Genomic DNA, 288,358 nt, shown 5'->3' with positions numbered 1-288,358 from the left:
AAGTGTTTGTTCCTGTTGTCTTTTGTTCTGAACAGAGTTATATTAAGTAGATAGTGGAGAGCAAAGCAAACTTGCAACCACTTTCCTTTCTTAAAGAAGAAACATTGAAGGAGCCAGCTGCTACATGCATTGCTCATCTTCACAACGTCCTGACAAAATGTGAGGAATATTGAATGCCATACTCTGTGTCACAAAGATATTTCCTGATAATTCAGAATAATGGAGAAACAATTCATTTTGAGACATACTAAGACAAATGTATGCTCAGTAAATTTTTAAAATTTAAATTTTCTTTTAAAAAATTATAAATTTATTACCTTAAACATGTATCATTTGTTGTAGTGAGAACGTTCAAAATCTTCTCTTCTATATAGGAACTATCTAGACAACAACATTTTAGATTTCTGGGGATATGATGATGACATATATATATATATATATATATGCACATACACACAGAGAGAGAGAGAGAGAGAGAGAGGTTGGTATACACACATATATTTTCATGTTTCATCAGCCCTAAAATTAATGATACTGCAGTAGCAAAGAGCATACCTATGCCTGGCTCCAGGTTTCTTACATTATTCTCCGGAAAAAGGAACCAGGGTTTCTTAGAGTGATGCTGATTTGAGGATTGGGGCAAAAGTATGCAAGATCAGGCCGGAGTAGTGTTAGAAGGAAGTGTTAACAAAACATTATGGAGGTATGACAAAGGGGCACAGAAGTCAGCTGAAAGATCCATCAATGACCAAAGCTGGAACAAATTGAGCAGAAAAATTAAGTAGCATTGAACTATAACCCAAAGTATGAAATAAATAAATACCCATGAGTTCACAGTAATATAAATGATTAAAAATAAATAAGTGGGGGAAGAATAGCCAAATGTACTATGCAAAAGAACCCTACAGACAGTCTGCTCTTAAAGAGGTGGAACATAATTCCCCACTCCTTATGGGTAGGCTAAGCATAGTGATTTCCTTTCAAAGAGTAGAGTGTGAAAAGAGGAAAAAGAATAACTTTCCGGGGGAGAAACGTGACCAAAAACTGTCTCAGCCAGGTAATCAAGGTTAACATCAACAGTGTTAAGCCACCTTAATTGTATGTACACTTGATATGATGTGATGCAAATGGCACTTTACCTCAGTGGTCTTTCTCCCAAGAACACATAAGTCAGGTCTAATCACAAGAAAAACATCACACAAAGTCCAGTTGAGGGACGTTATACAAAGCTTCTGAGCCGTACTCCTGAAAACAAGCAAGATTGTCAAAAACAAGATAATTCTGAGAAACTGTCAGAGCCAATAGTAGCCAAAGAAGACATGACAACGAATGTAATGTGCTATCCTGGATGGGAGCCTGAATAAAGTACAGTGTTGAATTTAGTTTATAATAGTGTGTCAATATTGGTTCATTAATTGTAACAAATACACCAAACTCATGTTAAATGTTAATAATAGGGGAAGTTGAGTGGGAATACATGGAAACTCTATCTTCATAATTTTTCTCTAAATCTGAAATTGTGCTAAACTAAAAGTATACATATGAATACACATACATATATATGTATACATCTATGTATATGTACATACATATGTATAGACACATTTCATATATACATATATGTACACATATATGTATATATGTACATGTATATACATATATGTACATGTATATGTATACATACACTGAACTATGATATGCAATATAGTCTGAAATTTTATTGTATGATAAATTTCATATAATACAAGAACTGTCTATCTTGTTTATCAGTGTTTCTCTAGTACGTTAGACAGTACTTGTCAGAGATTTTTTTTTTTCTTTAGAGGCAGAATCTTGTTCCGTCACCCAGGCTGGAATGCAGTGGCGTGATCATGGCTCACTGGAGCCTCAAATTCCTGGAGTCTAATAATCCTCCCATCTCAGCCTCCTGAGCAGTTGGGGCTGCAGGCACATATCATCACACGATTAGCCTGGCTAATGTTTTCATTTTTTTGTAGAGACGGGGTCTTCCTTTGTTGCCCAGACTAGTCTCAAACTCCTGGCCTCAAGGGATCCTCCTGCCTCAGCCTCCCAAAGTGCTGGGATTACAGGTATGAGTCACTGTACCTAACAAGAACAACAACAAAAAATTCTTTAAAAAATACTCATTTAATGGATATAGATACAGAACTATGCATATGTGTGTATTCATGCATGTCTATATATCTTACAATATATACTTATGTAATTATATTTACGTATCATTTTCCATGTTAAATCTTTCACATATGTAATATTTACTGACTCTGTGATAATTTAGAAATGTGTTCAATTAAAGTCCCCAAATGACTCCCCAATCTACTTGTATCAAAGTTTCGATTTAATTTTTCTCAAATAATTTGCGTGATTGCAAATAGTCATTTGCGTACCAGTGTATAAAACTTAAAAATGATCATGTGTCACTCAACAAGGGCTCTTTCATTGTATGTAATGCACTTCCTTGTGAATTTCCTTGAGGTACTTGATCTATCATCTGACTCTAAATTCCTCTAAATGCCCACAGGCCTAATTTTAGTTGAAGAATGTCATGTTAATTTAGAGAATTGTTTTGAACTAGTTTATGTTTACATATGCTTGGTGTAACTGTGAGTCCCATGCTCTTTGTGATTAATATTCATGTTTGTAAGTGTGCTGGCCAATATATATATATATGATTATTGTCATTTTCCTGAGCCAGTGATTTTGATTCACGGTCATAGAGATATTCCTGATAGGCACTGAGGGTCTGGATACAGGGAAGGTGTGTATAATCTCCTGGTCATCGGGGCCAGCAGTACATAGATTCTGGCTGTATACATGTCTCAGCAGTTTAAAAACTTCCGTCACTTTTCATCTGAACTTTCTCTTTACTGAGGCATGCTTGGACCTTTGGCTCTCTCAGTCTCTCTCTCTCTCTTTCTCTCTCTCTGTCTCTCTCCCTGTCTGTCTCTTTCTCTCTCTTTTCATTTGTACTTTGATAAACGACTAGGCCTCTCATAGTGTTTTTGATTCTTTAGTCGGGGGTGAAATTAATACATTTAGGAATAGTAATTAATAAATAGGAGTAGGCTGTTTCCAGTTTTGAATGCACAGGATATTTATTATTTTATAAGATACATAAAGAAACATTTTTCCCTCCATTTATATGGTATTCACTAACTAAAGCAACTGAAAGCATTAATTACAATACAGTGTTATCACCATATACAGTTATAGTTTCTATTTTATGTGAATAACTTCATGGTTATTTATTTTCATGGCTTTTCTTGTTGCACAGGACTTGAGAAGAAAACCTATTTTCTAAACTGCCGTGGATGGTGTCTCTAATCCACTCACACCTGATCCATGACATGTGACACAGTTGCTTCTGAATGGGATCAGATACTTGATACTTACGTGTATTTCATGGCATCTATAAGCGACCTGACCAGCTGTGGCTTATGTGCCAAGTGACAGAAAATGTTTATTATGTCTTAATATATGCCTTTTGGGGAAGATCTACTTAACATTCATTCAGTTATTAATAAATTAAATAGACATTCACTGAATATCTAGTGTACTTAACGCATTATCATGCGTGATATTAAGGCTCACTTTCTTGTATGCCCACATATATTAACTAAATAAGCTATTGAGACAGGCAACAACATGGGTGAATCCCAAAAACATTATGCCATGTGAATGAAGCCAACACACATTATGAGAAATTGCCAAAACATGCTGCAAAGTTGAAAGAATTTTAGAGAGAACAAATGTATACCTAGCACCTAGTCATAGGATGACTTTTACATGAAGTCCCAGAAGAGGCAATGCTACTCTCTGGTGGCAAAGAGTTGGAATGAAAGTTGTTTCCAGAGGAGCGATAGCAGGAATTGACTAGAAGGAGGCATAAGAAAACTTCCTGAAGTGCTGGGCATAAATATAAATATAAATATAAATATATATATATATATATATTTTTTTTTTTGAGACAGAGTCTCACTCAGTCGCCCAGGCTGGAGTGCAGTGGCGCAATCTCGGCTCACTGCAAGCTCCGCCTCCCGAGTTCACGCCATTCTCTGGCCTCAGCTTCCCCAGTAGCTGGTACTACAGATGCCCGCCACCACGCCCAGCAAATTTTTTGTATTTTTTTAGCAGAGACGGGAGTTCACTGTGTTAGCCAGGATGGTCTCGATCTCCTAACCTTGTGATCCGCCCTCCTTGGCCTCCCGAAGTGCTGGGATAGGCGTGAGTCACCGCACCCAGCTTTATTTAAGTATATTTTAACTGGTAGATAAAAGTTTGTGTATTTATCATGTACAACATGATGTTTTGAAGTATTTATACATTGCAGAAGATTAAGTCTAGCTAATCAAGTCTATATAATCATTAACTTACATAGTTACATTTTTGCAGTGAGAACACTTAACATTCACTCTCATCACTTTTCAAAAATGCAATATATTATTTTTAACTATAGTCACAAGACACAAAATTTCAGTTAGATAAAAGAGCGTATACTATTTCTTAAGCGAATATATCCTAAAGATTTGGACATTCCGTTATATGTAACTTTTAAATTAAAATTATTTTTAAAGTAAGTTCTAATTAACTTTATGCATACCAAAGTATTTGGGAAAAAGTATATTTATCTCTGCATCTACTTTAAAATGCATCAAAAATAAGATGGTGCAACACGTATCAAAACAATAAATGGTAGAAACTAAATGGTAGGTATGAAGATGTCCTCTGTAAAATTCTTTCAACTTTGCAGTATGTTTTGAAATTTTTTCATATGTTAAAAGTGGCCTTTCAAAAAAATTAAATGATTGTGTTAATTTTGAAGCTTACTCTAATTTTTCATATTTACTATTACATTGGCATTTTTAAAATTATTGTATAAATTTTTATTAGATATTCTTCAGAAGAGATCTCTGATTGTTACTTCTTCATAGCAAAGGTTATAAGAATCAAACAAAACAAATGCTAAGTTCCTATTTGTATTCAATGTCAGAAACTTAGAGTTAGTTGCACCATAAAAATTCACATGGTCCATTTCCCACAGCAGTCTTCTTAGTCAGAAACTATCCTTAGCCATTAATGCTATAACACAGGATGCTTGCTAGGCTCCCAGTGTTTGCTGCTTCTGACATTAACAGAAATAAATCCTTCAGAATTACAACATCTGAGTAGCATCAATGAAAGGAAAGATCATTTGGGTATAGAAGCCATGCCAGGTAGCAACATTTATCTTTTTTCATAATAGAAAGTGCATGGATTTTGTTGGATCAAGAATGTTAACTCTCTTCATTATACACTAATTAAGACCGTTAGTTATCAGTGCCTCTCATTCCATAGAGAGGTTCCCATTGGATAACTTCCAACAATTTATTTTATAGATTTTGTTGATTAGTATTTCATAAGATGCTGGTATTGCCAAGTGTTTTAACTTACAGAAGTGGAGAAATTGTAAAAGACAGCGCAGAACAACTCAATTTTTTCATAACAGCACTCACTCAAATGACCATATAAAAATTCAAAAGTTCAATAAAATTATTTTGTTCACATATTGGAATTCAATCGCGACGTTTTATCTAGCAATCTCATTACCTACCATATATATCCAAAGGAAATGAAATCAGTATGTTGAAGAGGTATTTGCATGCCCATGTTCACTGCAGCATCACTCACAATAACCAAGATACGAAATCAACCTAAGTGTTCATCCCTTAGTGATGAAACGATAAAGAAAATGTGGTATATATACACAATAAAATAATATTCAGCAATAAAAAAAAGAGAAGAAAATTCTGTCACTTGTGACAACATGGGTGAACCCAGAGGACATTAAGTGAATTAAATCAGGCAAAGAAAGACAAATAGATAGGAGATAGAAATTATTTAGACAGCTAAGGTAAAAGAGTCTTCAGCAAGGCTTCCCTTCTAACAAAAAGCAACCTAAGAAACGATTTTTTTTCTAGCAAAGAGCAGCCTGAAAAATTGAGCTACAAACGTAGATAAGCAAGCTGGAAGCTTCCATGGGTGAAAGCCAGCAGCTGTGCTAATTGAAAAAGGCTACCTGGGGCCAGGCCTGTCCAACATGGCGGCTCCATTTTCCCTTTTGTTTGTTACTACGTGTACAGTAAAAAATCAGGCACCATGGCGCTTGCCAGGTAGAAAATTCATCTGCATAATAAAAGATTAGGGTGAGGGCAACCAGCTTTTTGCGCCCTATGCAAATGGCACACCTAGCCCTAATCAGTTTTTCGTGCCTTATGCAAATAGCACACCTGTCTGACCAATCTTTCATGCCCTCTGTAAATCAGACACTACCTTCTCAAGCTCATTTTCAAAAGCTCCTGCATTTCACTGCGGAAGTGGAAATGCATTCAGAACCCCTCTCTCTGCAGGAGAGAGCTCTTCTTTTAATTTCGCCTATTAAACCTCCAGTCTTAACCTCACTCTTTGTGTTTCTGTGTCCTTGACTTCCTCGGCGCGAGACAACGAACCTTGGGTAGTACCTAAGACAAACGAGGCTGCTTCAAAATATCACACATTCTTACCCATATGTGGAATTTTTAAAAGCTGATTTCATAGAAATGGAGATTAGAATGGTGTTTACTAGAGGCTGGGATGGTCATGTTGGATGAGGGGATTAGGAGGATGTTGGTCAAAGGATACATACTTACAGTTAGAGAGCAGGACTAAGTTCAAGACAGCTACTGTACAGCATGATGACAACACTGACGACATACTGTACCCTTAAAAATGCTAATGAAACGGATGTTAAGTGTTCTCACCACAAAAATAACTGTGAGGTAAATGCATTTGTTAATTAGCTAGACTTAATCATTCCACGATGTATATATACTTCAAAATGGTATGTTATACACAATAAATAAATACAATTTTAAAAATAAAATTTTAAGAGTAAATAAATCACCATGTTTTGTTTTGCTTTGTTTTTATCAATAAATTACAGCATTCAAATAATAAATAATGTATTTTCTCATTGCTCGTCTAATTATTTTTCTTTCCTATAAGATAGTCATAGCTGACAGGCTGATCTTATAGTTGGCAGTCAGATATGAAAGTAACAGTATATTTCAATACATACAAATGCAAAATAATGCAATAATACAATTACTATCATTTTCTCATCTCTAATATATATTGTATAATAAGTTATACTTTTATATTTAATTTTAATCTACCAACCATACTTTAGTATAATCCCTCATTCTTTTATCCAACAGACATGCATTGAGTGCTTAACTGTGCTGGGCACTTCTGAGTGCTGGGATCAGACTAATAAAAAGTCCTAATCAGGAGTCTATCAAATGGAGATGGTTCAGAGAAGAGACCCTTCTTAGCACAATTGAGAGGACATGCAAAAACAAAGTTATGAAGCATTGTATATTCAAGGAAGACTATTTCACTGCTCTTGGGCCACAGAACCACGTAAGTAGGATGGAGAGATGATGAGCCTGGAGAGACAGGCTCAGAAGAGATGAAGTAGGCCTTAGATGTTAAGCTGAGGAGTTGGTTCTATACCATGAGGACAGTAGGGAGGCACTGAATTGTATTTGAGTGCTATAAGCAGGAATGTTTATGAATTCTGCCTGACTAAAGTCTAATAGTTATGGCCTCTGGGCATGCAATGATTGCTTTAGAGCTCCATCTATCTCTACTTCTTGAATGTGGGCTCTAGCCACCATTGAGGCTATATTCTATTCCAGACATGCTGACTGGTTCACCTCCTCCCTACCTGATGCACCTTGTTGCTCCTACTGTCTTAATATGTGCAGCAAGCTCATGATTTTGCTTTGTGAAAAATGAGGTGGTAGAGGAATGCTAATGATAGTGTATATGATGTTCATGATATTCCCAAGGTGTGAAGTAGAACACCATAGCTATTAAGAATATGGGATTTGGGCTTCCATCTGCAGTGTTCAAAACCTGGTTGAGTTAGCTAGGCAAGTTAAGTAACATTTTCTGATCCACAAGAGAAATTGCATTAGTAAGTTTAAGGCCTAACTACTAAAACAGAGGCCCCAAAATGTGATATCTTAAACAAATTAGAAGTTTATTTCTCCTCTGTAACAGTCACTTTTGTTCGTATCTATTAGCCCAGTAGAGTTGTAGGGGAGACTTAGAAAGCATTCTGTCATATGCCCAGCTAAAACTCAGGAGTCATTAAGGAGGGGGGAAGGTTGGGGGCAGCTACAGACTCTGTTATTAATAAAATGATAACTGTACAAAGCTACCTTGTAATCTGCTGTATTTCATATGATCATGTGTAATGTTAAACATGGTAACTGGCATAAAGTAAGCAAGAGATATAGTTGTAGCTTACATTTATAATAATTATTATCAGCATTGTATATGAACATACATCCAAAGGGAGACTTGTACTATTCAACTTGGCTCTGGGCTTAGAAAAAAAAAAAAACAGTTTTATCAACTGAAAACCAGTTATAGCATTAGTAGGGTTCCCAAAATCTATTAGAACCCCTTTCAGTAACTGTTATTTAACTTCAGCTGTCTGATATTTTTTCCCCTGTTTTAGTTCAAGATTCCAAGAATAGTAACATCACATTCAGAGATTCTTAACAGAATACAGTTCTGTTTCCATAACTAGCTATAATGGATTATTTAAATGGAACAAGTGAACTCTGTGTACTTTGCAGTAGAATTGTTAATTGCAACAGAAATTATATCTTAATATTTATTTCCTAAAATCATTCTCCTAAGATAACTGAAGTATTTTTTTCATTAGCTTCAAGGCTCATTGCCAGTGAAGTTTTTTAAAGCTACATATATCCAATAAATTTTTAAAAACATGTTTGTGAGAAAAAATTAAAAGTAGAATTGTTATATAATCCAGTAATTCCACTTCTCAGTATATATTCAAAAGAATTAAAAGCAGGAATTCAAACATACCACCACGTTCATAGCAGCATTATTCACAATAGCCAAGATAAAGAATCAACTTAAGTGTCTATCAACGAATAAATGGATAAACATAACATGGTATATACATATGAAACCATGTCCCAAAGACTTAAGGAAACCAATGGCCAAAGTCTTAGGTTTACAGGATAGTAAGTTTACAGGATGGCAGAAAAGAAACAACCTGGTCAGACACTGAAACTCCCTCTGCTTGTGAGATCAAAAAGAATCTGGGCCAGGTGAAGTGGCTCATACCAGTATTTCTAGCACTTCGGGAGGCTGAGGCAGGAGGATTGCTTGAGCCTAGGAGCTTGAGTCCAGCCTGGGCAATGTAGCAAGACCCAGTCTGTACCAAGAATTTAAAACTTAGCTGGGCATGATGGCATGTACCTGTAGTCTCAGCTGCTTGAGAGGCTGAGATGATAGCATTGCTTGAGTCCAGGAGGTCGAAGCTGCAGTGAAGCTGTGATCACACCACTGTACTCCAGCCTAGGCTACAGAGCAAAACCCCATCTCAAAAAAAAAAGTAGAAAAAGGAAAACAAAAATTGAAATGAGGGAAAAGAAACGAAAACAACAACAACAAAAACTAGCCAGAATTGGTTGAAACCAAGATGGCCAACTGGAGTTTGAGCAGAGTGAACTTGCTAATGTCCCAGCCTGAATTTCCACTGCATGTTTTATACTAACTTCTCCCAAATTTGCACATGTGATCCATGAGTTAGCATGAAGAGATAACTGCCTGTGCTCAAAGACTTTCCAAGCCTCCTTTTTTCTTCCACTAATCACCTGCTAATCCCAATATTCACCCAATAAATGTTTTTCAATAAAAATGTTGCCTTAAAAACGGCATGGAGAGACAGATTTCAATGGGATGCTCCTGTCTCCTTGTGAGTCTACTTGCAATAAAAAACCTTTCTTCAAAAACCTGATGGCTTCTAGCACATCCGGCAGGGAGCCCTCTTTGACTCTGTAACACAAACAATGGAATATTATTCAGCCTTAAAAAGGAATGCATTTCTGACACATGCTACCATGTGAATGAACCCTAAAGATATTATCTTGAGTGAAGTAAGCCAATTACAAAAAGAAAAATGATTCATCCTGTTTGAGGTACCTGTTATGAAGCAAAAGATGCTTTGCTGCCCAATGTACTAGAAGTCAATACTATGACTGGGTTTTTGAGGAAAAATCAAAAGATTTTTATTGCAAGTCAACTATTAAGGAGATGGAAGTCCAGCTCAAATCTGTCTCCCCATACTGGCCTTAAGGCAGTAATTTTATTAGAAAAGATTTAGTGGGCAGATTCTGGGATTAGTAGATGATAGGCAGAAGGAAAAGAAAGTCTAGAAAGTCATCAGGCATGTATAGTTAACTCTTCATGCCTCCTTATGCACCCCATGCTTCATTTTTGGGGGAGTTAGTATAAAACATGCATTGGAAATTCAGGCTGTGACATCAGCAAGCTTATTCTATACAAACTCTAGTTGGTCATCTTGGTTCCAACTGATTTCAGCCCATTTTTACTTGCTGTCTCAAGAGGAGGGAGTTTCAGCATTTCAGCAAGCTGTTTCTCGAGATTATCTGTTGGTCACTGTTTTTTTTAACTCTTTGGGACACAGTTTAATACCTAGAGTAGTTAAAACTCTAAACACCAGAAGTAGAATGGTGGTTGCCAGGCACTGGGGGAAGTGGAGAGAGAGAAGTTATTGTTTAGTCAGTACTGAAGTGAAGGTTTGAAAAGCAAAAACGCTTCTAGAAATAAATGATGGTGATGGTTGCACAACAGTGCAAATGTTCTTAATGTATTGAATGATACTCTCAAAAATGGCAAAAGTGGTAAGTATTATACATATTTTACCACAATTTTTAAAATAAAATAAATTATTGTGAGAGGAAAATACATTTAACTGCACAGGGTTCCTGCTACCATAAAATCCGTCACCCCATGATCCTGTTATTACTGTGAAGGATCAGCAAGGGACTGTAGTCAGCTGTAAATTAGCATAAACGTGTGCACAGTAAGCGGTATCTAGGGTCTTCAATGCTAACTAAGAGAGCTTAATAGTATGCTCATAAGTGTTTTTCTAAAAGCAAGAATAATAATATTGTTTGGCTTTGAATTAGTTGCACTTAAAAATTAATATAAGAATTCATTCATTTTTTATTCATTTTAAAAATCCATCTACTGAAAATACATTAAGTGCTTGATGTAGGTTCAGTCATGATACTTTTCCTTTTCCAGATCCTCTTTGTGTTGCAAAATAAGATCATCTAATCTTAGGGTTGGGTGGAGAGAGAGAGGTTGTGGCGGAGAAATGAACCTCAAAGCTCATGCCTGTGGTTGAGGGCTTCAGAGTTATCTAGAAATGTCAGCTGTCGTTGTATATATGTTTTGGGAAATTTTTGAATTTTTAATATTGGAGATACAACATCAGTCTTTTAATTGTAAACAAACCCAATTCCAACTGACTTATTGCTAAAGGGCCTTTTGTTGTCCATGGGCTGGGGGCGGGGGTGGTGAGGGCTGGTTTCGGGAGCTGTTGTAACCAGGAATACAGGACTCACTACATCCTTGCCTTTTGTCTTTCCTTCTTTGTGTCATTGCCTCCTATTCCTCATTTACTCACTCTGTTGTATCTACATTGACATTCTTTTCTGTCTTTAGAATGTTCTAACCATGATCCTGCCTCAGGGTTTTACCTTTACTATTCCTTCTGTCTGAATCCTCTTTCCCCAGGCTCACCCCCTCATTTTATTCAGGTCAAATGTCACTTGGCCAGAGAAATGTTCCCTGACCACAATATTTAAAATCTCTCTCTCTCTCTCACACACACACACACAAACACACACACAAGGGATCTTATGCACCCCTATCAATTTCTATCTGCCTTTCTCAGCTTTGTTTTTCTCATAATACTTATAACCATCACTGTTTACTGTCTGCCTCTTCCAAATAAAATGTAAGCTTCATGTGAGCAGAGAGGCTTTTTTTTTTTTTTTTTTTTTTAATTTTGTTGCATTCCTAGTGTCTCAGGCAGGGATCAGCAAATGAGGGTCCAAGGGCTAAATTTGTAACACCTGTTTTTTTGCACCTTTTGAGCTATCAATGTTTTTTACATTTTCAGGTGGTTAAAAAAATAATAATATCTGGTAATGCATGAAAATATATGAAATTCAATTTTTTTGTACATAAATAAAGCATTATTGAAACACAATCACACTTGTTTATTTACATATTATCTATGGCGGTTTCCCCCTATGGAGGAAGAGTTGAGCAATCAGGACAGAGACCGTAGGCGTCCTGCAGAGTCTAAATTGTACAGAGAAAGTTTGTTGACTTTTGATCTGGAGCAATACCTGGCACAAAAAGACTGATGAAATAAATCATAGTGAATAAATGTGGTTTTACTTTTAGGAAGAGAGATTTGAAAACTATACACAACTTTTACCTGACTGTTGGTTCCTCTGATAAAAGGATTTAATGTTCATCAATGAAGAAATTAAAATAGGATATAAATATATACTACAAGAAAAAAGGAAAATAGAATAAGAACAAGTAATAATACTGCATCTTAGCCTATGAAAATTGTGACCAACCATGTCTTCAAGAACTTAATAAAAAATACAGTAATTATCTCCATACATTATATTATCAGTGTATTCCCTTATTTATTCACTTGCTCTCTTTCTGCCACTATGATATAATTCAGGCCATTCTCTGATACATTGCCTCTTTTAGCTAACCTGAGTATGACTGAGTTCCCAAACAGGCCAGATCTTCCTTACTCCAATAAACCTCCACATTCTTCTCCCTCTACCTGAGATACTTTCCTCTTTTGCCCACTTGGTAAAGGCTTGCTTGTGATTCAAAAGGCAAGAACTTAAATATCACCACTTCCTCACAACTCCAATGTGAAAATTTCCATACCTGCTTACGTACAACCCCATTTGTTCAGTAGTTCGCTTATCCAACAAGTCTTTGTTGTACAACCACTGTATGATAGGCATTCTTCTAGGAATTGAGGCTGCAACAATTATTAACATAAAAAGAGACTTCATTCTACTCTCATGGAGTTAGTTACTATTTTACTAGGGGAGAGACAATTAAAATGTTTCAATAATCATTATGTTAAACAGTGATGCAAGCTATAAGAAACAAAAATAAATTTGAATGTGTTGAGAATGGCAAGAATATATTGTCATTCTGTGTTACATTATACTTCACCCATAAATCTGTTACCATTTACAAATAGCATTATGAGGGACTATGTTTACATTAGCCCCCACAAGGGATCTCATACTTCCTTCTGTCTCCAGCACACAACAGTGTGTGGCACGCAGTGAATGCTGGATGACAGTGGGATGGTGGAAGGAGGAGTGGATGACATTTGTTAGTAGTTTGATATCTCTATGTAGAAAGTGATACACAAAGATCTTACAGTTAAGAGCATTTTAAAATATTAGAAAAATGTGCATCAATTTCACAATTGTGAAATTCAGGAGAGAAATAAATGAGAAAGTTAAAAATGATTGATATTTAAAGGCTCGTTTTAACAGAGAGCATCAAGACACAAAAAGAAAAAAAAATCAGTGAAAATTTAAAATGTTATGAATAGGACAAATTTCTGTTGCTGGGACCGAATCAGATAATTTCTTTTAATCATTTGGTTTATTGCTTTGCAACTCATCTATGCAGCTGGAATCTGGAAGTACCAGTTTTGCATGGTTTAAAAACGGCCCTAATTTTTCAGATGGACTGACTACATTGATTTTTCTCCATTAGTTCTCTGCCAAAGGAAAAAAAAAGGGGAAAGTACTTTCTCAAGCTAATTATATCTATGTTTAATAAATAATTAAAGTGATGTGTCCAAAAGTAATAATATGCTGAATTTAAAATTTAATTAAAAAATTTTAAAACAGGAAACTCCCATACCACAATTTTACATTCAGTATATGTCAAGGTATTCAGTAGATTTGAATGATGAAAATTAAATAAACCATTACAAATTTTTGAAGAGTTTACTTTTTCAAAACAGTCAAATCAGGTCATGATTGTTTCTTGATGTCATAGTTTCTTTGGACTTTCCTAAGACATCCAGAGAGAGGAAAGGCAGGGACAGTTCTTTCAAATGTGGCTTCAAGAAATATTACTTTATCTTACTTCTGTGAACTTGCTAGGAGAAAAAAGTATTACTTTATAACGGAAGCATTATGTGTGATTGTGTGTGTGCACAAGTTGTATGTGTCAGAAAATGTGTGTTTGCTTACGTGTGTGTGTGTACCTATATGTGTTTTCATGCTGAGAGCACTAAGATAACACAAAAGCTCTGGAATGTTTTGGAAAAACCTTACTCTCATGTGATAGGAGTAGAGATTATTAGATACTTGCTGTTGACATATCAATCCTAATTATAGAGGCTCAGTGTCTCAGGGTGATTCTCTCTTTAAACACTCGAAGACACTCCCATTGAAAAGAAAGACAGTTGCTCAAGTGTTTTGTTTTGTTTTTAATTTGCCTTGAAGTCATGTATTAATGCATGAGGACCACAAGAAATAGGGTGGGGAGGCTTTAGCTCTAAAATTGGTTTTCTTACTATAATGCTACAGGAGAATCCCTGTTTTTTTGGCCTTCAGGGAATTGTGCAAAAGAATATCTTTTGTCTCAATTTCTGATAATTGTAGAAAAGGCAAATTGAGTGCCTAGAATAACATTTTCTCCTATTCAATTGCCTAGTTTTTTATATTATTTCTGTTTTTACATTGTATAACTACCTTTTACCAGATGTCTCTCAATTTCAGAGATTTATAAGCCTTCAAGAAAAGTGTATACAACTATACAAAATAAACAGAGTGATCACTACAACTCTGTGATCATCTGCCCCTCATCAAAAGCAGGAGATAACTAACAACCTTCTGTTTGAGTTAAATTCATGGAAATATTTAAATGACAATTCTGAAATGACTTGGGGTTTTATACATATTGAGATTGTCATAATCTGAAATTCCATTTATCAAAAATCAGTACCAATCTCGATAGCCTAACCAGAATGAGTCACTCCTGGAACCACTCAAGGATTAGTTATTACTATAGCTTAAAGGAATAAAACTGAATCAATGAACAGAAAGCAAATCTGGACATTGCTCCAGATATGGCTCAAACAAACCGGTTATTACATAAGCTAAAGATCTGTGTTGCTGATAATAGAAACACCTAAGAGATTAGAAGGATTAGTTTCACAAGGCACCACCCCAAGCAACTGAAAAATGTTCTAGTACAATGCAAATTCTCTTAGTGTGATAATAATTTTTTCCTTGGGCAATGAATATTTGCAGACTGTTGACAATACCCTGGGCTCTGTTTGAAGATCAGAGAGGAATGGCTTCTGGGTGGTACATAGTTTCCCTCTTCCACCCATGACAACTGTTAATCCTGCTTGAATTAGTGTTCTCAATAACTCTTCTCCTTTTTCTTCCCGGAACCCATATATGCCTACCTCATGATGACACACACACACACACAAAACACACATAAATGCACACACGCAACTCACTCAATGCTTGATTTTGTTATATGCTTAAACCACATGATGCTTGATTTTGTTCTTTCTGGAGCTGGAGCCTACAGTCTCTAGACATCAAATAACTAATAGAAGAGTTGCTAATGAATGAATAATTGAGTGAACATAGTAATGTTTATGTCTGTAATGAATTCTTATTTATTATACCTATTTATTCAACAGAGATGTACCGATTTTGTAAATCTGCCAGGAGTTGTAGATTTAAAATAGAATTGCAAGTTCAAGATGCCTTAAGTAGATTCATATGGCTAGAGAATGGGTTGGCTTGGGGAAGTGGAGAGATTGGCATTACCAGTTCTTAAAAGTGTCATGCAAGCTAAGCTCAGGAATTTTGAACTTTGTACTGAAAGCTAAAAAGCATCACTGACACATGTTAAACAGTTACTACAGACATAACCATGCTGATTTAGAAAGATTGTCATTGCTGTAGCGTGGAGGAGGCCCAGATTAGAGACATAGAAAATAGACTGAAGAAGGAGGCAGCAATCCAGAGGGAAAGAATATATCACAACTTGAATTCAAGCAGTAGGAATAAAAATAGATAAATAATTTAGTGATGTTAGGGAAATATAAAATAAAAGAAGAAATCAAATAGATGTGTCTAAATCGAAGTAGACGATGAATGACAGAAAATGCATTAAGATGCATTTCAAGTTTCTAGCCTGTGTGACTGAATTTGTGTTGGCAACTAGAGGAAACACAGATTTAAAGATAATCATTAGTAAATATGCTATTGATTGTGATTAAAAAACAGTTTCATTGAGATATAACATGTATACCGTATGTTTTACTCATTTGAAGTATATACATCAATGGTTTTTAGCATGTTCACAGGGGTATGCAACCATCACCACAATCAAATTTAGACCTTTTTTTATCTTTTTTTTTTTTTTTTTTTTTAAGACAGAATCTTACTGTATTAGTCAGGGTTCTCTAGAGGGACACAACTAATGGAATATATATATATATATATATTCCATTAGTCCTAGATATATATAGGGAAGTTTATTAAGTATTAACTCATATGATCATGAGGTCCCACAATAGGTCATCTGTAGGCTGAGGAGCTAGGAGAGCTAGACCAAGTTCCAAAACTGAAATATTTAGAGTCCAGTATTCCAGGGCAGGAAGCATCCAGCACAGGAAAAAGATGTAGGCTGGGAGGTTAAGCCAGTCTCTCCTTTCACATTTTTCTGCCTGCTTGTATTCTAGCTGCCCTGGCGGCTGATTAGATTGTGTCCACCCAGATTGAGAGTGGGTCTGCCTTTCCCAGCCCACTGACTCAAATGTTAATCTCCTTTGGCAACACCCTCACAGACACACCCAGGATGAATACTTTGTATCCTTCAATCCAATCAAGTTGACACTCAGTATTAACCGTTACACTAACTCTGTTGTCCAGGCTGGAATTCAGTGGCTGGATCTTGACTCACTGTAACCTTCACCTCCCAGATTCAAGCAATTCTCCTGGCTTAGCCTCCCAAGTAGCTGGGATTCCAAGCGCCTGCCACCGCACCTGATTAATTTTTGTACTTTTAGTAGAGATGGGGTTTTACCATGTTGGCCAGGCTGGTCTCAAACTCCTGACCTCCAGTAATCCACCCACCTTGGTCTCTCAAAGTGCTGGGATTATAGGCATGAGCCACTGCACCTGGCCAAATTTAGACTGTTTTCATTACCCCAAAAGAAAACAACACACCCTTTAATTGTCACTCTCAATACACCTTCCCATCTCCTCCAGGCCTAGGCAACCACTGATCTTTTTGCCATCTTTATATGTTGGCCTATTTGGGAGGTTTTATGTAAGTGGAATTATACAATTATATCATTCTTGGTGAGTGGCTTCTTTCACTTAGAATGATGTTTTCAAGGTCTGTCCATGCTGTAGGATGTGTCAGTTTTTCACTTGCTTTTATTGCTGAAAAATATTCCTTTGTATAAATATGCCACCTTTTACTTATCCATTAACCAGTTGATGGACATTTGGATTGTTTCCACTTTTAGGCTATTAAGATTATTGCTATGAACACTTACGTACAAATTTTTGTGTGGAAGTTGTTTTCCTTTCTCTTGGATATATGTCTACAAGGGGTATTGCTGGATCATACTGTACCTTTATATTTAACATCTGTGAAATTGCCAAAATTTTTTCCAAAGTGGCTGCATCAGGCCGGGCACAGTGGCTTACACCTGTAAGGCTGGTGGCTGCCAGCACTTTGGGAGGCCAAGGCAGATGGATCATTTGAGGTCAGGAGTCCAAGATCAGCCTGGTCAACATGGTGAAATCCTATCTCTACAAAAATACAAAAAAATGAGCCAGATGTGGTGATGCGTACCTGTAATTCCAGCTCAGAATTACTCGGGAGGCTGACACACGAGAATCCCTTGAACCCGGGAGGCGGAGGTTGCAGTGAGCCGAGGTCGTGCCACTGTACTCCAGCTTGGGTGACAGAGTGAGACCCCGTCTCAAAAAAAAAAAAAAATGGCTGCAGCATCATTTTACACTCCCACCAGCAGTGCTTGAAGGCTCCAATAGCTCCACATCCTCACTGACACTTTTTTATTATAGTCATACTAGGAGGATTTATATTTTATATTTTATTTTTAGAGTTTATAGTATATATTTTATATATAGATATTTTATAGAGATAAATACATTTTATATAGATATATAGATTTTAATATTCATAGTGTTCAGTATATCTTTTTTTGGCTTATACTTTCAGTGTCATAGGTAAGAAACAATTGTTTAATCCAAGGTCACAAATATCTATGCCTCTATTTCTTATCTTGTACACTTGAGCCTTTAATTCATTTTGAGTTAATTTTTATAGATGATATGAGGTAAGGGTCCAACTCTATTCTTTTGCATGTGGTAGCCCAGTTTTCCTAGAACCATTTACTAAAAGATTTTTGCTTCCGGCCAAGCATGGTGGCTTATACCTATAATCTCAGCTCTGTGGGAGGCCAAGGTGGGCAGATTCCTTGAGGCAGACAGACCACTTGAGTTCGAGACCAGCCTTGCCAACAAAGCAAAACCCTGTCTACACTAAAAATACAAAAAGTAGCCGGGCATAGGGGCATGCACTTGTAATCCCAGCTATTCAGGAGGCTGAGGCAGGAGAATCACTTGAATCCGGGAGGTGGAAGTCGCAGTGAGCTGAGATGACACTACTGCACTCCAGCCTGGACCACAGAGCAACACCGTCTTAAAAATAAATAAATTAAAATAAATAAAGATTATTGTTTCCCAGTTAATTATCTTGGCACCCTCTCAAGGTTCTATTGTAACTATTAAATCAGGATTAGATATCTAACATAAAACGGTTAATCTATAGGCTTGCCAATGATAACGAAGTGACCTGAGTTCAAAACACCCTACCCAAGTAAGAAAGAGCTAGGTCAATGAGATTGTTTCCTCTTGGAAATTGAGATAGAGACATACTAAAAGAATTGGGCCATTAGTAACTAGATGAGAAACTAAAGAATTATGAGGAAAGAAAGGTTATGATATGTAATAATTATGAATGAGCTGAATTATTAAGAAGAGATGCTATAGGTAGAGAAAATATGGATGGAGCAGAGAATGATCTCTTTGCTCTGACAACTGAGAGGAAATGACAACATGACCCCAGAGATGCAGAATCTAACAAAGCTGAGTCATGTTTAAGGCAGAAGGAGAGATGACATAGAAACTGTTGCTAAGGGTCTTATAAAACAGTTATTATTCTTGCATTCCTAAGAACCCTTTCTCCTGTTAGCCACAGAGATTTGTTAGTCCTTGCAACCAAAATGACCATCCACATTTGTGCCAAGTGCTAAATCTATGGACTTTTTGAAACACTCTTAAATAAAATGAAAAGGAACAGTTTATGTTAGTGGTATCTGGCTCAAAAGTTCCACAAATGCTACTTTCTCTGACATAGTCCCAGACTTCCCTTGTAGGTTTCATAGGTACTACCATCACTTTATAATTATCATAGAAGCCCCAAGTCATCCTGTTAACACAAGGATGCATGGCAATCTAAGTCATAACTAAAATTTCTTTGATGTCAGGAGTAAATACTGTAATAAATGATGTATCAAACTTGACTGATGAATAAATGGAGCCCATCTAACTGACTTCTCGCTTCATATTTTCTATTCATCTACCAGTTTTTAAAAATTAATCTTAGAGTCTTTCTTTTTACTCAAAGAAAATATTTTGGATCAAATATGATACTTATCTTTTCTTCACTTAAGATAAATCATACTGAAAATTAAGGCACACAGATGCCATGAACGCATGAGTATACATAGTCGCTCTCTTAAACTCATTACCGTCACCCTTTCGTCTTTGATTTCAAGTAATGCCGAATCTTTAAAAAAAAAAAACTCACTTACCAATGGATTACATACGAGAAGATAAACCTCCAGCAATGTGCCTTTGCAAGAAGGCAGTAATATTCAGACAAGAGCGATAGGGGTAGAACTGAGATTTTAGGCCAAGTTCCCAGGTAGGCTACAATAACAACATTCTTGAAGATTTAGAAAACTTCATTCAGATTTTTCTGAATGTTGACTTTGCTGCTTAAGATTAATACTATATAAATCCTATATTTTCTGTGAAAATAATTTTTAAAATTGAGGCAGTTTCTATCACTGAACTAACTATCCAGTGCAATATATGTTTGTTAAGCACATGCTGTGTATAGACACTGTGCTGCTAAGCAACACGGTGCCAAGAAGAAAAAGAATCCATTTCTATACTGAGGAACCTCATGATCTATAGCAGGTGGAAACTTATAGCCAATTCCTTGACCTAAACAAGAAATGCTGTTTTCTGAACCACCTGGAACCAGTAAAACTGCTGGAGTTCAAACTTCATCTCTATAAACCTAATCAAGTTACTTAAACTATCTAATCACCCATAAAGTGGGGAGAGGTAACAGTTCCTACTTCCTAATGCCTTGGAGATGATTCTGTGAAGAGAAACTGAGATGACACATGTGCTTGTCACAGATCAGGCAATAGTAACACCCAATAAATACTAACTATTATCTTCAAAATTTATTAATTATTTTAAACCTTCAGATACAATACGATTATTATTTAACAATATTGCAAAGATACTGGCTCGGTTTTTAGTTTTAATAGACACAGCTGCTTATTGATTTGGCACAGTTTAATTCCAAACCCATCTCTCTAATGCATATCATCGTGAGTGTATAATTAAAGAGCTATGCAACTCAATTTCAGCTAAAGCAAAATTATTCTTTGTACTTTCAAACAATTTTTAATGTTATATAAATATTTTGAATATAATCCCCACCTTCTAGGTCTTCTGGATCGAAGTAACACAATGTTATGTACGCTATAGAAAGCTATTTCCATAAGAAGATTTTGTAACATTGATTTTAATGAACACTTTTAAATAACCTAAGTCCTTAATTCTCATTAAGGGGAAATAATATATCTTGTCAATGATGAGTCACCTTAAATGAACTGTAACTGTTCTCCATTCACCATCCCAATTTTCTGCTTCCCTTGGAGCCACACTTCTTAAAATACTTATACCTCAGATTTACACTTCTTTACTTCCCATTGGTCTTCAAACAGACCAGTCTGCCTTTCCTTGTCACCTCCCCATTTAAACTCTCTTGTCAAAGAACCAATAATTTCACTGTTAACACATTTATAGATATGGTTCTTTCCCTCATCACATTCAACCTTCCAGCAGCATTTGATTCAATTGATAATTTCTTCTCTCTGAAAAGTTCTGATCACATCACAGGCTTCTCTTGGGTGAAACATAATACTCAATAGCGTGTTGGCAAATATTTAAAAGCTGATTCTCTGGGGGGAAAAGCCCGAACTGTAGTGTTGGCCAATTTTCCTAGTTTAAATACTTCCGCCATGACTGATTTCAAGCTTCCAGTGTAACATGGCTAAGCAGGGTAAGAAATATACACAAACAGTCCAACACACCACTTACTCTACGAATTGTCATCTGGACACCACTGAACTCTGGAATTGCAAATTTCATTTCTGTAAAACTCTAATATGATGTAATGACATATTCAAAAATATTTTGACTTTAGCTATACTTAATAATTTTTACTTAAGTACTTGATATTTATTAACTGTAGTTAGTATTTACCTTTGAAATTTATCTTTGAATTTTATAAAATAATGTTGACTGGCCGGGCGCGGTGGCTCAAGCCTGTAATCCCAGCACTTTGGGAGGCCGAGACGGGCGGATCACGAGGTCAGGAGATCGAGACCATCCTGGCTAACACGGTGAAACCCCGTCTCTACTAAAAATACAAAAACTAGCCGGGCGAGGTGGCGGGCGCCTGTAGTCCCAGCTACTCGGGAGGCTGAGGCAGGAGAATGGCGTAAACCCGGGAGGCGGAGTTTGCAGTGAGCTGAGATCTGGCCACTGCACTCCAGTCCGGGCGACAGAGCGAGACTCCACCTCAAAAAAAAAAAAAATAAAATAAAATAAAATAATGTTGACTATATATATATATATATATTAGACAGAGTTTCACTCCATCACCCAGGCTGGGGTGCAATGGCCAGATCTCAGCTCACTGCAACCTCTGCCTCTGGGGTTCAGATGATTCTCATACCTCAGCCTCCCAAGTAGCTGGAATTAGAGGCATGCACCACCACGTCCGGCTAATTTTTGTATTTTTTTTTTTTTTAGCAGAGATGAAATTTCACCATATTGGCCAGGCTGGTCTCAAACTCCTGGCCTCAAGTGATCCGCCCACCTCAACCTCCCAAATTGCTGAGGTGACAGGCATGAGCCACTGTGTCCAGCCAATAGTGCTGACTTTTAAAAGAAAAATAACCTCTCTCAAAACCTAAATAAAACTTACATTTTAGTAAGAAAAAAAAACTACATAACTATCTATCATTTGGCTAGAAATACGTTTTTTTTTAACTCCTTAAATCATTACTGAAAATAGAACACAATGTACAGTGAATGAAAAAGTTGATTACAACATAGTAATTTTGCTAAAGTGGCATCAAAACTACATTCTAGGCTGGGTGTGGTGGCTCAAACCTGCAATCCCAGCACTTTGGGAGGCCGAGGCAGGCGGATCACGAGGTCAGGAGTTCGAGACCAGCCTGGCCAACATAATGAAACCCCGTCTCTACTAAAAATATAAAAATTAGCTTGGCATGGTGGTGAGTGCCTGTAATCCCAGCTACTGGGGAGGCTGAGGCAGGAGAATCGCTTGAACCCAGGAGGCAGAGATAGCAGTGAGTCGAAATCATGCCATTGCACTCCAGCCTGCGTGACAGAGCAAGACTCCATCTCAAATATATATATATATATATAGAATAAATAATCATTATACATTATGTACGTATTTGTCTTATTATTACCTTAACCTCAGTGGTCCATCAGTAAAACTTCCAGATACATCATGATAAACTCAGCTGTCTAACATTTTGTCAATTTTTAGTCATGTACAAAACATAGGTTTATATATTTGTGTTAATATTGTCATTATGAAGATGTATTTGTGAAGGCAGAGGGTAGAGCACATTTTAATTTAATAGTGGTTAGTGTTATATCTAACTTTTAAATATCTAGACAAGAAGATGTGGGTCTCCATTTGTGCCCTGACCCCAAAGCCCTATAAATGCTGGGAGTGTCATATGATTTGGTCACCATGATAAACTCATAAGATAAAGATTCTTACCCTCTTTGATTTGAGCCAAGGTCCATCTGATTCCAAATTTAATGTTGCTAAGAACTACAATTTACTGCCTTTCACCTGTTTTCAGTGGTAAATAAATAAGTAAATAAACAAAATGTTTTTAAAACATAATATCTAATTTAGCAGTTCAAGTCAGGAACTTATATTTTCCAAGTGCTACTAAACTCAAAAAGTAAGATTTAACATCCTCCAAATTAAATCCAAATTAATATATTCTATTTAAGACATTTATAATTACATGCTATGCTACAAATATTATTCCATGCATTATTTTTGAGGAATGATACATTTTTTGACAGATATTTCAGAAAATCAAAATCAAGGTAAAGGAATCTGCTTTTAAAGCCATGAAGATGCTGGAAGAAAAATGGAGAATAAATGAGACCAAATGGAAGATAGAAATTTAAGGCAGATGTAAACTAGAAGGTGGGAATGCCGTGGTTGATGGCTTTTGAATGGAAAGCAAGAAAGAGCAGACCTCGGAATGAGAATTTATTTGTGAAGCTCATTGTACCTATTCTTTGTGCCATCCTAGAGTCATCTTAAGTGCTTCCTAACTTGCATCCCAAAATGCTGGTAGTCAGCTCAAGCCACCCCCAGTTATGGTCCCATTATCCCTGGGACATCAGATATCTGGTCGCTGCCTCATTGTTACTAATTTTTTAGGTTGTCGTGAACTATTTTGTAATGGGGACATAACCAGAATGTTCATATAGGCCACCTGTTGTATTTCATCCTCAACGTAAAATATTAAGACTGTGCCACAGTGGAGGACAATGCAAGGATGTTTCTGGCAGAAATAAGACTAAAGCACATGCCCTGTAAAGGCCATGAACACCACCAGAAACACTGAGCTTAAATCAGACATCAGCAGTGTAACAGAGAGATGCTTTCCTTATTTATAATACTATCTGAACTGATATGTTCAGATGACATGAGCAGTGAGGTTCATGACAGTGGCAGATGGCATTATTTTAATCACAAAATTCAAGTGATTACTAATCCTCCTATTGTCACTTTAATTGAAGTCGATTTTTTTCATGTAATTTTAAAGAAGGTCTGCATCAAAAACATCATTTTAATACTTGGCTTCCTACGAAGATAAAATATTCCACGAGTACAATGTATTCATGAATATACTCATAATGCACACATAATGCACACTTCTTGTCATGTTATTAATACCTCATCAAGGCAGATGGTCTCTTGCTATCTTTCAGATCATAACGGAAGCATCGTTTCTGCAGAAGGAGGGTGCCTGATTCTCTAACCTAAATTTGGTCACATAGTGTTGCATTCTTGTAGTACTCTGTGCATTTCCTTTATTGGGCTCGTCACTATTGCCATGTGCGTATGCTTTTCAGTGTTTACTGTCTATTCCACTAGATGAAGTTCCACAACTACAGGGGCCATGTTTCCTTGATTCACTACCTGTTCCCATCACCTTGCACTTTTCATGGCAAACATGACTTGCTCCAAAGTGATTCTGGAATAAATATGATTTATTTCACTTACAGAGACCATTTAGTGTCACTTAAAGCCTTCAAAATGTAGAAAGGCTAAAAGTGCAAAGGGCGAGAGATATTAACATGATGGAGACATAAGGATGGCCAATGTTTAAGGTTCCCAGATGGTGACACAGAAAGCAAAAGACTTAAAGAAGTTGAAAATTATTTTATTTTGAATGAAAGAATGGTAGGAGGGATGATAAAATGGGCATTGGTTTGGATCCCAACTCGTGAAGATATGTTGGGAAACAAGATGGGAATTTTATGGTCTCTGGAGTTCCCCTTGCTCAAGCAAAATATGCCAAGCAGATTCAGAAGGGAGAGCGTCTTGTTCATGCTGTTTTCAAAAATGGGTATCATTTGAACCAGCCCCTATAATTCTGAGGACACTTGTTTCAGTTTAGTTCTATTTGTTACCAATACAGTGGTTCCTCTGAAGGGAAATAAGATTTTTAGACTCTAGTTTGAAAGATTTTATCCATGTTGAGCATTTATAGATAAAATCCCACATTCCCACCCCCTACCCTCAATCCCATTAGACTGAAGAATCCAAATATGTAGACTAGGCATGGGATCAAGGACATAATACCTTAAAAGAAGAATTTCACAGAAAGTTGCCAAAGACTTGGAGAAGCCCCTCCACATACATTCCCCAGATGAAAAATCAATCTCAGACAAGACTCAACCAGGACACAGTAGTAGATTTATCAATTTTTCTCTGCAGACATAAGAGATCTGTGGGGCCATCTGAGTGATGAAAGTGGACTGAACTAGAATCATTCCAGGACACTCATGTGAAATGACTGCAGCAAATCAATCAGCATTCTTAGAGACAGCAGACAGCTGTGTGTAAACATCAAGCAAGAGGTCAGGAATCTACTGCATTCCCTAGAGGGCAGTGATTCCTAACCTGTTGGATCACATACCCCTTAGAGGATCTAAGGAAGGTGTAGGACCCTCTGAAGATTATTGCACATTTCTGGTTATGGATGAGAAAGACAACACACATACATCAGGATATTTTCAATCCCCATACTATATGTGTGGCAAAGCTTTAGAAACACTAAGTGGATGATTCTTTACTGGTCCCCTAGAAAGAGCCCAAACAAGCATGCAGTGGATGCTCATTATAAATAATTAAGGTGGAGCTAGAGTTGGGAGAGGGTGGCACCCATAATGCTTGGTGTTAGGGAAAGTATCCTAAGGACTTCTGGGTTTCTACATGCCATTGCTCAGTCACGTACAAGTGCAGTGACTTATCAGATTGATCCATTTGGTAAGAATAAATCAGGCATGCCATGCCTCTTCCTCTTGGGAGCAAACCTGGAAGCAAGATGTGCCCTAGAAATAAGGGCAACCTTATTCTTTCTCTTATGTCTGAGTCTTGTTCTGTGTAGACTTGACAAGGAAAGAGCTACTTCTTCATTCCCCTTAGAGATCTCCACCACTTAATACAAAGTGGTGCTCAGTATCTGTCATCTTTTGCAGTGATTTGTTGATGTGCACATGTCCTGACATTAAGTAAATCTCTTGTGCATCTCAGCATTCTCGGGGAATCATTATGGAAGTTTTGCCATAAGCTTCTATAGAATCTTTTAAAATTGTGTACATTATATGAATTCTTTTAAAAATTTAGACATAATCTTGTGTGAAAATTAGTAATTGTTAAAGCAAACTACATCTGGCCCGAGAATTCCCTACTTCTATATTTGAGTCCTTGTGGATAAAGTGTAACCTAGCTTAATAGTCAGACGAGATTGAAAACTTAGGAGTATGCCTGTAACAATAACTGAGTCTTGGCCAATCCCAGCAGCCATACTTCAGCCACTCATAGACTGCTAAGTGTTCAAACTGTGCTCAAATAAGGCAAATGCCAGTCTGTAATCAATCCAACTGTTTCTGAACCTCACTGCCAATTTCTTCCCGTCATTTCCCTTTCTTTTTTTTTTTTTTTTTTTTTTTTGAGACGGAGTCTCGCTCTGCCGCCCAGGCTGGAGTGCAGTGGCCGGATCTCAGCTCACTGCAAGCTCCGCCTCCCGGGTTCACGCCATTCTCCTGCCTCAGCCTCCCGAGTAGCTGGGACTACAGGCGCCCGCCAGGTCGCCCGGCTAGTTTTTTGTATTTTTAGTAGAGACGGGGTTTCACCATGTTAGCCAGGATGGTCTCGATCTCCTGACCTCGTGATCCGCCCGTCTCGGCCTCCCAAAGTGCTGGGATTACAGGCTTGAGCCACCGCGTGTCTATACATTTCCTTCCACCACGTAGCTGCCCTGGAGTCTCTGTGAATCTGCTGTGATTCTGGGGACTGCCTGATTCACGAATCGTTCATTGCTCAATTAAACTCCTTTAAATGTTAATTCGGCCGAAGTTTTTCCTTTATCACAATAAAGAGATCAATAGCTCCTTGTTTAAACAACCTTGACAAAAGCCACTTTATAATTGCAGAACAAGCAACAATATATGATGAACTGATAGCCAAGATCTTTGAGCTCATTTATGTTTATTTTATAGTGATATGCTCCACTGCTCTTGTTTTTATTGTTTTTTCAGCATTTATTAGTCAGAATCTCCCCCTCCCTGATTTACAAGGCTGTCTAAATGGTGCTATGTCAGAAACATAAAGAGAATCAGACAAAACTAATTTTTTTCTTAAGTGTAATTGTTAAAATAAAGCTCTGGAAATCATTTAAAATCCAAAAGCCCAGGATGTATAAGGATTTATAATTGTACTATTTTCTGACTTTAAACTTTATAATACATTTAAACTTCACAGATATCAACACAAACGTTGTTAAAAGGGCTTAAACATTGTTCAGATGGGTCCCCTTGAAAGCACAGGTGGCTAGTGAATAGGAGAACCTGCCAGTGTGCATCCAGCACTTTGGGAAACCCGTGATGTCTGGCTGAACTGAGTCTGTTCTGAAAGGTATGTCATTTAAAACAAGTTGAGCAGGTCAGACCACTCTCCATCAATGCATGTTATCAACAAAGACTGATTAAACTTTAACTTCCCACTAGGAGACCATTGTAGACTTTTGTGGTTGAGAATGCTGAAGGCATTTGTAATACAGGAAATCCATTTTCAGAATAGTTACTACCAGGTATTTGGTAAATAATATTTGTGTGTACTCTGACAAGACTGAGTGAATATACGTTTCAGAGATTCACCCGTTATTTTTATTTTGTAAAAGTTTAAGTGTAATTTCACATGAAGCAAAACCTATACATATAAAAACATCACTTATTTTAATACATATTGCTACTGTGAACATACTGCCTGTGAAAAATAATTTTAGTATATTAAATTTGGAATTGAGGAAGCCTTTAATCTGTACATTGTTATTAAATTATCCTCACAACTACAATTAGATATTACATATCTGATATGGATTTATTAGTCTCTAAGTAACTATAAAAGACTTTAAAAGGTAAAAATTTAACCAAATTTTAGTTTCTTTAGGGTTCTTAGATATTAATAAATTTGTCTAATTTCTATTCAAGGCATAAAAATAGTCAATGGAAATTATTCTGCAACTGTGATTTCCAAAATGCAAAATGAACATTTAAATCAATTTAAGTTTTGGTTAGCCATTTGTGTCACCTAAACGCAATTTAGGTGACAGAATTACAAAAGTTCACGTGTCTGAGCACAAATACTATACAGAACAGATGATGAGAGGAGAAGTGTACTCTGACACCACAGCCTTTCCCTCTACGATATTGCAATTAATCATCTTGGTTTTTGTTTGTTTGTTTGTTTTATGACAAGAAGCCAAAGTACACAGAAGAAGCATGGATTATACAGTTTGAGCTCATTAGGTAGAATTTTACTTTTGAAGTTAATTAGCAGCCCCTAGAGACATTCTAAAAGAAACAGCATATTTCCAACAACACTTGAGGAAGGATCATGTAAACAATGAAACGAATAAACAAAATTGTAAACAGGGAGCTGAGAAATGATGACAAAAATCCAGACTCAGTGCAGTTAAAGCCCAGACAGGGGTCAGATGAGATAATCTATGGGGGTAACTGAATGACTATGGCCAGTATGGGAGAGAAAGGTAGGAGATTGCACCTGTGCTTCCCTCTATTCCGTCCTGAAACTGCACTAAAATGGCAGTCAAGGGATTTTTTTTAAGCATAAATATACCCAAGGAAATATAGAAGAAGATGTGGCTGCAGCCAGATTTTGGAAGCTGGAAAGCAGGTAAATGGAGGTAACTAACCTGACAAACTAGAGGAAGCCAGGACTTGAGCCAGCTGCAGAGAAAAGCCAGCAGCAAGACCATCTGAGCTGTAGAAACCCCAAAAAGGACAGAAATGGAAAGTACCATGTACCTTTGAAAATGAGGTAGCATTTGGGCTAAATGTTCATGTTAGCAGCAATTCACCTCCCAAATCCTGTTTCTTACCCCACCCCGCCAGGTAACTGCCTCACATCACCCCAGGCAGAAGATTCCATGGCCTTCCAGAAAGATTGAGTTAGGAGCAACATGCTGCCGAATCCCAGGCTCAGCTGGCCATGGAGTTAGCTTGCTGACAGTTGGAGAGTCAGTGAAAACCTACATAATGACAAGGAAAATCTCCTACTATGTTACCAAGCCAACTGAGAAAACACTATCTGGCTTCTACTCCATATCTTTCCAGGAAGAATAAAGAGTTCCTTTCTGGGGAAACCAACCAAGCCAAGAGAAAAGATATACACATACTGACTCTTGAGGGCTTCTGCAACAAAATAACCCAGCCAGATTCTCCTACAGTGAGAACTACCACCTGAGAAACCCCCTCAACCCCCACCAACATGCGCATATGTGCGCGCGCGCGCGCACACACACACACACACACACACACACACACACACACACACACAGCTTCTAATCAGTCTCTAACATGAAATACAAAGGCCAAAATAAGCAAGGAAAGAACAGAGAAAAGGTAAGTCATAGAAGCAAACTTCTCAAAACTCCAATTAATCCTTCAAAGATGTAAAAAAAAAAATGCATTCTGAACCTAAAATAGAATGGTATTTTTAAAATAAGCATTTTGATAACATAAAAGAACTCAAAGAATTTGAACATATTATAGCAGGAACAGAAAATGCCAAAAAAAAAAAAAAAAAAAAAAAAGGAGCTGGAATAAAATTGAAGAACTTTTTCAGAAAGTAGAAGAAAATACAAAAAGAAAAATATATAAAGTACTGAAGAAGATCGAAGATCAATATTTACCTAAGAGACACAAGTAGAGAGATGATACGATTTCCCAGGCCTAAGCATGAGTTTCCAGACTGGAAAAAACCGATTTTCCAAAACAATAAAAGACCTTCATGAAATCACAGCATCAGAAAAATTCCAGAACTCTGTTCACAAAGAGATAATTACAAAAATTACTGACAGAAAAATAAAGATCGAAATCAAAGAGCGGAGGATCAAAGCGCCACCAGGTTTCGGAACAATTGGAAGCTGGAAGACAATGGAGCAAGGCTTTAAAATATCAGACAGAAAATTCTTTCCAACCATCAAAATTGTCACTCCACTAGGAAAGCACAATTAAGGACTTTTCAGATATGCAATGTCTCAAAAAATAAACAATTTACACTTGAAACTGAAAACTTAGAAATAACAATAGAAACATTATATTTATAAACATGGAAGTAAATTCTAAAAAAAGCCACCTGCCTCTGGGCATTAAGAATCAGAAGCAGGGGAGTTAATCACTATTTTAGTTTTACATCTTGTAGAACGAATTGACTTTTAAAGCCATTTACCTTTACAATATTGGTTACAATAAAAATTACTTTAAAATACAAAATAAACAATTAAAATTAAGGTGCAAAATATTATATACAGGTTGCTCTCACTGGAATACAAAAGAGCAGAGTTACACATGCCTGTACATGCACAGACTATTTCTAAAGAAGAGGAGGAAGCTGATAACAATAATTGTGCTTAAAAAGAAACTTCAAGTTACAATGGGGGATTTACTTTTAATTGTGTACTTGCTCTCTTATTTTAACTTCTAACCAAGTTGTTTCTATTTTAATGTTTTGAAATAAAGTGAGTGGTTTTGTTGAAAAAATGCTGGAGATTTATCCTCTGCAATTTGTATATTATCTTATGTCCTGGGATTCTTTGTAAACTGAAGATGCCCATAGGTCAACAGTGTATGCTGGAGTCTCAGGATGGAGCAATGACAATGAATCACAGGGAGGTGAGAATTCATCTGCACTCCAGGCAGGATTAATTTGAAAACATATGAACAGATTTAAGAACAAAAGAGAAAAGGAGAAGGGGTATTACCGTACATGGGTTATCAACATTCCTAATCATAATATGTAAAGAAAGTACATTTTCAACTTAGAAATAATCCTAGAATCTAAGAAAACTTATAAATTGCAGAGGATTAAAGGGCAGGGCTTGATGAACAACTGGATAGAGACAGCGAAGAGAAGAGTCAAAAATATTCCCAACAATTCCTGGATAATAGAGAAGAGTCTGCATAGTCCTTAAATGTAAGGAGGAAAAGAGCAATACTAACAGTAGTAAATACCTGTCAAGTGCTTGCCCTACTATGTGCCAGACACTATTGTAAGCACATACATGTATTAACTCACTTAATTGCTTGAAGATCACTGTGAGATAGGTACTACTACCACCCTCATTTTATGAGCTACAAAAACAGAAAGTTTTCTGTTTTTTTTTTTTTGAGACAGAGTCTCGCTCTGTCACCCAGGCTGGAGTGCAGTGGGGCCGTCTCGGCTCACTGCAACCTCTGCCTCTGCCTCCAGGGTTCAAGCGATCCTCCTGCCTCAGCCCCCTGAGTAGATGGGACTACAGGCACATGCCACTACGCCTGGCTAATTTTTGTATTTTAAGTAGAGACAGGGTTTTGCCATGTTGTCCAGGCTGATCTTGAACTCCTGACCTCAGGTGATCCACCTGCCTAGGCCTCCCAAAGTGCTGGGATTACAGGCGTGAGCCACTGTACATGGTCAACAATGCTATTTTCATTAAAAAAGAAAAATGTGTCGCAGATTCTATGGGTCGCTTTTTGCAAAAGGGTAGCACCTTTCCCTGCATCCTCTCCACACTCACTTCTGTTCTGATCCTGATCATTAATACCTTTACAGGAGAGTGTTTGGGCTTTGATTTGCTTTTCTTATGAGCAAACTGGCTAAACTAGACACCTAACTTAAAGTCTTGACCACCTACGTCGCATGATTTGCTAAGAGTTTTAACGAGAAATTACATAACCATCATACAGGTTGCTGCTGCTTTCACGTTGTGTATCTTTTATAGAATGACAAACAGATGGAATATTCAAAGGCATGGAAAGTAGGTATGAGCTCTTTCACTTTCATGTGTCACCTTGAATGATCACAGTTCACAAGTGATAAACAGTAAATATGTTGCAAGTTTGGTATCAATAAGGTAGATTCTTTCAAGTTAACCACTACTTACCCATACTCCCATGAATGGTAATCCATAGTTTTTATTCACAAGGGTCCTCAATCACTTTAAAGCAAATTGAAATCCTAGGCACATTTTGATATTTCTTAATATTTTGCTCTAAGTAATAAGAAATCCCATTTAATCGCTTTAGTTTATGGCAATTTTTGCCATTTCAAACTCCTACATTCCTGACTGTAGAAAGAATGAAGGTACTATTTCCGTAAATTATTTGTTTGTGCAAATATAGAAGCCTGTTTTTTGCTATTACTACCCTCTAGTGGATGCATAGCCTACACCAATTTTCATGGGTGCACTGGGCCTTTTCCTTAATAATGGTCTTTCAACAGCTATGCTGTCCGATATGGTAACCACCAATCACATATGGCTATTTAAATTTAAATTAATAAAAAACAAATGGAAAATTCAGTTCCTTAGTCACACTGGCAACATATCAAATGCTCCATAATCTTGTGTAGCTATTGACAGCTCTGACATAGAACATTTCCATCATCATGGAAATCTGTATTGGACAAATGTTTATCCAGATTAATGTATACATTATGGAACATGGAGACATGAACTTATTTAACCTGAAGGAATTAACCTATTGACAATAGATTAGCCAACGCCATCCCGAAACTCTTGATTCTACTCTCAGCATCCAAGGTTTACAGAATCAAAAGCTAACTGTTCTTGAGCTTTTCATACAAAAGTTAACCTCACCTTTTTTTAGATAAATTTTATTTCTTTAAATCCAACAGATTTCATCACTCCAAGCGTTCAAAGGCCTTGCGATGGCTGCCAGGCGTGGTGGCTGATGCCTGTAGTCTCAGCACTTTGGGAGGCCAAGGTGGGAGGATCACTTGAGGTCAAGAATTCAAGACCAGCCTGGACAACATGATAAAGCCCCGTCTCTACTAAAAATACAAAAATTAGCCAGGCATGATGATGTATGCCTGTAATCCCAGCTACTCAGGAGGCTGAGGGAGGCGAATCACTTAAACGTCGGAGGTGGAGGCTGCAGTGAGCTGCACTCTCACCTGGGCGACAAAGCAAGACTCTGTCTCAAAAAGAAGACCATGTGGTAGCAAATACATTAAATTATTTTCAACATAGTTCTGTGTTGTGAACTTACAAGATAAAACCATGGTATGCTTTCCTTTCTTCCTGAGATTCAGAGAGAGAGAGAATAGAACTCACTTATTTTCCTGTTTGTTTGTTTGTTTTGTTTTGTTTTGTTTTTGAGATGGAGTCTTGCTAGGCTGGAGTGCAATGGCACAATCTCTGCTCAAGGCAACCTCTGCTTCCCAGGCTCAAGCCTCAGCCTCCCAAGTAGCTGGGATTACAGGCCCCTGGTACAACACCCGGCTAATTTTTGTATTTTTTTAGTAGAGACGAGGTTTCGCCACATTGGCCATGCATGATGGTGCATCTCGAATTCCTGGCCTCAGGTGATCCACCCTCCTTGACTCCCAAAGTGCTTGATTACAGGCATGAGCCACTGTACCTGACCAGAACCCAATTTTTTTCTAACAAAGGCTAATTTTTAAAAAGTTGGCAAGAGAAGTTTTTTAAAAGAACATATATACCTATAAGAGTTGTAGACAATACTCATACATGACATCTACATTAGAGGAAAGTCCAAAACATTCATGATAAAGGTAACGTTTCTGATTTGGGGGATTAGTATTTGAAAACAAAAGAGGGGGTGGGGGAAGAGTTCTTTGCAATGCTGAATGTAAACTTGCCACTGAGTAAATGTCTTTCTTTAACTCAATTGTAAGAGTGTAGGCCGGGCGCTGTGGCTCAAGCCTGTAGTCCCAGCACTTTGGGAGGCCGAGATGGGCAGATCACGAGGTCAGGAGATCGAGACCATCCTGGCTAACACGGTGAAACCCGGTCTCTACTAAAAATACAAAAAAAAAAAAAAACTAGCCGGGCGAGGTGGCGGGCGCCTGTAGTCCCAGCTACTCGGGAGGCTGAGGCAGGAGAATGGCGTAAACCCAGGAGGCGGAGCTTGCAGTGACCTGAGATCTGGCCACTGCACTCCAGCCTGGGCGACAGACTGAGACTCCATCTCAAAAAAAAAAAAAAAAAAAAGAGTGTCTTAAGCACTATACTGGGCTATACTACACTATACTGCACATACAATTTATTTTCTGGATGAACTAAATTTCCACCTTCTAAAACTTTTAATATTCAATTATAGTTCACACATAAATATTGTGCTTAATTTTGTTATGTGAATATCAAGATATTTGATTGTAGGTATTATTATCTCTGCTTCAAATGTCAAATGAATCACCTAATGGCCTCAAATGAATTCAATCATTATTAGAGTATTAATGTAAATAACCAGAATGAAAGATGTACATAAGAATTATTTTCTTTTTTACCAAAGCATAACCCTACTCTACAAATGCCTAGGGCTTCGGTATTTAGCAATATTGAAGAAAGAGTTGGTGGATACCTAGAAGTACTAGATAACCAATGAATAAGTACAGTCCTTGCCTTTGTGAAATTTGCAGGCTGGTGGGAGAACTGACAGTCACATAGCTATTATGTCCATTTGGACATCATGGAACATAACAAACAGGATCATGAAGTAAACACACCTTAGGAACCTCAGATATAACCCTCAATGTACATACATTTATTTTTTCACTCAATGACTATTGTCTTGTGCTGTGTGTTGAGCACTGTTCTAGGCCCTAGGGATATAACAACAAATTGGACAAGGTCTTATCCAAAGAGCAGTCATAATTCATTTATATAATGATATTCAAGTTTCATCTCTTGCCTTTTTTTTAAGGCTCATATATATTTGAGAGGGTTTTTCCCTTGCCATGAATTTCATCTTCTGGTTATTTAGTTTGCATATTGAAAGTAGAAACGGGTGCTCATTGGCTTGTTGAAATGGTAACAAATATTTGTTGAGCATTGATCTACTTGCCATCTGATAGGAGTAACAAAAAATAAATACAAGGTGACAAGGCTGTAATAAAAATGCATTCAAGGGCCAGGTGCAGTGACTCACGCCTGTAATCCCAGCACTTTGGGAGGCCAATGCAGGCAGATCAGAAAGTCAGGAGATTGAGACCATCCTGGCTAACATGGTGAAACCCCATCTCTACTAAGAATACAAAAAATTAGCCTGGCATGGTGGCACGCACCTGTAGACCCAGCTACCCAGGAAGCTGAGGCAGGAGAATCGCTTGAACCTGGGAGGCGGAGGTTGCAGTGAGCTGAGATCATGCTACTGCACTCCAGCCTGGGCGACAGAGCAAGACTCTGTCTCAAAAAAATAAAAATAAAAATAAAATAAACTAAAAAGAAATACATTAAAAACGATTGGATAATAGAGTAAGAGGAAGATAACTATTACAGGGAAGACTAGGAAGGATTTATAAAACAGAAGACACTTGACTTAGTATTAAAGAGTAGATGGGAGTTTCCTAAGTGCAGAAAAGCAAGCCAAAAATTGGAAATAAACAGGAGCCTGCTGAATGGAGTCTGGTGATTTAGAGCACAAAGTTCAGGGAGGAGAATGGCAGGAAAACAGGATGAAAAATTGTTCAAGGATATATTTATACCATGAGAAATGAATATATTTGGGCTGAATCATCTATCAATAGCTCATTTATAATCTGAATCAAGAGCCAAACGTCTACTTCCTGCTTTTATATCAAGCTTTATCATAAACATGTATTATTTTAAGGAATTCTATTTTGGCCAATACGCTAATGGAGAGTATAAAAATTATTCTTAATATGTTTTTCACTAAATAATTCACTTATTCAACAAATATTTTAAAGTGCCTATCCTCTGCCTAGCATAATACATGGATTTGTAGTAATCCAAAAGGTAAGCAAAATAGAGTCTACATTTGAGAATTTGTTGTTTAACTGGGGAAGCAAAGGTGGCCAAGGTAACTGCACTACAATACGACATGTGTACTGTTGGAGAGATGGATGAATTATTTAGGAGCACAGAAGTTGTGGCTACCTCAGAGAAGATGTAGAATATTTATAGAAAAAGTAATATTTTATGTGTTTTTAAGAATGATTAAGAGTTCACCAGAAAGACAAGTGAGAAGGTATTCTAGGCAGAAGAATAAAGAATAATGATATTTTCTAGCTATAGGAATTCCTGGCAAACATTTCTCTGACCTAGTTTCAAAAATGAATAAGAACATTTTCAAATTTAAGAAAAGCATATTGTATAAAGATACTTTCTGACTATAAATGTATGTTTTATTAAATTTATATGGGGTTAAGTAGATATCATACTTTGGAAAAATATTGTTTATGAAATAAACATATTCCTAAAATCAAAACTGGACCCAGTTTTTAGTCCTCCATTATATTCTGGCTGTATTTCTTCTACTCAGATAACTCTTCTTGATACTGCTATTGACAAGAGTGAGACAAAATTTAGGGCAGAACAAAAATCCTGCTAGCATGGTAGACTGAAGACAGAGAAGTCATACCACTATGATCACAAAATCCCTCCCTAGTGTTTATCTAAATTTAGTCCACAGCAAGACTGGGAACAGCTCAACAATACACATTTGAGTAAGATTTTCCTCCTTTCCTATTGAACTCTTCCAGTATCCCACTCTTCTTTACTTGCAAATTTTTACTAAGATATAATTTACACGTTGTGAAATAGAAAATTCCAAATGTAGTGTTTGATGAGTTTTGACTAATAATACATACATGTGACCCACACTGAAAACAAATTAAATATTTTGATCACTCCAAAAAGTTTTCTTTTCCCTCCATGTATAGAAACTGGTATTCATCATTACTGCTGTCTTCATTTCTATACTTTAATTTTATAACCTGCATTCCCAAGTAGACAGGAAGTCCAGTCCCCACCCAAAGAGAATGGTGTTCAAATACATATACATGCAATACATAAGCTAATAATTTAAATTCTGTAACAGTTTTCCTGCATATAGAGTAGTAATTTTAGCAACAAATAGATGCCAAAACATTATCATCACTGAAAACATCATTAAGCATTTTTATTGGAGGAAGAATTTATATAACTGTATTTATGTGAATGAAGCAAAAATCCAAAGTAGAATCAATACCAAATATGAAAATCATGAAACACTGTAGGCTGAGTGCTGTGGCTCACGCCTGTGATTCCAGCACTTGGGAGGCCAAGGTAGGCATATCGCTTGAGCCTAGGAGTTGAAGACAAGCCTAGACAACATGGCAAAACGTTGTATCTATAAAAGATAATAATAATAATCAATAGGCAGGCTTGACAGAACATGCCTATGGTCCCAGCTACTCAGGAGGCTGAAGTGAGGGGATTGCTTGAGCCCAGGAGGTGGAGGTTGCAGTGAGCCAAGATCTATCCACTGCCTTTGAGCCTGGGTTATAGAGCAAGACCCTCTCCAAAAAAAAAAAAAAAAAAAAGTGCAAAATACAGCAAAGGTATACACAGACTTCATTATATATACTTCATGAAAAAAATGAGTTTTCAACAGAGTCCTGAGGAAGAAAGAAGATATAGAAAATATTGGGAAGTCATGAAAGATATGGTCAAAGGAGCGTGTGTGTGTGTGTGTGTGTGTGTGTGTGTGCGCGCGCGCGTGTGTGTGTTGAGGCTGTTGAGAGTAAATTAAACACAAAACAGAGTGTAATTTGTGAAGCATTGGGCATTAGTAATTGCTCTAATAAAAAGTGTTTACTTGAATTGGAATAGACTATAGATCCATTGTGTAACTGCTGAATAAGACTGTCTCAAATTCTGATTTCAAATAAAATGCGGTACAAATGCTACTGGTGCAGAAGATTTTTGTGCTGATTTTGTATATGATTAGCTGACATTGATTGTGGATGAGTGTTTTGGGCTTCTGCTCTTGCATAGTTCTTGCCACTAGTGGATGTAATAATGTTTATGATAAACCCTTCCAGGGTTGCAATGAGGATGACATGCTTTATAGAAGAAAACAAACTAAAAACCTCTGAGTCTATTTGCATTACTTAGTGTTATGCCATTCAACTCCTACCACAGTGGTGCAAATACTACCTCATACTGACACAGGAAACCTGTTCTTGTATTTGTTTGCATGCATATGCCTTTGAATTCATTCTTATTTCTCTTTCAAATGAATATGATCTGTCTCTCCCAGTTAGTCTGTAAATTCCTAAATGTCTTGAGACAAGTTCTATACATTATAAATCTTCACTAAAGGTAGCTTGAGGACTGATTGATTTTAGATGGTCACTTATAATGTAAAACCAAGATGCTTCCTAGGCATGTATAATAAATACAAGTCTTTATTTATGCTTCAAAAAACTACATAGGCCTTTTATAAAACATGAGATATATTTTATTTCTTTATTAACTTTAGGTATTTATTTATACTTTTTTCTTAGATTATAAGGCCCAAGAAGGACATGACTCTCTATTCAGCTCAATTTGAAAATGCCTAACAGGATATAAGGCTTCAGTAGGGATTTAATGATGTTCTAAACTAATGATCATGTTATCTAACTGTATTACGAGTGAAATAATCGGGCTTTCAACAATTGTCTTTAACTGGAAAAAATAAGCTTTTCTGGAAAAGAGACCTCTGTTTTATTTAAATCAACTCAACATAGAAAAACAGAACAAAACAAAACACTAAAAGGCACTAAAAAATTGGGGGAGAGAAATTACTAAATGTAATCTGAACCGTGTCTGGGTGTAATGGTCCTTTGATATGTCTACTTGACTAGGCTACCATTCCCAGCTATCAATCAAACAATAATCTAGTCATTGCTATGAAGATATTTTGTAGATGCGATTAAACTCCATAATTAGTTGACTTTAAGTAAGGGACATAATCCTAAATAACTTGGGTGGCCCTGAGTCAATCAGTTGAAAGTTGATAAAAGCAAAGCTGAGGCTTCCCTGAGGAAGAAATTCCACTTGAAGCTATGGATGGCAGCTTCAACTCCCAAGGTCCAGCCTGCACTTCCTGACAGCCTGCCCTATGGATGTTGGACTTGCCTAACCAACCACCTACAGTCACGTAAGCCAGTTTCTTATGACAAACCTCTTAATATATATCTCCTACTGATTCTCTGATTCTGTTTCTCTGATTGAACTGTTTCTGATGCCACACATATATTACAAATGTTAATGTCAACTTGCTGTTCTATAAAACTTCTATCTCAGCCCACCATTTTCAGTGGCAGTTTGCTATAATCCCATCCTAGAGCAGAAATGGCCTGAGAAAATAGAAATTTTAAAAAATAAACATACTTAAAACAGCTACAAAGAGCTGTCATTAACAAGGAGATAAAAATACATATTCAAACATTTTAAATATTTTAAATGAAGCAAAACATTTTAAATGAATGTTTTGTCATCAGAAAATTATAACCAGGAAAACGCTCTTTAACTCGTCTGATGTAACATAACAAACAACAGCCAAGAAAATAGCAGTAGAGCCTTTTCAGGCTATTACCTTCATAGGTTTCTAGGCATGTACATAAAGTAATAGTTTGGCATTCCTAGCTTATTTATTTATACAATGAGAGCCATTAATCATTCCATTTGAGCTTAAGTATCTGCATTTGAACTTCAACTACAGCCTCAATATAGCAGCGTACTTGAGAACTGCCAATGTGGAATGTCTTTTCTTACTTCAACAAACAATTCAGTTCAAACATTTATTGAATACTCATTAGTTGCTAGGAATATAAATACCCTATGACTAAGTTTTGACTATTTGCTTATTAAATTCTCAAATACAAAATGAATATCAGCATTCAAATGCTTATGCTATTAAGAAATGTTAGAAAAATTTTAAAAATTACCTTTATTCATATCCTGAAAGAAATTTTCTTCCATTGACTCTCAAATGAAACTTCTTATAATATTCTCCCAAACTTAAAACATGTCTCTCTCATTTGTAATATAGAGGAAGACATCCTAAATTGCCTTTGTAATGTATTTCTGTACCTAAACTAATTACCACTTGTACTTTTATAATGGATAGATTAGAGGGAAAAAAAGAAAAAAAATGGCTAGCAATTTGGTATAAAAATAGAGGGCAAAATTGGAGAAGTTTAAATAATGAATATAAAGAGAGAAGAGGGAAATTAACAAAGAAAATTATACAGAAAAAGGAATAAGAAACAAAGGAGAGATGAGAATTAAAATAGGAAAATGAAGGTAAGGAGTAAAACTCAAGCAAAAGGAATTTAAAACTCCATGCTTCTGTAGAATAATCAATTAACAATAAAATATTTTAGAATCCTTAGAGAAAAAGTTATATAATAAATCTCATACAATTTTGTCTCATTCTTTTATCAACTGGACAGTGGGAAAATTAACTAAACTGTTGTTAAACCAAAGGCAAGAATGTTGATTCTCCAGAATTCAGATATGATTAAATAATGGGCATTGGAATATACTAATATTTCCCTACTTAGAAATCTAAGAGTGGTCTAACATCTAAGAAAATGTTCCCTTGACAGAATTATGTGTTGGGGACACAGAACTCTTGGAAACAGGCCTATGACTTCTGATATATTAATAGCATAAAATAATAAATGTTTGTCTGCATTTGCATTTAGCCAACAATGTCTGTGTGGCTGCCATGCTTTATTAAAGACTCTTTTTGTCTTTATGGGATTGAATGGGTGTTAATGCGACCTGCCTATGGAATGAACTGACCCAGATTCTACTATCAATCTCCGAAGTCAGTTATGTTCTCCTCACAATGTTTAAAATCTCATTATTTCTTCCTTTCTGTAAAGTAGCAGAAGATGTTGGGCATGAAAGGTTAGTTTGAGACAAATTCTGTGAATCTAGACAAATTGACAGACTGATGTCACAAGGTCAGTTTTATAAAGATTCTTTCCTCTGATTATTTTCTCTCCTAATACCTTCCCTGGTATAAAATAAAGCAATGTGTTTATTTCTTCCAATCAAGACCCTTAATTCCTTCAAGGCCTGCTAAAATAACACTGAGTAAAGACACAAAAATGGTAAACACGCACCGAGTTACTTTAATGTAAACCCTACCATGAAAAACCTTCATTACAAAATCCCTATTTGTTATGTTAATCTCTTCATCCTTGCCACTGCTGAAGAATTTTCCTCTTCTAGTATTATAAATCCTGGAACATTTCCAAAAATTCTCTAACCCAAGAAAAATGTCTCAAGGCCCTAACCTATTTGTAAAGATTTAGGAACATTACAAAAAATTAAAGATTTAAGTATTAAGTATGGTCTCCCTGCTTATTAGTTTGATGTGTATGTTATTTTCTTAGGCATATTTCACATGGTGTTGCTTTATTGAAATCAGCATGTTGGACATTCCCATTAGTTACTGACATACAAAACACATCCTATGCTGCACTTACCTGCCCACTTAGGATGCATTAAAAAAGAAATGTTTCAGCATTTTAGGAGAAGGGATCAATGTTGTCAGTGAAGTGATCAACTAAAATATTAGGTACTGAAAATAGGCAGGGGAATACTGGAAGTGGGAAAAGACATGAGATGGGAAGAAGCAGAATAATGGATTTCATAAATTTCATAAATATTTTATATTTATTTCATATTTTGTAAATAATGGCTATGATACAGCCATACTTCTACTTACTCATCTCATTCAATCCATATAACAATTTAGTCAGATAAGAAGTAATTTAAGTAATATTCTTATTCCTGTTTTACAAATAAAGAAACTGAGACATAAAAAATAATGTAATTTGTGCAGTGACAGCACAGCTGTTACATGGTGAAGCGGGCATGCAAATTCAGGCTCTCCTACTCCAACTTCCACAATATCACACTATGCCATAGTGGCTTACTTAAATTACGCCCCTGAAAAATACACTAATATCTCTATAATCTAAATTTTACCTTAAGATGTCAGTAATTCCCTTCACAAAAGCCAAAATGACATATTAGTAAACGTTCCAGTCACTTATACAACCTTGACATGTCACCAGACAATGATTCCTCCCAATTTTTTCCATTGTATTATTTGTTTTGTGTTGTTCCATTTTTAATTTTACTCCTAGTTGTTCCCACATAATACTATTAAAAAAAATAAAATAGCAGTTCTCTTATGTTTTCACCCCATGGCCTCTTCATGCTCTTAAAATTTATTGAGGACCTCAAAGATCTTTTGTTTATGTAGTTTTTTTTTTTAATACTTACCATATTAGAAGTTAAATATGACAAATTTTAGAGAGATGTCTATTCACTTAAAAATAACAAAAATAACCCATTAATGTTAACATAAGTAACATGTTCTGTGAAAAACAACTGTATTTTCCAAAACAAAAAACAGTGAGAAAATTGGCATGATTTCACATTTCTGTCAAATATTTCAATGTCTAGTATAATAGAAGACAGCTGAATTTTACATTTGCTTCCACATTCAATCTATCGTGGTCTGTTGTTGGGTTAAAGCATACGAAGAAAATCAGGCCTCAAATAGATTTGTAGTTGGAAAAGGTAAGAGTATTTTAGTAGTTTAATTGCAAATGATCTTCAATATGACACCAAAACACAGTAAGGTGTAGCCTCTTAAAGATTAGTTGCAATGAGCAATCAAACATGTCAATGAAGATTTTGTATTGTTACATTACAAATCCAATTTTTCTATCTTGAACAAAAAATGGATCTTTTATTCATGAACAATTTTGTAACATCATGCATTGGTCACTAGTAAAATACTGGTTCACTGAGTTACATGGAGCTCCCAAATGTTAACACATTATTCAACATCAAACAATTACATTTGTTACTTACAAGCTTTTCAAAATGCTATTTTGTTTTGAAATCTCAGATTCTATTGTTGACAACAAATACTGCCAGTTGTTTTGTATAAAGTGACAGTCTCATTTTCTTTATTTTCAAGAAAATACCTATAAAATATTCAAGTCTGAATAACCATAGTTTGCCTGCCAGTCATTCTTTCAATTAAAAAAGTGATGTTTCATGAAATAAGCTTGCAACTCAAAGAATTGTACAAATATTTTTCTCAAGACATCCTTCACATTTTAGTATGGAGCAAAATGCTTTCTGCATACTTCACATTTGCCCTACATGATAAATCATCTGAAACATTGAGACTTAACAAAATTGATATTTTATACTACTTCATTAATGAGATTCTTAACTGCAAATGTGATTGTGGTGAAAACATATATCTATATAATGACTACTAGTATAATTTGCTGCACTGTGTTGTTATATGCTAAGGTGCCAGGGGTTTCGCCCTCCATTACTTTTGCCCCCTCAGTGCAAATGCCAACACATTGCAGGAGGCAAATAACATCCTAGTGTTGTTATGAAAATAGCTTTGACCTTGCATACCCTTTGGAACACTGTCAAGGAACCTCAGTGGTACATGAACCACAGCTTGAGAACCACTATTCTAGAGAGCACAAAGACTACTTTTTGAGTTGTCTTAGGTTATGAATGGCTCTCCTTTAACTTTGCAGACTCGACTATCCCTCACCTAGACCTGATATTGTACATTAGAAGCAATCCCAGTCAAAAGCACCATGTACAAAATAAAAAACCAAAGGTAACACTGACCAAATAAACATCTGTCTGTGGATTTGTACTAGTACATCAATTTCAAATGTAATGAAAAATATTTATTTTACAATACTTTTCATCCTGTTGTTTTAATTCCATGAGGAAAGCTGGGGGGAAAAAAAATGAAAACCTCGATCTCATGCCAAGAGCTCAAAGCAGCACCTCCTCCTTTTTGGGTGGCAGCTGTTTCTTGTAACCAAGACACATGTTTTGTTTTCTAAAATAATTGTGAGGACTAAGTAATGACTACAAATGCCTTTGTAAAATTAGCATAGTTGTATTTTTATTTGGTTTGTGAAACTTTACCAAAATAATACATCAAACGTGGTTTAAAGGAATTGTTTGAAGTATGCTGAAGGAAAGGTCGGAGAAACAGTTTTATGATGCTAGGCCTCCTCTTTGATACACACTGCAAAAAACTCTGGGACATGTTTATGCCCAGCTAAAGAGATTGGTGAATGACTACATGAACAAAACAGCATGACTTAGTAATAGAGAGTAGGCTGGATGGTTTACCAACCTCTTTTCTGGCAATAAGTAGCACCTTGGTTATGTACAAAACAATGAAGTGAGACTAATCATTGTCACAGCAATACTGTTAAAAGACACTATTTACTTGACATTTGCACCATGAGCAGAAAAATATTTCTACAATCAAGGGCTGTAAAACTAAGTTCTCTATTCATTATTCTAGAGGGCTTCTTTAAGCACAGAACAAATAAATAATGGATTGATTCAGAATGGTTGGACCAACACTATCCAATGGGAAGTATAAATTAAAGTCCTGCATAGATGCTTTAACAAGGTTTTTACTATGCAAGGATATTTGCCACCCACTGTTCTTGGCTTTGTCAACCCCCAAACTGAGGCAACAAAAAGAGTTAAGTTTAATTTCTTGTGCCATGTATATTTTCTGAGCATCCAGGCTTTTAGCTAAAGCATTTTCACTAGCTTTACCTAAGTCAGTACTCTTCCTATAATAAATGTCACCCTCCAATAACTTCTTATCTGACCAAGGGATTTTCTACTTAGTACATTGTATCATCGTTTGTATTTGAGGATTTAAGGGTCTATCTTCTTCTGAGGCTTTAATGTTAAGGCTAAAAACCATGCCTCTCCATACCACAGTCTTTGCACAGAGCTTGGCACAGAGCAGGAGCAACAGAGGTACATATGTTACATTCCATAAGAACAGAGACTTCCCACTTCCACATCCCCAGTGCCCAGAACGGCATCTGGCACTCAGTGGATTCTACCGGCTGAATGGCACAGTTCTGATTAGAGACCACATATTCTGCTATTGAAAGGTATAGAAACTATGTTCTTTTTCTGTTCATTTTAAACTGCATTTTTCTGGATATATATTACTGTGACTTGGGGTATACTGACGTGTCCTGGGTAGGCCATTAGATTAATTCTTCGAGGACCAGAGGCAATTTTTTCATATCTGAACTCTGCTTCCCTATTTCTCTTCACAACAGTAGACTCTAATGCTTTTATTCATGGTAAAATGTCATGTCCTTAATTCTTTCATTTTTATGTGAAGAAAATGCTCAATGTATGTTCTTCATGCAGCACTTTCTGCATTCATCAATGAAGTTAACAAATGAATAAACCTATTGGGAATAAGAAATGCTGGCAATATTGAGGGATTAGCAGTGACTTTCTGGAAAGTCAGAAATAACTACAAAGAACTTTGAAAACAAACTATCTTTAAAAATGCAATTAATCACGCCTGTAATCCCAGCACTTTGGGAGGCCAAGGCAAGCAGATCACGAGATCAGAGGATCGAGACCATCCTGGCCAACATGGTGAAACTCCATCTCTACTAAAAATACAAAAATTAGCTGGGTGTGGCAGCGCGTGCCTGTAATCCTAGCTACTCGGGAGGCTGAGGCAGGAGAATCACTTGAACCGCGGAGTTGGAGGTTGCAGTGAGCCAGGATCGTGCCACTGCACTCCAGCCTGGCTACAGAGACTCCGTCTAAAAAAAAAAAAAAAAAAAAAAAAAACAATTAATATAAGCACTTAGTAGAATATTCTCTGTCTTTCTTCCACTCCTCCCAGCTGTGGTGCATGTTTTTCCTAAGACACTTCCCTGACAGTGTACATCACAGCAGGCAGGGTGTATAGACATCTAGTGTATAGGTTTAACAATGGGCATTACACATAAAATAGCAAAAGTATATAGAATCCTATTTCTGTATGCTGGCTGCTAGAGAAAACTTCTCTACTAATGCAATATTAAAGTTTAATTTGAGTCTAAATTAAAAGTCTAGTTCAATACTACAGCTACAAATGTAACCATATCGAAGTTAAGAAAATAATTTAAGAAAATGTTCTTTAGCATTATAATCTCTGAAATATTTCAATTACTCAAATCAGGATTCAATGTGCAGTTGAATATGGCAATGTGAATGTGATCTGATTAATTTTTTTCTCATAAAAAATTTCTTCTTATTACGTTCTTCAGATTGCAGTAAGTTTTATTTGTAATTTTCACATGGTGCTGATGTAGTTTCTCCTGTAATGAATCTTCTCAAAGTAGTTTTCAACAACTCAACCCAATAAAAATATACATATAAGATAAAAATGGAAATAACAACCATGGAAGCAAAAATATGAGAATGACTTCGAAAGAAATTGTATAAATTGGAATTAATAAGACCATTTATTGAGTCATGGCAGTGTAAACTTAAAATAAAATCCTGAGCCCCCAATCAATTAAACAGATACCCCTTGGCCAAATAGACTCCCCCAAACCTTAAAACGTAGTTCCCAACCATAATGAGATAAGAGATCAGACAAGCCTTGTTGTACCCCTTTCCCTTTATAGCTTAGACACAACTAACCAACATTAATGTTAAAATGAAAATCACAAACTAACAAAATAGACTCTTTGTGACAATAAAATACTAAATTATAGACAAAACTTAAGGCCAGGCTAGGCAAGGATTAAGTCATATATTCCCTATACTTAAAAAATAAACTATGTTCTAACTGCCAAGAATTTTCTTTTTCTCTAATAACTAAACATTAGCCTCAAAATAAACAATGTTAAGCAATTTATAGCTCCTCAAGATACTAACTAAACCCCTGTTCTATTAGCTGTAACTACAGTTTTAATTACACAAGAGACTCATTTCAATAACTTTCTCCTAATCACAAATGCAGCAACTGTAGACTAGTTCTGGCTGGTTTACAGAGATTACACACTTGTGTGCCTTCATGTCCTAAAAAGACCTTTTAATATCTAGAACCTAATTATAACACATTTAGATAATAGGTCTCCATCCCAAAGAAAACATAGGTCATATGTTACAAATTTATTCAATAAACGTGTGTCAAGGCCACATTCATAAATATTCATAACTCGTTCGATGACCGTTTAAACATGTTTAGTCAACCCCTTCAACATAAAAACTCCTACCCCCAACTCCTCCTCCTTCAGAATGCCTATCTCTAGTTTCATCTGGAGACACACTTGCCAGCCTGCAGAATGGCCACCTTACAGATTTTAATCCTTTATAAAAGATCAAGGTTCCTTTTGTCCTCTCCAGATTTATAAAAGTTACAATTTTTTAAGCTAACAGTTATTGCAATGAATGGCATTTGACTAAAGTTCTGCTGCTCTGGTTAAAGAAAAACCCGGAAAAGAAGGAGCTCCCTGCAGGCCACAGCTGCATGTGCCAGCCTCTGGCTGACTTATTTCCACCGCTGATCAAGGTCGCTGGCAGTCTCACCCCATGCAAACCGCCCCACAAAACCGCCCCACAGGCCCCGTGTGTGGGTGTGAACGCATCAAGCCTGGCAGCTCAGGTGAGGGTGGGAATTCACAGGAACACAGTGAACACCAAAATGATAAACATGGCTCTTACTCAAAATTGTAGTTGAAACCTCTTTAAGTCAGTTTTATATATTTACATTCTAAGGGAATGTAAGGGAATATAAGGGAAAAGACTTTGGGTGTCATGGAGAAGTCTAAACATGCACAAAACTAAAGAGATAACCCCTCATCCTTCTTTGGGAATGGAAGTCATGAAGTGCACTGCACTTTACTTCTATTAACTGGGCAAAGTTAGAGCACAGTATTGTCCTCTTCTTCTATGAAGAAGGCCATGAAAATCTTTATCTATGGCCTCCTTTTTCCTAAACAGTCTGGCTTCATCCTCTCTGTACCACTGAACTGGCTTCTCCAGATTATGAATCATCTCCCGATCATTCAGTCCAATGGCTGGTGCTCACTCCACACTCTGAGTATCCACTGAATTACTCCATTTCCTCTTCCATTTCGCAAGACTACACCATCTGCCCCCTCACTTTTAAAATGAGTTCCTTTGATCTTTTTTTTTTTTTAATACTTTAAGTTCTAAGGTACATGTGCACAAGGTGCAGGTTTGTTACATATGTATACATGTGCCATGTTGGTGTGCTGTACCCATTAACTCGTCATTTACATTAGGTATATCTCCTAATGCTATCTGTCCCCCCTCCCTGCTCCTCACAATAGGCCCCAGTGTGTGATGTTCCCCTTCCTGTGTCCAAGTGATCTCATTGTTCAGTTCCCACCTATGAGTGAGAACATGCGGTATTTGGTTTTCTGTTCTTGCGATAGTTTGCTGAGAATGATGGTTTCCAGCTGCATCCATGTCCCTACAAAGGACACGAACTCATCCTTTTTTATGGCTGCATAGTATTCCATGGTGTATATGTGCCACATTTTCTTAATCCAGTCTGTCACTGATGGACATTTGGATTGATTCCAAGTCTTTGCTATTGTGCATAGTGCCTCAATAAACATACGTGTGCATGTGTCTTTATAGCAGCATGATTTATAATCCTTTCGGTATATACCCAGTAATGGGATGACTGGGTCAAATGGTATTTCTAGTTCTAGATCCTTGAGGAATCGCCACACTGTCTTCCACAATGGTTGAACTAGTTTACAGTCCCACCAACAGTGTAAAAGTGTTCCTATTTCTCCACATCCTCTCCAGCACCTGTTGTTTCCTGATTTTTTAATGATTGCCATTCTAACTGGTGTGAGATGATATCTCATTGTGGTTTTGATTTGCATTTCTCTGATGGCCAGTGATGATGATCATTTTTTCATGTGTCTGTTGGCTGTATGAATGTCTTCTTTTGAGAAGTGTTTGTTCATATCCTTTGCCCCTTTTTGATGGGGTTGTTTTTTTCTTGTAAATTTGTTTGAGTTCTTTATAGGTTCTGGATATTAGCCCTTTGTCAGATGAGGTTCTGGGTATTAGCCCTTTGTCAGATGAGGTTCTGGATATTAGCCCTTTGTCAGATGAGTAGATTGCAAAAATTTTCTCCCATTCTGTAGGTTGCCTGTTCACTCTGATGGTAGTTTCTTTTGCTGTGCAGAAGCCCTTTAGTTTAATTAGATCCCATTTGTCAATTTTGGCTTATTATTTTCTCACCCTATTCTCCCTTACTCAGAGATCCTGTTCCTTCTCCTGACTTCACAGGTTCCTTCATGTAGGGTGAATTTCCAAGTCCACATTTTCATTCTTGACTTTGACTGAACTCTAGTCCTGCATCTTTAGCCACCAACAGACATTTCTACTTGTCTCTTAAAATACAATATATTTAAAATTGAACTCTTCAACTTGGTCTCATCTACCACTTGGCTTTCCTTCCCTAATTTTTCTTCCCTTTCCTTTTTTTTGGTGGGGGGGAAGGGGGGCAGGGGAGACAGGATCTCACTCTGTTGCTCAGGCTTGAGGGCAGTGGTGCAATCTTGGCTCACTGCAACCTCTGCCTCTCAGGCTCAAGCAATCCTCCCACCTCAGGCTCCTGAGTAGCTGGGACTACAGGCACACACAACTACGCCTGGCTGACTCTTTCTTTCTTTCTTTCTTTCTTTCTTTCTTTCTTTCTTTCTTTCTTTCTTTCTTTCTTTCTTTCTTTCTTTCTTTCCTTCCTTCCTTCCTTCCTTCCTTCCTTCCTTCCTCCCTCCCTCCCTCCCTCCCTCCCTCCTTCCTTCCTTCCTTCCTTTGGTAGATACAGGGGTCTTCATATGTTACCCAGGTTCATCTCAAACTTCTACACTTTGGAGAGCCTCTCCCCACCTTGACCTCCCAAAGTGCTGGAATTACAGGCATGAGCCATCGTACCTGGCCCTAATTTTTCTTATATCTGTTTATGGTAACATCTTTTTCCAAGTTACCTACATATATTTTCTTCAGATATTAAATTTTACTGATCCTTCACCTTATTAGATAGAACCATATGAAATGCCTATTTACATGGGTCAAAAATGGTCAAATATCAGCAATTTCCTATGATTTCCTTCTTAAAATTTCAGATTCTTTTGGTACTTCAGAAACCTCCTGTTTTCTGCACTTCTATTTCTCTGCTTGCAGTTCATTCTGAAGTTCACAACTTATTAATCTTTCTGAAATACTCACCTTTGAGAACTGCAGTCTAAAGTTAACAAGACTTTTCCTTCACTTTTTGTTCACATCTTCTACAATTGGCCCCTAAACCTACCTTTGCAGTCTTGGCCCTACTCATCTTCAGAGTTCTCTGTTCCAGTCAAACTGGCATAAACATTACCTGTCTATCCCCTCTTTATTTAGAGAATTCTCCTTCCTTACTTCAGAAATCCCTCTGCTTGTAGACTTACACAAACTTTAATCTCACACAGTCTAGTGACATGTCCACTGTCCTTCATTTCACTTTTAAATATTCTTACTAATGAGACATCCTTCCATATACTGTTTAAATATCTTGAAAGTAAAAAATGATGTATTTTATTTCTTTATCAAGCAGAGCTTGCAGCCTTATCTATAGTAGGTGCTCAAAATATGGTTGCTGCTGCTTATTATAATTTTTTTAAATGATCTGTCTGAGTTCTGGCCCAGAAACCTTCCCTTAAATCACCCTTCTGAACATAACCCTCCTGCCCAGAGATGAGATGTCTTTTAAAGAAGTTTTCAGATCTGCTCTATTTCCTATCAACACTACTGCTATTTGTGAGATCATGCACTTGTACACCAATCTATCTTCAGGGCAGACTCTTAGATTTCATCAGAATGAAAACTGATGAAAGATTCAGAGATTTTTTTCACAGATTTTAAAATTCTTGGGCTAGATTTGAATTTCTGTATATCTCTAGCAATAAAATATTGGAGAGATGTATAGCAATATATCTCAGAATCTACTAAATCCAAACAGCTCAGTGACTACAGTTAAACTGAGAAGCTTTGATTCATGAATCCTGTTTTCATAGGACCTCATAATCTGTTATCTGAATATCCAAGCAAGAAAATGACTCTTTGTCATCAAGTCATAATAGCCTTTTATTTTCCCCCACTGCCTGCTTGATTTACTTTAACATACCCTTGGTCTTTGTCTTCTTATAGATAAATAAAAATGATTCTTATAAGCCCTACTGGTCCCCTAAGGTTTTCTATCCATGTTTCGTCTGTGGTGCCATGTAATTGCCAAGATTCAATCCAAGCTGATTTAAAAATAAGCTAGGTTATGTTTTTAAATAACTCTCTTAAAAAAGAAACCCAAAATCATAGAGTTGTACTTCTTGAGAAATTCCTATTTTGTTGTGTATTTTCTTTTACTGAACCAAGCAAAAAGCAAAAATTATGCTGTTTTCACTTTAAAATACTTCTGCTATTCGTTTAAAAAGGTAAATGTAAGAAATAACTTCTGCAAAGGAGCATACTCTTTTCTGGTTCTTTAGAACATTTTTAAAGGCTAATTATTGAAAACGAGTCAACAGAATTAAACAAAGGTTTGTACCATTAAGCTCCAGTGAGAAAAGATTTAGTTCAGATGACTAAAAAAAATGTGAATATGGAATAAAGTATGTTAAATCTGCATGTTTAATTTTCAGACAAGACATACTTAGTTAAATATTCTAAGTATGTGATATGATAGCATCCAAGGTCATTTGGTTTAAATTCACGATTAAGAAATAGATACCACAGTTATTTAAATGTATTGCATTCATTAATTATTGAGCCACATGACTGAGTTGCTATTTTAACTTTGGTTAAAGATTAGTTCTAGTTGTTCTTAAACTTTCTTTAAGGCTTTTTTTTTTTTTTTTTACTTTGCAGTTAAGTGGAAAGATTATACTTAAAGTTAATTTCTCTGCCAAATTAGAAAGGAAAGAAAATTGATGGCACTAAGCAGAACAATTTTCCTTAACTCAATAATATTGATCTAAAAATAGGGCAAATGAAAGTAAAGATTCTGGTTTATTTGTGTTATTTTATTTTTGTTTTGTGTTCTTATCAATTATAGTCTTTGTTTCCCTGTCATTATATTGGAATGGATTGCAAAGCTTTCTTGCTAAGTACTTTTTTCCCTGATTTTGTATTCAATGAAATATTAGTTTTAAAAATTTGCCCAATCAGTAGAAATTCACATTTCCTTTAATTCTTTCCTAAGTACTGGCATTTTTGAACTAAGTGGATTTAATGATAATTTTCAACTAAATATTATAATTCATTTCTCAAAATGAAAATAATTATATTTTAATTTTGTATTAATATTGCAAGTTACACCCCAAATTATTTGTTGAATAGCTACTATGTGGAAATGATTTAATAATTCCAATAGTACTATATAAGAAATCCATGTATATTCTGAATATTTTGATTTTGTTTATATAAGCATGGCAGGCAGCCTCTAAGATGGCTCCAATGACCCCTGACTTTTTGTGTTTGCACTCTTCTATAGTCGCTTCCCCCAGTTGTATCAGGGTTGGTCTGTATGAAAACAGAATATGGCAGAAGTATGGTATTGTATAATGAAGAACTTCTCTGGCCTTTATCTCTGGTTCCTTGGATGGAAGTTCTAAACCCTTGGAAATTCCCAAGTTATTGGAGTGTCTGCCATTCATGGAGGCCTCTCAGACCACACCTGAGCCTACACTGACAAGGTGTCTCATGGTGGGCTCCTAGGTAGGTTCATGATGGGGGATGGCTATGCCAGAAAAACCAACCACGTGATTAGAGAGTTGGGACTAAAAGTCATACAACATCAATCTGAACTCCTGGGAGGAAAAGGAAGGTTGAGATGTAATTTAGTCATTAATGATTCAATCAACCAAATCTTTACAATGAAACCCTAGCAATTAAAACCCTGGAGACCAAGAAAACTCAGGTGAGCTTGCTGGTTAGGGATACACAATGATGTGCTATAGAGTAACATGTCCTGAGGACTTGGGAGCTTTGCATTTTGGACTCTTCCACATGTTGCCCTATCTGTCTCTTCATTTGATTGATTCCAATTTGTATTTTTTATAATAAAACTGTGATCACTAGTAAAGTGCTGTCCTGAGCTCTGTGAGTCCTTCCAGCAAATAACTGAACTTGAGGAAATAGTGAGAACCCACAAATTGGTAGGCGGTTGATCAGAGGTGCAGATGACCTGGGATTCCCTGAGGCTTACAGCTGGTATCTGAAGTTGAGGACAGCCTTGTAAAAGACTCTGCCCTTAACCTGTGAAATTCAACCAAACTCAAGGAAGTTAGAGTCAGAATTGTATGGTGTATGATATGTCACTTCCAAGAGTAGTTTATAAAAGACATGGTGGCTTCCCACCGTGGATGAAATTCGCTGCAATGATGTAATGGTCCTAGATTCCATTGGTGATAAACTAGGACCTCCATCCAGCAGCCATGTAAGTGAACCTTCTGTGAAATCAGATCCTCTAGCCTCAGTGAAGCCCCCTAGGTGACTGCAGCCCTGACTGGCATTTGAATTGTAATTCCATTTGAGACCCTGAGCTGAAACTATCTAGCTAACCCACTGCCAGATACTGACTCACAGAAACTAGTAATAGCTGGTGGCTCATGCCTGTAATCTCAGCACTTTGGGAGGCCAAGGTGGGCAGATCACAAGGTAAGGAGTTTGAGACCAGCCTGGCCAACACAGTGAAACCCCGTCTCTACTAAAAATACAAAAAATTAGCCGGGTGTGGTGGCGGGCTCCTGTAATCCCAGCTGCTCGAGAGGCTGAGGCAGGAGAATCACTTGAACCCGGGAGGTGGAGGTTGCAGTGAGCCAAGATCACGCCATTGCACTACAGCCTGGGTGACAGTGCGAGACTGTGTCTCAAAAAAAAAAAAAAAAAAGGAAACTAGTAATAGCAAATGTTTGTTATTTATAGCCACTATGTTTGGGGTAATATGTTGTGCAAAAATAAATAAATAATGAACTAGGGAAATGGAAGCTATTAGCATTTGGTTTTAAGATTCAGATCTCTTGTTTTCCAATTAATCTGAAAGAATAATGTATAACTGCCCTTTCTCTGTCATGGTTTTTCTTATGTGTGGATCTCTGAAAATTTGCATATCTCCCCAGTCAAGGTTACCCCTCTTGACTCTAGGATAGGCTAAACCAACCAAATCTGAGTAGTTTATCACACAAAAGTCTATTTCTTAAACACATAGTAGTTATATTGGCTCAGTGACCCAAGTCTCTTTCATTTTTTGACATTCACACATGGGAAAAAGTGAGGAGAGTCTCATATGGGGTCTTATTCCCGGGTTGGAAATTATGTACATCACTTCTGCCCACATCCTTTAGCCAAGCTTGGTCACACTGCACCAACATAACTTCAAGGGATGCGATGAAATGTGTTTTTACTACCTGACCAAGAAGAGAAAATGGAATTTGTGACAATCAGAAGTCTCTATCAAAAAATAGAGCTCTGTTTTCTTTGGAGCATACTGGATTTGTCAGGAGTATCAAAAAGTATAAACAACAATATCCAATATAAATAAAGGAGGCTTCATAATTAGCAGAACATGAGCCGAAGTAACAGTAGCATCTCTATGAGATGGCATTTATGGAATATGATGACTTAGCTTCTATACTGATGAAAATCCTGTGCTCCTTACACTGTCACAAAACTAATACAACCAAATGTGGGTTTCTCTGTTTCGCACTAGCATGTTTTATGTTCTATCACACTAGGAACAGTTACAATATTTATATATGACTTGATTGTGTGGGGTGGGTTGAAGGCTATTAAAACTGATGATGAGTGGAGAAAGGTCATTTTCATATGCATTGAAGACACACATTCTCAGGTCACAGGCTGTGATGTGGGTTGCTTCCAAGATGGGCCAGTTGTGCCTAACTTCTTCAGCTCCTCTCATCTGCTGGTATTACCTTATTAAACCTTCAGGCTTTGCTCAGCTTAGATACTGAGCCAGTCCTTGCCATGGCAGTCTGCATTCCAATAGGCTCAGGTACATTAATGTATAGTAGTAGGTTATAATTAAAGTTTGCTGCCTAAATATGTGTGTGTCTCTCACCTACAACCTTCCTCTCCAATCTGCTCCCCTGCCACCACACACACGCACACACGCACACACATACACACACACACAACTCTTCCATATGCACCCTGCTTATATGTCTGAGCTTCTGCTTAATCGTCTGTCCATTTCCCATTCCGGGTTGAAGCCCTGGGCTGAAATCTAACTTACTACACTTAGAACCTACTATCCATCTTTGCTCTTGTTAAACTTGAATCTAAAGTCTCCCTATCCCTGTAAGAGCTTTAATTTGAACTAAAGTAGTAGAGAGAGAAACCTACAATATACATATTCCCACTGTCTCTAGAACTACATATGGTTGAATTCTTGCCCTAGCTGGCAGCTGCTGAAGTTACAGCATGCTTCAGAGCCAGGCTGCCACGGATATGACATAGCACTGTAATTGGTTTTATTCAAAAGTTTTTGAAAGGCAAGGCTAGCTAGAGACAAAAGAGAAACTTAAAACGACTGAATATTTATCTTTGAAAATGGAATATTTTAAGTAATCTTTGTTATTTGTGAGATTTCAGAAGTCACCATAATACTGTACTTTTGCATACATAGATGATATTGCTATAATAAAATGAAGAATATAGAAGTCAATATGAACATAAAAAATAAATTATCTTTGAAAAGAGAAAGACAACATATAATAATATAAAACAACTTAAATCATTCTCTTTGTGTACTCATTATTTTGTCTCCAGAAAGCCAGAAGAATATATATATAATGTATGTATATAATGTATATATATAAAGTATATACACACACACACATATATATAATCCAAGGTATTTGAGACTCACACAAAACCTAGAAATTTAAACTCAAACTTGGGATAAAAGTCCATTTTGTGTGTCCTTAGAATACACCCTAAAGAAAAGCAGAATTATCCAAGAATACAGACTCTCCTTTTCCTAAAAACTTGTCTGCAGAGCTATCTAGAATTTTAACAAAAATAACAAAATTGAGGTTTTATCACATTTTATTACCTTTATGAAACATGAAAACCAGGTGAGGATGGAGGTGGTAACTGGAAAAAATATGCACTAACAAACACACTAATTGCCCCTTTTAAATCTTCATTCATCCAGACTTTCCAAGTCTGGAAACTCTCAGCATCTTTTCCTGAGCTATGCTTTTCATCAGTGAATAGATTACAGAAGAGATTTTTGAAACGAAATAAAATAGCCTCATATGTTCTGACCTCTTCTGTAAGGGGCTCTGAAAATATGCTTTTTTTTTTTTTTTTTTTTTTTTTGAGACGGAGTCTCACTCCGTCTCCCAGGCTGGAGTGCAGTGGCCGGATCTCAGCTCACTGCAAGCTCCGCCTCCCGGGTTTACGCCATTCTCCTGCCTCAGCCTCCGGAGTAGCTGAGACTACAGGCGCCGGCCACCTCGCCCGGCTAGTTTTTTTTTTGTATTTTTAGTAGAGACGGGGTTTCACCGTGTTAGCCAGGATGGTCTCGATCTCCTGACCTCGTGATCCGTCCGTCTCGGCCTCCCAAAGTGCTGGGATTACAGGCTTGAGCCACCGCGCCCGGCCGAAAATATGCTTTAAAAAATAGGCATGCAATATTTTCCTTTCTTTTCTCTTTGGAGGAAGAAAACGGGGGCAAAAGTTTCCACTGTCCTTTTATTCTAAGCGCTGTGTTTTATCTGCCAACCATGCTTAGTAAAGGAAAGAGCCCGATTACAAAATCAGTTCCAAACCGTCTTCTTACTATGAGAGTTCGTATGAATCACTGAACTGAAGACTTGGGCAGGACCCCAGCTGCTTATAGGCAATAACTCTTCCAGTAGAGATAAAAAGAAAGCTGACACAGAAAAACTTAGACAGAAGCAATTTTAACCCTTTCCTCTCTGAAAGTAACAATTGAGCCAATTCTGTCTTCATGTTAAAACTAGGTGGGAAGTTTTTCTCCCAAAAGGAACATACAGAAAATACATTTTTTACTGTAAGCATCAAGTCTGGATAAAAATTCTAACATTTATATGTGACTTGCCATTTTACAGGCCTATTTTTAAGGCACATGATATTGTTTTTCATCATTTGCTGGCAATTTTACATGAGAAATGTTCAACATTATGTACCTAACCCCCATCCCCACCATCACTCAAGGTCTTGAGTGGAAACTATGGAGTACAATTCTTCATTCACAAACTTTTGAGCACAAATCACGTGTCTAACACTATTCTAGATTCTAGGAACAAAAAGATGAACAAGAGGGATGAGGGAAACAGTTTTTGCCTTAACGATGTATAGGATTTTTGTGTCTTTTCTATCGATTTAATATTTAGTTCCCATGATGCAAGCCCTGAGAGGTAGTTTCCCTACTCTAAAGATTATTCCTTTCTTTTCCTAAAGAAATCCAGAGTGCACGTTTTTAAATAAGACACTGAGACAACGTCACCTTCCCCTGGGGTGTCCCAGCTCTGAATGAATGTGCAAGGTAAGAATAGGAGTCAGGAGGAGGTAGATGGGATTTTAGCTTCTAAAAGGATGCAAAACATTTCCACTGCCCAAAATAGAATAAGGTTCTGAGAAACAATTGCCCTGTTGCCCAGATGTGCGTATGACCAGAAGGTAGAATGGCAGGACCGGCTGTAAAAGATCCGTCCATCTCATGCTGCCCTATACCCTTCGGAAGCGGCAGCCTTTATAGTACATTACACACTCCCTTACTTGCCTTCTACCTATATACTTCCACTATATACACCTTATATTCCCTTCTTTTCTGAAAAAAGATGCTGAATTTCCCTGCAGTCCATGTACCACCTGGAAGACACAATTAGGAATAGGCTGTATTTCAGTACTGTTCTGTTAGGAAAGCTGTTTAGTTTTCCAGAATATCAGGATTTAGCTGCTCTAGGTGGGAATGGGATTATATTGGTACTTCTCGCTAATTATACCAATAAGGTTTTATTTATTTATTTATTTTGTATTTTGTGTTAATTCAGGACATCATGAAGTCAATTTTAAAAATTTGATAATAAAACTGAACATGGTTCTTTAATTCAACAAATATTTATTGAGCATCTACTAAATGCCAATCACTTTTCTGGAAAAAAAAATAGACAAAGCAAAACAAACAGACAAAAATCCTCTCTTGGAAAGAGTTTAAATGTGTGAAACATGCACACATACACACAGAAACACACACACATACTTCTACATATATTACCAGCACAGGCAGCGTGGCTGTTATGTTAACCACACAATGCACTGGTGAACTAAAGAACATCTTTTGAAAGGATCAGATTAACCTTTTACATAATAAAGTTTGGACTAGCATATGGACTATCATATGAACATTAAACAAGTAGTGCTCAATACATTGGAATTTCTTCCCTTACCTGCCACCCTCTGTTTTCATGTTTCAGTTTTCCCATAAGTAATGCCAACCAAAACCAAAACTGAGAAATGTAAAGGGAATCAGTAACTTTTCTCAGTTCTTTAAAGTGCACAATAATTCAGCTGCCCAATTTCTCTCAAATCTTTTCACATAAATGCCTTTTCCCAAAATCCTCTTATTATTACCCTTTCCTTATTTAGTTAACTTGCAATTTCTCCTCGGAAATTTTGACCTCTCCTCAATGCATTCCTTGAGCTCCAGCCACTCCTCCCTCTAGTCACTAATATCAGAGATGTCACTTCCTCTGATGCTATATAGAGTCAACAATTTTTCTAAAGTGCTGGTTCCCCAAACAGCAGCAAAAACAATTCTGTCTTTGTTAATTCCATGAAGTAACCAGTGTGCAAAATAAAATTTTTTTTCTATTTGGATTATAGAGTCTGTTATTAAATCTCAGTGTGTCATTGCACTTTCACACTACAAATAGGAGAAATTTTAGTAAAGTCATGAACATTAGGTTACTGTGGGCATCTTGTTTCTTTCATGATGCTGATAAAATTTGCAATTTGCTTGTTTATTATTTGTCTTGCACTAAATTGGAAGGTCTACTGTGGCAGAGCCCATTTGCTTTGCTTTGTTTGGTTTTGTTTTATTTTAATTCAACAATATGCACTCAGAGCCTAACATACCTGAATGAATGAATGAATGAATGAATGAATGAATGAATGAACGACACAAACTAAAGATTGATCCCGGGAACCAAGAACTGGTTTTGCAACTAGCTAACCAGCCACAAACACAAAATTAATCAAGCATCTACTGTACCTCACACAGCGTGTGAGACAACTGCATTGTGTCTGTCTCTAGAAACGTATATCTGCTTTGCAAACTGTCAGTACTGCTTTTCTTCAGATTAAAGGAGACATGCAGGAGTAAAGAGACAGTAACTACACTCTACATGTTCAAACTTGATGTTGTATTATTTTAGTGTTTGCATAATAAAATCGGCCTAAGAGTGAATTATGTCAAATATGTGTGATTGGTATTTTGCCTGCAGTAGTCCCAGAAATCTTAGAACCTTCAAACCCTTGAGAGTCAAAGACAGACACACAGTGCCAATCACTGGGTTGTAGAGAGGGAAGGTTTTCCCATTTCATAGGAAAAGCAGCAGGCCTGAAGTGAAGTGATTTGCCCACAGTCACGGAGTAAATCAGTGAAAACACCAAGTTAACACAAGTTGAGCAAAAAAAAAAAAGGTACTTTTTGTCAAAGAAGCCTATGTTATTTCCACATACTATTGTCATACTTTTAATTTCCATTTGCATGTTTACATCAGATCAACTAAAGCTGAATGACAGAGCAAACAGATTTGGCATTGAGTACCACCCACAGAATCAAACGTTGTTTAGTAAAAAATGGTCTGAGATTGATCAATTTTGGTTTAATAGTATTAAAATTCAAATTTTTCTGTAAAGAAACAGAAGAAAAAAGAATCAGATGAAATAAAAATAATGTTAATGTTTTTAAATTTTGCAGAACAGGTGTTCTCAATCTTAGATCCATGAGCTCCTGGAATGATTGGAGGAACCTTCAAAGTTCGTATCCCTCAAGTCCCTAGAACTGAAAACAAAATTTGGATGAACGTGCAGACATGCAGTTTATTATAAAGGAGCCAATAGCCTTGATAAAATTGTCACAGAGGTTAACACTACACAAAAATAGCCATTAATTTCTGCCATAAAAATTAATAACCAGGTTATCACAACAAGGTATATTCAGAATTTTTTAAATGTTTATTTTGTTTAGAAATATGAGGAAAGTATTAGCTGTATAAATATTGTCAAGGCAAGTATAGAGCCAAAGGATCATATAATTACAAATTGTGTTACTGCCATGCTGGCCAGGGGATCATGTAGAATTACAGAACAGTAACCTTTCCTCTCCCCCAAAAAAGTCACCACCCCAAATTTGCAGACACCCTACACTGTCACTTTTGCTTGATATGTCAAAGAGTGAGTCCTTCTCCCCACTCCCTGTGATGGTTGTACTGGCACCCACTAACTGCTGATGCTTCCTTTATGACATCTCACTTGGGGTTGATGGCTCAGCCCCAGGTGGCCCTCTCATGTCCCCATATTGGATGAATAGATTTGGATTTTAGCAGAAATTAGACTGTAGATACTAAGGGGACAGGAGAAGTAGTGTTGCCATCTTCAGCATATCCTTAGAGCAGCAGTAAAAATGGTAAGAACATGATACAATTTGGCTATGTCCCCACTGAAATCTCATCTTAAATTCCCACATGTTGTGGGAGGGGTCCAGTAGGAGGTAATTGAATCATGAGGGCAGATCCTTCCCATGCTGTTCTCATAATAGTGAATAAGTCTCATGAGATCTGATGACTTTATAAGGTGGAGTTTCCCTGCACAAGTTCTCTCTTTGTCTGCTGCCATCCAAGTAAGATGTAACTTGCACTTTCTTGTCTTTCACTGTGATTGTGAGGCTTCCCCAGCCACGTGGAACTGTATGTCCAACAAACCCTTTTTCCTGTATGAATTACCTAGTCTCAGGTATGTCTTTATCAGCAATGTGAAAAGGGACCAATACAGTGAATTGGTAACAGTAGAGCGGAGCACTGGTGAAAAGATACCTGAAAATGTTGAAGCAACTTTGGAACTGGGTAACAGGCAGAGATTGGAAGGGTTTAGAGGGCTTAGAAGAAGATAGGAAATGTGGGAAAGTTTGGAACTCCCTAGAAATTTGATGAATTACTTTAGGAAATGTGGGAAAGTTTGGAACTCCCTAGAAATTTGATGAATTACTTTGAACAAAATGCTGATAATTATATGGACAATGAAAACCAGGCTGAGGTGGTCTCAGATGAAGATAAGGAACTTATTGGGAACTGGGGCAAAGGTGACTCTTGTTATGTTTTAGCAAAGACACTGGCAGCATTTTTGGCCCTGCCCTGGAGGTTTGTGTAACTTTGAACTTGAGAGACAATTTAGGGTATCTGGTGGAAGAAATTTCTAGGCAGCAAAGCATTCAAGAGGTGACTTGGGTGTGTTAAAGGCATTCAGTTTTAAAAGGGAAACAGAGCATAAGAGTTTGGAAAACTTGCAGCCTGGCAATGTGATAGAAAAGAAAATCCCATTTCCTGAGGAGAAATCCAAGCCAGCTGCAGAAATTTGAATATGTGATGAGCCAAATTTTAATCCCCAAGACAATGGGGAAAATGTCTCCAAAGCATGTTAGAGATCTTCATGGCAGCCCCTCCCATCACAAGATGGGAGTCCTAGGAGGGAAAAATGGTTTCATGGGCTAGGCCCAGGGTCCCCATGCTGAGGATTTGGTGCCCTGTGTCCCAGCCACTCCAGCCATGGCTGAAAGGGGCCAGTGTAGAGCTCAGGCTGTGGTTTCAGAGGGTACAAGGCTCAAGCCTCAAGCCTTAAGCCTTGGCAGCTTCCATGTGATGTTGAGCCTGCAACTGCACGAAAGTCAAGATCTGGGATTTGGGAATCTCCTCCCAGATTTCAGAGGATGTATGGAAATGCCTGGATGCCCAGGCAGAAGTTTGCTGCAGGGGTGGGGCCCTCATGGAGAACCACTGCTAGGGCAGTGCAGGAGGGAAATGTGGGGTTGGAGCTCCTACACAGAGCCCCTACTGGGGCAACACCTAGTGGAGCTGTGAGAAGAGGGGTTTTCCAAACCCCGGAATGATAGATCCACCAAGAGCTTTCACCATGCACCTGGAAAAGGCACAGACACTCATCACCAGCCCATGAAAGTAGCCAGGAAGGAGGCTGTACCCCGCAAAGCCTCAGGGGTGGAGCCGCCCAAAACTGTGGGAGCCCTCCTCTTGCATCAGCATGACCTGGATGTGAGACACAGAGTCAAAGGAGGTCATTTTGGACTTTTAAGATTTGACTGCTCTGCTGGATTTTGGACTTTCAGGTGGCCTGTAGCCCTTTGTTTTGGCCAATTCCTTCTATTTGCAATGCCTGTATTAACCCAATACCTGTACCCCCATTGTATCTAGGAAGTAATTAACTTGATTTTGATTGTACAGGCTCATGGGCAGAAGGGGCTTGCCTTTTCTCAGGTGAGACTTTGAACTGTGGACTGCGGAGATTTGGGAGGGGCCAGGAGTGGAATGATATGGTTTGGCTGTGTCCTCCCCGCAAATCTCATCTTGAATTCCCATGTGCTATGGGAGGGACCCAGTGGGAGGTAATTGAATCATGGGAGCAGGTCTTTTCTGTACTGTTCTTGAGATAGTGAGTAAGTCTCAAGAGATCTGATGTCTTTATAAGGTGGAGATTTCCTGCACAAACTCTCTCTTTGCCAGCTGCCATCCACATAAGAAGTGATTTGCCCCTCCTTGCCTTCCACCAAGATTGTGAGGCTTCCCCAGCCACATAGATCTGTAAGTCCAATACGCCCCTTTTCCTGTATAAATTACCCAGTTTCAGTATGTCTTTATCAGCAGCATAAAAACTCACTAATACAGAACATAATCAGGGTTTAGATTTGCTGATAATGTAGCTACACATCACTGTAGCTACAACTGAGGAACACATATTACCTCAGGTCTTCCAAGAAACAAATGACAAGACAGCATTAGACAAACAAAAGACACACTAGGGGAAACCTATTAAGGATTTTGGGAGAGCCAAAAAATGGCAGAGGGCTTTCAGACCTCAATGCAGTTCCATCAGATATGAAAGCGAGTACAGAAAGATTGGGTAGGAAGAAGTTCAGATCACAGTGAAGTTCTAAAAAAAAAAATTTAACCAGGCCAATGAAGAGTCCCTTAGCAAAATGTTGTCTGTAAGAGGAATCCCAAATCTGGCAGGAATTAACTGCGTTATTGGCTGGGAGCAGCCCCAGGCAGCATGGCCTGGCATGGGGTAGGTCCAGAGGGATGGCAGCAGGAAGCTGTGAACCACCTCTGCTCCCTGCAGTAGATTCTCTTGAATAGAAAGTTGATCATATACACTTCAATTGTGTTATCCAAATAAGTAAACTTATTAGAACTATGAAAAGAAAAAAAATCAAAACGCTGAATATCTAAGCACTACTCTCTGGCCTTGTTCTGCTTTTGGAAAAGAGTGGCGTGGAAATGTTAAGAGTCTAACAGACAAGAAGACAAAGAGACAGAGATAGGCATTAAAAATGGAGAGAAAAAGAGAGCGAGGATGACTAGCAAGCAGGTAGGAGCAAAATGCACGGCAAAATGATAATTTCCACCTCTTGTCTTATGATAACATTCTCTTTCCATGAATTAAAACATAAATAAAAATAACAATTGCCTTTTCAAGTCTATGGTACTTTAAAAACACTCAGAGCTTTTAAATAAGAATACTTATCATATACAAATCATTGTGCATGCAAATAGAATAAAAAGGGCAAGGAGTTAGCTCTGTGCAACACCATATTATCACTAAATATTTGCCAATTTTTCAGGAAGAGGAACAAATTTATTTTCATTGATAGGCACCTTACCCTTTCCTTTCCAGTATCTTCAGCTCTTATTTTGTGGAAGTCAAAACTTTGCTCACAATATTTTATAAAATATTTTCTTCTAAAAAAAAATCCTGGATTTCTCTCCTCCTCTGGTAGTGTATCTAACAGTACATCACTGTGACTCTCTATTTTCAGTGACATTACCTACATAGTCAAGTTTCTATTATGTATATTTGCATCCTGAATGACAATGTATTATGTAAGTTTGCAAACTGAATCATAATAGTTTATATTCAGAATATATATATTCAATATCTTAAGACTAGAAAAAATTAAAAAGATCAATGAAACTAACAGTTGGCTTTTTGAAAAGACAAACAAAATCAACAAACTTTTAGCTAAATAATAAAAAAGGAGAGAAGACAAATAACATTAAGTATGAAAAAGGAGATACTACGACTGTCACCATAGAATACAAAGGACCATAAAAGACTACTATGAACAATTCTACACCAACAAATTGGATAATATAGAAGAAATGAATACATTCTTAAAGACATACAACCTACTGAGACTGAATCATGAATAAATAGAAAATCCGAACAGACCAATAACGAAGAATATTAAATAAGCAATCAAAAACCTCCAAACAAGCCCTGGCATAGTGGCTCATGCTTGTAATCCCAGCACTTTGAAAGGCTAAAGCAGGCAGATCACCTCAGGTCAGGAATTCAAGAACAACCCGGCCAACATGGTGAAACCCTGCCTCTACTAAAAGTACAAAATTTAGCCAAGCATGCTGTCACATGCTTGTAATCCCAGCTACTTGAAAGGCACTCCAGACTGGGCGACAGAGTGAGACTTCATCTCAATAAAAAATAAAAACCTCCAAACAAAGAAAAGTCTAGGACCCCATGGCTTCATTGGTGAATTCTACTAAATATTTAAAGAAGAATTAGTGTCAATCCTTCTTAAACTCTTTCCAAAAAATTAAAGAGGAGGGAACACTTTCAGACTCATTTTACAAACCCAGCATTACCCTGATATCAAAGCCAGAATTGTCTAAGTCATTGTCTAATGACACTACAAAAAAAGAAAATTACAGACCAATATTACTGATGAACATCGATGCAAAAATTTTCAACAAAATACTAGCAAACCAAATTCAACAGCACATTAAAAAAATCACACACCATGATCAAGTGATATTTGTAATTGTGATGCAAGGATGGTTCAACATAATGCAAACCTATAAATGTGATGTACCACATTAATCCAACGAAGAATAAAAACGCATGATCCTCTCAAGAGATGCAGAGAAAGCATTTAACACAATTTAACATTCTTTCATGATAAACACTCCCAACAATCTACTTGTACATGGAATCTACCTCCACATAATAAAGTCCATACGTGACAAGTCCACAGCAAACTTCAAATTCAGTGGCAAAAAGTTGGAAACCATTTCTCTAACATCAAGAAGAAGACGAGGATGTCCACTCTTGCCACTTCTATTCACTATAGTCCTGGAAGTTCTAGCCAGAACATTTAGGCAAGAAAAAAAAAAAAAAAAAAAAAAAAAAAAAAAAAAAAAACAAAGAAAAAGGCATCCAAATAGAAAAAAGTAAAATTATATCTATTCGCTGATGACATGGTGTTGTATATAAAAACCTACAAACTCTGTCAGAAAAACTGTAAAGCTAATACATAAATTCAGTAAAGTTGCAGGATACAAAATCAACATACAAAAATCAGTAGCATTTCTATACACTAGCGAAGAATGGTCCAAAAAAGAAATGAAGAAATCGTCCCATCTACAATAGCATCAAGAAAAAAAATACTTGGGAATAAATTTAACCAATGAAGTAAAAGATCCATATACTTAAAACTACAAAACATTGATGAAAAAAATAGAAGAAGTTACAAATAATGGAAAGATATCTCATGTTAATGGATTAGAATAATTAATATTCTTAAAATGTTCATTCTACCCAAAGTGATTTGTAGATTTAATGCAATCCCTATAAAAATTCCAATGGTATTTTTCACAGAAATAGAGAAATCAATCCTAAAGTTTATATGAAATCACAAAAGAGCCCAAATAGCCAAAGCAATCTTGAGCAAAAATAGCAAAGCTGGAGGTATCACACTGCCTTATTTGAAAATATACTACGATGCTGTAGTAGCCAAAACTTCATGGTATGGGCATAATAACAAGCCCATAGACCAATGGAACAGAATAAAAAGTTCAAAGATAAACTCACACATTCAAGGTCAATTAATCTTTGATAAAGCTGCCAAGAACACACAATGAGGAAAGGAACAGTCTCTTCAATAAATGGCGTTGAAAAAACTGAATATTTACATGCAGAAGAATTAAATTGAAACCTTATTTCACACCATATACAGAACTCAACTCAAAATGGATTAAAGACTTACATGTAAAGCCTAAAATTGTAAAACTACCAGTGGAAAATATAGGGAGAAAGTTCTAGGCAATAATATTTTCAGATATGACCCCAAAAGTACAGGCAACAGAAGCAAAAATAGAGAAGTGGGATTACATCAAACTTAAATCTCCTGCACAGAAAAATAACTAACAAACAACAACAACAAAAATCTCAACAGAGTGAAGAGTCAACGTACACAATGGGAGAAAATATTTGGAAGCCATACATCCAGATGATAAGGAGTTAATAATCGAAACATATAAGGAACTCAAACAACTAAATAGCCCCCCAAAAAACTCCATTTAAAAATGGACAAAGGACCTGAACAGGCATTTCTCATAAGAAGACATACAAATGGCCAACATATATATGAAAAAAATGCTCAACAACACTATTCATCAGAGAAATGCAAATTAAAACCACAATGAAATACCATCTCACACCTGTTGAGAATGGTTATTACTTTAAAAAAAATAACAAGTGTCGGTAATGATGTGCATAAAAGAGAATTCTTGTACACTGCTGATGGAAATGGAAATTGGCCTAGCCTTTAGGGAATACGGGATAAAGATTTCTCAAAGAATTGAAAATACAACTACTATATGATTCAGCAATCCCATTTCTGGGCATACATCCAAATAATATAAAACCAGTATGTCAAAGAGATATCTTCATTCCCATTTTTATTGCAGCATTATTCACGATAACCAAGATACGGAATCAACCTAAGTGTCTATCAGTGAATGAATGGATTAAGAAAATGTGGCAGATAGATAGATAGGTAGATAGATAGATGATATATAGATAGATGGAGACAGACAGAGAGAGAGAGAGTACTATTCAGCCACACAAAACAATAAAATGGTGTCATTTGCAACAACATGAATATACCTGAAGGATACTATGCTAAGTGAAAAAAAATCAGGCATAGAAAGACAAATCCTGCAGGATCTCATTTATATGTGTAACCTAAAAAAGTCAAATTTGTAGAAACAGAGAGCAGAATGGTGGTTACCAGAGTACCAGAGACTGACATGGGGGTTAGGAGATAGTGGGGGAGTTGCAGAGATGTTGGTCAAAGGGCCAAAGTTTCAGCTAAACAAAAGGAAGAAGTTCTGGAGATCACTTGTACAGCATGGTGACTATAGTTAACAATGTGAAGGTTGCTAGGATAGCAGTTTTTTTTTTTTTTTTTTTGCGGGGGGGGGAGGGTGGCGGGGTGCAGAGTCTTGCACTGTTGCTCAGGCTGCAGTGCAGTGGTGCCATCTCGGCTCACTGCGACCTCCACCTCCCGGGTTCAAGCAATTCTCCTGCCTCAGCCTCTTGAGTACCTGGGATTACAGGTGCGCACCACCAAGCCTGGCCAAGAGTAGATTTTAAATGTTCTCACTACATCTGTAGCACTAGATATGAAGGGAAAAAAATGAAATAAAATGAATGTTCTCACTACCAAAAAGTATGAGGTGATGGATATGTTAATTTACTTGATTTAATCATTTTACAATGTATACATATATCAAAACATCATACGGTAAACCTTAAATGTGTATAATTTGTATTAGTGAATGATATCTTAATAAAGCTGCCTGGGGAAGAAATGCCCAATTTTAGAAAAGGTATTCATATACAATCCATCTAAAACCCAGCACATTTAGATTACAATAATCTTCTACTAAAAACTGATTAATCTAATCTAAAAAAACTAATTTCTGAAGCTGATTGTACAAAGAGATTTTAGAGTAAATCAAAAGTAGATTCTTCTCAAATGTTTGTGCTAATTCTGTATTAGTAACCAAGACACAGGAAGCACAAAAGTCAGGGCGGAAAAAATAGCCCATCATGGGTAAATCTTATTTGACAACTATTTAAAAAATCTATATTCCTAGGAAAAGATTGGTTGTTCTGTAGCCATGGTAAGAGTAGCCACCAGAACTCCTTTAAATTCAGTTTAATCAATGACAACTCGCCCCAGGGAACACACTTTATTTTGCAAGTCAGCAGTCAGTAACAGCTCCTTACCTATCAGGAATCAGCCAGGCAGGAACAGACTCAGACTCAGTCCTCTAAACTTGCCTCTACGTGTCAACCAATCCAAGGTAGCCTCATCTGGATAACTATGTCTTGACAGATGATGTCAACCCACTTCTGAAAATCTGTCAAACTCTTAACTCCCTCGCTTCTTTCCTGAAATGGTACGAACAGTCTGTTCCTCAGAGAGAGACTGAACCTGACCAAGGTGATTCTCCTTTATCACAGTAAACAATAAACTTATCTTTCTGGTTTTTGTTTCATTTACTAAGTGTTCACCTCAAAATCCTTTGATAGTCTATGTTGCAGTGACGTCTTTTTTTAAATCAGTGTCTACCACAGAGCAATAGGCTTCAAGAAGGCAGAGGCTAACTTTGTCTTTGCTACTGTTGCATTCCTGCTGCCTCACACAGAAAATACACATATCACATTTGCTGAATAAATACGTGAGTGCATGCAGGGATGGATGGATGGATATATGTATACACAGATGGGTGAGTGGGAGGCTGAATGGGTGAATGGTTGGATAGGTGAGTGGCTCGGTAAAAGACAGAATCATATTGGCATCTAAAGGTTCTAGGTGATGGCACTCTGATAGCAAATGTCATGAAAATATCCTTTACACAGAGATAGGGATTATATATGAGACACTGGCAAAGATTCTCAAAAAAGTGATAAATGTTAATGGGATCCTTTTCTGGCTTTCTAGAGGTTGTGGACAGGTTTATGAGAGAGGAACTGATTCAGAGACAATAGTGTCTCAATGCAAAATAATCTAATTTTTACCCTTCATCAGGTGGGACCTGAAGAAAATCAAGTTACTGTCAAGGTCTGGAATCCATCACCCCGCAATGTGGAGTGGAGAGTGAGGAAGCCATGTTTTAGCATTTAATTTATTCAAGTCAAGTTGTCTCAGGTTGGGTTTCATGGAAGCAGAGCCCAAGATAGGGATCCTTGCTCAGGCAATTTATTGAGGAAGAGCTCAGAAAATTGGAAGCGACAGAAGCAGCAAAGTTCAGGGGGAGTATTAAGCAAGAATATAGTCTCAAATAGAGACTAGCTTCAATGTGATCCCACAGGAAAGCTCTGAAGTATGAATTACCCCACAGAGTTGATCTCATTGGCTTTGGTCTGATGGTGGCTTTGGTCTGTTGAGAGTCTTAACCACTCTATCGAGGGGCATCCTGACTGGATAGGAGTAATTCTCTGAGAAAGGAGAAGGCGTGAATGTTTATCAGCCAATGCTCACAACTGCTGGGAGATGGCTGCGCCTTGGAGATCTGTACAAAGCAAAACAGCATTCTCTATACAAAGCTAGGACAGAGTTTCTCAACTGTGCCAGTACTGCCATTTAGGATTAGAAAGTTCCTGGTTATTCAGGAGATACCCTGTGCATTGGAGGAGGTTTGTCACATCCCTGGCCTCTACCCACCAGAGAGCAGTAGCATTCCCCCACCAATGTGAGAACCAGAAATATCTCCAAACTTTGCCAAATATCTGTTGGAGACCGAAATTGCCCTGGTTGAGAACAACTGAGTGAGTGCAAGAAGCAAAGGAGGGAGTCGATTAAGTAACTTTATACTTTTGCAGCAAGAACAGTGTCTGACACAGAAGAGTCACTCATTAGAGCTTTTGAACAATATTCCAAACTGTGGGGGATGAAAAAGTTATCTTCAAAGAGAGAATTCACAGTTGACTCTGCAGTAAAGACTGTTTCAACAATTACACTCTGTTAGAGTACAGAAGTCTGTAGCTATTAATTTTATTGAATGCATAAATACTACCTCAATGCAACACATTTCTCCCTAAATATTATAGTTTTTTTTCAAGTCACAATGTACCTGTCACCATGGGTTTTTCTGACAGTGACAATTATCACAAACTCTTATTCTTGAGACTGGAAAAGTGAAAAGAAATCCATTGTCAAAAATAGCTCATAGGTGGGGGATCAGGCTAGACAGAACATGAGCAACACTAAGCAAAAAAACTTGGGTAGAGTGAACAAAGCTTAAAGCAGAATGTCAATACAGGAGAAAGGAGAGAGAGGGCACCAGCTGCATTGATTTAAGGGGAGGCTGAGAACATACTCTAAAGTATTTCTGTGAGCAGAGGCTCAGCGGGGCACGTATCCAGCTAAGCTCCAGCACCAAGTATGTGAATTGGTCAGGGAGACCTCAGGTTCAGCAATGAGATGCCCTTCCTATCTGTCTCTTTGATTACTGTGTATGATTCCCTTCCTTAAGGCTCAGTTGAGTTTTTGTCTTTGCTGTGAAAACTTGTCTGGCTCTCCCTACAGGTAGAGAGGATGTTTCCCTCTACTGTTCATCCACTGCACCCAGGACATAGCCCTTTTATAATATTTACCACATTGTTTTTTCACTATTGGTTTGTTTGCCATTCTCCCCAGTGAAGTGGCAGCAGTCTTAGGACAGAGCTTTTTGCTTGTTTGTCTTTATGACTTCAGCCTCTAGAAAGTGTATACAATATTCATTTGGTAAACCTTCACTGAGTACTTGGTATGAATCAGATAGTGTGTTATGAACCAGATATGGTCTGCCTCCACCCTGATGCTCTTTTCTACTTTCCTATAACGAGAAGAGCTGAGCCATCCACGCTCCATAAAGGGAGTATTACTTCTCATTCCTTTAGGAAGGACCAGTCACCTTATTACCTAAGGATCTCCATGCCTCTTAGAAGCCACCGCACTGTGATGGATTCAGTGTCTCATAAAGTCAGTGTGCCCCGGGCACTGCCTATAACTCAAGTCAGCCTGTGAAGGAATAAGCCTGGAGCACAGAATCCCTGCTCTAGCTGATTAGCGTTATACGTGTAATGTGTGATTCTGCCGATGAGCCACCGATGCAGAATGCTATCAGCAAAGTGGAATATCGCATTTTATATGGCCCTGCTGGATTGCCTGATTTTTGTTTCTAGTTTGTAAAATGTTAGTAAATCAGAGCCACCACTTCTCCAGATTTTTGTATTACTAAAACCTAATATGTCCTTTCAGTGACATTGGAAAAACAATAATTGTGTTATATTGGAGGAGTCAAATGAATTCTGATATCTCAATAGTTTTTTTTAATTCACATCACCAGTCTTAGGACTTGCAACATACTTCAAGAAAGAAGCCATATTTAGAATCAATTTTTATTTAGAGACATTAATTAGCTCTTTTAATAGTCTGATTTCCCCCCATCTAATATTATCCAGAACACTTCCCAAAATATGTTGATATTTATAGTTATAATACACAAGCACTTTCAGTCACATAAATTCCCAGGTGACATCAGAGTAATATCATCTCAAAGTAGAAAAGTTTTATTAACGTTTTACTATTTCTATTGCATAATATGTTTATAGATTTTATATGCACATATGTATCTTTTTCTATTATTTCTGTAATGCTTTCCTACAGGGACCATTGTAGCAGACCCAGCATCTAATGCATTATTTTGAAGCACCCCCAGTAGCATGTCTGGGAATATAATAATAATGTGAGTATCATAAGCTACATGCTCTGGGGAACACAGACAGTAAGTAGCTGGTGTCAAATATCCCATCATGGCTGAAGGTAAAATGGCAATTTCTTTTAAGTCATATACCTCTAACAGCATACCTGATAAAAGCCATGTTTTTCTAGATAAAATACAGAACCCAATGATATGTTATTTTTTTCTGAGTTAAGATTCATCTACAAAATCCATCTACCCACACTCTAAAGCTACACTCAAATGCACAGCCAGACAGACATCAACAAGAAGAAATCTTGAGGAATTAGAAAGAGTAAGCATCAATATGTCAAAAAATATTTGTTTAGCTACATAATTAAAAGAAGAAGATTGCTTTTATAATTTAAGTGGCAAGGTACACATTTAAAAACGTTATTTTATTTCAAAATCTAAAATAACAGTGTAAAAGTTAGAAAAAAATGTTCATTGGTGTTTAAGACATTACAGCTATGATCTATAACCAGAATTCCGTATGAATGTCTTTCAGGGTAATAGCTTTTTACCAGGAATGCATCAAAGAAATTTAACAGCCTTTTTATAAAATTATAAAATTATAGCCTTCCTTCCTTTAATGACAGTACAGTAGATGTGGGCGTGTATACATTTATATGAATGTGTGCTCTTTGGGAAAAACTTGGGGTCAAAGTTTCTTGCTTATGGTCATGTTGAGTTTCATGTATTTGGACTTAGGGTTCCTGTATACTAACGCCCTACTAGTTCCACTTCTATTCCTTGTGAAATCTATTTTCTGCCCTAAAGGTGAAGTACGAAGTGTGACCCATGAGGAGGTGCTCTGCACTCCAAAATAACTACTTGGATTTTCCATTTTATACAGACAGAAATCCAGGGAACATGTGTGGGAATGCATAAAAATGGTGTCAGATAACAGTGGAAGGAATATGAAGTTGGATCAAGCCAAATGTGTTGATAATGGCTCACTAAGTAGAGATTCTGCATTTAATGTTGCATACTAGGAAGTTAGAAAGGGCTCTAACAGTTCGTTTGGTTGAGTGGCTGAAACATGAACCAAAAGGCAGCCCACAGTGAGTGTGAACTAAAAATGCTTGATGTGGCTTGGTTTAACACAGAGGAAGTGATTCAAAAACATCAGGAGATCACACTGTTAGAGTGGATTGGTCATTTAAGAGCTATTCACCCACACTGACAAAGTCATACCTTTAACCAATAATGTGAGAAATAAGTCTGTGAGTGATGCTCCAGCATCCTTGAAGAGCTCTGTGATAGTCAAGATTCAAGAATTCAAGTCCAGGAATCAAAGGATAGAAATAAAAGTGGTATCACTCACTATTGAAACTAGTGACCCACTAGTCAAATGTTTGCTTTCTGTTCCCAGGATCTTAGGCTCTGCTGGCTTAAAGGTCTTAGTTCTGATTGGAAGAAGCTTCCACTGGGAGAGATAATGATCCCATTGAAGAGGAAATTAAGACTGCCACCTGGCCACTTTGAACTTCTCATGCCTCTGAATCAACAGGCAAAGTAGAAATTACTGTATTGATGGGAGGACTGATCTTGACTACCGAAGGGAAATTGGACTACCACTTCACAACGGAGTTAAGGAAGAGTATGTCTGGAATACAGAAGATCCCTTACGGCATCTCCTATTATTACTATACCCTATGATTGAGGTCAATGGAAAACTACAACCACCAATCCACACAGGATTACTAATGACCCAGACGCTTTAGAATGATGGGTCTTCCACTCACCTTTCAAGAGCATTTAGTGCAGCTTTTTAAGACAAATCTAAATATAGTCATGCATTCCTTAATGATGAGAATACATTCCAATAAATGCATTGATAGGCGATTTCATCATTGTGCGAATATTATACTGTATTCACATAAGCCCAGGTGTTATAGCCTACTCCACACCTGGGCTATATGGTATAGCCCATTGTTCCTAGGCTACAAACCTGTACAGCATGTTACCGTACTGAATACTATAGGTAATTATAACACAATGAAAGTATTTGTGGATGTAAACACATCTAACCACAGAAAAGGTGCAATAAAAATAAGGTATTATAATCTTATGGGACTACCATCATATATGCAGTCCATTGTGGACTTATCAGCATAATGCCCTTATCAGCATACAACTTTTAACTCTTTAATTTTAAAACATGTTTTGTTATAAATCTAATAAATGTGGTAACTAGAAAGAAAAAAAAGTTATGCACAAAACCATCAGTACAGGCCAATGATTTTTTTTCTTTTTGCCTATTCTTCCCTTTCTTGTTTATATCTCATAATTCATATATTGTAATCATAGGAATATATACTTAATATAAATTTTCTGTGTTTTTTCTCACATGATTATCATCTTAAATATATACATACCAATATAATGAATATATATACATATATTATATATAGATTTTGAGACAGAAAACTATATATACTATATATGTACATTATATATACAGTATATACTATATATAGTATAACACAATGAAACTCTGTCTCAAAAAACTATATATAGTATATATAAAATATATACTATAAAAATATATAATGTATACTATATATAGTATAAAATATATACTATATATAAAAATATATACTATATATAAAATATGTACTATATATAGTTATATATACAGGCATCTTTCTGGGAGAGGGCTGGAAAATTACTGATAATTAATCTAGAGGTTAATTCATAAACAAAAAAATGGAAAAAATAATATTTTAGGGACTTTTTCAGTAATCTACCAATGAAGTTATCTTCAAAAACTGATTCGTCTTAAACCATAATTTGACAATAAATCTGCAATTGTTTCTCTGTGTTATAGCTTTATAATTATCTTCTGAAACTGTAAAATAAGAGTTTTTTCTCTCTAAAAGTATGTGCACTATTAGCCTCATATTAAAATTCAATTTTCTTTCTAAATGTAAGTCATATCCCTTAGATTACTCTGCTTTACAAAACTTCATTGAAGTTAGAAGTAGAAAGGAGAGAACATTCTACCTCAGAGGGTCTTTTGTCAAATGCCACATTGCATCTCCCAAGGACATTATGGGTATTACAATGGAGGCCTGTTAATAAGACTCAAAAATAGGACTGCTGCAAGGAACCCACAGACATTATCTCATCATTTAAAAAATTTATAATGTAAATTTCGGTAAGATAACTTTTTTTCCTTATTTGTTCTTTGTTTAGTTTTTCTGGGCTCAGCTGAGCGGTGGTCTCTTGTTTAAACTGTGTTCAAATTTTCCTTTGTACTAAGTTTTGTTTGAAAACTTACAGGTGAAAAATCCAGGAATATTAATGCCCCAGGATCATTAGCTTTAAAAAGATCTTAACAAATGGCATCGTCAGATGCTTGGGAAAACTTAACTATTTTAAAGGGAAGCACGTCAAGCCTTTCATGCTGAAACTCGGGCCAACTGAGTGTTTATTGCTGGCTCAGCTCAGATCTCTGCAGCCATGATGACCTGGCCTTCCTCCCTTCCCTCTTCCCTTTATGACCTTCAATATGAAGGGTTTTCACAACTGTGTGGATAGAGTAGGTTCCCAATTGTGCACATCCTGTAATTCCTACCTCCAAAGCCTGTCAGAAGATAAGGCTACAAGGAACCTTTCTCCTTGCCCAAGTCCTCAGTCACTCCTTCTCTGCATAAGAAAAGAGTAGGAAGGATTCACCAAATTTTCTTGAAAGTAAAAACTGGTATATTTCAGGGTGTAAAAGAAAGAACAGGCCAGGTGCAGTGGCTCACGTCTGTAATCCCAGCAATTTGGGAGACCAAGGTGGGTGGATCACAAGGTCAAGAAATCAAGACCATCATGGTCAACGTGGTGAAACACTGTCTCTACTAAAAATACCAAAATTAACTGGGCATGATGGCGTGTGCCTGTAGTCCCAGCTACTCGGGAGGCTGAGGCAGAAGAATTACTTGAACCCAAGAAGCGGAGGTTGCAGTGAGCTGAGATTGCACCACTGCACTCCAGTCTGGCGACAGAGCGGGACTACATCTCAAAAAAAGAAAAAGTTATTTTTGTCATATAATTTTGGAAAAGAGAGAACAGACCAGCAGCAAAGTAGTAGTTAGATTACTTAAATTCCAATTCCTTTAATTTTATCTAACTAATTTATTTAATTCTAACTTCATCCATACTTATGCAAACTTGTAAAAATTACTGAACACTGTGATGTCTCAGTTTCCTCAAATATAAAATGCTAATGCTTATACTTGTCCTGTTACAATGAGCCTTGGTTTTGTTGAGCTCCCCTGAATGTAAACCTCTCCTCCACCATGAGGTGAGAAACTGCCATAGTAGGATTCTTAGTGGTAGGGGAGTCACTCAACACTAGGAGTCTAAAAGGCCAACACTCACTCCTCGTTCCCCTGTGTCTTGGGCAACCAGGGCATAGGCCTATGACTTAAGCTTGAATAATACCATCCTACTTAGACTTTTGAATACCCAGTGACAGAGAAAGGTTTATTTGGTCAGTGGCTGCAGTGACATACAGAGTCCAAGAGCAACAGAGACAGAGGCTTCAGGGCTGCTGACTCATATCAGGTGCTGGCCAGAGTAGGGTTGTCACTGCAGGGCCCAGTGTCCAGCAGAGACCACAGTGCAGTACCCACCAGGCCATTACTTGGAGTGGCCTCAGCTTTTGGTTCCTGTTCATTTATTTTGATCTTTATGCTCAATCTTCCCCGATCCTGAGTCTTTCCAGGAATTATGGCAACTATTCAACATATTTTCATTTCTCTATTGCTTAATTCAGCCAAACTCAGTTTCTGTTGATTGTTACTAAGAAAACTGAATAATATGCTTGGTTCCCTCACAAAGCTGTTGTGAGATCTGACTGAGTTTTATTTAAACTGAAAGTACTTGAGAAAGAAACTGTAATCTAATTTAATGTGACCAGTATTTATTAAGGATTTTATGGAGTTAAAGGATGAGCAAGATGCAGTCTGTGAGCTCAAGATGCTTTCAAAATACAGGCAAGTGTAACACAGCTTATGGTAGCAGACAGTGGCCTCACATGAGAAATATACAATGGAGTTGGTGCAAAAGGAAAAAGGTGGTGAAAAACAATGAAAAGTTGCACAGTTTGTGTTAAAGTGCATAGATGACAAAGATTCCATGGAAAAGGAAGAATCTGACATCATCCTTGCAGGTCAAACTGTCCATAATGAAGGATGTAGACACTAGTCCTTGGAATCAGGAATCTCTCATTCTTTCCAGCTCGATTCCCAGGTCTTAACCTCCTTGTCTCTGTTTCCTCTAATATGAAAAGAGGAAGTAATAAATGGTCTGTAAGGCTGACTGATTCCCAAGGACAGACAGGGATCATGTTACAGAAAAAAAAAATAGAAGAGCAGAGTGAACCAAAAATTAAAGGTAAAAACATGTGAGATGAGGAAAGGTCTAGAAGCAAGACAGTCGATGTGTTCACAAAAAAAATCTGTAGTTTAGTATGGAATGTAAAGATGAAGAGAATGAGTTATGGAATGTAAAGATGAAGAGAATGAGTTTCATTCAATAAGCAATGAGAGGCTATAATTCAAAGAAACTTGGATGAAAAATAATGGTGAACTGAGCTAGGATAATGACAGACAGTAGTGGAAAGACAAGACAGTTGTAAGATACACTGTGGAAACAGATTTTCCCAAACTTGATGGACTGGAGAGAGAGAGAGGAGTTGTGGTCAAGGTAACTTGTGACGTGAGCATCACCTCATAGAAGGTTCATGAGTCAGTTTGATGAAAAAGTTGAAGAAGCAGACACAGATGATTCGCAGGATTCTGACAAACAGATGTGTACAAAGATTGAGGGGCTATCTTTGTAAAGGGAGATTGCTATTCTACAGATGAGAAAAATTAAGCGTAATTGTAATCAAAGATGAAGCAACTAGAAAGAATGGAAATACAGATAAGAAATGAAAACTAATAACAACTAATAGATATAATTGATAGGTATATTATCATTTATTATAATGAAACATTCTAATCTTTCATTTAAGTAATAAGAAATAAATCTAGAAAATACACACACAGAGAAAGAGAGAGAGAGAAGAGAGAAACATGTTTGAAAACAATGATCCTTTCTCCTCATTTCCACTTTGCATATATACCTATACATAAATACATATACATTTTATATTTGTATATAAATGACTTTCTCCTCAATTACACATTTTCAGAGATGATTATAGTAATTGGTCCTGAGCTTCAAGCAAGCAAATGGAACGGCCAGTTTCAAAACAGGTTTTCTGGCTTCTAGTCCAGTGCTCTTTCTTCTTACCCAGATAGACTCCCATCTGAACATAGCTTTGTCTGGAAAGTCTGGGCACTTGTAAAGCCATGTGTCACTCAATAATAAATCCACTTTGAAAATTCACCTGTCCTTATGATGAGTTTAATTAAGTTTTGCATTTCTAGACTTTCATTTCAATTTTATTTTTCATTTAAAAATAATTACTTAGAGATGTTGTATTTAAGCTGTCCATGTCAATTAATACAAATGTTGTTCTGTATATTTTAGGCAGAAACAATTGAGCCATTGGCAAGGGGCATGAATTTGAGTTCTACATTTTCTGACCTAGTAGCAGTGACGTATTTTTATTAATAGTCTTCCAGGCAAGAATGAGACCTATAGTCAATGGCCAAGGGACATGAGGAAGCAAAATAGCAGGTTGTCCATAAATTTGGTCTTATGCCACAAGCATATTAAAACCAAAAGGGAATTTGTCCACAAAGACTGATTCTCTTGTTCTACAGCTGAGAAGACTATAGTTGGAAAACATAAAGAGGGTTGCTACAAGTCACAGTTTAGTGGATATCGGAACCACTACTGGAACCCAACTCTTGGTTAATGAGTCTATATCTGTTCGTCCTCACCCCTCAGTGCTGCTCTGAAATCGGTGAAGTTTTGTGCTTATAGTCAAACTATGGTTTTGATGCCATTGAAGAATAAACATTTGTTGAGAATGAATAAGGATGTTTCACAAGAAGCTTCAATAATTCATCTGTAAGTATTTTTAAAGTGTCTATGAGGCAATCTTCTCTATTAGAAAATTATGATCCAGTGGAGAAGCATAAGGAAAATGAAATAAACTCTATAATGAAAACTATAATTCTCAAAATTTAACTAGATGTGTTTTTAGTTCCAGTCTGACCTCCAGTCCTAGACCTACCATCCTATTTCCACCTAAATACCTACCTTCCTGAATCACAAATTAATTACATTGCTTCCTTTACTTTAGAAAACAAGTTCTCTAGTGCTTAATCTTAGTCTGTGAGTTTTAGCGATCAATAATTTTAACTTTAAGTTGATATGAGAAAACATTTTGGTGTGACTTTAAAGTAGTAAACAAATTTAAGAATGTATTTTCAGGAATGTTTTACCCATGCTATGTATAGGAAGCATTTTAAGGTTTAAGAAAGTAAGAAGTGAAAAGTTAAGCTCGAATTTTGTAAAAAAAAAAAAAAAAAAAAAAACACACACACATTTGCTAACATTCCTCATGATATGGAGTGATATTGAGAATGTTGACTGTAAAATAATAATTCTCGTTATTTTAAGCGTTCATATCTTTTAACACTGAGCTATGACCCTAAACAGAGATGATCTTCATTAATAGTATTTGCTTTCAAATGAAAATTTGACATCTCACTGTTTTATCAGTGATCATCAATGCAAAATATATTTAGGCAAATGATAGTCTGTGTTACCTTCTACTTGATTTACAAAACAAATAACTAAGACATTTACCAAAAAATAATAATGATCTCTAAAGAATCATTCTATCACTTCAATCAAGGCAGACTAAATTAAAAAGTCAGAAAGATTATAGTTTATTGATTTCCTTAGACTATGTAAAAATAAATGTGGTCCTGTATTTTTCTTACCATGAAACAAAATATTGAACTCTGCCCTTGAGGCACACTACCATACTTCAAATGCTGATCTTATCCTTGCTTGCAAGTCAAACAGAGCTGGACTTTAAAAGGAAGAAAGGAAAACCCTGGAGCCACTAAGAAGCATCAAGGGTCAAGCTGTTAGTCTGGTTCTGCTCAGAATTTACCCAGGGTCACAATGCCTGGGTAAGGGCCACTTTGCTTCCAGATGACATTTTTCCATACAAACACACCACCAGAATTTGAAATATACTATAAAAACAGCCGTGTTCTGAAATTGGTTTTCTAGTTTAATTGGCATCTTATTTGTTCTAATTTGGAACAGGGAATAGCAGAATTTCCCCCCATGTTTCCGTAATTTGAATTCTGTATGCAATAATAAATAATCATAATAAATTATAAAATAATAATGACAAAGCAAATAGGAAATTGGTAAAGAGTTATATGGGGGATTTTCTGATGTATTTAAAGTAAGGGCCACATCCCGTCTATGTTCCTGGATGCTCATTTTGTAATAAATTGTGAAATGTATCCATCAATTTCTAAGTAGTAGTTAAAAGCTCCTCCAACAATGCAGAGCACACAGAATAATCTTAATTAATATTTAATTAACTAAATGTTACTTGTTTGCTTGCTTGCACATTTGCTTGGATGAGTGACTCCTTTAAAATGATCTCTTGCTTCTTTTTGAAAGATTTCAGAACTTCCTGTCTTTGACTCCTGGAGACAGACACCATTCAGTAGGTTTCATGGAGAGGAATCTGGCATCTCCCAGCCATACTTATGTACAGAGTCTGTGCTGCAGCCTGGAAAATAGCTGTAACTATGTCAAGCAAGGATCAAAATCCTGGTCTGAAGGAGCTCGTGCTGAAAACACAAAGGGTTAAAAGGATAGGCGCTTCTCACAGAAATTACTCCCATAGGCACCTTCTAGCTTCAATTTAGACCGAAAAGTAAAAAGGCATTGACAGTTTCTTATATTTCTCTCTTTTCCAAGTTCAAAATCCCTGGGAGCAGGAAAAGGGCAATTATGACTATTACTCCAATTTTATGCTCCTGTTAGCAATCAGATTTGCATTAGTGGAGAAAAAAATAATATTATCCTAAATAAAACATTCTGACTATGATTGCTTAGGAGCCAATCCGAAAATGGTTAAGTTTAAATTCAAAGGAGTCTTTTTTGAGGGGGGAGGGGAGTTGATAGAAAACCTTTTAGAAAGGGAATCTACACATTACTGAAACCAAACAAACACAAGGGGGCAGGAAGAGCTCAAGCTCTGACTTCAAAACCTGCTGGCTGAAATGAGAGCTAAACTATTTTAGTGTGCCCTCTGGATATTTATCAATTTTCGTGGCATGCAAAGAAATGTGATGCTGACAAGTAGGTTTAGTTTGTGCTTGGTCTAATTACTGCGAAGAGAACAGAAACGTCTCTAATGACAGCTACCCTAACAGAGTCGGATTTGGGAGAGCCTGGGGCCACATTCCCTAGAATTTATTCTTTGGTGCAAGACTAGCGATTCTGATCAGACTGCATTTCTCACGCATTCCAAATCCCTTTTTTCCTTTTACTCTGTGAACCTCGGTTGCAAAGGAGGGGCTTGTTAAAAACTCACCAATCGGAGGACTGTGCCCATTGTAATTTACAAGGAGAAGGCAGCGTGGGGGCGCGCCGAAGGGGGCTGGGCTGGAGTGCAACCTGCTCTAGCTATGGCTTTTAATTCCAGCTGTTTTTTTTTTTTTTTTTTTTTTTTTTTTGCAAATATGCCCCAGAATTTCTTCTCAAACGCTCTGGGTATCGCTTCAAACTCAAAAAGCATTGCGTCTAACTTTCCCCTGGTTGTGTAAGTTTCCTTGAGAAATGGTCATGCCCTGCGCCGGATTTCATTGAATAGGGCGGAGGAGTGGGGGGTGGCTAAAATGGGTAACCCCTGGTCGCCGGCAGATGAAGAGAATCCAGGAGAGCAGTCTGTTCTGGCTTCTCTGCAGGAGTACCAGATCTATTAATACCAGCCCAGAGCGAAGCGCAAGCAGGGGTGGGCAACACCGGACCACTTCTCCCCTCACTTCCAAGACAACCTGTTGCGCCTCTATCTCCTCCCCTCCCCGCAGTTTCCCCGCCTTAGCCTCTAAGACCTGATTGGCAGAAATTACTACCCAACCCTCAGCTCCGCGCCTCCTTCCCCGACCAACGATTGGCCTCCTGGGAGGACTGGAGTAAGGGGGTGCGAGGGGAGGGATTTCCCTCAAAGCTCAGGGTCCGGGGACCTGGCAAGTAGAAGTGGAGTGATTCAATACTCCGCGCAACAGAGTCGCGAGCGGAGGAACTGGACGGGCTAGGAAGGCTTAGGCTCCTCCGCTGCGGCTCCAGCTCGGTCGGCGCCGCGCAACTTTGCCATCCTTCTGGCCCAGCCCGGGCTACAGGAGGACCCCGCAGGCAGCGCGCGGAGTTCCTGGCACTTCCCGGCGGTGTCTCTTGTTGTCTGCCCGGGGACTGACTTCGCATGCTCTCAGGCTGACCTGTCCAAGCCCAAACACCCGGACCATGCACGCAGCCGGGACTCCCGGGTTATCCTCGCGCCGGACAGGCAACTCCACCAGCTTACAGCCAGGACCGCCACCGCCGACCCGGCTGCTGCTGCTGCTGCTGCTGCTTCTCCTGTCACTGGTAAGCCGCGTCCCGGCGCAGCCCGCTGCCTTCAGCAGGGCGCTGCTGTCCCCTGGTCTCGCGGGGGCTGCAGGGGTTCCTGCTGTGGAGGCCATAGTGCTGGCGAACCGCGGACTCCGGGTGCCTTTCGGCCGTGAAGTCTGGCTGGATCCCCTGCATGACCTGGTGTTGCAGGTGCAGCCCGGGGACCGCTGTGCGGTTTCGGTACTAGACAACGACGCACTGGCCCAGCGACCGGGCCGCCTGAGTCCCAAGCGCTTCCCGTGCGACTTCGGCCCTGGCGAGGTGCACTACTCTCACCTGGGCGCGCGCAGCCCGTCTCGGGACCGCGTCCGGCTGCAGCTGCGCTACGACGCGCCCGGAGGGACGGTAGTGCTACCACTGGTACTGGAGGTGGAGGTGGTCTTCACCCAGCTGGAGGTTGTGACTCGGAACTTGCCTCTGGTAGTGGAAGAACTGCTGGGGACCAGCAATGCCTTGGACGCGCGGAGCCTGGAGTTCGCCTACCAGCTTGAGACAGAAGAGTGCCGCGTAGGCATCCTGTCCGGCTTGGGCGCGCTGCCTCGCTATGGAGAACTCCTCCACTACCCGCAGGTCCCTGGAGGAGCCGGAGAGGGAGGCGCTCCGGAGCCTCTCCTGATGGACTGCAAAGCTTTCCAGGAACTAGGGGTGCGCTATCGCCACACAGCCGCCAGTCGTTCACCAAACAGGGACTGGATGCCCATGGTGGTGGAGCTGCGTTCACGAGGGGCTCCTGTAGGCAGCCCTGCTTTGAAACGCGAGCACTTCCAGGTTCTGGTGAGAATCCGAGGAGGGGCCGAGAACACTGCACCCAAGCCCAGTTTCGTGGCCATGATGATGATGGAAGTGGACCAGTTTGTACTGACGGCCCTGACCCCAGACATGCTGGCAGCCGAGGATGCTGAGTCTCCCCCTGACCTGTTGATCTTTAACCTTACCTCTCCATTCCAGCCTGGCCAGGGTTACTTGGTGAGCACCGATGATCGCAGCCTGCCCCTTTCCTCCTTCACTCAGAGGGATCTGCGGCTCCTGAAGATTGCCTACCAGCCCCCCTCTGAAGACTCCGACCAGGAGCGTCTCTTTGAACTGGAATTGGAGGTAGTGGATCTAGAAGGAGCAGCTTCAGACCCTTTTGCCTTCATGGTAGTGGTGAAGCCCATGAACACAATGGCTCCGGTGGTGACCCGGAATACGGGTCTTATTCTCTATGAGGGTCAGTCTCGGCCCCTCACAGGACCTGCAGGCAGCGGTCCACAAAACTTGGTCATCAGCGATGAGGATGACCTAGAAGCAGTGCGGCTAGAGGTGGTGGCTGGGCTCCGGCATGGTCACCTTGTCCTTCTGGGTGCTTCCAGTGGCAGCTCTGCTCCCAAGAGCTTTACAGTGGCTGAGCTGGCAGCTGGCCAGGTGGTCTACCAGCATGATGACAAAGACGGCTCACTTAGCGACAACCTGGTGCTTCGCATGGTGGATGGAGGAGGCAGGCACCAGGTACAGTTTCTGTTCCCCATCACCTTAGTGCCTGTGGATGACCAGCCACCTGTTCTCAATGCCAACACAGGGCTGACACTGGCAGAGGGTGAAACAGTGCCCATCCTGCCCCTTTCCCTGAGTGCAACTGACATGGATTCAGATGATTCTCTGCTGCTTTTTGTGCTGGAGTCACCCTTCTTAACTACGGGACATCTGCTTCTCCGCCAAACTCACCCTCCCCATGAGACGCAGGAGCTTCTCAGGGGCCTTTGGAGGAAGGAGGGAGCATTTTATGAGCGAACAGTGACAGAGTGGCAGCAGCAGGACATAACAGAGGGCAGGCTGTTCTATAGACACTCCGGGCCCCATAGTACTGGGCCAGTCACAGACCAGTTCACATTTAGAGTCCAGGATAACCATGACCCTCCTAATCAGTCTGGGCTGCAGCGGTTTGTGATACGTATCCATCCTGTGGATCGCCTCCCTCCAGAGCTGGGCAGTGGCTGTCCCCTTCGTATGGTGGTACAGGAATCCCAGCTCACACCACTGAGGAAGAAGTGGCTGCGCTACACTGACCTAGACACAGATGACCGAGAACTGCGTTACACAGTGACTCAGCCCCCCACAGACACAGATGAAAACCACTCGCCAGCCCCACTGGGTACCTTGGTCCTGACTGACAACCCCTCAGTCGTGGTGACCCATTTTACCCAAGCCCAGATCAATCATCATAAAATTGCTTACAGACCCCCAGGTCAAGAACTAGGTGTGGCTACTCGAGTGGCCCAGTTCCAGTTCCAGGTGGAAGACCGAGCTGGGAATGTGGCTCCAGGCACCTTTACTCTTTACTTGCAGCCTGTGGACAACCAGCCACCTGAGATCCTCAACACCGGCTTCACTATTCAGGAGAAGGGTCACCACATCCTGAGTGAGACAGAGTTGCACGTGAATGATGTAGACACTGACGTTGCCCATATCTCTTTCACCCTCACGCAGGCACCCAAACACGGCCACATGAGAGTGTCTGGACAGATCCTGCATGTAGGAGGTCTCTTCCACTTGGAGGACATAAAACAGGGCCGAGTTTCCTATGCCCATAATGGGGACAAGTCCCTGACTGATAGCTGCTCCTTGGAAGTCAGCGACAGACATCATGTGGTACCCATCACTCTCAGAGTGAATGTCCGGCCAGTGGACGATGAAGTGCCCGTACTGAGTCATCCTACTGGCACTCTGGAGTCCTATCTAGATGTCTTAGAAAATGGGGCTACTGAAGTCACTGCCAATGTTATTAAGGGGACCAGTGAGGAAACTGATGACTTAATGTTGACTTTCCTCTTGGAAGATCCACCTTTGTATGGGGAAATCTTGGTCAATGGCATTCCAGCGGAGCAGTTTACTCAAAGGGACATCTTGGAGGGCTCTGTTGTATATACCCACACCAGTGGAGAGATAGGCCTGTTGCCTAAAGCAGATTCTTTTAACCTAAGTCTGTCAGATATGTCTCAAGAATGGAGAATTGGTGGCAATACTATCCAAGGAATTACTATGTGGGTGACCATCCTGCCTGTTGATAGCCAGGCCCCGGAAATCTCTGTAGGTGAACAGTTGATGGTAATGGAAGGTGATAAAAGTGTTATAACGTCAATGCATATAAGTGCTGAAGATATAGATTCCCTGAATGATGACATCTTGTGTACTATAGTTATTCAACCTACTTCAGGTTATGTTGAAAACATTTCTCCAGCACCAGGCTCTGAGAAGTCAAGAGCAGGGATTGCGATAAGTGCTTTCAATTTGAAAGATCTCAGGCAGGGCCACATAAACTATGTCCAGAGTGTCCATAAAGGGGTGGAACCTGTGGAGGACCGATTTATCTTTCGTTGTTCTGATGGTATTAACTTTTCAGAGAGACAGTTCTTCCCCATTGTAATCATTCCCACCAATGATGAACAGCCAGAGATGTTTATGAGAGAATTTATGGTGATGGAAGGCATGAGTCTGGTAATTGATACACCCATTCTCAATGCTGCTGATGCTGATGTTCCCCTGGATGATTTAACTTTCATTATTACCCAATTCCCCACTCATGGTCACATCATGAATCAGCTAATTAATGGCACGGTTTTGGTCGAAAGCTTCACCTTGGACCAGATCATAGAGAGTTCCAGCATTATTTATGAGCATGATGACTCTGAGACCCAGGAAGACAGTTTTGTGATTAAACTAACAGATGGGAAGCACTCTGTGGAAAAGATGGTCCTCATTATAGTTATCCCTGTTGATGATGAGACGCCCAGAATGACTATCAATAATGGACTAGAAATAGAAATTGGGGATACCAAGATTATCAACAACAAAATATTAATGGCAACAGATTTAGATTCAGAAGACAAATCTTTGGTTTATATTATTCGTTATGGGCCAGGACATGGCTTATTACAGAGACGAAAACCTACTGGTGCCTTTGATAATATCACACTGGGCATGAATTTTACCCAGGATGAAGTAGACAGAAACTTAATTCAGTATGTCCATTTGGGGCGAGAGGGCATTCGGGACCTAATTAAATTTGACGTGACTGATGGAATAAATCCCCTCATAGATCGTTACTTTTATGTGTCCATCGGGAGCATTGACATTGTCTTCCCTGATGTGATAAGTAAGGGAGTATCCTTGAAAGAAGGTGGCAAGGTCACTCTCACAACAGACCTACTAAGCACTAGTGACTTGAACAGTCCTGATGAAAACTTGGTTTTTACCATCACCAGGGCCCCCATGCGAGGTCACCTGGAGTGCACAGATCAGCCTGGAGTGTCCATCACATCTTTCACTCAGCTGCAACTGGCTGGAAACAAAATCTACTACATCCATACAGCTGATGATGAAGTGAAAATGGACAGTTTCGAGTTTCAAGTCACCGATGGACGTAACCCTGTCTTTCGGACATTCCGTATCTCCATTAGCGATGTGGATAATAAAAAGCCAGTGGTCACCATCCACAACCTGGTAGTCAGTGAAAGTGAAAACAAGCTGATTACTCCTTTTGAGCTCACTGTCGAAGACAGAGATACTCCTGACAAACTCCTGAAATTCACTATCACCCAGGTGCCTATTCATGGCCATCTCCTATTCAACAATACCAGACCTGTCATGGTTTTTACCAAGCAAGACTTGAATGAAAACTTAATCAGCTACAAACATGATGGCACCGAGTCAAGTGAAGATAGCTTCTCTTTCACAGTGACTGATGGCACACATACAGACTTCTATGTTTTTCCCAATACAGTTTTTGAAACAAGGAGACCCCAAGTGATGAAGATCCAGGTCTTGGCTGTTGACAATAGTGTCCCCCAAATCGCAGTGAATAAGGGGGCCTCTACACTTCGCACTCTAGTCACTGGCCACTTGGGGTTCATGATCACAAGCAAAATATTGAAAGTGGAGGACAGAGACAGCCTACACATTTCTCTTAGGTTTATTGTGACAGAGGCCCCTCAACATGGATATCTCCTCAACCTGGACAAAGGCAACCACAGCATTGCACAGTTCACACAAGGTATGTTTCATGTTTCTTTTCTTGGTTATCAAAGGACGTTCCAGGTCTTGCTTCCTGAGAATACGGCTTCACTGAAAGCCTCACAAACAGAGCATCAAATTAGAGTCCAAGAGAAGGGCAGGAAACAAAGGGGATGGGGAGAATACAGGGACTCACTTCCCTGGGAGGACAGCTCCCTTCTTGTCCTACCTCCCATCTCAGTGACCTTCATTAGAGGGAGTACTGATGTATTTTGAAAGTGGCGAGAATATGCTGCTGAAGCAGGGGGTGAACTTTGGTGAATTAAAATTGAAGCAGGCTTTCCAATTCTGTTCCATTTGCCATACCTATCCTCTGAGCATCCTCTGTGTTGTATCCTGCAGGTGGTTCATGAAGCATTTTGGCACCTTAATGAAGGATGTGCTTTCTAAATATTGTTTATTCACAGTGCTGTCATTATCAATTACCATTCCAAAAAAGCCTTCAAACTTAGGTTACTTTGATTAAATTTTAAGGGCATTGCTCTGACACAGTTTTGGTTGTTAGGAACTCTGTAACTAAAAGATTTGTTTACATTTATTTGCTTTTTTGATTTTTAAAATTTTTAATAATATTTCATGACTCAGGCAAATATTCATCCAGAGACATAAGTGATAAACACCTATCTAGAGTTATAACAGTGACATATAGGTACAGGGCATGCTACTAGGATATACATGAAAAAGGAAAGTATACTTAACGATGTATAAAATAACAATATATTCATCACCAAAATATACATCTAATTCATTATTGGGAACATGAAGATATGTAAACAAGATTAATAGAAGGGGGAAATTATTTCATCATTGTGAACCTCCTCTCCGACCTGTTACAAACACAGTAACAAAAAATGGTTGCCTCTGGCACCTGCGGTCTTTAGGCAACAGGGTGTTTCTAACCTGAATTTCCTTTGTGGGTGGACACAATCTGAGGCAGAAAGGACAAGTGTCGTATGCATTTAATGAGGGAAGGGAGAAGCCCATTCACTATACTGGCTTGGGAGTCAGGACTCTGTTCTGTAGAACGTGCAACTTTCATTACAGCGGGATTTGGGTTGCTTTCATGAAAATCTCACAATGTCAGAATGGACACTAGATCTTTCCTATGTGGGATCCGTAGGTAGAGATGGAGCTTAATCCCAGGGCATCCCAGTGGGGGTGTTCTTTTCCTGCAACTGTGTTGTACTCTTAGATAACAAAAGGTTTAATAAACATGGATGTAGCAAAATGCAGTGTTAAAATGAACTGCTTCTCTCTTTTAGGTGTTGGCAAATAGCTCCACACTCCAACCTCCTGATTCTTGGCTAAAAGCCTAAATGTATCCCAGGGCCTGCAGGGACAGGGAAACCTCAAAGTGCCAAGTGTCATGCCAGACCAGTAGGAAACTTTTATGTGAAGGCTTTCTGAGACTAGCGATGCCATGCCGTCTTATAGTGGTTTATTTTCATGGAAAGGGAAGAGAATGAAAGGAATATATTAGATAATAGAAAATGGTTCTTCAAATTACTCCTCTGACCTGAAAAAGAAATCTGATTTAGAGATTTTTTTAAAGGACTATTTTGATGGAGACAGGCAAATGAATTAATTTAAATTCTGTGGACTAAGTCCAACAGCTCACACTATTAGAATATTATTTCTGAAATTTTGAACTCTAAAAATTATGCTATTTCATTATAGGCAGTTGTTCTGTCTCTAACTGACTTTGAGTTACCATGATTAATTTTTATCATCTTTATAAATGTAGAGAAGTTATGCTTATTATGTGATGTGACTTTTTAAGAATTTTTAAGGAAAATTAGCACATTGCAATACAAACCAAAATATTGACTAGGGAAGCTGTTGCTATTTAATCCCACAGCACTCATTTGAACAAGTCAAGGCTAGAGTTTGATTCATAGCTGTTATTTATGGAGATTAGATAAGTGATTTAAAAAATGGAGAAAGCGCCATCAGAAAGCTACCATGGCTCTTCTTCCAGTAGGACAAATGAAAGCAGTGCTTAGAGTGAAGACTATGCAGTCCTTTTATTTGTTTTCGTTTTTACTTTGTCATGAAGGGATAAGGTAAACCTATATTTTGATGGATTTTCAATGCATTGAATTAGATCAAGTTAGCATAGGTGGCCAGAGAAGGTTATCCCTAAATTGATTGACTAAATGGTTCCCAGAAGAAAAAAATTAATTCCTTTCTAAAAGTTATCAAATTGATTAAAAGTTAACAATGTATGATTAGGTAAATTATGGATATCATTTATTTATTTCAAACTTCACCTCTTTCCCAAGTTGCCCCTGTTTCCCCCAGTCCAGATCTAAATTGCATGTCTCAAGTACCTGGATTTTTCTTCCCTACAATGAGTACGTAATGATATATTCTGTGGGATAATTTATAAATCAGTTTCAGGAAAGCAGAAATGTCTTCAAAGAGTTTGAACCAGATATGGTTGCCTGACATGTTAATGAACTTAGAATTAAAAGCAAACAAACAAAAAACTCATGGAATACTTTTGTCGATAAACTGAAACAAATTTAATGTATATTTAGCAACTAGAAGAAAACTTAATCTAATTCTTAGATATTTGCTTAAAAAAGATTACATTTTGGCTATCAGATTATCTTTCTACTACTTTTGTGTCTTAAGAAAGCTAGGCATTATATACATTTATGGTATATCTATGTTATTTGTAGAGGTGCCTTTAGAATACCAGTATGCTAATGAAAGTCTTTACTTACTTTTTTTAGAGGCTCCTTTTTGAACCATGAATTATTAATTAGTTATATGAAAAATATAAAAGGTTTTAGTATGTTCCAACTAATCAGTAACACATGCCCTAACTTGGAGGGAAAATTGGGTACTAGAGTGCCATATAGTTGCATTTATGTTCTCTTTATCTGAAAAAAAAAAGTTCTTAAAATTCTGTTTTGAAGTGAGGATTTATTTCTTTGAAACTATCCCTTAACGATTAAAATTTTGCTTAAGAAAACATTGATACAGATGCTGGGCATGCTAAACAGAGCCTTTTCTCCTGGTAGAGCCTTTAGATTTTCTTATGCAATTTGAAGGGGTGGGAACATTGGAAGAGGGTCTTCCCCACATGGCCAGAGGTAGTGGTTCTTGTAGTAAAAATGTGTTGTCGGCAGAGTTTACTGCTTTTTTTTTTACTGATAAAGTGAAGGTTATAAAATTAAGAATTATAGGAGTAAATAGGCAAAGAGTTGTGCAGGGGCTTCAGTCCTTACCCTGGCAGAAACATCATATATGCAAAGGTAGAGATAACAAGTGTGATCTACCACTCAGCCCTTTCATTTTAAATTGAGAAACATTTGTGCCTTTGCTACTGTAATATCCTAAGCAAAGAACTGTGGGAAGTTAAGATAGGAAAAAAAAAATCCCAGAAGTTTTCAGTCTACTGGGAAAGATAACCATACAGAAAGATAAAAGTGAAGCTAGGCAGAAAGTGTGGAAAGTTACAGTAGAGTTAGAAAGGTGGGACCCGGTTCAGTGGCTCACACCTATAGTCCTAGCACTTTGGGAGGCCGATGTGGGAGGATTGCTTGAGGCCAGCCTGGACAACATAGTGAACCCCCATCTCTATATTAACTATTTTGTTTTAAAAGAAAAATGAAGTGCTAAGGGAAATCAAACGTCTTAGGCATGTTTTACCTCCAAATACCTCTATTAGCAGGAAGGTACCATTAACTATAAAATCAGATTTTCCCTTCTGCAAGTGTTCCTAATAATGACTCACCTTTCAAAACTTTATGAGCCAGGGTAGAGCACACATTTTCCATCTGTAAAGTGGAGCTATAGAAATTTGTGGCGTCATTGGTCCATCCTAATGCCTTGCCTTACTTGAGATTAACATTTCGTAAAGCCATTGTCTTCTATATAAGCTGTTGAATTCTATAGCATGAACTTACTAGAGCTTTTAGGAGATGGAAAAACCACAGAACACACACTAGACAGATAAATATTACCTATCATTGTCATAGCTATTTTTAGCCATGATCTTGACTTTATGTAGTCTTAGAAAAGTCCAGATCAATTAATCATCTATTACGAGTATCACAGAACAAAATGATTTTTTTTTATTATGTTGTATGTGTGGCATCATTAAGGAAAGGAACTGGTGAGATGGATGAATAAGTTTAAAAATTGTGTCTTTGTAATGAAAACAAACGTATGCACGTGAATTTGATAGAGTAGGAAGTAACATAAGGAACATTTCTGAGGCAATATAACTTTCTGCTATGAATAAAGGTTTCCACTTTTTTTTTTTTTTTTTTTGAGACAGGGTCTCACTCTCTTGCCCAGACTACAGTGCAGTGGTGCAACCTCGGCTCACTGCAAACTCCGCCTCCCAGGCTCAAGCGATTCTCCTGCCTCAGCCTCATGAGTAGCTGGTATTACAGACATGCACCACTACTGCCCGGCTAATTTTTAATAGAGACAGGGTTTCACCATGTTGGCCAGGCTGGTCTCGAACTCCTGACCTCACATGATCCACCCGCCTCAGCCTCCCAAAGTGCTGGGATTACAGGCATGAGCCACCGTGTCCGGCCTGTTTCCACTTTTATTAGATGTTTTTTGTTCTCAACGGGGAGTCATCAGTTATTTCAATGTGTGTGACGTTTTGAAAATATCACCCTATTTTTTTCTCTCAAACTTTGGAGAGCTAAAAAATAGCCTGCTACAGCACAAAAAGTAAGAAAAGTTAGCCAGTGTCAGGGAGCAAAGCTCTGTCCTCTGTGGGCCAGTTCCCTACAGGGAGGCAAAGACGTGATTTCAAGAGTGCCAGGGAATCTGCCATGCCTCAAAATATCTTCCTTTCCACCTGTCATGGTGCCTGACATTCCATATTTAGATAGTCATTCCTTTGGTGCATGAACATGCAAGTACCACTGGGAGGGGCAACACCTTGCTATTATTATAAACTAACTCTTGCACTCTATTTATCTGTGTAAGGGATCAGGTTTCCATGGGACAGCTGAAATCTAGGGGCTTAGAGATCTGAGAAATGAAACAGCACTGTTTCTCTTAGGAGGAAAAAGGAATTTAAACATGTTTATAGGAAAACTAATAAGTCAATAAAATTTACCATAATGAATCATCAATTTTACTCTGGTAATTAATCATCTTGTTTTTTGGTTATTTTCTAGCTGACATTGATGACATGAAAATATGCTATGTCTTAAGAGAAGGGGCTAATGCCACAAGTGATATGTTCTATTTTGCAGTTGAAGATGGTGGTAAGTATTCCCCTCTCCTGGTAGTGACAGCAAGGAGAGAGACTTTTCTTGGTTTCTCTTTGATGACATTATTACAAGAAGTCTTTATCAAGGAGCATTTCGTGATCACCTAAATTTAACCTGGTATTTGCTGTAGACAATTTTACAATCTGACTATGACACAACCCTACTATGTGACAGCTATAGATAAAAGTTCTAGTTATATTACTTTTGTCTTACTATTTGTAAAGCACTGAAGAGAGAAATCTGGATAAATAGGATCTCCATGTCTAGTTGTTCAGATTACACCCTGCATGAGTTTGCCTACTTGAGTCAGTAAGAGGATGTTGGAATTCAGCTGTGGTTCCACTCATAGCCATGTGCTCACCAAGGTATAGCTGCCCAAAGGAGCTGTTTTTTCCTAATTTGCTCATGGGTTCTGTGTGGGTTAATACTGGTGGATAACATGTTGCATTCACCAAGAAATCAGTAGTAAATTAATGTCTGTTTTATCACCAATCGCAGGACTTATAATGATTTTCTTAGTTTGGGGGATTTTGTGATCTAGTCCAGCTAAAAAATTTTCTTGGTTAAGTGCAAAAAAGTGCAGAGTATAGGATATGACTTTTGAGCTAAGCCTCTTGGGCGATATTATTCTCATTACTCCCCCAGAACTGCCTGCCACTTCTACTTCGTTCAGCTTTGGATCTCTTGTCTTCCTAACCCTGTGGATGAGTAGAAAAACTGGTCACTTTCAGATTGCTCATAAAGATGTTTTTGTTCTTGCATGTTTTCTTGGGAAGCAAAATAACCTCCCCAAGTACACGTGTTGTGTGAACAGGACACCAGAACTGAGGGTATATGTGAGAGAGAAGAAAGAAGGAGGAGAAAAATAATTCATACTCTGTTATCTGTTTCCTTATGATTCTTTTAAAAAATGGCACACTATTATGTCGTCTATCTCAAAAAGACTGCATCCTTACCCTCCATGTTTTTTGAAGCATTACATATGATTTGTTTCAAATATCACTGGACACAGCATGATCACAGTTCTGAAAAATGTCAACTGTTGAGTGTGTGCCAGAGAGGCAAAAAAAAATGTGTTAAGTTGGGTTCAAGTGTTTGATTCCTACTACAAATCAGAGAGTCAAATCATGTGAGTGCCTTTATTTTTTTGAGTAACCAAATCATAGTTTAGTATTCTATGTGTTGATGAACGGGATCCTAGCATAAAACAAAGTTCTGAAAAAAAAAAAACTTTTTCTTGAAACTTGCTGCTCAAATGGGAAATTCTATTGTGACTAACTGTTGAGACCTTGAAATAATCCAAATCTGTGTAACTTATATCAAAATTTAAGGATGAAATTATTGGTTTAAAACACCATGTTTTATCTCTTAAGATGACTGAATAAACCTCAATGGTAAAAGTGTGACTTTCTGTAAAATTACCAAAAAAAGTTTCAAATTCAATGGCTGTGATTACACTAAAATATCCTGCACTTTTTAATAAAATATTTTGCTTTTTTTGCTCATACACAAACACACACACACATTATTTTACCTTAGCTGGGTGGAATGGTAGCCTTTACTTTAAAATTTTGGTCTCTATTCCAATTTTGGAAAACATTCTATAGTATCATATTTCAAAATATTAAGTGCAAAATATTAAGTGAAGAATGCTTAGCTGACGAGGCTGGGTTTATGTTTGAATTTGCTGAAAATGTGGCAAGACCTCTAAAGATTGTCTTTATGGAAGTAGGAACGTATCATTTTAGGAGTCTTTTTAGAGAGATCGTTTCACGTGAGAGATAAAAATTTCAGATTTTCTTTTTCACACTCTTCCTCTTTACTGGCATAACATTACCTATGGAGCTCAGGCAGATTTTGGCAAGCTGTTGAATAGAATTTCCTTTAATTCCTCTGATATAGGAAAACTGTCCTTTGACAGAATAAACACAGAGGCCTGCAAGATTAAAAAGTCACATTCATATCTCTAAATTGTTTTAATCTGATTCTTACATGTTTTTTAGGATTTTTGCATTGCCTTATAAATGTTCTAATGCTTGAATGAGAAGTGCAATACTGTTTAAACTTAATTAGCTGTAGTGATTTATTGTCATCTACTCTATACAGTGATAGTAGGCATATCTGTAAGTCATTCCAATAAAATATGAAATGTGTGAGTATTTCACCCCTGGGAAGCAAGTCAGGGCACACTGGCATAAAACTGAGAACTCTGTATGTCCAGCTTGCTTTCAATCTGATAAATGCATCTTCTTCGAATCAACGTGATTGGTTTTATAACAGTAACTATCTAAGGAAATTAGTGGGGCAACCATAATCCTTGAATAACCTTAAAAATAAAACATAATTCAATGTAAGGGATTTAGAGTAGGAGCAGAGATTGAGAAGAACAGAAGGCTGAGACCTCCTGTTTCAGATTTAATTGTGTTACCATGGGAATCTGGCTTGCCACAGGATTCTTCCGTTATGATGTAGTAATGGATTAGTTACTACCCATTACTAAAAGGACTATGCTTGGGAAAGAGTTACTACCTTTGAAGTTTTGGAGTGCTTTGGGACTTGTACCAAATGAAAGAAGTAAAGAGAGCACTATCTGAGCAATAGATAACATCAGGGTCTTTACCTCAGGGGAAGTCTACTGTATTTGGAGTTAATACACGTTGGTTGATATAGCACATGTCCACACACATACACAGATCCTTGTATCTTAGGGTTATTTCAATTAGATTTTAAACCTTCTATGTTATTTATCGTTACTTATGCGATTTTGCCTTCGTAACATCTCTGTGAGCAACAAAAACACAGCAAAAAAACACTTAGTATGATTTCTATTTGGCAGATGAGGAAACTGAGTTAGCAAAATAAGTAACTGTCCTCCTTCAAGCTACCCAGCTGGGCAACTAGAGGCTGCTTTCAATCTCAAATTCTTTCCTCAAACAATAATAAGTGATAACGTCCACACTTATTCAGGATAGGGATAAGAGGGGGGAACTCTTGAACTTTTCTGGGTTCTTCAGACCAACTTTCTAGGAATGTTTAATAGATGTGAGTGAAGTCAGAGTGGGATCTGCTTTTGGGATAGACAAAGAGCTTTGTGTTTTCTAAAGTATGCATTTTTATTTTAAAATGCTTTAAAAGTTGTAGAGTCCTAAACTTTGTAGTACTCTTTCTTGGTATCATAGTGTAATTCTCTTTTTAAAAACCTTTGTTTTAGGTTCAGAGGTACATGTGGAGGTTTGTTATATAGGTAAAGTCATGTCAAGGGGGGTTGTTGTGCAGATTGTTTTGTGACCCAGGTACTAAGTCTAGTACCCAATATTTATTTTCATAGTGTAATTCTTAAAATGATTATTTTATAATGCAGTATGTTTATTGGAATACTAGTAAAGAGCATGAAAATGTGATATCAGAATAAGGCACTCACCCAGGTGTTCTGGGCCAGTCACCATAAGTGAATGCATCGTTACAAAGTATAAGGTCAAACTCTGAAGTTCAGGAATCTATTCCCGCTATCTGTGGCTTCATCTAATGTGCTCGTGTATATATGTGTAGCACCTGCCTATGGATTTAGCTAACTGTCTTCCATTTCTTTCGGTTTTCACGCTTTATATCTTCATGAAGGTGACTTATAATAATACAGCCCTGGGAAATCCATTTTCCTTTGTTGATTACCTCTTTGAATTCTAATTCCAGATCTAGTACTCTGGAATTCTGTTGGGGGGAAATAAAACATTTATTCTTTTATCCTTTTTGTAGTCAAACATTTTTATCTGATTCTTTCTCCGTGTTCAACTCTCTGTAATTTTTCTATAAAGTATTCTAGCATGAAAGTGCTTTGTCAGGCCCTTCTAGTGCCTTATCGTGATGTGAAAGCTATTCTCACATAACTATTCCAGGCATGCCCCACCCTCAACCCTAATGATTGTTAATCACTCTTCAACACCAGGCTCAAATATCGTTTCCTCTCCAAAGTTGCTCCCAACATCACAGGGACAAAATTAGCCTCACTCTTTTTTATGCTTTTATCCCCAACTTTATTTACAGTAAAAATTCATATTATGATTATTTGCTAATGTGAAAACCTCCAGTAATAAGGAAGAAACTCCTTCATATCAAAAAAGGTATCATTAATCTTTGTACCTCAGTGCCAAGGTTGAGCACAAGGTAAATACTTACCTAATGTTAAAATAAATGAATGGATAAACAGGAGAAAAACAATTGCTCTCTTTTGATATAAAGATCAATTAAATAGTATTATAAGAAAAACTCCTGTAAACAATTCCCGGTAGACCCTTTGCATTCCTTTAGAACGTTGTCCTATCCTAGCATTAATTTAAATCCCTACGGCACCAGGAAAGTTTTTTAGTGAAGCTTTCACATTTTTAAATGCATGAAATTAACTAAATCAACTGCTGTGAAAATTCCTTTGAAATCTTCAGTGAAATGTACTTAAGACTGAAGTATTAACCACCAGTTCAGAGCTCATATTATTCTTAAAGAAGCCTTTTCAGAAAAAAAAAAAAAAACTTGCCAGTTTATGATTAAATAATTATACAATTTAAAATCTAAAAGGAAATAGGATTTCCTTTAAGTCACTAAAATTTTCAAGCCAGCAGGACCACTACTGTATTTTGAGTTACCCCAGTATTTTCTTGTGTGATATGAGATAACATTAGGACAGATGGAGAAGCAGAAGACAATGTTAGCAAAAAGTACCTCTAGTTTTTATTAAAAAGTCCTCATGTAAACTTTTAATTTTTTTGTTTTAAGTCTCAAAGCCTCAGCATCAGATCCAACTTGTTTCTTGATGGACTTAAGAAAAAATTAGAATACATGATCATCTGGCTGGACATATTGAGTAGGAGGAGTCTTATATTTGTATTCATTATGAAAACCAGCTTGCTGCTTCCTTATTTGAAACCTCTCATATGACATAGGCACGCAGTCTCAGTGAGTTCTGCCTGCTGAGTTTGGCATTGAAACTGGGGCGGCAGACATAATATCTGTGTTGGCCATTATAGTGTTATCTGGGCCACAGCCAGACATTTTTTTGCTGCTGTCTTTGATTATGCCTGTGGTGCCCTATTTTCCATCCCCCAAGATCCTTGATTCATATGCTATTGAAGGATATTATAAATAGTATCTTGACATAGTAGAAGCTGCAAAGTCATTTCTATATATGAAATGTCATTTAAGGTCAAGGCTTTTGAATTGTGCCATATTTGATGATTGACTCCTCAAACACAAAGAGACTACCAGAAGTCTTTCATTTTTAAAAGAAGGAGTACAAGTTTTTGCTTGAAAATGACCAACACCTTCGGGGTTTAAGGCAAAATAATTACTGATAATTAACTGGAAGGTAAATCAAGGGCTGGAAAAATAGAAATAGAGTAAGTAGAAAAGAGAGGTCTGAGTACAAGCATTAAAAGATTATACAGACATATTCAGCTCAGAGAAAAAAGCAAGCATTCTTGGCAATAAAATTAATTGCTAGTGACATGAGAACCAGAGGAAAGATGCTAGTGCCTTAGGGAGTTATAATAAGATGGTGAAGTAATGTCAGGCACTGATACAAATATTTTTAATCTGCAAGAGAGCACAAGGTCTACTAGAATACAGATCTTGGGAAAGAGTGTTGGCTACTGTGGCTGAATGTTTGTAAGCCTTTCACTCTTCATTGAGCAGTTCACAATAGGTCAAGTCATCAGGGTGTTTCTAGGCCAGATCCCTGCCTTTAAAAGCATGATTCTGTTAAGGTACCTGTACTGTGTGCAAGAACGAAGTTAAACCTTGTAGACAGAAAAGTATAAAGTCAAGTTTTTATAACTTTTAGATAGAAAAGTAAAACTCAATTTTATTTATTATTATTCTTTAGATTCATTCCAAAATTATACATTATATGAATATACTGTTTTCATTGGCTTTAGTTCAGAGGACATTTTTTTTAAATTGTTAAATCTTTGGGTGACAATGAGTTCTTGTTAGGAACATTTCTAGACATTTCACATGATTTCATATTACTCAGAACAAATGATAGTCACCCTTTAAACACTAAGCAAATCTTTCATAGGTGATTAAAGTACTATAATCTCAAATCAAATATTTATTTGTGGTGTATGTTAATAATTTGATAGTATCTCAGTCTATCTCTTTCCATTTGCTCTGATGGCTGGGAGAAGTGGAAAGTTGCTTTCAAAGGAGAAATACACAGTGGTAATTAGTATTATTCTGTATTTGCTAGAACCTAAGATAATGCAACAGATAACCAGAATGCAATGTAAAAGAAGGGTCAGAGTTTCTATGGTGACTCCTATTTGCTAAAACAAGTTTCCCTGTAAATTTATTGATTGAATTATTCAAGAAATATTTTTGGAGCACCCACTCACCATGTTTCAGGTGTCCGTTGGGATCTGGGAAAACAATGATGACTATTACAGTCATGATCTTTGACCTGAGATTCATCCTTAGGATAAAACAGTAGACAAATGAGTTAAACTTTGTTTAAAGTATTCTGACAGTTATAATTAAGCCACAGACAGAGGTACAGCTGTCAGGAAAGGCACCTGAAAGGTGGTATTTAAGTATAGACTTAGGACAGGAGAAGGGAAGAAGAAACCTTCCAGGTGGCAGCAAAAGCATGTGCAAAGGGACTGAACTTTGTGTGTTCAAGTCACCAGAAGAGCACCAGCATGCTGCAGCTCCATGAACAAACCAGAGAGGGTAATAAGATGAGGCTGGAGAGCTAGATCAAAGCCCAATGGTGCAGAGCCTTATATACCCAGGGGAGTATACAAACTCTCCAGGGGAGATTTTGTGCTGAAGAAAAGAGAACCCAGCTGTATTAATCAGTTTTCACACTGGTCTAAAGAACTGCCTGAGATTGACTAATTTATGAAAAAAAAGATTTAATTGACCCACCGTTATGCATGGCTGGGGAGGCCTCAGGAAACTTACAATCATGGCAGAAGATGAAAGAGAAGCAAGTACCTTCTTCAAAGGGTAGCAGGGGAAAGAGTGAGTGAAGGGAGGTGCCACACTTTTAAACCATTAGATCTCATGAGAACTCATTAACTATCATGAGAACCACATGTGGGAAACCGCCCCCATGATCTAATCACCTCTCACCAGGCTTCTCCCTCGACACACGGGAATTCCAATTCGAAATGAGATTTGGGTGGGGACACAGAGCCAAACCATATCACCAACTAAATCATTTTAAAGCAAGGGAGCATTGTGTTCCAATTTGTATTTTAGGAAGATGATTCTTGCAGCTGTAGAGGCTCTATAGGAGGGCAGCAAGGGGAAACAGGAAGATTGACATGAGACTGATCCAGAAAGACAGATGTCATATGGGAAGAATAAGGAATATAATGTTGGATCCAAATCTGTAAGACTTCTTGGTGGGTTGGAGTATACGGTAAGAAAAAAGGATACCGTAAGCATGATTCTGGGTTTTATAGCCAGCAGAGAATGGTGCTGCCATTTATGGAGATGAAATAGACTAGAGGGGCACGGGCTAGGTTCAAGGGAGGAAATTAAGAGGACATTAGAAACATATTAATTATGAGACCTCTTACTTCTTTGAAATGTATATACAGGAAGGCCAGCCTTTTGATCTTGCTTATCTTTTCTTCCATCACAGTTAGAAGCACAGCTTTAGGAGTGAGAGCTGGAACAAATACTGGTTGTGCCTCTTATCATAATTGGTGATGTGACTCTGAGCCAAGTGACTGAGACTTTCTGAGCCTCAGTTTCATTTATAAAGTTGGGATAATAATAGTACCTAGCTAATAGGGTGCTTTTAAAGATTAAGTAGATAATTCATGAAAATAAGATCATTCATGCAGCACAGTTCCTGTCACATAGTAACAACTGTGCAGGTAGCTGCTGCTACTCTAGCTACTACTCTGAGGGCTTCCAGAGTTACTCTGTTCTTTGTCTTTGTTTATTTCCCCTCCCTCCCTTTCTTCTTTTCTTCCTTTCTTCTTCCTTTCTCCTGTCTTTCTCACAGTAGCTGTCTATACAGTTAGACTGTTCATTTGGTGTTGGTAGAGAGATGGGGAAATACACAGGGATGGAAAGTCAAAACCTGATGCGCCCTTCTGTAGTGCAGCGTTTCAATGCTAAGGAGGCTTCCAAAGTTATTTCACAGGTTGTAAGTAGTTTAACAAATATTTTCATTACAAAAATACTAACAAAGGAGTTTTCACTATGGCCAAATAACAGAAATTTTTAAAAACCCACTGTATTTCTGAAGCTCAGCTTGCATGTTTTATTTCTCCTTTATAAGGGTTGAAGTGTAAACTTTATAGGCTTGAAGGTTAATACAGTATGTTGATTTGATTGAAATATAATGCTTCGAAACATCTGGGTTTAGCAAACATGAGGTTCAAAGGATAGTTTTGATTGCAAATCTCTAATACACTGAGCCATAAATGGTTGGAGAGACTGACTAAGTGCCATGTTTATTCAGGTATTGGAATTGCCTAAATGTGCTTTGCTATATAGAGAATGATATAGTCACCCCAGTGGCCAGATGCCCCATGTAGTCAGTATCGTAGAGAAAAAAGCAACTAAATAAATGTATCTTTGAGAAAAACTAGTAAATTTAGGCACTGAGAAGAGCTTGTAAAACTAGTAAATTTAGGCATTAAGGAACTTGAAATTCCTTATTGGGGTCATTGAAAATGAGTGTTGTGTGTATGTAGATACTCCTAACAAGTTCCTTCAGAAGCTCAATGTTGCTTATGGAAACAATTTGTAGTAAAAGAGCACTTCTTGATTTTATTTTATGAAAATGTAAACTCCTACTTTTCCTGAGATTAGAGGAAAACTATGTGCTTTTCAGAATCTTGTAATTTTAATATTTTTGTAAGTAATGATTGGGTAATGAATACATGTTTTTTCACAGCTACAATCACAAACTTTCTACCTGGTAAGTATTAAAGTCTTGTACCTTTCTGCAATATCCCAATGAGTTCAAAAGGACAAATGTCATACTTAATCCTCATTGCAAATAAGGAAAAATAAGATTCATTGAAGTTTAACTTTGTGACACAGTGATGAAGGCATGAATCACACACATGAATAAAGTATAGGTACTTTTGTTCCTGCTTCACAAATGTGGATTGATTTCATAATGTACATTTTCTAAAAGCAAAAACGTTTGTATAAATGAGAAGAAAATGTTTTCCTTAACATTCTGTTTCAGAACAGTTAGTGCAAGTTTACTAAGATTATTAATTTGTTAGTCTGGTTCTGCCCCTTTATAATAAAAAAATTGCCAAGTAGCTGCATATAAGCAATGTTTATTGAGGAAATATAATGTTAAAGAAACAGTGTACCTTCATAAGTTTTACACTTAGAATTCTTACATTTTTAGGAGAGAAGTTTCCAGAATGAATTATTCAGTTATAGCTAATTACCATTAGATATGATTCATTTTTTGCAGAGTATTAATATTCTTGGAACAAATAAAAGAAAAAGATTAGGGAATAAAATTATATAGCTATATTTGGTTTTCAACTTAGAACATCTTTTTCTTCATGTTAATTTCATGCTAAGCTTAGAAAATAGCAGCCTTCGTAGTAGCTTTTGATGAAGGAAGTGAGGACACAATTGTCCTCTTTCTGTTCCCAGAGAGCTCTGACTACATTATTGCAGGCTGAGAGAGAAGAAGTGCCTGCTCTCCATTCCTCTGCTGGATTCTTTAGCACAGGAAGGTTTAATCATTTCATCTTGGTAATGTGCCACCTACTACCTTTAACTCTACTTATCCAGCTGGTAGAGGCACGAGTTGAGAACACTAAAAACAGTGTTTTTAAGCATAGTTCAAGAGTGCCACTTCAGAAACTGAAAATAAACTTGTGAAACTGGTTGGTAGACTTCAGAAATCCCCAAGAAAGAAAAGAACCATTTCATATCCCCATAATTCTTCTCTTGCTGTACTTGATTTTATGCAGAAATAGCCAAAAATTAAGTGCATTGCATCACTGCTATAAAATTAAGAAAGGTAGGCTACATTTAATCCTTTAGGAAATTGTTTTCTTAATTTCTTCTTGCCACCTAACCTCAGGGTCATTTTGTTTCACCATCCATGTCCTCTCAGGTGCTAAATCCAGCCAGCTTTCCCTGGTTCCTGAATTTCTGTTGAGTGAGATTCCTACCCATTCTCCATGGCTATTGGTTCCTTCAGAAACGTATTGAAGTTTATCTTAAATGACGTAACAGATGTAAACTGCTTAAAATAATCATAGACACAAAGTAAGTGCTATATTCATGTTAGCCATTTACCCCCACTATAATATCATATGCTGTCCATGAGAGCCAGGATTTTTATCTGTTTCTCATTGATGTACCCTCAGTGCCTGAACACAATAAATATTTATTGAATGAGGGAAAAAAATTCTTCCAATGCAATTCTAATGGATCTCTTTATCTCTTGTTGCCTTCCCCTCTGACCTGGATACAGCTTGTTTCCAAAATTACCTAAAAATACAAATGTGATTTTAGACCAGGCGCAGTGGCTCATGCCTACAATCCCAGCGCCTTGGGAGGCCAAGGAGGGCAGATCACTTGAGGTCAGGGGTTCGAGACCAGCCTGGACAACATGGTAAAACCCTGTCTCTACTAAAAATACAAAAATTAGCTGGGCCTGGTAGCATATGCTTGTAATCCCAGCTACTCGGGAGGCTGAGGCAGGAGAATCGCCTGAACCCAGGAGGTGGAGGTTGCAGTGAGCTGAGATTGTGCCACTGCACCCCAGCCTGGGTGACAGAGTGAGACTCTGTCTCAATAAATAAATAAATAAATAAATAACCTTTAAAAAAAGTCTTTCCTCCCTTCTTCTGCCATAATTTTCTAAAGTGCAAATTTGATGTTGTCTCTACTTTATAACTCTCAATGTTTTGTTTTGTTTTTGAGACAAAATTTCTCTTTTGTTGCCCAGGCTGGAATGCAATGGTGCTATATCAGCTCACTGCAAACTCCGCCTCCCAGGTCCAAGCAATTCTCCTGCCTCAGCCTCCTGAGTAGCTGGGATTATAGGTGCTCGCCACCACACCCAGATAATTTTTGTATTTTTAGTAGAGTCAGGATTTCATCATGTTGGCCAGGCTCGTCTCGAACTCCTGACCTCAGGTGATCCACCTGCCTCTGCTTCCCAAAGTGCTGGGATTATAGGCATGAGCCACCGCACCCAGCCCCAATGTTCTCTTGTGTGTTAGACACAGGATAAAATTCAGACTCTTCTCATATTGTACAAACTGTGCAGGTCTGACCCAGTGCAATCACACTGCCTACTCAGGATTCCTGCACATGACATGCTACTTCATGCACACTTTCCTGTCTTCCTCAATCCCCTGCCCACTTCTTCTGCATGAGATTCAGTAGATATAGCACATTTTCTTTCTGACGCCTTCTACCCCATCCTCAGGGTCAGACACCTCCTCTTTGTGTTTCCCATAACTACTCATATTTTGATCTCAAAGCTAGATTCAGAACATTGAGGTATATTGATTTATATAATAATTTAAATCATTATGCCAATTGTAAAATATTATATATGTACATATAACTGTGTAAATATATAGACACATACATGTACACAAATACATGATTGCATACCAAGTAATGTACAGGGCAGAACAAATACTTAATCATATATAATATAATGTAAAAGGTTGTTAGAATATTATGCAGTAGAATATACTACATAGGTATATATCCCTACGTTATATGAAAATGCTTATAAGTGCTATATCATGGTACAAATTGCTCCTCAAATCGCACTGATAATTTAAAAATCTTTTATTCTGATGTCATCTTTTGTTTAAAGTGGCTTTCACAAGCTGAAGGATAGTTTCATAGGGCCATGATTTGGCACAAGATACTGTACCAGGTAACATTACCTTTAAACTGGTTATTATTAAGTGACTTATAGTCCCAATTGGTAGAAAATTGCTCTTAACATCAGTGATGGCCAGGCGCGGTGGCTCATGCCTATAATCCTAGCACTTTGGGAGGTTGAGGTGGGTGGATCACTTGTGGTCAGGAGTTCGAGACCAGCCTGGCCAAATGGTGAAAAAATTGCTCTACTAAAAATGCATGCATACATACACACACACATACACACACACACAAATTAGCCCGGCATGATGGCACACACCTGTAATCCCAGCTACTCAGGAGGCTGAGGCAGGAGAATCACTTGAACCCAGGAGGCGGAGGTTGCAGTGAGCCAAGATCGTGCCACTGTACTCCAGCCTGGGTGACAAGAGTCACAAAACAAAACAAAACAAAAACACAAAAAGCATCAATGATATTGGTCATGGTGCTAAATCTACTCAGCTTTTCCTGAATGAAAGCAATTACATTCAAACTATTTCTAAGACTTAAAAAATATATGAGACTTATATATTCAGTATCTCTATTTATAGATGAAGTCACAAAAATTATTCACTGGAATGCAAATTTTAATCAGGTGAATCTATGTACTTCAGGACCAATGAGAAGTGAGCCTAGGCATTTTGGCCTTGAACCCTGGCTCTGCCAAGTTTTAATTAAACTTTCTGCTTATCTGTTAACCAATCGAGATGCATTTCACTTTAACAATTGGTGTACTGGAACTCTGTACTGGAACTCCTTATCTACATTTGTGTTTACAAAGTTTCCCAACTGCAAGAGCTGTTTTATTCACATTTGTGTTTCTTCTTCACTGCTGACTCGCCTTAGTCACCACATGGCACTTAGTGGGAGGTCAATAAATACGTGTGGAGTGAGTCATAAATAAATGTAAAGCATAGGTGAATTGTTGATTTCTATTTTCTCTTAAAGTTGCACGTGGAGTAACTTCAGAAGTCAAGAGAAGAATCTAAAGGAAAACGGAATAGGCTTATCAGTTAAAAATAGTGTAAAAATAAACAGAAGCTTGTGCTTACTTTCTATATCTTTCAAGGACAGATAGGTGTATATGGACATATACTTTCCTGCAGTTGTTTGCATATACTTATATGGTGACATCAAACTCTTCCTCTTTATAAATGAAGTTGCTCTCCTTATTTGTACACCCCTAGGTATGTTTCTAGCGTAGAGATTTCACTTCCAGATATTCCAGCATTTGTAGATGTTGCCATTTCTTTGACTTGGTTCATGTAGTAAGCATATTGTACCTTCTTGATTTATGTTCTGGATGCTGTTGAGAATGGAGTGAGTTTATACCCTCGTCGTAATGGACTCACTTTACTCTCCCATTTCTCCGCATCACTTTGATAAAACTGAGACAACCATCAGTTCCCTTTCCCTTCCCTTCCCCATCTTCACCTCCAGCCAGTATGTATGTGGTAAAAGTAAACATTAGAGAGTCAGTTAAATGACAATTCATGTCTGTTTCATTTAATGTAAGACAAAGGTAGCACTAAGAGATAAAGTAGACTAGCAAAGCATTTTATACTAGATTAAAAAAATAAGTGATGTTACCAAATGATGTCATAAAGTAAACCTATCTGGAAATATTACTGAATCACTTGTTTTAAGATGCTGTCTTAGGGGTCTATATTTTTTACCGTGTTGTTTAAATATTCACTGTATGAACACACATAGTGAATGTAGTGAAAACCATGTGTTATAGAGTCTTTAGAATTCTAGATACCATATAGCATTTGATTTTTGATATTTCAGGGAATGGATTTTTTTTTACAAATAGAAGATTCCTCAAGTTTTAATGTCTTTGATCATAAGTGTATTATATTCATGCATAGTTTTTAAAATAGTCTTACTACTTCCCAAAAAATTTCAAAGCATTGTAGGATTTTTAAAGTAATTTTTTCTATGGAAAAACTGAAGTGAACCGAGTTTATGTAAATTTAAAAACCTGGATTAAAAATGTGTTCAACACTTTGTAATTAATATCCCCAAGCATTGAGAGTGACCACAAACCATTTTAAATGCAGTGGCTTATCTTGTGGGTTTCTGAGACTGATAATTTTTTTTTTTTTTTTTTGAGAGGGAGTCTCGCTCTGTTGCCCAGGCTGGAGTGCAGTGGAGCCATCCCGGCTCACTGCAACCTCCGGTCCCGGGTTCAAGTGATTCTCCTGCCTCAACGTCCCTAGTAGCTGGGATTACAGGCGCCTTCCACCATGCCTAGCTAATTTTTGTAATTTTAGTAGAGACGGGGTTTCACCGTGTTCCTCGTGATCCGCCTGCCTCAGCCTACCAAAGTGCTGGGATTACAGGCTTAAGCCTCCACTCCCGGCACCTGAGAGTTTTAAGAACTAGATGCAACAGAACAGAGCGGGAGCATGTGGTGTATACACTAGATGTGGCTAAGGGCTCTTCTGAAATACTCTAGAAAAATATGATTCTGCCTTGTTAGGTAGTTGCTTATTTCATAGTGATTGTATCACCAAGCCCAAGTTTCCTTAATATAAGTAGTAGATCAAACTGATTAGGCCGCCTTAGAATCCACCAAAATAGCTAAATACAAGTTTTGCTATATTCTTCTTTCTTCCTCAAGGACAATATATTACATAGACCCTTCAAGTATTTTAATGATCATTTAATATATTTATTAATTAGAATATAGAAAGCATTTTGTATGCATTTCAATTTTTTTCCTGTCAGTTGCCCTAAGGCGGGCAGATATATGTACACATTTTCTTTCTTTCTTTCTTTCTTTCTTTCTTTCTTTCTTTCTTTCTTTCTTTCTTTCTTTCTTTCTTTCTTTCTTTCTTTCTTTCTTTCTTTCTTTCTTTCTTTCTTTCTTTCTTTCTTTTCTTTCTTTCTCTCTCTCTTTCTTTCTTTCTTTCTTTCCCTCCCTTCCTTCCTTCCTTTCTTTTTTTCTTTCTTCTTGTTTTCTTCTTTCTTTCTGTCTTTCTTGTTCTTTTTCCTTTCTCTCTCGCACACATACACAAATACACACACACACACAAATACACACACAGACTTTTCCCGTGGGATTCCAGTGTATTACTATTTGAGAACAAGTTTTATACTTTAATAAGTCAATAAAATTTTCCTGGTACTAGTGCCAAAATTAGCCTCTTAGGAAATAATATAAAAAAAGGCTGAAAATATTTTATTACATTCTGACTTACTCCTAGATAGTAACATGATGCAGCATTTAATTCTCATAGCAATTAAATGCCTGTATCAGATGTGATTCTTCTGTCATCCCCATTTCTTTCAGTGGTATGTCTGTTCATTCAACTGTCTAAACATCTTTTAATTCTCCTCCCCCATCCTCTGTCCAAATAGTCCTCACAACCTCTATTTTTCATTTACAATATCTAATTTTACCTTCTTTTACATAACTTTTCTGGGCATCACCCTAGTAGCTTGAGTTACTGAATTATTAATCCAGTACTTTTCTAAGTATTGTTCTCTCTCCTGTCTTCCCAACTTCAAATTCCTCCACAGTGCTTCACAGAGGAAGTCTTTGCAGTTGAGAGAATGAGAACCCTGGATTTAAACTCAGAAAATGGGTCTAATGCTCAGTTTTGCCACTTATCAACAGAGTGACATCAGGCAGGTCACTTAACCTCCTGGAGCTCTTGTTTCCTCATCTGTAAACCTGAAAACATAATGTAGCAGTGTCTCAGGAATGTGACAAGGACTGTATGGCACCAGAATGTGAACATATAACCTAATGAATCTATAATGCATACTCTTATTATGGATATATTATTCTATAGCATCATTTTTCATCACCTACTGAAAAATCTTTGATTTTCTTGCTTTATCTACTGACTAGATTGTGTTATGTATTTATTACTCTAGCTCATGCATTTAAGGTCAGCCATTCTATGGCCTTAACAGTTTGCTCCATTTTTATCTCCTGTGAATTATCCATATTCTCTCTCAAATGGATTTCACCTATAGTGCTTATTTCACAAGTCAACATACATATTCATGCTATCCCTTCTCCAAAGTACAATTTCATGTTCCTCTATTTACTTTTAAAACACCACTCATACACATTAAATTCCATGAAACCTTGTTGTATTTTTTTTATCCCAAAGCAAGCTTTATTTTTTCTGTATCTAAACCAATGGTTCTCAACTGCCCCTCCCAAGATATTTGACAATGACTGGAGGCATTTTTGACTTACCCACTTGGGGGAAAGGGATAGAGTGCTACTGATACCTAGTAGGTAGAGAAGCCAGAGATGCCTCTGAGCATCTCACAGTGCAGGAGACAGCCTCCAACATCAAAGAACTATGGAGGCTACAATGTCAATAATACTACTGCTTGGAAGCCAGGAGGCTGGTACTCTAATTGAATTGATTATAACCCGACCAGCTTTGAGTTGTCGGCACTGTGGTTCTAGTGATAAACTGTTTAGGGACAGAGGCCTTGTCACAGTCATATTTGTGTCCTGAGCAGTGTAAGGCACCGTGCCGTGCACATAGTGGCTGATCAGTCACATATTCAAATGAGTGAACTTGTTCACTAAAGATATCTGTGTGAATGCTGTATTAAGCCTGTATTAATCAGTGGTTGAAATGAAATTAGAATCTTGAGTTAAGGGATGTGACCACAGGGCATGGGGCTATAAGAACCTCATTTAAAATGATATCAAATGTATAGACATCAAATACTTCTGAAAGTGAAGTTATAATTTGTTGATCAAAAACATTCAATTGTATCCTGTCAAATTTAACGTATTCCATTCAAATGTACAAAAGTCGGGAGAATGAGCAAAGGTTGGGGGAGGGGGATGTTGGCGAAGGGATACAAAATTTTAGATAGAAGGGTAAGTTTAAAACTGTATGACATGGTGACTATAGTTAGTGACATATATTGTATTCTTAAAGATTACTAAGAGAGTGTATGTAAGCTATTCTGACTACAGAAATGATAGTTATGTGAGGCAATGCAAATGTTAATCAGCTAGATTTGATTGTTCCACAATGTATATATACTTCAACATACACAAATTTGGTCATTTCACAATGTATATATATGTACATATCATGTCGTACATGATATATTTATATAGTTTTTAGTTTAAAAAAACTTAATTTTTAAAAAATTACTTAAAAATTGGCCCAGCGTGGTAGCTCACACCTGTAATCTCAGCACTTTTGGGTGGCCAAGGCAGCCAGATCACCTGAGGTCAGGAGTTCGAGACCAGCCTGGCCAACATGGTGAAACCCCCTCTCTACTAAAAATAAAAAAAATTTAAAAATTAGCTGGGCATGGTAGCGGGCACCTGTAATCCCAGCTACTCAGGAGGCTAAGGCAAGAGAATCACTTTAACCTGGGAGGTGGAGGTTACAGTGAACCGAGATCGTGCCATTACACTCCAGCCTGGGTGACAAGAGTGAGACTCTGTCTCAAAAAAAAAAAAAAAAAAAAACAAAACTTAAAAATTATTTTTGTAGATTTTATGGCCTCATTTGTAAAATTTTGACATCATATTTATTTACATGTGTTTTGTCAAATGGCTTCTATAAGAGACATAGATAACCAATGCAATAGAGAGGGAAAAAAAACCCTGTACACCGGAAATCCCATCACGTTTCGATCATTTAAATAGTGACTACATACCAAAAGAAATAATTCAAAAAATAGGGAAGGGTGGATGAGATGCAGAGAGGATTCCTTTGCCCTTCCCAAATAAACAAAAAGCGGACTGTCTCCCCAGATAATGTTGGAAGGCTTAACGGATAGTGCCGAGGAGCAGAAGGAGATGCACATGGCCTTTCCTGGCTGATACGGAGCTCTCCATACAAGGCCTATCAGACCTGATCTGTTTGTAGATCCTAATCAGATTTTTAATCTATCCAACAATCACTTCTAATGCACCCAGTTGGTTTTTTTTTTTTTTTAATTTAGAAGGCAATGCTTTTTACAAAATAGTGCTATATAGATGTATATAATGGCCCTATTAATTGTCTTAGAGAGATTTGTATTTAAAGATTGATGGAGAGAATTCAGGATCTAGAATGATCATTTTATCAGAGAATGATAGAAATGCTGCCTTGGCCATTTATTTGCTGTCACTTTGGTCAAATCTGTTAATTTTTCTGGTCTCCAGTATTCCATGTATGAATAAGAATGCCTTTTTTGTGAAAGAAAATTAATTTAACCTCAGTCTAAGCTTAAATTAAATAACAGAAATGAAAATTTGTCATAAATTATAAAGTGCTATATGATTATAAATTATTTCTTGAAATAATTTGTGTTTAGAATTTTTTGAGTTCCAAAGTTACCTAGTAAATGAAGGGCTGATTTAAGCCAGAGTATAAGCAAGAAGGCAAATGATTTATTTTACTTTAAAATAGTTAAAGGCAACACTAGGGAGATGTGACTCTTCCCCTTCCATGTCCTGCCTCACTGGGATGAATGAGTCCCTAAAAAACCTAGAAAAGAGCTCTTTCTACATGGATCAGCTATTTAGAAGCTTTCTTTTCTCGCCCATGACAGAGATCTTTACAGAGGTCTACTACCTTTTCTTCACTGCTGACTTTCACTGTTTTCCTGTGGTCTGTCCTGCTACCAGTTGGTGCAGCGTGCTTTGCTATTTTCATTTCAAAATAGATACTTATGCAAAATTCTAATCAGCCTGCATCCAGCGTTCCCACACCCCAGAACCTTTACTGCATATATTGGTGGTTCCTTAGCATCAGCACAGCATATTCTCAGTTTAAACCTTCTTCTATATCTTTCTTTCCCATTCCCTTTCCTCATACCTACCTCCACCTTGTTGGCTCAGTAATCACCTCTGCTCCTTTTTTTTTTTTTTTGTCTGAGACAGAGTCTTGCTCTGTTGGCCAGGCTGGAGTGCAGTGGCACGATCTCAGCTCACTGCAACCTCTGTCTCCCTAGCTCAAGCAAGTCTCCTCCCTCAACCTCCCAAGTAACTGGGATTATAGGCGTGTGCCACCACACCCAGCTAAGTTTTGTAGTTTTAGGAGAGACTGGGGTTCACCATGTTGGCCAGGTTGGTCTCGAACTCCTGACCTCAGGTAATCTGTCTGCTTTGGCCTCCCAAAGTGCTGGGATTAAAGGCATGAGCCACTGCGCCCGGCCTGCTCTTTGTTATCTTCCCAAAACACACATGTGCACAGGCACACACACTTTACATAGGTGTGTATGTGTACACACATAGACAAAAATTCGAGTGAGATGTCCTTTTTATTTTTTTCCAATGCTGTGCATCCAGGGATAGAAAGCTTATGCTATAAATGCTTATAAATACCTTCATTTGGAACCAAGATCACTGACTGGAAGAAAGAGAAAGAGATGATTTGACTAACCAGGAAGCAGAAACTCTAACAAGTGCTGTCTGACACTGAGTGAGCTGTCATGTGATAAGAATCTTCCTATCACTAGAAGTATTCAAGTCAAGACTGAATAACCATAGTTAAGGGCTTCAAAACCGATTTATTTTGTTTTAAAATAGTTTAGGGGAACAATAGGGAGATGTGACTCTTTCCTCTTTCCATGTCCTGCCCCCCCTGGGATGAATGAGTCCCTAGAAAAACAGAACAGGGTTCTTTCCACGTGGAAAGATACAGAAGAAGGTTAAAGTTGAGAATATGCAGTGCTGATGCTGTGGAACCACCAAGATATGCAGTAAACGCTCTGGCCTGTGGGAAAGCTGGATGCAGGCTGATTAGAATTTTGCGTAAGTACTTTTTTTTTTTTTGAGACTATGTTTTGTTCTGTTGCCCAGGCTGGAGTACAGTGGCACAAACTCAGCTCACTGCAACCTCTACCTCCCAGGTTGAAGTGATTCTCTTGGCTCAGCCTCCCAAGTAGCTGGGATTACAGGCACACATCACCATGCCCAAGCTAATTTTTGTATTTTTAGTAGAGTCAGGGTTTTACCATGTTGGCCAGGCTGGTCTTGAACTCTTGATCTCAAGTGATCCGCCCACCTTGGCCTCCCAAAGTGCTGGGATTACAGGCATGAGCCACCATTCCCGGTTTTAATTGAAAATAACAAAGCAAATGCACAAGAGGTAAGAGACTTGGCTACATATTCGTTCTAAGTTTCCATGATTCAAGCTTCACTTGACAAAATGACTTTCAGATACAGATGGTGAAGTCCTCATCTTGATAAATATGAATGTTTTCCTAGAAAACACTGCCATTTGATACCCGAAAGACTATTACAGTGAGTCTTCACCAACGAGGTTTATTTCAGGTTTTCTTTTTACACAAGTATACATGCTCATTATAAGAGAAATAGCAAGTACAAAACTAAAAATAACCAACTAGAGAGAATCACAATTAGCAATTAGCTGTGTCTTTTTTCATATGATATGTTTTACCCAAAAAGACATCATTTAACATCTACTCATCTGAAGCCTGGTTTCACATTTCATAGCATGTTCTGAACACCTTTCTAGATCAAAGAATATAGATCTACAGTTGTTTTTAATGATTGCTTTGTATTCCACTGTATGACTACGTTCTATAACTTATTTTTAAAACTGCAGTATTTAAAAAAAAGTCTGTATGTTTAAGAGATGAGCTATTAAATGAATCTTATCTGGTTAGCATTATTAATTATGACAACCCTACTCCAGGGGTGAAAAGGTGTTTCTGGACCCATCCATTTGCCTTCTTCTACTGTGAACAGGTGAAATCAAGCTGCATTCTTGCTGCTTTTAAGAATTGATGGGACCAAGATCCCCTTTACAATTCCTTCTCCCTTTTATTATTAATGGAAATAAAGCATGGTTTGGCCTAATCTTTTGAACTTGGAATTCCTGGAATCCTTATTTAGAGCATCTACTAGCTCAGAAGTCAATTTACATCCTCTAGCAATAAGCTGTATGTAAACAGTGTTTCTGTCGTATTTACTAATGGCTCTCCTTCTACCAGTTTCTCCCTCTCTCTTTGTCTTTCACTATAAAAAATTACTCTAATAGTTTAAGAGATAATTCTGTAATATTTATTAAACAATTATCTCTTAATTACATACCTCCAGTTTTGAATGTGGACATCATAGCAAGATTTATGGTGGCAGGTTGGTAGGTGGGCCAGAAAACAGAGGGCAGAGATAGGAAACAACGTGTATTAAATATTTCATATGTGACACAAACTTTACCCAGGTCACTCCTTTTATTATTACAGGAACAGTCAGTGGTTTCTGGTATTCTCATTTTACTTAGGAAGAAATTGAGTCTCAAAGAATTAAATTTCTCAGTTACTATATTAATTTCCTATTGCTGCTATAACAAATTATCACAAATTTACTGACTTAAAACAACACAAACTTATTATCTTACAGTTTGGAGGTCAGAAGTTCCAACTGAGTCTAAGCTTAAGTCAGGTTGTAGTCAGGGCTGTCTTTGTCTGGAAGCCCAAGAGGAGAATCTGTTTTCTTGGCTTTCCCAGCTCTTAGAGGCTGGCTGCTTTCCTTGGCTCATAGCCCCTTCCTCCAACTTCAAAGCCAGCAGCATCTCATATTTATTTTATTTTATTTTATTTTATTTTATTTTATTTTATTTTATTTCATTTCATTTCATTTTTTGAGATGGAGTTCTGCTTTTGTTGCCCATGATGGAGTGCAATGGCACAATCTCTGCTCACTGAAACCTCCGCCTGCTAGATTCAAGCAATCCTCCTGTCTCAGCCTCTCTAGTAGCTGGGATGACAGGCATGAACCACCATACCTGGCTAATTTTTGTACTTTTAATAGAGATAGGATTTTGCCATGTTGTCCAGGCTGGTCCCGAACCCCTTACCTCAGGTGATCCACCCGCCTTGGCCTCCCAAAGTGCTGGGATTACAGGCGTGAGCCACCGCACCCGGCCAGCAGCATATCATCTTTAAGTCTTTCTCTATGCTGACTTTCTCCTTCTTCCCCTTAAAAGGATCCTTGTGATTCTGTTGGGCTTACCCAGAGAGTCTAGGATAATCGTTTCATCTTGAGGCCAGTTGATTAACAAACTTAATTCCATTTTCAAGCTTAATTACTTTTTGCTGTGTAGACTAACATATTCACATATTCCATGGGTCAGAACATGTACATTTTGGGGAAGCTGTTATTCTGCCAACCAGAGTCACCCTACTTGTTGGATATGATTCAAATTTTGAGTCAATTCTAGGTTTGTCTACCTGTTGGTGAAATTTACAGACAGGTTCTTCTGTGAAAAGACAGGTTCTCCTTTGCAAAAATATCTAACCTGCTACCTGTCACAATACATTCCATCATTGGTTAGTTTCTTTGAGGTTCATATGCAAAAGTCTTCAAGAATCCCTAAGTAAAATTCAGGCATTACAGGTCCTCTGGAGAATGTTTACCCACAGCATATGAAGTACACAAGGAACATTTCAGGGAAAGGAAATGAGGGAAGAGGATAGCAAAGAAGGTCATTGAAAGGGAAGTGTAACAGTGCCAATTTTCCTTCTAGCCTGCTATGTCATTTGGCCCAGAGCTAGTCTAAGCTGTGGGATTTCCCTCTAATTTAGGCGTACAAACATGCACAAACAGCATCGTAACTTTCCTTTTATCTGTTTTCTGAATTACTAATCCTTATTTACTACTATCTTGTTGTTACTTGGGAGTTTAAAGAAAATCAGTTAGTACTGTATCAACTAGAATGGGATAGAAACTAGAATGGGATAGAGGTTTATCTACAGAGACTGACACTAAATGTAGCCAGTTCAATTTGACACATTTTTATTGACTTCATAGAATATGCCAGCCACATTATTTAAAGCTATAGAACTCACACGTGGGCAGGCAGATTCTAATTGCACCTCTGACTCTGGATACATTCTGACATGCAAAAGCCTAGGTTTACAAACTCAGACCAGAGTGATCTAAATGAACTAAAGGAAACATAGCAGGAATCACACACCCTTATAAAATCAGGTATCAGGCAGGATTCCTGAGAGCCTAGAGCTGGACCAGGGCAAGGGCATGTTTCTGGTCCACAGAGAAGGGGTAGAAAGCTAAACTCCTTGGTCCAACTGAGTGGTCAATTGAAGATGCTGAGAAGTGTTTTACAAGTACATTATGAGGCAAAATGGCAGAGTCTAAAGAAACCAGAACACAGCAACCAGGCTCAAAAGGGAGGGGGAAAGACTGAACCTATACAGGATGGGTCCTCTCAACCTCACTGGTGAGGAGGGAGATGTCAGGATGTCCAGAGGGTTGGAGTTCAAAACAACAAGTTCTATTTCTAAGATGTATTTTTACTCTCCTCAATATGGATTTTATATTGTTCAGGATATTATCAGAAGTGGACATAGATGGCTATTTCTGAGCATGAGTTTGATGAAAAGAGACACTATGAAGATTGAAGAAATTGTGTATTTGGTTGGGGGAGGGAGAGAGCATCAGGAAAAATAGCTAATGCATGCTGGGCTTAATACCTAGGTGATGGGTTGATAGGTGCAGCAAACTACCGTGGCACACGTTTATATATGTAACAAACCTACACATCCTGCACACGTACCCTCGAACTCAAAATAAAATATACAAAATAAATAATTGAAATTTTTTAAAAAGAAATTGTGTATTTGGTAGGGCCAGAAAAAAAAATTATTGTCAGCTGGCAGTGACATTGAAACTAAGTCCAGATGTCCCTGGAACTTGAGGAGAGTGACGTAAACTGACAAGACATCAGAGGCAGGACAGTAGTAGAGAACATAGGTAGGGTCAGGGACAGAGAGAGAGTCAAAGAGGCAGCCATGAGTGAGGACAGCAGAGCAGAGGTAGCACAGCAATGGCAGAGGCAGCCACCCAGGGAGGGGGATGCAGCACCAGACATCTAGCTGCAGTCAGTGGGTGCATTTGTTTTACAACAGTAGCAAGCTGACCCTCAATGCAGAATAGTTTCAGAACCTGTACAGACCAGAGCTGGGTATATCCATGACCCCTGTTGATGCTGACCCAAAAGGCAGTTTAATAATGACTTTTATGAGAAAGAGCAGTTGGCCGGGCTAGGCATACTCTAGCTATTTCACAGGTCTTGTTTCTGAGGCTATGTTTAAGCACGGATGAATCCAATTCAATGAAATTTGCCAAATTTCTTTTTAATGAGTCAATTAAGTAATATTTACCCTTGCATTTTAATGGGAGAAAATAGGTTCATTAACTCTTGATAGTACTAAAATCTACTAATCCCAGAAATTAAACTCCTGATCATATAATATTTGGAGATGATGGCTGCTTCTGTCCTTCCTGTATACTACTTACTGCTTAAAGAGAATAAGTTCTCAGCCCTGGTCAGATATCAGAGTCCCTGGAGAATTTTTAAAAATCTCAAAGCCCAAGACAGCCCCAGTAATCTGAATCTCTGGTGCTGGGACACAAACATTGATTGTTGTTGTTGTTGTTTCTTTTTAGAGACAGTGTCTCACTCTGTTGCCCAGGCTGGAGTGCAGTGGCACAATCATAGCTGCCTGTAACCTTGAATTCCTGGGCTCAAGAGATCTTCCTGCCTCTGCCTCCCTAGTAGCTGAACGCCAGTAGTCAGGCATGCAACACCATACCTGATGAACTTTTTCAATTATTTATAGAGATGAGGTCTCCGTTAGCCCTTCCTTTTTAAAAAACAAAAAAAATAATATAGAGATGGGGTCTCCCTCTGTTGCCCAGGCTAGTCTGGAACTCCTGGACTCAAGCAATTCTCCTGCCTCGGTTTCCCGAAGTGCTGGGATTATAGGTATGAGCTATCTCGTCCAGCCCAATATATATATATACACACACACACACACACACATACACACACACATATATATATATTTTAAACAAACTCAAGTAATTTTAATTTGCAGGCAAGACTGAAAAACACTAGATTTAAGAGAGTAAATCCTTAATCCTGCCTGGACATCTGACCTCTTTTTTTCTTTTTTTTGGTACAGATTTCACGACTAAGCTAAATCTACCTTTCTTGAACAGCGGTTATCAAATTTTAGCATGCATCAGAATAACCTGGGTAGCATCTTATAACAGAGATTGAGGGGCCCCACCCCAGAGTATCTAATTCAGTAGATCTGGATGGGATTCAGGCCATGCCAATGCTATTTACGTTGGAGGCATATTTTGAGAACCACTGTTCTAACAAGATGGTGTAAAGATAAAAATAATCCAGCACAGTGTGTAGCTGGTAACTCTTTTTTTTCATCCTACTGCCTGTCCGCCTGACCTCAGAGATTCAATCTATGGCCCAGAGTTAATATCAAACATAAGATTTTAAGTACTTTTTATTACTCATGTCTGATAACCTGTTGAAGAGTTTTGCAGAAAAATTTTTGGTCAAAGTGTTGAATATTTAAACTTCGAGGTATTCAAAACCCAGCTGGCAGCCAGGTGCAGTGGCTTCTGCCTATAATCCCAGCACTTTAGATGGCTGAGGCAGGAGGATCACTTGAAGTCAGGAGTTTGAGGACAGCCTGATCAACATGGTAAAACCCCATCTCTACTAAAAACAAATACAAAAATTAGCTGCGTGTGGTGGTGCATGCCTGTAATCCCAGCTACTTGGGAGGCTGAGGCTGGAGAATCACTTGAACCTGGGAGGTGGAGGTTGCAGTGAGCTGAGATTGGGCCACTGCACTCCAGCCTGGGCAACAGAGCATGCGCCATCTTAAAAAATAAATAAATAAATAAACCAGCTGGAGATGTCCATGGGAATATGTCTATGTTAGTTTGTTTATTCATCTTAAACATGTTAGTATGTACATCAGTTTTTCATTTTGTCAAATATCATAAGATTAATTTTTAAAATACACAATTAACAGTATTTCAAGAGTATTTGTACACTTTCCCTTGCCCCTGCTTATGTGCAGAAAGTTTCCTTTGTTAGCTAAGCTAGCAACTGGGCTTTTAAACTGGGGCTGGATGGGGAACAAGAGCTTTTGGTTGAGAAATGTGTGGAAAACACTTTTAGGCTCCTTGCTGTTGCAGGGGCATGATGTAATTGTCTCTTCATTATCCCCATAAGAGAACTCCAATAATTGCTAATATTTATTGAGTTATCTCTATATCTATTCCTTCCCAACCTCCATGAGAGAACTAACTCCTAATGTCCTAAAGCATGCACCGTATGAAACACATTTACTTCATGACTATACGTCAAGAATGGTACTAGCCATGTGCCACTTAGAAAATAATCACTGACATCGCTTCCTTTAAAGGTGGAATCTAGGCACTGCTCCAAGAGCTTTATGGTTTATGGCTTATTTAGTTGTCATTACTCTCCTAAGAGGAGATTCTGTTATTTATCCTCATTCTTACAGGTTAGGAAACAGGCACAACTAAATAACTTGCCCAGGGTCATACAGTAAGTAGCAGAGGAAGGATGCAAGCTACGAGGACCCTGACTCGGCAGCCCATGTTCTTACTGGCTCTGCTACAGTGGGTTCACTACAATGCAAGCGTCCTGGAGTTAGACTTGTATTGCCTTTAGATTCAGTCCTTTGCGAGTCAGGTGACCCAGCATATCCAGGCTCTCGGATGGTCCCTCAGATCGTTACTCCTTCTATTCTATGTGTTTTCTTGCATCTAAAACTAGTTGGGGATGGCAACGTACCTTGGTACAGCAAGGAGGAATGGGCAGCGGACAGAAAGCCAGATCTGAGAATAGTGGGAAACTAACCCTGGTTTAGTGTCTGCCAGGAGCCTAATGCATTTTCTCACTTCATTCTGATATAAAATTAGTACATTTTAAGGTGAAATAGTTTGTAGTTTAAAGACACAGAAATTTGGAAAAATAAGGTAACTTAAACAATATTTCACAGCAAGTATATGACAGAATTAGAATTCACACCAGGGATGTGGTGTTGTATTTCAAAGTCCAAAATGTAGATATGCTTATCACTATCATTTGTAAGATATTATTTAAAGAACTAAAAATTTTAAAGCAATTTTTATGTAAAATGCAAATTATCTTGGTAATAGTAGCATTAGCACTCATGGATGTCAACTAGGGCTCTTTCTGTGAAAGTTATATAAAAAAATTGAAATTTGTTTAAGCAAAAAAGTAAATTTATTTGAAGCCAAGGATGCTGATTTCAGGGGTGGTTAGAACCACCATTATGAGAACCTGGGGCCTTTCTGTTTCTTTGTTTGGCTCCACTTTGTTCATTAGTGTCATTCTCTAGAGCAGTATGGTGGCAAGAAGACTATAACACGCTAGCCCCACATCAGTTACAGTCAAGTCTAGTGGGAAGAGCCAGACTTTTGCTGCAGTAGCTCTCAAAAAATTCTGAGATTTACCTTAATTATAGTAGCTAAGATCATATGTCCATCCAGGAACCAGGAAGTTGTATGGTAAACATACTTGGGTAACAGACTTTATACCCATAGCCAGAGATGTTGCTAGTGAAAAAGAAAATATGTCCTGGAATGGAATATTTTAAATGTAAATTATATTTGTTTTGAAACTTGCCTTTTAGGGAAGGAAAGAAAAAGATAAAGCTAGAGGTAGGACTTTGAGGAATTGTACATAATTCCCAGCCTATGCTGTATAGCTTTATTGTATATGTGCAAATAGGAGCGCATACACAAAAATGTATTCATCATTCATTTATTCATTCATTGCTCATTCTCTGCCAATTTTGTGTTAAGTGCAGTACTAGGTGCAGGATTTAGAACAGTGAAGAAAAAGTGGCCTATCTGCCTTCATAATACTTTACATACATGAGAAAACAAGTAGTAGACAAGTAAACAGGTAAGTTTTTAGGTGGTTATCAGCCATAATGAGTGGTTTAAAACACAAAAGGAAACAAACAAGTGGGTTGCTAATAATGAAAAAATGAGTAAGTGTAGAGGAGGCTTAACCTACCCAAAGCATGGCCAAAGAAAGCACCAGTTGCACTGTGTTCAAGCTGAGCCCTGATGAATGAAAAAGAGTTTACCCTGGAAAGACCAGGCAGAAAGTGGGCACCTGAAAGGAACAATGTAGGCTCTTTGTGCCAAGGTCTGAGGTAGGAAAGAGCTTCACTGATTCAGAGCTGAGAAAAACCCAGTGTGGCTGAAGTAAAGTAACCTGGAGAGAAAGTGGAGGAACTGAGTGGAAGCCCGTCATTCAGACTCATTTGTTCCTCTTCAGGACTGTGGCTCCACTTAAAGTTTTCAAGCAAGGCAAGATATAATGTAATGTACTTTTGCAGATCTGTGGAGAGCTGGATTGGAAAGTTTTCAAGTTCAAGTGATTGGATGAATGCAAGCCTTTTTACTGACATGGGGGATGTGATTTTGGGGAAATGAAAAGTTTTGCTTTAGGCATGTCAAGGTGGTGATGTCTGTAAGTGAGGTGGCAAGGATGCAATTTCAGATAAAGATGTAGGACTCAAAAAATCTGAGCCTGTTTTAAAGTGGAGGTTTTATTATTCAGGTATCTTGAAGCCAACAGATCAGGACAAACTGCCGTTGAAAAGATGTTTGTTACTCAGAGTTCCCAAGATGAGGGGGTACACTGTGCCATGCAGGGCTCCATGGAGAGGCACTGGGGTTGGTTAGGAAGGAGGGGGCGAGAGAAAAGCCTGGACAGTAACTTTTATTGTGGTTTCTGTGTGAAAAGTGAGGCAGGGTAAGCAGACCGATGACTGGCTCGTTTTTAGTAATTTCAGCAGGCTCCTGGGTAGAGGGCCTATCTGTAATTATCTGGTACTGGGCCCTGAGATGATTAGGGCAGAGGAATGTATTGCCTCCTGGAATGTCAGAGCCAGATAGAGGAGGCGGTTTGGAATATGTGCTCTAGATCAGATAGTTTGCCTGTGGAAGGCACGCTCCTAGAGAAGCAGCTTGCTAATCTCTAGGAATTAGCTAGCGTTAAGAAGAGCAGTTCCTCTTGAGTCAGCAAGGCTGCAGATGCCAGGGCATCAAAAATACAGAAAATATGAAAATATAATTAATACGAGGCCAGAAGCACAAATTTGTAAATGGAGTCTACCATGTGTGTGGCTTAGGGGAAGAGTGTAGGAATGGGGGCAGGTTGAGAACTACTCTGTCACTCTTCCAGATACCCTTGGAAAAATGTTGAAAAGTGCGTTCAAAGGGGAGGCCAGAAAATATTATTTCTTTTTATTGTTTTTGTTTCCTTCACTACTAATGACTATGGCACAGGGAGCATAGACAAAGAAGTTGCAGCTGCTGTCTCCCCAACCCAGTCCTGGTGCCCAAACTGCTCGTATATGCTATTTTCGCATAGACATATGATTGTGGGTGGAGGAAATAAAAATATTTACCCATTATGAATAGAATGTACTTACAGCTGTTGCTGCACCTTAATTTGGAATCTGATAGTTGTTTCTAAAAGAGTTAAGTGGTAGTTCAGTTAATCGGTAAAACTGCCAGGTTGCTAGCTACTTTAATTAAATTGGGTGAAATGAAAGGTGGTGATTGTCAAGTCTGACAAACTAAAATTCTTTATTGAATTTAATTAGGGTGCAAAGAAAGCATTGTTTTAATTCTTCAGAGCTTGTTGGATGTAGTTTTTGATAATGTTGGTTGAGTTTCAGCTGCACTCAAGCAAAGATTCTCATCTATTTCAACAAAACACCTCTAACTCATAGGTATTTAACTTTTACATTTGAATCGAGATTCAAATGTCATCTATGTAGAAATAGGATGTAGAAATTTTACTATTTCATCATAAAAGTAATTCTAAAAGAATAATTCTGGGTACAATACTGTTTTATTTATTTATTTTAAACGCTATGAAAATACACATCTACATAGTGAAACCCAGTCTCTACTAAAAATACAAAAATACAGTGTGGTGGCACAGGCCTGTAATCCCAGATACTTGGGAGGTTGAGGCAGGAGAATCACTTGAACATGGGAGGTGGAGTTTGCAGTGAGCTGAGATCATGCCACTGCACTCCATCCTGGATGAGAGAGAGTGAGACTCCATCTCAAAAAACAAACAAAACAAAACAAAAACTAGATTAACATTCTGCTCTTCAAATGTATTTCAAAATTTTTATTTCATAGATAAAACATTACAAGCTGCATGAAGGCAGAGACTATGATTGTTCACCATTTTATTGAGTGCCTAGCATAGCACTTGACACAAAGTAAACTCTCAATACACACCTAGTGAATAAATGTGCACCGAGTACATTACAATGGTAGCAAGTATCTGCGCAATAAGTGTTGCCATCTCTTCATGCTTTGTGTGCTGTGTAGCCTCTGAGTAGCTTGCTTTCTTCAGCTTTTTTTCTGTTTTCCTTCTGGCAATATTTCATCATTTTCTTATATGATATTAGTAATGGCAAAAATTGAACAAATCAGAACCATAAAATGAATTACATTCCTCTTTCATTATAATTACAAGTTAATCCAAGCTTATAATCTGAGCATGGCTTAGATGGCAGGCAGTTACACTACACTAATATTGCCAGAACTTTCAGGTAAGCTATATTTAACCTCACAAGTACACACTGGACATGGGTTGGCCCATTTCTTGGATGAAGAACATAAGGCCAGTAGAGGTTTAGGATATATTTAGATCAATGCAGTTAGTTAATGGTACATTAAGGACAAGAGTCTTTGGTTTTAAGCTTTGCCCTGTTCAACACACAACACCAATATCAAAAACAATATAGAGTATTTTGTATTCTTTTATTTTTTCCTATCTAGTAATTTTCTGAATCTCTGATAAGGACCAGGTCACGCGTTGTCATTGACAGGACTACTAGTGTTACCATTTTTTACTGAGCAGGATTAAAACTCTAGGGCTGAGTATACAATGAGTGTGAGTTTTCTTGGTCTCCATTTGAGTTATTCAGAAGGTCTCATAACAGGGAACAAATGAAACTTCCAATAGGGAGTCCCACACTATTATTATTCTTTTTTAAATGGGGTCTTTCTTGTCACCCAGGCTGGAGTGCAGTGGTGTGATCAGGGCTCACCACAGCCTCCACTTCTCATGGATCATGGATCATTTGATCCTCTAACCTCAGCCACCAGAGTAATTGGGACTATAGATGTGCACCACCATGTCCAGCTAATTTTTTATTTTTGGTATTTTTTTATAGAGATGGTGTTTCACCATGTTGCCTAGCCTGGTCTGGAACTATGGGCTTAAGCGAGCTGCCCACCTCGACCTCCCAAAGTGCTAGGATTATATGTGTAGGCCACCTGCACCTGGCTGCCACACTATTATTTTTATGAATATATCCTACAAAAGACCAGGCTCATGAAATATTGCATGAAGTAAGAATTTTGTAGTCAAATATGTTGGGAAATGCTGCCTACCTTACCCTTCTCTCTCTCTCTCTCTTTTTTTTTTTTTTTTTTTCCTGAGATGGAGTTTTGCTCTTGTTGCCCAGGCTGGAGCGCAATAACACAATCTTGGCTCACCACAACCTCCACCTCCCGGGTTCAAGCCATTCTCCTGCCTCAGCCTCCCGAGTAGCTGGGATTACAGGCATGTGCCCCCACACCCAGCTAATTTTGTATTTTTAGTAGAAACAGGGTTTCTCCGTGTTAGTCAGGTTGGTCTCGAACTCCCGACCTCAGGTGATCTGCCCACCTCAGCCTCCTATCCTTCTCGTAGAGAGTCACAGTAGTCAGAGAGTCTCAAAGAAAAGAAACCCTGAACTCAGCATTTCTCATACTCATTTGATCACAAGCATTTTTTTTTTTCAAATAACACCAATTAATGTCCCACAGAACTTGTCTTTCAAAGAATACAGCTCATGGTTCACTCTGTGGGACAGAATGATGATTTTTTGTGTGTGTCTATGGCATATGATGCTTTTCTTTTGCTGAATGGTTTTATTTATGCGATAACATCAATAAGAACTTTTAGTTATTCTTGAGATGTAATGCCACACTGCTGCTAAAAAGAATGTAAATTTGGAATAGTCTCAGGGGTATACTAGCATATGATCTTCATTATTGCAATATCATTAGGATTGTGATTTCGTTATTTTCATAATTATCACTAAATTCTTGACCTAACCAGGAATTTGTGCTAATTGTATTTCTGTCATCTTTAGTCTTACAAAAGGACTTGAATTTAACTCTCATTCGGCTTTTTTTAAACCCAAGAATACTTCTTTAGAGACATGATATTTTTTTGTGAGTGATGCAGTACAACAAATACCGCATGTGTGGTACGGCTCCCTGCAAGCTCCGCCTCCCGGGTTCACGCCATTCTCCTGCCTCAGCCTCCCGAGTAGCTGGGGCTACAGGCTCCCGCCACTACGCCCGGCTAATTTTTTGCATTTTTAGTAGAGACAGGGTTTCACCGTGTTAGCCAGGATGGTCTCGTTCTCCTGACCTCGTGATCCGCCCGCCTCGGCCTCCCAAAGTGCTGGGATTACAGGCGTGAGCCACCGCGCCCGGCAAATATATCCTTTTCTAAGGTGCATAATTAGAGTATTTAAACATGTGTTCCATAGAGTGAGTTAGTAACATCAGGAGAAATGATAGTCTTATCTGTGGTCTGGCAGTAAACATAAAGTAATGTTATGTTGGCTAACTTGGTTTCATCCATATTTTTAAAAAAGAAGACAGAAACAATAGTCAGAATAAAGCTACACTCTATGAAGTAGAGAGAGCAATTCTTCATTTGAGGGGGTATTTTCTCTTTTTTGTATAATTATTTGGATAATTGTGTAAGAGTGCCTAATGGGAGTGAAACCATGATGGTTAATAATTTAGAAACAGAATTAGAGCACAGCCTTTGCCTAGTGTTAAATAAACAAAAATTCAATTGTCACACACATCTCACGGTAGCACTGTGTCTAGTTGCAATTTGAAGCTGCCTTTGCTGTAACTGAAATGTTCTTATTTTCCACTGTACTGCTAAGTACGTTTATGATACATTTGTTTAAAAAAGGAGAAGCAGAGTATGGGGATTTGTCATACATTTAGCTTCTTTATAAATTATATTTCTTTTTGTTTATAAAGTGATTCTGTCTGTTCACCATCATTCAGTGATAAAAATGCAAATGGAATTTGAGAACGTACCATATGGAAGATGTACAGGGAAGGCGAACATGGCACCATGGCAGTTACTAAAGTACTTACATGCTTGATAGAGGGAGCCCTGAGAGCTTTCGCTGTTCTATCAGTGTGAATCAGTGTCCCATTCTGTTAGAAAGGAATGCTGGATTGCTGGAGATTCTCATTAAGACTTGGCACTTTCTTGGAAAGACCTGCGAGAAGAAAGTAAAAATTATACCTGACCTCCTCCTCAGGCAGCTCACCCTCACTCCCACCTTCCTCCAAACCTATTATTTGCACCTATGTGTTTTGAGATATGTGTTCACAGCTTTATTTTCACAAGACTAAAATGCTTTTATTGAACTGTGATTTGTCATTTAGACAAGGCTCATTGCCTTCATTTTATAAGTGAAAAATAAAATGAAACAGCAGAAATATTATTGTTTGTATATTAAAGGTTCAAAGACAGTATTATTATTTAAGTTTTTGAAGTGTAAAGCCTTACTCACCTACATCAAAAGGGCTATAAAAATTTCTTATGGAACCTTGTTTTCTATAAGTTTTTTTTTTTTTTTCACCACAGTTCTTACTGTCCTCTTTGCTGAGAAATATTAATGCTCTTATGGATATTATCTAAACTGAAGAATTCATAATTATTTTGGATTTAAACTCTTTGGCAAAGCTTAATGCTCATTGTTCAATTTCTGTCTGCCCTTTTAAAATAACAGTGCCCCATTCCAAATTTTATACCTGAAAATTCTCCTATAATGATGGCAAGAAGACACTTCAGAAATTGAGAAGTCTATGTGAACTTCTAGAAAATGTAGCCTGTGAAGAAATAGATGTAAAATATCCAATTAACTGACTTTGTCCTATTTAGAAACTACTTTATTTTTCAATCAAGAAAACGAAAATGACAAAAACATACAAAGTAAATGAATAAAAGTTATTCTTAGATAAATTGGCTTTTAAAAAAGCATAGAGATGTTATTTGGGGATTCCTTAAGTTATAAGATACTAGTGAAGATTGGCCAAGAAGCAAGTTTTCTGTTGAATGCATTAACTTATTAAATGGGCCTTTTGTTTTATTATCTGTAGACATTAGATGACAATATAATTTATTATCTAGCTAGGATAGTTTTGAGGGAGAAAGCAGGACACTAACCACACTGGACATGAAAACAACCAACATCAACTGGGACAGCTCTAGAAAAGTAAGAAAGACTGGTCAATCTATGGATTATGGATTTTCACAAAAGTAAAACCCTTCAATAATCACAGATCAATATTAGTATTGCATTCAAGATGCTGCACTTGGCATCTTGAAACAACTGAGAAATAACTTGGAAATGAAGAGACAGGCAGGCCTGTGCTCCTGGAATTTGTTTTGTAGGCACCAGCTACAAAACAAACATTTGCCCCAAGTAGAATGATTTATGTTAAATGGCCTCAGTCAAACTGCCACTGTTCGTGTCTGTAAAAGAATTATCATCAGTGTACAGCAGAAACCAAGCAAATAACCACAGTAGAAGAAAATCCACTAGTGAAAAGAAACCCCATGAATGAACAGCACTTGATACCTGGTATAAAAAAGATGATTCTGAATTTTCATCTTGAGTTGTGTCATGTAGAGCTTGGAAATGAATATCCATACCACCAGTTACTTTGTGTTCAGTTAAATTGGTAACTTGCAAGAGAAATATGAAATATAGGAGTATACATTCTCTTTACATTTGGAAGAATGTTAATAATAAAGATGCATAATGTCTAAGCTTCATTAAAATACTCTTAAAATAATACAACTATGTCTGACAAAATGTCATATCTTAGTAGACTTTTAAAGTTGAAATCTTAAATATTATTCACTCCTAGATTTTTAATGCTAAGACTGCGTATAAATCAGAACCTGTCAATTCGGGTTTCACGTCAGAGTTTGCCAAATTTCTAGTTGGACTTCGCTAGTCTATGGGTGTTGCTAATTGAAGAGAAATTGCTGCTAATCGTAAAATATCATGGCTGTGTATTCATTACATTTTGTGATTTGTTTTTACTTAATAAACTACTTTCGTTATGACAGCCATTATTTTCCAAGCGTACTAAATGCCGATTCAAGTGTCTGTTGAACTCTTGTTCTGTGTAGGTTTTACTAGCTCCATATGTGATTCAGAATCAGCAAGGTGTAGCCCCTACCCAGAAGTGGTGTGTAAGGGGGGAAAACTGACAAGTCGGAGAGAACTGGGTTGAAATTTCACTGCTTACATGTGGTGTACTGAGCTGTGCAGTCCTTCTGAACATCACTGAAGCACGCAGGAGAAACTGGTGAAGACTTAAGTTCTCAAAGAAATCATTTGAACAAGAGTAGTAAGGGGAATTAAGAAGAAATTAGTAAAAGAATTGCCAAATCCCAGTGAAGATTCCGTGCTGACTACATAGAGAATCTGCAGAGAACACTATTTTATATGGTTCTGGGAACCTCTTGCAGAGCTTAGGAGCCTGGAGGAGCCCATGGTCTCACTGGCTTGGTAAATAGTGAGAAATTTTACTGTATTCTTGGGGTATTGTTTCAGTAACTGACAATGGTGAAAGAACTGATAGGGGTGGAAATGATATCAGAAGATAATCTTTGATATGGATAATGTGAAGGAGACTTTATCGTGGAGGTTTGTTGTTTTTGAGTTACTTAGAGGATGGTTAGCAGATGATGGTGAGAGGAAAACTGTAAACCATCTGCTAGAGTCGTCAAGTAAAGAGGAAGGATATTTTGCAGATCTATACTAAACTGCGGCATCTAAAGAGGTGAAGGGTTTTGAAGAGATGGCAATGAAACCACCAGTTTCTAAGAGGCACTGAGGAGTAAGAAATAAACAAATAGACCAGCCCCTACTCCTCATCTTGTGGGAAGTAGATAGTAGGAACAGAGCAGCCTCTGTTAACTTCGGAGTCAGTGTTTTGTTTTGTTTTGTTTTGTTTTTTTCTAATGATGGGAAGATTCAATGAAGGCAAAGAAGTGAGGGATCATAGAAAAGCTCAAGTGCATAGAAGTAGAATTGAACAGCAATGAAAAGAACACAGTGTTTCCTGAGATGATACCTCCCCCGACTATCGACCATAAATTGACATTTTCTATTTTGTTCCTTTGGCTAAAATGTTGGTTACAACTTACCCACCAGATCTCAGTAACCACTAATGGAATATTTTAGGAAAATACATACACTAGAGGATTTTGGCTTTTGCAATTAAAAAAAGTTGTCAAGGAACTTTATATATATTTACAGCAAGCAGTTCAAATTCCTTTCCTTTGTCTTACTGTTTTATTTTATATTTTATTTTATTTTGAGACAGGGTCTTGCTATATTGCCCAGGCTGGTCTTGAACTCCTGGCCTCAAGCAATCCTCTTGCTGTGGCCTCCCAAAGTGCTAGGATTACATTCATGAGCCACCACACCCAGTCTGTCTTACTGTTTTAAACAATTATTCAACAACTATTGAGCAAACTACTGCTGATATTTATTTTACAGAAACGTAAGCTGCCTGCATTTGACAAAATGTGTTAGATAGAACTGTCTTTAATGCCCTATTAGTGATAAAATAAATCTTCTAGCATAAGCCAGAAAAAAATACTTCACTTAAACAAATATTTAGGAAGCCCAATTAATAGGTTGTATAAGTTAATGAAAGAAAAGCAATTGTTTACATTATAAACTAGATCACCTTATGATTAACTGTATTCTTATTAAAAAAAAAAAAGTTAAGTGGACAAAACTGGTAAAATGAACCAGTCTTAAAGAGGCTTTGATTTGCACACACACACACACAAAGAATAAAAGGAAAAGAAAAAGGAAAATTAAAAAAAAAGCAAAGAAACATAACAAAATAACGTGTTACCCTATCTCATTCCTCCCCCCTCAAAATCACATGTTTGCTGAGATTTACATGTTCCATATACATTTTGAGTCTAGCTGGAGGCACAGGACCATATAAGAAAGAAAAGACCCAGAGGCGTCTTTAAGAAGAAATGTATTTCTTTCTTTTTCAGCTATGAAATACTTTATATATAACTAGTTAAAAGACTTTTTCCTTAACCCTGCGCCCTTTTGTGATAAATTATTACTTGTACATATTGTACAGCAGCAGTTCTCAGACTTTTAGACCTAGAACCTCTTTCTATTCTTAAAAAAATTGTTGAGGGCCTCAAAGATATTCCATTTGGGAAGTATCTGCTGATATATACCATAATCTAAACTGAAGAAATTTAAAGCATTCCTTCATTGATTCATTTAAATATAATAACAGCAAGCTCACGACATATTAAATAACATTTTAATTAGCAGTAACTATATGTTCCTAAATGAAAATATTAGTGAGAAGAATTGCAGTGCCATACATTTTTTTTTTTTTTTTTTTGAGACAGAGTCTCACTCTGTTGCCCAGGCTGGAGTGCAGTGGTGCAATCTCAGCTCACTGCAACCTCTCCTCCCGGGTTCAACTGATTCTCCGGCCTCAACCTCCCGAGTAGCTGAGACTAGAGGCCTGTACCACCATGCCACTCCCGGCTAACTTTTTATATTTTTAGTCGAGATGGGGTTTCACCATATTGGCCAGGCTGGTCTCAAACTCCTGACCTCGTGATCTGCCCACCTCGGCCTCCCAAAGTGCTGGGACTACAGGTGTGAGCCACCACACCCAACCAGTGCTCTACATTTTTAGAAATCTCTTTAATGTTTGGCGTAATAGAGGCCAGCTGGATTCTGATATCTGATTCTGCATTCAATCTGGGGTGATACGTCGTTTTGGTTGATGTATATAAAGAAACCTCAGCCTCACAACGCTGTCCCTTTTATGAAGAATTTTATCATCATGCTGTATTTAATGGTTAGAAATTGAATTTCACCCTTATATAGAAAATATTAAAATCATCCCATGTATAACAATCCTCATACTCCAAATTATAAATGTACCCTTTTAGGTTAGAAATTATGTGATTGAGTTTAGATACATAGAAGCCTATGACAGAAGCATGCACAGCCAGTAATGTCTGTATTTGAAAGTGAAGTTCATTAAAGAAAGGAATTACCTGCTCTCTTTTATGGTTCTCTCTGATTATATCTGTGAAGAAGATAACCATTCCTTTGTCATTTCAGTTTCAATTTTTATTCTTAGTAAAAAAAAATCATTTATTGAAATAGTAATTACTTGTTATCATCACAGCAGGAAATTATAGCAAGAACTTAAAAAAAAAAAAAAAAAACCCATGCATACTCAGGAACTACTTAGACAAACTTAAATAGATTTTGCTGAAAGCTTAGGATACAATAATGCGGAGTCCAAAAATGTTTTTGTTACTCCTAAAACAGAGTGGCTTTTCAAGTAGGCCTAGCACCTGAGGTTCTGTTGTCTGAAATCTGCTCCAGGCAGTGAGCTTGGGAGGAGTTAGGAGTACCTGCAAGATTAGATAATAATAATGACTGTTTCCTCTGCCTCCCTATCTGTGGAGCCATCGCCACCAGTATTACCAGGCAATTAGTGTGGGAATGAGCAGGAGTTAGTACAAACGACTCCTCACAGTCCCAGAGGTGCTGTTAGTGTAAAAGCTGACATCCCCATTTCTCCAGGAAACAGAAGAGCCTTCAGTGGCAGAAGAAGGAGCATAATCTTCCAGGAGGGAGGCCGGTGCAGAACCGAGATCCCTTAGGCTGTGTGAAAGGGCTTCAGTGTATCTTAACCACCCTCAGACTTAGTAGCACAGTACTGGACTAGATTGCACTGTTTATTCAGACCAGCTTTTCTGTTTTTTTTTTTTTTTTCTTTTTTCTTTTTTTTTTTTGAGACAGAGTCTCTCTCTGTCGCCCAGACTGGAGTGCAGTGGCGCGATCTCCACTCACTGCAAGCTCCGCCTCCCAGGTTCACGCCATTCTCCCGCCTCAGCCTCCTGAGTAGCTGGGCCCGCCACCTCGCCCGGCTAATTTTTGTATTTTTAGTAGAGACGGGGTTTCACCATGTTAGCCAGGATGGTCTCCATCTCCTGACCTCGTGATCTGCCCGCCTCCGCCTCCCAAAGTGCTGGGATTACAGGCTTGAGCCACCGCGCCCGGCCCAGACCAGCTTTTCTTTGCCTCAGAGGTTCACTTAATGATACAAGGTATCTCAAACCTTGAAAGATAATTTTTAACTAGAAAGTAACCTATTTGTAAGAATGATTTTTAGCAAGTGGTTCTAACTGGCATGTGTTTTCTGGCCTTAGGGAGCTACAAAATTGTTTCAAGAGGAAACAAATGGACCTAAAAACAAATGACTGGTCATTGTGGTTGAGAGGCTTACCTGTGAAGGGAATTTGTTTAAAAGTGCCATGATTTTATTAACCCATAGATCATCAAAACCTCTTTGTAACCATGGAACAGGTATCATTTTTAAAAAGCTAGAAAAAAAGTACTTATATTTCATTATAAGGTTTTATGTCATTTTAACGTGTGAGAAACCTTTTTGATGGTTTACAACAAAATGTTTCTATTTTTACGCACAAATGTTTATTTAATGTGGCATTTTCTCTGTATCCACTGTCAGGTATGCAGCGTGATCTTATATAGTAAGACTGTTTTGAACATGAGGCTTATGGAAGAAGCAGACCCACAGTTCATGGTTAAACCTCATCTATTAGAAAAATAAAGAAAAAATTAATGGGTAGTCCTAGTTTAAATAAATAGGGAAAATCACCATGTAAAGAAATGTATATTGATGCTGAAAAGTAAACATTTCCCTTTGATGGAAATTTAAATTAACCAACAGACAGTGTTAACTTTTGGTGAAAGATGCACAGATACATAACTTAAATGCAAACTGTTTGTTTTTGTTTCTGCTTTCTTCTTTGTTCTTTCTGTTTTCTTCTTTAAAGATCACTTTGAGTGGCCTTGCATTTGGTAGTCTCCCTGGCTCAAATGTTCCTACCCCCTTTCCCTACTTAAATGAATGTCTCCCTGTTTGGAGACTCAGATTCAGCACATTCTCATCATGGGAACCATTACTGACTAATGGGAAGTGACTTCATGCGCCCCTACCCACCAGAATCCTGTGAGTGTACCATGTGTGGGGATTTCAGCAGTGTGTTCTGGCCTGTCTTCCCTTTAGGGACTATGTCACCTTCATTTTTGTATCTGCCACCCTTAATACAGACCCTTGAATGTGGCAGATTTTCAAGGTTTGTTGAATTGAATAAATCAATCAACGGATTTAGCTTTTGGACAATCAGGAACCCAAGAAGGTCTCTAAGCTTTTGTTATTTTAATGCTAGATGGATGGAGTGCACATAAACATGTTTATTTAGATTCTTTTAATTACAAATAGCATCCGAGACATCCAAAGGAAAGAACAAAACAATGTTAGCATATTTCTCTAAAATTGATGGCAAAGTGGATGTTGCTAGACATTATCCACCATCCATAAAACTACCGGAAAACTTTGTTTTGATCTGTGACGTACATACCAGTTATAAAGTATTACTTATACTTTAGAACTTGTATAAGTAAACTTGTAACTTCAGCTCGTGTAAGCTGAAACTAATAGTAAATTAAAACTAAGTAACTGTCAAGAATGTTACAAGATAATAGGATACAGCAGTGAAGGAAACAGCCTAGATCAGTGTTCAGTATGTGATAGATGAGGCCTTCGTTAAATACTTATTAGAGTTGAATGGAAGCCTGGGAGACTGCATCATGTATCTGGACTAATACACAGACTGGTGTGATTTAAGTGAAGGGTTGGTGTGGAGACATCCAAGGGGAAATGAGACTGGGAATGTAAAGAAATAAGTGATGAGGTTTTGATGTGTTGTTCTAAGATTTTAGACTTTATCCTCAAGTCAATATGGAGTTAGTTAAGGGTTTTCAAATGGAAATGGTATGATGTAAGCTGGTGTTTTAGGAAGATTGCTGGGGAGCTAATCGGAGGTTGGATAGGGGTGAACAGAAGAATATGAAATGGGAGGCAGATACACCAGGTAGAAAGCCATTGAGGAAAGATAAGGATGCTGTTGTGGCAAAGAAAAGAGGGTGTGAATTCCAGAGACGCTGAGGACTTGGTGACTGATTAGATATGGGAGTGACTGAATAACAGAAGCAGGTTTGACTCTTCATGTTCTGCTCTGGTAGCTGAAAGGAAGAAAACACTGTTTTCTACAGTGTGGAACACAAAACGAGAAACAGCTTTGCAGGAAAAAATAATGAGGAGATCAGCTTTGGACATACGTAATTTTCAGGTGCTGGCGAGACATCTAGACAGACATGTGCAATGGAAAGGGGATGATGGGGCTGGGAGCAGTGGCTCACACCTGTAATCTCAGCACTTTGGGAGGCCGAGGTGGGTGGATCACCTGAGGTCAGGAGTTCAAGAGCAGACTGGGCAACATGGTGAAACCTCACCTCACTAAAACATACAAAATTATCCAGGTGTGATGGCACACGCCTGTGGTCCCAGCTACTTGGGAGGCTGAGGCAGGAGAATCGCTTGAACCTGGGTGGTGGAGGTTGCAGTGAGCTGAGATCATGCCACTGCATTCCAGCCTGGGCGACAGAGTGAGACTCCATCTCAAAAAAAAAAAAAAAAAAAAAAAAAAGAGAAAAAAAAAAAAAAGGAAAGGGGTTGATCTTGGTTTAGAGATGAGAATAATGGTCTGGATGAGTCTACAGATTTTAGAGTGATCTATGTACAAGAGGGTGCGGGAGCATGAGAATAGATAAATTCAGTCAGATGCAGAGTGTGAGACCAGCCTATCTGAGCACAGAGCTCTGGAGGCCAACAATAACAAAGGGATTCCTTGGGAAAGAGAAGCCCATGAAGGAAACGGAAATGAGACATCCAGAAAGCCCAAAAGTGTAAAGTCACACTGTTAAGATAATAGATTCTGGGGTGAGACAGATGAGGTTTTTAACTTCAGTTCCAGAAATACTAGCTGTATTGCACTCCAGAAGGTAACTAACTTTCCTAATGCCTCGTTTCCTGATTTCAAAATAGGCATGATAACAGTATCTATCTCAGAATATTCATGTGTCAAGTAAGTAGTATTGTATATACAGAATGCTTGGCAATGTCCAGTCCACAGTAAGTACACAATAATTGCTGTTGGTGGAGGCAGTAGAAATAGAAATGGTAGAATAGTAGTAGCAATCATCATCATCATCATCATCATCATCATCACTATTTTGTTAAGAAAGTTTTAAAATGATTGAATATAATTTTAAAAACAGGAAAATACTGGAAAAAGATAAAGTAAGACAAGTGCCTGAAACTGCTCCATGGATTTAATAACTTACATTTGTTTGGTGGCCTCGATAAACCCAATTTTAATGGGACAGGAGACCTACTGGCATACCAATAAAGTGTTAAAGAACCAAGAGTGATTATGTAGAGTCCTCTTTTGACTTGCATGGGAAGGAGAAAAATATAGCAACAGTTCGGTGTAGCATGCTCAGCGTGTTCCTGCCTCATTCCAACAGGGCTCTTCATGAAGCCAAATCATTCCACTTATAGTTGACTTCCTTTGTCCATACTGTTCTTCCTAGAAAGTATGAGCTCACCCTGATCATCCTTCTCTCTAAGACTCAACCAAACTGCCAGCTTCTCCAGGAAGTCTCCTCTCAACTCCCCCTTTTTCACTGGCTCTTCCGTGGTCACTCCTTTAGCACGTGCCCCTGAGCCACCCTCACATCACCCAGTACAGAGAGCCTTAAAACTAGTCATCTGCTTCGCAGAGAGATTCTACACGATGGTTCTAAGAGCGAAGATTCCTTTCCGGTATTATTTGATTATATAGTGAATGATTGGAATTTGTTTTACTGATAACGATAAAGTAGTTGGAACACATGGCGTAATTTATTTTATTTATTTATTTATTTATTTATTTATTTATTTATTTATTTGTTTGTTTTTTTGAGACAGAGTCTTGCTCTGTCACCCAGGCTGGAGTGCAGTGGCCTGAGCTCGGCTCACTGCAACCTTTGCCTCCCAGGTTCACACCATTCTCCTGCCTCAGCCTCCTGAGTAGCTGGGACTACAGGCAGGCACCCGCCACCACTCCCAGCTAATTTTTTGTGTGTTTAGTAGAGATGGGGTTTCACTGTGTTAGCCAGGATGGTCTTGAACTCCTGACCTTGAACTCCAAGGTGATCCACCCACCTTGGCCTCCAAAAGTGCTGGGATTATAGGCGTGACCCACTGTGCCCGACCTCACATGGCATAATTTAAAGTTGCTTTTTTCATGAACTTAGAACATGTGATATTGATATCAGAACGTCACATTTACATACATAGCTAAGGCATGAGAGCCTTCAGAGAACAGCACTGCCTACTGATGCTAGCAAAATAATTGTCTTTTAAGTTAGAGTGGCTTGCATTTAAGTTTCTTTAAAATAAATACAACCATTCGAAATTGTATAACCATTCAAAGCCAAAAATATCATAGTTTTACAAGAACTTTTCATTGTGTTTTATAAGTTCTAAAGAAACTTTGAGTTATGAATCATAATCATCTATTTTAGGATATTCTCAATATGTTTTGTATTAAATAAGTAATGTAAGTGGTAGAATAAGTTTGCTCAAATAGTCTGTGGAGAAAAAGTTATTTAATAAAACATTTCATTTTATACTGTATTTTCATGTTTGAGATATATGTTACTTCAGTTTATAAACATGAAAGACTTGTAATGAGGGAAAAAATGAGAAAGTGATAGTAAACAGAGATTTTGAACAGGCACATTTTCAAACAGTACTTTAGCAATATGTACACTATTAGGAGCTCTAGCTTCTGAAATGAAGTTTAACATACATTAATTGTTGAGGTGATTAATTGTAGCTAGTAGATGAATTTAATGATCATGTTGCTCTCTCTTATATTCTTCATTGGAAGAACAAAAGAGACAAAGGAAATTATTTGCAATCATTATTCCTCATAAGAAAAGAAATAAATCATTCTGTATTCTATTCTCTGATCTCATTATAGCACCTGTCATGATGAAAAATTTACTACAGTGCTGTTGGCCCTGTGGGCATCAATTAATGTTGATCATAATTAAAATTTTAATTGCAAATAGAAACATAGTGCATGTTATCACTTTAAAAAATAATTGTGTGCTTGTATATTAAAGTTGCAGGAAACTTTTATTCATAACATTAATTTGGAAGCTTGCCCTTTTATTAGTGGTTACTGTTAGAAGAAGATAAGAATAGGACTTGCTCACTACTCTTGACTCCTTTTCTTCACAAATAATGATGAGGAAGATAGTTTTTTCTGGAAAGCGAAAAATAAGTTTGACTATTCAACAATGCAACCCTCTGTGTAGGTGCAGATCACAGACCCACACACAAACGTCCTAGTAATATTAGAGTATGTATACTTTTGCCTTATACTCATTGATTTTAAATCCTTACCTTGTAAGGTCTTTATCACCATGTTACAATGTGGGAAACTAAGGCACAAAGAATGAATATCTCACATCAGACAGAGTAATTGGCAGAGCTGGAATTCAAACCCTGCAAAACACATGTTTCTTCCACTAAAACACATGGCCTCTTAGGACAATGTGACCACGAGAAGCAAGTGAGGTTCATGCATGCCCGATTCAGCATGAGAAGGGGTCAGTCAGGGAACCGGTGTTAGACATTCAGAAATACGAAGTTAAGTAGATGCCGGGAGTACCCTGTGCTCTCTTAACATATTTTCAAATATGGAAGAAATCAGTATATCCAGCAAGTCACAAACCACCAGAATTTCTCCCTAATGAAGACCTTCATATGTAGCTAATGTGAGTCACTGAATGACCACAAAATGGGTGCTTGATAAATTTTTCTCAAAAAACCATAAACAGGGACAATTGAGAACAGCCCGCAACTCAAGGTGTGGACTGCTATTGACTCAAGCAAGTCATCGTTAGGAGCGAATTAAGGTGCTAGAGACACTTAGTTTTAGCTTTTTTCGGACACATCACAAATCGCAGATAGTTATAACTTTAATAGCACTTTAATAGCTCCCGGACTCTTACCCTTTTGAAAGTGTTGTTTTCATTCCCTTACTTGAGTTGAAGCAGCTGTTCTCATCAGTCATAGAAAGTAATCCTTATGAATCTGTGGCTCTAGGTATGCATTTTTATGAGGGTGTGAAAATGGGAATCATTTAATCAGTACACCTGTGGAAAACTTTCCAAAGCCGAAGTGTGTAAATCTGTGACTTAAGTGTAATATGCTTGTCTGGAGAAAAAGGAGGCACTGAGGCTTTTCCATGTACTTTTTTGTTGTTCATCTGATAAATATTGACAATGAAAAAAATACCTGTCGAGCAGAGGCTGGAAAAGCACTATGAGTAAACAACAGAACGTGTGTTTTGAATTACTGAAGGCAAAGTAGCATCTAAATTATTGAAGGCAAAGTAGCATCTAAATTACAATAATAATTAGACAGTCATTTTCCCATCTGTCAACATTTTTTCCTTACACTGCTCTTCAACTATTCAAGTTTTACATATCTCTACCAGGTATTGAGCCTATCTTTCCAGGTCCTATTTATCAAAAATAGTATAAAAAACAATTTAGAATAGATGAATAAAGATGTATGCAACTACGAGGGTTCTGTAAAAATATACACTTGCAATATCTAATAATGAGTATTGCTGCTGTATTTTGTGAGGCAGAATTCCCTAATTTATATGGTCCAGGGATTATGAAAGTGAGGATGAGATCAGTTCCCCATATAGAGAAATTACATGGACTAGAAAGCATACGGGAATGTGAATTTGGCACAGGGGGCAAATAACAGCTAGCTGTGAGGAGCTCCCTGGCACTATCGATTTTGGGGTCTTCTATGGTCCTTTAGGTACAAATCAGGTTGTAGCTGGGTTTTTCCCAATAATGATTTCAAATGTGACGGTCTCTGATATTCTTAACCTTTTACACGTGTCTATTTGCTTTCCAGATTTCAAACGTTGCATTGCATTTGCCCTCTTTCCTGTTTTCTTTGTTCTTGAGGAATTATGCTACTGTATTGTTTACTGGACTGTAGTTTTTGGTGAGGCTTCCCAATGGGGTAGAACTATCAGTGGTAATCTTTGTGTACTTTTCTAATCATGAGCCTCAAACCTTGTCTTTACTACACTACAATAGTCCTGTCAATGAATTTTGAGACTGAAATTAGGAATTAACTTGGTTCCCTATATTCTACAGAACCAACAACACGTTTGAATTGTTGCAGGCATTAAATAATCATCAAATTGAGCAATCCCATTGTTGCTTGGGGTGGCTCAATAGCAAGGTCTGAACCAGAATTTCTGCAGTAATTTAGGCATTGAACTAGGACAATAATACTGTTAGCACTTTATGGCTCTAAAACTCAACGTACCTAGCAAACTGTTCTATATAGATCACTGGTAAGAAGGCACATGTAAGCAAAACAAGCTCCTGATGGACAAAATTGATGTTACTAAATCTGTGCTCCAGCTCATCCACCTTTCTGACATGCATACCCCTATGTGAGGGTCTCCTGGCATCCAAATATACAATTGAGATATACAACTCAGGGATGCTCAAGTCAACGTTATGCTTGGCATATTTGAGTAAGTTTTCTACCCAGGTTTTTCTCATTCAGTATAGTACATTCCTTACCATTATGCTATTTTAAAATATATATAGCTAGATATATATACACACACACATATACATATATATGTATATATATGTATAGTATGTGGCAAGATTTCTTGTATTTGCCTCACTCTGAGCCTATAGAATTTAGTTTGTCTCGTTATTTCAGCCCCCCAGCAAATTTCAAGATTAATATTAGGATGGGAATAGAGTTTCCCAAAAGAGGGATCACTAACAACAGACATGACAGCTAACAATTCACAGTAATGGATGAAAGAAAAAAATCTATTTTGAAACAAGCCTAGAATCTTAAATGGTATGAGGGAGACTACTTAGTGCAAGTACAGAAAGTCTTGTACTTCTCAATAAGCCAAGAAGCATCACTTGATCACAGAGCAGTGTAATAACAGCTGTTGATAATTGTGTTCTGGAGTCATCAAGCCTGCGTGCCCCACCCCTAAACCACTATAGCAACCTCTGCTCTCCACTAGCTTAATCCTTACTGAATAGAACAATAAAGCTCTCTTTCTTTGTAATTTCTCCCACTATATCATGAGCTTGCCTTCTATGTCTACGTCCCCGGCATCAGCATAGCTCCAAGCCTATAGTATCTACTCTCAGTGATTTGTAGGGTGAATGGATTAATGAAATGACTATGTATACATTAGATATGTAAGTACATTTATAGGTATATAGGTATATATGTTTTATAGAAATAATTACAGGTAAATATTGATGAGAATCAGTAAACTACTTTTGAAACAAAATAAATAAAAACAAAGCCCCCTAATTCTCATGGGAATGAATGGAGAGAGGTGGAAAAAAGATAAAATGAATAAACACAAAGATATTTTTGAATTTAAAAAGTGTCAGCTAAGAATATAAACAACTCACATTTGTTAAGTCAGAAGAAAAGCATCTAAAATATTCTGTTGTTATTACTCTAGTTTACAGATTTTTGGTAAATCTTTGTTTTTTTTTTTTTTGAGACAGGGTCTTGTTCTTCCCCCCAGGCTGGTATGCATTGGTGGGATCATAGCTCACAGCAGCCTCCAACTCCTGAGCTCAAGTGATCCTCCTGGCTCAGCCTCCCTAGTAGTTGGAACTACTGGTATACATCACCACACCCAGTTAATTTTTTTGTAGAGATGGTGTCTCACTATGTTGTCCAGGCTGGTTGCAAATCCTAGCTCTTCCTTTAGTGACTCCAACTTGTTACTTAACTTTAAAAGTGCCAATTATTATTATTATTATTATTATTATTATTATTATTATTTTGAGATCGAGTTTTGTTCTTGTCAATCCAGGCTGGAGTGCAGTGTCATGATCTCAGCTCACTGCAACCTCTACCTCCTGTGTTCAAGCAATTCTCCTGCCTCAGTCTCCCGAGTAGCTGGGATTACAGGCACCCGCCACCACTCTTGGCTAAGTTTTGTATTTTTACTAGAGACAGGGTTTCACCATGTTGGCCAGGCTGGTCTTGAACTCCTCACCTAAGGTGATCCACCCGCCTTGGCCTTCCAAAGTGCTGGGATTACAGGCGTGAGCCACCACGCCCGGCCAGCTCCAATTATTTTACAGAAAACAGCGAACACTTTAGTGAGAATAGTACCACTTTCCTACCCAGGCAATTAGGCAGATTTTTCAACAGTAATTTCACTCACAGAGGCCATGACGCAATAACAAGTAATTGAAGCCATTATTTGTGTGCTTTATGAACTAACATGACATTGAAGCTCACTGAATCACCTGTTTTGCACTAGAAGTCAAACAGTGTACATTCTTGTTCTTGTTTTCTCTAAAGCAAATGAATTCTTTCACATTAAAATATTAATTAGGAAGAATGATCCAATAATCCTCAAATATGAAGGTAATGTCTAACTGGAAAATAGAACTGTAAGGAACACACAAGTAGTATATAGACTAGGATCTGAAATGAATTGAGGATATTTACAAATTAACCAGATTCTAATCTGATTCAATTATTGTAAAATTATTTTGAAGTATGTTTTTCAATAGTATAAATATATTAAAAAAGAAAAACTTTGCTGAGCATGCTGTTTATATTTTGTGAAATGTTTTCATAAAGAAGTTCCAAGCTAGGCTGCAAACCCAATCCTGAGACACACTTTCTTTAAATAAACTTTACTTGAATTTCTATCCCATACTTAATAAAAGCTATGGGTATATTCAATAACATCTCATCCTATGCCTCTTTATTTTTCATTGTGGTATAATTGCTAATAAAGATAAAGAGATTCTGTTTAATCAGTTCCCTAAAAACATCAGGTTTACCACAGTTTTTCCTATATGGTTTCGTCTTTTCTATTAAAATGCCCTCCTCTTCCCCCTCTGTTGACCTAAGAAGTCTAGATTGGCACCCTAATCCACTCTTTTCAGGGATCACCATAGATTTTCTATAGAAAACAGTTGGCTTCTATTATTCGTTTGTTGTTGTTGTTTTTTCCAGCATCTCAAACTCACTGATGCTGTGAGCTTTCTGGTTTTAATCTGGCTTCTGCTTTCTGGTTTTCAATCTGATTGAAACCAGAAATCTCAGAGTCAGTGCTGGGTAATTATCAATATCCTGCCTGTTAGGGACAAGGTTAGGAATTTTCTCCCTGTGTGTATTTGACTTCTTCATCTCTCTTTGCTTCTTCCCCAGCTCCTCACAGCCAAGCCTCTGTTTTGTTCCCTGTGCTAAATTCACATTCCAGTATCATACCCTTTCTAGTGCATGTAATTTCTCTATTTGAGGGATTTGATCCGATTTCTTACTTTTATGATTTCTGTATTATATAAATTAGGGAGTCCTGCCTTAGGGAACACAGTGAAAAATACTCATTATTGGATTTGCAAGTGCACATTTTTATAGAAATCTTATAGCTGTATTCGTCTCTGTGCATCTGTCCTAAATTGGTCTTTAGACCACTTATGCTAAGTAGGAACTCTAAACATAGGCTCAATAACAGTGAACTCTTTTTCTGCATAACAACATCTCAATCCTATTTTACCTTTTGATAAGGCTTGCAAAAAAGTTCATAAGTAGGGAAAACCTGTGCACAGTGAGGCCACTATTAATATGTCTCTGGCCTTTCCCAGTGAAAGATTTGTAATAATGTACAGGTGTGTTGAGTGTAAAGTACAGTAAGGTTCTGCTCAAGATTTTGCCATAAGACATAAAAATGGCCACATTCCTACTCACAATATCCAAAGCACTTTTCTAAACTGAAACTCTCTCCCTAGAAGTGACAGGGCCAGTGGGTGGGAGGCAGAGAGTGGAAGAGAACCAACCATATGATTTTATGAATTGACTGCAGGGTAAATTACCTAAGAGGAAAGGTCTAAATTAGGCAAAGATTATTGAAGTACTCATGATTAAAATTTTCTCTTCTACTAGAAGAATATTTTATGTCTCAAAGAGCCTCATTTATAGGAAACCTTGAAAAGATAATCTTATGCATTTTTTAGGCTGAATAACTAATTAAGACAAGCTGCTCTGTACCTGACCAATGGCATTCAGGTGAGGGGATATATCATTTAAGTCAGGAGGGAAGAAGTAAAATGGCTGAGTTGAATGGCTGCCATGAAGGGAGTGAGGGCTTTAAATGACCAAAAGAAGATTTAACTCTTCCAGGGAACAAATGAAGGTGTGGAAGAAGATTTTACCAAGACACAAGGCGCACAGAAACAACCTTTGGCGATTTGGCAGCATTTCCTGGGTCCTTGGTAGAAACTGGTGCAGAGTTCCAAACTCTGGCCAGGTTGGAGTTTCCGAAGCTATCCCGATATTCTAGTGCAGACCTTGCTTACAAGCCTGGGCAGGTCAGCCCAGTTTCCCTTGTTTCGATACATTTAGTCCAGCATCTGTACGTTCTATCAGGTAAATCCTTGTTTGAGTCCCAATCCCTACCTACCTTGCCCCCTATATTGGCAAAAGGTCCCAATCCCTACCTACCTTGCCCCCTATATTGGCAAAAGGGAGGCAAGAGAGTAAGAAACAGAAGAAATATAGATGTTCCCCACAGTCTGACTCACTTTGTTATCATTAAGGTATTAAAAGATATTTATGAGATTTTCCTGTCTTAAGAATTCATTCTGAGAATTTTATATATTCCCAAAAGATAGTTATTCTATTATTCTTTGAAGGGTACTCATGGTCTGGTTTTCTCTGTGTGTGCATTTCCTCTTCTTTTACAAATTTTCAGTTTCAGTTTCTTGAGGGCATAAAGCTGATATATATATTTTTTATGTGTGTGTGTGTGTGTGTGTGTGTGTGTATTCTGTTGCCCTTAATCTCCAGAGTGCCTGGTGAGTGTGTATATGTATAATATATACAAACACACACACATATATACACACACACACACATTTATGTGTTTTTTTCTTGTCTGTACAAATAACGTAGAAGTAAGTTTAGTTAGTTTTCATTTTCTGACTCATTTGGTTCTCCAGTCAATAAAGGTATTTTCCAATACAACTTATTAATATTATTACCATAATCAGTTGAGATGCAAATCAATGACTCAGAATTATCTATCAGCTTTCTTCTAAAATTGATGAGTACAGAGCTGTTGTATTTATTGCTATTCTCATGGGAAGTAGTTACTGATCAGGGTGAGGAAGAAGTTCAGACTAGGGAACAATGTGCTTTCAGAATTTTTATCTGTTTATCAGCCTTAAAGTTTATGTTGCAGCATTATCCTCTTTCCAAAACCCAGCTTAGTCCATGCTTCCCATACTGGTTGTTTTAATAGCTTCAGAAGCATTCTTCTTAGTAAGCCTTTAAATCCCTTATCAGAGCTGGGCAGATCGTAGGGTTCAAATATCCACAGGGAGTAAGATCCAACTGAAAACAGGAGGCCGACATAGCTCGTTGTACATTGTTGGTGATTTTAGCTGTGTTTTTTGGAACTGGCCAAAATCCTAACCTTTGTCTCTTCCGAGATCTGATCCCACATTTGACTAATTAAAAAAAAGGGCTGGGGCACTATACTGTTAATCTGCAAGAAAAGCAAAGCGTGTGTTCCAACAATAAATGTGGTCTGTCTATGGAACGAATATACCAGTATTCAGTTGTGTTTACCTGAACTTGTATTTTTCTTGGCATTCCACAAACTAACATGTTTATTTTGCCATTTGGATTAGGAAATGGAAATGACATGAACCAGAATTTGTATTGCTGGTAGGGAATAAATTTTTAAATTTTATTTGGATTTGTTCCTCAAGATTATGACATGCAGTTCTAACTATTACTGTCAAATATGACAAATGAAAATTATGTGACCTGCATGTAATTGATACTACACAGGCTCTCTGCTCATATCTGTGTTTTGAATGATTTGTACTCAAAGCTAACTTGTCCCAAAATATGTGCTGTAGATCAGAGTCTTAACATGATGCCTCAAGACACAGGTTCCCTGCTGAAAGGAGATTGAGAAATGCTATGTGCTCCAATCCCTTCCTTAGACTTGCTCAGTGCATATTCACATATTAAAGTCCCTAGGAAGTACTGCAGGTAAGAATTTTGTTTACATAGCTTAATCCAGTTTATTTCTGCCTTAGTTAACATAGAGTGGTTTTTTATAAATGTAATACCTATCAACAACCAGGAAAAATAAGATTCAAAAAAAGTATTTGGGGAAGTGCTTTCCCAAATTGTTCAATGGGGAAACATGTAAAAGATGCTGTGTGTTCGATGTTTTTGGAGAGGAAGGCATTTTTGTTCTTTGTAAGAACAAGGTAAGGCTGTGCATGCATGTGTGTGCAGGTGCATGTGTGTGTACTCACAAGCACGTGTGCATTGGGAACATGTAGTATTCCTCTTTTGGGCTACAATAAAGACACGGAAGTCTGGATAATTTGTGTTCAGTGCCCAGGCTTGTCTATCTGCAGTTTCCTTAGGAAGCCTTTCTATTTTGTGCTCTCAGCTCTAACATGGTTTGGTGAAGCCTAATCTGCTTAAAACATCTAACATGGAAATCATTGCCCACATATTTGATTTCATACTGAAATCCAAATCATGCATACAATATCAAACTTTGACACAGTTTGGTGCATTGCTCAACATCCTTCCTCACTTCTAACTTCCCAAAGGATTAGCCATAAATTTTGACAGTAGGAAAATTACTGGCTCAACTACTTTCTGCATCAAGAGAATAAACACTTCCTACAGGCAACTTTTCCACATCAGTGATGGACTTGAAAATTTCTGCATATTTATGTAAGAAGAGGAGGCAGTTTTATCATTTGATCATATATATTCTCAATTCAATTTATAGGAAAATACGAATTACCAAGAAAAGTCAGATCATATGTTCATGTTAGGTTATAAATGTTGATATACCACAATATAACAAGTACAGACCATGGTTTCTCAACACCAGTGCTATTGACATTTGGGGCCAGATAATTCTAATGCTTTGTGTGTGTGTTGAGCGTGAGGGTCTGACTCTCCTGTGCATTGTGGGATCTGTAGCTCCCTGGCCCCTACCCATTAGATGTCAGTAACACCCCCTGCCTTGCCCCTCACCCCCTCCCCAACTTGGGACAACCAAAACTGTCTCCAGACATTGCCAAACATTCCTCAAAGGGCAAAATTATTGCCCTTTCTCCAATAACTACTGGTTTAGACCTTATTATTAATTGTAAAGTCAATGTATTCGCTTTCCAAGTCTGCTCTTTAAAAAGTTTCTGCATGCAATTAGTATGAATTCTCTGCAGTAACCATTGTCTCAAATCCTCAGCATATTCAGAAATGTCACCTGCATTGTATATTAACCAAGTGCAGCAAAATGTAGTTTATCTTGGCCTAGGAGAAAAATTTTGTCACACTGATCCTCATTTTCTTCCTAAGTTGAAAGAGAGAGAAGGAAAGGGGTAGGGCCTAACTTTTACCTGTATGTAGTATGCATATGAATTTTGGCTAAATAGTGGCTTAGGACCAAAGCTCCTCCAAGAAATTTATTCGTCATTTATTTTTACTAATCAAAATAATGGACTCTTTGAGTACCTCTGATATGGTTTGGCTTTGTGTCCCCACCCAAACCTCATCTTGTAGCTCCCATGATTCCCACGTGTTGTTGGGGGGACCAGGTGGGAAGTACCTGAATCATGAGGACGGGTCTTTCCCATGCTGTTCTTGTGATAGCGAATGGATCTCATGAGGATGGTTTTGAAAAGGGGAGCCGGCCGGGCGCGATGGCTCAAGCCTGTAATCCCAGCACTTTGGGAGGCCGAGACGGGCGGATCACGAGGTCAGGAGATGGAGACCATCCTGGCTAACATGGTGAAACCCCGTCTCTACTAAAAAATACAAAAAACTAGCCGGGCGAGGTGGCGGGCGCCTGTAGTCCCAGCTACTCGGGAGGCTGACGCAGGAGAATGGCGTGAACCCGGGAGGCGGAGTTTGCAGTGAGCTGAGATCCGGCCACTGCACTCCAGCCTGGGCGACAGAGCGAGACTCTGTCTCAAAAAAAAAAAAAAAAAAAAAAAAAAAACGGGAGTGAGACTTACCTATGAGTGAGATTCATGTGTTATGTATTTTTCTGTGCCTAGCTTATTTTACTTAACATAATGACTTCTAGTACCAACCATATTGCTGCAAATGGCAAGAGTTCATTCTTTTTTATGGCTGAATGGTACTCTACTATATATATAAAACACATTTTCTTTATCCATTCATCCATAGATGAACCCTTAAATTGATTCCATATCTTGGCTATTGTGAATATTGCTGCAGTAGACTTGGGAGTGCAGATATCTCTTCAATACACTGATTTCCTTTCTTTTGGGTATATACCTACCAGTGGGATAATTGGGGTCATATGGTAGTTCTGTTTTTAGCCATGCTGTTTTCTTTTTCCTTTTTTTTTTTTTTTTTTTTTGAGACGAAGTCTCACTCTGTCACCTAGGCTGGAGTGCAGTGGTGCAATCTCAGCTCACTGCAACCTCCACCTCTGAGATTCAAGTGGTTCTCCTGCCTCAGCCTCCCAAGTAGCTGGTATTACAGGCACCCACAACCACACCTGACTGATTTTTGTACTCTTTAGTAGAGATGGGATTTTGCCATATTGGCCAGGCTGATCTTGAACTCCTGACCCTTAGGCGATCTGCCCGCCTTGAGCCTCCCAAAGCCATGCTGTTTTCTATAGTGGCTGCACTATACTTAACATTTCCACTAACAATTCTACCACAGTTTTGTTTTTTTTGTTTTTTTTGTTTTTCATCCATGGATAGGCACTGAGGTTAATTCCACATCTTGGCCATTGTGAATAACGCTGCTGTGAACATGGGGATGTAGATATTCCTTCAGTATCCTGATTTCATATTCTTTGAATGTATACTCAGAAGTGGGATTGCTGGATCATATGACAGTTCTATCTTTTTTTTTTTTTTTTTTTGAGGAACTTCTGTATTGTTTTTCATAATGGCTGTACCGATTTACATTCCCATCAACAGTGTACAGGAATTCTCTTTACTCCACATCTTTGCCAACATTTGCTGTCTCCAAATCAGTATTTCTGAAAGCATGGTGCGAATTATGTCTCTCTATGCCCCAAGTTTCCTTTGTGAGCAGCCTGATTTTCCAGCTTATCTCCTCCTCCCCTTTTCCTTTCACAAACCCTGCAGAGCTGAACTCTTATTCCTGCCCACACACATGCTGCCCTGTCCTTCCCTGAATCAATTTTCTTGCAGTTCCTTCCTCTGGGAGGGGCCCATCCTCCATCCACCAACCCTTGTGCCAACCCTTTAATTGGGTCTTTCCAACCCAATGTGCTCTCCTCTCTCCTCTGAGCCCCAGGAGATTTCTGTTTAGCTTTTCACCTTACATGTTGTATTATAATGTATGTATAGCATTTGGTTTACCCTCCTTACTAGAGTCTACATTTCACAGAAAGGACTATATGTGAACCAACTTTACACTTCCTAACATATGTGCTTTTCATGGAAATCGTTCCAAAATATCAATTAAATAAAACTGTACATTATCTGACTTTTATTTTCTAACAAGGACTGGAGCTCTAAGACCACACCAAATTGTTTTTCTACTTACTTTGTGTGTGTGTGTGTGTGTGTGTGTGTGTATGTGTGTGTGTTTTCCTTTATGCAGCCAAATATACAAAATGAACAGCTTTTGTATTAATCTGAGATAGTGAAATTAATGAGAAGGGCTGCTTTTGTAGCTCTGGCACAATTCTAAAGGGATCAGAGCAATCACCAAAGGGTTTAACTAATTAAATAATACTGCACGCTAAGCACCAAAGTTAGCTTTGCAAAACTAATCTGAAATAAATGAAAAGAAAATGTGAAAAACAACGTATGACACTGATGCTCTTTTACTCCATCCTCTCTTTGTCTCTGTCTGTCTCGCCCACATGGTCACTTCCCACCCTGCTTTCTCTTTCCCTCCTTCTCTCCTTCCTTTTTGACAGATATCAGTGACACATCTCGTTTAGCTTCTCACAGGAGCAATATCTAAGTAACCAGGTATAATGCGATATACGTCTTTTTAAGTCTAGTAGTTTGAAACTTCCAAATCTTGATTTTGCTGCTGAAAACAAATAGAACTAAGAACATGTTCCTGACTTAGATTTTAAAAGCAATAACAACAAATTAAACTAAAATTATCTTCAGGAAGTTCCTATTTCTAATTTTCAATCTAATTTTCTGGGATTCTGAGTTACGATTCACTCACAGTATTTTAATTCATAGAATGGCTTTTCTTCTCCCACCCCACTCCAATCTCTTCATACTAACCATCAGATTTAAATTTTGGTAATAATGGAAAGAAGTCAGATTTTAAAAATGTTTTCTTATTAACTGTCAGACGAAGCTACTTGTATTTTCCCTTTATATATTTTTGTCTCCTAATGTGGATATACCACACTTTCAAAAGATAATCCAAGATACAATTCAGACTGTAATCCATGTTAATTGTAATGACAGTATCCGAGTATGGTACTGTTCTACAAATAGGAATTAGAAAACAGCCTCACTTCACAGAAAATTAACGAAATGGTGCTAAACCGGTTACTCAAAGAGGTGGAGAAGTGTCGAGAACACTGCTTTCCTTTAGCTTACAGTCTCCTTTGGGGTGGGGGGAGAAGTCTGGCGCCACAAAAGGAATTATGCTCTGGTTTGAACAGAGACCTGAAGGCTATTAAGTTTATTTTAAGAATGTGTTGCCAGAGATCCAATAAATTTATTTGTAGCTTCAGGCAGTGCATGCATCAAATCTTGCTGCACCAGGTGTTTTGTTTTGTATTTTTTTCTCTTCCCCGGAGGGAGAAGAGGGTGTGGATCTTCTTGACAAACTTAACTCTTAGTAAAGCGGTCATTTTTTCTGTGACAGTATAGTATTTAAAACATTTTTTTAACTTCTATACAAGTGAAAAATAATTTAAAAAACTGTATCTGGGCTGCTTTAAAGAAAATAAAGGAAGTCCTCCCAAATTATATATACACATATAATTTTATTTAATTTTGAACACATTTTAAAGTAATCTTATGCTTAAGAACAGTATTTGAGATTACAGCCTGTTACATGGGAAGATCACTAAACCAGGAGTGAAATCTCTGGGGATTGAAAATGCTTTGTAATCTTATTCACATCCCCACCTTTCTGAATCTTGGTAAAATGGAGCAGTGAGAAAAGACGGAATCCAGCATTCATTCTGCTCTAAAATGCTTGGCATCTGTTTGTATTATTCACCCACATAATAATTTCTTGAGTTAGTTCGTGTTCTTATTTAAAATACAGTGTTATACTTGCGTGTTCAGGAAAAAATAATTCTCAGCCACTCACATCACAGTGTTAAAATGACAAAATTAGCTTGTAATTTAGACTCCAAATGATAATCCAATAACCTAAATGTTGTAAATGAGAGTTCATCTTGCAATTATGCATTTGCTTAGTCCTTTGTCCTCTGTAGATATACACCTGAATTCCTTATCCTAAGCATGCATATCAACAGTACAGACATTCATTCCACTAAGTGTAAGCTTCTAATTAAGAAAGCACGGTGTTACTCAATTAAATCAGGTTTGGTGAAGGAAATACGCTTAAACCCTAGGTAAGGGGATGTAAATTCATGTTTCTTCCTTCCTTTTCCCCCCTTTCTGTTGCAGGGGATGAAAATAAACACATTCTTTTTATTTTATTTTATTTTATTTTATTATTTTATTTTTGAATGGAGCTGGGGGAGGGGGCTGTGCTTAGAGAAATGCAGAGGATCCCTGCAGGCTCAGGCTTGCAGATTCCCATTCCAACCTGGCTGTGGCCTGATGATGCACATTATTCAGCCTAGAAGGAGGATTTTCCTTCTGACTTCCCTGGATTTTGGCTTTGGCTCCAAATTCATTCATCAAACCAGTGGGTCTTAAATCCTGGCTTGTGTTAATTTTTTATAAATCCGTCTCAAATATTTGTTAACCGACTTTCATACCCTTTGCTTCATCATTTGAGGGCCTCACTATTCACTAGAATCAGAGCTGATAGTAGAGGGAAGCTTACTCAGATGACAGTTTTGCTTCTTTCCAGTAGCACTAATTTATAAATTAAGTTAAGCAAATTAGAATTAAGCTAGAGTAGCCTGCAAATAGGATAGTCACCTAAAGGTCATCATCTGAAGACTCAGAGGAAGTATAGGAAGAATATTAGCAGGCTGCACTTGAATGCTACATCTACCACATACTATGCCCCTGGGAATGTAAAGTGGCTAGTTTAATCTGACACTGATTTACCTCATGCATAGAATGTGGAAATACCTAAATTGCAGGGTTGCTGTGAGATGCATTGTGCATATTATCAAAATCACCCTGACCTTGGTCCTCAATCTGTCCAGCTCTCCTCTGCAGGCATTTTCAGTGTCCCCAAGGCTGAGCTGAATTCAGCCAGTTTATACCTACACTTGAGTTCCAGTTGTTTTTGGTGAGTGTTATGGTTTCTCTTTTGTGTGTTTTGATTGTCCAATGCCTATATTATGCCAGTTCTGATTGGCCAAAGCCCGTGCCACTGGTTGGCCAAGATGATGATGATGATGATGATGATGATGATTGTTTGAGATGGAGCCTCACTCTGTCACCCAGGCTGGAATGCAGTAGTATGATCTCAGCTCACTGCAACCTCCGCCTCCCGGGTTCAAGTGATTCTCCTGCCTCAGCCTCCTGAATAGCTGGGATTACAGGCATGCGCCATCACACTCGCTAACTTTTGTATTTTTAGTAGAGACCGGGTTTCACCATGTTGGTCAGGCTGGTCTTGAACTCCTGACCTTGTGGTCTGCCTGCCTTGGCCTCCCAAAGTGCTGGGATTGCAGGCATGAGCCACCGCATCCAGCCAGTCAAGATTATTTTTAATATTACTTCTGCCCCAAGGATAGATGTTCTCCATAGTAAGCCAAGTTGCTCAACATCTGCACAGCTCTACTAGAAATCCTATCACAGTGCACAGCTCTACTAGAAATCCTATCACAGCTATGCCCAGCTCCTCCATAGGAGGAACCCTCCCTGTGGCCCCAGGAACCCCCAGGGGTGGGTCACATAGCTGTGTGGTGATCTTTTCCGTTATTCTCTATTGAAGGAAAAGGGTATCCAAAAGTGTGCTGCTTGGCCCCTGGTGTGAAAAAAGAGACTAATTAAGCATCTCTTTAAATGTCCACAGCTGCTTTCTTTCCCTGGAATCCAAAAATACATCCAGGAGCCTGGGCAAGAATTAGAGATGAGAAAACTTACACTACATTTTGAATCCCTACACTCAGATGATTAAACTTTTGTATAGAGTCCATTGTTTTGCCTGACATCCATTTTCATTACCACAAGTTCTCTCTCCACAGGCTCCTTTATAGCCCGAGAAAATCAGCTTCCATGAGGTCTGTCACTCCAGTTTCCCATCTAAGCATAAGAAGACGGGAACCCCAGATGGGGGCTGTTGCTTAAACCGAGATCCTAGAATGAATTATCCTAAAATTCTCTAGTAGGATTAGGAGTGATTCTTCATTAGAATTCATCCCGTGTATATCACTTTCCTATAGGCTAACAACAATCCTACAAATTTTCTTTGTATACCCTCAAATTACAGCAGGTAGCCATGCAGGAGCCAGTACACCCTTCACTCCCAAGCCACAGCTGTGTCTACATCCTAGTATTGTTGTGGCCAGGGACAGAGGCTGGAGGAAGGCCAGAGCTGCCCATCTGAGCATGCAGTGAGGGTTCCTTTCAATTCACACTCCTGAGCATATGCCAGAAAAGGGATTGATTAAAGGGAGGTAAAATGTATGTGGGGTAAACATTTTTCTGCTTCTGTGCTCCTTTTTTTTGTGTGTCCCCAAAGAATAACCTATTGTGACTTTTACGGAATAAATACAGTTGATTTTAATTATTCAGCATAGTTAGGTTTCTGTAAAATCACAGTGAATACTGAATTGGCAAATACTGAAGCATTGCTCCTAGGGGAAATACAGGATTAGGTTTCTATGGGCCTCTGGTCACATTTCATCAACCAATCAATTGTAACCTTGTTTTATGTGTGTTTCTATTTAAAGACACCTTATTAGATATATGTTGTTGATTCATTAACACGGCACTCACAGCCCAAACAGAACTTATCTAGCACACAACTTTTCTTTGAGAGGCCCATCACAGCCTTCTTGTTCTTAGGAACACCGGACAGTACTTTAGCACTATGGTTGGGGGCCTTTTTTTTTTTTTTTTTTTTTTTTTTGAGACAGAGTATCACTCTCTCGACCAGGATAGAGTGGCATGATCTTGGATCACCGCAACCTCTGCCTCCCAGGTTCAAGCTATTCTCGTGTCTCTGCCTCCCAAGTAGCTGGGACAACAGGCATGTGCCACCATGCCCGGCTAATATTTTTTTGTGTGTATATTTTTAGTAGAGACAGGGTTGCACCATGTTGGCCAGGCTGGTCTCAAACTCCTGACCTCAGGTGATCCCCCCGCCTCGGCCTCCCAAAGTGCTGGGATTACCGGCGTGAACCACTGTGCCTGGCCGGTTGGGGACCATTTTTAAAAATAGCAAAATCACCAATGAAAAACACAAAAATATAGAAAATGTGGCACTAAAAAAAAACTGTGAAAAGGATACTTCTTTACAGCATGAGAGCTGAAACAGGAAAGCACCGAGTGTCAGGTGATGAGAATTTTTTGATGCCCCTCTGCACATGTCTGAGAATGATCACAAAAGTACCACATGTATTAATTTGGGGGCTAAGATACATTTTCATGAGTAGAGTAATTTGTAAATATGGAATCCAGGAATAATGAGAATCAACCATATATTAGTCTTTTGCATAGTAGATGAATAGGAATTTCAGTCTTTGGAAACTTGTGTGCAAATACCCATTATATACCCACATTATATACCTAGGGTGGGTATATATGTAACCATATCGTGTCCTCAGGAACAAAATTACACATAGTAATGTGGATTGTGATACTCATGGCTTGTAAGGTGAACGTTGATATATTTGTCAGCCTCCATCTCCACCTCCATGTAGTCTGGCCATTTCTTATCTGTCTATGGAAGAATATTGAGTAGAGTATGAAATAATCCATACTTGATCTCAGTTCAGTGTAGTTTGTGTGACAGTTTCTAAGATATCATAGCTCCATTTATTCTTTTGTGTTTGTACATGCCTATCCTAAAAATGGCCCAAAAGATCACTACAAGCCGTGTGTGTCCAATGGAAACCAACGTGTGTCGTGGTGCTGTGCCTGCTTCCCTCTACCTCCTGGGTCTTTGTCATGCCACTCCTCTTTTTTTTTTTTTTTTTTTTTTTGAGATGGTGTCTCGCTGTGTTGCCCAATCTGGATTGCAGTGGCGTGATCTTGGCTCACTGCAACCTCCACCTCCCAAGTTCAAGCAATTCTCCTGTCTCAACTTCCTGAGTAGCTGGGATTACACCTGCCACCAAGCCCGGCTAACTTTTGTATTTTTAGTAGAGACAGGGTTTCACCATGCTGTTCAGGCTCTCAAACTCCCAACCTCAGGTGATCTGCCTTCCTAGGCCTCCCAAAGTGCTGGGATTACAGGTGCCAGCCACCACACCCGGCCCCATTCCTCTTTCTCTACATTTCTCTACCAAATCTCCATATTTCTTTGTGGATCTGACCCCTATGCTGTGCTGCCTTGTTTTCAGAATGTGTTAGGCAATGGAAATGGTGAGGAGGGAGTGTTCAGAAGGAAGGGAGAAAACGATATAACAATTATCATAAGCAGCAATTCTTGAATACCTTACTATTGGACTAATCAATATTGAAATTATCAAGTAGTCTAAAGCTTGTCATCCCTCGGTGCCTGAGTCACCTCTCAATGATCCAGGGTGGGCTGCAGATGTATCTTGACCTCGCCTTCTTTGTCTCTAATATCCAATCTCTTAAATAGGAGGAGAAGGAAATAAATATTTAGTAAATGCCCTGAGTGCCTACCACATTGAATTCTTTGAAGTTCCTTTTTTTTTCCACCGGATTTCTTATCTCTCTTCTTATACCTAATCTTCCAGGAACGCCTTCCCCTCCATCTCTCTAAATGTCTAAATACCACCCTGTACTTAAGCCCCCATTTAAACACTATCTCTTCCACGAATTTGTCTTTGATCCCCACAGGCTACAGTAATCCCTCACTCTTGTGAACTCCCACAGCTCATTATCAGTGCCTCTCACAGCATTTGCCAGGCTCTAGTTTGTGCACATTATCTAGGTGCCTGTGCCATCTCCTGCAGTTGAATGCCAGCCCCTGGGGGCAGGGGAAGAGCCAAGTCGGCTTCAGCTCTGCACCAGGTGGTTTTCTGCAAAGAGTGAAGTCAGTCTGACTTTAGGGGCCAGAGAACAGGATTCCACAAGCTCAAGGAGATTCTCCTATGGAAGATTCTAAGGCAGTGCAAATTTCAAGAGAAGATCACCCTATCACAGAAATGGCAATGAAATTAATCCCTTATTTTAACTTTGATTTTAGATTTGCACCATAATTACTAGCATTGATTCGGATGGTAGCTGCATGTTTGCTAATCACTGTCCTTACTGTCTAAGAGAACAAGACTTCTTAAAAATCTGCTTAAAAATCAAATTATCTGCCCAGTGCAGTGGCTTGCACCTATAGTCCCAACTACTCAGGGGCCTGAGGTAGGAGGATCACTTGAGCCCAGGAGTTTGAGGCTGCAGAGAGCTGTGACAGTGTCACTGCCTTCCAGCCTGGTCAGCAGAGGGAGACCATGTCTCTAAGACAATAATGAAAATCAAATGATCTAATTTCCCCAATAAAGTAGGTAATAGTATTATTATCTTAATCTTTTCTCATATAAATATCTATATCTATTGTTGATTTAAAGGACTACATCCAGCTTTTAAAAATTTCTGTATAGTTGCTTTTCAGTTCAGCTTTGAAGCTGAACTTTATTCTGGGCAAATGAGATTTTACCAAGCTAGAAATTACTAACAATATTTTCTATTTGTAACGATTCTCCAAGAAGAAATTTGTTGTCAAAGCTAAATGGACATGTCCCCTTTATCAAATACAAGTCAAAATTGTGGCACTAGTTTCATATTATTGAAGATTAAATGCTTTGTCTTTAGAGAGATCAGGCAGCCCTGAGCTTTTAGGGAGGGCTAATTGGAGTTCGGTATTCTTTGTTATTCTAAAAAAAGAAAAACTACTGAGTTGGAATTGAAGAAAATGAAGAAATCTGAAGACCAGCTGGATAAGTTCAAAAGAGGTCTTTTCATCAAAACCTTAATGGCTTTGGTGTCAGGATTTGAAGACAGAGCATTTGGGAGTGTGGTTATCAGCTGTCAGGCACCTGTTGTGTGGATTTATGACATGAGTCACGGACTTTAATTTTTTTCCAATGAGGTGCTGAGACTAGCTCCTTGTGCATCATAAATGATAACATCTATTTTAGAAAGGCAATGAATTTTGTTTAAGTAAAAATTTGTCAGTTTTTAACATTATTTAACTTCATCTATAATTTCACATTCAGTAAGCTGTAGCTTTTGTTTAAGTGTCAACGTTTATTATTTCCATTAATTGAGGTTTTAGAGGAGTTTACGTGATAGGTAACAAATTAGTAAATAAAATATCTTTCTATTCTTTCAATAAAATACAGAGTTCATTTATACAAGGTCACAGTTTTAGTAAAGGGAGTTACAATAAGTTACAGCTTGGTTCCTCAAATCTCTATATCCCTCCTGCATAAGAAGTGAGTACCTAAGCTTTTATGAATTCTGAAACCAAATCTGATTCACATGTGTAAGGTTCAGAAGAGTTATGTAGTATTTAATTCCATTCAGGGTTAAGCTTTATAGACTTCATATTTTCTAGTTAAATATCTATTTAATTTATATGCTCTGGTTTAAAATCCCAGTTTTAGTGGGATTTCTGAATTTTCTATAATAGTTACTTTGGACCATCTCCCTTTCTTACAAATCAAAGCTTCTTTATATTTTTTCTGCATTGTATTTTGAAATATAATCTCAAGGTGGTGGTTGTACATATGAAATACTAGCAAACTGTTCAGCTACGTGTCATTCAAAACCTCTGACTAACCAGCAACCTGGCACCTTCGTCCTTTCAGAACATAGGCACAAACCTGGAAATAATTTTTACAGATGTTTAAGTAGAGACGAAATTAGGTATCTCTAAAACCATCCACAAAGGGAATGGAAGGGTTAAATAGCCCATTAGTCATCAATAATCCCTGAAAGTGTCATTTAGAGAAACACAAATTCCAATAATTCACATTTATGTATCACTTAAAGTCTTTCAAGAAGTATGCAACAGTTTAGAAAGGGTGTCATTAAACCAATTACTGTTCATGTTACATTTACATAGAAAATTTATGTTATATTTACATAGAAAATTTATATTGCTCAATAAATGAAGGACCACAGAACTTTCAACCAAGACATTAGAGTTTCTAATTGATGCAATAGGCATTTTTCTAACAATAAGTAAAATGAGCTCCCTGACCTCCTGGATCACGTGTTGCAGTGGCAGAACACAGAAAATGACAAAAAAAAAAAAAAAGTAAATATATGTAGGATATAAGATTTTGGAAAGTACTGTAGAGAAAAATTCATCAGAATAAAGCGGTAGACAGTGCTGAAGTTTGCATTAGGCTTGCTGTTTTATAAAAACTGAAGAGAGAAGCCCTCATCGACTCGATACTCTTAAAATGTGCCATATTTAGAAGAGAATGATATTTTCTGGAATATCTCAGGAAAGGGTTAGAATCAAATCTTCAAATTAGCTAAGAATTGTTAAAAGGTAGAGGAATAGGGATTCCCAGGGAGAGTAGGAAAACTGAGGATGCCCTGAGCAGAAGACATAGCACATACAAAAACAGCCACCTTTGTCCAGAAAAGAGTGAGAGGTTGGATGTGAGAGGCTGGATATTTCTCTTTAGGTTGAAGGGATGGGATGTGAAGATATGGGTGTTAGAATGGACAAGAAAAGGCTTGGGAGAGCATGACAAGAAGTTTGGAATGAAACCTAGGCTTGCTGGGACCGCAATTTAAAGTGGACAGGAGTGTGGCATAAAGGTGTTTTCATCTAATAATTTGTTTTGAAATCAGAGCTGTTTTATGTACTAATTTAATCAATTGCATATTATTCTATCTTTTCTATTACTTTCTAGATGATGTTCCAAGTAATGAAACATAAACACAATAATTCTTAAAAATATTTTTAAAAACAATGAGAACAAGTATTGGCAATAATGAAAGAAGGGGTACTCTCAATTACTGATGTAAATTAGTGCAATTTAGTACAATTAGTAAATTAATACAATTAAATATGAGAGGATACCCACTAAAGTGCACAACTATACAGAGTAATCAATAAGAGAACAGCCGCAGAATCACAAAGAGATGAGAGGGCTGGAGCAGCTGCAGCTGCTTCACACAGGAGGGAGATAGAGCAGCCATAAGGAGTGGGAAGTGTCAGCCAAGGAAGAATAGCAGTCCTCATGTTAGGCAAGAGGACAGGGGTGAGGGAAAGAGTGAGGGTGGCACATCCCAGGAGCTGCAAGAATCTTGGCTTGACCTTCAAATGGGCAGATTAGAGCGCAAGGGGAACAATCAGGGTAGGTCAGGATGAACCTGGAAATCTGCAAAGAAAAGTCCACTTGGGCCGGGCGCGGTGGCTCAAGCCTGTAATCCCAGCACTTTGGGAGGCCGAGACGGGCGGATCACGAGGTCAGGAGATCGAGACCATCCTGGCTAACACGGTGAAACCCGTCTCTACTAAAAAATACAAAAAACTAGCCGGGCGAGGTGGCGGGCGCCTGTAGTCCCAGCTACTCGGGAGGCTGAGGCAGGAGAATGGCGGGAACCCGGGAGGCGGAGCTCGCAGTGAGCTGAGATCCGGCCACTGCACTCCAGCCCGGGTGACAGAGCAAGACTCCGTCTCAAAAAAAAAAAAAAAAGAAAAAGAAAGAAAAGTCCACTTGATGTGGGCAACACTGTAGGCAAGAGGCGGGGCAAAGGAGAAATGAGCACAGGTGGGTGTCAGGCAGACGAATAGTAGTCCAGCAGTGGGCCTGCAGGGTGGGCTTGGGCGTGCATGGTGCGGCAGGGCAGAGGGAGCTTGCATTTGTTGAATGATACTATTGATCTCAGAGTACTGTGTGTGTATATGAGTTATCTGAGCCAGGCTTCGAAGAAATCACAGGTGCTAATTAGCATCACCCTCACTTGACTCTCCAGAAAAGGAAACAGAGAGATCTAGAGAAGTAACTTGGTCAGAGTCAGACAGCAGCTAAAAGTGATGTAGGTGGGCCTTGGATGCCAGTTCTGAGGAGCTTCCTAGCCCATGGCTTCTCCTCTCCAGAACAGCACTCAGGGTGCGGCAGACATTAGGCGTAGTAAGTTTCATCAGGGCAAAATGTGGAATGAGTTTCCTTGTTAAACTGGCAAACTTACACAAAATTCCTGCTCTCCAATCTTTTTTTTTTTTTTTTTTTTGAGACAGAGTTTCACTCTTGTTGCCCAAGCTAGAGTGCAATAGTGAGATCTCGGATCACCCAACCTCCGCCTCCCGGGTACAAGCGATTCTCCTGCCTCAGCCTCCCCAAGCAGCTGGGATTACAGGCATGCACCACCATGCCTGGCTAGTTTCGCATTTTTAGTAGAGACGGGGTTTCTCCATGTTGGTCAGCCTGGTCTCGAACTCCCGACCTCAGGTGATCCACCCATCTCAGCCTCCCAAAGTGCTGGGATTACAGGCGTGAGCCACCATGCCCGGCCCCAATCTATTTATATTTTATAGTTGATAAATTAACTAAAAATAGGAAAGTCCATAATCCCATCATTTAAAACACCAAGCAGCTACACCTGTGTCATGCCTCATTTTACGAAGCTACGTTCACAGCATCAGTACGATTTGTTGTGGTGTTTTTAAGTATTTTCGGTGTTCCAACAATATTTATTGTTTAGGAGTTGAATCACATTTTGTTGATTTGATATACTATAAGATGGTTTTTAAGGTTTGGGGTTATTATAGAAAATATTGCAATGAATAGTTCCTTGCAAATACATTTCTGCTTCTTTTAAAGCAAAAATCCCACAGAAGGAGCTACAAGATTGAATGATATAACCATCTTTTTGCCCCTTGCACACATTGGCACATAGCTGTCCAGAAGGCTTGTGCTAATTTGAAAGTCAAACAACAGTAAACAAGAAAACAATTTCCCTACATAATCGCAGTTGTACGGTGTATTCTCTTTAATCTTTAGTACACGTTACGTTGATAGCTCAAAGTTGCTACAGTTTTTAGTTTTTAAAAGTTCGAGCAAAGATGTACATATTTTCATGTCTTCACTCAACGTTTTCCCTTGTGTAGACTTTTTTGGCATCTATTAAAGTTTTGAGATTTTCCTCTTTCATTTCCTTTTCTGTAGTGAAGCTCTTTGTGAACTGTAAAGAGAAGAAACTAGAATGAAAATTGTGCCTCTAGTTGTGTTTGTTACTTGGGCTTTTTTTTTTTTTCCACAGCCTCTTTCAGAAAGACTTAAAAGGCATTACTGATGCCTTTGTTTGTAAACCTCACCTTACTCTGAAATATTTTGGTGTAGATCAAAAGAAGTAGAGGGATGCGTGCAGAGTGATCGATCAGCTGATAACTATTTTTCCTTTCATTTAGCCAACGTAGTCGCTTTCACATTAGAGAGATCACACACAAGGTTTATTTTCTCCTGATAGGCAGCCAGCTCCATTTTGGTGGGAAGATGGGAGGGGAAAACCTTATCTTCAGAGTGGAATGGCAGTCAATGAAAAGAACTGTCTATTTGCTCTAAGGAATGGAGTGGAATATAGCGGGGAAGGGAGGCGGAGAAGGGATATTTGTTTTTCCTTAGGTGGTTATAATTAAAACCTTCCACCCAATTGCTCCGTGAACCAGAAAAAGGTATTTGTGAAGTGTGTGTTTTTTTAGAACATCACAAAGGAACCTTGCAGCCTTCTGATTAGAAAAGTTGCTTTCCAGCGGCACCTTGTGGGAAGTGAGTTATCCTGCAAGTTGGATGTTTAGTTTTAGGATTAAACTAAACAGCCTCTGGTAGTTGTGCACTTCCTACCCATTACCTACTTCCCCTCCTAAAACATCAAGGAATTTGTGAAGAATTGTGTCAGCGATAGAATTTATGTGTAACAGTCCCTAAACTGTAAGCTGTATTTCCATGTACATATTCCAGGGTTGTGCATCAAACTAAGTAGCTGTATTGATTGTTAATGTTGCTTCATTAATCTGTGGAATTTTTAAGATCACTCATTCAAGAAAGCACTAATTTATGGCTTTAATTTTTTATTTTCAAGGTGGAAACAAGGTAACCAACCAGCATTTTCGTCTGAATTGGGCATGGATCTCCTTTGAAAAGGAATATTACCTGATCAATGAGGACTCCAAATTTCTAGATGTTGTTCTTAAACGTAGAGGCTACTTGGGAGAAACTTCTTTTATAAGTAAGTTTAATTTTTTGTTTCTGTCTCAAATTTTTATTTTTCTAGCAAATGTTTATAATTCTTCTACAGTGATTAAAATATCAGTTTAGTTCACTGATCGAGTTTTCAAGCTTAAAGATTTAAAAGTTCTCTAACTGCTAAAGAAACAAGCAACAGGTTTGTGTTAAAGTACTTACCTCTTCAAGCCTTCTATGTACAGATGATCTTTTTCTGATATAAAAATCGGCAGGAACAATAAGTTATGAAATAAAAATAAATGTCACTGGATCTTAGAATGAGCTTAGGCAAATCTGTAATTTACCCATGAGATAAAAAGTCTTCTGAAACATGAGTGTCGTGACCTTTCTTTGTAACCAGCAGTAAATCGTTAAATACTAATCATTTTCCTCTGCTTTACTTCTTTTAAATAAAATTGAGAGTGAAAAGCAAACAAATGAAACTTTTTTCAACTCCAAGTTCATATTTGATTTTCATAGAAGATTAAAATTAAGTTGGCAGTATATTGGTACTTTTAAGCAGCAATATGGTTGGCATAAAATATTTAATATGTTGATAAAAATGGCAGCACCTGAAGCAATTATATTGGTTTTGGTACCATATATTTTATAGACATCTAGGCCAATGGAATTTGCATGGGATAAAAAAAGATTTCTCCTGGATAACACGGTGAAACCCCGTCTCTACTAAAAAAAAAAATACAAAAAACCAGCTGGGCGTGGTGATGGGCTCCTGTGGTCCCAGATTCTCGGGAGACTGAGGCAGGAGAATGGCGTAAACCCGGGAGGCGGAGCTTGCAGTGCTCCAGCCTGGGCGACAGAGCGAGACTCCATCTCAAAAAAAAAAAAAAAAAAAAAAAGATTTCAATGAGTGAGATTATCAACTAAGGTAGGAATCTAGGAAAATGTTGGCAAAGTAAAAAGTTAGTCAACCTATACTTGTCTCCAAATGACTATTTTGAAATTTTACCGGGTCCATGAACTTCAAGAGCCTTAAACAGTAGACCTCTATGCACAGAAATACACATCCTTGCCACCCCCAACATCCCTCCCCAACACCCACACACCCTGCTGTACTTTTGCTGCAGCCAAAACCCCACCACTGTTTTTGATTTCCCCTGACATGTTTTGAATCTGAATATTAATTACCCCTCACTTTAAAAATTATTTTTTTTCTCTTAACTTCAGAAGACCGGGTTTTCACAAGACACTTTCCCTGTCTTTGAGGTTGCTCTGGCTGCGGGGGTGGGGGGCTGGTCTCCCCACAGCCTCACCCTCAGCCTCTGCTTCCATCTTCATTGTGCATGAGCCTCCACCTGGCTGTGCTTCTCATGCTTTGTATTTAGCCTAGGATATTCTGAGTGCTCTTAGTGCGCTCTCTTTTAGGGACACATTTTCTGCGCACATGTGCATATCCCGTCTTATTATCAGAAAGCAATTGGTCTTAACTCTGCTTTGTACCTGAACATATAGCAAATAAATCATAGGGAAAATCATAACTAAAAAACAGAGCACCTTACCAATTATTAAGAATAGGTTTATCTATTTTTTACCTGAGTTCCCACTCCTGGTGAGTTTATTTAATTTTTCACTCACAACAGGCCCCTGGATAGCACTGGGAAAGTTAACAATAGAAAAAGATTACAAATTTTTTTTTTTTTGCATTTTTTTTCTCCACTGCCTCTTTTTTCTTAAGCTGGATGCTAAAATGTCAAACAAGAGCTCTTTTTGTTGTAATTTTTTCAATGAACTATTATTTTCTACGAATGTGGGGATACCAGCAGTTCTACAAAGACTCATAGGCTTTTCTTGGTTCACTTCATGTGGTTACTTAGTAACCTGGGGTGACAGAAAGTTGGGAAGCCTTCTGTGTGTGGCCCACATCCTCAGTCATTGAAGATGGTAACAGAATTCATGCTAGGACCTGGAATGGAAATCAGATTAAAATGAAGGGTAGCCTCATACAAGTTCTACGGTGAATACATTGCTTATAACTGTTCCCATACAACCTCTGCTTTTATTTATGGACGTTTAGAATGAGATAGATTGCATTATAGCAAAAGACAGAGTATCACTTGAGTACAGCTAAGAAATCATGAATTACATGAAAGTTGTAGATGTATATTCTCAAAGATTATTATTCATTTTATAACCACTAAAATCACTAATAAACTAAATATGTATTTGTATTCCACATTTGTATTTGCATTTCAAAGCTCTTAATGCTACCAGTTACTGAATATTTATTAAAGGCAAGGTACTTCATATGTACCTTAAGCACTTTATCTATCTCTTTTACACCTTGTATCAACTCTTTATTCCCTGACTCAACAAATGTTTTATTGAGTACTCATTATATACCAGCAACTTTGTTAGGTAGTGAACTATGAAGAAACAATGATAGCTAATATTTACTGGGTTATTTGCTGGGCCTACTTCCCAATACCCTACCTAGGTCAGCTCCATGAGAAGTGTACCATGAGACGAGAAAATAGAGAGGCTGTGATACGTCCAAAGTTAGCCAACTAGTAAGGGGCAGAGCTGAGATTTGGCAAAAGGACCATGTTTTTAACCACTGCACCATAGTGCTTCATAAATCCTTCACTAAGATAAGTTAATAACTTGCCTGCAATCCCACAACTGTTTTGTGGCCGGGATGGGATATAAAATCTATTGTCTCATTCCACAAATACCCTGTTTAACCACTTTGTTATTTTTCTATGTCAGAGGGAAAGATCCAATTGCAGTTTCATTTAATAACAAAAGTAAAAAAAATAGATGTTTTTAGCAGCAACAATTGGGATATGGTATTGCAACTCATTTAATATCAGATGGTATTGCAACTCATTTAATATTAGATGGCTTGACTATCATGTAGGAAGGAGGACTAGTTGGAACTAGCAGACATTCCTTGTATCATACTTACTCAATTTTCGTTTTTAACTCCCTTTTGAAACTAAAAAAAAAATGCATTGCTGATGAAAGAAAACAAAACAGAAAAGTGAGCAGTAGCTATCAGAGGCAGACTAACAGATTTTTGCTGGTCATGCCACTGGGGATAGATGGGTCAGTGAGCAGCATGTGTTCTGGAACCTCAGAGAGAATGATTCCTTTCATCAGCATCTTGGCAGTGAATTGTAGTAGATCCAAGAGGTGTTGACAACCAACTCTGTGTGCATGAGGAACCAGAGAGCTATCAGGAAGTCTACAGTATTCAGCAAGATATGCAGCACTGCAATTCCTGGTTCTGTGCCCTTTTTTTCTCTTGCCATTAAATAAATCGTGTTTTACCTGCTACTGTAAAAGAAAAATATGATGCAATATTTATGTCAGTTATTTTTCTGAGATCTGTAAGACAGAAATATTTTTAATAAAATCTTTGTTTTCATCTTCATTTTAACATTAAAATAGCAGTCATTGATATATTCCTATATATAGATACATATTCAAATGACTCTTATATAAGCATTATGAAGGCAAGGGCTTCTGTCTGTTTTGTTCTCTGATACAGCCCCAGCACACAGAACAGAGGCTGGCATGGAAGAAGAACTCAATGAATATTTGTGGTTGAATGGATCTTATTTAGTTCAGTTTCATTTCTAGTGTGAAAAACAAAAGAAATTGTTTTTAAAAATATAATTTTTGATTAAATGCAAAATCTTCCAAATAACTTATTTTCAAGATTCAAAAAATCTAAGTCACAAGACTTTATTTTTCCCTCTTTTATTTATTTATTTATGTATTCATGTGTTTTTAATTTTTGAAGCAGGGTCTCACTCACCCAGGCTGGAGCACAGTGGCATAATCACAACTCACTACAGTCTTGACCTCCTAGGGCTCAGGTGATCCTCCCACCTCAGCCTCCCCAGTAGCGAAGACTACAGGCATGTGCCACTACACCCAGCTAATTTTTGTCTTTTTTGTAGAGATGGGGTTTCACCATGTTTCCCAGGATGGTCTGGAACTCCTAGGCTCAAGTGATCCACCCATCTCGCCCTTCCAAACTGTTGGGATGACAATCCTGAGTCACCATGCCCAGCCTTATTTTTCCCTCTTTTACATCTGTCTGTCTTACCAACTTCTCTGAAAATGCCCAGGTTTAGAGAAATATATTTGAAAATTATTGTATTAACTTGACTCATTAAGAGGCTCTGGTTCTGTATTTAAGGATGCAAAAGTCCGAGTACCATTGCTATTTTATAATTTTTCTATGACATTAAATGTTTTCACTGCTTTTGGATAATGTACCCTATGGTTCGGGTACCTGGCATGGTAATAATGAAGATCATCTTGCAATGTAGTTAGAGACCCAGAGATCCTTCAACCTTCCCAGCTAACTGAAATTGACCTTGAATGAACTACCAGAGTAAGCCAAGCATACTGCTCATAATAACCATATATATTTAGCTCTCCAATTCTGTTTATTTAATTTCATGGAATTCTGGGGTGTTCCAGAAAGAAAAAATTGTCAGTGACCATGTTGAAAAACACTGAATTACATTTTTTAAAGGACCCTAGTTCTATTAAGTGCTTAGAGAATACTATCACTTTTTATTATTCCACTTGACCATTTATGACTTAGATTGTGAGTCAGAGAATTCTTTCATGGAGGAGTTTCTTATTGGCTTATATTTTATAGTTAGAGAATTTTTTTTTATAATATCCAGCAATACATGCAAAAGTAAATGTGAAGAGTTTTAAGATTGCATAAACTTGTAGGAGTAAGGATATCGTACAATGTGAATATATATTTACTTGGTCTTGTTTGACAAGAAGTTCTAATCCAAATGTAGCTCAAAGCATATATAGCAAAACCGTAATTGAGGCAAAAGCAGAACAGAATCACAAACTACCCAACACCTGCAGTGAAACACTTTCATCATCAGACCCATTCCCAGTTTTCCATTTCATGAGGTCAAAGCAGGATCAACTTTGCTTTTCAGGATAAAATGACATGCAAAAAGTTAACAAGGAAAATCTTAATAATCCAAGGGAAAATGAAACTAAGAAAATGATATTATGTTTCTGTAAAGGTATTGGCACAAGAGATGGGACTGCAGAAAAAGACAGAGACTTCAAGGGCAAAGCACAGAAACAAGTGCAGTTCAACCCAGGCCAGACCAGGGCCACATGGCGAGTGCGGATCCTGAGTGATGGGGAGCATGAGCAGTCTGAAACCTTTCAGGTGGTCCTCTCAGAGCCTGTGCTGGCTGCCCTGGAATTCCCCACAGTCGCCACTGTCGAGATCATCGATCCAGGAGATGGTAAGAGCCATTGTCAACTGGTTTATGTTGTTGCTGTTGGGCTGCTATGACAAAATACCTTATGGGGTATAGCTTATAGTTTTAAATTCAATGTTTGAAATTTCCATAGAGAGAATCTTCTAGATTAATGATTCATTATTCTCAGATATGCTGACAGGAAGAGGGAAACTAAAAAGTAATGAAAGAATGCCCTCTCTCTCTGTATATATATATAAAATATGTATAATATATAAATATTTATATATTTATATATAAATTGTATTACTAGATTTTATGTATATATAAATATAATTATATATATTTTCCAGCTAGTACAATTTTCATATTACCAGAAAATATTTTATTATATACATAAATTATTTACATATTTATATTTAATTTTATTTATATATGATATATATATATAAAATCATCTATAAAGACTGGGTCTTACTATGTTGCCCAGGCTGGTGTCAAACTTCTGGCCTCAAGCTATCCTCCCAACTCAGCCTCCCAAAGCACTGGGATTACAGGTATGAGTCCCTGTGCCCAGCCAGGGATGCTATATTTTTCCAAGTAAATGAACTACCCGTAGAATTACCAACATGTTCTTCCTGTTATTATAAGTCTATCATTTAATACTGCTCATGTCATTTTTCTTAAATTAATTCATCACTTTTTGGAGTCCTTTAAATGTCTTAATGTATCTTTGAAACAAACGGCTTGAGTATGAGATCATTCTTGAATTAATGTGTTCCCCATATTACTTTTAATTATTCAAGATTTCTTTATATATTTACCAGCCAAAAATTTTTATTTGGCCATATGTTTCCACATTTGTTGCATAATACCCACCCCACCCACCCCCATTTTGTAGTGAACACAGTGTTTTGAATCATTGCTGTTAATTTCTGTCAGATTACATTTTCTTGTCAATGCACACCTTGGCTGATGCTGGTAAAAGTGAACCTTAATGCTTTTGTGTGTAATTTGACCTTTTTCTTCCCCCTGTCATACTTCTACAGTCCTGGCTTGTCTTGATCTAGTCAGTAAATTTTAAAAAGAAAAAAAAAGAAAAAGAAAAAAAGATTGAATAGCTTTCTGAGGGCTGGCATTTATACAAACCCTGTAGAAACATCTAAAGCTAATATCCTGTCAGAAGCCAGACATGACTTTCTTTTAAACTTCCAGCCTACTTTATTTTGTCAATCAGAAAACTCTTAAATGGTTTGCAAAGATACAATCTACAAAGTCCGTGAAATAGAGAGTCTGTGTGGAAATCCCTGTGTTAAACGACTAAGCATAATTAAAGAAAATGAGTAAGAAAATTGGAGCTCTGACATCATTTGTTTAACTAACAACTCTGCCTTTAGTTAAATATGAAGTTCAATTATGTTTGTAATTTTCATTAAAGAACAGTTAGCATTTACTTAATTTTATCTACATTATCCAGAGATAAATAATTAAACTTTCTTTTGGTCTTGAACTTTGCATATATGCTTGAAAAATAAAGCTTTTCTCTTTTAAACAAGCCCAGGTCAGCTTTAATACATATAAACTGACTCATTAGTTAAAACTGGAAGCCATTTTTTGATATTTTATTTCCCAACTAGTACAATTGCCATATTACTTGAAGAAATAAGACACTTGAATTCGTTTCTGCCTTCCTATTTATAAGCTCAGAGTGACGCTCAGCACCCATGATAGATCTAAGCAGTAGAATATTAAAAACGAACAAAACACATACACACACCCCACATGCACAGCCCCCCACTTATATAATCTTTTCTTAGTGTAGGCTATACCAAATGAAACTTTGCCATAATTTCATTTCATGTATTGATCATCTAAGTTGTTTCAGAATTTTGGAGATAAAATTCAGCCCTGTTTATTTCAAGTCATGATAATCCTTGGATAACTGACAAGTCTTCCATAATGCTTGGTATGCTCCGTGCCTTGTTGAAGACCATTGGTCTTGAAACTGTAAGACCTGACATTGCTTCCCAACTCTATTTCAAGTTGTACGACCTAAAATAAAATAGCTTTTAATAAAGTTTCCTAATGCACAAAATCAGAAAAAGTAATAATTATCATGTTACAGCATTCCTATGAAAGAGTTCTATAAAACATAAAGCAGAATGCAAATATTCTTATTTCTAATATCATAAATCTAATGTTAGATTTCATTTTAAGAAATTGAGTAATTTTTTTTCCTAACAAAGGATCACTTTCCCCACCATTTAAAAACTGTGTTTCCTTTTGTACTGTCTCTCCAGCTCTTTGCATATAAATTCACCTGCCCCAGGAGCCATTATGCCTACAAGCTCTCCCTCTACATATTCATTCTAGGACATGTTAGGATGTTTTGTTTTCATGCATTAAAAATTTGTGCAGCTCGGCCGGGCGCAGTGGCTCAAGCCTGTAATCCCAGCACTTTGGGAGGCCGAGACGGGCGGATCACGGGGTCAGGAGATCGAGACCATCCTGGCGAACATGGTGAAACCCCGTCACTACTAAAAAAATACAAAAAACTAGCCGGGCGAGGTGGCGGGCGCCTGTAATCCCAGCTACTCGGGAGGCTGAGGCAGGAGAATGGCGTGAACCCGGGAGGTGGAGCTTGCAGTGAGCGGAGATCCGGCCACTGCACTCCAGCCTGGGCGACAGAGCGAGACTCCGTCTCAAAAAAAAAAAAAAAAAAAAAAAAAAAAAAAAAAAAAATTTGTGCAGCTCATATTTGTGCTGGGTTCAGCACTATATATTGGGAATGCAAAGATAATAGCATAGAATCTCTGCTGTCAAAGACCACAGGGGATGGGAAAGAGAGCCCTTTAACTTGTCACAGCAGAATGTGATGTGATAAAACAAGGTATGAACAGTATTGTGAAATTTAGAAGAGGGAATAACCAACTGTGCTTTATTTTAGGCTGGGAACTGGTTTTACTTATTAGCAAGTTTATGTAAACACATGTAAGTCTATGCTTTCCTCAATACTTTATAATGGTAACGACTGAAATCCATTGAGCAGTTACTATGCAATAGAGACTGTGTTTAGCACATTATATGTGTTCTCTCATTCAGTCCCTTGTAGACATATGAACCATTTTAGGCATTTTACTTGTTTTCATATACAAGATAAGTAAAACAATGTCATGGTGATAAGTTCATTGATTAATTATGATTTGGGAAATTACTTCTTTTCTAACCATGTAAAATGACAGAAGACCATAACTCAGGGGAAACAAGAGCTCTAGAGGGGGAAACAATATATATATATTTGAATATATATTGTTTAGTTTTATTATATATATATATATATATTTTAAACACTGCTTCTGGCACTTATTAGCTGGAGGCTTTCAATTTTATATTTGGCAAGTTTTAGAGCATTAGTTCCAAAATTATATGACAAAAAGAACTTTTTTTTTTTTTTTGGATGGAGTTTCACTCTTGCTGCCCAGGCTGGAGTGCAATGGCGCGATCTGGGCTCACTGCAACCTCCACCTCCGGGGTTCAAGCGATTCTCCTGTCTCATCCTCCCAAGTAGCCTGGATTACAGGCTCTTGCCACCATGCCTGGCTTCTCACATTTTATAATTATGCTCTTCCAATGCCGTCTATTCATATATTTTTAAAATTATATAGTTGTTACATATGTGAAGATTTTAAATGACTATGTATTTTATTTAATACATCAGCATCTACATCACTGAAAAAGTATCACTACAGTTATATGCTTGATTATTTATTTAACCTGGTCCGATACTCAGTGCCCTCATAGATGTACTGTAATACCCCACCCCTGGCCTCCATGCCTCCAAGTGTCTGTGGCTCTCTGGTTGGGAACCACGGTTCTGCGATCAATAGAGCTGACCCTCATGTAAAGAGTGAGTTCAGTCACTCATTGAGATTGATTCTACAGTCTCCCCACACCCCCTTTTTGTTCGAGACAGTATCTCACTCTGTTGCCCAGGTTTAAGTGCAGTGGAACTATCATAGCTCGCTGCATCCCCAAACTCCTGGGCTCAAGCAATGCTCCCACCTCAGCCTTCCAAGCACCTAGTAATAGAGGTATACACCACCATGCCCAGATAAGTGTTTCTTTGTTTTGTTTTGTTTCTTCATTTTTTTAGTTGGTTATTTTTTTTGCAGAGACAGGAGTCTCACTATGTTGCCCAGGCTGGTCTTGAATTCCTGGCCTCAAGTGGTCCTCCTTGGCCTCCCAAAATGTTGAGATTACAGGCATCAGTCACCACACACAGCTTCTTCTTTCTTTTAATATGCACATAGAAAGTTCCAACTGGGAAGGGTTTAAAGTTCGTGAAACACAACTCATTTTCTGGATGAGGAATCTGAGAAATAGAGCTTTGAAAACTTATCTCATTTAAACCTTATGTTTATAACTCTGTGATTTATATATCAATTTACAAAGATCTCTGAGGGTCAAGGAATTTACTTTCCCCAAGTCACCCAGCTAATAAGTGCCAGAGGCAGTATTTAAAAAATATATATATGTATATATATAATATAATGATCCTAAACAATATATATTCAAATATATATATTGTTTCCCCTTCTAGAGCTCTTCTTTTCCCTGAGTTATAGTCTTCTATCATTTTACATGGTTAGAAAAGAAGTAATATCCCAAATCATAATTAATCAGTGAACTTATCACCGTGACATTGTTTTACTTGTGTATGAAAACAACAAAGTAATTTCTTCCCTTCTTATGCTCTTCTCTTTTCTCTTTCTATTATATATTAAGCCTCGAATTTATTATATAGGTGAATAAAACTAAGCATTCTAAGAAAATAATTAAGACCAATTCAGCCCCTGCATTGTGTATCTGCATATTTGACAAATGCTTATTAAACACCTACTCTATGCCAGGAATGCTGCTAGGATCTAGGTAGTAGAGAAGAAGGCATACTAACCCTTGAAGTTAATCATGTAATTAGGTGATTGCATTCCCCTAGATTGTTACAATTAACAATATAGAATGCTATGTGCCCTCATAAAAGAGCAACTAGAGCCCATAGAAGGAGTATCTATGGAGTATCCAGTCTTGAGAGAGAAGGAAAGGCTTCTAAGATAGAGATTCTTAAACTCCGTGTATTAAGTTCCCTAGCTGTCAGAAATTACACTATCTTTCCTTGCTCTTTAAAGTATGTAGATATTAGTTAATGTGAAACATTTCCATTTTTGTTAAGGGAAAATATACAAGACCTAAAACGTCTTATTTTATACAAAGATCCCATTCTTTTTTGACTTTGTAATTTCTAGCCAGAGTAAATGGAGTTTTATGTACATTTATTGGGAGAAAACAACCTCAAATATAGAAGTATTTGAATACAAATACTTAGCAAAGGTATCTAGAGCCTGTAACAGTGTATGTAATTATTTACTTTGTACACTTGAAATGTCTGCCAACTTCTGATAGAAACTGAGTCCTTCTGATATTTCCATGGTACCAAAATATGGCCAGGAACTAGTAGATTAAATATTTGATCTCTGTAATCATTTCTGGTGGGCCCATGGCAGGTTAATGCTATATAATATTTAATAGAGAATAAACACATTTTTAAAGGAATGTAGAACTTAACATTAAAGGTTAAAAACCTAGTATTTATGGGTACAAAGAAAAGGCAAAAATGTGTATTCTGAATGAGCCAAATCCATTTCATATGATAGAATTCAGATGACATAGGCTGACTACAATATGAAACCCAAACATTCATTCTTATTTTTGAAATTCTACACACTGTCAATGTTGACATAAGGAGGTCACTGGCTAGCTGATATTTTTAGGTGAATGTGCCAAAATTCAAGATCCAGAATTAATGAAATGATAGTACACTGCAGATGATGACAGAGAAATGATAAAGCAGGCATGTGAGAGCTTCAGCTTTAGTGAGTCAAACATTTTTTAAAAAACTATCAGTGTGAAGCATGGGTCATCATCTTAAGGCAAACAAAAAATTTCAAACACTTGGTAAAAATGTAGCACTTCGTTTCTGACACTGAGTAGTGGATAAGAAAAAAAGGTGCAAAATAAAACTTGAGTCATGAAAAACTTTCTGAAAGTTTCTCCATCTACAAAATAAAAACATTTAATCATTCAAATGAAGATTACCAAAAGATTCACTTCATTTACTTATTTATTTAGAGATAGAGTCTCACTCTGTCACCCAGGCTGGAGTGCAGTGGCACAATCTTGGCTCACTGCAGCCTCCACCTCCCCAGTTCAAGCGATTCTCCTGCCTCAGCCTCCCAAATAGCTGGGATTACAGGTGTGCACCACCATACCCAGCTAATTTTTGTATTTTTAGTAGAAACGGGGTTTCACCATGTTGGCCAGGCTGGTCTCAAACTCCTGACCTCAAGTGATCTGCCTGCCTCGGCCTCCCAAAGTGCTGGGACTATAGGCATGAGCCACCACTCCCAACCCCAAAGATTCACTTTAACCAACACATTTGTATAGTACCAAAGGATAGCTTTTGGACCTCATGATATCTTGATGTGAACTCATAGCACTTCTTATCATGTGGTTTGGGTATGTTTACATTACTTTGATGTATTTCTTTTTCAAGCTTCTGTGAAAATTAGTCTGTATTACTATGTCTGTTTTAGAGTAAAACAAACAGACTATAGAAATATAAGAAAGCTGTCCAAGTTCAAATATATCAATGACAGACTCTGCTGTATTCAGTGCCACTTGTTGGCCAGTCTGAGGGCACCATAGTGGCCTGAAAATGCACTGGAATCTGGAATATCTTCTGAGTTGTTTTTGAATGTGACAAATTTCTTAAAGGCAAGGAACAATCAATGCCTTCATCCATGTACTCTATTTTCTTTTCCTTTCTTGTTCTATTATAGCAGATTTTAGAAGATACTTTGTTCTATCATTATTTAGCAGAGTCTGTTTATTTTTTTATCCTCTGTAGAATATAATTGAGAGAAGGGACAACATGTACATTCTCTTTCGAATGAAGCTACAACTACTTTATGTCTGAGAACAGAAATCAGTTTTGCCTATGCTGTAGCACAGTCAAAACCTAAAAATAAAAACTGCAGTTACAAATTGCAGTACTCATTACAGTATAGTCACATGGACTAATAAAGAATGCATCCACTTTACTCTTTCTTTCAAAATAAAGGGTAATTAAATCGATCTGGAAGTATAAAAGTAACACATGTTCATTGTCAAAAACAAATACAAGATGTTAATAATGGTGGAAAATGAGAGGGAGTGAAGGGATATATGGGAACCATATGCACTGTCCATTTGTTGCTCTCTGAATCTAAAACTGCTAAAAAGAAAAAAAACAACAGAGGTCTATTCCCTTAATTTCAAAAAGTCATTTGCAACCTTACCCCTTGGGAGTAGCCATTGTTAACATTTGAGAGGACAACCCTGCAGTCATCTCTCTTCTTTGAGAGTTGACTATTTCTATAATGTAGCCCTTATACTTTGTCTCTCAGTGAACACCTTCGCAAAGACAGCTGCAGTTCCAGTCCAGTGTGTTAATGGGATTTGACATGTGTACTTTTATATTATGATATACATACATTATACTCTGTATACATACTAATATACTATATACATTATATACTTTTTCATACTTGTGAAGATTTATTAATATGCATATTGGACATATATTATAAAATTATGCATACTTTTATAATTGTGTATGTATATAATCATATATATATAATTTCTGTGAAAATACTGGATCTTAAAAAAGAATTCTCAAAATATTTATTTCTAACTTCGTTTTTTTCTGATTCTACTGCAATGGCCATCTCTCTACCTTAGCAATACTTTGTATCACTCTTTTTCATCTCAATTTAACCTTTTGTTTTCCTCTGGTGTAAGTGATGCTCCCACTCCCAGCTACCCTGCGCAGTCTTCTCTTAGGCAGTAGTGTGTAGTGGTTATGAGCCTGGGCGGGCTCTGACATGGAGTTTCTGGGTTGAAATCCTCAGCATCGCCACCTACCAACCTAACTTTCAACTGTTCACTTAACACCGTGTGCCTCAGAGGTAAAGTGAGTCATAATAATTCTTACCTCAAAGGTTGTTGCAAGGATAAAACTAGCCAGTCATGTGAAGTGTTTAGAATAGAGCTTAGCAAATAATAAGAACTCTATGCCTACTAACTAATAATTTTGAAGGGTAGTCTACAAATGCCACTTTTAGGAATTTTGCACTTAAAGTGCTGTGCTTACTTAAAGCAGTCTGCATAGACACTTCCATTGTATTTATAATGTGAAGTTGGAAAGGAATGTTAACTGAAAAGTCTATCAGGGAAGCCTTTCTTTGTCTCTGTGATGACCCTTCTCCAGTTTTTCCCACAGCCTACATATTTCTGTTAGAAGTTAGGTCAACAGAAGACCTAAACTTGATACTGGGCCTATTTACTCTCTGTCAGATTGACTGTAGGAGTGAATTCCAGAGCGAAGGGCACAGCCCAGACACTCGCTTTTCTTTTTTATTCCTAATTCAAACTTACTGGCACTGGCAAGAAGTCCTGGCTTGTTTCATCAAACCTGCGTGGGTCATAAGGTATAGGAAGAATCAAAACTCAGGTGCTTGAGCTTTAAATCTTTAAAAAGCTTATTAAATTAAAATCCCATACATGGACCACTTCTGAATAACTTATTTGAAAAGAAAACCCTGGCCAGTGTAGGTTAGAAGTATAGAATGAATATTATGAATAATCAATGCTGTGTTAGTCAGCTCAGGCTGCTGTAACAAAATGCCACAGACTGGGGTGGCTTAAACCACAGACATTTCTTTCTCACAGTTATGGAGGCTGGAGAATCCAAGACCGAGGTGCCAGTAGATTTGCTTCCTGGTGAGGGGCCTCTTTCTGGCTTGGAAATGGCTACCTTCTCTCTGAGTCTTCATAAGACGTTTCCTTGGTGCATACTCATGGAGAGAAAAATACCTCTGTCTTCCTCTTCTTATAAGGACACTAATCCCATCCTGAAGGCCCCACCCTCATGACCTCACCAAAGTACCTCCCAAAGGCTGCATCTCCTAATACCACTGCCTTGGGGATTAGGGCTTCAACATATAATACAGGACGAACACAAACATTCAGCCCATAACAAACCCTAAAGGATGAGAATAGATGGACACATATCAGGAAACAACATACGCTGGGCCTTTCAGAGGGTGGAGGGTGGGCAGAGGGAGAAGATCAGGAAAAATAACCAATGGGTACTAGGCTTAACATCTGTCCAGCAAGGCATCATGGCACACATTTATCTATGTAGCAAACCTGCACTTGTACCCCTAAACTTAAAAAAAAATAAAAGTTAACAAAACCCTAATAAATCAAACTTTATGTAATATTTCATACTAATGCCACGGAGTCCATGACCTGATGACTGCCAAAATCTAGGTGATACTAGAGCACATTTCCATAAGTTAATGAAAACAAACTCACTGAAACTAATTGAATATTTGACTGGAATTTTCAGTGATACTTGGTATATTATTTGTACTCAAGTCTTATGATAATTTCTACACTGAAATTTTGTATTTGGTAAAAACCTTAGTTCATAATAATAGGTGTAATTCTTGCTCTTACTAAACCTCATCTTAAAAATAAATCAGCATTCTCAGCAAACTAACACAGGAACAGAAAACCAAAGACTGCACGTTCTCACTCATAAGTGGGAGTTGGACAGTGAGAACACATGGACACAGGGAGGGGAACATCACACACTGGGGCCTGTTGGGGGCTGGGGGGCAAGGGGAGGGAAATCATTAGGACAAATACCTAATGCATGCAGGGCTTAAAACCTAATGACGGGTTGATGGGTGCAGCAAACCACCATGGCACATGTATACCTGTGTAACAAACGTATACATTCTACGCATGTATCCCAGAACTTAAAGTAAAATTAAAAAAAAAAAAGAATATTAAAAAACAAACAAACAAGTACTCATTTGGGCAGGTCACATACTGAAATTGGAGTTAGCACGGCCCCTGTGCAAGGATGACGAGCAAATCTGTGAAGCGTTCATATTTTTGATGTCTGAGTGATGGTGAGGATGCCCCTAGCTACCAAGATTGCTGATACACGAGTAAAAAAAATAAAAAGTAAAAACCAGCGTAGACATTTCTCTCCATGTCACTTGTCTCCATTTAAAGCAAAACTTCTTTTTTTTTTTTTTTTTTTGAGACGGAGTCTCGCTCTGTCGCCCAGAGCTGGAGTGCAGTGGCTGGATCTCAGCTCACTGCAAGCTCTGCCTCCCGAGTTTATGCCATTCTCCTGCCTCAGCCTCCTGAGTAGCTGGGACTACAGGCGCCCGCCACCTCGCCCGGCTAGTTTTTTGTATTTTTTAGTAGAGACGGGGTTTCACCGTGTTAGCCGGGATGGTCTCGATCTCCTGACCTCGTGATTCGCCCGTCTCGGCCTCCCAAAGTGCTGGGATTACAGGCTTGAGCCACCGCGCCCGGCCAGCAAAACTTCTTGAAATAAATGCCTATACTTGGTGTCACCTGTTCCTGTCCTCACACATCTCTTAAACCTACTTGTTCAGGCTTTATTCACCCTCTACTTCACTGGAACAGTTCTGGTGAAAATAACCAACTTCTGGTGACATGTATTTGCTAAATCTGATGGTGACATGTATTTGCTAAATCCCCTCTCAGTTCTTCACTCATGTGACATGTTAGCAGCTTTTGAAACAACTGATCCTTCCCCTTTCCTTGATACGCTTTTTGTAACCAGCCTCCGGGGCCCACACTCCTCTGGTTGTCCTCATTGCTAGGACTTTTTCTCAGCCTCATTCGCTCGGTTTTCTTTATCTCCCTGACTTCTGAGTGCCCCATGGTGAATCCCTAGATCCATTCTCTTATTTATCTGTTATCCTCCCCTGTGTGATTTTATTCTGACTCGTGGCTCTACATACCATCAACATGTTCAGTTTAGATTTCCATTCGGACCTCTCCACTGACATCTGTGATTCTATACCCAAATGGCTAATTTGACATCTCAGCTTGGATATTTAAAAAGAACCTCAATTTTAATATGTTCAAAGTGGAACTGTGGATTTCCACTTCTAAATCTGATTCTCCTACCATCTTCCTCACCTCTATACACAGCAATTTCATCTTTCCAGTTGGTTAAGATAACAAAACTTGGAGTCATCCTTGATTCTTGTTTCTTGCACATACCACACCTGGTCCATCAGAAAACTCACATGGCTCAACCTTTATATTCTGTCATGCAGCCCTGTCATTCCACCCCCACTGCCACTGCCTGGTCCAAGCTTCCCTGATCACTTGCCTGTATGGTTGCAAAATCTCCGGATCAGGCTCTTTACTTCAACTCTTGGACTTTGTGTCTCTTTATCTTACAGCAGCCACAGCTTATGTTCTTAAAGTATGTCAGATTATGGAACCCTTCCCCCCATCTCCAAAGCCTTCTTATGATTTCATATTGAGAGACTGAATATGGGAGACACATTCAGTCTCATATGCCAGACCACACATTAAAATACAACTCTGCAGCACAGCCTACAGCAACCGGAAAGCCAGACAACTTTTTTGGCAATCAGTCCCCAGTGGTCAGGATCTGATGATGGCTTTCCTAATTTTTGTCTCCACTTCAAATTTTGGAACAACCAGACAGAGCCAAATATGCACCTCTAACCATAGGATACCCCACTTCTACTTAATCCATTAGAGCTTCCCCATGCCAACAACCTCCAATGAGGGCACACCTGAAGCCTTCCCTTTTTTCCACTATTAGGCATTCCTGCTTCTCTGCCTGCCTTTGAGTCTTTATCAAAACACAGGTGACAGTGGCTGATTCCATTGCTGAAGCAAGCTCTGAATAAACAGCATTTGCTTGTTCTCTTCCCATCTGGTCTTTGTTTATTTCCATATCTTACTCTGAGTAAAAACCAAAGATCTTCCAATAGTCCCGAAGGGCTCATGTGACCTGCCCGCCACCCACCCCTTCACTACCTCTCTAGCCTTATATGTTAGGCTCTCCTCCTTGCCCAATTTGCTTCAAGCACAGTGGCCTCCTGGCTGTTCCTTGTACACACTTGGCACAACCTGCCCCGAGGTCTTTTTCATTTGTCCATCCATTTACCTGGAATTATCTTAAGTTGTTCATATAGGACATTTTATTACTACCTTCCAATCTCAGCTCCAATGAGATTCTAATTCTACCAGAGACTTTTTTTTGGTGACTTTCCTGTGTATCTTAGACCCCTCTACTCACACCATATCCAACCATAGCCTTCCCTGTCACCCTCAGCATATTTTATTTTATTCATGTAATTTGTTGCCCCTAATATACTATTTTCTTCCTCCTCCCCACCCCTCAACTATAATAAAAACCCCATGAGGCCAAGGATTTTGTTACTTCTGTATCCCCTGCACAGTGTCTGACAAGTCAATGTCACTCAATCAATATTTGATAAATAAATAATTAGCTACAAAATCTTATATTCACAGATTTCTTAAAATGGGAGCATTTTAAAAATTAGTAGATCAGTCACAACCTCGGGAGAAAACAAATGGCACACACAAAGTGAGTAATTTAAAAAGAATTGAATCACATGATTCTTTTAGAAAGGAGAGGGCAAAGATCCGTTAACACCTAGGCATGGTAAAGTGCTTTGAGACTAATGAGAGCAGCCCTATCACTACATCTAGGCACAGGACAGGAGAGGCTAGCCGAGCCCAGAGAACAAGCTAGGCCCTCCACAGGCACTATAACCTTTTGTGGAGGATGTGCAGCCAGCTCTGGAAACCCTGAGGGAAACCAAGGGAATAAATACCTGGCCCACTCTGCTTTTACCCTCCAAGTTCCTTCCTGTATTCCGCATTGACTGACCCAACCAGGAGCCAGAATGTAAGGGAAACATTAGGTGTGGTTCTCATTTGTCAGCTCCTGGGGCACAGCACAGGGTGAAGCAGGGTAGAGCATGGAACTCCAAGGCTGTATCTACTGTTCCAGCAATCTTTCATAATCATTAAAAGTCATAAAGTTAACTGTTTTAAAAATAATCATGAAGTGTTTTCTGTGTGGGTGTGAGACTCTCAGTGATACGGATTCCCAGTCAAATGCCAGAGCATCTGTTTGGGGTTTACAGCATCAAACCATTGCACTAAATGGTTGTTATTATTTTACATGATAACTGCATTTTTTAAAACAAATTAATCATGCCATTTTTATTATTTAGCATGCCCTTTGACTGTGTTAAAAAAAGAATAAATGGTAATGTTGTATATGTTATTCTGCCAGGAGTAAAAGGGAGCCACAGAAATATTCCTTATAGCTGATAAACGGATTTATCAATTCTAAGGGAACAGCTGTTTTTTAAAATGTTGAACAATGCATTATTGTAATTTTAATCATGAATTGTTCAAAAAGAACACACTGTGGATGAAAAGAACAAGAGAACAGACATTTCAAGATCTGAGCTCTAATCCTGACTTCGCTAGCTATTGGCAAATAAGTTCAACTGCATGAACCTCAGTTTCCTCATCTGCAAAGTGGGAGATGGGATAAGATGATGTTTGAGGTCATTTCTAACTGTCAAATTGTACTCCACTGGAAGCTGTTAATGTGTGCCAAGAGAACAAAGTTAGATAAAAACTGTGTCAGCATGACTTATTAATTTAGAAGAAAGCAATGACTGGCGATAAAAGCCATGTTGGGTTTTGTTTTTAGATTTCAGAATTCACTGGCCCAGATCCTATACCCTTTATACCCACTTCTTTTCTCCTCTCCTTCCTCCCTTTCCTCTCACTATGTTATTCTAAAGAATATTCAAGGGGGGAAAAATCAATCATTAGAGAAATTTTAATTCTGTATGGTTGTTTCAGAGGTAAGAAGCTCAGACAAAAATAATGCCTGCAATTGTGTTTTCTCTTTAGAATCAACTGTATTTATTCCCCAGTCCAAATACTCCATTGAAGAAGATGTTGGTGAGCTGTTCATTCCCATCCGGAGGAGTGGAGATGTGAGCCAGGAGTTAATGGTGGTCTGTTATACCCAACAAGGTAGCTCGATTTGCCAAAAAACTAAGATAACTCCCAAAAGATATAAATAAGCCTTTTTGACATATTGGAACCATAACATTTTGCCATGAAGGGTATACTTTATTAATTTTCCATAGATACAGAAAAGGATTTATTTAGAAGTCTTTCTTCAGGATTTCTCCTTTGAGGAGTCCTCTTTCTGATTTCATTTGGTCACTTACTGCAATACTCAAGGCTTTTTGGATTATAAGAAACTAAAGCCCACCCAAGCCTGCTCAAGTAGAAATGGGTTACTATTAAAAAAAAAAGAAGAGGCAAAATGATGCATGCCCAAGGAAAAGAAACTAATTTAAAACCAGTTTGAAACTCATTTCAAAGAAATATCAAAATGTTTGTTTAGCTCATGAGCAAATATCCTATGGAAGGTGATTTTATATAATACAAAATTAAAATTAATACATAATATTCACTAATATACTAAACACCTTTCTAGAAAATAAGCAGATTTTCTAAAAATACAAAACCAATGGTTATATATACTGATATCAGAGTAGACCTTTGCTAAAATTTTCATTCATGGATATGTGATTTGAAAGGCAGTACAGAAGAGTGATTAAAAGCCGACTTCAGAGTCCGGGCTCGGTGGCTCATGCCTGTAATCCCAGCACTTTGGGAGGCCGAGTCAGGTGGGCCACAAGGTCTGGAGTTCACAACCAGTCTGATCGACATGGTGAAACCCCGCCTCTACTAAAAATACAAAAATTAACTGGGCATGGTGGCGCGCATGCGCCTGTAATCCCAACTACTCAGGAGGCTAAGGAAGAAGAATTGCTTGAACCTGGGAGGTGGAGGTTGCAGTGAGCGAAGATCACGCCATTGCATTCCAGCCTGAGCAACAGAGCGAAACTCCGTCTCAAAAAAAAAAAAAAGTCAACTTCAGGACCAGCCTTGGACTCTGGGTCCCAGACCAAGTGGTTCAACTTCTGAAAACCTCAGTTACCAAATGTGTAAAGCCGGGTAGAGTGGTTGAGAGGATTAAGAAGACAAGTATGTGAAGCACTTGGCACTTTGCCTGTGCATAGTAAGCGTTTGAATAGTGGGGGCTATTAATTTGTAACACTGTGATGATCTAAGACCATTGACAGGAAAGACAGGAGAGAACACTTGAAATGTAATATTCCTTATAGGTGTATAGGTTTGAGGTCACTCTCAAGTTAACTCATGATACTAGAACAGTATGTAGTTACTATTGCAATTCTAGGGGTGTTCATGTCTACAACTGACCATTAAAATGCTGTGTATGAAAATAATTGTGTCTGGAAATATCTTTGTCTTATGTTCTGCATAAAAATCTTTTGAATTCTCTCTGCTTCCAGGAACAGCAACTGGAACTGTGCCGACTTCCGTGTTGTCTTACTCTGATTACATATCCAGGCCTGAGGACCATACCAGTGTTGTCCACTTTGACAAAGATGAACGAGAGAAACTGTGTCGGATAGTCATAATTGATGACTCCTTGTACGAGGAGGAGGAAACCTTCCATGTCCTTCTGAGTATGCCCATGGGGGGAAGAATCGGATCAGAGTTCCCAGGGGCTCAGGTTACAATCGTTCCTGACAAAGATGATGGTGAGTACTAAATTACTTGAAAATTCTTCTTGCCGGGAAGATCAACATGAGGAACAACTTTCTAGACAGAAAAAATGGGAATTTAAAACAATGATAATATACACATTTATTTTATGTTTGGTTTTTTCATCGGATTAGGTTTCAAAGTTGGCTGCGTCTGTCGGTTTGTCTTCCTTGATTTAATGTTTCTAAAGGGAAAAAGTCACAACTATGTGTGTTTTTCTTCCCCTGTGCAGTTTCTTTCACCATGCCTTTTACCATCAGGTGATTAAACTTTTGACATTTCATGATGAAGAATTGAAATCTAATTTATTTCCTTCTTGGTTTTTTGTTTTGTTTTGCTTTTAAAAGCTTATATTTTGTAACTTTAATCTCAGTGTTTGAAACCGTTTTCTCAAAGAAACCTGTCAGACAAGGCTGTTAAATGAATAACTAGTAAACATATGGAAAATTAAATCCAACAAGCTACTCTGCCCCAAATTGGAGGGAGGGAATATGCTAGATCATTCTTCCCCAGAGAAACTAAATTGTCGTGAAGTAGAAATAGAGAAGGGAGCAAAAGGATCTTAATCTCCCCAGTTCAAGAAACAGTTTGTACTTTTTTGTGTGGATAGAGAGAGCAAAAGGAAAGATTGTGAGTAGTGTTGTAAGTAAAACAGAGAGCAGTAAACTGAGAGATGGGACTCCCTAACCCTGGGCTGATTTTCTTTCTCCCTTGAAATTTCCTCCTGGTAGAAGAAAGAGGAAGACACGGGGGATGATTCTTTCAGTTTGGAAAGAAGCTGGAGGACAATCAAAAGACCAAACTCAGGAAGTTGAAAATAATCTACTAGGAAAGGTCTTTGATAGTTAAATGGCAAAGCATGTGAGAAGTGAACATGGTAATGTGTCTTATGAGCCTATACTCTGTGCCAGGCACGGGTACTGGCTCCTCTGTATATTTTTTTTAAAAAGACCTTTGCATAGGTTTATTGGATCTTCGTATTTCTTTGCATTGTCTTTATACAAATTGATTTTCTTACTGATTTATAGTAGCTGTGAGAATAATAGATATTATACTTTTTACTGTATGTTGTTAAAATTTCTTCTAGTTTCTGCCATTTCTGTTTGGTTTATCTTATTTTGGTTTTTAAATTGTTTTTGGTTTATTTTATTTTGGTTTTTACATTGACAAATAATTATGTATATTCATGGGGTACGTAATGATGTTTAGACATATAAAATAGATCAGATCAGCATAATTAGCATGTCCATCATGTTAAACAAGTATCATTTCTTTGTGTTGGGAACTTTCAATATCCTTGTAGCTAGTTGAAGCTATATAATGTATTATTGTTAACTAGAGTCATCCTACAGTGGTATAGAAAACCAGAACTTGTTCCTCTTATCTAGCTGTAATTTTGTGTCCTTTACCTAATCTCCTCCCTGACCCCCCAATCTCTCCTCCCTTCCCAGCTTCTGCTACCTTTGTATATCATTGTACTTTATCATCCTAACAATTCTGTAAAATATATAACAACATCTGTGTTTTTACTGAAAATGTTTGAAAACACCAAAAATTAGGAATTCTTTTATCAAGAGGTATTGAAAGGCTTGATTCTACCTTAAATGTATATAATACACTATAAGTATAAGCTGCTCTAATATTTTTAACTGCTGCCTTAATTTATCAGTGTAATAAAAAGTTCTATTCTGTATTTAAAGTACAGAAATTTTATTTTATTTTGAAGAAAGAGCCAATATTTTGAATATAGTCCAAAAAATCTAATAGTCCATGCTAAATGCCTATCTGCTCTTTAGATAATCTGTCAATTGTTACAGGTAGAAAGAGGTAGGTCTAATTTAAAAATATAAGACGTAATTCATGTTTACGTTAGTTCAGTTTGTTTTGTTGGCAAAAAAAAAAAAAGAAATCTTTCCTGTATGGATTGATATGGGATGCACATGCAGAAAAAAAATGAAAGTACAGGAAAAAAACCACTTATTTATTAAGTGCCAGGCATTTTCACAAATGTATCTCTAAATCTGCAAAATGAAGGATGATACCATTATCCCTATTTTACAGATGCCAAGACTGAGACTTAGAGAGACTTGCTGATTAACTTGAACTTATGAAGCTAGTACACAGCAAAGCCAGTATCATGGCCCCCAAATCACGACCTTTCCATGCTATCACTCAGCCTTTAAAATGTGTCTCTAGTGGTAATGAAGTTGAGGAACCATTGGTACGATCCCATCGTATAATATTCATAGAACATCTTACTGTTGTCAGTGTCTTATCAGAGCTTCACAATTCACTAATGTAGACAGGGCAAGTGGCATTATAAGTGGGGTAGCAAAAGCCCAGAAAATTATTTACCCCAGAACACAGGGCTGGTAAATCTGGGTGCCATGGACTTTGATTTTGAGGGTACTGAGTACCATGCAGACGTTAGACCAGCGGTTTGTCAGGAATGCTTTTGGTGATTATTGCCACTCCTTCTTCATTCACTCAACCACTGTTCAGTAAATCAAAAGTCCTGTGCATACTGCTCTGCTTTCTCCCATCTGTCATTTACCTTCCACTTCTAACATCACTACTATAGTTTAGACAGACCCTTTTCATCTCAGATGTAGATTATAATAAACTTCTCACAGCCTCTATCTCATCCTACCCATACCTTGGTTTCCATTGCCACCAGTTTAACCTTTCCTAACCTCCTACCACACCTTTTCTCAGCACGAAACCCAAAAGTGTTGACAGCAAACTTTACCATCATCAGGAAGACAGGCACCTTCCACTTTCCCCAATCAAAAGCCAATAATGCACTAAAAAGAAAAAAATAAGTAAGTGTGGTTTAATCTCTTCTGGTAGTGTAATGATTAAGAAGTCTAGAAAGATTAAACTTATTTCCTAATTAAGAGCAATATTTAGTAATGTTATTCAACAAATATTGCAATTATTTTCTTAAAAATGCGACGGTTATTCTAGTCACAGGATAAGGAAAAGGAGAAAGAAAAGAGGAGGAACAAAGGAGATGGCACACAGGGAGGGTAGGTCTCATGAGAGCAAATCAAAGACAGACTGAGGAGTAAGAACAGGACAAACCAAGAAATTAAGAGAGAAAATGAAGGCACATCATATCTAAAGAAGAAAGAAAAGAACAGTACTGAAAAGAGGAGATGAGACAAGCCCATTAGGGCCTCTACTGTGGATAAACCACATCTTTCATATCCTGGCACTCATTTAGAGGGTTATTTTCTTTCTTTACAGTTACTTGAAATAACACTAGCAAAATAAACCCAGTTTACAGCTCTTTGAGGGCTATATTTTCAAGTCTTCAGAAGCTTTCAGTGAGATCATTATGACCTACCAGAAGGAATTATTCCTTGGACTGCTTAACATAGCAGATGGCACAAGCTCACCTCGAGGCTTAATCTTCACTCTGAGATTAAAGTTGCAGTTATCCAGTTTAATATTCCATTCAATAAGAAATTTAGTAAGACATAAGTTTGGGGTGGTTTATCTATTAATACTGTACCTTATCCACTGTTGCGTCCCCACAGAATCCTGTTGGTTGAGTGTTTCAGAGACTACCTTACTGACTAAATGATGATTTATAGCACTTTAGTGAAAAATACTCTCAGAAGATCTTCTGTTACTTAAGAAATAGCTACGATACCGAATGTCAACCCTTTATAGAATTGACAATATTGACTTACAGTCCCTAGGTCCTGCCCTGCACTTAGAGCTCAATCATTTCTTTTCATTCACTCATCACAGTTTGTCTTTTCTTTCACAATTCTTAACATCATTTTTCATATTTATTTTGTCATATTGTGCCCATTAGTATAATGTCGGATGGAAGTAGTAGAGCAGGCATTTTTGTCTTTTTATCATTGAAAAGGAAAATCTTATAATCGTCCCCCATTTAAAATAATGTATACTATAAGATTCTAGTAACATTTTATCAGGTTAAGAAAACATTTAGTTTGAGAAGAGATTTTATCAGGAGTAAGTATTAAACATAAAAATTTCTGCATTTATTGAATGTATTACATAATCTTTCCTTTCAATCCGTTAGTGTAACTAATTGCATTTTTAGATTTACTAGTGTTAAACCACCCATATATGCTTGAAGAAACTTACTTGTTCATGACATAATTTTATAAATTGCTGGATTAAATTTAAGAATATTTCATTTTAGGGCCGGGCGCGGTGGCTCACGCCTGTAATCCCAGCACTTTGGGAGGCCAAGTCAGGCAGATCACGAGGTCAGGAGATCGAGACCACAGTGAAACCCTGTCTCTACTAAAAAATACAAAAAAATTAGCCGGGCGCGGTGGCCGGCGCCTGTAGTCCCAGCTACTGGGGAGGTTGAGGCAGGAGAATGGCGTGAACCCGGGAGGCGGAGCTTGCAGTGAGCTGAGATAGCGCCACTGCACTCCAGCCTGGGCCATAGAGACTCCGTCTAAAAAAAAAAAAAAAAAAAAGCGTATTTCATTTTAGTATCTTTGCATGTATATGGGGCTTTAAATCTGTTTGTTTATAGAATCAAGTTTATAATGGCTTCATTAATTGAGTTGAGGTACTATCTTCCTTGTTTCTTTAATCTGTAAACTTCAAATAAGATTGAGATAATTTAATTTTGTAGGTTTGGTAAAATTATAAATCTACCTGTATATATGTAGCTAGATTTTGGCCCATTGTTTGGCTTTCTTAAATGGTTATTTCTTCTTAAGTTTTATTACTGTATTTTTTCCTAAGAAAGTTGTATGTATTATCTATATTTTCAAAATAATAGTGTAAATTTATTATAATTATCATAAAATTCTTAAAGGTCTCTATTGCATGTCCATTTATGTCTCCATTTTATTACTAATAATGTTCTTCTATCCTCTCTCTCTCTCTTTTCCTTTTCTCTTTCAATTTATCTTTCCAGAAGTTTGTATATTTTATACGATTTTTTTTAAAGCTATGTTTGGTTCTGACTTTTCTTTTGGAAACTTCTATTCTTTTTATTTCCTATTTTATTAGTTTCTGTTCTTCCCTCAGACTTATCTTCTAGTTGGCTAATTCTCTCTATATCTATTTGCTACTTAACTCATCCACTGAGATTTATTTTGATAACTATACTTGCATTTTGAGAAGATCTGTGTGGAGTTTTTCCATATATTTATCTTTGACTTTCTATCATGCTTTATTTTTTTCTTCATGTACTTTCTTTTTTACATATTTAATAATTTAGATATTTATTTTATAATCTTTGTTGCACAGTTTTATTACTGAAGATCTAAGGTCCAGATCTTACGTTTTTTGCTTCAACTGCTTCTTGCTTATGGTATATCATTTCCTTGCATATCATAATTTTGTCTTATAAATTGACTTTCAATGGGACTTTATATGCGGAAAGTCTATACAATCCTAGTTCAGGGATTAAACCCTGAGAGCAGTTTTGCTTTTATATTTGCTAGGGTCAATTTCTATATAATTTTTTTTTTAATTTGAGGAGTTCCAATGCCAAATAATGTGAATTAGGACCCCCAATCTGTATATTAGAGAGGCCTATTGAGACATTTTTCCCCATTCATAATTTAGGCAGAAATAGCAAGCTCCATAAGAGGACGGAGTTTTATTCTAACTCACACACGTCCTCTGGTATCCAGACTTTATTCTTGGGGTTTCAGTTTCAAATTTCCACTTTATATCACCTGTCCCTGGATGGGCGATCAAATGTAACCCACTCAGTATTAGTTCATTTCACTAGTACTCTGGGGTTTTTTTTTGAATTCTGTCTTGTGAGAGTATTTATTTCTTTACTGTAAAACCTCCATTTAAAGAGTTTCTATTATATTTGTAGAGTCTGTGAGAGGAAGGTTTTCAAGTATGCCCTTCAAAATATTGCTGTTGTAATTCACTAGAAAAGCTTTTATTGAGTGAAAATAACGTGTCCAGAAGTGTTTTCTGCAGTGGTGCTTATGGACTACTCTTTTCCAAACTAGATTGCCATTTGCACAATCAGTTCTCATGTCAGGAATACCATGGCTGAGTCAAAGATGGGGCACCTAAACTTTGTATTAGGTTGGTACAAAAGTAATTGCTGTTTTTGCCATTACTTTCAATGTCATTGGAAATCACTACATCTACCATATACTTAACACAAATAATACAAATAATTTCAATACATTGAAAGTAATGGCAAAAACAGCAATTACTTTTGCACCAAGCTAATATTTTGTGAGATAAGTTGCTCTTAAAAACTTTAATTTCTAGACATCACCTTTTTGGCAAAATGATTTAATTATTATGGAAATCCCATTTTTCTTTTATTGTACTGAAACATATCCAAGTCAAGCCCAAAATAGATTATTTGAAGTCTTATTTTAATTAATCCCATTGTATTGTTTCCCACAATGCATCATTCATATAGATGAAATCTTATCATTAAGGTGTCAGGGGGCACAGAAAATTACCATTGTAAACCAAGCTCCCATGTGAAAAGGACAAGAGCACTTGGCAAAGCAGGAGAAACTGGGTGATGACTGAAAGAGTTTTCTTCTCATATATCATCAAGGATTGCTAGTGACTGAGATTAAATGAAGGGGGAAAGGCAACACATTTAATTTGGAACCAGTGAATAAAATAGATTCAGTACTTCTTCAACAACACATTTAAAAATCTATGTTTTAATAGAAAGCATCTGAACAACTCTGTCTTCGTCAATATGCTATTTTGGTGTCTAAGGTGAAAAGAGTCTAGGCCAGGATTGGGTCAAGTGAGAGATCAAGGAACTCAGTTTCCACATGTGAATTTGCTTCTTAAAAACCTCTCATGTATCTTGATTATTCACCCCTTTCTTACCTTGGCCACCATCCCTAAAAGTGCCTGTATGAAGAATAAATGCAAAAGTACAAAAAGCATTGTATTAGTCAGCTCTCACACTGCTGTGAAGAAATACCTGAAACTGGGTAATTTATAAAGAAAAGACGTTTAATTGACTCACAGTTCCATATGGCTGGGGAGGCCTCAGGAAACTTACAATCATGGCAGAAGGCAGCTCCTCCCAGGGCAGCAGGAGAGGGTGAGAGCCAAGCGAAGGGGGAAATCCCTTATAAAACTATCAGGTCTCCTGAGAACTCACTCACTCTCACAAGAACAGTACAGGGGAACTGCCCCCATGATTCAATTGGCTCCACCTGGTCCTGCCCTTGTCACATGGGGATTAGTACAATTCAAGGTGAGATTTGGGTGGGGACACAGAGCCAAGCCACATCAAGCACAGAAAGCTAAAAGCATCATATTTATTTCATTTGGCTTCTATCTTACCACTTCCTTGACTTTCAATGCCAGAAAGTATCTTCAAGTAAAGAGTGAGTGCACTTTGCCAGTAGTATCTTTCTTCCCTCATGTCTTCATCTACTTTTTACCATACTGTAGCAAAACCTATTTTTTGTCATTTAATGGGAAGTCCTTATTGTTTGTCATTGGAAATCACTACATCTACCATATACTTAACACAAATGATACAGAGAACCATGAAAACAAAAATGTCCCTTCAGGCCAGACACAGTGACTCAAACCTGTAATCCCAGTACTTTGGGAGGCCGAGGCAGACAGATCACTGGAGGTCAGGAGTTTGAGACCAGCCTGTCCAACATGGTGAAACTGCGTCTCTACTAAAAATGCAAAAAACTTAGCCAGGTGTGGTGACGGGTGCCTGTAATCCCAGCTACTCAGGAGGCTGAGGCAGGAGAATTGCTTGAACCTGGGAGGCAGAGGTTGCAGTGAGCTGAGATCACGCCACCATACTCCAGCCTGGGCGACAGACCAAGACTCGGTCTCAAAAAATATATTTAAAAAACTCCCTTCAATTTTTCCATGAATCAAAATGTCTCTGGAGTGTATACAGTTGTCCCCTCCTTGTCATGCTATTAGTTACCTGCAGTAGAGAACAATAAGATATTTTGAGAGAGAGACCACATTTCCATAACTTTTATTTTAATATGTTGTTATAATTATTCTATGTTATTTATTATTAATTGTTGTTAATCTCTTACTGTGCCAAATTTATAAATTAAACCTTATTATATGTGTGTACTTATTAGTATTTACAGGCTTTGGTACTTTACAGGGTTTGGTACTATCTGTGTCATCGGTGATCCACTGGGGCATCTTGAAATGTATCCTCCACAGATAAGGGAAAACTACAACATTTGCAACTATAGGCAGCTAATATTCATGAATTTATGCAAAACACTTTGATTTGGGATTTTTTAGAATCATTCCATTTTCATTGCAGTCCTGTAATGTAGGAGGCACTATAGCAAGGTTTTTAAGGATACGATAAAACAAAGTAGATGATAAATTGGGCTGAAATCAAATGATTAAATATAAGCAAATACAGCAGTGCCCTCCATTTGAAATAAATTCACACTGTGAAGTTTTTGACTTCATAATGTACAGCATAAATTTTTCTTTGAAAGAAGAAACCTGCCACTTGAAAGATTTCCTAGTTGGAGTCAATCATGAGATGGAATCTAGATAATGTTGAATTGCAGTTTAATAAAGATTTATTTCACAATAAATATTTTTTGAGAATTTGATATCACTCATTCATGCAAAAACTGTGAATTGAGCAGCTGTGTGCCTGCACATGGCTAGGTGCGGAGGACACAACAGCAAACAAGAGAACCATGGCCTCTTAATTCATGGACCTTTCAGACTTTGGGGGTACACAGATAAGTGAACAGACAAGCATAAAATAAATGTGATAAGTGCTCTACTAAGACAAGAACATCCTTCCTAAACCAGGTTCAGAAAAAACTTCTTTTTTTTTTTTTTTTTTTTTTTTTTTTGAGACGGAGTCTCGCTCTGTCGCCCAGGCTGGAGTGCAGTGGCCGGATCTCAGCTCACTGCAAGCTCCGCCTCCCGGGTTTACGCCATTCTCCTGCCTCAGCCTCCCAAGTAGCTGGGACTACAGGCGCCCGCCACCTCGCCCGGCTAGTTTTTTGTATTTTTTAGTAGAGACGGGGTTTCGCCGTGTTAGCTAGGTTGGTCTCGATCTCCTGACCTCGCGATCCGCCCGTCTCGGCCTCCCAAAGCGCTGGGATTACAGGCTTGAGCCACCGCTCCCGGCCGAAAAAACTTCTTTAAAAATATGTTCTGGCTGAACTTTGAGGATGATATCAAGGTATCCCAGTGAAGGGGTAAGGAAAGTGTGTTTGTGAAGTGAGAAATTCACAAGTGCGCTGACTAAGTGGATGGGATGCCTCCATGGAATTGAAAGCTTGGATACAGCAAAAAACTAGAGCTCAAATAAGTGAATAACAAGAGCTTGGAGAGGAGGGCAAGGAGTCAATCTTATGGGTCCTGTGGCCATATAAAGGAGTTGTGTTTCATTCTTGCAATAGAAATAGGTGACACCTAAAAAGTTTTAGGTAAAATGACAAAATTAGATTTATATTTTGGAAATATCACTCTGCTCTGGCTGCAATGCAAAGAAAAGATTGAAGAGCTCATGTGGCTGTTGGAGCAACACAGATGATCAGTTACAGTGGCCTGAACAGGGTGGTTGTAGGAGGATGCAGAGACCAGGTGGCATCTGAGAGATAGTGCTGAGGAAGAACGGGCATGCCGTGGTAATTTATTGGACAGGAAAGACTGAAGGATGATGCTTTGTTTTCTAATTAGAGCTGTTGGGTTAAGAGTGGTACAGTTCACTGAGACAGGGAGAATAAGGGTAGAATGGGCTTAGGAATAAAGAACAATGAAATTATTTAAGGCATGCTAGTATGAAAGAAATGCCTGCTTGACTTCAAAGTGTGGGATATCAAATAGGCAACTGAAGATACAAGCCTGATTAGGAATTCTGCACTAGACAGTTCTGTGCTAGAGGCATTGTGACAAGTTCTCTATATGGATAATGACAAAAATCTTAGGAAAAGATAAAATTAAGAGACATGCAAAAGTGGACCTCGTATGATTCATAATATGGATGGATTTACACCAATTCTCATTTAAAAGAAAGGAATAGACTTCTTGAATGCTAAGCAGAAAATGAGAAATGATGAATAGAATAGTCAGTATTAAGGGTATGACCATCCCAGCAAAGAAGGTGCTAAAAAGAATCTAAGAACCAAACACATCTCAGTGTCTGAGTTTTATAAAGCATGCCTAGATCTGCACTGTTCAGCATGTGACAAGCTATGTCATTGTTTATTCCTGTTGCTTACTAAAAGATTTTAACCAGCTTATTTGGTGTATTTTTCTTTCCCACGTGCAAATATTTCACCAATTTTTGAAATAATAGGAAAGATGAACTTCATTTTAGAGGAATTTGCTTTTTGACCACCTTTGTTGGTATACTTCATACCTTACTAGCTTCTTGGTCAAATTTTATTAATGTCTAAGCTTCAGTTTCCATGGGTTTAAAATGGGGATACTAGTTTTACCTGTGTTTTCTTCATTTTTATTTTTTAGAAATTGACATCTTGATGTTTTGCCTGTCATGCACATTGTTTATACGTGATAAAAACATTGCCAGCTATACAGTACTGTCTGTGCAGTTTCATCAGTTCAACATGGAGAGAAGAATGCCAAGTTCAGTGGGGAGAAAGCCAGATTTCATTCATATGCAATAATACACACACAATACTAACAGCTGCCACTTTTGACCACGTTACTATGTACTAAGGACTTTACATGAATAATCAATCCAGTTAAACCTCAAAGCAACTTTATGATATAGGTGTAAGCATCTTCTCCATTTGATAGATGGAAAAATTGAGACTTGAAGAAAATTGCTTAAGATCACACAAATGTGAAATGTTGAATATGTATCCTAAATTTAGGTCTGTTTACCTCAACATGTGCATTACCACTAGGCTGTAATGAATCCTGAATCTCCTCAAAGGGATTAAAATATAAGTATTATCTAATGACCTCACTGAAGGGAGGAAATCAGCACTGAATCTAGAAAAAAATGGTCCAAACAAATATAGGTCAACATTGGTCAAAAAGGAGATGTTTCTGAGGGTAGCCAATATTTCGGTCACTAAAAATTATGCAGTTGGAGTAGGGAAAATGTTCAAGCCTATTGTACACCCTGGATGAAGTGTCCCATATGGATTTCCAACATTTTTTTTTTTTTTTTCTGATTGCTGTGTTCTTTTCTGTGGTAATGGGTATACTAGATGAGGAATCAACCAAACAACCATTCCCTGACTAGAGATAAATGAATCCCTTGTAACTTTAAAAAAAACTCTTTATTTTTTTTACTGATACAAAAAATGTACATATTTATAAGGTACATGTGAATATTTGTTACATGCATAGAATGTGCAATGATCAGATCAGGATATTTGGGGGGTATTCATCACCTTGAGTATTTATCATTTCTGTGTGCTGGCAACATCTCTAGTCTCCTCTTTCAGCTACTTTGAAATATACAATACATCATTGCTAACTATAGTCACCCAAGTCTACAATCAAATATTGGGGCTAATTTGTTCTATATAATTGCACGTTTGTACTCACAAACATGCCTCTCTTTATCCCCACTCCCATCCACATACCCTTCCCAGCCTCTGGTATCTGTCATTCTATTCTCTATGTCAATGGGGATCAGTTTCTTCAGCTCCCACTTACGAGGGAGGACATGCAGCATCTTGCTTTTCCATGCCTGGCTTATGTCACTTCACATAATAACCTCCAGTTCCAACCATGTTACTGAAAAATGACATGATTTCATTCTTTTTGGTGGCCAGATAGTATTCCATTGTGTGTATACATGATAGTTTCTTTATTCATCTGTCAATGGACACTTAGGATGATTCCATATAATTTGCTATTATAAATAGTTCTGCAATGAACACACAAGTGCAGGTATTCCTTTGATATATAGGTTTCTTTTCCTTTGGATAAACACCTAGTGCTAGGATTGCTGGATAGTATGGTAGTTCTATTTTTAGTTTTTTGAAAAATTTCTATACTGTTTTTTTTCTGGGTTTTTTGTTTGTTTCTGTTTTTGTTTTGTTTTGTTTTTTTTGAGGTAGAATTTTGCTGTTTCACAAGCTGGGGTGCAGTTGTGCGATGATAGCTGCAGTCTTGAACTCTTGGACTCAAGCAATCTTCCTGCCTCAGCCTCCAGAGTAGTTAGGATTACAGGTGCACACCACCACACCTGGCTGTTTTCTTTAAATTTTTTGTAGAGATGGGGGTCTCTCTATGTTGCCCAGGCCGGTCTAGAACTCCTGACTCAAGCAGTCCTCCCACCTTACCTTGAAAAGCACTGGTATTAAAGGTGTAAGCCACCTCACCCAGCTTACCACACTGTTTTTTATGGTGATTGTACTAATTTACATTTCCACAAAGAGGGGGGTGAGTTTTCTTTTGTCTGAATCCTCACCTGTTTCTGTTATTTTTTGTCTTTTTAATATTAGCCAGTCTAACTGGGGTAAGATGCTGTCTCATTGTGATTCTGATTTATATTTCCCTGATGCTTAGTGATGTTGGGCATATTTTCATATACCTATTGGCTATCTATGTCTTTTTTTGAGAAATATCTATCATCTCCTTATCCTGGTTTTTAATGGGATTATTTGTATTTTTTTTTTAAACTGCTGAGTTGTTTGAATATCATGTATATTTTAAAGTTTACTTCCTTGTCAGATAAATAGTTTGCAAATATTTTCTCTCATTCAATAGTTTATCCCTTCACTCTGTTGATCATTTCCTTTGATGTGCAGAGGCTTTTTCATTTAATATAGCCTCATTTGTCTATTTTCATTTCACTGTCTGTGCTTTTGAAGTTTTAGCTGTAAAATCTTTGCCTAGACAAATGTTCCCAAGTTTTACCCCATTTTTCCTAGTAGTTTTACAGTTTCATAGTAGTTTTTAGTTTTTGTAGTTTTATAGTAGCCTTATATTTTATTCTTTAATCCATCTTGAGTTGATTTTTGTATATAGTGAGAGATAGGGGTCCAGTTTCATTCTTCTGCATATAGATATCCAGTTTAGCCAACAACATTAGTCTTTGGGTTTTCTAGATATAAAATAATGTCATCAGAATATAGGGACAATTTGAATTACTTTTCTTCCAATGTGAATTCCTTTTCTTTCTTTCTCTTGCCTGATTGCTCTGGGTAGGACTTTCAGTAGTTTGTTGAATAGGAGTGGTGAAAGCAGGCATCCTTATCTTGATCTTTATCTTAGAGGAAAGGCTTTCAGCTTTTTCCTGTTGAACATGATGTTAGCTGTGGGTTTGTCACATATGGCCTTTATTACTTTGAAGTAAGTTTCTTCCATTCCTAGTCTGTTGAGCATTTTTATTATGATGGGAAGCTTAATTTTCTCAAATGCCTTTTCTGTGTCTACTGTGATGATTATATGGTTTATGTCTTTCATTCTGTTGATGTGATGTGTCATGATTATTGATCTGCATATGTTGAACCATCCTTGCAACTCTGTTTTAAATCTCACTTGATCACAGTGTATTATCTTTTTGATGTGCGGTTTGATGTGCTAGTATGAGAATTTTTGCATCTATGTTTATCAGGGATATTGTCCTGTAGTTTTGTTGTTATTGTTGTCATTGTGTCCTTGTTTGGTTTTGAAATCAGGGTAATACTGTCCTGATAGTGATTTTGGAAGAATTCCTTCTTTATCAATACTCTGTACTAGTTTTAGAAGAATTACTATTAAGTTCTTCTTTATACATTTGGTAGAATTCTGCAGTGAATTTATTAAGTCCTAAGCTTTTCTTTGTTGGGAGACTTTTTATTACTGACTCAATCTTGCCACACATTATTGAACTGTTCAGATTTTCTATTTCTTTCTGATTTAATCCTGGGAGGTTGTATGTTTTCAGGAATTTATCCATTTCCTCTAGGTTTTCCAGTTTGTTTGTTAGTCTGTAGTTGTTCATAATAGTCTCTGATGGTCATTTGTATTTCTGTCATTCAGTTGCAATGTTTCCTTCTTCCTTTCTGATTTTGTTTATTTGGGTCTTCTATCTGTTGTTGGTTAATCTATCTAGAGGTTTATCAATTTGGTTTAGCTTTTCAAAGAACCAATTTTTTGTTTAACAGATCGTGTGTGTGTGTGTGTGTGTGTGTGTGTGTGTGTGTGTGTGTGTTTAGTCTCTATTTTCTTCAGTTCTGTTCTGATCTTTATTATTTCTTTCCTTCTACTAATTTGAGGCTTGGTTTGTTCTTGCTTTTTGGTTCCCCGAGGTGCCTCATTATGTTGTTTATTTGAAGTATTGCTACATTTTTGATGTAGGCATTTATTGTTATGAACTTCTCTCTTAGCGCTGCTTTTGCTGTATCACAGTTTATGTATTTTCATTTTTATTTGTTTCAAGAAATTGTTTTTTCTGTCTTAATTTTTTCCTTGCAGTGGTCATTCAGAAGCATGTTGTTTGATTTTCATGTATTTGTATAGGTTCCAAAGTCCCTTGTTGGTTGATTTCTCATTTTATTCCAAGCAGATACTTGATGAAATTTTTCTTTTAAAAAATTTGTTGAGACTTGTTTTGTGGCCTAACATATGGTCTATCCTGAAGCATGTTTCACATAATGATGAGAATAATGTATATTCTGCAGTTGTGGGATAAAATGTTATTTAAAAAACTGTTAGGATCATTTGTTCTGTAGTCTAGTTTAAAACTAATATTTCTTTGTTGATTTTCTGTCTCAATGATCTGTTTAGTGCTGTGAGTGGGATGTTGAAGTCCCTTGCTATTATTGTATTGCTGTCTGTTTTTCTTTAGGCCTAGTAATATTTATTTTATGAATGTTGGTGCTCTAGTTTTGGGTGCATGTGTATTTTGGATTGTTATATTCTCTTACTGAATTAATCCCTTTATCAGTATATAGTGACTTTCTCTTTCTTTTTTACTGTTTTTGACTTAAAGTCTGCTTTATCTAATAAAAGTATAGCTACTCTTATTTTATTTTGGTTTCCATTTGCTTGGAATATCTTTTTCCTCACTGTATTTTTAATCTATATGTGTCTTTGTAGATAAAGTTAATTTCTTATAGGCAGCATATATTTGAATTGTTTTTCTTTATTCATTCAGCCAGTCTGTATCTTTCAAGTGGAGAATTTAATCAATTTTCTTTCATAATTATTACTGATATATGAGACTTTGTTACTGTCATAATGTTCATTGTTTTCTGGTTATTTTATCTATTCTTTGTTACTTTCTTTCCCTCTTATTGTTTGTCATTGTGGTTTGGTGTTTTACTGTAGTGGTATCATTTGAGTCCTTTCTTTTCCTCATTTGTAAGTTTAGTTTACCAATGAGTTTTACAGTTTTGTGTGTTTTCATGACTGTGAATGTCATCTTTTCACTTCCCAGTTTAAGGCTCTCTTGGACATTTCTTGTAGAGCCAATCTAGTGGTTATGAATTTAACCAGCATTTGCTTATCTAGGAAAGACATTATATCTTCTTCATTTATGAAGGATAATTTAGTTAGATACAGTATCCTTGAATGGCAGTTTTTTTTTTTTTTTTTCTCTTTCAACACTTTGAATATGCCATTATCTCCCAGCACATAAAGTTTCTGCTGAGAAATCCATTGTTGGTCTGATGGGAGTTCCCTTATAGGTCACTAGATGCTTTTCTCTTTCTGGTTTTGTGATCCTCTTTTGCTTTGACTTTAGACACTTTGAGTATAATGTGCTATGGAGAACACCTTTCTGCATTATATCTGTTTGGGGATAATGGGTCTCCTATATCTGAATGTCTAGGTCTCTTGCTAGACTTGGGAAATTTTTATCTATTATTCTGTTAAGTAGGTTTTTTGAAACGGTGTCTCACTTTGTTACCTAGGCTGGAATACAATGGTACAATCTTGGCTCACTGCAAACTCCACCTCCTGGTTGAAATGATTCTCCTGCCTTAGCCTCCTGAGTAGCTGGGATTACAGGTACACACCACCAAGCCCAGCTAATTTTTGTATTCTTAGTAGAAATGGGGTTTCACCATGTTGGCCAGCCTAGTGTCAAACTCCTGACCTCAGGTGATCTGCCCAGCTCAGCCTCCCAAGATGCTGGAATTATAGACATAAGCCACTGCACCCAGCAATTAAGTAGGTTTTTTAACCCTTTCATTCTCTCTTTTCCTGCAGAGACAGCAATAATTTGAATGTGTGGTTGCTTTATTTGGTACTAAATGTCATGAAGGCATTGATCATTCTCTTTCTTTTTGTCTGACTGGATTATTTTGAAAGACCTGTCTTCAAGTTCTGAGATTCTTTCTTCCACTTGATCTACTCTATTGTTGAAACTTGTGAATGTATTTTATATTTCATTCAGTGAATTATTCAGTTTCAGAATTTGTTTGGTTATTTAAAAAATTATTTATTTGGTAAAATTATCATTTATATCCTGAATTGTTTTGTTGATTTCTCTCTATTGTTTTTCAGAATTACCTTGTATCTCACAGAGCTTAGTTAAAATTAGCATTTTTAATTCTTTGGGATTTTGTGAATTTTCTTTTGATTGAGGTCTGTTGTTGGAGAATTATCATGCTTATTTGAAGGTTTCTTTCCTTGCTTTTCCATGTTTCCTGTGTCCTTATATTGATTATCTGTGCATCTGGTGTAACTGTTGGTTCTAATTTTTTGAATTTGCTTTTGTAGGTGATGACTTTTTCTTGAAGATGTATATATGTGTTTGGTTGGAAAGGGTGCATTACCTTTGATTTTAGGTCCATGCAGTAGTGTGATATTCATATGATTTTACTGACTGTAAATAGCATCAGTGGTATCTGTGATTTTCTCTGTGGCCTAGGGTATCATTATTAGCAGAAGCTGTGTTGAAGATGTTCTGGGAACTAGGATGCTAGGTAGACCAGTCTTTGGGCCCCAGTGGTGGCAGTGGTAAGCTAAGCATGCCTGTCTGTGGGCCCCAAGGTAGTATATGCTGGCACCAGTATTAGTGGGTCATGGTGGGCCAGTTCGTTGACTTTCATGTGAGTTGCTCAGATGCTGTCAGTGGCAATGGTAGGCCAGGCACGTGGGAGGGTTCTTGGTTTTCTGGACCTTGGATATAATGTGGGAACCCAAGAGGTCTGTTGTGGTGGCTGCAACAGATTGGGCAGACACATATGGGTAGATGTCATCTGTGGTGATATCGGCAGGTTGGTTTGCCCCAACCTCAGATCCCAAGAGCATTCAGCTTCCAACAGTGGCAAACTGGGCTGGATGGTTTCCAGACCCCTGGATGGTGTATTCACACATGCAGAGGACAGGACCAAGCTGGTAGACTTATCTTCAGGACCCCTGGTAGTGTGTTCAGGTGCTAGTTTTGATAAGCAGAGGTGGGGTTGTCCCCCCGCCACCAGAAGAGTGCTCAGGTGTGGGAAGCAGCAGATTATCGTGGGCCTTCCACCAGGGCAAGTAGGGTTACTCTCAATGGGAACAGAGTAAGGAGGTAGCTGTGGGATGCATGGTTTCCTTGCTCCTCAGTCCCACAGCAGCCTGCAACAGTGACAATTACCTGCTCAGCCTCTCCTCTCCTTTTTTGGCCCAGCAGCAGCAATGGCAACATCAGCCCCAGCTCCAGGGCATAAGGCAGACCTTTGGAGGCTGGGCTTTCAGGATATCCCCACCTGTGGGCCTGCCACCGGGAAGGCAGGGATATACTTAGTGGGAACAGAATAGATAGGTCGCTGTGGGGAGTGCACTTTGAAAGCACCTCAGTCCCACAACAGCCCACAGCATGGCAGTAAGATTTTTCCTGGAGGTATGTGAAGATGATCAGCCTCTCCCTTCCCATCTTCGGCACAGTAACAGCAGTGGCAGCACCAGCAAGACACAGTCCTTTGGGGGTTGAGCTCTCAGAATGGCACCAAGCTGTACTGAAGGCTCAGAAGCCTGTAGTACTCAGCGTGAGTTTCCTCTGTAGAGCAATGCCTCTGTGCAGCCTATAGGCAGCTCCCGATGACAATCACAAGCCCTGTATAGGTCAAGGGGCTCTCCTGTAGCTGGGATTATGAAAGTCTGTAGAGGGAATATGGAGCCCTGGGGGTCTGTCACTTACCCTTTCCCCACTTACGGGAGGTTCTCCCAGCTCCCAGCCAATCCCAGCTGAGCAGGTTGCTTGCTTCCCTCTCCTTCTTTGCTTTTGGTGCTTCCCATTGCTTCTTTATTGAATCCCAATATGCTCTCTTAGATTGTCTATTCGAAGTGTGAGTATTTGCTATTTTGGTTCCTTTCCGTAGATGAGGCAGGTGCTAGCTGCATCTAGTCAGCCCTCTTGAACTCTGGACCTCCTTATAGCTTTGTAACTCAGGGCAAATCTGAAATTTTACATGTGAATTGGTTCTCTAAAGCTGTATTACCTCCCAATAAAATTATGAAATTATGTTTTTGTGCTTGCAGAGTGGAAGACCAAGCCCTGGATTACTAGTGAATTCTCTTAGCTGCAGTGTCTGAAAAGTCCGGCTGGGGCCAAAGCTTTTCTCTATGCTGACTAACTCTTAACTGTGTACAAGTAGGGCAGGGGCGCTAGAAGTACAGGAACATGTCTTGATGAAACCTGTGTCGCGTCTTTAAGATACAGCTAAAATTTTTATACTGCAGGATGTTTACACACAAGCAACACAACTGATGTTAAGAACAATGCTCTCATTTTGTGCAGATATCCTTAAACATCTTACATAGATGTCTTTGATCCTCAGTACTTTGGTAATGTTACAATTCAGTACTGCAGTATTGGTTCAATAGGGTCAGTATTAAGTCAGTGTTAACAATGTTTCACTAATCTTTACTGTCAGTCTTAGGAAGGTAACTAAGGCACATTCAAACTGAATCTATTCTCTGCCTTTGTGTGTCAACCCGCAGGGGTTTTAGCTAAAGTGGCTCGCTTCCTGGACCACCCTGGAAAAATTACCATGCTAGATATAAGCCAGGGACATGTAAAAGGCAACATGGTGAGCTCCATGGTAAATGTAACTCAGTTCAGTGCTGTTCAAAAGCTTACTGACATTAGAAAAGCTTTCTCAACAGCAGGAGCACCTTAGAGAAGAAAACATTTCTAGTGCTAGAAAAATGCATCATGGTATGGTGGGTGAAGGAATGAAATATTTTTATTCATTTGTGCTCAGCTGAAAGACCTAATCACCATCCATTTTTGTTTTGAATACAATTATTTGCATTAGTGCAAGCTCCCAAAAAGTAACGGCAGAACAGTTATTATAAGAAATGGCCAGATTCCTTTAAAGTAACAACTTGATAAAGTCATATTCTGTATTTAGTATACTTGAGTTAGAACGAAATGAAAAATCAAAAAGTAGAAAAATGAGTTTTTAATTTCTCAGAATATTAATGCAATGCAGCCATTAGTAGCCTATTTAATACAGTTGATGATTCTAACAATTCAGTGAAAGTCAGTCGATGTTTAGCAAGTGCCAACTTTGTGGAAAGCATTCCGGGGATTCACTGAATAGTAAAAATGATACCAGTTTTTTCACACGAGAAGGATCCTAGATAGAATAATGTAGATATTATAGTCTGAAAACAAAAATCAAAACAAATCAAACAGTATATGTAAAATATCTTGCCATTAAAAAAATATCCAATGTCAAAAACTACATGCATGTAGCAAATCTTTGCTCTGCACATACTAGATACAATATGTGGGGAATACGAAGACATTTAAAATATAGGCCAAGACCTCACAATAATTAAAATCTGTTTGAAAGGAAAAGCTAAGTATGTAAAAAGCTAAACAAGATTATTTTAGTAAGAAGTTGAAACAGTGAAAAGGAGACCAAGAGAGCAGAGTGTGATTAAAAGCAATTGTATGAATCATTCTATGAGTCAGAGGAAGAACAGATGAAGCCTTTAAAAGATGAAAAGGATGTAGATGAATGGAGAATAAGGCTAAGTATTGTCAGATTGCATGAGAGAAAGCATGAGGGAGGAAAAGGCTTTTGGAAACAGTGAGCATTCCAGTTTGGCCAGGCTCCCTTTTTATGAGGAAGGTTTAGTGCCCAGCTCCTTGAATTGGGAGTTAGGAGTCTTGGGCTGTAGACAAATTTTTGCAATTTTCCAGTCAATAATTCCTAATCAAACAACCTTTCTTCTTAACCAATCCAGCTTTCTTCTCTAGCCAATTTTCCTCATTTGAAGCATGAGCATATTTTTGCCTGAATTTCTTACCTTATGGATTTTTTGTTAGTATCAAATAATATAATCTGTATAAAAGCACTTTAAAAACTAAGCAAAAGAAAAATAAGAGTCATTGGCAGTAGAGTCTGGATCAACAAGGTTGAAGCACATTTGTTTGATAGGAAGAACCTGGATGTTTTTGAACAAGAGAATGAAATAATCGGAGCGGTGTTTCAAGGTTATTAATGATGTAGCAGTGTAAGTGAAAACAAATGTAGGGTAAGGAGGTGAGGCTAGAAAGGAAAGGAATCACTGCTAAGAAAAGCCTGACATAACTAGGACATCACAGAGGGAGGAAGGAGGAGGGGGACTGCAAAAAAAAAAAAAATCTATGATCCAAAAAGACTGTGCGTGGAAGGTCCAAAAAATTGAGGTACCATCATAGGTTAGCAGAGGGAATTAGTCTAGGGAAAGAAAGTTGGAAGAAGATGAGATTCTATTTATACATACTGAGATAGAGCTATCTGTAGGGCATGCAGGTGAAACCAGGCAATAGGCCAGTAAAATACAGAACTAACTAAGCTGAAGTCTGAGATTTATAAGCCATATGTCTGATGGTGGTAGTTGAAATAAGGAGGATAGATGACATCTACAAGAGAGAGGAGAGAGGGTGAAGAGAGTCAGTTACTCTGCAGTAGAATTTTATCTATAGTTATAATAAATTGAGTATGTGAAATGGAATAATGAAAGGTTACCAGACTATATTTCTACTAAATATTAATGTACAGATTTTTTGGCTGTTAGCTACAAATAGTAATTATCACTTGGTATATATTAAGAAAATTGTGGAAATGTGCAGTATTAAGTACATTAATGGAATTGTCAAATAATAAATATACCTTTAGGCCCTTTTAAATAAACTGTTATTAAATCTTGACTATTAAAAAATAACTAGAAATTAAAATACTGTTGTGTGGTTTCATTCCACTATTTTGTAACTCCTTTCAGGTAAATTTAAACCACTTTTTTGATAGTCATTTCACATCTTTTTTTTTTTTTTTTTTTTGGTAATTGTTTCTGGAGAGAGGTTGCAAAATTACAGGATTCACCCACTTTTAACAAGCACATGAGTGGGAGAGGGTAGGAAAAAAATGAGCATTGTGAGGGTGAGTGAGTCATTCACTAAATACAAGTAGGAGGGTCCAGAGAAGAGACTTCTCCATGTTTCATCTGTGGGAGGACCTGCGGCCGCATGAATCCCAATTTCTAGCCCTTTCTACTTAATTCTGAACTTTGATTCAGAACCCAACAGGCCAGCTGTTTATGGAGAACAGTTTTATAAGGGAGGAAGTACGCAGTGCACAGATTAAAATAAAGGCACATTTGAGCTGCCTAAAGCTGGATACCCATATCTCTCCGAGAACCTGGGAAGTTTTCTGCTATGTCTGTAATACTTCAGAGATGTTGAGAGTTTGGTTCCAGACTGCTGCAATAAAGCAACTATTGCAATAAAGCAAGTCACACAAACTTGTTGGTTTCCCCTGACATATAAAAGTTATGCTTACACTATGCAATAGTCTATTAAGTTACCGTATTATGTCTAAAAGTGTCCATACCTTAAATAAAAAATACTTAAATTACTTTGTTGCCCAAAAATACTAATGATTGTCGGAGCCTTCAGTAATTTGTTATCTTTTTGCTGGTATAGGTTCTTGTCTCAATGTTGATGGCTGCTTATGGATCAGGGTTGCGGAAGGTTGGGATGGTTGTGGTAATTACCTAAAATAAGACAACAATGAAGTCTCTGCACCTCATGATACTATTTGATAGCATTTTACCCACAGTAGAACTTCATTCAAAATTGGAGTAAATTCTTTCAAACTCTGCCACTGCTTTATCAGCTAAGTATATATAATAAACTAAATCCTTTGAACAATGTTTACAGCATCTTCACCAAGAGTAGATTTCATCTCAAGAAACCACTTTCTTTGCTTATTCATTAGAAGCAACTTCTCATCCATTCAAGTGTTACAAGATTGCAGTGATTCAGTCACATTGTCAGTCTCCAATTCTAGTTCTCTTGCTATTTTTACCACATCTGTAGTTACTTCCTCCACTGCAGTCTCGAATCCCTCAATGTCATCCATGAGGGTTTGAATAAACTTTTTTCAACCCCCGATCATGTTGATATTTTGACCTTTTTACATATAGATATATGGTTTTGTTTTGTTTTGTTTTTGGTTTGTTTGTCCGGTTCTTTGCAGAGACAAGATCTCACTATGTTGCCCAGGCTGCTCTCAAACTCCTGGGCTCAAGCAATCCTCTGACCTCAGCCTCCCAAAATACTGAGATTATAGCTGGGATTATAGGCATGAGCCACCATACCCAGCAAATTACATATATTCTTAATGACATCTAGAATGGTGAATTTTTCCAGAGGGTTTTCTACTTATTTTGACCAGATCTACCAGAGAAATCACTGTCTATGGCAGCTATAGCCTTACAAAATGTGTTTTTTAAATGATAAGACATCAAAGTTGAAATGACTCTTTAATCCGTGGGCTGAAGAATGGATTAGCACATTTGAAAACAACATTAATATTATTGTATATCTCTATCAGAGCTATTGGGTAACTAGTGCATTGTAAATGAAAAGTAATATTTTTAAAGCAGTCTTTTTTTCTGAGCAGTAAGTCTCAATGGTGGGCTTAAAATATTCATTAAACTATGCTGTAAACAGATGTACTGTCATCCAGGCTTTGTTGCTCCATTTACAGAGCACAGAGTAAATTTAGAATAATTCTTAAATTACCTAGGATTTTCTGATTGATAAATGACCATTGGCTTCAACCTAAAGTTAACAGCTGCATTAGCCCCTAACAAGAGAGTCAGCCTTTCTGTTGAAGCTTTGAAGCCGGGCATTGAATTCTCTTCTTTAGCAATGAAAGTCCTAGATGGCTTCTTCTTCAAATATAAGGCTATTTTTTTCTCCATTGGAAATATGTTATTTAGTGTAGCCCTCTTCATCCTTCATCTTAGTGAGATCTCCTGGATAACTTGCTGCAGCTTCTATATCAGCACTTGCTGCTTTATCTTGCACATTAATAGTTTAGAGACTGCTTTTTCCCTAAACCTCATGAACGAACCTCTGTTAGTTCCCAGCTTTTCTTCTGAAGCTTCTTCACCCCTCTCAGAATTGAAGAGAGTTAAGGCCTTGCTCTGAATCAGGCTTTGACTTAAGGGAACATTTTGGGTGGTTTGATACTCTATCCCAACCACTCATACTTTCTCCATATCATCAAAATGGCTATTTCACTTTCTTATCATTTGTGTGTGTTCACTGGAATAGCATTTTAAATGTCCTTCAAGAACTATTCCTTTCCATTCACAACTTGGATAACTGTTTGGCACAAGAGGCTGGTTTCAGTTTTTGACATGCCTTCCTCACTCAGGTTAATCATTTTTAGCTTTTGATTTAAAGTGAGAGACATGAAACTCTTCTTTTCGCTTGAATACTTAGAAGCCATTGTAAGCTTATTAATTGGCTTAACTTCAGTATTGTTGTGTCTCCGGGAACACAGAGGCCCAAGGAAAGGGAAACTAATGGGAGAACAGCTGACTGGTGAAACACTCAGAAGACGTGCATCATTTATCAATTAAGTTTGGCCTCTCCTATGGGCACTGTCTGTAGCACTCCAAAACAATCGCAGTAGTAGCGTCAAAGATATAGCACACCATAGCACATAGCACACCATAGCACATAGCACACCATGGCACGTAGCACACCATAGCACATAGCACACCATGGCACATAGCACACCATAGCACATAGCACACCATGGCACATAGCACACCATAGCACATAGCACACTATGGCACATAGCACACTGTAGCAAATATAATAATAATAAAGAAGTTTGAGATATTCTGAAAATGTTCAAAGTGTTACACAGAGAAACAAAGTGAGAGTACATGCTGTTGGAAAAATGACGCAAATAGACTTGCTTGCCACAGATCTTCAATATGTTAAAAAAAATCTGTGAAGAACAATAAAGCAAAACACAATATAAGGAGGTATGTCTGTGTTTCGTTAAACAGGTTTTTGTTGCTTTTCTCCATCTCCTCTCCATCTGACATTCTTCTGATGGAAATAGCTATTCACTTATTGATGTCCTGTTAAGTTCCAGAGGCTTTATTTTTTCATTTTTAAAAATTCTTATTTCTTTTTTTTTTTTTCTTTGATGCATTATTTTAAAAGCCTTGTCTTCAAGTTCAAAAATTCTTCTGCTTGATCTGGTTTATTTTTGAAACTCTCAGTAGTATTTTTTATATCATTTATTGAATTTTTCAGCTCCAAGATTTCTGTTTGGTTCATGTTAATGACATATATCTACTTGGGGAGTTTATCACCAGATCCTGAATTGTTTTTTAAAATTTTCTTTATTTTTTTATTTTTGCAGGTACATGTAGTAGGTGTATATATTTTTGTTTTGGTTGCCTGTGCTTATGGGGTATTGTGCAAGAGATTTTTTGCCCAGACCCACGTCCTGGAGAATCTCCACAAAATTTTCTTGTAGTAGTTTTATGGTTTGAGGTCTTAGACTGAAGTCTCTACTCCATTTTTATTTGATTTTTGTATAAGGCAAGAGATAGGGATTCAGTTTCATTATTCTACATATGAATGTTCAGTTTTCCCAGACTGATTTATTGAAGAGACTTTTTACCAATGTATGTTCTCAGCACCTTTGTCAGAAAGTGAGTTTACTGTAGGTGTATGGATTAGGTTTTTGGGTTCTCTTTTTTGTTCCATTGGTCTAAGTGTGTGTAGATAGTACCATGTTAGTACCATGCTGTTTTGATTACAGTCACTGGGTAGTATAATTTGAAGTCAGTTAATGTGATTCTTTCAGTTTTGTTCTTTTGCTCAGGAAAGATTTAGCTATTCTGGGTCTTCTGTGATTCCATATAAATTTTAGGATTTTTTTTTTCTATTTCTGCGAAGAATGTAATTGGTATTTTTATAGGGATTGCATTAAATCTATAGATTTCTTTGAGTGGTATGAACATTTTAAAATATTGATTCTTCTAATCTATGCACATGAAATCTCTTTCCATTTTTGTGTCCTTAATTTCTTTCATCAGTGTTTTATGGTTTTGTGTAGAGATCTTTCATTTCTTTGTTTAAGTTGATTCTTAAGTATTTAATTTTATTTGTGGTTATTGTAAATGAAATTACTTTTTAAATTTCTTTTTCAGATTCTTCATGTTGACATATAGGAATGATATTGATTTTTATGTTGATTTTGTATCCTGCAACTCTAACGAATTTATCAGTTATAATAGTTTTTTTTGGTGGAATTTTTAGTTTTTCTTTCTGAATATAAGATTATATCATCTGCAAAAAAAGGGAAATTTGATTTCTTTCTTTTCAATTTAGATGACTTTATTTCTTTCCCTTGCCTGATTGTTCTAGCTGAGACTTCCAGTTATATGTTGGTTAACGGTGGTGAAAGTGGACATCCTTTTCATGCCCCCGATCTCAGAGAAAAGGCTTTCAGTTTTTCCCCATTCAGTATGATGCTAGCTGGGGGTCTGTTGTATATGGTTTTTATTATGTTGATGTATGTTCCTTCTATACTCAGTTTTTTGAGGGTTTTATCATGAAGAATGTTGAACTTTATCAAATGCTTTTTCAGCATCAATTGAAACAAACATACGGTTTTTATCCTTTATTCTGTCAATATGATATATCACACTGATTGATTTGCATATGTTAAGCCATCCTTGCATTCCTGGAATAAATGCCATTTGGTCATGATGAATAATATTTTAAATATATTATTGAATTTGGTTTTCTAGTATTTCACTGAGGATTTTTACATCAATATTCATCAGAGATATTGGCCCATTGTTTTCTTTTTTTGATATGTCTTTATCTGGTTTTGGTATCAGGATAATGATAGAATGAGTTTGGAAGTATTCCCTCTTCCCCTATTTTTCAGAACAGTTTTAATAGGATTGGTATTAGTTCTTCTGTAAATGTTTTGGTAGAATTCAGCAGTGAAGCCATCAGCTCCCAAGCTTTTCTTTACTGGGAAACTCTTTACAATGGATTTAATCTTCTTATTAGTCTGTTCAGGTTTGAGATTTCTTCACAGTTCAATCTTGGCAAATTAATTTTTTATATTATATTAGTTTTTAATAATTTATCCATTTCTGCTCTATTTTCCAATTTATTGGCATATAGTTACTCATAGTAGTCACTAATGATCCTTTGAATTTCTGTGATATTAGTTTTAATGCCTCTTTTTTATCACTGATTTTATTTGTTTGGATCTTCTGTCTTTTTTTCTTTGGCTAATGTTGTTTGTCAATGTTGTTTATCAATAACAACTTTTTGTTTTATTGATCATGTGAATTATATTCTTCATTTCAAATTCATTTATTTCTGTGCTGATTTTTATTAATTCTTTTCTTCTACTAATTTTGGGTTTGGTTTACTCTTGCTTTTCTAGTTATTAAACGTGAATTATTAGGCTATTTATTTGAAGTTTTTTCTGTTTTTTGTTGTAGGCATTTATAGCTATAAGTTTCCCTTTTAGTACTGCTTTGCTGTATCCCATAGGTTTTGGTATGTTGTGTTTCCATTATCATTTGTTTCAAAAAATTTTTCAGTTTCCTTCTTAATTTCTGCAGTGGCCTACTGGTCATTCAGGAGCATATTGCTTATTTCCATGTGTTTGTATAGTTTCCAAAGTTTCTCTCGGTTTTGATTTGTAGTTTTATTCTATAGTGGTCAGAGAATATGCTTTATATTATTTCAATTTTTATGAATGTTTTATGACTTGTTTTGTGACCTAACATATGGTCTGTTCTTGAGAATGATTCATGTTCTGAGGAGAAAAATGTGTATTCTGCAGTTGTTGAATAAATGTAAATATCTATTAGGTCCATTTGTTCTGTAGTGCAGATTAAGTCAGATGTTTCTCCATTGATTTTCTGTCTGGAAGATCTGTCCAATGCTGAATGTGAAGACTTGAAGTCTCCAGATGTTATTGCATTGGGGTCCATCTCTCTCTTTAGTTCTAACAATACTTACTTTATATATCTGTGTGCTCCAGTGTTGGGTGCATATGTATTTACAATTATTGTATCTTCTTACTGAATTGACCCCTTTATCAGTATACAATGACCTTCTTTGTCTTTTCTTGCAGTTTTTGTCTTGAAATCTATAGTGTCTTATGTAAGTATAGCTACTCCTGCTCTTTTTTGGTTTCCATTCATGTGGGATATCTTTTTCCATTCCTTTATTTTCAGTCTATGTGTATCTTTATAAGTGAAGTGTGTTCCTTATAGTCAAGAGATCATCGAGTCTTGTTTTTTCATCCATTCAGCCAGTCTATGTCTTTTTATTGGAGGGTTTGGTCCATTTACGTTTAAGGTTATTATTGATAAGTAGGGACTTAACTCCTGCCATTTTGTTATTTGTTTTCTGGTTGTCGGGTCTTTTCTTCTTTCTTTCTGTCTTCCTCTTAGTGAAGGTGATTTTCTCTGTTAGTATGCTTTAATGTCTTGCTTTTTATTTTTTGTGTATCCATTGTATGCTTTTTGATTTGAGATTACCATGAGGCTTGCAAATACTATCTTTAACCTATTATTTTAAACTGATGACAACTTAACACGATTGCATAACAACCAAACAAACATGTACAAGAAAACTAATAAAAGCTACACTTTTGACTGGGCGTGTAGGCTCATACATGTAATCCCAACATGTTGGGAGGCTAAGACAGGCAGTTCATTTGAGAACAGGAGTTTGAGACCCGCCTGGGCAACATGGTAAAACCCTGTCTCTACAATAAAACTGCGAAGATTAGCCAGGTATGGTTGTGTGTACCTGTAGTCCTAGCTACTTGAGAGGCTGAGATGGGAGGATCGCTTGAGCTCAGGAGACTGAGGCTGCAGTGAGCCTTGATTGCACCACTGCACTCCAGTCTGGGTGACAGAGCAAGACCCTGTGTCAAAAAACAAAATGAAACAAAAAGAAAAACAAGCAAAAAAAAAAAAAAAAACCCACAAAAACCTCTACCCTTTAACTTCACCCCTGCCCCTGCCACCTTTTAACTTTTTGCTGTTTCTCTTTCTTAGTGTAGTGTCTATGTCTTTAAAAGTTATAGTTATTATTTTTGATTGATTCATCCTGTAGTCTTTCTACTTAAGAGAAGTTTATAACACCACAATTACACTGTTACACTATTCTGTGCTTTTCTGTCTGCTTCCTATTACCAGTGAGTTTTGTTCCTTCAGATGATTTCTTCCTGCTCATTAACATCCTTTTCTTTCAGACTGAAGAACTCCCTCTAACATTTCTCGTAGGACAGGTCTGGCATTGATGAAAGCCCTCAGCTCTTGCTTGCCTGGGAAGGTCTTTGTTTCTCCTTCAGTTTTGAAGGATAATTTCACAGGATAAACTATTCTAGGGTAAAAGGCTTTTTTCCTTCAGCACTTTAAATATGTCATACCCCTCTCTCCTGTCCTGTAGGTTTCCACTGTAAAGTCTGCTGCCAGGCATATTGCAGCATATATATCCCTCTCTCTCTCTCTTGCTGCTTTTAGGATCCTTTCTTCATCCTTGACCTTTGAGGGTTTGATTATTAAATGCCTTGAGGTAGTCTCCTTTGGGTTAAATTTGCTTGGCGTTCTATAACCTTCTTGTACTTGAATGTTTATCTTTTTCTCTAGGTTTGGGAAGTTCTCGATATTATCCCTTAGGATAAACTTTCTACCCCTATCTCTTTCTCTACCTTTTCTTTAAGGCCAATAACTCTTAGATATGCCCTTGGGGTCTTTTCTAGATCTTGCAGATATGCTCCACTGCTTTTTATTCTCTTTTGTCTCTTCTGAGTATTTTCAAGTTGGCTATCTTTAACTTGGCTAATTCTTTGTCCTGCTTGATCAATTCCAATATTAATAGACTCTGATGCGTTCTTCATCATGTCACCTACATTTTTCGAGTCTATAATTTCTGTTTGAATCTTTTTTAATTATTTTAGTCTATTTGTTAAATTTATCTGATATTCTGAATTCTTTCTCTGTATTGTCTTAAATTTCTTTGAGTCTTCTCAAAATAGCTACTTTGAATTCTCTATCTGAGAGGACTTATATCTCTGTTTCTACAGGATTGGTCCCTGGTGCTTTATATAGTTCATTTGGTGAGGTCATGTTTTCCCGGATGGTGTTGATGCTTGTAGATACTCGTCAGTGTCTAGGCATTGAAGAGTTAGACATTTATTGTGGTTTTCACAGTCTGGGCTTATTTGTGCTTGTCCTTCTTTGGAAGTCTTTCCAAGTATTCAAAGGCACTTGGGCCTCAAGCCCAAGACACTGTGATTTTTGCAGACTCATGGAGGTAGCACCTTGGTGGTCTTGGTTGAGATCCAGAGCAGTTCTATGGATTACAAGGCAGAGGCCTTGTTCTTCTCCCTTACTTTCTCCCAAACATATAGAGTCTCTGTCTCTGTGCTGAGCCACCTGGAACCGGGGGTGTGGTGAGGCAAGCACACCTGTGGCCAGGACTATTGGCACTATGCTGGGTCAGACCTGAAGCCTACACAGTACTGAGCCTTGCCCAAGGCCCTTCACTTCAGAATGGCAAGTTTCCCCAGACCCCAAATGTGTCCAGGGATGCTGTCTGGGAGCCACGGGATTAGAATAAAAAACCATAGCAACTTACCTGATGTTCTATTCTACTGCAGTTAAGCTGATATTCAAACCACAAAACAAAGTGCTTGCTGCTCTTCTCTCCCCTTTTCACAGGCAGAGGGGCCTCTCCCTGAGACCACCACCACCACTGATAGTGGGGGGCTCTACCAGGCCACCACCAATGTTCGCATAAAGCCCAAGTGCTTTTCTCTTAGCTTGTGTTGAATGCTGACAGGCACAGGACTCAGCCTTCAGGACAGTGGGCTCCCCTCTGGCCTAGGGAAGGGCCTGAAGTGCTGTGCAAGAACCTAGACCTTGACTCAGAGACCCTAAGGGCCTGCTTGTTCTTCTACCCAGTTGCGGCAGAGCTGGTGCCTAACTTTTGGCTCTTGTGGTGGTGCTTTTCTGTGTACACATAGTTGTTAAAATTTGGTGTTTCTAGGTTGGGGGAACAAATAGTGTAGCCTTCTATTCCACCTTGCTGCACTTCCCATGAATTGTTTTTATTTCATTGCGTTGTTTTTCTGGGTTCCTTGTATCTGGCTGTTTCCTTAAGATCATTATTTTGAATTTTTCAGGCATTTTGTACATGCCTTTTTCTTTGGTTTCTGTTACTAGAGAAATGTTTTGATCCCTTGTAGAAGGCAAGAAACAAATCTCAGAATAGAAAAAAAAATGGGAGGCTAGAAAATTCAGAGGATCAACAAAATGAAGAGTTAATTTCTTGAAACAATAACAAACTTGAAAAACCTTTAGCTAGACTAAGAAATAAAAGAAGACAAATAACGTCAGATATTAAACAAGAGACATTACAGCTGATACCACAGAAATACAAAGGATGATGAGAGGCTGCCGTAAACAACTGTATGCCAACAAATTTGATAACATAGTCCTTTTTGTGCTACCATAAGGGATTACCGGAGGCTGGGTAATTTATAAGGATATGAGGACTATTTGATGCACAGTTCTGCAGGTACAAAAAGCATGGTGCCAGCACCTGTTCAGTTTTTGATGAGGGAGTCAGGCTGCTTTCACACGTGGCAGAAGGTAAAGAGGAGCCAGAATGTCCAAGATCCTATAGTGAGAGATCCCAAGCTTTTTAACAACTGGCTTTGGTGGGAACTAATAAAATGAGAACTCACTTACATTCACCAAGGGAGGATATTAATCTATTTATGACAGATCTGTACCCATAACCCAAACACTTCCCACAGACCCCAGCTCTGATATTGAAACCAAAGTTCAACATGAGATTTGGTGGGGACAAACAAACCATATCCAAACTGTAGTAGAAGAAACGGATAAATTCCTGGACACATACAACCTGTCAAGATTGAACCATGAAGAAATAGAAAATCTGAGCAGGTCAGTAATGACTGAGGACATTGAATCAGTAATAAAAACTCCTCCATCAAAGAAGAGCTCAGTACTGGACAGATTCCCAACTGAATTCTACCAAACATTTAATGAAGAGCTAATACCAGTTCTTCCCAAACTATTCCAAAAAGTTGAAGAGGAAGGAATACTTCAAAAGTTATCTTACAAGGCCAGCATTACCCTGATTTCAAAATCAAACAATCACAGAACAACAAAGAAAAACTACAGGCTAGAATCACCAATGAACATAAATGTGAAAATTCTTAATGAGATGCTAGCAAACTGAATCCAACAGCACGTTAAACAAATCATTCACTATGATCAAGTGGAGTTTATTCTGGAGATGCATGTATGGTTTAACATTTGCAAACCAATAACTGTGATATGCACATTAACAGAAAGAATGATTTTTTAAAATATCATTTCAATAGAGGCAGAAAGAACATTTGATAAAATTTACTATCATGATTAAAACGCTCAACAAATTGGATTCACATGGTACTTGCCTCAATGCAGTAATAGCCATATATGACAAACACACAGCTAACATCATACAGAATGAGGAAAAATTGTAAGCTTTTCCTGTAAGGTCAGGAACTAGACAAAGATGTCCACTTTTACCATTTCTATTTAATGTACTACATGAAGCCCTAGCCAGAGCAATTAGGCGGGAGAAAGAAATAAAAGGCATTCAAATTTGAAAAGAGGAAGCTAAGTGCCACTGTTTGCAGATGACATGATCTCGTATATAGAAAACCTTAAAGACTCCATTGAAAAACTGTTAGAACTAATAAACAAATTCAGTAAAGTTGCAGTATACAAAGTAAACATAAAAAATCAGTAGCATTTCGGCCGGGCGCGGTGGCTCAAGCCTGTAATCCCAGCACTTTGGGAGGCCGAGACGGGCGGATCACGAGGTCAGGAGATCGAGACCATCCTGGCTAACACGGTGAAACCCCGTCTCTACTAAAAAAATACAAAAAACTAGCCGGGCGAGGTGGCGGGCGCCTGTAGTCCCAGCTACTCGGGAGGCTGAGGCGGGAGAATGGCGTAAACCCGGGAGGCAGAGCTTGCAGTGAGCTGAGATCCGGCCACTGCACTCCAGCCTGGGCGACAAAGCGAGACTCTGTCTCAAAAAAAAAAAAAAAAAAAAAAAAAAAAAAAAAAAAATCAGTAGCATTTCTATATGCCCATAGTCAACTATCTGAAAAAGAAATCAAGAAAACAGTTTCATTTACAACAACTACAAAAAAAAGATACCTAGTAATAAACTTGGTTAAGGAGGTAAAAATTGAAAAATCTTTATACGGAAACTATAAAACTTTGATGAAAGAAATGTAAAATAATACAAATACGTGGAAAGGTATCCTATATTTGTGGATTGTAAGAATTAATGTCATAAAATGGCCAAACGACCCAAAGTGACATACAGATTTAATGCAATTCCTATCAAAATATCAATGACATTCTTCGCAAAAATAGAAATAAACAATTCTAAAATTTATCTAGAACAAAAGACCCCAAAACAACCAAAGCAATCCTGTGCAAAAAGAACAAAGCTGGAAGCTTCATACTACCTCACTTCAAAATATGCTACAAAGCTATAGTAACTACAAAGCAACATGGTGCTGGCATGAAAAACAGACACATAGACCAATGGAACAGAATATAGAACCCAGAAGTAAATTTACACACCTACAACCAACTGATTTTCAACAAATGTACCAAAAATACATGTTGGGGAAAAGATAGTCTCTTCAATAAATGGTACTGGGAAAATTAGTTTATCTACATGCAGAGGAATGAAACTAGATCCCTGCCTCTCACTATATATAAAAATCAACTCAAAATGGATTAAAGTTCTTAATGTAAAATCTGACTCTAATAGAAGAAAACATAGGAGAAACACGTGAGAGCATTGGGCTGGGCAAGGACTTAAGGATAGTCAACAAAAGAAAAAATAGGCAAATAGGATTATATCAAACTAGAAAGCTTTTCCATAGCAATGGAAACTGTTAAGAGAGGGAAGAGACAACCTACAGAATGGGAGAAAATATTTGCAAACTATAGATGTGACAACGAGTTAACATCTAGAATATATAAGGGACTTAACAGCAAAACAACAATAATAATGTTAATCAAAAATGGGCAAAAGGCCATTTTTCAAAAGAATGCATACAAATGACAAATAGGTATATAAAAAAATGTTCAACGTTGCTAACTGTCAGAGAAACACAAACCAAAACCAAAATAAGATACCATCTCACTTCAGTTAGAACGGCTATTATAAAAAAAGACAAGTGTTGGTGAGAATGTGGAGAAAAGGGAACACTGACATACTGTTAGTGGGGTTGTAAACTAGTACAGCCATTATGGAATACAGTATGGCAGTTCCTCAATTAACTAGAAACAGGATTACCATATTATTCAGCAATCCCACAGTTGAGTATTTACTGAAAATATTTGAAATCCATATGTTGAAGAGGTATCTGCATGCCCATGTTTATGGCAGCACTATTTACTATAGCTAAGATGTGGACTCAACCTAAGTATCCAAAAGATGAATAGATGAAAAAATGTGGTATAAATAGCCAAGAGAATACTATACAGCCATAAAAAATAATGAAATCCTGTCATTTGAGACAACATGGGTGAACCTGGAGGACACCATGTTAAGTGAAATAAGCCAGACAGAGAAAGACAAATACCACATGATGTCACTCATATGTGGAATCTACAAAGGAAAAGAAGCTGATATCATTGAAGCAGAGAACAGAACTGTGGTTATCAGAGGTTGGGAAAAGGAGAAAGGAGAGGATGATGGGGAAAGGTTGATTCATAGGTACGTGTTACAATTACATAGAAAGAATAAATTCCCATGTTCTATTGCGCAGTAGGGTGACTATGGTTAACAATAAAATATTAGCTGACTAGGCATGGCAGCTCATGCCTATAATCCCAGCACTTCGGGAGGTCAAGGCAGGTGGATGACCTGAGGTCAGGAGTTTGAGACCAGCCTGGCCAACATGGTAAAACCCTGTCTCTACTAAAAATACAAAAATTAGCTGGACAGTGGTTGCAGTGACCCGAGATAGCACCACTACACTCTAGTCTGGGTGACAGAGCAAGGCTCCGTCTCAAAAAAAAAAAAAAAAAAAAAAAAAAAATTGCTAGAAGAAAAGCTTTTGAGTGTTCTCATCAAAAAGAGGACATACATGATGTGCTGGATATACTAACTACCCTTATTGGGTCATTATACAACACAGAAATATATCAAAACATCACATTGTACCTCATAAATATGGGAAATTACAGTGTGTCAATTAAAAAGCAAATTTTAAAAACAAAGAAAAAGGCAAATGAGCAAAGATCAGAGACTGCTTGAGTGGGTTTGTTAGCAATAGGAGTCCATTTGACTCAACCTGTTATGGCCAGAACCTTCAAAGGCCCCGGCTGCTATGCTGCTGTGTGCTCGCCTGGTCTTTTTGAAACTGTTGATACAATGCACTGCTCACTGCAGGAAAAGCATTAAAGAGCTTTGTTCCACTGCACACACACAAGCTTGGCAAGCAGCCACTTGAATTTCTCCTGCTAGTCACATAAAAACATTTCACCACCATTACCAGAAAAGGCAAAGGCTCCAAACTTCTTTATGAGAAAAGCTAATCATTTTGTGTAATTTACACTGAAGAATGACCTTTCTGCCCACAAGAAAGTGAGCACAGGCAGCTGTGCCCGGACGCAGGCCTGGTTCACCCAGAAATGAGCCCTTAAATTCATGGAGTGTACATTTACAAGTATGTAGTCTGCTAGAGTGGTTTTAGGATATCGAGGTTGTGATACCAATTAGGATCATGCTGTTCACAATATTAAATTAACTCATATCTTTATTTTTTAGGGCTTCATAGATATCATATATTTTTATATAATCATAGCTAACATGAACACCTTCTTAGATGTGCTAAATCTTTTACCTGAACTATTTAACACACATAGGCACATACACAAATTATGAGCGAAGTTGTATTATGCCTGGGTTTTAGCATCTGTGAGTGGTTAGATAACTTGCCCAAGGTCAAACAGCCGGGAAGCATTTAGCCAGCCTGACTAAAGAGACTATGGCATTAACAACTATGCAGCGCACCTCATATTATACTAGCAGTATGTATATTTAATATACACAATGATCTTCTGATTCTACAATGTAATACTCAAAGATATTATTAGGTATCCTAATAGGGAAGTTTACAAGATGAAACAAGCTATATATACTTTTATAGACATACAGCACCTGAATATTGATAATTGAAATGTCATAGATGTTAGGATAACTTGTAAATGAACTATTCTTGTTGATCTTTTATCAATTGTAATTCCCCTTAGATCTTTAGGAAAGCTTGTTAGTGCAGTCTCAATCTGGTACTTCAATTGGACAAGGAATAGCACTGCTTTTCCCACATCATCTAGCAAACCCCCCAGTGAAAATGGTTGTCTTTCGGAAAGATTGCATTCTGGCTCTCTTGTCGAGTCCTCATGGATAAATACTGTCTTGGGTTTGTTTTGTCTTTTTCCCAGTAACACTATCTGCCTGCTTCCCATCTCTTCCAAACAGAAAAGTGAATGCTGGCCACGCAATACTATCTTATAGACATCAAGGAATAAATATTTCTGATTTATTACCACCACTAAAACCCTAGAAGCAGTTCACTAAACATTTATAGGAACCTCAAGATCTCAGTCACAGAAAATTCCATTTTAGTGTTAAAAATCACATAAATCTGCGAAGCAACTTCTCAGATACTAGGCTTCGGAATTTGTAAGTTTAAAACTATTAAAATGAATTTTATAATAAAAACCAATAAAGTACATAAAAAGTTGATTACATGGAAAAGATCTCTTACTAAATACTATTGTTACGATCAGAAAGTCCTAATTATTTGCTGGTCACAGAGGACTGGCATATCTTTTTATTGAAATCATAACATGTACAGAAAATGCTGAAAAGCCAAACATGGCAACTTGGCTGAAAGCAGAGCACTTCAAAGTCTTGGCCTGCATGCCTCAGTGATGTAAAGGGAGGCCAGCATCTGGGAAATGCTGCCATGGACTTGCCGGGCTATGATTATCTATTTTAAGTCTGGAAAACACACTGTGCACCTATGGTCTACTGTTGAAAACATGTACCTCCAGTACTAAACAGATGGCAGCATCTCCGTGTATGGTATTAGAATGAAATATTGAGAAACCATGTTGGAATAGATGTACTGTTTTCTGACATTGGTGGATATACCAGTGGTCACTATAGAGATGTAAAACTTGTTAGTTTGCTTCCTTATAAAGCCAGAAGTAGTTGTCCCATTAGGAGTCCTTCTGGTGTCCCTATGTTCTCTGGGAACCTTCCTTCTCTTTGTAGATAAACGTTACCTTTCAGAGGGAACAGATAGCTATTATGTTTTCCCTGAGAAATAGGTCTTCATTGTATCTGACTGAACATTAGATCTTCTTTTCCCTCATTTATTCCTATGTTGTAAATTGTATACGTATTTTTTTTGTAATTGGCCTTAAATCTTCCTTAAAATTATGTACCAAACCTTACACTGACCTAGAAAGATACAAGATTGCCCGGTGAAATATAGTGCTACTGTTATTTGATAAACCAGTAAAGTATGTGACAAATAATCACAATAATAATTTATAGTGAAATTTTAAACATATAGCTAAAAGTAAAAATGCCTTCTTTCTCTAGGCCATTTGTAACAATTTGAAGCACTTAAAATTATGGATGAAGCGTTTCCTTCATACTACTGGAGAAATAAATCATCTTTTTTTCTATTTCTCTGTGAAACATGTCTTAGTTTTCTGTGTCTGAAACAGACATTTGAAATAATTTGAATCCACACATTTATTCATTTAAAACACACACTTAACATCTCTCATGTTTCCAGATGCTGTGCGAGGGTAGAGGGAATAAGGATTTGTCCTGGCCTCACTTCACTTGTTTATAGGCCCCCGCTAAGTGGCCGGCAGTCTCCAGGACATTAAGGACACAGTGGGGAAAGATACTAGCTCAATCTATAGAGACTTCGAGAAGGAAATGGACAAATAGCTCCAACAAGGCGAAGGATAAGTCCAGGTTCCACATGCAGTGACAGCTTTCAGAAGGTTCTCTCGCTTGGCCTCAGGCTCCTGGAAGGCCAGTTCTCTTCCACACAAAGAATGGAGGAGCCTGAATCATTGAGTGGGCAGCCAGTAAACTGATGCTCAGAGTCACGTGTCTTTTTAGGCTGTGACAGTCTCTCCATTGTGAAGACAACTGCACTATTTGGGATGAGCCAACTTACAGTACAATTCAGCAGTTCCTGAGTTTAAATGCATTCCTGTGAAAAGAAATAAAACAGCTGATAGATCTTTACTCGTGAGTACCTTTTCAAAAAGCAAGAATATAGGTATTGTGAGAGGAAGAAAATAGCTTTCTTTTTACACCTTATAGAGCTGAAATATATCTCAGTTCAATTTCCCTGAGGGTGTTTCACAAACAATGGGTTTCACAGGCCCAGGAAGTACACTATACAGAGCTGAAGCTCTGTGGTCAAAATGCCAACAAGGAGCCCATTCTTTCCTTTTCCTTTTTTTTTCTTTGTTTTTAAGAATCACACTTATTCAGAAGGGTAATTTTTGAGAGCACACTCCCTGCAAGAGAAGGCTTTAAAAAGCCAAAGCCACAGTCTTTCATAGTCTCCATGCTGCAAGATGATCCTATAAATACAAGATAAAAATGGAAGTGGTCTAGGTGTTGCTTTACGCCTGTGGGTCTAGCGTGCACGGTCTGCATCTCATAAACTGGTGGAATGCTGTTTGCGCTAAATAGCAGGTTGAAAGCAGTACAGTTTTGTAAGTCTTTCCAGGGGATCGCTACCCTCCCAACAAACCTAGCATGCATGTTTTCTGTGATGTTGGTCCTCAACATGTATTTTGAAGTTTTTAAAATGACAGTACATCTAAATAATAATATGTATTCGATCTAATTCAGTATACTGAGAGGACATATAAACGCTTTGCAGTAGAAGATGTCAGTTTAGCACTCTGAGGAAAATTTCGTGACTCTGTTCAACACATCCCTTGACATCTCTATGAAGAAGGAAGCTTCATCAAACCCTGTGATATAATTATGGAAGACACAAGGATTGTGTCATGTGTGAAAACTCTTTTTTTCTTCTTCTTCTTAAACAGTGCAAGAGAAGTAATGTGGGCATACATCTTACCAGAGTTAATGCCTTAGATTCTGAAAAGCACCAAAACAAATCAGGAGAAAAACTCAATAGATTAGAGCACTCAGTCCTTGCCCTGCCCTGTTTTATTCTCCCGTATCCCTAATCTTGGTGAATGGTTCTATCAGTACTGGATTCCTTTCTCTCACTCCTCACCCCAAATCCTTGATTCTACCTCCTTCATCTCTCTAAACATTATACCCTTATTATTTTTCCCTGTCTGAACTGCCACCACCTGATCCAAACGAACTTCGTATCTTGCCTAGATTCTTGCACTTGCTCACTAGCTAGACTGCCTGCTTCCAGTTTGCTCAAATCCCACCCCTTTCCACCAGCCCATTCATCCTCCAGACCCCTAAATGCATATTTCATCATCATGTTCCCCCCTTTTTTAACACTGAGCACACCTCTCACCTGCTAATTTCTAGGACAAGGCTCCTACCATGAGGTCCTACGTGGCCTGGCCATGGCTTCCTGCTTTCCTTGTTCGCCCCATCTCCTCATTCCAAGCAGCATACAATACACACACCAAACTCTGCAGCCCCCAAACACATGAGGCTATCTACATATCTTTAGTTTCTATTTCTGCTTCTACTTGAAAAATTCTCCCTCTCTACCTCCTCATTCATCAGCTGGCTAACTCATATTAATGCCTCCAAATTCAGCTACCAAGCATTAAAATAATAATAATAACTTATGTTGACTGAGCACTTTCTATGTGCAGGTAAAGTAATAACTTTATGGTCATCTTATTCTTCCTTTAAAAGAAAACATTCACAATTGAGCAACAGATAAGAGATGAGGGAAGAGCCAGGGGACAGTAGTAATGTGGAAAGAAAAGGATGAAGATGCAAGAAAAAAGGTGTGGCCCACAGTATTAAATTCTTCAAAGATAAAGACAGATTTGTAATATGCAGTTGGATTTTGCAAAAAGAAGGGCACTGGCCAACTTGGAGAAAGTATTTCTTGAGTGTTTTGGAGAATGAAGCTGTATTTCAATTAGCTTAAAATTGATGAGAGCTGAGAATATGAAAATAATGGATAGAGCATTTCAAGTTGTTATTCAAGCGAAAGGAAGAAAGAAACTTTGAGATCAAATACTGGTGCTTGTGGCAGTGGACGGAGTGGTGATATTGTGGGAAAGATATGTTATGATGATTTTATGTAGGGAAGAAAGATTGAGGAGAAAGAGAGAGTTTTGTCACATAAAGTAGTAAAATTGGGTAGCATAATCTAAGTAATTAAAATTACATCATACACGGAGAGGCATGATATGCTTATGAAGCCATATTGCCCCGTGTCTAATCCTGGCTCTGTCTTATAAGATATGTATTCTTGGGATAATTATCTAACTCTTCTCTGCCCCAGTGTCCTCATAATGTAACAGCCTGATGGGTTATTCCTGCTTGGTACACAAATAAAGACCATGGCATTTTAGTAAAGAAAGAGTTTAATTGACACAAGGTCAGCCACACCATGTAGGAGACAGAGTTATTACTCAAATCAGTCTCATCAAAGGCTCATAGGTTAGGGGTTTTCCAAAGGCATTTTGAGGGAAAAGGTGGGAGTGGCTATGCAATGGGTGCTTGCTGCTGATTGGTTGGGTCAGAGATGAACTCCTAGGGAATTGAAGCTGTCCTCTTGAGCTGAGTTGGTTCTGGATGGGGCCATAGGAGCCACCAGTTAGCAGCTCCAGGTGGAGCCATGGTATTAGATATGCACAGAACCTGAAAGAATATCTCAAAATGCCCATCTACAATAGAAGAGTGATGTTATTTGCAGGAGTAATTGGGGAAGTTGCACCTTAGCAGAATTCAGGCTCCTCTCCTCCTGTAGGCTGGTGGTCTCGCATTAGCTTCATAAAGGCAACTGAGTTTTGGGGACGGGCTCTTTTCATTTAAACTATAAACTAAATGTCTTCCGAAGTTAGCCAGCCTAAACCCAGGCAGCTTGAAAGCTAAAGAAAAGGTCGGGGGGTTGGGGGATGTGGGCTAGATCAGGTCTCGCTCACTGCCATAATTTTCTCACTGATACAATTTTTTCAAAGGTGGTTTCAATAATAGTATCTACCTCATAGGGTTGTTATAAAGAATAAATAGGTTAATATATGTAAAGCAGTTAGAATATGTGTTTAGCTGTCATTACTATTACTGCCAAGACAACTGTGCAATGGTGTGTTTGTTTTCTGTTTTAACTACTAGACTAAGAACTCTTCGAAAACAAGGGCTGTGTCTTCATCATATCCCCAGTAGGGAGCACAGTGCCTGATCCATAATAGGTGTTCAAAAAATAGATAATAAATTGATGGTTAAATGTATGCAGGCAGGAGGGTTGGCCAGGACTACCTTTCTTGATATTCTTCCTATCACTAATTGTTTTTATAATATACAAAAAAATTAACCCCAAAGAATAAAGCCTTATTTATTTTTAAAAAACCCGCATGTAGTATATTCACAGAGTGTCAAACATCTAAGAACAAAACATGTGCTTTGTAGCTTACTTGAATTTTCCTAGGTCCTTCTCTGAAAAGCAGTGGTTAACGTACCACCTAAAGGCTGCAGTGAGGCATTGTCATTGCCCTAGAAAGCTCTGGCTGCTGCAGTTTACATTCAGCTATTAGAATGAAAATGATGAACAGTTCCTTAGTGACATTACATTTACCTGAACACCAGTAGCCTTAAATTGGCATTTTCCCATGTCAATCATTTATTTAGCTATCCAGTTCTATTACCCAGGCACCTCTCTGAGCTACCTTTTACCCCATCACTCACAGGCTCTGCCATGACCATCACTCGTATCACCCTGACTCAGGGCTGCTGTCCTTTCACTCTAGAAGGTGGCCTTGCTTTATTTTTAAATCGTATTTTAAAAATATATTACACAAGCTTTTATTCTCTATACATGAAAATACACATTTAAATGATTAAACAAGTTGTTCTCTTTAAAGCCAAGGATGTTACTGCGTAAATGTTATCTGATATAAGAAGTCGTATAAAAATCACAATGCTTATGTTTTCATCTTCTTGGTTACTCCTTAAACACAAACCATTTTAAAGACAAGAATGGTTTTCTAACTCCTATTTTTCCTTGAGAGGAAGCACCTATTCTTCCAGTAAAGACTGCAGGAAGTAAGCATGAATCAATTGGATTAAATGTTGAATGAGAGAAATAGCTGCCAACTAGTATCATATCAACAAGACAAACACAAATGTCCCAGAAGAGCAAGAAGAATATCTTGGACCTGAAAGCTTAGACATCTGACTTCACATAGATCAAACTGGATATTGCAGACCAGAAATCCGAGAACCAAAGAAGTTGATTTCCCCTGTGTCAGGCATTTCATAAGTGACTGAGAGGGGAGTGGCACTCCTGGCTTGCAGAACAATGATTTTTTTCCCCCATGTACACCACAAGGAAGCAGTGCAACAGCATTGGCTGCTAACACAGAGGAACACAAGGATAACCGAGGAAGAAGGATCTCACAATAAAGAAGCACATTCCTTCCAACTTGAAATGGAGTTGCTTTTGCTATTTACTCTGGAGTCCCTTCCTGTGCTGCCTGCAGGCGTGTTCAGGTATCAGTTGTCAAGCAGCCTGTGGTCAAGATTGTTTATTTTTTGAGTGTCCACCACATGCTGATATTCCTGAGACCTCACACAGATTGTGTTTAACACCATATTAGTCGTCATTTTTCTTCATTCAGCTGTTGAAATTCCCAAATAAACCACCCTAATGTCACAGTCTCTGTTGATTTCAAAATCTTACTTATAAAATTTACTTTAGTTACCTGGAATAAAAATGTACATATGTGACTTCTGATTGGTGATTTTTGAAGCAGTGACAATTTTAAAGGTACGGAGAACTTAAGCATAAAGTGACATCTCATTTTATTTCCCTCTTCCTAGAATGCTGCTACTTTATCTTTTAATTAAGAAATTTTTCCTCACAACTTAGGAATACTGATCTATATAACACATTCTAATTTTCTCTTACATAGAATATCATGTTCCTCCCTTTTTCTTTAATCAGATTCTTATTACACATCTTTTAAAACAAATATTCTAAAAATCTAAATTCTAAAAATCTAAACATCTAAAATGTTCACAGGTCCAGACACTTAACCATTTTCAGACAAAGTACTACTTAATTTTTTTACAGTACAAATTTTGTAGCATGATATCTTATGTTTGAATCCTGCTTATACCACATGCTAGCTGTGTGGCCTTGAGCAAGTTATTTAACCTCTCTGAGTCTTGACTTAATTTTGTTTGTAAACAGCAGATAAAAATAATCACCTCATTAAGACAATGTAACAAGGTGTCTAGAGATCCTGGTGTCACTTGGGCAGAGGCAGTCAGTAAATGTAGCTATTACAATATTAATATTACATTAACTATGATGTTAAGTGGTGTGTTCTCACATACCTGATGAGATTTATATCCAAAATGATTTCTTTTGATTAGAAACTTAGGAGGCAGTTGTCAGTCTTAGCTTATGCCTCAGCACGTGTTTTGATGACCTTCCATATACCAGACTCTGTGTTTCTCATTGGAGTTTACAGATGAACAATAAGTGATTCCTGCTTTTGGGAAGCTTGAAGATGGATATGTGGATAGATCACTGGAATAGAGCCTGAAAATAATGGAAGAAGTGTGAGAAGGCAAGACTTTCTTGATAGTCAATTGTTAAGTAAATTATATGTAAGAATGGAAAGGCACAAACTTTGCAGGACCTCAGGACTGTGAGACATGATGTTTTTCAAAGTACAGTAACTACTCAGTTCCCTAGACAGCATAATCATCCACAACACTGTGAAATGCTACAGCCAGTTGGTAGAGTAGAATCTGTTAAAGAGTAAAAATGTATTAGAGATCTTAACGAAGAGGAGAGACTTTCTACACTCCAATATTTTTGCCTAATATTCTGAGATTATGTTTAAAGGAGACAAGTTATACACGTTCATCTTTGTTTAGTAATAATATCTTTTATCACAGACTTATTACATGAGTACCAAGAAAGACATCAACTAAATGGCAATAGTCTTGTCATCTTCCTCACAGAAGCCACACCTCTCCCTTGAGGTCATTTAGTATGATGCATCTTTTGATACATCCAATAACATGCACACATTTTTGTTTCATTTTAATTAGAGGAAATTATTGGTAAAGTGGCACCATATTCCAGAGGCAGACTGTCTTACTTCCTTTTCACTTACTGGTTATTGATCTTGAACTTCTGGATCTCAGTTTTCTCATCTGTAAAATGAGGATGATAATAGTTTGTACCTCAAAGCTCTGTTAGGAAGATTGAATTAGTAGATAGATAAAGACAGAAATATATATAAATTGCTTAGAACAGTTCAGATACACTGAAAGTACTCAATAAATATTATGATATACATATTATCTTATGAGGTACTTATTTCACGTAAGAATACATAATGGCCAGGCACAGGGATTCATCCTGTAATCCATTTCTTTATGAAGCCGAGGTAGGAGAATCACTTGAGGCCAGGAGTTTGAGACCAGCCTGGGCAATATAGAGAAACCCCATCTATACAAAAATGAAAAGTAAAATTAGCCTGGCATGGTGTTGTGTGCCTGTAATCCTATCTTCTCAGAAGGCTGAGGCAGGAGGATCACTTGAGCCCAAAAGTTCCAGTTTACGGTGAGCTATGATCTTGCCACTACACTGCAGACTGGGCAACAGAGAGAGAGAGACCATGTCCCTTAATAATGATAATAATAAATTAGTTTAAAAAATAAAATTTTAAGAGAATATATTATTAAAAACTTTTCAGGTCAATGCATATAAACCCAGCTCATTTTTAATGGCTATATAGTATTCCACAGTCTGGCTATAACATATTTAACAATCCCCTATGGATGGGCATTTAGATTGGTTTCAGATTTTTTTTCTAATCACATATGTGCTGTAGTACATATCCTTTTTCACACATGCAGGGTGTCATTTATTTGATTGAGAAAAGGCATCCATATTGGAATTCACTGTGCTGTAGCCTATGATAGCTGGCTATCAATAGTAAGGGTTTCTAACAGGTCTGTATCATATCCCTTAGTAGACAGCATCTGATGATATGGGCCTTCTCCAGAAATGAGGTCCTTTCAGCCTGTCATGGCAGAATAACCCTTTCCAAGATTCCTTTTAACATGACTTCGAAGGAAAATATATCAAACTTTTTCATTAACTATGGTACATAAAATAGCATTTGGGGGCCTACTATGCCATTTGTAGTATAGTACACCATGTTGTGTAGTATGGAAATGGAGGCCTCAGTGAAATATATTTATCATATCCTTTTTTTTTTTTTAGATTTCACATTCAGTGTCTTGATTTTACCTATTAAGTGAGTATAGAGCCCATTCCTCTATGAATAATTTTTTTGGATATGAATAAACAAATTATTTAAATGGTGTCTGGAAACTGAAAGACACAAATGGAATACACAGGTTTGGAGTGAAATTTATTTTACCCACATCACACAATTTGGCTACTTTTCATCAGTGATTTGCTCTCCAAAGTTGTTTTTCTGCAACTTTTGTCTTTACAAATAGACATAATGTTGACTAAATACATTATTTTTACCAGTCTTCTCAAACAATTGTACTTATCACCTTATGTTTAATTACATTATTATCTCTGCACAAATCTAGGGGATGCCCTCATCTATATTCTTAGCCACAAAGTATAGTTGGGAATTTTAATCTTCTCTAAAAGAAGACACATAGGTATGAATAAAGCGTGTTGATATATAGATTTTCTTAGCCAGATAATTTTAAAGAACTATATCATGCAAGAGTACTGGGAAAGATAACCAATGAAAGTGAGGAAAATGACTGTGTACCAGAGAAATCAGTTGGCAATGGCACAATGAATGACAACACGAATATCCTTCAAAATTAAAAAACTGGCCAGTTGATCAAGCGGGATATCACCCAGTCATCCACTTTGATACTGTCCTTCACATGTGATTGATCACAAAGCATTGTCACTGTATTTCTGAAGCTCTTCTAGAATCTGACTTCTCAGTCTTCCCACCTCCACTGCCCTAGCTGAAGACCTCACTGTTTCTCTGAATTGCACTATCCCCTCAAGGGCCACATGGCTTCTAGTCTAATGCTGCTTCAGTTCGCCCACAATGCTTGGTTTGCTTTTTGTGCAAACCAAGTTCTGATGATTTCACTTCCAGCTTAAAAATCAGCGTTGACTCCCTTTTTTCTGTAGTTCTTAGCATGTATTGCAAGAACTTGCAAAACCTGGCTCTCGCCTTAATTTCCTCCCTGGGCTTTTGCCTTTTCCTACGCTACAGCCACACAACTTACCAACCTACTGAGCACTCACCTCTTTCTTTTCCTTCACCTGAGATGCTCTTCCCCTTCAATACTGCCAAGCCCTGTTCAGTCTACAAGGCCTAGCTCACATTTTTTCTTCTCTGGGTTGCTGTCCTCTGCCAGCTCTCCATCTCGGGAACCTCTGCACTACAGCAGCTGTCACCTGTTACAATCACTCTGTCCTCCCAGACTAGCAGCTGAAGGGTGATGACTGATTCTCAAACTCTAATATGTGTACATTCACCTGAGACAGTTTAAAATCCTCGAATGCAAGAAATTTAGGTTTTGTTGGTTTAAGATGAGGCCCCAGGAATGCATGTTTTAAAACCCCTCGGGGACTTGTAGTATAGATCTGTGACCACCTTTGGGAAAACGTTTTATATACAATAGTTTAGGAAACTGTAAATTGCACCCCATTGAGTTGAGAAATCAATTAGTAGGTCATGACCAGTTTTTCCTTCTTCTTCCTTGTGTATCATATGGAATAGAAAAAATATTTTAAGTTTTGAAACACTCTTCTAGAAGGCAGGGAGCTCAATAACTTTTGTGGAATAAAGAATGCTCATGAAGCCTCTTCACATGCTACTGGATGTTGGAAAATTTTGATGACTATGATGTTTACATTTTATTTTACACTTATGATGACTCAAAAAGGCAAGAGAAGATTCCAGAATGAAACTACATTGATGGTAGAATCTCTGGTATCATTCTCTTTTTGAAGAAAGACTCACTATGTATTTTCAACTGAGATTGTGGAAAGGCTCAGTATTTAAATTGTCATCGTTCTAGACATGTATTGACTTTTCTTTATTCTTGCTGAGAAAATTATAGTTGACAAGAAAAAGAAATGTTAAAACATGTCTTTAAAATGTTTTATACTTTTAAACTTTCCCTCTTTATATACATTTTAACTTTAATTTTTTATTTATTATTATTATTATTTTTTGAGATGGTGTCTCACTCTGTTGCCCAAGCTGGAGTTCAGTGGTGCGATTTTGGCTCACTGCAACCTCTGCCTCCCAGTTTCAAGTGATCCTCCTGCCTCAGCCTCCTGAGTAGCTGGGACTACAGGTGCGCGCTACCATGCCCAGCTAAATTTTTTTTTTTTTTTGGTACTTTTAGTAGAGATGGGGTTTTGCCATGTTGGCCAGGCTGATCTCAAACTCCTGAACTCAGATGATCTGCCTACCTCGGCCTCCCAGAGTGCTGGGATTATAGCCGTGAGCCATTGCCTCTGGTCCTGAACTTTAATTTTTCAACAATAATTTTGAAAATGCTTTTTAAAGACTAGATATGAGCTCATTTTTCAGAATGTGTGTTTATGTAAAGTATTTATTGAAAGAAAAGTGGGTAGGCCAGGCACGGTGGCTCACACCTGTAATCCTAGTTCTTTGGGGGGCCAAGGCAGGTGGCTCACTTGAGGTCAGGAGTTCGAGACCAGCCTGGCCAACGTGGTGAAACCCCGTCTCTATCAAAAATACAAAAATTAGCTGGAAATTGCTTGAACCCGGGAGGCGGAGGTTGCAGTGAGCCAAGATCTCACCACGGCACTCCAGCCTGGGGGACAGAGGAAGACTCTGTCTCAAAAAATAAAAAATAAGAAGAAAAGTAGGGAAAGGCCATGCCTAAATTATTTAAAACTAATTTATTTTTAATGATATTATTACAGGGGGAAGTTCATCAACATTTTTTTCTTCTTTGTTTTTCTTAGTTGCAAAAGTAGTCGATGCTACTTGAATAAGTTAAATGGGTAGCAAATGAATGTATGCAAGAAATCTATAGCAAAGGAAGTGAAATTTCATCATAATCTCAGCTCTAGGAAACAACCAGTTAGTGGTTTAACATACATTCTTTCTTATTTTCTATGCATCAAAAAATAAACTATACCATTAATTTTTAATAAAATTTAATAATTTTATACATACCATTCTATATCTACCATGTTAAAAAATTTCATTGCAGAAAAGTACACAAACAATATAATATAATACATGCTCTATGTAAAATTAAACAATATTACTGTTTTTCACAGTTGCTTTAGATGTTTTAAAGATATGAAGCATTATACATTAAAATGCTAAGTCTCAGCAGAGTGCAGTGGCTCACGCCTGTCATCTAAGCACTTTGGGAGGCTGAGGTGGGCAGATTGCTTGAGTCCGGGAGTTCAAGACCAGCCTGAGTAACATGGCAAAACCCCATCTCTACATCCGAAATTAGCTGGGCGTGGTCATGCATGCTGGTAGTCCCAGCTACTCGGGAGGCTGAGATAAGAGGATTGCTTAAGCCTGGGAGGCAGAGGTTGCAGTGAACTGAGATTGAGCCACTATACTCCAGCCTGGGTGATAGAATGAGACCCTGTCTCAAAAAAAAAAAAGAAAAAAAAAACGTTAAGTCTCTATTAGTGTCTCTTAACTGCCATTGTCTCCAAGAGGAGCATATCATAAATTGAATATGTATATATACTTCTTTTTCACATTTTTCTGCAGTTTTGTTTTATAACTGTCTTTTGTAACTGGCATATGGTTTTGTTTTTTAACCTAACCTAAAAAAAATTTTAAAGTATATTTTTAAATAATAAATAATGAAGTCAACAACTTTTTAGTAATAAACAATTTATTTACATTTGTTCTTAGTGTTGATACATTTGCGCTTTTCATTTTATTTTCTGCATATGAATTTTGTTTTTCCTCCTTCCCAGCTTCTTGTAATATTGGGAAACTTCTCCCTATTGTTAGTTATTTTTTATTCTCTCCTAGTTTCTGTCCTTTTGGTGGCAACCCTTATAATTTTAAGAGATACTTAACCATCTGAGTAACCAAGTTTGTTCTCTTGAGCAAGACAGGGACATAAAAAATAGTTTATCTACTCACTGAACCCCATTTATAACCTCTTTACTGTTAATCTCAATTTTTAGGTTCAACATTGAATGGAAAAAATCAATTCAATGAGTTTACTAGCATATTTTATTGATTTCTTTGCTCAACAGGATTTCTTACATCCAGAGTCCTTTGGATTTATTTATTTCTGTCTATAGTGTCTGTCTATAGGTGGATGAAACTTCGTCATCTTCAAAGCCTGAAAAACCTATATTTCTCTCTCATTCTTGAATTATGTTTTAGTTTGCTTTCCTATGATCCCCCTCAAGAGTTTATTTACTGCCTGTCTCCAGACCTAGAGACCAGCAGGACCATACTCCTTTGGCTCCACTTACCACTATGACGTTCTGTTTCATTTTTAGTTCATAGAGATGTTTATCTTCTTTTGAGCACAGTCCTCTTTTTGCTTATGGAGTATATTAACAAGAAACGAAAAAATTTCAAAGCCACCAAAAAGAAATGGCAAATTACCCCTTTTTTTTATTATACTTTAAGTTCTGGGATATATGTGCAGAATGTGCAGGTTTGTTACATAAGTATACATGTGCCATGGTGGTTTGCTGCACCCATCAACCCGTCACCCACATTGGGTATTTCCCCTAATGCTATCCCTCCCCTTGATCCCAACCCCACGGTAGGTCCCAGTGTGTGATGTTTCCCTCCCTGTGCCCATGTGTTCTCATTGTTCAACTCCTACTTATGAGTGAGAACATGTGGTGTTTGGTTTTCTGTTCCTGTGTTAGTTTGCTGAGAATGATGGTTTCCAGCTTCATCCATGTCCCTGCAAAGGTCATGAACTCGTCCCTTTTTATAGCTGCATAGTATTCCGTGGTGTATATGTGCCACATTTTCTTTATCCAGTCTAATATTGATGGGCATTTATAGTAGAATGCTTTATAATCTTTGACTATATACCCAGTAATGGGATGGCTGGGTCAAATGGTATTTCTGTTTCTAGATCCCTGAGGAATCGCCACACTGGCTTCCACAATGGTTGAACTAATTTACACTTCCACCAACAGTGTAAAAGCGTTCCCATTTCTCCACATCCTCTCCAGCATCTGTGGTTTCCTGACTTTTTAATGATCGCCATTCTAACCAGCGTGAAATGGTATCTCACTGTGGTTCTGATTTGCTTTTCTCTAATGACCAGTGATGATGAGCTTTTTTTAATATGTTTGTTGGCCACATACATGTCTTCTTTTGAAAAGCATCTGTTCATATCCTTTGCCCACTTTTTTATGAGGTTGTTTTTTCTCATAAATTTGTTTAAGTTCCTTGTAGATTCTGGATACTAGCCCTTTATCAGATGAATAGATTGCGAAAATTTTCTCCCATTCTGTAGGTTGCCTGTTCACTCTGATGATAGTTTCTTTTGCTGTGCAGAGGCTCTTTAGTTTAATTAGATCCCATTTGTCAACTTTGGCTTTTGTTGCCATTGCTTTTAGTGTTTTAATCATGAAGTCTTTGCCCATGCCTATGTCCTGAGTGGTATTGACTAGCTTTTCTCCTAGGGTTTTTATGGTTTTAGGTCTTACATTTAAATCTTTAATCCGTTTGAGTTACTTTTTGTATAAGGTGTAAGGAAGGAGTCTGGTTTCAGTTTACTGCATATGGCTAGCCAGTTTTCCCAACACCATTTATTAAATAGGGAATCATTTCCCCATTTCTTGTTTTTGTCAGGTTTGCCAAAGATCCGATGGTTGTAGATGTGTGGCGTTATTTCTGAGGCCTCTGTTCTGTTCCACTGGTCTCTATATCGGTTTTGGTACCAGCACCATGCTGTTTTTATTACTGTAGCCTTGTAGTATAGTTTGAAGTCAAGTAGTGTGATGCCTCCAGCTTTGTTCTTTTTGCTTAGGATTGTCTTGGCATACAGGCTTTTTTGGTTCCATGTTAAATTTAAAGTAGTTTTTTCTAATTCTGTGAACAGAGTCAATGGTAACTTGATGGAATAGCATTGAATCTATAAATTACTTTGGGCAGTATGACCATTTTCACAATATTGACTCTTCCTATCCATGAGCATGGAATGTCTTTCCATTTGTTTGTGTCCTCTCTTAGTTCCTTGAGCAGTGGTTTGTAGTTCTCCTTGAAGAGGTCCTTCACATCCCTTGTAAGTTGTATTCCTAGGTATTTTATTCTCTTTGTAGCAGTTGTGAATGGGAGTTTGCTCATGATTTGGTTCTGTTTATCTATTATTGGTGTATAGGAATGCTTGTGATTTTTGCACATTGATTTTGTATCCTGAGACTTTGCTGAAGTTACTTATCAGCTTAAGGAGTGTTTGGGCTGAGACAATGGGGTTTTCTAAATATACAAGCATGTCATCTGCAAAAAGAGATAATTTGACTTCTTCTCTTCCTATATGAACACGCTTTATTTCTTTCTCTTGCCTAATTGTCCTGGCCAGAACTTCCAATACTATGTTGAATAGGAGTGGTGAGAAAAGGCATCCTTGTCTTGTACCAGTTTTCAAAGGGAATGCTTCCAGTTTTTGCCCATTTGTATGATATTGGCTGGGGTTTGTCATAAGTAGCTCTTATTATTTTGAGATATGTTCCATCAATACCTAGTTTATTGAGTGTTTTTAGCATGAAGGAGTGTTGAATTTTATCGAAGGTCTTTTCTGCATCTATTGAGATAATCATGTGGTTTTTGTCATTGGTTCTGTTTACGTGATGGAATACATTTATTGATTTGCATATGTTGAACCAGCCTTGCATCGCAGGGAAAAGGCCGACTTGATCATGGTAGATAAGTTTTTCAATGTGTTGCTGGATTCGGTTTGCCAGTATTTTATTGAGGATTTTCAAATTGATGTTCATCAGGGATAGTGGCGTGAAATTTTCTTTTTTATTGTGTCTCTGCCAGGTTTTGGTATCAGGATGATGCTGGCCTCATAAAATGAGTTAAGGAGAAGTCCCTCCTTTTCTATTGTTTGGAATAGTTTCAGAAGGAATGGTACCAGCTACTTTTTGTACCTCTTGTAGAATTCTACTGTGCATTCATCTGGTCCTGGGCTTCTTTTGGTTTTTAGGCTATTAATTACTGTGCTAATTTCAGAACTTGTTATTGGTCTATTCAAGGATTCAACTTCTTCCTAGTTTAGTCTTGGGAGGGTGTATGTGTCCAGGAATTTATCCATTTCTCCTAGATTTTCTAGTTTATTTATGTAGAGGTGTTTACAGTATTCTCTGATGGTGGTTTGTATTTCTGTGGGATCAGTGGTGATCTCCCCTTTATCAGTATTTATTGTGTCTATTTGATTCTTCTCTCTTTTCTTCTTTATTAGTCTGGCTAGTGCTGTATCTATTTTGTTAATATTTTTCAAAAGACCAGCTCCTGGATTCATTGATTTTTTAAAGGGTTTTTTTTTTTTTTTTTTTTTTTTTTTTTGCATCTCTATCTACTTCAGTTCTGCTCTGATCTTAGTAATTTCTTGTCTTCTGCTAGCTTTTGAATTTGTTTTCTCTTGCTTCTTTAGTTCTTCTAATTGTGATGTTAGGGTGTCGATTTTCGATCTTTCCTACTTTCTCCTGTGGGCATTATTGCTATAAATTTCCCTCTAAACACTGCTTTAGCTGTGTCCGATAGATTCTGGTACATTGAGTCTTTGTTCTCATTGGTTTCAAATAACTTACTTCTTCCTGCCTTAATTTCATTATTTAGTCAGTAGTCATACAGGAATATGTTGTTCAGTTTCCATGTAGTCATGCAGTTTTGAGTGGGTTTCTTAATACTGAGTTCTAATTTTGTTGCACTGTGGTCTGAGAGAGTGTTTGTATGATTTCCAGTCTTTTGCATTTGCTGCGGAGTATTTTACTTCCAATTATGTGGTCGATTTTAGAATACATGCTATGTGGTGCTGAGAAGAATGAATATTCTGTTGATTTGGGGTGGAGAGTTCTGTAGATGTTTATTAGGCCTGCTTGGTCCATAGGTGAGTTCAAGTCCTGAATATCCTTGTTGATTTTCTGTCTTGTTGATCTGTCTAATATTGACAGTGGGGTGTTAAAGTCTCCCACTATTATTGTGTGGGAGTCTAAGTCTCTTCGTAGGTCTCTGAGAATTTGCTTTATGAATCTGAGCCCTCCTGTATTGAGTGCATATATATTCAGGATAGTTAGTTCTTTTTATTGCATTGATTCCTTTATCGTTATATAATGCCTTTCTTTGTCTTTTTTGATCTTTGTTGGTTGAAAATTTATTTTAAGAGACTAGGATTGCTTTTCTTTCTTTCTTTCTTTCTTTTTTTTTTTTTTGTTTTTTTTTTTTTTGTTTTGTTTTGTTTTGCTTTCCATTTGCTTGGTAAATATTCCTCTATCCCTTTATTTTGAGCCTATGTGTGTCTCTGCATGTGAGATGGGTCTTCTGAATACAGCACACTGATAGGTCTTGACTCTATCAAATTTGCCAGTCTGTGCCTTTTAATAGGGGCATTTAGCCGGTTTACATTTAAGATTAATACTGTTATGTGTGAATTTTTTTCCTGTCATTATGATGCTAACTGGGTATTTTGCCTATTAGTTGATGCAGTTTCTTCGTAGTGTCAATGGTCTTTACATTTTGGTTTGTTTGTCAGTGGCTGGTACTGGTTTTTCCCTTCCATATTGAGTGCTTCCTTCAGGAGCTCCTAAGGCAGGCCTGGTCATGACAAAATGCTTCAGCATTTGCTTGTCTGTAAAGGATTTTATTTCTCCTTCACTTATGAAGCTTAGTTTGGCTGGATATGAAATTCTGGGTTGAAAATTCTTTTCTTTGAGAATGTTGAATATTGGCCCCCACTGTCTTCTGGCTTGTAGGGTTTCTGCTGAGAGATCCACTGTTAGTCTGATGGGCTTCCCTTTGTGGGTAACCCGACCTTTCTCTCTGGCTTCCCATAACATTTTTTCCTTCATTTCAACCCTGGTGAATCCGAAGATTATGTGTCTTGGGGTTGCTCTATTCAAGGAGTATCTTTGTGGTGTTCTCTGTATTTCCTGAATTTGAATATTGGCCTGTCTTGCTAGGTTGGGGAGGTTCTCCTGGATGATATCCTGAAGTGTGTTTTCCAACTTGGTTCTATTCTCCCCATCACTTTCAGGTACATCAATCAAATGTAGGTTTGGTCTTTTCACATAGTCCCATATTTCTTGGAGGCTTTGTTCGTTCCTTTTCATTCTTTTTTCTCTAATCTTGTCTTCATGCTTTATTTCATTAAGTTGATCTTCAATCTCTGATATCCTTTCTTCCGCTTGATCAAGTCAGCTATTGATACTTGTGTATACTTCATGAAGTTCTCATGCTGTGTTTGTCAGCTCCATCAGGTCATTTATGTTCTTCTCTAAACTGGTTATTCTAGTTAGCAATTCCTCTAACCTTCTTTCAAGGTTCTTAGCTCCCTTGCATTGGGTTAGAACATGCTCCTTTAGCTCAGAGGAGTTTGTTTTTACCCAACTTCTGAAGCCTACTTCTGTCAATTCGTCAAACTCATTCTCCACCCAGTTTTGTTCTTTTGCTGGCGAGGAGTTGTGATCCTTTGGAGGAGAAGAGGTATTCTAGTTTTTGGAACTTTCAACCTTTTTGTGGTGATTTTTCCTCATCTTTGTGGATTTATCTAACTTTGGTCTTTGCTGCTGGTAATCTTAGGATGGAGTTTTTGCGTGGTCGTCTTTTTTGTTGATGTTGATGCTATTCCTTTCCATTTGTTAGTTTTCCTTCTAACAGTCAAGTCCCTCTTCTGCAGTTCTGCTGGAGTTTGCTGTGGTTCCATCCCATACCCTGTTTGCCTGGGTATCACCAGCAGATGCTGCAGAATAGCAAAGATTGCTGCCTGCTCCTTCCTCTGGAAGCTTCATCCCAGACAGGCACCTGCCAGATGCCAGCCAGCGCTCTCCAGTATGAGGTGTCTGTCAACCCCCACTGGGTAGTATCTTCCCATCAGGAGGCATAGGGGTCAAAGACCCACTTAAGGAGGCACTCTGTCCCTTAGCAGAGCTTGTGCACTGTGCTGGGAGATCTTCTGCTCTCTTCAGAGCTGGGAGGCAGGAACATTTAAGTCTGCTGAAGCTGCCTCCACAACTGCCCCTTCCCCCAGGTGCTCTGTCCCAGGGAGATGGGAGTTTTTTCTACAAGCCCCTAACTGGAGCTGCTGCCTTTCTTTCAGAGATGTGCTGCCCAGAGAGGAGGAATCTAGAGAGGCAGTCTGGCTACAGTGGCTTTGCCATGCTGCTGTGAGCTCCACCCAGTTCGAGCTTCCTGGAGGCTTTGTTTGCACTGTGAGGGGAAAACCGCCTATTCAAGCCTCAGTAATGGTGGACGCCCCTTCCCATACTAAGCTCAAGTGTCCCAGGTTGACTTCAGACTGCTTTGCTGGCAGCAAGAATTTCAAGCCAGTGGATGTTAGCTTGCTGGGCTCCATGGAGGTGGGATCTACCGAGCTAGATGGCTCCCTGACTTCAGCCCTCTTTCCAGGGGAGTGAATGATTCTGTCTTGCTGGTACTCCAGGCACCACTGGGGTATGAAAAAAAATTCCTGCAGCTAGCTCGGTGTCTGTCCAAACAGCCACCCAGTTTTGTGCTTGAAACTCAGGGCCCTGGTGGTATAGATACCCAAAGGAATCTCCTGGTCTGTGGGTTGCGAAGACCATGGGAAAAGCGCAGTATTTGGGCTGGAGTGCACGGTTTCTCATGGCACTGTCCCTCACAGCTTCCCTTGGCCGAGGGAGGGAGTTCTCCGACCCCTTGTACTTCCCAGGTGAGGAGATGCCCCACCCTGCTTCTGCTTGCCCTCCATGGGCTGCACCCACTGTCTGACCAGTCCCAATAAGACAAACTGGGTATCTCAGTTGGAAATGCAGATATTGCCTGCCTTCTGCATTGGTCTTGCTGTGTTCTACAGACCAGAGCTGTTCCTATTCAGTCACCTTGCCCAGCTTCCTCCTTTTTTTTTTTTTTTTTTAATACAGAGTCTGGCTCTGTCACCCAGGCTGGAGTGCAATGGTGCAATATTGGCTCACTGCAACCCAAATTACCTTTAAATTTTAATCTATCACTGCTGCTGATGAAGCCAACTAGAGAGCATAAGATATAGAATCGCAGAGCATCAATATCTCAAATATTTTTTAACCTGGGGGGTAAAACTAAAATAAGTATCTGTATCTATGTGTATATATATGTGTGTGTATATATGTATGTGTGTATATATGTATGTATATACACACACACACACGTATGCTTTACAGTCTAGTAGTCCATTTTGTGAAAGAACTGAATTTAATCCCTTTCTGATAGATTTTGGGCTTGTTTCCAATTGCACCCTAACACAAATGAATGAAATACAATGAGCAATCCTTTGTATGCATCTTTGAACACTTAGGTTAGCATTTCTATATGACACATCCCCATATATTGAATTGCTAGGTAAAAATTTTGTCCATAAGAATCTTGTGAAAACCTTTTATGACTCCTTTCCTGCCTTAATAGTAGTCAAAGGCACAGGCTTTATCTAGATATGCATCCTAGTTCCACTATTTCCCTGATGTACAGCACAACTTTGGGCAAATCTCTTGATCTCCCCAATTCTTGATTTCCTTATCTGTGAAAATGGGATTAATATAGTACACACCTCAGTGGGTGGTTGTGAGGATGAAATAAGGTACTGAATTTAAAACAACTACTACTGTGGTATCTAGCAATTAAGTTACTAGTTTCAAAGATGCTGAAATGAGCTAAAACAATACGCAGATTGCTGACTGCAAGTTAGCTGCCTGTGAAGGTTTTTAAAAACAGTGCTGTGCCTGTGTGGAGGCAAGGGGCATGTGCAGGTCTCTGCATCTTCTGCTCAGTTTTGCCATGAACCTAAAACTGCTCTAAAAACTAAAACCTATTAACAAACAAACACAGGTGCCTGGAAGTGCCTGTTGGAGATTCTGATTTGGAAAGTTGGAGATAAGGCCCTGGCAACTGTATTTTTAAATTCTCTAGGATAATTCTAGTATATTTCCTATTTGGGAACCAGTGAAAGCAAAGTATTTCAAAAGAAACGAAAAAAAAAAAAAAAGCCTCTTCTCTTTGAGTTCATTTTAATTCGCTTTTCCTTCCCCGTGAATTTCTTACAGATTCAAAGGGCAGCCTTACAAAGTCGTTTTACTGCAAAGAAAAGCACTGGCTCCTCCTTAGGCTTCTTAACTGCTACTGCCTGATGCTAAGAGTGTCCTCTTCTGACTCACCCACCCCAAAGACAGACATAGTTATTCATTTGCTGTAGCAAATAAATAATTCTACTCTGATGTTAATTCATTCTACACATATTGATTGCATACCTATATCATTGATTAAGCTACATGTTAGGGAAGTACCAGTGAATAGAGGAAGCTTGATTCCTCCCCTTAGAGAGCTCAGAGACAATGGGGGACATACTCCCAGTGACAGCGGAAGTTGAGCCAGGGCTTTGTTTGGTAGGGGAAAGCAGGGTGCTCCCCACAGAAGTGACTTCTCAACAGAAGCCTGGAAGATGAGCAGAGCAGGAGGTATCCGGATGAGGAGGGAGGAGTATTCAAAGCAGCAGCAGCAGCCATAGAGCAAAGGCTGGGAGGGGCACATTGAAGACTGGATTGTTTACTAGAAAAGGGGCTAATATGAGGTTGAAAAGGCAAACCAAGGTCAAATGTTTCAGTGTCTTGTAAACCATGTTAAGTAGCTTGTGAATAATCCCAAGAACAGTAAGGAAAGTTGAGAGGCTTTCAGCAAAGGGAGTACTATGATGAGATTTGCTTTGAGGGATGACCACTTTCCTTAAGAGCCTGGTTAAGTGGCTGCTGAGAAAACTCAAAAGGAAGGTGTTACTGCCTGCAGCTAGATTAGTGGCAGTGAGACAAAGAGAAACCCCGGGAAGGGGAGTGGAGGTGACCCTGTGGATTCCGTTGTGGAGAAGTCCACCTTGAGGTGCCCAGGGGACATGGATTGATTAGGCAATACAGCTCAGAAGGAAGATCTCATTTGGAAACCATTCCTTTGTATTATTTTCAGCACCGGACAGAAAGGCAGCATTAAAGCTTTTACTTCATTCAGTTCTAAGCAAACACATTGGTTAGATCTACAAAGCTTACTTGAATGATGGTCTATGTGCACGTGAGTAAATAAGATTTGGCTCCAGATAGCAATTACTACTGGCACCTCTTCCTTTCATCTCAGGAGACACAATGTAATTGTAAACATCCATCTAGACACTGGGAAATTTTTTCCCTCGGGGAAAGAAACTTAAATTGTTTCTCTTTGTCTTTGTTGCAGGTATCTGTGCTGTATTGCTCACCTGGCCACCTCTTCTACATTTGTAGGAAATAAATGTGATCCTATCTGTGCTGTAGGTAGTGAAAGTATCCCCAACCTTGAGAAGCACATTAATGTTTAATGAGCTAAAATAGACTTTTCTGTAGTCAATGCCTTGATCTATGTCCTTTATTTAAAAGTATAAATACGTCAAGGGATAGAGTGTAGAGTTTGGCTTCCCTTATGAATTTCACACTCACTAGGCCAATTCAAAACCTCCCTTGCACTGCTCACAGTCAATTTGGATAAATTTATCTTTCCTCTGCATTCTGGAGTGTCATCTGAGGGTGGTGGAGTGATGAGCAAGGACTGTTTTATGGTCTTAGGTGGGTGTAGGCTATGAGATGTGTGGCTTTATTTGATCATCCTCTTATTCCAGGTAATAATATCCTCCACTGATTGTTTTGTCCATTAAGTCTGTGAACTTAAACATGGTACAAGGCACAGTGTGTATTTAGGAGCTGAATTAAAGAATTGAATAGACTTCTAGTTTACTTTAAATTGTAACAGGGTAGGGGTATTTCCATAACTGATCTAGAAGGATCTTCAGTTTACTTATTTTCTTAAAAGAAACCAAGTTTCCAGGCAAAAAAATAAAGTTTACCAAAGAAAGAGGTGAGTTAAAAATCTTACTCATAAATAGTCATTGTTGGGGAACAAGCAATTATTCTGGATTTTTGCATAGATACCTTTCAAAGGCATGACAGTCACATCCATTTGTTATTTTATTCCTTCCTCTTGCTTAGTACTCATTAAAATGTTCCAGGAATATCTTGCTATTTTTCTTAAGTGACATCTATAACTCAACTTACTGCTTAATGTGTCTTTAACTCATTCATATTACATAAGGTTTTCTCCCAGTGGTAATGATTATAAACAATATTCAAATTTTAGGTATTTTGAAAAGATGCTGAGAAATTGAAATAAACATAATCGTTACTTCTTTTTCGTTCTTACTCATCTAACACTGAAAAAATATGCTGATGTTTAAACATCTTTTTAATTAATGGCATAAGAAACTAGATAGATAGAGGTTTTTTTCCTGTAGAAACTATTGAATGTGTTTTAATCTCAATAATCACATCAAACTTTAACTTCAGTAATTGTAATTGATTATTTGAGTTTTTCAGATTATTCAGTTTTTCAGTCATGATGAGTGGAGCACAAAGAGGGAGAAAAATCATATATATAAATCTACTCATAATCAAAAGCTTTAAGGCAGTGATTAACTTTTCTAACTCCTTTTATTAGCACTGTATTAAAGTTGAAGGATTTAGGGTTAAAATCCCATTTCCATTCTCCCTCCTTCTTTCTACAGGAGATAACAGTATATTATGCAATAGGCAACATAATCATGCGGTTTGCATCATTCATATCAGTTTTATTTTTATAACGTTGTCCCATGTGCCATGCCACCCCCACCTCTTTCTCTCTTTCTGTCTTGCTCACATACACATTCACACAAATACACCCACATGCATATAAAAGACATGTGTCTGTACATACATGGTAACTAATTCATCTTCATTTTGAATGACAACTTAGAAGTTTTCAGAGTACTACATACATAAGACTTCCATATTTTTTCTTATAAAAACTACACATTAAGCTATAAAGTAAAACTATGTGTTTTGGAGTTGACAGAATGAGTGTGAAACATGCAACACACCATTTGGTCCCCGATGTGTAGCTTATTTGGTGTTTAGCAGTTGTGTATTCACTCACTTGATTTTTTTACGTTGCTTTTTTGTTATGTGTCTGTGAGGACTTGGGAGGTGGGATGATGGGGAGGTATCATTGTCAAATAAAAGGTCCTCCCTTAACTGCATTTCACAGCTCTCTCCCATAACTCAGAAACCTAATTTGGGTGATGCTGTGGTTTGTCAGGAATGTGAAGAGACTAACAGAGATCACTTGTTGGATGCAGGTGATCAAGCCTCTGTGATAATTATGGAAGCCTTTTAAAAGACTTACAGATGTGCCTGGTTTGGCCATCTGGTCAGAAGATGCATTTTCAGAGTTCTCTGTCTTCACCTTTGTGCCCTACCTCAGTGTGGGAAATGTCAGGAATGTACTGGCTTGTAGTTGAGTTCTGCTTTGACTGAGGTTAACAGATAACACCTTCGTCTGTACACGTACGCTCATGTGCCCTAGCACCGTCCAAGTTGAAAGGATAAGAAGGAGGTTAACTATGCTGCAGCGACATTTATCACCCTCTGAACCAAAATACGTGAACAAAATTTCTAAGGTTGGTTTTGAACTATTCAAGAATTTGAAGGGGCTGTATGATTTTTATCATGCCCACAATGTGAAGAAACAAAGAAAACAAACTTTTCCAGTTTAAATAAAGGTAACTTATTTGGGGCAAGAAAATAAAGAAATCATACTGAATGTGAACAATGCACAAAATGAATTTTCTTTGCCTTTCCAAGTGGCTTTGTGAGCCATTGTTGTAGAGTTTTGCTTAATTTGGTATGTGTGGGAATTCAGTTAGTTGCTCTGAAACATGATATCATGTTTTTAGTGGCCTTCCTTCTTAAGGAACAGTAATGTGAGTTGCATGTTCTTTTAAATGCAGTCCTTTTGAATCTTGTAAAACTAGAGCCAGGTGACTAGAATGTGTCAAGTCAAAGAGTTGTTCACCTTATGTGTGTACATTCACCTGTGTCTGTTCATGCATGGTAACTATTATCATTAACCTTTATTCTGGGTGATATAATTTATCTTTCTTAATAATTGCTTATAAAAATAAGCTCACAATGAGTGAAGTATATACTACTTTTACAACTTCCTGTGAGCCTCTACGTAATTCAAAATAAATTTTTTTACAGTAAGATCACAAATTAAATCTGTGTCTTTTCATTGGTCAGCTGACTGCTAAACTTCAGACTTCTAGCAGCTCTGTCACAAGGTAAACCATTGGTCACAGGTTGAGTCAGGCAGAAACTGATTAGATCAATTGAAATGTATCACCAGTATTGGAAAAAAATACAAAGACCCCAAAGCAAGTGCCCTAGTTTAGTGACTGAATCTGCCTCATTTTCTTGTGTGTTTAGAATTAATATTAACCCCTTCGTATGAGATTATTTCTTTAGTAAAGTCTCACTTAATATAGAGCATCTTCAGTACTCTACAGGCAACCTGCAGTCAGGCCCTGCAGTCTTCAGGACTAGCAATCATATATTCCAGTCTAGTTATGACAGTAGATTCTAACCCTTGTGATTATAACACGCCCACATACACCGAATTAAGCCCAAATCTAATGGGCCAGAAAATGGCATAATGCAAAAAGTTATAGCTCTGTTCCAGAGTGGAAACTTGGTAGGAGATAATAAATGAGTAGCTAGGCCAAACTAAAAAAAAAAAAAAAAAAAAATCAGGTATGTATTTTGTTTCATTTAGTTCTATTTTTCCAACTAAGCTTCCAAGGGCACTTTTGGAAGCCACTTATAATCCCACATATGAAGGACAAACAAACTTATGCCTCAAGATGAGAATGTTTTATTAGACACTTTACTGTGTGTATGTTTGATTGTAAGCAGTAATATTTTGACCTGAAAAGTACAGATCGAAGAGATGTTATCTCACTAAAAGGAAAAATGTATGATAAGGAAGTCCCTAAGAGTCAGCACACTCTTCTTTGGAATCATGTCAATAGAGTTTGATGCGAAAAAATAAAAATAACAGAAATGATTTCTGTTCCTTTCTTAACAGAACCCATCTTCTACTTCGGCGATGTGGAATACTCCGTGGATGAGAGTGCTGGCTACGTGGAAGTTCGGGTGTGGAGAACAGGCACTGACCTGTCCAAGTCTTCTAGTGTCACAGTGAGGTCTCGGAAAACGGATCCTCCCTCCGCAGATGGTGAGCAGTTTCCTGCTCGGCTCTTTTGACTGTTCTGCAATTTTCAATGACCATGGCACAAATTTGTTTAAAGCTGAAATACTTCACTTCTATTAAAGCAGTTTGGCTGGGTGTATTGTTTTTGCTGAAATTATTACTCTAGGAGGTAAATCTAGGCTTTATTTAGTACTTTGGGAAAGTACATTTAAGGGCCATGAATCAGAAGCTAGGTTACAAACGTGAAGACTCAAAGGATCTATATACTAAGGCCTATATTTCCATGAAGTGGTTCTCTACTCTCAGCAAAACTAGTATTGCTGAATGTTGTGGCATTATAGGCAGGAAAATCATCTTGCTGCACATAATCTATCCCCACAGAAACCTATGACATTTAGGTACTATGCAGGCATGTGTCTTCAGTTGGCTGTCTCCTTATTTTAACCATGAGTCCCTATAAATACTTCAGATCCAAAAGGTTTTTTCCACACTTCATTATAAAAAATGTACTAACTAGCACATATCTGCATTTTATTCCGGGATCTACATCTCCAAAAAGTTGATTTTAAAGTTTACAGCAAGCATAGAATTCAAAATTTCCTTTTTTTTCCCCTAAATGACCAACAATACAAACTTTCTCATGTACACACACATGAGAACACACACGCATGTCATACACACATCAGACATTCATCACACAAAGCAAGCACAGGTTATACCATTTGAAAAGTCACCCTGAAGTTTTAACTTTTTTAATGTAGTGGAAGCAGTATAGTGCTTTGCATGTAGCAGGTGCCCAGTAAACATATGTTTAACTACATTAATCATTTTTAAGAGAAATATTCAAATCAGAGATGATGGGAGGGAGAGAGAGAAATAAGAACAAAGGGGAAGAAGCAGAGGAAAAGAAAAAAATATAAGAAGAACCACAAGGAGATACGGACATTCTACAAAATGAATTAAAGACAGATATGCTCAAGTAAAGTTGCACATTTGGAGGTAAAGTAGATACAAAATGAGAGTCAGAAGAGCAGAAGGTATGAAAACAAAGAAAGAAGCAATTATTATCGACCTATTGCCCACCACTGTCAGTCTTTGAGGATGCAGTGGCTACAGATTAAAAGGCAGTTTTGTTTTTAACTACTTTAGATATAAATGGAGGTATCAACACTAGATATAGCCCCTTTTGTCTGAAAAATATTAAATTAAAGATCAAAGTGTAGAAGCTTCTCTCATTGCCTGGAACAAAGGTGGATGGAGTGTGGGCAGAGCTGGTTCCACTTAAATGTGTTGCTTTAACTAACAGGCAACCATACACCTAAGTAGGATGTTCTACAGCAGCTCCAGCAAAGATACATAAATAATTAATGTTAACAAAATTTTAAATGTCTATATTTCATATGTAATTTATGAGGATCATATATTTGATTGATATGCTGATTTTTCTAAGCCTGATTTTTATTACCTTTATTAGATAATTTTCAAACTAAAGTTAGAGGAACTATAACACAGAAAGCTAACACAACTAATCCAAAGGCTAACCATGAAACGTGGATAAAGTTCAGCAGCTGGTCTTTGATCTATCACCACAGTAGCTATCTAGATATCTATTTGCATTGTATTAAATGTACTTTTCTGTAGGGTTATGCTGGTCTCTGTTTTTTAAAAGAAGAATTATAAATACAATTACATAATTTGTGTCTTATAATTTTTTGAAATTTGTCCCCAACTGAATATTTTTTTGTTACTGTCATAGCTGGAACAGACTACGTGGGCATCAGCCGTAATTTAGATTTTGCACCTGGAGTCAACATGCAACCTGTTCGTGTCGTCATTCTGGATGACCTTGGAGAACCAGTGCTGGAGGGAATTGAGAAATTTGAACTGGTGCTTCGTATGCCTATGAATGCAGCCCTCGGCGAGCCCAGCAAAGCCATAGTGTCCATAAATGACCCTGTCTCCGATTGTGAGTGTTTATTAATTTTACAATGATAAGTGAAATTGTAAGCTAAGGTTTATATATATATGATAAGCAAGATGATAAACTATATATAACATATATATATGTATATGTGTGTGTGTGTGTATATATATATGTTTGCTAGAGCTTCCATAACAAAGTACCACTGTCTGGGTGGCTTAAATAACAGAAATTTATTGTCTCATAGTCGTTGGCGAGAAGTCCAAAATTAAGGTGTTGGCAGGCTCTCTTTCTTCTGAGCACTGTCAGGGAAGGAGGTTCCAGGCCTCTCTCCTTGGCTTGAAGATGGCCATGTTGTCCCTGTGTCTCTTCACATCATGTTCCCTGTATGTGTCTCTGTCTAATTTTCCTCTTTTTATGAGAACACCAGTCATATTGGATTAGAGCCCACCCTAAAGACCTCACTGTAACTTAATTAATTCTGTCAAGACCCAACCTGCCAATAAGGTCACATCCTCAGGTGTTGGGGTTGGGATTTCAACATACGAATTTAAGGGGGACACAGTCCAACTCACACAAATACCCTACCTTTCTCCTCCTGATGATTTTGATAGAATTAGACAGTCTCAGAATAAAACTTTTATTCTTTCTCTCAAACCTTAAAGAAAAAAAAAGTGATGTCATCAATATCTTGATTGTGCCTCAAGAATTCCCCTCACGGCAGATGGGTGGAACCACGTGGAACTGCATAGACCCCTGAGTGTCAGTGATCTTTCTCCACTTCACAGCACAGGACACTTTCTGTCATCTCCTTCCCCTAGACACTCATAAAATTTCTCTGATAATGTGCCAAAAATGCTGTTCTGGGACAACCCTCTGCTGGACACATGGCACATCATCACAAGGGAATTCTGACACACCGTCACAAGGGAATTCTGAACACTCTTCAATCATGAGGATTTCAGCCATGCTTGGAGGAGTCTTACCTATTGTCAATGAGGCCTATACGCAATTAACCTAGCATAGGTGTCACCTAAAAATCACACACACACACACACACACACACACGAGTCAACTTTCCCACATGATCTGAGTAAATTATGCTTATAATTATCTGCACAATATTTAGTGTTCTTCATATCAGGAAATCCTGAAAGCCTCATGACTAAGAAACATGTAGATACAAATATCTTAAGGTTTGTGGTTTTATCTGCTTTTTAGCATTTCATTGCATACCCTTACTTTACCAAACAGGCAGAGCAAAATGTCAAAGGTAAGGAAATCAAAACTCTTAAGTGATTTGCTCAAGGTCAAAACATTGGCAAGTGACTGAATGGAGACAGAATCCAGTTCTTCTCATTTACTTTCCATTATTCTTTCCACTAAACCACATCTTCTGAAATGCCATTTTCCACAAGGAAATTTCCGTTCACTTTGATCCTTTGTTTTTGCAGTGCCTAAGATGCAATTCAAAGAACGAATATATACTGGCAGCGAAAGTGATGGGCAGATAGTTACGATGATCCATAGGAGCGGGGATGTCCAGTACAGATCTTCAGTGAGATGCTACACCCGGCAGGGGTCTGCACAGGTGATGATGGACTTTGAAGAACGCCCAAACACTGATATCTCCATCATCACATTCCTCCCTGGTAAGCTTGAGCTTAAAATTTTTTCGTGAAATTTGAAGAAGCTGAATTTTTACTCAGAAATTTGTATCAGGGAAACACAAGTTCCTTGATACCAACAAGCGTATGGCATGGTTTTATGTGCACTAAATGATGAAAGTGAAATCGATTTTTAACAGGTTGAATGAATGCCCTTTTTGTATCTGCATTAACTTATTGATTCCCAGTGATGTGATATATGGTTTATTCAAAACTTACTCAGTGGACAAAAGCATATGAAATGTACAGATTTTACAATGCTAGGAATTAAACTTAGCTCAATGATTTGTTTAGTAAGTCAGAAGTTAATAATACTAGAAACTAGTGTTGAGGTCAGATTAACAATGATCAACCAGTACAAGGCTGCTAATCTTGCTTTCTGAATGTAATGCTAAAAATTCATAAACAAAAGTGGCGTTTGTGCTGTTTCCTTTGTTTTCTAAGATGAGTGGCAGAGCTTAAAGACAGAAGTCAAAGAAATTCCCCATACAAATAAGGGCTGGTCATTGCATATACTTAAATATTTATTCACTTATTCAGCAAATATCTACTGAAGGCTTATTACTTGCCAAACACTATTTGTTGCACTGAGATGGCAGGAAAAACCAACATTCTTGCCCTTATGGTGCTCGCATTCTAGTTGTAGATATATTCCTATGGGACGTGATTGACCTGCTGACACTGTTGTTCCAGGTGAGACTGAAAAGCCCTGCATCCTTAAGCTGATGGACGACATGCTCTATGAGGAGGTAGAGGAACTCCGCCTGGTACTCGGCACTCCACAAAGCAACTCTCCCTTTGGGGCTACAGTTGGTGAACAAAACGAAACTCTCATAAGGATCCGAGATGATGCTGATAGTAAGAAATCTTTTTTTGTGTTCAACTGTAAATTGGGAACTAAAATCCATCCAAGTCAAGGTTTTAAGTGACTCAGAAAAATCCCCCCGCCTCCTCTACTTTCTGACTAGGATTTTTAATCTATTGAGAAATAGCAAAAAGACAAACAGATGGGGAACAAAATAAACAATTAAAACTGATAATTTTGACGCTGGAGAAAATGGCTTACATCCCAACACTAATTCCCAAACATCCATACCGGCCCTCTACTCTATACACACCCTTGGGTACAGGGAGACCAACAGTTTCCTCCCTTCCCCCGCCACCTTCAGTGGCCTGCTCATGTGTAATTTATGGCACATAGACAGCTGGTAGCACATGCTCTCTGGGGGCTGGTTAAATCCCAGGAAGGAGTTGGACAACATATGCCAGCTTTTCCTTCCACACACATCACTAATTTTGAGTGAGGGGACAGAGAGAAACCAGGAGTGTAATAGTCCTTAAGCCCCTCCCACATGGAAACAAACATTAGAAATGGAGGAAAAGCATTCCCCTTACTAATAATTTCATTTGTCTGTGTTTCCCACAATTTTAGAGACTGTTATTAAATTTGGAGAAACCAAATTTAGTGTCACCGAACCCAAAGAACCTGGAGAGTCGGTGGTTGTAAGAATTCCAGTGATTCGCCAAGGAGACACTTCAAAGGTTTCCATTGTGAGAGTCCACACCAAGGATGGCTCAGCCACCTCTGGAGAAGACTACCATCCTGTGTCAGAAGGTACGGGGCTCCCAGGGCCCGTCTCCTGATGGATGGATCATGCCAACTCTGTGTGCCAGTGCCAGTGCCCTTAAGGAAAAGAAGGGAAACATCCAATTGAAATAAAAACAGGACACTCTTTTTTGAGGGGTATAATTTTAAGGGGTACAAGTGCAATTTTGTTACACAGTTATACTGTGTCGTAGTGAAGTCTAGTCTTTTAGTATATCCATCCGCCGAATAATGTACATTGTACCCATTAAGTAATTTCTCAGTAAGCACCCCCTGCCACTCCCCCACCCTCCCCAGGTCTTCAGTGTTTGTCATTCCACACTCTATGTCCACATGTACACATTATTTAGCTACCACTTATAAGTGAGAACGAGCAGTATTTGACTTTCTGTTTCTGAGCTGTTTCAATTAAAATATAAGCATACTCTTTTAAATTCCTATCGTTTAGTAAAACAAACACAATGGGATTTATTTCCAAGATTTTTTCTTTTTGACTTACAGGGTATATGTGTTAGGACTTAGGGAAATTTGGAGTAAATGTGCTAGATAACCTTCTGTTTTGAGTTGACTTTCTATTGGTTTTACCTTCATTGTAGTTACCAGATTAAATAATAATTCCCTTATTTTTCTATGTCATAATAACTGTGATAATAATCTATTTTGGTTTAGAGAACACCAGCAATCTAAATCTAAACCAAAAAAAGGAACCACTTAGAGATGTCTTTCATCCCTCTCTTTTTGCAAATGTTGAGCCATGTCATCATCTTTTTTTTTTTTTTTTTTTCTTTTTTGGAGACAGAGTCTCACTCTGTTGGCCAGGCTAGCATGCAGTGGCATAATCGCAGCTCACTGCTATCTCCGTGTCTTAGGTTCAAGCGATCCTCCCACCTTAGCCTCCCAAGAAGCTGGGACTACAGGCATGCGCCACCATGCCCAGCTAATTTTTTTGTATTTTTGGTAGAGATGGGGTTTTACCATGTTGGCCAGGCTGGCCTCAAACTCCTAGTCTCAAGTGATCTGCCCACCTTGGCCTCCCAAAGTGCTTGGATTAAAGGCAGGAACCACTAAACTTGGCCTGCCATTTACTTTTATCAGTAATTAAAACAAATCAGTTCTAGCCAGGCACGTTGGCTCACACCTGTAATCCCAGCACTTTGGGAGGCCCAGGAGGGTGGATCACCTGAGGTCAGGAGTTCAAGACCAACCTGACCAACATGGCGAAACCCTGTTTCTACTAAAAATACAAAATTTAGCTGGGTGTGGTGGGGCATGCCTGTAATCCCAGCTACTTGGGAGCCTGAGGCAGGATAATGGCTTGAACCTGGGAGGCGGAGACTGTAGTGAGCGGAGATCACACCATTGCACTCCAGCCTGAGAGACAAGAGCAAAACCCCGTCTCAAAAAACAAACAAAAAAAAACTCAGTTCTCTCTCAGTTGCTCTCTCTCTGAATTATTTGCTTACAAAAGAAAAGTAACTTTATGTCCAAAATTACGTTTATGAATTATTTGGAGTCTAATTATTCACTGTTTTCTACTTTCCCACCTCTCCCTATCAAGAGTCATTCGTTCTTGATGATCTTAGCCCTTCAGGCATTCATCTTTATCTAATTTACAAACAAAGCTGAGAAAACAACTGATAGGTATCCCTGAATCAGTAACAAAGTTAGTGAGGCAATATAAAAAATGGCGTCTTCTACAGAGGAGCTTGTATCAAATTGTAACCACTATATGGAAAGAATATACAAGCTTCAAAGTTATCCCCAGATTATTCTCTATGTAAAACATAATATATATTTGAAATAAATCACACATAATCCCAGAGAAGAGAAAACAAAACTGATAAGCTACTGAATTATAAAATATAAAATGTATTTCTATAATGAGCAGATTTTACAAGAAAGAAGAATCTTCTAAATATTGATAACATGATCTTTAACAAAAAATGTTTTTCTTGACAGTAAAATGATTCCTTTTGCTAAACAGAAACAAAATTATAGCTATGTAAACTGAAAAGTCAGAAAAAAGTTAAAATATTAAATAAACCTGTTGATCTCTTTTATCCAATAAATGTCAACATGTGTTTTATAATGTTTATACTAAAAATTTAAGGAATATTTTTCTGAAACGTTTTCTAATTTCTCCTGTAAAGGTTCAAACTGAAGTGAGTTCTTTGCAAAAAACAGAAAAAAATTAAATATAGGACAAAAGTTGAAATTTTTTGCGTACTAAAATAGTCTAAAGTGACAGAAAAAGATAAATGTGAGTGAGAAAACTTGCCCACTATCCAGCAAGTATACTATCAGAAAACAATAACAAATATTTAAAATAAATATTTAATTTTTTAAATTCTAAGAAATTTGGTTTGTATAACTCAAGGTATTACAAAACCTTGAATGTTTACACATCTAAGATAAGCAATGAAAACGAGTAAAGCAAGGAAAATATGAGAGAAAATGGAGTGATTCTAATGTCATTAAGCCAGCAAGCCCATTCCTTGCTAAGAAAAGCCTGTATTATCATAGCCTAGTGGTCATAGTCTCCTGCCATGCAGGAAGGTGCCAAAAAAACTCAAAAATCTCTGTTTTCCTATGAAATTCCCAGATATTTAAATGTTAGAAACCAATTTTTTAATGTCACACGATACAGGTCAAATCAAGCAAATGATTAGCTATTTTCTTCTCTGGAACAAGAACTATAAGTTCTCTCAGGGTATAAGAAATCTGGGACTGATAGGCTCAAATAATATGTGAAGGCTAGTAGAAATAATTGCTGTATCTAGAAATAGAGAACTAATGTTACAAAGAAAAAGAAAATTATTTAAAGATAAAGGGAAGAAAATTGCTCCTCATACCTGATAATTTAAAAATTGAAGCAGAAAAAAGAAAGTGCCCTGACAATTCATTTTCTTCTTCCAGCGCTAAAGGATTTGTAATTTAGAATTATAATAACTGAACTGCAGCTACAACAGAAACTGGCATCTGTTGACTCTTCTAATTGGGATAATTATACTTTATAGGCTTTATATTTTTTCTTTTGAAACAGTATCTCAAAAGGTATAGTAAAACCAACAAAGTAGTTTATCCATGCTTTACAGTATGATCAGTTGCTTAATTATGACTTCAATAAAATCTGATAATTTTCATGATTTTTAGTAATTTTGAAATGAGTGGTTAAGAAAAAAATTCTGATTTTTTTTAGAATTCTAGATTTAACTTTCATGACATTGAAGCAATTCTTTCTTAGTGAGAAAGGACAGGGTGAAGAGAAAACAATCACTAGCATTTATCTAATATTACTTGTCTACGTTTCCCTGAAAAACACAAAGAAGTTTTTTTGAAATATAATTTGATATTGTATAAAAAACTCAACAGTTATTTATCCAGCTCTTCTACATATATACATAATGTAAATCCCATTCACACTCTTTTATACCTGTGATCATATTCATTTGTCTTGAGTCCTATTGGTTTAGAAATTCTGGAGAATAAGATGTTAATTTTTCTGATTATGTCCCCATATTAGCACTACTGATTGTCCCTCCCATAATTCAGCATATTTTCAAACTGTGGGCCAAAAACCAATGTCTTATTATTAAAATTTTTCTTCAGATAAAATCACATTCACAGCAACCTGGATGGAACTGGAGACTGTTATTCTAAGTGAAGTAACTCAGCAATGGAAAACCAATCATTGTATATTCTCACTCATAAGTGGGAGCGAAGCTATGAGGATGCAAAGGCATAACAATGATATAATGAACCTTTGGGACTCCAGGGAAAGGGTGGGAGAGAGGTGAGGGGTACAAGACTATAAATTGGGTACAGTGTATACTGCTCAAGTGATGGGTGAGACAAAATCTCAGAAATCACCACTCAAGAACTTATTCATGCAACCAAACACGACCTGTTCCCCCCAAATCCTATGGAAATAAAAAAATTGAAAAAATAAAGTCTTGGGAAACAAGAAAATATTAAAGTAAAATGCATAGAGTAAGAATTAGTGATGTTTGTTAAACATTTGATTTCGTTTCTCACACACACCCAAAAATAATGGACCACAGTGTAAAATGTATTTCTCATTGCAGGCCACAGACCAAAAAAAAGCTTGATAGGAAACTTCTAATATTCACATGCAAACGATTTAAATCTGTGATTTTGCATTTGTAGAAATTGAGTTTAAGGAAGGGGAAACCCAGCATGTGGTTGAAATCGAAGTTATCTTTGATGGGGTGAGAGAGATGAGAGAAGCCTTCACTGTTCACCTAACACCTGATGAAAATATGATAGCAGAGACGCAGGTAAGTAATGTAATGTGTATGTAAATTTATGGCCAGCAGTTTGTCAGAGAAAATGCATGAAAGCAATCACATAGTGTACAATAAAATGAGGCGACTTTGTACAAGCCTTACATGAAAGAGATATGCATAATCTGTTTTTACCACTTAAATATATTTTCTTCTGATTAGATCATAGTCAAGAAATTCCTATCTTTTTCTCTGAAAAATATGTGTTGAAACTCAAGGACTGAAGTTACTGAGCCCCAAACCAGTGCACTTCCCTTCCCCATGGCAGTCAGTAATAATTGATTGACCTTGGGATTAACCATCAGAGAGAAAGTAGCATCTCAGAGTAAAGAGGGAACTATTAATTCAGTGCCACAACTCATAAAACATATTCAAACCCACAAAGCAGTTTGCTAATCCTCCAAATCACGATCTGTTTCCCCTGGCTTTATCAGAATTTGATGTCCACAGCCTCATGATCAAAATGTTGCAGTCCTAAATCTTGTTGTCTATACTTACTTAATTTATATTGTCTCATTAACCAGATTTTCCTCAAAATGAACATAATTCCACAGAATGTTGACCTTGTCAAGGGAAATAATTTTTAAAACTACATGTCTTTTTGGAATGTATTAATTTTTTATATCTTTGCTTAAATTTGCTGTATTACTTTTTTGTTTGTTTCACTTTAGTATGAGTTTAAGCTGGGAAACTTTTTTCCATAAATATTTGTATCATTTTGTAATCTTTACTGCTTGATGGTTTTTCTACTACAGTGCCTTGCTTTTCATCAAGTTATTTAAAATTCAAGTATGGGCAATCTTTATCAAATATAGTTTTGTGTCTTCATCACATAAGATGAATCTTTTATTATTATTTTTATGTAGTAGCATATGAAATTCTTTTGGGTGAAAAGAATATTCACTCAAGTTACTTCCAGTGATGAAAGCTTCTTTTAAAAATATACATGTAAAAATAGTTTGGGAAACTATGCTATCTAGTCAGATATTGGAAGGTTATTTGGGAGTCAGGGCAAGTTCACAGCAAGGTGTTCTTGTCACCTTGCCCAGCAGCAAGTGTTCATGGATTCCTCTTCTGTCTGGAACTCAAATTCTCCCCTGCCTGGGTTTCAGGTGGTGCCTTCTGCCCTTGACTGCTTTAAAAAATTTCTTATTACTGGCATCTGCTTCACCCAGGCTCACACTATCCCATGACCTCTCTAATCTTCCTTCCTTCAGAATGCCCTCCAGCTCTACTCCCACTGTCAAAGAATTGACTCCTTCATGAAATTTCCCTTCACAACCCCAAGACAGGTTTAGTTACTGTCATCACAACTGGAGAGAAAAAAAAATTAGAGCCCGAACACCTCGTGGGCCGCTGGCCAACCTTTGGATTGACTGCCCTGGGCTCAGCTGCCCTCCCTGGAACCATAAGATGTGAACAAGGTGCCAAGGTTATGTGCACCAGGCCACTTAGGGCCAGTTGCTCTCCAGGGGCTCTGAGTATGACACTTTGCATCATAACGAGGCCATGGGTTTGCCAGGGATCGTGAGTATTGTCCTGTATGGTAGAAGCATCAAAAGTTTAATATTTCACTAATCAGTGATAATTATCTTTTCCTTCTAGGTGACCAAAGCCATTGTGTATATAGAAGAAATGAGCAGCATGGCAGATGTCACTTTTCCTTCTGTCCCTCAAATTGTATCCCTGTTGATGTATGATGACACTTCCAAAGCTAAGGAGAGTGCTGGACCCGTGTCAGGCTATCCTGTCATCTGTATCACAGTGAGTAGGAGATTCACAAAATTGAGGAAAACTGTAAGATAATTATTTCAAATAACTTTAGAGTGTAATCAATATAGCATTGGCTTTGTTATGAGGAAATGAAAGTAGAAAAATACTACATGGTTTAATTAAAGCCTTGAACTTTGCAAATATAACACTAATCAAATAAAGCTCCCATTTTTTCTTTCTTCACCCAGCAAAGGTTCATTAACTGATGTGTACACAGTGTGTTATCTCAGTCTGTCACCAATAGAAAAATAAATATGAGGTCTGCATTCAAGAGATTTATAGATGAAGAAAAGAATATAGGAATTGGTAACTCTAATATAAGGCAAGATATAACCACTATCATGAAAATGATACAAATTGGAAGTCAGAGCTGCAGGTCCATATATGAGGGGAGATTTGGGATGGTCAGGGGGAATTTTGATCATTTAGGATGCAAGTCTGATAAGGGAAAGTCATTCTAGGAAGAAGGGATTGCAACATGAGCTACAGCTAGAAACAAACAGCATAAGAAATAGCAAATTATCACTACTTTTAAAATTTACCTTTTCTTGACTCTAAATTGTAAGCTCCTTGTGAGCTAAAATTATGACTTACTTATTTTTATATCACAACAGCACTTCTATAATCACTTATATATAAAAGGTACACAATGCATGTTAATTGAGTCAACAAGGCAGAGATAATTTGGTGTCAAAGTATAGGGAGTTTTCAATGTCATATTAAGAAATTTGGACTTCATTTGTTGTGTAGCGAAGAGTTCTTACACAGGAGAATGATCAGAGGGGTTAAGCTGGCAGGTTAACAGGGCAGTCGTGTGTCAGTGGACTGGAAGAAAAGACCCTGAATTAGACAGAGAAGTGCTGCTGGGAGTGGAAAGGAAGGCATCAACTTAAGCAATATTGCAAAAGAATAATCAGCCGAGTTCCTGACTCACTGGATAAGGGGGGTAAGATGAGAGACAGGAAGGGAGGGAGGAAAAAAGAGAGAATAAGGATAATTGGCAAACCTGATGATTCAAGACATTATGATATAAATAACAATTTTACACGTATTAAGTTAGAAATAGAAACATCCAATAAGCTGTTTGAAATGCAAGATCAGCATTTATAAACACTATCATGGCTGGGAATCAAAATTCGGAAGTAGTATGAACAGCATGTGGAAATTGGGGAAATCCGCAGTGAAAACTCGATGACAGAGAACAGGAGAAGAATGCGTTCCACACTGTTCTACACTGTGTTCCTAACACAGTCATTTGTTTTCCATAGGCTTGCAACCCCAAATATTCAGACTATGATAAAACAGGCTCTATCTGTGCAAGTGAGAACATCAATGACACTTTGACCCGGTACCGGTGGCTGACTAGTGCACCTGCGGGCCCTGATGGTGTGACCAGCCCTATGAGAGAAGTGGACTTCGACACCTTTTTTACATCATCCAAGATGGTCACGCTGGACTCTATATACTTTCAGCCTGGCTCCCGGGTGCAGTGCGCGGCTCGTGCTGTGAACACCAACGGGGATGAAGGCCTGGAGCTCATGAGCCCTACTGTAACCATCAGCAGAGAAGAAGGTCAGTCATTGCCATTTTCCCCTGAAGATCACTGGAATACTGTGGAATATTACAAATGTCTACTTTCTGGTTATTAAGACTTCCAAATGTCCCACATATTCCATGTATTTTGTAAGTAGTTAAAAACTAAAATCTATTTTTACAAAATTATGTATTAGAAAACAAAATATTCATTCCACCTTTAAGTACCTATTATATGCCAGACACAATGCTTTTTGCTGGCAATAAAATAAAGAATACAGGATCCCCGCTTTTGAGAATTTCTTGGTCCAGTTGAAGATGCGGACACATTTTAGTCTAGACAGGGCACAGGAATGCACAGGTAGAAGTGATTAGTTTTACCCTGAGTGGGTCAGGAAAGGCTCATCAAAGAGGGGAGGCTCAAGCTGAATCTGGAAAGAGTAGAGGAAACCAAGCATGAGCAACAACTCGTAAAAGCAAGAAAGAATGTGAGATATTCTGGGAATGGCAAGCAGAGAAATGGGGAAGCTTCTGAGAGGGAGAGGAGGAAAAACCAGGAGACAAGGCAAAATGGTGTGCAAGGCTCAGATCTGAACAGAGCTCATGCCGTGCCGGGAGCTCAGCTGGTTGTTGGGTGAGTAGGATTTTGCTGGGGACGGGAGGGGAAGGGCAATCCGGGTAGAGGGGTATGTGCAAATGAACACCTTCGTATTAAAAGAGACTGTATTTAAGGCTGGAGCAAAGGCACATTGGGGATGGAGAATAGGACGTGGCTGGGGACGACATTGGAAAGACAGGAAATCCACTGTATAAATAAATCCTTCACTGCAGAATAATTTTTTAATGAGATTTTTCTTAAAAACGGTTGCATATATATGATTCTATTTCTAAATCATCCATTTGCATACTGCATTCAAAAGTAAATTTGCTGCATAAAGAGAGGTCATATGTCCCATCTGCGACTACTGTATATTCAGCATCAAATATTTAAATAATGCCTTAAAATGATTCTCTCTTTTCATAAATCAGACGGCCTCTATGCTGGGGCCTGCCTCTGATTTCGTTGCTATTCTAGTAAATATTTGTCTATTTTCTCTGTTTTATACTAATAGATAAGCAATTGTATCTTTCCAAGTTCTCTTCAAATGATAATTCAGCATCTTGGTCCCTTTCATGATGTTCAAATAAAAAACCCACTGTTTTCTTAAAGGAAATACTGGAGAAAGAGTTTCATGTCCAAATTCTTGAAGGTCACTGAGAGATATGAGAGAGAAAGAGAGATGAATATAAAATGGAGTATAATGTATAATACACATACTGTAAAAAATTACATATATAGAGAAAAGTCTACTGTACACAGTTTGTTCTCTGATTTTTAAGGAGACTTTAGTTTTCGTTCCTAAAATGAGCAGTTTTAGTTTTGTTCACTTATAAGTAGTGTAAACATAACTAACGATAAGCATATTATTCTACAGTAAAAATAAAATTTACTTGGTTTAACTACATTTACTTTTATCCTACTGACTTTCAATCATTTTTACTGTATCTGTTCATACTTTATATTTAAATGGTTTTGTGAATATGACCATGACTTAGAGTAACCAGCACACATTAAGTTACATTGAATGGTAACTACTTTTTCTCAAAGTTTGAACAATTCCTAAATTATCAAGTGGCCACTAAACTGTCTGCTGTGATTACTTCTCACCCTGTGGCCTTCTAATTCCTTATGACATGATATAAACTCTTAGCCATGCCCTACTCCACAGAGAAGTTTAAAGTACATAGAAAAATAATAGCTCATATTTTTAAAACCTTCTTTAGGTATTATTGATTACCTTCTTTTCGCATAAATATGGTTTTTTTTTTCAAGGTCTTTGTCACCCCCGTGTACCTGGGGTAGTTGGGGCAGAGCCATTCTCAGCTAAATTGCGCTACACAGGCCCTGAGGACCCAGACTACACAAACCTTATCAAGCTCACTGTCACAATGCCACACATAGATGGTAGGTGACCTGGGTAAGCAAATCTGTGGAATTGTTTGGGACTCCTCATTACCTGGTGCATTTTCCTTCATCTTCTAAATAACCAAGCTTCAACAAATGTTCAGTTTGCAACTTGAGCTTCAAGTCCTTCTGCTTCTTTCAACTTTTTTAGCTTTGTTCTACACAGTTTTTATAACTATGGCAATGTAAGCATTCTTTAAAGTTAGATAGATGTAATACATATCCAGACATGATAAAACAAGACTGGTACATAGTCTAGCTTTTATGAAAGAGTACAAATGCATCTTCAATTGTAAACTTGAAGTTACAGTAAAGTATTTGATATCTTAGTGCCTACCTTCAACATGTGTTGCAATTTTATAGCTGGAGTTTTATGTCTCTCTCAATATTTATCATGTAACTAAGACATTTCCTAGATATGTAAATATAATTTAAAAAATAAAACTAACAGGTATTATATATTGTGTTTATTTTCTCTGGCTAGGGAGCTGTGACCAGAATGTGTGTATCAATAACTTTATCATACTTCATGAATATTTTACCATCTGCAGAAGGCATTTTCATGTTATTTTCCACTCAATTCACTTTACACTTGTAGCAAATTGTTCATATTAATTTTATTACTTGGTATGTTAGTTATATTTTATGTAGCTAAGGGAGAGGAAATATGATTAGGAGCTACAAGGTAGAATCTACTCCCCCAGAACAAGAACATCTGCTATGTCTGCCTATCAAAACCTGAGATTTTCTGGGGATTGAAAGGGCAGGTGGTCAGGAATCTGCATTCCTTCCTTGATAGCATAATGTTGGTCCCTGAACCACCCAATCTCTAGGTCCATGTGGAGGTGTGACTTGAGCTGCAAAGGGCTGAGTAGGGACCCATCAGGGAAACACAGACCGATAAGAGTTATTTCCTAAAAGAAAGGGTGGTCTCTTCTGCCGCTCCTAGGACTTGGCTTTGCATTTTCTGAATGCAGTGTTCAATGTTCAGTAGCCACAGTTCTGCCAGAAGTGTCGTTGAGGCTTACCACTTCTTCTGTGGGGCTGGAGTTTTGCTCCGAGTGAATCTGAGAGGAAAAGGTGGGAAAGGCTCAAAGAGAAGACCTGGTTCATAGTCTTTTGCTGTATTGCTCATTCCAGGGCTCAGCACACTATGGCCTGTGGCCAAATACAGTCTGCTCCCTGTTTTCATATGGTCTGCAAGCTAGGAATATATTTTATATTTTTAAATGTTTGGGGAAAAAAAGGAAAAACAAGAAGTCTACTTCTGAAACATAAAGATGGTATGAAATTCAAACCCATGGCCCGTAATAAAGTTTTATTGCACACAGTTATGTTTATTCCTTCACGTAGTAGTGACTTTCACTCTGATGGCAGCACCGAACAGTCAACAGAGACCTCAGGGACCACAATGCTAAAATATTTACTATTTGACCCTTTACAGAACAAATTTTCAGTCTTTAGCCTGTACTTATATAATGGTGGTAGTTTTCAAACTTTTTTTTTTTTTTTGAGACAGAGTCTCACTCTGTTACCCAGGCTAGAGCGCAGTAGCGCGACCTCAGCTCACTGCAGCCTCCACCTCCTGGGTTCAAGCGATTCTCGTGCCTCAGTCTCCTGAGTAGCTGGAATTACAGGCATGCATCACCATGCCTGGCTAATTTTTGTATTTTGAGTAGAGACAGGGTTTCGCCATGTTGATCAGGCTGGTCTCGAACTCCTGACCTCAAGTGATCTGCCCGCCTTGGCCTCCCAAAGTGCTGGGATTACAGACGTGAGCCCCCATGCATGGCCAGTTTTCAACTTCTATGATCCAGGACCTCTTAGAAATTATTGAAGATCTCAAAGAAATTTTGTTTATATGGGTGATATCTATAAATATTTATTGGATTTTAAATTAAAACTGAGGAATTGTTAAATATTTATTCCCTTGTTTAAAAATAACAAAAAGAAATACATTACATATTAACATGAAATACATCCTTTAAAAAAACTATGTTATAAAACAACAAAAAAAATTGAGTGGTACTTTTATATTCTTGAAAGTATCATTAATGTCTGACTTAATAGAAGATAACTGGATTCTCTGCCTCTGCATTCAATCTGTTGCAATTTATCATATCTTGTAGTCTCCGAAAAACCACACTTGTGAGAGAATATGGGTGGCAAAGTCGCATAATAACTTAGTATCATTATGAAAATAGCTTTTAAGTCATGGATCTCTTGAAATTTTCCTGGGGAACCCCAGGGTTCTTAGTATACCACTTTTTTATTTTTTTGTTTTTTTGGGGTTTTTTTTTTGAGATGGAGTTTCACTCTTGTTGTCCAGGCTGGAGTTCAGTGGTGCGAGCTCAGCTCACTGCAACCTCTGCCTTCTGGGTTCAAGCAATTCTCCTTCCTCGGCCTCCCAAGTAGCTGAGATTACAGGCACCCGCCACCACGCCTGGCTATTGTAATTTTGGTAGAGACAGAGTTTCATCATGTTGGCCAGGCTGGTCTTGAACTCCTGACCTCAGGTGATCCATCTACCTCGAACTCCCAAAGTGCTGGGATTACAAGCGTGAGCCGCATCGCTGGGCCTGGACGCCACTTTGGTCATCACTGCTGAATGGTATTTTATGACAGTTGTTTTCTCAAGAGATAAAGAAGTTTTAAAGTGTTCAAAATTCTTGGCTACCTGAAAGAATGTTAACAGTGATTTCGATTTACCATAGGCATGCTCCCTGTGATCTCCACTAGAGAGCTTTCCAACTTTGAGCTCACCCTCAGCCCTGACGGCACAAGAGTTGGAAACCACAAGTGCTCCAACCTCCTGGATTATACTGAAGTGAAGACTCATTATGGTTTCTTGACTGATGCTACCAAAAATCCGGAAATAATTGGAGAGACATATCCTTACCAGTACAGCTTGTCTATCAGAGGTTCCAATACCTTACGCTTCTACCGGAACCTGAACCTAGAGGCCTGTTTATGGGAGTTCGTTAGCTACTATGACATGTCAGAACTCCTTGCTGACTGTGGTGGCACCATTGGAACGGATGGACAGGTACAGATTTATAACACCTGAGTTTGGTCACTGTACAAACCAATTGGTTTGTTTTGTCACATTAGATTTGTACTAAGTCCCAACTCCAGTTTTCCATCTTGGTGGTGTAGGTCATTACTGACAACAGGGGACCGCCAACTGACATGGTGTTAAAATCCATGTCTATTTCTGAACAATGGACCAGAATATATGTGGTTTTGGACAATGTGTTAGAGATATTATATCTATGTCAAAAGGATGCTGTATAATTATTGCCTGAAGCTCAAATCTACTCTGATATTATAAAAATCCAAATACTGACTTCTCTTCAAAGTATACACTGTCTGTTTTTTGTGTTTATGTATAGATGCCTGTGATGTTGTATCATGAGCCACCTAATATGAGGTTTTACAATCCTAGGAGTCAGTCTAATTTTTCTCCCTCTTTTCTAACTTTCTTCTTCTCTTCCTTTTATAAAATTTTCTCTTCTTCTAGCCTCCTTTTTTACTCTCCTTCCTTTTCTTTCTGTTTTTCTCCTCTTTCTCGCTTTTTGATTCGTTTATCTATTATTAACATAGTCGAAAGTGTTTTTATTAAAAGCTTATTTTTATTTTCACTCTACAGTTACTGATTCTTCTTCATACTACACAGACATTCACACATAAAATACACATACACACACACAATCCTCACCCCTACCCCATCATCAGCAACAAAGTTGTTAAAATGATAAGGAAGCAAGATCTTCTTCAGGTTTACAATAGAGAACCTAAAATATGTAGGGCATGATTTAAAATTGTTATGAGTATTTGAAATAAAAGCAATGCTGTAACTTACCTGAACTAAACAAGGAGTTACATAAGTAGGTTTATGCGTTGAAGTGTTGAATGGTATACAGACTATATAATGCTCTTCCAGATTGAGCTAAAGTGAGGCTGCATTTTTTGTGCTATATTTATAAGGTGTTGAAATATACAACAACCAGTAGCAAGGAAAAACTAGATAACTAGTATGAGGTAATCCCAGAGTAAAGCTGTGGACTTCGACAAGCTCAGCTGGTGTTGATGTTGAATTGGACTCAGAGGTGGTGAGACATGACCATGGCCAGCTTGTCAAAAAGCAGCAATATTTAGTAACTTGCAGGGATTGCTAAAAATGCCAATAGAAATAGCAATAGAGAGGCAGTATAAAATGGTGGAATCTGGATATTAGAATCAAGCAAATGCTGACCAAAATTTGGCTCTGATATTTTCTAGCTATATGTCTTTGAACAAGTTACTTAAACACTTATAAGTGTTTGTCCTGTAGATTCCTCTTTCCTAACCTGTTTTTGCCACCTGAAAGAAACATGGAAAAATAAAGATTCAATCCCCATAAGAAAAATAAAGGCTCATGTTAACAAATCTACCTTAGCCTTTTTCTTTATAGATCAGGTATCTCTAGTTCCTTCAGGTCTTCTATACAAAGCTGCTTCCAATCCTTTACTAAATTCTTTCTATTTCCTTTCTGGTTGCTTTTCTCTCCGATTCTTGCTTACATCACAGCATCTATTGGCATAAACAAAATTGGATATAGAAATAGGATTACATCGTAGTTCTCATTCGTTTTAAAATCACTTCATACACCAGGCGCGGTGGCTCCCACCTGTAATCACGGCACTTTGGGAGGCCGAGGCTGGCGGATCACCTGAGGTCGGGTGTTCAAGAGCAGCCTGACCAACATGGAGAAACCCCATCTCTACTAAAAAAAAATACAAAAATTAGCCGGGTGTGGTGGCGGGCGCCTGTAACCCCAGCTACTCAGGAGGCTGAGGCAGGAGAATCACTTGAACCCAAGAGATGGAGGTTGCAGTGAGCCAAGATCGCACCACTGCATTCCAGCCTAGGTGACAGAGCGAGACTCCATCAACAAAAAAAAAAGAAAAAAAAAAAACATTAGCCGGGCATGGTGATGCTTGCCTGTAATCCCAGCTACTCAGAAGGCTGAGGAAGGAGAATAGCTTGAACCGGGAGGCAGAGGTTGTGGTGAGCCGAGATCACGCTATTGCACTCCAGCCTGGGCAACAAGAGTGAAACTTCATCTCAAAAAATTTAAAAAAAAATAAATAAATAAAATGACTTCATGCTATTGAGCTTCTCTGTGGATCTCATCTAGTTCATAGTCTGTTTTTACCTTTAACAATGTTTTCTATCGTCTCCACAAAGTGGCAGCACTTCTCCATCTTTTGTACATGTTACCCAGGTAGCGTTTTCTATCAATAATAAAAACCCTGCACTTGCCTGCCTAAGCTTTATCCTATGATATCTGTCCACTTTTTTAATGTAGCAAGGCTGTTTTATTTTGAATGCAAAGCACACCCTCTGCTGTGTTCATTCTTCAAATCAAATCTTACTCTAAAATTTAGATTAGCTAAAGTGACTATACTTTGCTAAGTTTTTTAAATTCCAGTTCCTGTATCCAATTATTTGTGTTCAGTATTTTTTTTCTTCCTGTGACTTCTGCCGGCTAGAAAAGTCATTACTCTGCTTCTCTATTGGAGCTGACAACGATTCTACTCCATTAGGTGAAAATCAGCAATTGTAGGTTTTCAGTTAAGTTTTGCCTGTTAGAAAAGCTTACGTTCCATATTAGGAGGGAGTACAATATAAGAATTACAACATAATTCAGTTCTTAATAGTTTGCGCTACTTTCTTAAGGAAGATGGCTAACTTGTATGAGTTCCTTCTGAAAGACTTCTGCTTTTGCATTGTTAAACATAAATTTAATAGCATAACCATGATGATCAATATCAGAGTGATGACCAGATTCAGAGTAAATCATTGAGATTTTAGGATCTTGTTATAAAATTCTAAAATCCTTATTGTAAATTAAATGGTAATAGAATTTAATAAAACATGTTGCTTACTCTCTTGGAGTGAAGCTTGAGATATTGTGTTAGTCAGGGTTCTCCCCAGAGATGGAATAGGTAGATGAGAAGGGATTCCTTGTGAGAATTAGCTCTCGAGATCATAGAGACTGAACAGTTCCATGGCAGGCCATCTGCAAGATGGAGAACCAGGGAAGCCAGTGGCATGGCCCACTCCAAGATGCCAAAGGCCTAAGAACCCAGGTAAAGTCCCCAAGTCTGAACACCAGAGAACTTGGAGTTCTGACATCCAAGAGAAGGAAAAGAAGAGCGTCCCAGCTCCAGGAGAGAGAGAGAATTCACAGCAATCCTTTGAGATATAAGTACTCTTTTTGTCCTTTTCTTTTCCTTTTTTGTCTGTCTAGGCCCCAGCCAATTTGGTGGTGCCCACCCACACTGAGTGAGGATGGGTCTTCCTTACTCAGTCCACAGATTCAAATGCCAATCTTTTCTGGAAACACTCTCATGGAGACACCCAGAAATAATGCTTTACCCACTCTCTGAGTATCCCTTAATCTGGGAAAGCTGAAACCAAAAATTAACCATCACAGATGGCCATCCCATTTTCTTCTACCTTCTTCCTTGAGGTTAAGCTTCTACTTTTCCCCTTGCTGTTGATATTCTCCTACACCCTCACCTCAACATACACACATATATGATTTACACATAGGTGAGGGAGAAGAAAATAAAAATTAAAGTAGAAGAAATTCAACCCTCTGAGATATTGCCCTAATTTTCCTCCATTAGCTTTGGCTTATAATGAAGAGAACAAAATAATAATAGTACTAACAATAACAGCAACGACAATGATAATCGTAATAGCTTACATTTATTTATCGTTTACTACATGCCTGCCATTCTAAATACTTTGTATATTTCAACTCATTCTAGCCTCAGAACAACCCTTTGGGTTAAGTACTATTTTTGCCTTTTTTCTTTGTTTTCTTTTTTGTTGTTGTTGTTGTTTGTTGTTTGTTTACAGATTAGGAAGCTGAAGCAAAGAGAATTCAAATAACCAGCCCAGGTTCATGTAGCTTATAAACTTAAGCTGTTAAACACATCATAATGCTTATCTGGGCATTAAATTGAATGTGAGTGAAGGTGAGGAATGGATATGGTCACAGATTCAATTGCAAGAAACCCAGATGAACTTTTTCCTTTGTTCTTGGTACAAATATGCTGCCTGACCGCGTTCATGAAAATACATGCCAGATTACATCCACACCCTCTATTTGTAAAACGGTGCAAATCCATGTCCTAACAACAGTGGTCAACAGCTTCATCTGAATACAGGCAGATCAGTGTTGAATGCAAGCATATTTCATGAGATGGCACCTGAAGGAAAGCAAAGTAAATGCTTGGTAAATTCTACTTTACACTCTATTTTAGAATGTCATGAGGGCCTTCCAAACTTTTGCATTTCAGCATTAAGGATGGAAAAATGGAGAAAAATAAAAAGCAAACCATCAGCACAGACTCCATGTGCTTGTGAGAGGCTTCGTGGTTTTATTGACCACCTCAGCAAACAGCCCCTGCAGCAAGCCAGTGCTGACCCACGTCTGTTTGTCCTCAGTCCCACAGAGCCCAGGCCAAGCGCCTAGCAGACATTACTTGCCCTCCTCCAGTCCTTCCCAAATTTGGCATCTTAGCTCAAGGTAATCACTGTGCAAACACATTTTATCAACTGGTAATTGCTTTTGCTAGGAACAACATGATAGATAATTGATTTTTTACATGTGTTCTTGTCGCTAAAGCTACTACCATAAAATATTGTCAAGTTCCTGCATTTTTCTTTGTAAATGAAAATCTAACACACTCTGTAAGGGTTTTCTGCCTTCTCCAACCTCCCAATTCAGATGATTTACCTTATTAGTTAACAGGAGAGTTATCTGTTAACAGCAATGAAGTGTGATTGACTTTTATGCAGCTAGGCTACATCTAGCTTCAGCTGTTATTAAAACTATATCTGATGTTGCCATCTCATTTATTTGTATGTTCATTCATTAAAGAAATATTCAGCGAACACCTACTCTGTGCCAGGGAATATACCAAGTGCTCATGAGGACACCAGACAAGAAGCTTACAGAGCAACAAAGTAGTCAGATCATCACTCATAAAAGTGAAGAATTTTACTTGCCGAGAAAAACAAATTTGGAATTTCTCTGATGATATTTGACTCTAAAATGATTTTATTAGTTTCTAAAATATAAACACAGATAAATAGCAGGAAAAGCAAAATAGAGATGAATTAAATAAATGATTCCACTCTACCTTTATGTGTGACACGTATTTTGTAAACAAAATTTAAAGTTGTTTGGGTACACAATAAAAAACGCTTCAGAGGCAAAATGGTTATTAAAGCTAAATTAAGTTCTTAGAACTATCGAATAGTTTGGTAGCTTTTCTCTTGAAACCAATTTTTTAAAATAATTGAAGACTGCAGATCATTTGACCTTTTATTGTCCTGGCTCGCTGTTTTGCAACGTAGAATCTTAACTCTCCCATTTGTAAGGTAAACAGCAACTGTGCATGAATAAGCTACAGACACGCAACCCCAATCATAGTTTTCACTTAAAACATGAAATTATAATGTACTTATGAGAAGACATAGCATAATTTTGGAAAAGTAAACAAATTTTTTTTCTTAGTTGCTTTGAGGAATAATTATGCCTCTTTTTTACTGTGCATTTGATTTAGAAATATGAAACTTTGAGGCTGGAACATACTGAAGAGGTCATTTTTCCATCCCACTGTTTTATACTTTGTACACTGATTTTCTTTTATATGTAAGCCACTCTAAATTATTTTGCAAGATATATACTTACCCCAGTGTGTAGTAGAATAAATTTGACAGTGTGTTACTTTTTCCATGATATTTGCATTTTACACTTTCCTTTTAAATATGGAATTTAAAGTATTGCTTGCCTTTGATGGAGAAACTTCAAACAGCAATGAGGACATATGAAATCACTCATTGTGTCTCGGTTTCGTTAAGATTTGACAGATATTTCTTTCATTATAAACAAATACCTTGAAAAGTCCTGTGAGATAGGCTGAAAGAAAATTAAGTGCGTTTTAAGTTGACATCTAAAAGTTGAATGATTGCATTGCACTCTTCACTTTTGAAGAAGGTAGGTGATCTAGATGGTCAAGGTAGCTTCATTTAGGCTCCAGTTCCTCTAGGTAGAGATTCTAAGTAGACAGAAAGAAGACCTAGCCATGGGTACTAAGAAAATGCAATGGAATGCTGATTCTGTGTCAAAAATGATCAAACTCTAGTTTACCACAACATCAAATAAAATCAAACAAGAATTAGTCGGGGAGCTGTGCTCCAAGTAACTTATTCTTAGGAAGTGAATATTAGTAATTCCCTCCAAAATAGCATACTCAGTAACATTTGATGGACAGAGTATAATATTGGAAAAGAGTATTCTTAGCACCTATAAAGTTTAATTGGGAATCTATGCCTAAAGCCTAATTATTTTTTAAAATCATGGTTTATTAAAAGTGTAAGGCAAAATATTAAGAACTAGTGGCATATGGATTGACTTAATCACTGTCCATTTCACTGCACTTCAAAATCAATGGCTCAATGAAGTAATAACAGCTGCCCATAGAAACTACTGTCTCAAAGGACTTTTAATGAAAAGCACCTCTCCCGCTGGCCAGGCTAACAGGTAGTAGGGACTGCTAGCTACTATACTATACAGTTAAGAATAAAATCAGTTGTTTGGTTGATGGTTCTTTTCTATGTATTTTTATTAGGGATCCAGGTCATCATTTTTGTGACATGAGCAGTTTACTTTTAACTTCATAAGAATGTTCTAAATTATAGTTCTCGTGGTTTAAATTATTTGCTAACTTATGCCTATGATTCTTGTTGTGAGCTCAGTGTGGAAGGAGAACTAGACCATTATCAGACAGCCTGACTGAAACTTCTATGGAGTGTGATCTGACCTAAGTCCTTTCCTCTTGTGTAGAAGAGGCTGGTTGTATTTGTCCTACTATCGTGCAGAGCTATTTTGAGAATTAAATATGATAACCTTTGTTAGATGACCTTAGGACTGCCTTCATCTTTGTTTGGAATACGATGAAGTATGACAGAATAGGAAAAAACATGGGCCAGAAGCTGAGTTCTGATCTTGTCCGAGCCATTCAGGAGGCTTCGAGAATACTGTGGGACATGTGCCTTTTTCCTTTGAGTCTTAATTTTATCTTCTTTTCTTTCTATCTGTCATCCACTGACTATCCAATTATCCATCCATACATGCAAATATAATTATGGTGGAGACTGAAAATATTAAATAGTGTTTATTGAGAAACTAGTACAGTTTCTGAAATGTGGTAAGTACTCAATAAATAAATATTAGTTTATCCTCCACTATTCCCAACCCATCTACTAAATACCAGAAAGAGGAAAACATAAAATTCAAGGCAAGACACTTCATTTCAACTAATTATTCTTGAGATATTATAAATGTTATACATCATTATTAAATATATTTGCTTCCAGATCTATGTTTCATATTCCTTTAATAAAAAAGTAGCTCATAGCAGCATTTTTTATAATAGCCAAAAACTGGAAACAACCCAAATGGCCATGAAGTGATAAATAGACAAATGAAATGTAATGTTTGCATGCAATGGGATACAATTCAGTAACAGGGGAATGAAGTATTGAAACGTGCTCCAATATGGATGCACCTTGAAAACATTACGCTAAATGAAAGAAATCTATCACAAAAGACCACATTTTGTATGATTCCATTCATATGAAATGTCCAGGATAGACAAATACATAAAGACCTAGTGGTTGCCAGGGACTGGCGGGGAGGAGGGATTAGGGGGTGACTGCTAATAAATACAGGCTTCCTTTTGGAGGCGATGAAAATCTTCCAAAATTGATTGTGTTGGTTGCACAACTCCTTGAATATACTAAGAACCATTGAATTGTTTACTTTAAATAGGTGAATTATATGGTATGTAAACTATCTTCATAAAACTGTTCTAAAGTGAAGAGGATTTTGTAAGTATAGTATGCTCAAAATAATGCACTGTCTTAAGGATTTCTGGTACATATCCTTTGTTGCCAATAAAGGTGGTTAGTAACAACTATTTAATCGATCCAAAATTAAGTGAGGGAAAAACCGTGTTATAAAATGCTCATTTCCTCTTCTCAGTGATTACTCAAAATCTTCAGTTAAGCGAAAGGAGAAAATGGCTTGTACAAAATGAGGCTCATTTAGTTAACACTGAGTCATGTTGATAGATGTAATTTTATTGTTTTAGGTCCTAAACCTAGTGCAGTCCTATGTGACCCTTCGAGTCCCTCTGTATGTTTCCTACGTATTCCATTCCCCCGTGGGGGTAGGAGGCTGGCAGCATTTTGACTTGAAGTCAGAGCTTCGTCTAACTTTTGTGTACGACACTGCCATCTTGTGGAATGACGGAATTGGCAGCCCCCCAGAGGCTGAACTTCAAGGTGAGTTCCGAAGACTTGGAACACTCTATAGTTTTGTAACCTATTTAGATTATTTAAGAGGATTTTTTTGCCATTGCTAAAAGTAGTACAAGCAACTTTCAGTAGATTTTCTTTTTCTATTCTATAATAAGATGATTTTACCTTTTTCATCAAAAAAACTTTAAATCACATTAGGGCTTTAAATTTGTGTAATATGGGATTATTAAATATAACGATATATTTCATGCATATTTTATCCTTGCGATCTATTTTAGGTGATTAATTATTTATGTGTTACATAACACAACATATATATTTTTCTGGATTCTAGAAAATGGATAGAGGAAGCTCCGACGAAAATAAGAAATGACCAAGGGAAAAAGTTACACATTTTTATTTCAGAAAAAAAGAAGTGCATTTAAATTAAATACAAATCATGGCCTGAATTCTAGTCATGACTCTACAACTAACTAGCTGTGAGATCTCAAGCATATTGCTTAATCTTTCTGGGACTTAATTTTTTCTGGATGATAGACAAAACTTCTAATATCTCCTTCTGATTTAAAATTCTGTTACTCTGGGATACTTTAGCTGAATGTCTGCAAACTCTGTGAATGTCACTAGCTCAAGTTCGCAAGCATTTGCAAAACTTGGTTTCAATCTCCATGTTAGACTCATAGTTCAAAGTCCACAAGCATCAATCTAATAAATCCATTAGTAGGATGCGTGCTTTTTCTTTTTCAGACATGTATTACTGTTCTGATTCCACAAACATCCGCAGTGTCATGCCAGTACTACATTTTATCAGCCAGCAGGAAAACAGAGTTAATTGTACACCTCAAATGTAAATCTACTCTCTTAAGCGGATTAAAACCTATTTATGCTCTGTTCATTTTGTTGTTGGCTTTTTTCTCCATGTTTCATTTTGAATAGCTTCTATTTTAGAGCCATGTGACAGGTAATATGATCACCCTGAGTTATGATTCCTAATTATTTCAAATGTTTTAAGTCCATGTCTTGTTTTAGAAGATGTATATTTAAGTTAATCTTAATGAGGATTTTTCTGTGGTTCCCAACCTCCACATAGGATCTGTTTGCTTCTGATTTCTGGAGCCAAATTTTATCAAACTGCTAAGTTTCTTGGGAAGGCTTCAGAGCTTTCTTTAAGTCTGTAAAATTAGGAATAATTCTAGATAACTCAAACCTATTTGTATTTGCATGTCCGAATCTCCATCATTTTGACAATTTTGTAATGCCTCTCGATTTACAGCTTCATTTTTGTAAATTCAGATTTTAAAAAAAATTGATCTATTTTAATTAATCTGTGTATTTCATAGTGACTTCACTCATGTTACTTAACAATTCATTTTGGCTCCCTTTTCTGCTTAGAAAAGAAAATGAAGGTACTTCTGCCTCCATTATTCAGAATTCTTCTGATAATACGCTTTGCCCAGAATGCTTAAAGACAAGTCAAACGTGAATTAATTTTTGGAAGGAATCCGTATATAAGAGGTCTCTGGCTACATATGTTGTCATTCTTGGTACTTTCTCCATCATAGGCTCTCTCTATCCAACCAGCATGCGCATCGGTGATGAGGGGCGCTTGGCCGTGCACTTCAAGACAGAGGCTCAGTTCCATGGCTTATTTGTGCTGTCACATCCTGGTAAGCCCTGTTATCTTTTAACAACTACTCATCACACAAAAATGAGATAGACTTTCCATCTTCACACGTTTCAGCGTGCTTCCCTGTTACCACTGAAGCCCTTAATCTCAAATGAATTATACATGTTCAATTGTCTCCATGAGGGCTTGATAATTGTTCAGCTTCATCTCATAATCCACAAAATTATCATTATGCAGACTCAGAGAAAATGCAAAATAATAAGAGTAAAATTAAAAGGAAACCCTATTGAGTTCATTTTAAGTAAAGTTTTCCTTAAAGAGCGTACGAATAATGATTTCTTTCTCTGCTTTGCTTCCATTGTGCAAATTGAATTGCAGATGATTCATTCAGCAGGCAGTTCTCTTTTCACAGCTTTTTCCTAGGTACTGTGAGAAACCCTTTTAATAGGGTCAGAAGAGGTACTTCACTTTCATATTTACGTTTTGGACATGTTAATTATGTTTAATAAGTGTTGGCTATGCAATTTTACTAACTGTGATGCACCGTGCTTTGAATATCAATAAGGCAGATAAGGCAGCAGTCGGTATAATCCCACGTCTAACTTCATTTGTTTTTTTTTTTTTTTAATAAGGGACATTTCACTAGAAAGAGCTTATTTTTTATTTGACTCTCCATATTACCAATTTAGTAACATGGAGAGTCAAATAAAAAATAAGCTATTTTTCTGCCAGCTTATGTTAGATTGGGAAAGGGAAAATAGTTCACTCAACATCTTTTTTTTTTTTTTTTTTTTTTTTGAGATGGAGTCTCGCTCTATCGCCCAGGCTGGAGTGCAGTGGCCGGATCTCAGCTCACTGCAAGCTCCGCCTCCCGGGTTCACGCCATTCTCCTGCCTCAGCCTCCCGAGTAGCTGGGACTACAGGCGCCCGCCACCTCGCCCAGCTAGTTTTTTGTATTTTTTAGTAGAGACGGGGTTTCACGGTGTTAGCCAGGATGGTCTCGATCTCCTGACCTCGTGATCCACCCATCTCGGCCTCCCAAAGTGCTGGGATTACAGGCTTGAGCCACCGCGCCCGGCCCACTCAACATCTTTATATCCTTTCTTTTTCTGGGCTTGAACTCTAACAAAAGAGAATAGAGCTAAATAATTAGGAAGAGAAAGAGGCTTCGTTGTATTTTTATGGAACTGAGCTACAAGAAAGAAATTATCCAAAAAAATCATTTTGCTTTATTGTACTTGACAGTTCTGGAAAATGAGGATTTTCTGGTGGATACAGTTTTCTTCTACATGCCTACCTTTCTAATAAACTGAATCTTTGTGTAGCCATGATGGCTGGCAATCTAAGTAAAATTAGACTCCATTCATAAATTGGGTTTGCCCAGCTGTGTGGATACTAATAGACTATTTTAAGGTCAGCTCATAGCTTCGGTGTACAATAAATGCATTCACATCACCCTTCCTTGTGCTGCTCTGACTCCCCAGAAAGTAGCTCTGAACAATCTGAGTGTTTCTGTACAATTATCTTTTGACAGAACTATAGAGCAGAAACAGCACTGAAGTGGGAATCAGAAAGTCCCATCCTAGCTGTGTGATCTTTGGAAAGTCACATAGTCACTCACAGCCCAGTTTCTTCATCTGTCAGAGGAGGATAATTATACCAACCATGACTGCTTTGCAGCCTTCTTATAAAAACGAAGCAAATAATGTATGATAGTGTATTTTGAAAACTCTAAACTGTTACGCACTCTTAATTGAACCACTATGTCATTATTTTCATTACTGGCACTTTCCTAGCATCCTTTACAAGCTCAGTGATCATGTCAGCTGATCATCCAGGCCTGACATTTTCCCTCCACCTAATAAGGAGTGAACCAACCTATAACCAGCCAGTACAGCAATGGAGCTTTGTCTCTGACTTTGCCGTAAGTGACTAAGACTCTTCATTGATTTTCTTCTGCTGCTACTGTCTGATTACACCTCAGATTTTTAAATGTAATATATCAATGTCTTCTCTTCAAAGGTACGTGACTACTCAGGCACCTATACTGTGAAGCTGGTGCCATGCACCGCCCCATCACATCAGGAATACCGCCTGCCAGTCACCTGCAACCCCAGAGAGCCTGTCACCTTTGACCTTGACATCCGATTCCAACAGGTGTGGCTTACAGAATTATCATCTCATGACTTGCAGAATCCCACTTTGTTTTTCATTTAATAGTTTAAAGAAAGAAGTATCCACACACGAATAACTTTAATTCTTGCATGCTGAAAAGAAAAGAAATCAGACAGTTAAGGAAGCAAGGGATAAAAGAATGAGGAAAGATTTGCTCTTTATCTGTTGTTAGCACAGGATGTAAAATTCGGAGTTTAAATGTATGCAATGGTTATTTTTTTCTTATCTGATCTTATCTTGTCTCCTCCTGAAGTTTGCTGTCTTGGAGATTTGAGAATTTTCCCCACACTTCTGCATTTCTTGTCTTGTTCTTCTCTAAAGAGAATGAAATCCTGTAGCTCAAACCACCTCAAAGTACCTAATTGCCATTATGTATTATAAGAAATGTGATGGCATCTTCTTTTCAAGAATTTATACTATTGACCTTCTACTGACAATGATATTTACAAGTCCTTTATATACCCAATAAACCAGCGGAAATGAGCTCAAGCAATGCTATTTAGTCCCATTCAAAAAATGACTTGACCCCACCAGTTTCGCCTTCTCAAGGACAAAAGCAATGTTACAGCTCTCTAAGGTGGCTGGGTAGGGTGTGAAAATTGCAGTGCAGTGCTTCGTGTTCTATAGTCAGTGTACAGTGAATGTGTGTAATCTGTGAACAGTATGTTTGCGTACCATCAGAACCACCAATGCATAAAAGGACTTTTGCCTTTGGTTTTAGGTCAGTGATCCAGTGGCTGCTGAGTTTAGCTTGAACACCCAAATGTACCTGCTCTCTAAGAAGAGTCTCTGGTTGTCTGATGGATCCATGGGATTTGGGCAAGAGAGTGATGTTGCTTTTGCAGAAGGTATCACTTTACAAATGAGAGGGATACTCTATTTGTCATGTATATCTTTTGCACTTTGCTTTTTGGGGATTGTGTTTGAGGGGGGAAATTATAGCTTCTTTAATGGTTTTGAGAATGTAACTGAGTCTTTACTCACGCTGACTGGTGTGGGAAGTCATTGCAATTGGGTATATGTTACTGGATATCTTTTTATTCTGAGGAAGCTAATCTCTAGCTGTCTTACCTAAGTGACTTTTGGAACAAGTCTAAATGATTTTCTTGAATGTTTTTTCCAACCTGCATAAACTTAAATGCTGCAGCTACATGAGATTGTAAATGCCTCTTAAGTGTAGGTCGTGCCTGCCTTGCTCAATGGTGTACATTCAACACCTAGCACACATACATAGCAAAAACACCTGGCACGCCTGGTAGGGGTTCAATAATAGTTATGAAATAAATAATTGAACACCGGGGGGTTTCATTAAACCCTCTTTCAGAAACAAATAAAGTTAATTAGACTTTTTATTGATACTTTCTTTCTTAGTGTTATTCCATATTGTATCAGTATATATCTTATCAACTTATTTTTGTAAACTGGACTTGAACCACAATGGGGTATTATTAATGTCAAATTGCAGGCCAGACCTTTGAAATTATTCCCACCTGTGGCTGAGCATCTGAGACTCAATAAATCTTTAGTCACTTGTGGTTAGTCTGCAAAGTGGTCTTACCTGAGGCCTGGGAATGCACCAGATCTTGAAGCTCATATGAACAGGCCTTCAACATTTGATGGTAGATGAGAGTGGCAAGGAAATAATCTCTGTGTCCTCATTGTCATAACCTGTTTACAGTGTCACATTGATATACCTTATCACATAACAGAAATAACATTTCCACATCTCCAATTCAGGTGATATAATTTACGGTCGTGTCATGGTGGATCCTGTCCAGAACCTGGGTGACTCGTTTTACTGCAGCATTGAGAAGGTGTTTCTATGCACTGGAGCTGATGGCTATGTTCCCAAGTATAGTCCAACTAATGCAGAATATGGCTGCTTAGCCGACTCTCCTTCACTCTTATATAGATTTAAAATTGTGGTAAGTGTTTTGACCCAAACAATGAGCTAGACAGATTTTTCAAAGTTCAGCCTCCTTATCTTATATTTAAAAACCAGGCTGGGCACAGCAGCCATACTACAGTCTCAGCACTTTGGGAGGCCAAGATGGAAGGATCACTTGAAGCCAGGATTTCAAGACCAGCCTGGACAACATAGGGAGACCCCCATCTCTACAAAAAATTGTAAAAATTAGCCGGGCATCATGGCACATGCCTGGCATCCCAGTTACTTGGGAGGGTGAGGTGGGAAGCTTGCTTAAGTCAGGAATTTCAATCTATGATCATGCTACTGCACTCTGGCCTGGATGACAGAGAAGGTTCCCATCTCTTAAAAAAAAAATAGAAAAACAAAATGATTATTTTTCGTAAACCAAATGGTGACATTTTATAGTAATTTGTACTTGCACAAAACAAATAGGGAAACATGCTGTCCTGGCAAAAGCTGGCTTTATCTACAGCAATCACCATTTTCCTTACTGCTTAAAGGACAAAGCTCAGCCAGAGACACAAGCGACCAGTTTTGGAAATGTCCTATTTAATGCCAAACTAGCAGTGGATGACCCTGAAGCCATTCTCTTAGTGAATCAACCTGGATCTGATGGATTTAAAGTTGACTCAACACCACTCTTTCAGGTAGGCCAAAAGCAAGCTCATTTGTAATAGCTATGTACCCACATACAAGTTACGGAACATTTATATGCCTCAGATGTCTCATATATAAATAGCAGTAATAGTAATATTGCATACAGTTAATGGGAACATTGAACAAGATGTGGCATAGAAACCACATTAGCCCCTTACTGGGCATATGGTGAGTACTCCATAAACCCAGCTTTTATTATTTTTGTTAACAATATATCTGGCTTTCATAGCTTTTATCACTTTTCTTAATGTATTAATATTATTTTAAGACTATGTGTAATGAAGAGTCTTATTTAGCCCAGAATGTAAATCTGTGTCTGACAGTCGAGTAATCTGCTTTTCTTATTCAAAACATCCTTCCTGCTGACTTTTCACGCACATCTTAATTAGAGTGATCTTGTGTGAACTGCTGAACTCAGGAAAGCAATTGTGCACAGCTCCACTCTCAAAGATTTCAGAAACCAAGATACAAACTCCTGACTCAGGGATCAAAGGTGGATGGGGACACAGGCAGCCACCACAACACTGAGCAGACAAATGCCATAAATTTCAAGATGTGCTTACACTGTAAATCTCTGTCAGAGCAAGTGCACCCTTCAGGATATTTACTGAAAATTAACCCGACAGGACGGCCTGGAGAAATGTGTTATTTTCATTCAACCTAAGGAAGGAATCTTAAGAAAGCGTGTTTGTTATTCTGAATCTTTTCAAACAAGAAGTTGAAATATGATATGTTTTATTTTTATTCTTGCCATTAAATCTCAAAGCATCTGACCTCTCTAAATCCTTCATGCTTCAAAGACTCATCAGAAAATTCCTCCTTTTCCAAAACCCCAGAAAAGCTTGATGATTGATTTTTTTTTCCTCTATGGTCTTTTATGCAATAAGCAGCAAGACACGGTGAAAGGAGTCCTGAGGTTCAGAAGATTTGAGCTATAGTCCTGCCTCTGCCACTAACTAGTTGAGTAACATTGGGCAACTCAGTTAGCTGCTGTATATTCTTATGTGCTCATTTTTTTAATGAATAAGCTAGACTCTATAACCTATTAATAGGTCTTTAGAACTCTCCCATTCTATGACAACAAGTACCAAATATTCACTCCCTTAAGAGTTGCATGGAATGTATCATACAGTGCTTTGCACAGAGCCTTGCACCTAGTACTCATTCAGAAATATTAAGTAAGTTAATTCTGCAGACTAAAATAAATCATCATTTATTAATATCTCTGCCATTAATTTCTCTTGCAAAGAATGGTGAATTAGGTTGATATGGTATCTAGTATCTCCTAACAAATAGAGTTGTGCTTTCTAGGTCGCTCTGGGCCGAGAATGGTATATACATACGATCTATACAGTGAGATCAAAAGACAATGCCAATCGAGGTATTGGCAAAAGAAGCGTGGAGTACCATTCTCTGGTGAGCCAAGGAAAGCCCCAAGCCACCACCAACAGCCGGAAGAAGAGAGAAGTCAGGAGCACACCCTCGCTGGCGTGGGAGATTGGTGCTGAAAACAATAGGGGAACAAACATCCAGCACATTGCCCTGGACCGCACCAAGAGGCAGATCCCCCAGGGGAGAGTACCTCCGGATGGCATCCTCCCCCAGGAGCTCGACAGCCCCAGCTCTGCAGTCAGCCTGGTCACTGTGGTGGGAGGCACCATGGTAGGGTTACTCACCATCTGCCTCACTGTCATTGCAGTGCTGATGTGCAGGGGCAAGGAAAGTTTCAGGGGGAAGGAGGCCCCGAAGGGCTCCAGCAGCAGTGAGCCCATGGTGCCCCCACAGAGCCATCACAATGACAGCTCAGAAGTTTGATGACCGCAGGTAGAATTCACCTTTTCCTTAAGTGCGTCAGAAAAGATCACAATGGAACCCTAAATACTTCTGGTAAACCATAGAGGATGGAGGATGTCTGTGATGAAGCTGCTCAGAGAATATGACTGTACTAATGTACTTTGATTTGAATTCTCCATACTCTTTTGTGTATCAAAGGACAAATTAAGACATCTTTCCTCTCGCCCCAAAGGCAGCAACGATGTACTCACATGTACACAGAGCCATGGATAGATGGTGAGGAATGTACTCCTCATTTTAGACATATTCTCTATGCGGTGGAGATAAATGTATTAAAAGGTGCTAACAGACTCTCTTACAAGTATAAGAGGAGTCTACTGTTGCTATTTCAGTGTGAATGTTGAAGGTGCAATTATCACATTGTTTATTCATTGTATAACAGATTATTACTAGAAAGGTTTTCCTTGCTAGTCTGGAAAACTGGTGAACACACTGTTTATTATGACAAGTTTTCAAATAGGTGAAGACAGTGTAGCATTGTGAACAGGGGTGGCTCAACCCACAAATCAACTGATCCACTACTTGGGAGACAGTAGAAGGAAAGATCGAGGGAAGGAAGTTCACTCACTTGAATTTGAATTGCTTCTCATTCTCATCAGACTCTCCTTGTTTTGTTTGCTTATTTAATTTTAAATTAAACCAAAGAATATGTTAATTCTGGAAGAGATTTTTAAGAGATACTGCTCTGTTTGGGCATATAGTGAGTAACGGTAGAGCTCTTGCATGGTAATATACCTTATTGGTGCTCAACATTTGTGGGAAATTAGAAGGTTGGTGACATTTTGGTGATGAATAAATGCCATAGCGTTAGAGTCACTACAAGACAATGTTCTCTAAGAACTGAGCCTAGATGTTTGCAGTATTGAACCCATAAATGATAATGCGAAACATTATTACAAATGTTGAAGGGAGAACGTGGTATGGATTAATATAATGGGTATAATCAGAGTGCCTCTTATACATACTTTATAGAATAAAAGAACATTTTGACAGATGACAGATGAGGTTATCCCTCAGAGTAGCATAATCACACAATAACATTTAGAACTTAAATTGACTATAGGACATTTTATTAACTTTCTATTCAGCGTCTGGTCCAAATGATGGGACTCTTTGCAACTATCATTCCAGAAATGGTCTTGAAGGTGGCCAGAATCATTGATCATATTTTTCTTTGATTCAAGAAGGCATCACTCTGGCATCCCCAGTTCAGTGAACTGGTACAATGTAGTCCCTCTGAATGTTTAAAAATATCATTGTAACAGTGCTTACCATTCACCTCACAAAGCCAAGGAACTTGAGTGAGCTTCCTTGGCAAGCTTCTCACTGCCTTTCTGCATCAATGTGTTTGTTACCAAATCGCAGACATTTTGCTTAGAAAGGGAAAACTTCAGCTTTCCAAAAGCTAGTAAACATGTTTCAAAGAAAAGTAAGGTCAGGAAAAAAGAATAATGCCTACAGATTATCCTTCAATTGCTAGTTAGAATCCCCTTTCGCTTCTAGCCATAAGCTGGCCACATTGGACGTCTTGGTCGCTGCAGATTTTTAAAAGGCAAACTTCTCAGATCAGATGTGCACATCTTAATTTGGTGTCTGTAGTATCAACCATTTCTTGATAAAGATAAGGAAGCAACACTGATACTGAGAGAGAGGTAAGGTGTCCAATAGTTGCCTTTCTTTTAGGCAGCTCTGCACTTCATGTTCAGTCTTTCAAAAATAGACTGTAGTATCCTTTCATTGGAGAATTTACAAAAATACCACCTACATCTCAAAAGTCCCACTCGCGGCTTTTACAAACAGAAAGTTCTGTGTAGCCCAGGAGTTTATTTAGCAAGATAAATAGTGGTAATTTCTTAATCATTCCCCTTTCCTTTGCTTTACCTTCTGGCAGATGCTTAGCTACTTCTTTGGTTACCTCGTAATTTTTATGGGAATGAATGTGAATTAGGGAACTTCAAATAGTGTGTGCACTTTTCACTACTTACCATTGGGTTCAATTGATGTAGACTGTTAGAGCAAGTATACTCAATCGACCTGCTGATATTTTAGTAGTTAACAGCTTCCGAGCCTTTCGTGCAATTTTGGAGTCTGTCAATGAATATGGCGATCGGTGAAGCGTTACTGTAAGATGTCTGTTTTGAGCCTTTGGGTCAGGCTGGTTTTATACCAAATTTCACTCTACAATGCATATTCTAATGAGGCTACTGTATATAAATTGGAGAGCTTATAAAATACAGAACATTTCTATCCTATCCTACCAAATATTTATCCTTCCCTGTCCTCTATTCTCTTACTCTCCTCTCTCCCTTTTTCCTTCCCTTTATTCCCTTGAAAAGAGAGAGTCTGTGGGAAATAGACAGATACTGCTTTTTAAAATATAAAGTACTTGGGATTTTGCATTATTTTTCTTAATATCTATTTACTAAATATGTAATTTAATATACATTAATTATTTTTTTGAAACTCTTTTTAGTGGGAAGAATATGGTAAATTTTTTGTTAAATAAAATAGACCTTATGTTTAGCATTTTGTTTTTAGAGAGCTTCTCTGGTACTATCAGAACAAACACATAAAATAACTTCCCACAGAGAACAGGATATAGCAATAATAGCTCCTTAGATACTCGGTGGCTTCTGACTCCAATCAAGGTCTTGTTGATGCTATATAGTAAAAATAAAACCAAAAATAAATATTATACTAGTGGCTTTCCTAAGCATATGAATCATGAAGCACTGAAATATGTGTTTTAATGATGATCTTATTTATTCCCATTTTTGCCCTTAGTTAACATTTACTGGTGCTCACCTAGGATTGGCTATTCAGAGAGAATGCATAGAAACCAAGCTCCACTTCCTGTCCTTGGGAAGGCTATAACTGAAAGCAGCTCTTCATTTGGACTAAAGTGGCAGGATTTGCATTAGATTCTCTCCTGAACCAAAAACAAAACAGTCATATCCGTGAACCACAATTTAAAAATCTTTCTAGAATAGCAACAGCAGACTCCACTCTTGTTTATCTAAAAGAGCCCTACATGTTATGGATCATTCTGATGACAGATTTATACAAAATGATTCAAACCAGTAACTTAATAAAATAGACCTTCGCAAAGCCTCACTGATGGAGTGCCTTAGAGAGCTGTGGGTGGTACTGCATATTCTTTTCCTCTTAGTAAAAGATAGGCCCACTTTATTCCAAGAATAACAGATAGCACATAAACTCTTCTTCCAGCTCGTTAGCAGCATTAGCACCTTCTGAAGTCCACCCTCTCAGAAGAATCCACAATGTTTGAACAATATGCATGAAGGTCAGCTAGCATCCTGCTGCCAAGCCACTACATAGCATTTATGATAAGAAAGACCAATGCTAGGCTCCATATGAAGGGATTTAGTTCTGTAAGCAGCAAAAAAGCGTCTTTATCAAGTCATCTTACCTCTAATTCTTTTCCAGTGTGCCAACTCCAAAGTCAACATTAAAAATGTAAATGGACCTGTATGAATATCACAGAGAGCTTTTCCTTATACATCTCAATGCTGAGAGTTAAAATATTCACAGGTTAAAAATTATTTAAAGTACTGATAATAGAGCTAAATGTAATGACATTTAGATTTTAAAAGTTGGATGTTTTATTTCTGCTTTTTGAAAATACTTATTTAGTATTGACTTGGAATCCAATTCGGTCCTTTAGTAAGTAAAGAAAATAATATGTTTAAAAATGTAAATGTTTTACAAATTTGAAATTTTCATAATTGTGTTAATCAGAAAACAAGCACATTGCCATTCTTTGAAACTCATGTTTCTAGACATGACAGCAGTAATGAAAGGATGAAAACAAGTGTCTTCACTAAGCATATGGTAAATAAATGGGACCCACATGTTCAACCCGTTCAATTTACCAAGGTTCAGAAATATGTAATTTAGCAGGAAACTGTAAATACCAGTGCTATCCCAGCCACACATGCACACATACAGATATAAAATCACCAAACCTCTCAGTTCTAGGAAAGAGATAACACTAAAGGCATAATTTTAACTGAAATAGTTTCTATGAAGTTTTACAAAAAGATCAGCAGAAAGCTCATTTGTGAAAACATGGGAGCTTCTTTAATATTAGTTCTGAGGTTAATATATTTACTGGAGGTATTTTCCTAGAATTGATTTCAGTATTGCATGGTAATAACATTTAATTTTTAAGGAAACATTATATATAGTTTCAAATTATCCCTTAATGTAGATTTCTCCCCTTTTCCATATATTTTGATACCAAGAAACAAAACGCTTTGAGATTTTGGTAACTATTTTGATTTTGATAAAACATTTTAAAATAGAAGGACATGATATTTTTCTGTAGTTTCCACCAGGAAGAGTACATCAAAAACTTTGTAAGGAAAGAAAACTGACTCTCTCTTGAACTAATGTTGATAAAATATACTAATGTCTCTCTTTATTTTATTAGGAGAAAAATCAGAACATTTAATTTGCAAACTTTTAAACAGCAGTAATAGTTCCTTAGATGCTCAGTATCTTTCTTCCCTGTCTTTCAAGCACATTTAATTTCTTTCCCCTGGTATTTGTTTGCTTTGTGTTTTTTCAATATTTTGTTTTGCTAAAGACCAATTGACAACAACAAAGCTGGTCCAGCCATGACACCTACTTTAGCATAACACTAAGTAAATTTTTTCTTTCTCTTTCTTTCTTTCTTTCTTTCTTTCTTTCTTTCTTTCTTTCTTTCTTTCTTTCTTTCTTTCTTTCTTTCTTTCTTTTCTTTCTTTCTTTCTTTCTTTCTTTTTCTTTCTTTCTTTCTTCTTTCTTTCTTTCTTTCTATTTGTTGAACTATAGGTTTCTTTCTCTGAGATGTATTTTTCATTCTTCCAATAATGCTCCCTTTTTTATTTCAAAGCCATTACCACTTTCAACATGTAATTAACATCCTCATTCATCAGAAAGCTGGTAAGTCCACACAGCATTTGTGCAGTATCCCTTCTGTGTAAAATTTTAAGGCTTTCAGATGAAAGAGAAGCGAATTTCCTGCAAAAGATCAAAAGCATCATACTGAGTAAAATGATGACAATCTGCGCCTTGATTTTTCTCTCAGTGGAGGTTCAACGTTGACATTTAAGATGTAAAAAAAGTTACTTTGATGGTTTAATTGAGAATAAAAAGTCAAAGATCACATGTATGCAGTTCTTTTGGATGACTGAATACCTTAAAATGAACTAAATAACTGAAATAAATTGTTAAAAATGTTAACAGCATTGAAGTTTTAAAAATTATAATTATTAAATGCGCAATGTTCTTTTACCATGCCAAATGTTGCCTACACTGATTACATGATTGTCACAGTTTAAGTGAATTTCTACTATGGATATTTATTTTTCCCAATGTTTGGATCGTCCTCTCAGATAAGAATTGTCAGTATTGCACCTCCAGAAAGAAGAAAAATAAGAATGTAAATTTTTAAAAGCTAGCATTGAAAGTAAAGAGCATTACAATAAAAATCACTTAAAATAGAGAAAGGCAACTACTGAGTAAGAAGAAAAGATAATTTCTGTAAAAGCTACATTTATGCACATTACAAAAAGTAGTACAAATCAGTCTTTCACTGTGACTTCAGGAATTCAAATTCAAGTTGTTGGCAAGATATATATACACACACATATATATACATGAATATACACACACATATATACACATACATATATACACATATACACACACACATATATATATATATATATATATATATTTTTTTTTTTTTTTTTTTTTTTTTGAGTCAGAGTTTCGCTCTTGTTGCCCAGGCTGGAGTGCAATGGCACGATCTCGGTTCACCGCAACCTCCACCTCCCGGGTTCAAGTAATTCTCCTGCCTCAATCTCCTGAGTAGCTGGGATTACAGGTGTCCGCTACCACGCCTGGCTAATTTTTATATTTTTGGTAGAGACGGGGTTTCTCCATGTTGGTCAGGCTGATCTCGAATTCCCAACCTCAGGTGATCCGCCTGCCTCCACCTCCCAAAGTGCTGGAATTACAGTAGCGTGAGCCACCACACCCGGCTGGTCAAGATATTTTTAAAGCCCGTTTGTCTACAAAAGAAAACTCCATCCTGGACAAGGAGCTTTGTGTTTTATAATTGTATTACATGCCTGCTTCCTTCCCAAGTGCCCTGCATAACACTAAGTAAATTTATGTTTATCTAGCCTCTGAGTGACATACCTATGTGTAATGGAATTATTTGCAGAACTTAATAGCCTTTCTTATTTTCCCATGAGAATTTTTCAAAAACCCTCAGGGTCTAGTTTTATCATATATTTACTAAGTTACTACATATTGGTGGACATTGACGTTTATTCCTGGGAATCTAATTCTGCAAACAATTTGGAGCTGTTCAGTCATAAATTCATGTCAACAATAAGTCTTGCTGCCACTTGTGTTTCATAACTACATTTGCTTTCCTTCAAAATATATCAAGTGTTTAATATAAATAAAGCCCATATGACTATAAATGTTCAAATGGCCAAGTTATTCTGGTGCATTCTATAACTTAATTTCTTATGCTAAAATCACAGATTCCCGTAGTCTGCAATGAATGTCAGTTATTTTCATTCTGGTTCTGGAGCCTTGAACTTAGTTCTCTGGACTGGTACCTGTGCTCCCACTGCCACTCCTACTGATGGTAAAACTTTGCCACTCCCCAGTAGAATCCACCTTCACGGTCCTGGCACCTGCCCACTAGTTGTAAAGAGTGTAGCCAGAGGCTCACCAGGGGCAATGCGTATTTTAAGGAAACAACGTATTTGGACTAACTAATTCTTTGTCCCAGCAGTGTGACTAGACCTTGCTATAGTTAGGATATCCTGCCCAGTGCACTGATGAGGATGAATTAACTAATCTGGTCTTTACTGCCAATGTAGTCTTGTCACCTAAGTTAATTATCGATTGATTTGTTATAAGGTCAGATTTTTAGCATGAGGCCACCATTGTTTAATACCAAAAGGAAATGCAAAGATAGCTTGTTTAAGACATTGAAGAATATCCCAAGAAAAGTACAAAATACAAAAAAGAAGGTGAAGTGGAAGAAAAATAATTGCTATATCAAAGATCTTCTAGAACTTTCAAGACTGGGGAGAGAAAAACATCTATGTTGTAAGAGCAAGTTTGACACCAGTAACAGAAAAGTGCAGCTCAACCAATCTTCACCATGAAAGAAAAAAACATGGGTAGACCTTTCATTGTGATGTCTGAGGCAGGAGTCATGAGGCAGGGTAAACTGGTTTAAGATTGGCTAGTTTGAATACTTTCAGCAGTCTCTAGAGCATAGGGACAGTCTCTAGTTGTCTGGTACCTAGTTCTGGGGTGATTAACTGGTGTGGTGAAGAAATGTCCAAGCTGCTAGGGACAGGGCCTAGCCTTCAGGAAGTCTGAGGAAGGGAACCAGAGAAGGCAAGAGTCATGATTTAGTCCCTTAAGGATATTGACAGTGACAGAAAAAGCCACACCCAGAGGCACCCAATTTAAGGGAAAACCCAGAAACCAGACTTGGTCAAGGTAAACCTGACTAGGAAAACAGACTCATCAGGAACAGAGCAGGGTGATCTGGGACTATACCCTATTGATTCCTCCCTACCCTTCAACCAAACCAGTAAACTTCCCTCTAAAAACCTTAACAGTCATCTTTGAAAGTCTTACTCCCAACAGCCCAAAGAGCATTCCAGGATGTTCAGATGGCATCCTAGTAATCTAAATGTGACTAACTGCAAAGTGGCAAAGTGTGATGGAGAAAGTTATTGAACAGTGCATGATTAAATCTAAAGGAAATTGGGGCAGGTCAGAAGCATTCTTGGTAGCTATCAGGGAAGAATGTTTGAAAGGGCTATATGCAAAAAAGAAGTGAGCATATTTCCTCAAGTGTTCCACAGAGTTGATACCATTCCAAAGACAGTGAGTTAGAAACATCTAGGCTCCGTGAGAATACACCATAGCTATGGCCTGATATGATTCAAACGTGTTTGATGAGGACAGGACTCCCATGTCCCTCCACACCACCACTGCCACCACTTGGCTTAAAGAGAGACCACTAAATTGGGAGGTACTGGTAATTCCCTAGTGTCATAAAAGAAGACCCCAAATGCAGTGACCAGAATCAAAGAAGATTTCTTTATAACATTATGATTTTCTGTTGGTATGATCCACATACTGTGTTATTTTTACAGACACTTGTGTGTACATTAAAACAGGTGCCTCGTCTGTGTAGATAATTGGAAAAAAGTAGCCCCATCCATGGAGATGAAGACCCCAGGCTCATAATTTGGTGTTTTTAAATGTAGATTGTATTATTATATGAGTATGACAATGCCAGCAGTTGAGGAGAAGATCGCCATTAAAAACACAGCATGTTATACTCACAGATCGCAAGAGGAGGAGGCACACTGCACCATGGAGGGCCACATGGAGAAGCCTCAGGATTGGTCAGGAGGCAGAGGGAGCTGAGGAAAGCATGGGTAAACCTTTCATTGGGGTGTCTTAGGCAGAAGTCGTGAGGCAGGATAAACAGGCTTAGGACTGGCTAGTTTAAATAATTTCAGCAGTCCTTAGGGCATAGGGACTGTCTCTAGCTGTTTGGTACCTAGTTCTGGGGTGATTAGGACATGTGAATAATGGCTTAGAGTGTGGGCTGTGGGTGGGTTGGTTTGCATGTGAAAGCCATACACACAGGCTAGTCATCTACTGTCTCTAGGAATTGGCTAGTCCTGGGAGAGGCAGTATCTCCTGGGTCAGCAGGGCCCTAGATGTCAGAGCATCAGAAACACGGTTAACACACTTAGTAAGTGGAAGAGGACTTTTCACAGGGAATGCATGTATGGTAAGTCAAGCCAGTGTTGTGCTGGGATGTTTTAACAATCAGCTCTTTGAAGAAAGCAGAGTCCAAAATAAGCTTTTGCTGATTTCCTAATGCAAATGATCCCATCGTCCTCAATTCCAAGTTATCAATGTGACATCAGCTAGTTGGAAAAATTCCTGGAAATGTAACAATTGACTCTTACCAGCCAAAACATGTACACTTCAGCACATCACTCAAAGTTTTTATTTCAGTCTTTATGTGCATCCTCTGTCTTGAATCTTTGTGCACTACACAAACTACAATATCACAGGCAGAGGACACAAATTTTTTGTGAAGCAGCAGTTTATAAACCCAGAGTAATTGGTGAACAAAATATGATTACAACAGCCATCTCTAAAGACCAAAGAATTGATGTCTATGAAAGGGTAATCTTTAAAAGTTTAGCCTAATGTCTCAAGTCAGGTTTCTTGGGTGACTCCTGTGTTTTAGGTGAGGGCTGTTTCTATCACTAAGGAAGGAAAATTTTGGCCAAAATTAGTGGCAGCATCTATTGTTTGAAGGGCTTTAAAACTGAAATGAGAATTGATTAACATGAGCTGAGGCTTTAAGATAGTAATGAGTATTGTTCAAGTATTAATACTTTCCTAGAATTATTGAAAGATTATGTGTTATAAGTACAGGCAGCAAAAGAAAAACACTGAGACCAAGTTCCTTTTCAGATAGAACTGAATAAAATCTCATTAGACTTAGGAGATGTGTGGGCCTAGAGATGATTTTGTTGTGAAAACAATTAAAATATGAACAAAAACCTACGTATGAACCTAACTGATTTCAGACTCACCACATACTCATGTCTACTGGCTCTATAATTCTTCCTCTAAAATAACCATACACAACAGAGATGGGAGAAAACTGAGGAGCAATTTGAGCTCTAGTGACATCAACCAGCCCTCTAAGTAAGAGATCTCAGCACCTACCTCACGTAGTACTCTCCTGCATCTCTGGAGACTTGCTACTCCCACCACAATATAATGGCAGTGAAAGTGGAAGTCTACAGAATACTATGGCTTAGTGAACACAGTGGTAAACAAAGGCAGCATTTCTCATACCAGAAGAATA

At 37.9% G+C, this 288,358-nt stretch overlaps 1 protein-coding gene and 1 pseudogene across 1 annotated transcript; both read left to right on the top strand.

Moving 5' to 3' along the window:
* The first annotated feature begins 82,347 nt into the window (after positions 1-82,347).
* On the top strand, positions 82,348-278,364 carry FREM2 (FRAS1 related extracellular matrix 2). Its single transcript, XM_010360807.2, has 24 exons — positions 82,348-87,523; positions 92,700-92,789; positions 161,106-161,252; positions 166,282-166,512; positions 180,403-180,528; positions 181,884-182,135; positions 243,838-243,987; positions 245,720-245,929; positions 247,339-247,536; positions 248,245-248,409; positions 248,984-249,166; positions 253,325-253,455; positions 255,067-255,225; positions 256,503-256,806; positions 258,641-258,772; positions 261,487-261,818; positions 269,992-270,184; positions 271,723-271,827; positions 273,584-273,711; positions 273,810-273,944; positions 274,684-274,810; positions 275,700-275,887; positions 276,393-276,539; positions 277,861-278,364. The coding sequence occupies exons 1-24, from the start codon at positions 82,348-82,350 to the stop codon at positions 278,362-278,364; spliced, it is 9,513 nt and encodes a 3,170-aa protein (XP_010359109.2).
* LOC115894631 lies at positions 176,368-176,532 on the top strand (annotated as a pseudogene).
* Positions 278,365-288,358: the final 9,994 nt, after the last annotated feature.

The sequence above is a fragment of the Rhinopithecus roxellana genome, chromosome 18 (assembly GCF_007565055.1).
Source record: "Rhinopithecus roxellana isolate Shanxi Qingling chromosome 18, ASM756505v1, whole genome shotgun sequence".
NCBI classification, from domain to species: Eukaryota; Metazoa; Chordata; class Mammalia; order Primates; family Cercopithecidae; genus Rhinopithecus; species Rhinopithecus roxellana.
The sequence above is the reverse complement of the archived record's forward strand: the minus strand, read 5'-3'. Positions and strand labels throughout refer to the sequence as shown.

What these genes read in the sequence shown, in the direction of transcription:
- FREM2 (XM_010360807.2), top strand. Translation starts at nt 82,348, where the DNA reads ATGCACGCAGCCGGGACTCCCGGGTTATCCTCGCGCCGGACAGGCAAC. An exon ending in AACCATCAGCAGAGAAGAAG is followed by an intron (nt 256,807 to 258,640) that starts GTCAGTCATTGC and finishes TTTTTTTTCAAG; the next exon opens with GTCTTTGTCACCCCCGTGTA. An exon ending in TATATAGATTTAAAATTGTG is followed by an intron (nt 275,888 to 276,392) that starts GTAAGTGTTTTG and finishes TACTGCTTAAAG; the next exon opens with GACAAAGCTCAGCCAGAGAC.